This window comes from Drosophila tropicalis, unplaced genomic scaffold, assembly GCF_018151085.1.
Source record: "Drosophila tropicalis isolate 14030-0801.00 unplaced genomic scaffold, ASM1815108v1 contig_1, whole genome shotgun sequence".
Classification (NCBI taxonomy): domain Eukaryota; kingdom Metazoa; phylum Arthropoda; class Insecta; order Diptera; family Drosophilidae; genus Drosophila; species Drosophila tropicalis.
The window spans coordinates 408,832-697,189 of NW_027172355.1; the positions used below are offsets into that span (position 1 = coordinate 408,832).

General features: G+C 38.7%; 2 protein-coding genes and 1 long non-coding RNA gene across 3 annotated transcripts in view; all 3 read left to right on the plus strand.

Annotated features, from left to right (window-relative positions):
- Positions 1-19,593, plus strand: part of LOC137578355 (uncharacterized) — a 21,341-nt gene extending 1,748 nt beyond the window's left edge. The window contains exons 4-6 of the mRNA XM_068292262.1: positions 1-143; positions 14,312-18,497; positions 18,585-19,593. The exon at positions 1-143 is cut by the window's left edge and continues 550 nt beyond it. Coding sequence (XP_068148363.1) covers positions 1-143; positions 14,312-18,497; positions 18,585-19,593 — 5,338 coding nt within the window. The remainder of the gene's footprint in view (positions 144-14,311; positions 18,498-18,584) is intronic.
- Positions 19,594-24,526: 4,933 nt separating this feature from the next.
- On the plus strand, positions 24,527-26,199 carry LOC137587245 (uncharacterized). The gene is made up of 2 exons (XR_011033910.1): positions 24,527-24,998; positions 25,052-26,199. It is a non-coding gene; the product is annotated as an uncharacterized lncRNA (long non-coding RNA).
- Positions 26,200-27,530: 1,331 nt separating this feature from the next.
- Positions 27,531-233,869, plus strand: DIP-lambda (Dpr-interacting protein lambda). Its single transcript, XM_068293340.1, has 8 exons — positions 27,531-27,995; positions 30,451-30,636; positions 60,034-60,229; positions 95,586-95,717; positions 125,240-125,359; positions 125,416-125,589; positions 233,181-233,444; positions 233,581-233,869. The coding sequence occupies exons 1-8, from the start codon at positions 27,531-27,533 to the stop codon at positions 233,637-233,639; spliced, it is 1,596 nt and encodes a 531-aa protein (XP_068149441.1). The 3' UTR covers positions 233,640-233,869.
- Positions 233,870-288,358: the final 54,489 nt, after the last annotated feature.

Genomic DNA, 288,358 nt, shown 5'->3' on the forward strand with positions numbered 1-288,358 from the left:
ATCAAAGAAGCAAAATCTGGTTGCCCTCAGTAGCACGGAGGCCGAGTACGTAGCACTTTCTACAGCAGCCAAAGAAGCGATATACATCAGAAAGCTGATCAACGAGATGGGATTCGGGCCGATGGCGAAGCTGATAATTTATAGTGACAACCAGAGCGCACAATGTCTTGCTAAAGATGCTAAATTTCATTCACGTAGCAAGCATATTGAAATAAAATATCATTTTGTAAGGGAAATGTATAAAGAAAATGTAATAGATATCAAATACATTCCCACAGATAGTATGACCTCAGATATATTAACAAAGAACTTATGTAAGGTCAAACATGTAAAGTTTACAGAAATGTTGGGATTAAAATAATTTTTGTACAAGATAGACTTCGCGTTGAGAAGGAGTGTTAAAATATGTATATAACCACCGCAGTATGTCTATCTCTTTCATATTATTCTAGAATGATCCGATCTGTGAATTGTAACGGACATTCTTTCATTTCTGCTTTACGTTCTTTTTCTCACTGCCTGCGCTGCAGCGAATATTCTTATGCATAAGTTTAGTCTCTAATAAACCTCTACTCGAATAAATACAAAAACTAATTATCCTCATAAAACACAACAAAATAATAATGTCAGATTTACAAACGTAGAAGAAAATTCGGAAAACTCCGAAAGTCCTCTGATGTAAAAAATCGAACAAATAAAATATATAGTTTAAATTGCAACCTTAATAGCTACATAACTTTAAACTTTGACGATGTAGGGACAATAAAATTACTATTAGACACAGGAGCTGATGTATCACTAATAAAATAGAAAATAGTAAGAAAAGACAATACAGTTGACATACACAGACGGACAAATTAAGTGGAATAGGCAAAGACGTCCTATTTACAATAGGTGAAACCAAACTCAAGATCAGCAACCTCTCAACGGAACACACCTTCCAAGTAATAGAAAATGATTTTCCCATCCCATGCGATGGAATCCTGGGGCTTGACTTTATAAAAAAATTCAATTGCACACCCAATTATTCCACCAACAAATTGGTAATAGATCCATAGAAATCAAGATATAAAATTATAATCAGTCAGATCAGTCAAAACATGTATTCATATCCCACCTAGAACAGAAAAAAAAAGTACGCATTGCAATATCCTCAAACAATAATAACACCTTTATCCCTAATCAAGAATTACACCCGGGGGTATTCGTCGCAAACACAATTGCTTCTAAAACTAACCCGTATGTCAAACAGTCAAAACAGACGTGCAAATTACAAATATAAACATTTTAAATGAAAACTTGTCCGATTATGAAATCCTAAAAATAGACAAACAACATGATTCAAAACATAAAACCACAATAATGAACAAACTAGCACCCCATTTTCCCGACTTCGTGAAAGACCTTCTACATAAATTATGCTCAGAATTTGATGATGTATTCGCAATGGAATCTGAACAAATATCCTCCAACAATTTCTATAAACAAAAATTAAGACTCAAAGACACAACACCAGTCTACACCAAAAACTACAGGATAGCACACAGTCAAAAAAAAGAAATCAATAAACAAGTGGACAAATTGATCAATGATGATATTATTGAACCATCAATGTCTGAGTTCAATAGTCCAATCTTATTGGTTCCTAAAAAGTCGCTACCTGGCAGCAATGAAAAACGGTGGAGATTGGTAGTTGATTATAGAAAAATTAACAAACAACAAGTAGCGGATACATTCCCACTACCCAGAATGGACGATAGCCTCGACCAACTGTCAGGATTTCATCAAGTAGAATTAGAAGAAAACTCTCGGGACATAACATCATTTTCCACAGATAAGGGTTCATTCAGATTCAAGCAATTACCATATGGATTAAAAAATGCACCAAACTCGTTTCAAAAAATGATGTCCCTTGCATTCACGGGTCTAACACCATCCCAAACATTCCTTTATATGGATAATCTAATTGTAATTGGGTGCTCTGAAAGTCACATGATTAGAAACTTAAGGAATGTTTTTGAAACCTGTCGAAAGTATGACCATGACAAATGCTCTTTCTTCAGTACTTTTCTAGGACACAAATGCACAAATAAAGGAATTTTACCAGACGAAAGCAAGTTCAAAAAGATTCAAGATTACCCGACTCCCAAATATGGCGATGAAGCCAAATGATTTGTAGCTTTTTGTAATTACTATCGCAGATTTATTCCAAATTTTGCATATCAGGCACAATAAATTACACAGGCCGACAATTTTTAGGTCATGAAAAAGTGTTTGAAGTTCAATAGGTCTCCTATTGGGGGGTGCTGATCACGGCCCTGTACTCAGTTTTTCTCCATCACGTCAGGATTTCTAAAAAAATGCGTTTAAATTATTCAAAATTACCTCATTTGCAATATATTATTCCATGATATAAGCATAATATTGTATTAAAAACATTATTATTTTATCCTATTAATATATTAGGATGATTTAACAGAAATTTACAAAATATCAAAAAGTTATTTCTTTGTTATAATGGATAATATATAACACTCTGGATATGGTTCTATAACGAGTATTATGAGTTTGAACCAAAAAGTATGCTATAGGGATTCCAAGAATTGTTTGCTTTTTAATTTTAAAGAATTGTGTGAATTTGCTGCGCCTTACAAATTGTATATTATTTATATGTGCAAACAAGAACTAATTTTCTTACACAGAATATTCTAAAATCTGTTAAAAAATTTGCAAATTTTTTTAAACTTTCTATAGTATACTTTTGGGTGCCAATTTTCCAACCCCAGATCTCCAGATTTCACAAAATCTGGACGTAATGGACAAAAACCAAGTATGCAGTCAGAATCAGCGTGCCCGAATTAGTTAAGAACACCTCTCAAGTTAACGTCAGCAAAAAGCATGTCGGCCTGTGTTATCAAGGAAATATGTAGAATTCAACTGGGATACAAACTGTCAATCAGCTTTTGAATACTTAAAAAACAAATTATTAAGTCCACAAATATCTTAATATCCGGACTTCAATAAAAAAAATTCTGTATCACAACTGATGCAAGCAAGATCGCATGTGGAGCCGTCCTCAGCCAAGAATATGATGGACTCCAATTACCCATATCATACGCATCTAAGGCATTTACAAAAGGCGAAAGCAATAAGTCAACAATCGAGCAAGAATTAACAGCAATACATTGGGCAATTCAATTTTTCAAACCATACATATACGGAAAAAAATTCCTAATTAGAACTGACCATCAGCCATTAACATATCTATTTTCCCTAAAAAACCCCTCGTCAAAGCTTACTAGAATAAGGTTAGATTTATAAGAGTTCGATTAAACCATAGAATACATACATCAGAGGACAAGAAAATTTCGCAGCAGATGCTCTCTCCAGGATTGAATTCGAAAATATAAAAACATAGAAACTAATAAAATATTTAAAGTAGCAACAAGATCAGAAACAGAAAATTAACACATAAGGAAAACAAAATTAACAATAACAGAATAGAAATACCAAGAATATATGAAATAATAAATCCTAACGAAGCCAAAAAATATGCCCAACTTAGAGTACACATTTTTTTTACCAAAAATAAAAAAAAATTACTCTCATTCAACATAGGTGACTTGATCATTAATGGAGGTATAGATCTAGCTCTATTTCTTGCAAGGCTTGAAAAAGAATCCGGTGCTCAAAGAATCTATAATCTGAAGTTGGACATCTTAGAAAAACTATTTAGGTCACTTACACTCAATGAATTAAAACAAAAACAGAATATATGAATTCGATACTAATAGAACTTTGCAAAAATTTTAACATAACTAAAATTAACTCCACGGCTTACAATCATTAAACTTTTGGAACAGTAGAGAGGAGCCATAGAATATTCAATGAGTACATCAGGTCATATATATCCATTAAAAAGGACGATTGGGATGAATATCTAGAATACTTCACATATTGCTTTAACACCAATCTATCCACCGTACATGGTTATTGACCTTTTGAACTAGTCTTTGCGAAACATCCTCAAACTGTCCCTTTCTCATCTGAGACTGTAGAACCTATCTACAACATTGATGACTTCAATAAAGAAATAAAATTTAAACTACAAATAGCACAAATTTACAAAGCATTACAAAAAGAAACATATGATAAAAACACAAAAAAAGTATCACTAACTGAAGGACAAGAAATACTTTTAAAAAATGAGACAGGACATAAATTAGAAAACAAATACACAGGCAAATATAAAATACAGAGAACAGGTCCAAATAATAATATAGTAATAACTGATGATAAAAACAAAAAGCAAACAGTACATTTAGATAGAATAAAAATAATATAAATAGGATATAAGACAAATATATATATTTTTGTTTTTGAAAAAAAGGAGGTGTAGTATACTTTTAGGGATAGCATTAGGCCACATACTTTTTGGGATAGATTATAAGTAATTAGAACTTAAGCATAATGTCTAGCTTTAAGTACCGTTAAGGACACTAGCCATAAGACTAGCCATCTACATTTGTGCTCTAGGAAGCTCAGGCTTCATTTAAGTGACTGTCCTTCATCAAAGTAACCGATACTTTGGTCGTCTTAACCCGGAAACCAGGAAGAAAGAGACAATCGAATGTTTTGCTCTATTTAGCCTTAACGGTCTTAAAATTAATTTTGTGCAAAACCTAACCGTGTCCACGCATCATTCCATCTCATTAATGTTAGGATCGCGCTTCTTTTGAGAGAGAGGAAGTCTTTTTTTCTTCTTCCATATTAATTTATGGGTTCCGTGAAAGAAGCCGCCCATGTTGTAGTCAAATTGCCCACTCATACTTAGACATACACATCCCATATCGACGTTCCATCCCTAGAGAAAACACCTGGCACTTAGCGATTTTGTAGTTGTCAATAAACTTAACCTGCGCGGAAAAGGCATTTACTCTCAAAAGTTCGAGGATCTAATAAAACGTGTTTAACAATAGTTTTATTCCTCAATGCCTATACTTTCGGGACATTAAAAATTCCTATTTCTTTTTTAAGTTTCATGTTAATTAAGATGACATTTAATATTTTTTCTGATTTTAAATTATAAAGATTTAAACTAAAACAGAATAAAGTAATAATAAGGCAGAAGGAAGCTTCTCCGACCATATAAAGTATATATATTCTTGATCAGGATCAACATCCGAGTCGATCTAGCCATGTCCGTCTGTCCGCCCGTCCTTCCGTCCGTCTGTCTGTATGAACACGCAGATCTCGGAGGCTATAAGAGCTAGAGCCACCAAATTTGGTATGTATACTCGTGTAGTATGTAAATGTATAGAGTTAATTGGAATTTTAGCGAAGCCCTCTTACGCCTACAGAATTTACATAAAACTGTTTTTCTTAAAAAGCATGACAGCTAGAGACATCAAATTTGGTTTATATACTCGTTTAGTTAGCGCGCAGAAACTAATTGTTCAAACTTTTTGTCACGCCCCCTTCCCCTTTAATATTTTGCCACGCCCGTTTCCGCCTACATAATTTAGAAAAAATCGATTGCCAGCTGCTATTTTTTGACTATCGCAACCAAATTCTGCAGACCAATTAATCTTATATATTTCTACCAAACTACCAAATTTAAATTAACGCATATCCGATGCTTATGAACATATTTTACTACGCGATCCTTAAGAGCAGAATTGGTCGTTGGCTAGTGGCTGCGCAAGAGTGCTCGTGTGTTTGTAGAGTGAGCGAGATAGCACATAGTATGAAGCATGTAAAAACAATTTAATAGACATACATTTGGTTTTCGAAATTTGAAATATTTGTTTCACCTGGTGTATGCTATATCCAAGTGGGCGAGTCGACTTACTTACTTCATTGTAAAGAGAAGACAGGTGTTGTGGCCGCAGTAGAGAGGTACGCGTGTTCTTGTTGAGAGCTTATGCTAGACTGTAATCACAATGTTCCCATATATACTTTAGATAACAAGTAGGTATAACAATGTTGGGAAATGCTTATTTTAGATATTAAATGATACATATCACATCTCCCCCTTTAAATTATAAACGGTAATTAATTTTTAGATTTTCGGAAATCGTGTAGCTTGAACCGATTGACTTCCCGGCGAGCTCTTGTACTTTGTCGAACGGGTATACCAGAACGTCATCGCGAAGATTGGTTTCGATTCGGAGCTTCATTCGACGTTGCTGCATTTTCACCAGTACAGTTTCCTGAAGGGTATTCGGAAGATCGTGGTGCGTTTCTGGCTGGTCTTCTTGTAGTTCTGGTGCTGGTTGTGGTACAAGAAGCTGGTATGTGGGTTGTCCTCGGACGTGTTGTCTGACATTCGTGGTTTAATTTGGTTGAAATGGCGCTTGATAAAAAAAAAAAAAACTTTTGCTCTCTGACGTGACGGTCGTGTTTTTGCATAGCTCCTGAGTTTTTATTAATACATATTTTTTTTCTCTCAATTTTTAATTGTGCTTAGTTTGTTTACGCTTTCGCTGGTGTTGATCGCTTGACACCCTTGTGTTTTATTTGTTTGGTGCGTTTATTTTATTTTTTTTTCTCTCTGCTTTGTGCTTGTGCTCAGCTTCTCTCCCGCGTAATCACTTTTGTAAGGCCGCCTCTCAAAGTTCGGCTTTTAACTGTTCTTGCACTCTCTGTTGTGCTGTGCACTCTCGCTATCTCTTTGTTTTATTTGTAATTATTGATTTTTTATCAATAATTATCTTTGTGCTGTGTATTAAAATTTTTCTATATATTCTTATATTTTATATATATACACAAAGATAGACACAGACAAACCAGAAAATTTGTCGTATATATATATATATATATATATATATATATATTTTGCCTTATGTTTCTTTTGGCTTTTCAATGGCTTGTTGCGAGTACGACAAATTTTCTGGTTTGTCTGTGTCTAAGCCTGAGCTTGGCTTAATGCGCTGGATTTGCCCATCTTGTGCCAGCCAGCATCTTTATTTTAGCCATATGTATATGGATCTTCCTTTAAAGTTTCTTTTTTTAAACAAACTGGCCAAACAGCTGTCTAACTAGTGTGACTCTAGCGTACATTCATTGTCGCAATTCAAGTTTGTTCCGCCTTCTGAGAAATTGCCCAAGAAATGTACCCTTAAGTTGCCTCGTAAGCAGTCGCCAGCTCTTCCTATTACATCATCTCCCATTTTACTTTCGCCTACACCATCTTCTTAAAGATCAGATTGAAGTACCCATTACAAGCCTTGGTGTACCGCAATCTGTCCCTTCCGGGAATTTTGATCAATCACAGGATCATGCTGGCTCTCAATCACTTGCGGATCCCAATGCTCCTCCGCCTCCACTAACTTTAGTGCCTCATCGTAAACAATTATTTATCTCTAGGCTTGCTCCAGATACTTCTGAGTCGTCTGTGGCAGCTTACATTGGTAATATTTGCCCTGCTAAGGTTTTAATTCAAAAGTTTAAGTTTGCTAGGCCTCGCGAACTCTCCTCTTTTAAAATTACAGTACGAAATGAGTATTTCTCAGCTATGGTTGACACTAATTTTTGGCCATAAACGCTGCCCTCCGTTGACTGTCCACCTTCCTAATTTATCTTCTGCTTCAAAAAACTAATAACGTCTAGTCTTTGCATTCATTATCAAAATGTAAGAGGACTTCTTACCAAGCTCTCGAACCTGTTCTGCGATAGCCAAACCTTTTTCGGCTGACATATTAGCTTTCTCTGAAACTTGGCTTAACTCCTCTGATTGGATAATGAAATTCTTTCTAATAACTTTATTTCTTATAGGCTTCATCGTGTTGGTCGTCGTGGCGGTAGAGTTTTAATTGCTGTCAACTCGAATCTGTGTTCAAGTGTTGTGCCGATTGATCATCCCTTAGGTGTTGAGTTTATTTGCGTCGAAGTTACATGTTCTAACTTTAGCCTATATATCTCTTGTTCATATATTCCTCCAGCTTCTGATATCATGATCTACGTGCACCATGCTGATGCTTTACGAACTATTTTTAGTTTAAAGATCGTGATTTTCTTATAGTTTTAGGTGATTTTCTTGGCTTGTTGATGATAATCTATCTTTCTTAATTCCTTCATCTTAAAATGTTTTTCTTTATGGCCTACTTGAATGTCCGCTATATCAGTTGAATTCTTTTCTTAACTCTTCTAAAATAATCCTTGATCTTGTTTTTGACTCGGATCCCACTGTTAGTTCTGTATGTCAAACACAGCCCCTTGTAAAACCTGAAGATCCTTATCACCCTACCATTGAAGTTACTATTTCTTACAATTCCGTTACTAATTTATTTAATAACATTTTAAACAAAGTTCAATCTTCTTAACAACCTTATTTCCCCTTTTGATTTGTCGTTTCTATTTGAGTGCTGTGATATAGATTGTGCAGTGAATTTTGTTTACTCTGCTCTTAATTCTCTAATCGACAAATGCGTGCGAATATTAATGCCCCTATCGTCTCCAGTACACCGGTCTGGTTCACACGTAGGCTCTCTAATCTCCGTAACATTAAATCGAGATATTTTAAGAACTGGTTCGCGACTTAAAAATGCAAATTATTGTGTAGCCAAATCTCAATTTTGTCTTTGAAATAGTCAATGCTACAATAATTATATCGTTCGCTGTAAGCTGTTGAATTTTATGAGAACCCCAAAAGATTTTACAACTCTGTAAATTCTAAACGACGCTCTAATTTAATACCTTCCACCTTCAGACTTAATGACCAGTATGCTAATAATGATTCAAATATTGCAGATCCGTTTGCTAAATTCTTTCAGTCGACTCTATCTCTAGCTTGTCATCTATGACGTCTTCCTTCGTTCCCGGGCCTGATAATATACCTAGTTGCATCCTTAAAATGTGTTCGATTTCCCTATCTAAGCCTTGATCTCGGTTATTCTTTATATCGAGTGAGACTTGTAGCTTTCCTGATTTTTGGAAGGAGTCTTTTATTATTCCGCTTTTTAAAAGGGTAGCAAATCGGATGTTTCTAACTACCGTGGCATTGCCAAAATTTCGGCAATACCTAAACTGTTTGAGAAAATTATTTCGTCTTCCCTTCAACACCTATCCAGATCCACTATTTCTCCTTGTCAGCATGGCTTTATGAAAGGTCGTTCGTCGCTTACCAACCTTTTAGAATAACGAAACTTACCATCATGGGTTTTTCCCCAAAACTATTGGCTTGGTTAAAGTCGTATCTTATTGGCAGTACCCAAAAGGTGTCTTTTCATTCCTCGATATCTAAAACTGTTCGAGTTACGTCAAGTGTACCCCAAGGCAGTGATCTGGGCCCACTATTATTTACATTGTTTATAAATGATTTGCCTTTGGCCTTGGCTCATTCACGCGTACTCATGTTTGCGGATGACGTCAAGATTTGTTATTCCTATAATGATCCTTCTTTCCAACAGTACTTGCAATCAGATCTCGATGCGTTCTGTGATTAATGCCTCTAAGTGTTCTTTTATGACTTTCAGTCGTTTATCTCCGCTCCTAGCTCATTACTCTATTAAGTCTGTTCGTTATGTTTGACCCTAAACTTTCATTTAATGTTCATATTTCTTCAATTGTCAATAAAGCATGCAGCCTTCTTGGGTTCATTAAACGTTGGGACAAAGAATTTGATGGTCCCTATGTAACAAAGGTTTTATATACTTTGTTAGTTCGCCCTACTCTAGAATATTGCTCGCCAGTGTGGAACCCGCAATATTATGTTCACCAGCATAGTATTGAATCGAGTCTTCGCCTACCTTCTTATTCTGACAGACTTCTTCTTATTAATCTTCTTTCACTTTATATAACCGTAGGCTCGTTTTTGGCATTCTCTTTCTCCATAAATAGTCAACGGCGAAATCATTTCTACCAATTTACTAGATACGCTATATTTTTGTGTTCCCTCACGTCGGACCAGAAACTTTTTTCCTATTCACCTTAGTAGATGTCTGACTAACTACTGTCTTCACGAACCTTTTCGTGCTCTATGCCTATCTTTTAACAACCTTTCTCACCTAATTTCCCCTCATCTTTCTGTCACTTCTCTTCGCGCTATACTTTTTAATCAGCGAAACCAATGAAAATATTCTGGACTTGGATTGGCAACTCATCCCTGACCACATTGGCTGTGAATCGGGGCATAGCTGGCACCTTGTGCAAATAAAACACCTCCACCGGGTCGGGGATGTTTACTTTCTTCATTTAATTATTATCTGTCTTTAGCTTAAGCTTTTTCGTCGCCTGCTTTCTTAGTTGACGTAAATGAATAAATAAAATAAAATTAAAAACAGAGCCCTTTGATGTACGTACGACGTACAGCATTCGTCCAATTGGTCGATCGATAATGCCTTCGATCCACTTTTCTCCACTCAAGAAATTTCGGGTAAATACCTTTTGATTTGTGCTGTATTTTGTCAGCTCTTGCTTAGTTTCGACAGGCTTTTCGAAAAGTTGACTTAATACGGTGCGAACTGAACGACCGTGAAATAACTCAGCTGAAGATTTACCTTGTGCATTGGGGGTGAATCTGTAAGAAGCAAGATATTTTGTCACTGCTGTTCGTACAGCCAAACCTTCCTGAATATTTTTCCTGACAGAAATTTCAAAAGATTGTACAAATCGCTCAGCCAATCCATTAGAGGCTGGGTGAAATGGAGTATGCAAAACTGAATGCTTCAGACGTAAGCTGCGGTCCGTTATCGCTGACCATAGTCTTACGATATCCTTTGCAAAAATTGAAGACAAAGCTGAGATTGTGTTCGCGGTTGTTACCGATGTAATTTGAATAGTAAACGGGAACTGCGAGTATGCGTCTACACAAATTAACCACATGGCATCAAATATTTGAAGATTTTAAGATCAATCACGGGGGCTCCGTGGTACATACGGAACGACAACATTCAAAATGATCTAAATATACCTAGCGTAAAATCTGAAATAGGTAGTCAACAACTGAAGTATTCTGCGAAACTGGATGCACACCCTAATGTTCTTGCCAATTCCCTTACGCGAACTAATAATAGAACTCGTCTTAGAAGAAATGACAGAATAACACAATAATAAGTGATTAGGGCCGCCTGCAATATCCCCAAGATTTATCTTAAGTACTATATTAAAAAAATTTCTCAAACTTGTTAGGCTCTAATTTAAGAGTAGATTCAACAAATATATATTAAACGTAAAAAAAAAAAAGAAAAAAAAAAAAAATTCAAACCCAAGTTTGAACTTTGGAGTTGTGAACTATGCTTGTCAAACGACATTTCTAAGTGTAAAGAATGATAGAGAGCATACAGAGACAGAAAACATAAATAAAGAGCATACAGAGAGAGAGCATAGAGAGAAAACGTAAAGGGAGAGTACGAGAGTCTTGTTGGAGAAGCGGTGACGATCGGACGTCTTTGGAAGAACACAATATACATATACATAATTGGTATTATTTCGATTAAAATTTAAGCTGTAATAAATGTATCAAAATCGGTATCTTGATAAATCAGAAGTGGGATACGAAGACACACGGCTTTCGAAAAAGACGGAATAATCTATTTTTATAAGTGATGGAATAAATTCAAGAATCCAACGAGACAAGGGAAAAAGACAAAACGGCAAAAGTGCAAAACGGTCACGATTTCCCGAAAGAGTAAAAGATATATCTATAGGTCAACGAAACAGTGGAAAAAAAGACAAAACGGCAAAGAAGCAAAACGGTCACAATGTATCGATAGGATTCATCGATATACCGTGTAACATGCGCTTGTCGTTCGAAATTTGAAAACTCAACCGAAAATGGTTAATCGTGGAAACAAACCATTTAGCTTGTTTTTAGTACCCGGATCAGTACATAGTGTTATCGATAATTTATGACCTTACGTATTCACGTAAGTCGTCACGTATCGATCGGTGAGATATCGGCTTAAAGCTCAGCCCTAGATTAAAGAATATTGGCGAAAGGAAAATTAATAGATTAAAATACGCGTGGCCTCGTTCTTTCTTAACTCAACTCCCAAAGGAGACGGAGGTGCTACACTCCTCGCTGCCAACTTCACGGCGATCTTTGCTGCACCCACCGCGTGTATCGTGCAAGAAAAAAATTTAACCCCTTTCAAATATCACATCTCCCCATTGAAATTATAAACGGTAATTAATTTTTAGATTTTCGGAAATCGTGTGGCTTGAACCGATTGACTTCCCGGCGAGCTCTTGTACTTTGTCGAACGGGTATACCAGAACGTCATCGCGAAGATTGGTTTCGATTCGGAGCTTCATTCGACGTTGCTGCATTTTCACCAGTACAGTTTCCTGAAGGGTATTCGGAAGATCGTGGTGCGTTTCTGGCTGGTCTTCTTGTAATTCTGGTGCTGGTTGTGGTACAAGAAGCTGGTATGTGGGTTGTCCTCGGACGTGTTGTCTGACATTCGTGGTTTAATTTGGTTGAAATGGCGCTTGATAAAAAAAAAAAAAAAGCTTCTGCTCTCTGACGTGACGGTCGTGTTTTTGCATAGCTCCTGAGGTTTTATTAATATTTATTGTTTTCTCTCAATTTTTAATTGTGCTTAGTTTGTTTACGCTTTCGCTGGTGTTGTTCGCTTGACACCCTTGTGTTTTATTTGTTTGGTGCGTTTATTTTTTTTTTCTCTCTCTGCTTTGTGCTTGTGCTCAGCTTCTCTCCCGCGTAATCACTTTTGTAAGGCCGCCTCTCAAAGCTCGGCTTATAACTGTTCTTGCACTCTCTGTTGTGCTGTGCACTCTCGCTATCTCTTTGTTTTATTTGTAATTATTGATTTTTTATCAATAATTATCTTTGTGCTGTGTATTTAAATTTTTCTATATATTCTTATATTTTATATACATATATACACAAAGATAGACACAGACAAACCAGAAAATTTGTCGTATATATATATATATATATATATATATATATATATTTTGCCTTATGTTTCTTTTGGCTTTTCAATGGCTTGTTGCGAGTACGACAAATTTTCTGGTTTGTCTGTGTCTAAGCCTGAGCTTGGCTTAATGCGCTGGATTTGCCCATCTTGTGCCAGCCAGCATCTTTATTTTAGCCATATGTATATGGATCTTCCTTTAAAGTTTCTTTTTTTAAACAAACTGGCCAAACAGCTGTCTAACTAGTGTGACTCTAGCGTACATTCATTGTCGCAATTCAAGTTTGTTCCGCCTTCTGAGAAATTGCCCAAGAAATGTACCCTTAAGTTGCCTCGTAAGCAGTCGCCAGCTCTTCCTATTACATCATCTCCCATTTTACTTTCGCCTACACCATCTTCTTAAAGATCAGATTGAAGTACCCATTACAAGCCTTGGTGTACCGCAATCTATCCCTTCCGGGAATTTTGATCAATCACAGGATCATGCTGGCTCTCAATCACTTGCGGATCCCAATGCTCCTCCGCCTCCACTAACTTTAGTGCCTCATCGTAAACAATTATTTATCTCTAGGCTTGCTCCAGATACTTCTGAGTCGTCTGTGGCAGCTTACATTGGTAATATTTGCCCTGCTAAGGTTTTAATTCAAAAGTTTAAGATTGCTAGGCCTCGCGAAATCTCCTCTTTTAAAATTACAGTACGAAATGAGTATTTCTCAGTGTTGAGGAACCAATTGTCATTTGACTCGCATTGCTATACGCAGCAAGACAAAGACTCATGAATGATCTTGCACATCTCACAATGCTTTTGTTTTTGTATTTTCTCTTAAGTTTTCTAGAATATACTGGCGTCAGTCTGGTATGCTCTGTCTCTGTCGCTCTTTATAAACCTATATGACCTACGTAGTTGCGTAAGAATTGAAAATTTAGTAATAAGCAAGCAAACGAACGATCAAGACGTGTTCTGGCAGTGGCAGACACAGTTCAGTGAAGTTTAAGTAAAAATAAAGTTAAGTTCTTATGAGAAATTAAACACAGTGGTTTATTGTTCATCATAATTTGGTCCTTCGAGCCGGATCGTTGGGCATTGTTTGTTTGTTACTCATTGCTTAATAATTTGTTGCAACGTGGTTGCAATTAATTGTTAACCTCAAAGTTAGTAGTCGATAGTTCTGGCCTACTATCGAATAGACAATCGCGTGCTTATTGGAAAAAGCGCGGACAAACGGTGGCGCCACTCGCCTATCGGTATCTGTTATCGATATAATCGACGAGATCGTGAGGGAACACATCTCTGGAAAAAGACGCGTCTTGAAATTTTTGGTCCACACAAGCAGTGGAGATTTCTTGGTATTTCATCATGGAGGAAATGAAAGCATTCATAAAGGCCAGAGGAAGATTGAAGACAACCATTACCCGCATATATGGATATGCAGAGAATCCTGCACAGGATGCCGACGTCTTCGCAATTGATACCAAATTGGAAACTTTGTCCAATGCGTGGAACGAGTTCGTGAAGTCTGGCGACGAATTGGCCAAATACGACAAACTACAGGGTTATGTGGACCCTACCGAAGACTTCGGGATATACGAGGAGAAATATGAAATAGCAAATGCCCGCCTTAAGGCTTTACGAGCTGCCTTGGCTCCGTCCGGCAAGTTGGAAGAAATCGGCGCGGCTGGTAACGATGGTTCGCTCTTCCAAGGAATTCTGCAACAAATGCAGAATCAACAGCAACAACTACAACTCCAGATGCAGCGTCAAATGGAACTCCAGATGCAGTGTCAAATGGAACACCAGCGACGGCAAATGGAGCAGCAGCAACTATTGGTTGAGAAATTGCTCTCGCCACAGCAATCTTCGTCTTCGTCAGGCTCACAGTCGGTTGCAACAGCGGCACCAAGAGATTGTGAGTTACCGAAAATCAACATCAAGCCCTTCGGTGGTGATTACAAGGAATGGCATGCCTTTAAAGACCTGTTTGAGAGTACCATTCACGGAAAGACAACTTTAACGAATATCCAAAAGTTTCATCACCTTAAGTCATGCGTCATAGGAGAAGCAGCGATACTTATCCAGCATCTGCCCGTAGTGGATGCAAATTACGTCACTGCATGGAAATCATTGAGTGATCGATATGAAAAGCCCCGTTACTTGGTGAATTTACTGATGGACACATTCACCGCATTGCCAAAAGCTGTTGGGCAAAACTCATCATCGCTACGCGCTCTGACTTGCGGAGCCAGTGATGTTATTCGGGCTTTAGACGCTTCTGGACAAACGAGCCGTGACTGTTGGCTCATATACTTGCTCATCAACAAGGTTGATGAGGCTACCCGACGTGAATGGATCGACAAAAGCCAAGATATCGAAAATCCTACCATTGAAGAGTTGCTCAAGTTTTTGGACTCACGATGCGATCGCCTTGAGCTCAGTCAAGTTATCGATTATGTAGCGAGCAAACCGAGGGATGAAAAGGGAAAAAGGCAAGCACGCACCATGCTTGCCATTACAGGTAATTGTATGAAATGTCATAGTACTGAGCACATACTGTCGGCTTGTCCTCAATTCCAGAGCTTGACTGTCAAGCAACGTTACACCTTTGCGAAGGAGAAACATATGTGTTTTAATTGTTTGAGAACTGGACATGGAGTAAGCGCTTGTGGCTCGAAGTCTTCTTGCAAGTATTGCAAGCGCCGCCATCATTCTATGCTGCATTCTGAAGGCCATTCTACACAGCAAAATAGCTCAGAGCAGCACCAAGGCAACTCAGGCCAGGTTTCTGAGGAGTCACCAGCGGCATCAGCGATAGCAATGATGAATGTTACCAGACCCAGTAAGCCAAATGGCCAACGAAGAAGCACTCTACCTACTGCATTGGTACACGTCCGAAATTCTCAAGGTGCCTTGCTGACGTGCCGTATTTTGTTGGATAGCGCCTCAGACTTGTCATTCATTTCGGAATGGTGCGTACAGACGTTGGGGCTTGCACGTTCGCCATTTCGAGTTGCCACATCGGGCATCTCAGACGTCAAGGCGGGAATAACCAGAGGTTTCTGCTCTCTCCAGATGATGTCTCGTGTGTCGAGTCATTGCATCGATATTAAAGCTCACATTTTAGGAAAGATCACCTCACCATTGGCACGTGAAAACATTGATGCTTCATCACTGTCGGTATTTAAGGGATACCAAATGGCTGACCCTGACTTCAGAACTAACGCCTCAATCGACATTTTGCTGGGCAATGATTACATTTGGTTAGTTCTCACCGGGGAGAAGTTATGCGATGGTCAAGGGCACCCTATTGCAGTTAACACCATATTTGGATGGGTAATCACATCGGTATACACTTCAAGATTGCAAACATCATCTACGTCATTGCTGACTACGGTTAATATAGATGGACTACTGCAAAGATTTTGGGAACTAGAGGAAGTTCCATCACACACAACTGTAAACAAAGAGGATGAAAAGGTCGAAACGCACTTCCGCCGTACCCACAACTGCAACTCGAATGGAAGATACATAGTCGATTTGCCCTTCAAGGAACAAAACCCACAATTTGCGGATACATTTCAAGGAGCAAGATCGCGCTTTCTCGCAGTCGAGCGTCGTCTAATGAAGGACTCCAGCTTGAAGTTAAAATATACTCAGTTTATGAGAGAGTATATCCAGCTGGGTCACATGAAGGAAGTAGCTGCAGACGAAGACACAAACGTATGTAAGAAGTCATTCTATTTGCCACACCATCCAGTCATAGGCGCCAAGCTGCGGGTGGTGTTCGATGGATCATTTCAAGATCGGGATGGACGATCTCTTAACGACGCACTTTACATTGGCCCATGTATACAACGCAACCTCTTCAACGTTTGTCTGCGTTTTCGAATGCACAGATTGGTATTTTCTGCGGACATCGTCAAAATGTTCAGACAGATTTTAGTGGCCCCTGAACATCAGAATTTTCAACGAATCCTTTGGAGAGAAGACCCTGAGGAACCATTGAAGCATTACAAGTTGACCACAGTCACCTATGGCACGGCATGTGCACCGTTTCTGGCAGTTAGAGTGCTGGAACAACTGGCAACTGATCACGAATACGAGTTTCCAAGGGCGGCTAGGATACTTTTGGATGATTTCTACGTCGATGACGTACTGACAGGAGCCATGAACGAACAAGAACTGCTCGACATTAAGGAAGAGCTGATACTCCTTATGTCACGGGCACAATTGGAGCTAAGCAAATGGGTCTCGAATAGTAAACGAATTGCCAGCAACGAGGGAAATGAAATCGATTTCTCAAAGATGGCAGCAAAGGTGCTTGGGCTGCATTGGCGTCCTGGAGAAGACGTCCTAACATATAAGGTTTCATTATCGGAACATATGACTTGTACGAAGCGACAAGTGCTATCTGACACGGCACGCATCTTTGACCCACTCGGCATTTTGGCGCCAGTGGTGATCAAGTTTAAAATTCTGCTCCAAGAATTATGGCTGCTTAATCTGGATTGGGACTCGGAACTGCCAACGAAGCAAGCGCACTTATGGCAAACATTCAGAAAGGACATTTTCACGTTAAGGAACTTGAAGATACCACGATTTGTAGACAATCAACCCGATGACATCGAACTCCATGGATTTTCAGATGCTTCTTTAAAGGCTTACTCTGCTGTCATTTACAACCGTGTGACACACCTAGATGGAAGCATCGGAGTGGCACTCATTGCAGCTAAAACAAGAGTTTCACCATTAAAGCAGAAGTCGTTGCCACGGTTGGAACTTTGCGGAGCTCTACTATTAGCTCGTTTATTCCAAGCAGTAAGGTCTGGTCTGCGCCAGAAGGATGTTAAGATACACGCATGGACCGATTCTACAATCGTTTTGTCATGGCTTTCGCATCAACCCTGTAAACTTAAAACATTTGTTGCCAACCGAACGGCAGAAATACTAGAGACCATACCACGTAGCGCTTGGAGACATGTCAGCACTAAAGAGAATCCTGCGGATTGTGCATCACGAGGCATGCTAGCGAGTGACTTAATTAACTTTGATCTATGGTGGAAGGGACCATCTTGGCTGCACGACTGTACACTATACTCAGAGACAATGAACAGACCACCAACTTGCTGCTCAATTCTCAAGCCAGCAGCAGAACTTGAGTTCAAAACCAAAATCTTGACAACCATTTCCAAGGATATTGAGGATTCCCCATTTGAGGTACTACTCGGAAGGACATCATCTTGGATCAGACTGGTTCGAGTGGTCGCATATGTATTCCGCTTCGTTCATCGAATCAAATCAAGCAAGTCTAAATATTCAGGACCTCTAAAGTTCGATGAAGTTACCAGAGCAAGGAAGTTTTGCCTACGACAGGCACAAAATCAATTCAATGACGATAGACAGCTGCTTTTGAGGAAGCAATCGGTGGAGCGACGATCAATTTTAAGCAAACTATCTCCCTTCGTTGACGAAGATGGAATTGTACGTGTGGGTGGACGTTTGGAAAGGTCGCAATTGCCTGCAGATGCCAAGCATCCAGTAGTTTTGCCGAAACAACATCGCCTTGTGGAATTGCTGCTGAAACATGAGCATAAGGTCAATCTTCATCCAGGAGTTTCAGCAATGTTTGTAATAATTCGCCAGAAATATTGGATCATTGGCGCACGAAACCTTATTCGACGTATCACACATGAGTGTTTAAACTGTTTTAGACAGCGCCATCACACAGCAAATCAGTTTATGGCCAATTTACCGGCTGTTCGAGTGCGACAAGCCTTTCCATTTGAGCATACTGGATGCGATTATGCTGGACCTATCTTGTTGAAGGTTCACAAGGGACGAAACCCCAGGAAGGAAAAGGGCTACATTTGCCTGTTTGTATGTATGGTTACTTCAGCTCTTCATCTGGAGCTGGCCACTGATCTCAGCACCGACACATTCTTGGCGGCATTAAAACGTTTTATGGCTCGTCGTGGGAAGTGCTCCCAAATGTATAGCGATAACGGTCGCAACTTTGTTGGTGCAAAACGTGCACTAGACGAAATGGTACAGCTTCTCGCTTCACGCGAGCACAATGATGTCGTTTCAAAAGCCCTTGCGGATCAAGGCATCAAATGGAATTTTATTCCTCCATATTCACCACACTGGGGTGGTAAGTGGGAGTCGGCAGTACGCTCGGTTAAGCTGCATTTGCGACGTGTAATAGGAACCAACGTCCTCACCTTTGAGCAGATGCACACACTGCTCTCGCAAATAGAATCTGTCGTAAATTCGCGACCATTGTGCACAGCATCGGATACTGAAATTGCCTACCTGTCACCGGCACATTTCTTAATTGGCAGAACATATACAGCAGTTCCTGAAGACGGCTATTTGCAGATTCCGACCAATCGATTGAGCTACTGGCAGCATGTTCAAGCAATGCTTCAAGGATTTTGGAAGCGTTGGCATCAAGAATACTTGACATCGCTACAACAGCTCCCGAAATGGACCACCAAGTTACCAAACATTGCGATCGGTAAACTTGTACTCATCAAGGACTCTAACGCGCCTCCATCGGCATGGCTCTTAGGACGGGTAACTCAGGTGTTCACAGGAGATGATGGCCTCGTCAGAGCGGTTCAGGTTCTCACCAAATCAGGAGAAGTCACTCGCCCTATCACAAAGATTGCAGACCTACCGGGTTCAGAAACGGAGTTTCAGGGGGGGGCGGGATGTTGAGGAACCAATTGTCATTTGACTCGCATTGCTATACGCAGCAAGACAAAGACTCATGAATGATCTTGCACATCTCACAATGCTTTTGTTTTTGTATTTTCTCTTAAGTTTTCTAGAATATACTGGCGTCAGTCTGGTATGCTCTGTCTCTGTCACTCTTTATAAACCTATATGACCTACGTAGTTGCGTAAGAATTGAAAATTTAGTAATAAGCAAGCAAACGAACGATCAAGACGTGTTCTGGCAGTGGCAGACACAGTTCAGTGAAGTTTAAGTAAAAATAAAGTTAAGTTCTTATGAGAAATTAAACACAGTGGTTTATTGTTCATCACTCAGCTATGGTTGACACTAATTTTTGGCCATAAACGCTGCCGTCCGTTGACTGTCCACCTTCCTAATTTATTTTCTGCTTCAAAAAACTAATAACGTCTAGTCTTTGCATTCATTATCAAAATGTAAGAGGACTTCTTACCAAGCTCTCGAACCTGTTCTGCGATAGCCAAACCTTTTCGGCTGGCATATTAGCTTTCTCTGAAACTTGGCTTAACTCCTCTGATTGGATAATGAAATTCTTTCTAATAACTTTATTTCTTATAGGCTTCATCGTGTTGGTCGTCGTGGCGGTAGAGTTTTAATTGCTGTCAACTCGAATCTGTGTTCAAGTGTTGTGCCGATTGATCATCCCTTAGGTGTTGAGTTTATTTGCGTCGAAGTTACATGTTCTAACTTTAGCCTATATATCTCTTGTTCATATATTCCTCCAGCTTCTGATATCATGATCTACGTGCACCATGCTGATGCTTTACGAACTATTTTTAGTTTAAAGATCGTGATTTTCTTATAGTTTTAGGTGATTTTCTTGGCTTGTTGATGATAATCTATCTTTCTTAATTCCTTCATCTTAAAATGTTTTTCCTTATAGCCTACTTGAATGTCCGCTATATCAGTTGAATTCTTTTCTTAACTCTTCTAAAATAATCCTTGAACTTGTTTTTGACTCGGATCCCACTGTTAGTTCTGTATGTCAAACACAGCCCCTTGTAAAACCTGAAGATCCTTATCACACTACCATTGAAGTTACTATTTCTTACAATTCCGTTACTAATTCATTTAATAACATTTTAAACAAAGTTCAATCTTCTTAACAACCTTATTTCCCCTTTTGATTTGTCGTTTCTATTTGAGTGCTGTGATATAGATTGTGCAGTGAATTTTGTTTACTCTGCTCTTAATTCTCTAATCGACAAATGCGTGCGAATATTAATGCCCCTAGCGTCTCCAGTACACCGGTCTGGTTCACACGTAGGCTCTCTAATCTCCGTAACATTAAATCGAGATATTTTAAGAACTGGTTCGCGACTTAAAAATGCAAATTATTGTGTAGCCAAATCTCAATTTTGTCTTTGAAATAGTCAATGCTACAATAATTATATCGTTCGCTGTAAGGTTGAATTTTATGAGAACCCCAAAAGATTTTACAACTTTGTAAATTCTAAACGACGCTCTAATTTAATACCTTCCACCTTCAGACTTAATGACCAGTATGCTAATAATGATTCAGATATTGCAGATCTGTTTGCTAAATTCTTTCAGTCGACTCTATCTCTAGCTTGTCATCTATGACGTCTTCCTTCGTTCCCGGGCCTGATAATATACCTAGTTGCATCCTTAAAATGTGTTCGATTTCCCTATCTAAGCCTTGATCTCGGTTATTCTTTATATCGAGTGAGACTTGTAGCTTTCCTGATTTTTGGAAGGAGTCTTTTATTATTCCGCTTTTTAAAAGGGTAGCAAATCGGATGTTTCTAACTACCGTGGCATTGCCAAAATTTCGGCAATACCTAAGCTGTTTGAGAAAATTATTTCGTCTTCCCTTCAACACCTATCCAGATCCACTATTTCTCCTTGTCAGCATGGCTTTATGAAAGGTCGTTCGTCGCTTACCAACCTTTTAGAATAACGAAACTTACCATCATGGGTTTTTCCCCAAAACTATTGGCTTGGTTAAAGTCGTATCTTATTGGCAGTACCCAAAAGGTGTCTTTTCATTCCTCGATATCTAAAACTGTTCGAGTTACGTCAAGTGTACCCCAAGGCAGTGATCTGGGCCCACTATTATTTACATTGTTTATAAATGATTTGCCTTTGGCCTTGGCTCATTCACGCGTACTCATGTTTGCGGATGACGTCAAGATTTGTTATTCCTATAATGATCCTTCTTTCCAACAGTACTTGCAATCAGATCTCGATGCGTTCTGTGATTAATGCCTCTAAGTGTTCTTTTATGACTTTCAGTCGTTTGTCTCCGCTCCTAGCTCATTACTCTATTAAGTCTGTTCTGTTAGATTGTGTACCATCGTTCAAAGACTTAGGCGTTATGTTTGACCCTAAACTTTCATTTAATGTTCATATTTCTTCAATTGTCAATAAAGCATGCAGCCTTCTTGGGTTCATTAAACGTTGGGACAAAGAATTTGATGGTCCCTATGTAACAAAGGTTTTATATACTTCGTTAGTTCGCCCTACCCTAGAATATTGCTCGCCAGTGTGGAACCCGCAATATGATGTTCACCAGCATAGTATTGAATCGAGTCTTCGCCTACCTTCTTATTTTGACAGACTTCTTCTTATTAATCTTCTTTCACTTTATATAACCGTAGGCTCGTTTTTGGCATTCTCTTTCTCCATAAATAGTCAACGGCGAAGTCATTTCTACCAATTTACTAGATACGCTATATTTTTGTGTTCCCTCACGTCGGACCAGAAACTTTTTTCCTATTCACCTTAATAGATGTCTGACTAACTACTGTCTTCACGAACCTTTTCGTGCTCTATGCCTATCTTTTAACAACCTTTCTCACCTAATTTCCCCTCTTCTTTCTATATATACAATACTTTTTAATCAGCGAAACCAATGAAAATATTCTGGACTTGGGTTGGCTGCAACTCATCCCTGACCACATTGGCTGTGAATCGGGGCATAGCTGGCACCTTGTGCAAATAAAACACCTCCACCGGGTCGGGGATGTTTACTTTCTTCATTTAATTATTATCTGTCTTTAGCTTAAGCTTTTTCGTCGCCTGCTTTCTTAGTTGACGTAAATGAATAAATAAAATAAAATTAAAAACAGAGCCCTTTGATGTACGTACGACGTACAGCATTCGTCCAATTGGTCGATCGATAATGCCTTCGATCCACTTTTCTCCACTCAAGAAATTTCGGGTAAATACCTTTTGATTTGTGCTGTATTTTGTCAGCTCTTGCTTAGTTTCGACAGGCTTTTCGAAAAGTTGACTTAATACGGTGCGAACTGAACGACCGTGAAATAACTCAGCTGAAGATTTACCTTGTGCATTGGGGGGTGAATCTGTAAGAAGCAAGATATTTTGTCACTGCTGTTCGTACAGCCAAACCTTCCTGAATATTTTTCCTGACAGAAATTTCAAAAGATTGTACAAATCGCTCAGCCAATCCATTAGAGGCTGGGTGAAATGGAGTATGCAAAACTGAATGCTTCAGACGTAAGCTGCGGTCCGTTATCGCTGACCATAGTCTTACGATATCCTTTGCAAAAATTGAAGACAAAGCTGAGATTGTGTTCGCGGTTGTTACCGATGTCATTTGAATAGTAAACGGGAACTGCGAGTATGCGTCTACACAAATTAAACACATGGCATCAAATATTTGAAGATTTTAAGATCAATCACGGGGGCTCCGTGGTACATACGGAACGACAACATTCAAAATGATCTAAATATACCTAGCGTAAAATCTGAAATAGGTAGTCAACAACTGAAGTATTCTGCGAAACTGGATGCACACCCTAATGTTCTTGCCAATTCCCTTACGCGAACTAATAATAGAACTCGTCTTAGAAGAAATGACAGAATAACACAATAATAAGTGATTAGGGCCGCCTGCAATATCCCCAAGATTTATCTTAAGTACTATATTAAAAAAAATTTCTCAAACTTGTTAGGCTCTAATTTAAGAGTAGATTCAACAAATATATATTAAACGTAAAAAAAAAAGAAGAAAAAAAAATTCAAACCCAAGTTTGAACTTTGGAGTTGTGAACTATGCTTGTCAAACGACATTTCTAAGTGTAAAGAATGATAGAGAGCATACAGAGACAGAAAACATAAATAAAGAGCATACAGAGAGACAGCATAGAGAGAAAACGTAAAGGGAGAGTACGAGAGTCTTGTTGGAGAAGCGGTGACGATCGGACGTCTTTGGAAGAACACAATATACATATACATAATTGGTATTATTTCGATTAAAATTTAAGCTGTAATAAATGTATCAAAATCGGTATCTTGATAAATCAGAAGTGGGATACGAAGACACACGGCTTTCGAAAAAGACGGAATAATCTATTTTTATAAGTGATGGAATAAATTCAAGAATCCAACGAGACAAGGGAAAAAGACAAAACGGCAAAAGTGCAAAACGGTCACGATTTCCCGAAAGAGTAAAAGATATATCTATAGGTCAACGAAACAGTGGAAAAAAAGACAAAACGGCAAAGAAGCAAAACGGTCACAAACTTCCAAAGCTGTAAGAAAGCCAAGGATATATATATAAAAAAAACGCGGGAAAAGACGCAACGGCACGAATCGCAAAACGGTCACGAATTTCCAAATTAACGGAAAAAGTTTGCACGGATTTCACGGGGAGGCAAGACAACCACAAAGGCAAGTCATAGGGGACGAAGCAAACGTCGTCGAAGAAATCTCCACGAGAAAGGCAATCATAGAAGAGGCGGAAAAGTCCATACCTAAATATAGAATGTATCGATAGGATTCATCGATATACCGTGTAACATGCGCTTGTCGTTCGAAATTTGAAAACTCAACCGAAAATGGTTAATCGTGGAAACAAACCATTTAGCTTGTTTTTAGTACCCGGATCAGTACATAGTGTTATCGATAATTTATGACCTTACGTATTCACGTAAGTCGTCACGTATCGATCGGTGAGATATCGGCTTAAAGCTCAGCCCTAGATTAAAGAATATTGGCGAAAGGAAAATTAAAAGATTAAAATACGCGTGGCCTCGTTCTTTCTTAACTCAACTCCCAAAGGAGACGGAGGTGCTACACTCCTCGCTGCCAACTTCACGGCGATCTTTGCTGCACCCACCGCGTGTATCGTGCAAGAAAAAAATATAACCCTTTTAATTGCATCCTTGATAGGATTGCCCAACAAAACACCCAACTTGGTTCTGGTGTAGTTTCTGGTAGTGCATTGGAGAGAATATCCGCGGAGCTCCTGTGATTTGTCGCAGAAATTAATTCCGCGTTCAATAACATCGTTTTTTTTTATGGCGTTTTGGCTTATGCCGCTCCAATCGGAATAAATTTATTCCAAAATTTGTGTGGCTGTGGTGTCGCTCTCCATAGGGTAAATATATATATAATTGTTTGACGTGTAGCTTATTAACCTGTTCCTACTAGGGACTGGCACCACAAGTACGTAGCAGATTACCCCTGAGTGGTAGACCGCCAAGTCCGATATTTCAACTGAGGAAAGAGGACTCAGTCTCAATGACGAATTAACGACAATTAACGAAACGTTGAGCGAAGGAAGTTTTAACCTGCGCCTTTCTGTCCATTTTTGACCGGACTCATTCCGAAAAAGAACACGTGGTTTTGTGCAGTGCAGCCGTAAAATAATCAGGATGGGTGCAAGCTTTTAAAAGCCCCTTCAAATTTAATGGTGTCTATGCATTCGAGCCTCTCGGTCCTGCCAATGATTATCGCGAGTACTTAACCAAAAGAAAAAAAAAAACTTGAATCCGTGGAATTCAGGTCTTACTACACGGGTACCCAATGAAGCAGTTGCAACACATTGGCATGACCTAGGGACGTTCGAAGACAATGTTCTTGTAATACTTAGACATTCAATACTTATAAGAGTTATTTGTTCACAGAGAGAAAGAGAGGATACGAATAATGTTAATGTTAATGTGCTTAATCGAAAACGGGTGCTCCCAAACCAAATCAGAGGCTTCTGACTACCTTAAATCATATTATCTATTTTTGAACAGCCTCCGCTTCGAAAGATCTTTCGCCGCTGGACTAAAACTGTTAGTCAAACCATAAAAAAAAAAAAAAAATTATTAATTGATTCGGGTTATTCGTTTTTGGAGCCTTTGAATATGTTGGACGTTGGTGCCATTGCCAATACTTGAATTTATTAGGAAATTTAACCGTGTAGTTGTTATTTTTATCCTTTTCTCTCCCGGCATCAGTTTGATATGATTCGATTTTTTGTAAATTTGATTAAATTTGGTTTTTGTAACCTAACCTCAAGATAACGAGAATAATTATGTTTGATAACCGCATTGCTACATCGTATATAGTATGAAATTGAGGATAAGATCCAAACTTATTTTTCGACCAGTATTTAGTTTAAGATTTCAAAGTACGAAGATAAGCTTGAATAGCCCAAAAGAACAAATACATATTAACTTCATTAATTCTGAATAATATTAAGTTCGTTTGTTTCCGAAAGAGATATTAAGAATGAATTAAATTAGGAAATGAATCCTGCCTTGTTCATAAGTTTAGAAATTAATAAAACTATTGTTCTTTGAAATGAACTCCCTATAATCGTTAAATTTTGGGGAACCATGTAACCGACTGAGAGATAAAAAGAGGCCGTAAGACATGTTGGAGGGATCCTCAATTCAGACGTGGCCCGAGGATCATGGTAGGGTGGGCGTTCACATGATAGGCCTATAGGATACCATGACATAAACGAACATGTGTGCCTCCTGATACTACATAGTTTAACGTGTTCCTGTTTCTGTTCTCCTCAGGCCTTCTTTCTTTCGCATCTAAACCTGTACCGTTATCCCTTGGTGCCCCTAAGTACGCGAATTTAAAATTTTACGTCTGTATCGAATGTGAGCAACTATAGTTTTGGCTAATCTCTATCGTGTAACCCACTCCCAGCCGACCTGACCCTAGCCGAACCTATCGCGTACTCGGCCAGCACTATGAACGACCATCTGCTTAACACTCCTTGTGAGATTCAACGTTACATGCTACAACGGATCGAGGGAAAGGTCCAGATCTAAAAAGCACGACAGAAAAGGAAAAAAAAAGGTTTAAGAAAATGCTGGTTAAATTATCTACACTACGAGTGGCGGAGTTGGATATTATTTTACAGACAAATAATATTCATGTAAATAGTAACAAACAAGCCAAGATCGATGAAATTAGGACAATTCTAGGAACGGACCAAATAAACAAGGACGAATACGATTTCAACCAGCAAAATAGTACGATGCAGAGACAAATGGATGAACACAAAATCTGATGATGGAACGACAGGATCGTGTAAACGAACCCGCAAGGTCGGAAGAAAACCATCAGCACGACGAAGTTGAGCAACAAGCTGGGACAACGGATAAGTCCATAAGTAACAAAAGACTGGCTGGATTCACAAAGAGTATATCAGACATGGAGTCAATTTAAGGATGCTCTACTAAAGGATTTTCCAAGTGTAATTAATATATCAGATGTTCACAGGCAAATGATGCGACGCAAAAGAAAACATAATGAAACTTTAAATGAATACTTCTACTCAATGATGGCGATAGGTCGAAAAGCTAATATAGACGATAAATCCATCAACTCATATATTATCAACGGATTAAATCAGCAAGAGTCGACAAAAGCTTTACTAGCCATGAATTTATGTACATGTTCAGAATTATTTCGGTCACTGGAGAATATGAATTCTTCATCCGTATGGCAGTCATACCGTACGGCGAAATACGCATCGGCAGATACCGCAAAGAACATGGAAGTTAACAAGGAGAATAAGGCAAAAGGTCCAAAATGCTTTAATTGTAATAATATTGGACATATTGCAGCCAAGTGTCCGGTTGAATCGAAAAGGCCAAGATTTTCGATTTGCTCTAAGATGGGACATGAAGGAAAAGATTGCAGACTTAATCGTTCAACAGTGCCGAAAGTTGATAGTATAAAGGATAAGAAACGTCCACCAATCTTGAAGAAAATACTTATTGAAGGTCACGAGTATGAGGCATTTGTAGACACTGGCAGTGACAATACATTCATGCAAAAGACTCAGGTACCGAAGGACGCAGTTCTACAGGCTATGACCAATTCTTTCAGAGGTTTTGGAGGAGGAATTGTTGAGTCAAAGGAATGCCTGTTAACGGAGATCGTTTGGGATAACAAGCGAATAGATGTATGCATATACGTAGTTGAAGATAACGAACTTAATCATGCAGTCCTCTTAGGAAGGGATATTTTATGTGCAGAGGGGAAGACAACGGTCGAAACGAAGTCAACTAAAACTCCGATGGAGGTAAAATGCGAGTTTGACATCGGTGCTAAGGTTAACGATCCTCAACGCAAACAGGTGAGTGATCTATTGAGCGCTTATAAAGAATGCTTTGCCGAAGATTTTTTAAACATTGGCAGAAATCAACAAATCAACAAAGATGGAGATCAAAGTAACAACTACGAATCCAATTGTGGGACGGCGATATAAAGTACCGTTTGCAAAAAGAGAAGCGTTACGAACAGTAGTAGATGAACTCATGAAGTACAACATAATCCAACGAAGCACATCACCACATGCAGCATCCTCGATTTTGGTGCCCAAACCCAATGGAGAACATCGCTTATGTGTGGATTTCAGAGCCCTCAACGCAGTCACAGTAAAACAACACTACCCGATGCCAGTCGTAGAAGAGCAATTAGTAAAGTTAGCATATACATATATCAAATAGAAATGAGCAACGAAAGCAAGATATTTACAGCTTTTATGACAACAGACGGATTATTTGAGTTTAATGTCATGCCTTTTGGTTTGATAAATGCGCCAATGGTATTCCAAAAAGTCATCGCAGATATCATACGAAACCTCAAATATCAAAGAAATATAATAAGCTATGTTGATGAAGTTATTATTTCATAAAAAACAATTGACGAAGGAAAAGTGATTCTAAATGAATTTTTAGAAGCAGTTAAATCCGAGGGATTAACTCTACGTCCATCTAAGTGCAAGTTAGAGAAAAAAAAGTCAAATTTCTAGGTCATATTATAACTGGTAAAGGAATTCAACCAGAAAAAGAAAAGGAAGTCGAGGATACCAAGCCGGTTTTTTAATTGAGTAAACTTTGTACGGATTCTGAAAGTCGGTATTCAAGCCATGCACTGGAAGTTTTAGCTATAGCCGAATCATTGGAAAGATTTCGTGTATACCTTCTTGGATCTCAATTTTCAGTAATAACGGATTGCAACGCTGTAGCAACATTAAAGAAATCAACCGCTCTTCAGCCGCCTATTGCGCGATGGTGGCTCAGACTCCAAGAATTCGACTTCATATGTAAGCACCGACCGGGCTTAGATTTACCACATGTAGATGGTATGAGCAGACAACCAGTACTTAAAGAACAAAGCAGCATTATGGAAACATATGGCATTTTTAAAGTCATTCCAATAGATGATGATTGGGTGTATACCATGCAAAAGCAAGATCCAAAGCTAAAGCAAATATTTAAAATGAAAGATAAAAGTGCTGATTGGAAGCAAGTAAAAAACGATTATGTTATTTCAAAAAGCAAATTACTACGAAAGATAGATAAGGGAGATAAATTAGTAGTTCCTCAAGTAATTCGTTGGAGAATTACTAAAAGCAATCACGATGATGTAGGTCATTACAGTACGCAGAAGACAATTGAACGAATTGGTCGTTATTTTTGGTTCCCGAGGATGAGAAAATTTATTAAGTCATACATAGACTCATGTCCAGAGTGTTGTATCAATAAAGTAAAAGGAGGAAAACCAGATGGAAAAATGCATATGCAAGACGTAATACCGATACCATTCCGGACAATAAATATCGATCATATTGGACCATTTCCAAAAAGCAAGAGTGGAAATATTTATATTTTGGTAATATGTAGTATGCGCATTCACCAAGTCCACCATATTAGTCGCGACACGCAACACAAAGACCATCCCAGTTATTAAAGCGCTTTCGCAAATGTTTGGAATTTTTGGACAACCATTACCAATCATATCAGATAGAGGTACTTCATTTACATCAAAGGAATTCAAAGATTTTGTGCAAAACTATGGCATACAACATATTAATACAGTAGTGCGCACACCACGCGCCAACGGTCAAGCTGAAAGAATGAATAAAACACTACTAAACGCGCTGAAAACAAGTAGGGATAAAAGCAAAGATTGGGATCAACATTTGTTCAACATACAGTGGAGTATGAATACAAACATTAATTCAACGACAAAATTTTCTCCGAACGATTTGGTATTTAATTTTAATCCCAAAGATGCATCGTATAACCGAATTATACAAGCAATGGCTGAAGACCAGTTTGAAGAAACGGATGTACGACTAAATCGTCATCATGCGGCAGAAAATATAAAAGCTGAACAGGAAAAATGGGAAAAAAGATTCGACTTGAAGCATGCCAAACCTCAAAAATTTGAAGTAGATGATTTAGTTGGAAGAACACAATATACATATATATAATTGGTATTATTTCGATTAGAATTTAAGCTGTAATAAATGTATCCAACAAATCGGTATCTTGACATAAGACACTTGCTTTTCGGTTGGGTTCAAGCCGATATCGATTTCTGTGACACCTCTGAAATTTATTTATTTAAGACTCTTTTTAATTTTTTACTTTTCGCTACAGTGAGAGGCTTTAGTCTATAGCCTAATATCATTATATCGTTTTCCTTTTTTGCAGCAAGCAGTAATGTAAATTTTTTCTGGGGTAACTAACCCAATTGTTCTGTTAAAACCTGTTAAGCATTTTGTATTCTCTTAACTTCAGGTGGCCTGGATTAAGTCAGATTCAAAAGCAATACTTGGCATACACACACATATGGTCTCCCTTAATCCAAGATTATCAGTGACACATAACGGACACAATACCTGGAAACTTCACATATCGCATGTCCAGCTAAATGATTCGGGCAGTTATATGTGTCAAGTCAACACAGATCCAATGAAGAGCTTGGTAAATATTTCAATTAACAGTCCATTCCATCCATCATATTGTTAAACTCATCAAATTTTTAATACGGTTAAAATACGTTTTTTTTGTTTTCAAAAAATATCAAAGAAGCTAACATCGGCTATGCCGAAGTTGCAGTCCTTGGCCCTAATATTTTTACATGTTCCAAACTCTTCTTGTGTATCTCAATGCACAGGCAAAACCTTCCAAATATCATTTCCATTTATTTATTTATTTATCTTAGAGTTAGGACTAATTACAAATTAGTCGGAACTTAGTTACTAAGCGCTAGCTGCTTGGGCCTTCGGCTTGTGTATTTACATATTTAGTTTACCTATTTCATTTACCTATTTTATTTATTTATTTACATTTCCATTTTGTATGATTAATTATATTTCCTAAATTTAAACCTATAGGAGTAGTGGTAGTAATTTGTTTTTTTGAGGTAGTTTATAATCATTAAGAGGTTTGTTGGAGTAGGGTTTGCAAGGATTGATATGGGGCGAAATTGTTCAAAGATTTCTTCCCTAATGTGGGAGGTTGCAGGGCAGTTTTTTAGTACGTGTTCTATGTTTTGGTCGGATGTTGAGTTGCAGTTTGGACAGGGTGTTCTGTCGTTCGGGTTGATGTAGTGTTGTTGAGTGAATCTTGTGTGTCCTAATCTAAGTCTTAGAATTTTTATTTGGTCCATCCTTGTTATGTCTTTTTGTAAAGTATTTCTGAGATAGTCTCCTGTGTGTGTTCGATTGCTGTTTAACTGTTGGTACCATGTGTTGCAGCTGTCTATGTTGTTTTTAAGTTTTTGGGAAAAGTTATTTTTAAGGAATTTGTTTATATCAGTGCAATTCAAGTGGGGGGTGTAGTGGAGGGGCATATTTATGGTCGATTTGGCGGTTTGGTCGGCAAGTTCGTTACCTTTAATGCCACAGTGGCTGGGGATCCAGAGGAGTTTTATTTTGGTGTTGGTTTTTGTTAAGATTGATCTTATTAAAGTGGGGTACAAATTGTTGTTGTTGATGTTGCTTATGGATTTGATAGCTGACAGGGAGTCGGAGCATATTATGAATTTACCTTTCTTGGTTCTTGTCAGCTTTATTGCTTCAAGAATGGCTATTGTTTCTGCGGAGAGGATGGAGGAGTAGTGTGGTAGGATGCCTGTTTTTAGAACTGTTGTATCGGTGGTTATGGCGAATGTGGCAGTTTTATGTTGCAGGGAGGTGAATATATATTTGTGTTGTTTGTGTTTGTCTTATGTTCTAGGAAGATTTTTTGATATATTTCTGGTGATGTGTCAGGTTTATTAAACTTATGTAAGGAAGTGTGGATGTTGTTGTTGTGTGATTGTTTGGTGTGATTGTTTGTCTGTTGGGTGGTGGAAGGTAGGGAATGTTGTGGTCTTTGCAAAGCGTAATGATTTTTTCTAGTGTGGATTTTAGTTTCTTATTATTTTGATTTTTTATTTAAATGGTGAATTTATGGATTGGAGAGCTAGCACTGTGGAGGATTGTTTTGTATGTTTTGGCTGTCATGAGGTTTCTTTTTTGCTCTATTGTAGGTAGGTTGGCTTCGAAAAGTAGATTGGGGATGGGTGTTGAGGGGAGAGCGCCAAGGGCTGTGCGTATTCCAGCATTATATGTTGTTTTTAGTTTGTTTAGCGTAGATCTAGGCGCGTGGCCATAAATGCATATGGCGTAGTCTATTTTGGCTATGAGTGTTGCCTTTGTTATGTTAAGAAGTGTATGGGTGTTGCAGTTAAACTTGGGGCTTGCTAACCATTTTATTATATTCAGTTTGTTGTTAAGGGATGGTTGGATGTGTTTAATGTGTGAGTCCCATCTGTGTTTATTGTTTATTGTTAGTCCTAGTATTTTGAGTTGGGTTACTAGGGGGATTGCTATATTGTTGGAGGATAGGGTACAATTGTTGTTTTGCTTCCTGCAAATGTGTAGGTGTTGGCATTTGTTAAGGGATAATGAAGCTCCAGAGTACGAGCACCATTCTTGGATGTTTGCGAAAAGGTTTGTTTTTTTTCGCTGTTGAGTGGGACTATAAGGAAGTAATCATCTGCATAGGCACTAAAATGGATTTCTTTTTGTAAGCTGATTATATTGGCAAGTTTGTTGTAGGCGATTAGGAAGAAGATAACTGATATTGGTGAACCTTGGGGGGATGCCATTAAGGAGTGGGAAAGGAGAACTGAATGTGTTGTTGATTTTTATTTTAATTTTCCTGTTGGACATAAAGTTTTGAATGAAATTTATAATTTTGGGGCCCAGTTTCCAATCTATTAGTTGGTCAATTATGGAGTGCACTCCGACTCTGTCGAAAGCCTTTGAGAAGTCAAGGGCAATGACAGAACAGTGCTTTTTTTTTACGCAGCGATTTGGTTATTAGGTAGTCTGCTGTGAGCAGACCGTCTGAAACCGACTTGCCACCTTTGAATCCGGATTGATTGGGGTGGATTAGGTTATTTTTGGTGACAAACCACCAAAGACGTTTGGTTATGATTTTTCGAGGGTTTTTGATAGGCAGCAGTTTAAGGAGATTGGTCTATAGTTGGTAATAAATGTTTTGTTGGAGGTAGTTTTGAGAATGGGGATGAATAGACTGGTTTTAAATGATTGTGGGATGAAATTTTTAAATACATTGTTAAAGAGGTGGGTAATTCTTGTTTTGACTGTGTTAGAGGTGTTTTTTATCATAGGGTAGGATATTCTATTGAGGCCCGGTGTGGTACCTTTAAGTGAGTGAAGTGCGGATAGGAATTCAATTTGCGTTATGTCGGTTTCTATTATTTGTGCTGAGGGGTGGGGTATATAGTTCAATGGTTTATTAGAGTGTTTGTTTGTAATAAAGGTTGGATTGAAATTGATGTCTTTGGATTGGTCTGACCAGTGTTGGGAAAATAGTTGGGCTATGGAGGATGTATCTGGTGTGGGTAAGTAGTTGGTTGGGTTTTTTATGCAGTGGATTTGTTTGATTGGGTTGAGTCCGCAAAAGCGTCGGATATTGGCCCAGATTCTGTGGGAGGGGGTGTTCTGTCCTATTGTGGAGGTGAATTCAGTTGTAGCTCTGGTTTTGGATAGTCTAAGTTCCCTCCAAAAGGGAGCGTTGGCTTTTTTGTAATTAATTAAATAATCAGTGTTACTATTATGTTTGAAAGTTTTCCATGTGTTTTGTTTTTTGGTTCTGAGTTCGGTGAGAGTTTTATTCCACCATGGTGTATTTGTTTTGAAGCGGTTGGGAGAGGATTGTGGTATGTTGTGGTGTGCAGTTTGAATAATGATTTTGCAAATGTTTGCAGTTTCTTTGTTAATGTTTGGGCTTATTGGTATTTTCTCACTTAAAGCGTGTGTTGATTGGGTAAAGGTTGACCAGTTGGCTTCTTTAATTTTGAAAAAAGGACGAAAGAAGTTATTTGTTTTTGATTGAGAAAATAAGGAGATAAGGATTGGAAAGTGATCGCTTCCGTGAAGGTCGTCGATAATTTCCCAATTAGTGAATGGGGTAAGCTGTGGAGAACATAGTTTTTTTTTTTTTATTCCTTTATTGATAGGTATAGATAGTATAGATAGATATATACATAGGAAAAAGATGTCATAAAGGGAGCTTGATCCTAGGGGACGTCCTCGTGGGAATTGCTTCCTAGGGTCGGTGGCTCTCTCTACGACGCTCCAGCTCTCATGCGTTCGGATTGTCGCAGATCCCGCATTACATATGCTGCAAAGCTGTTGACCGCTTCCCATGTTTTTGGGCTGCCAACCATTGAATCCACGAGGTTGTTCACCGTTAATCCAGCCCCTGCAGTGAGTTCTAGGTGCCTTCTTTGGGACTCATAGCGCCGACACCTAAAAAGAATATGTTGTGCGTCTTCTACCCTGTTATCGCTGCAGACTGTGCACATAGGCGATTCTTCGTGTCCAAAGCGATGGAGATATTGCCTAAAGCATCCATGACCGCTAAGTATCTGGGTTAGGTAGAAATTTACTGACCCATGCTTTCTGCCTAACCACTTCTCTATATTTGGGATCAGCAGGTGGGTCCATCTGCCCTTCTGTGACGCGCCCCATCTTCTCTGCCATGTTAATAGGCTTCTGCCTCTAGCATGTGCGCGTGCCAGTTTCTTCGAGGGCTTATCACTAGGTGCTGCAGCTACGACTGTGTCTTCATCCGCCTGAATGTCAAGTGGCAGCATCCCAGCTAACACTAATACTGCGTCGTCAGATACCGTTCTAAACGCGCAGCAGACTCTGAGTGCACAAAGTCTGTGGGTTGACCGTATGCCCCTGCTGTAGCTTTCTACTAATAAAGCCGATTTCCAGATCCGAGCCGCTGTGTACTGTCGTCAGCAGCTTTCTCGTCTCTTGTTTTGGGCCCCTCGTGTTTAAGAGGATCCTTGACAACGAACGCACGCATACAGATGCCTTCTCCTGGATGTTTGCTAGGTGTTCTCGAAAGGTTAGCCGAGTGTCTATCCACACGCCAAGATAGCGGATAGCTCTTTTGGACTGGACCGTAGTCCCCTCAACAGTAATTTGTGCTGTCTCAACAAGTTTCCTGCTTGAAATTAGAACGGCCTCTGTTTTTTGCGCCGCTAATTTGAGTCCCACGGAGCCCAGCCATTCTACTATCTTTGCGATGGCCATGTTTGCTGCAGCCTCTGCTTGCTTAATCTCTTTTTTAACGACGACTAGTGCAACATCATTTGCATAGCCTACTAGTTGACAGCTATCACAGAGTGTCAACCTCAGGACGCCATCATACATTATGTTCCATAGCAAAGGGCCCAGAACGGATCCTTGGGGAACCCCGCCAGATATGGAATGCAGCACGCCCCTGCATCGGATGTGTACTCCAACTGCCTCCTTCCGAAGTAGCTCCAGGTGATGGCATGAATGTGGGCCGAGACTCCAAAGTTTTGCAGTGCGTCAAGAATAGATCCCCAATCGGCAGTGTTAAAAGCGTTCTTTATGTCGAGGGTGACCAGCAGGCAATATTTTTTTGCACCTCCTTTCCATCTCTCACCTTTACTAGCTTCTGAGGCAATATCGACCACTCTTGAAATGGCATCAGTTGTGGACTTACTTTTTCTAAAGCCATATTGATTGGGAGACAAACCGCCGCCTAGCCTGATGGCTGACTCTAGCCTCGCACATATAATAGATTCCAGGACCTTGCCTATGGTGTCTATTAGGCAAATTGGCCTGTATCCTGATGGCTCATCTAGGCTTTTGCCTGGTTTTGGCAGCAGGACCAACTTTTGCAGCTTCCATATGTCCGGAAAGCAGCATTTTTATGTGGAAATAGTCTGCGATTCTTTGTTTTTCTTTGCGTGAGGGTTTGGCTTATACATATGTATAGCAACCAGCAACTTTGTAATATACCTTACCGCTTTTTTTAGTTAACCTTATTTTTTTATGTGTACTCCTCTTTGTGGATGCATAAATGAGACATTAGAGTCGCACAAACGATTTTTGTGCTGTTATTGCTTGCATCTGCCATCTACAAAACTGAACTTAAAACATTAAAATATGTTTTGGTGCAATTAAAAAAAAAAAAAAAAAACACCTACTATTCAATTATAATTTCGCATCCACCAAACCTGGAGCTCTATACACTACATGCACCTGCTTCAAATCAAATCGTTTTTTCCTGTTTTATTAAAATCTTGCCCTATGCAGGAATATGAGGTTATGCGCTAAAAAGTTAAATTGCACAAAAGTGGTTATTTGTAAACATTGAGACTTTTATATTTTACAAAGAATTGATTATTCTATCCAAAAGGTATGTGCATTCCGATGCATCGGAAGCTGAATGGTGTGAGTGTGTGTTTACAAGTGTGAGATCTACCACTGCGAAGTGAACACCAAGTTGAATATTGCTTCTGGTGCCTGAAGTTATATGTAGATTGTTTGTACTGAGTAATACTACATTGATATGAAAACAAATACCATGCCATTTTGAAAATTACTTATAACCATCTTTCACTTGTTTTTTTATTTTCTTCGAAATAAAGGCTTGCCCAAATCCTACAGTGATCAAGCTCATTTAAACTTTATGCCGAACCAATTTTCACAAATACTATTTGAGCTAGAGACACCAAATTCTGTACATGTACTGGCACGTCACTTTAATATGTGACTTAACAAAATAATTACTAGCAATTTTAGTTGCAACAATTGCAAAGGTTTTATTAGAAACTTTTATTCTGAAGTACAGTCCAATAATGATGTTCATTAGGGACAATGAAACGGACTCATCACCAGAACTAAAGAACTATTAAAAGAAGTCATACGATATTCAATGAGTACATTCTTTCATATATATCAGTAAATTAAACTGATTGTGAAATATAGTTACAATATTTTGTTTCCTGTTTAGATTGGAAGTAGCACATAATCGAGCTAGAATAATGTTACAAGAAAATATGAAAAAACAGAAACGAAACTGGTTACAAGCTTGTTTAAGCCTATTTAGGATCATTCGAGGTTATAGAAATAGCTACAAATAATAACATAAAAATAAGGAACAGAAAAAATAAGATAAAAACAGTAAATAAGGATGTCTATCCTTATGGTAACGAAGGGTCTGACACTTGGAGTTCAAGGTTTTAAGTTTGTTAATTCAGAACACACTGTTTACTTCACGTTATAAAATTTACTTTATTCACTTAGTTACTGCTTAGTCTGTGTCTAGCTTAAGCCTACCCGTACTCTGGGAAGTGGTCCCTTAAATCTATCCAAGATGGTTGATGGCCGCTGTCAGCGTCGCCACGAGCAGTTTACTCTACCGAAAAATGTAGCATAGCGGCAAAATACAATAACATAATAAAAGTTTTTTTCACAAAAATTGTAGTCTTACATGACTAGGAATAATTAAAGGAAAAAAAAAATTTTTATGGATACAGCTAATATAACTAATTCAACTAATTAAAAACATCTACATACAATTGGAATTTATTTCGTTTCAAAATAAAAAAAAAAAAAAAAACGGGGAAAGAAAAGTTGTCTGGCCAAGCGCAAAAAAAAAAAAAAAATTGTTTTAACATTGTCTATCTTGCCATGGTAACGAAGGATCTGACACTTGGAGTTCAAGGTTTTAAGTTTGTTAATTCACAACACACTGTTTACTTCACGTTATAAAATTTACTTTATTCACTTAGTTACTGCTTAGTCTGTGTCTAGCTTAAGCCTACCAACGAATGGACACTGGCGTGTCCGTCTGGTTCATTCATTTCGATTCAAAGAAACCCGGTCTTTGCACTTGTCACATTTTCGTTTGATTGATTGGCTCTGACCTGACACAAGTCACCTCTTGTGATGTTGGTGAGTGGTTTCTCCACCTTGGCTTAATCGCGGATGAGTTTTCTGTAGTACGAAATCATCTCCAGAAAGCTCTTGAGATCTTTCAGGTTGGTTTCATTTCGGTGACTGCCACTACCTTTTTTCATCGGTACGTATGTCGTCGCTGGACACTGTATCCCAGGAAGTTACCTAGGTTTTCATGAAGCTCGTTTTATCCAGTTTAATCCGGAGATACACCTCAGATACTATTTCAAACACCCTTAGTATGTCGATCATGCGTTCCTCCTCATTTTTACTGAAGATTATGATATCGTCTGTATACACCTACCAGCATACTGCAATTAGGTCTCTGAGGACATAAACCGTCATCGTTTGGAATATAGCCGGGGCGTTCTTCAGTCCGAAAGGAAATATTAAAAATTCGTATTCGTCGTTTAATACGAAGAAGTAGGTAATATGGCGGTTTTGGGTATATCCTTTTCTCTCATTTAAACTTGGTGAAATGCTGATGTCAGATCGAGGGTGGTAAAGTTTTTTTGCCTTTCCCAGGCTAGCCAATGTAGGATTGATATCAGGGATAGGATATTTGCCAGCAACCGTTACAGTGTCTAGTTTTTGAAAATCGATCACCAGTCTATATAGTTTTTTCCCATTTAGTTTTGGTTTCTTTGGTACTACCCATACAGGTGAATTATAGGGACTTTTCGAGAGTCTGATGATCTTATTTTCCAGAAACTCAATAATCTGACTCTTAGTTTCTCTCATCATGGTGGCAGGGAATGGATATGCGTGTGAACGGGCTCTTCGTCAATTGTTCGTATTTCTGCCTCTGTAGCCACCGTGAGTCGTCAAAAGGGGGCCGAAGATATGATTGTAGGGGTTAATTATCTTTTCTAGTTCCGGTGTGGAGTTGCTGCCTTGGAGTTTAAAGCGGTAGAATCTCTGATTGTTAATGAAGTTTCACGGCCTGCTTTAATCTTAGGAGATTGGTGGCGCGGTCTAAGACAGCATCTTCGATGATTCCGTCGAATTCGATTAGGCTAGGTTTCGTTTGTGTTGATTCCGAAGTGTTTGAAAAATTTGCCCCTACTTTAAAAGTTATTATCGAGGATTCTTTTTAACTAAAACAGGGTAGTTTGTTTGAGGAGGCAAATAACTATTTGGGACCTGCCGTTCTTGGATGTAGTTAGCTGCTGTTCCTGACGCGATGAGTTGTGTTCACAAATTTTTGTTCTTAACGGGGCTCTGCCGGTTGGCTGGATGATCTGTCGTGAGCATCGGGATAGGCTTCTACAGTGTCGCGTCCCTGCTGCAAGACGATAAGACATCCTTAGCGCATCTTTTGACTGAGAGGCGCTGTCTGCCATTTATTGTCTCCCATGTCTAGTCGCTTCCTTCCTTCTCGAATATTGTCAAAGCGGCCTTACCCGTTATTTTCTAATAAATATAACTCATCATTATTTTGTAGGCTTCCATATTCTGCTCTGCTCTGCCTGACCTCAAGTTGACCATCCCTTTCAGACAATGCGTTAATAACCTCCTGGACGTTAGTGCTCAATATTTCTATTTCTCTCATCTCGATTTATTAGGCAGTAGAGATTGACTTTGAATATTATTATCCCTAGATTTTGTTACTGTTGGGAGTGTTTATTTTTAGGTTTTATTAGCAGGTAGCTGCTAACGTGTGCGTGTGTAGGTTTCTTATTGTTATTTCTCACCCGTTTCGTTTTTGTGTAAAAACGGAAGTCAATCGTTAGAACCTCAGATGTTCGAATTGTAGCTTGTAATTTTGTATCGTTATCGTGTCATAAAGTCTCGTCGGGTGGAAGGGGAAGTTTTGTTGAAATTGTTGCAGGTTTTTATGATGCGCGTGCATAAACAGAAAAGAGTGCATGTAGATCCTGTTTTAACCTTAACCCCTTTTCACAAATATTTTTGTCGTACCATGCCTAGAGCTGCTGACTAATCCAATTTTTTTTTTGCTTCTCATAAATTCGAGTCGGAAGGTGTGTTGGGTGGTACGTTTAGTATCAAATTGAAAGATGTGTCGATTGGACGAAAACCTTGTTTCAAACGCGACAATTAATCTCAGCGATAATTTCTCTGCTGTCGAGTACGTTGAGCAAGAGGGCAGAAATACCTCAGATGGGAATTTACTATCTCAGTGTAAAAAGGACTCCAGCTCTGACTCGGACTTGTATGAAATAGCTACAGGGCTTAACGGTTGAGCCATGTGTTCCACTAGATAGCCCTTAGCCTTTGGAGCAATTTTCATTAACCAGAGAGGGTCTTAGGAGGGGCTACTTTGACTCTTTTAGACGATAAGCATATATGTATGTTTGATTGAATAAAATTCACATCAAAGCTGCAATGAATGGAATAAGTTTCAAGTTAATTCAATCTAATTTATTTCAAACTAGAGACCCGGCGAACTTTGTTTCGCCTTAAAAATGACAATAAATAAGCAGATTGTGTTTTTTTTTTTTGGAAAAAAATACAAAAAAATTTAATTTAAACTTCATTAATCATTCATTATTATTTCTGTATTTAGTACATAGGTTGCTCTTCAGTATGTTGGTGATTGGATTATATAAAATACTAGAGACCCGGCGAACTCTGTTCCGGAAAAACACAAACACAAAACACAAAAAAAATTAAATAACTACATTAATCATTCATTATTATTTCTGTATTTAGTACATAGGTTGCTCTTCACTTAAGTACCTTGTGATACCCGAAGTTTTTTGTTTTATTATCAGGCGCAAAAACAAACAACGCAGATGGTCTTCCGACCCGTGAACATGCCACGTATAATTGACCATGGGAAAAACATGAATGTTCTAGATTTAAAACACAAACTTCTAAGAATTGGTCTTGTGATTTGTTGATGGTCATGACAAATGCAAGACGTATCGAAAATTGAAGTCTTTTAAATTCAAACGGCATATCGGTTGGGATCATCGGGATCCTCGGAATGAGAACTTCCTCACCTTTGAATTTTCCTATCATTATCGTAGCGTAAATTACATTGTTCATCAATTTACTAACCACCAAACGCGTACAGTTTCACAGTTTTGGTTGGTTTATGTTTCGAAGCATGATTACTACGGAGCCAACCTTTAGACGCAAATAGCCAACCTCACGTCCAAATAGTTGGTGGCTTCATCTTCATTTGTGGCGCAGTCAATAGATTTGAATGAATGCATTGTTCCAATGATCTTATTTTGAATTATGTAGTTCAGGTCATCTACATCTTTATTCTTAGCCGCTAAAATTGCTCGCTCACTCAACCATTCATTATTTTTGTAGTTAGAAATAATATTTGGAAATACATTGATGATAAGTTCGTCTTTTGATGAGACAAAATTGCAGAAATTATTTGATCGATTATCGATTCATCGACAGGTACTTGACCATTACCGATAGTCAGGAATTGTTCCGAGAAACCTTCAGCAGATGTATAATTAAGCAATGTAACTCTCATGTTTGTTGTCAGCTGCAGTTTCTTCACATAGCGCCATAGATTTGACGATTTGAGCCAAGCGTTTATTCTATCGGCAGCCGTAGATCTTGGAATTACTGGCAGTATTTGGCGGAAATCGCCAGACAGTAAAATCATTGCTCCTTCAAAACATCTCGAGTCATTGCGTAAATCTTTTAATATTCGGTTAAGTGCTTCTAATGCACGTTTATGCGCCATTGTGCATTCGTCCCAGATGATGAATTTCGATGCCGCTAAAACTTTGGCCATTGCTGAGTGTTTTGCAATATTTCAATAGTTTGAAGATTAAACGGTAATTTGAATGCTGAATGAGACGTAAGGCATCCTTCAAACAAAGTGTCTGCTATTTCAGAAGAAGCAACTGCAACCGCTATGTTGGATCTCGCCCGAACAGTTGCTTAAACTAATGACATAGGGAATGTCTTGCCAGATCCACCAGGGGCATCTAGGATATATAAACCACAATTTTCATCAGCGTTTGCCTTCATTAAAGTATCATAAACTTCCTTTTGTTAGTAATTCAACAGGGGTACATTCCTTTGAACTACTAAATCTAATTCCTCGTGATCATATTCACGTTCCCGTTCCAATTCTCGATTAAATGCGTCTGAATAATAGATTACCGCACATGAGGTAACACATATCTTCGATCAAGAGTGATTTCTGGAACTGACACGAATTTGACGTAAAATATCTTCTGACATACTATCCTTGTATTTGTGCCACAGGTTACATGGGTTTGATGGAAAACATGTCGGAATTATTATAGCGAATAATGTGCGTATCTGACTTGGAGATGCAGAGATAATGGCTTCAGCGGTTGTCGTATACTAATGGGTATCGTTTTTTAATAAGTTCAATTCTTATTATACCTTCTTATTAATATTACACCATTAACAGTTCGAAGTGTCTCAAATGAAGTTGGCCCACGCACATTTACCAGCAACAACCGCAAATAGAAACATGGATGAACTGTATACATACGACCAAGAGCATCAGTAGAACGCATCTGGATACCCAGAAACCGCATCACCTTGCTTCCGTCTTTGAAACGAATTAATGCTCTTCTTCGTTGAATACTAACGCGGCGCTCTTCTCGTGTAATTTCTCCTTGTTCGTCGGATAATTGACTCGCGTTGTTCTGTTGCCTAATTGCATTACGACTCCGCCGGGAATGATTAGATCTTCTAGGACGTGGCATAATGATTAGATTGCTAATGGGTTACGTTTGATAATATGGGTTACTAAACACTGCACAAAACACGATATTCGAATTTCTATTATGTTACTACACAATAATAAAAACACAATATTCGAATTTTTCCTTTAGTTTTCACATTGTATATTACAGAGCACTACAATGACATTAAAACAACAGTTGACTTTATTTTTAAATTGACTGTTAGAAAACGTCTGTATAGGGAATACGAACATCAGTTTATTTTTATATATATAGATTTTTGTCACGCCCCTTTCCGCCCCCGCAATTTAAAAGAAACGTTTATCTCAAAGACTATTCTAACTAAAGACACCATATTTATCTGTCGCAATTTTCTACCTTCTGCAATCAAATTTGGCACACTCAAATTTGATACTAATATCTAGCAAAATATCATATTTGATCAACATTTGCAAACAGCCAAGTTATGCATATACACGTCTTTCCCACGATAGCTGAACTAAAAGGCCGACACAGCAAGCTCTATAAAGACCGCCATGAAGCTAATCCGAATCCTTTAACCAATGATCTGGCCGTCAACACCTCCAGGCTTAGGCTAAAGCGCCTGCATCCTTTGGACAGATGACCAACACCGATTGCTCGATAACATTGACTCAATTTATAAAGCTCAAATTCGTTGTAAAAGCTGTCTGAAGCTGAGACATAATAAAATAAAACCAAAAGGCCGGGGCTAACTTCGACCGCCTCAAAGTTTGTATACCCTTGCAACTTTTTTGGTAACTCTTTCCTTACCTATTAGCACTAACCATAGAACACATAGATGGGACAAACTCATGTTTTTTTTGATTGCAAACGCTAGCCTAGTCATGGAACCCCAGAGAACTTCGGGAAAACCCGAACGATCGTACTCTCAATGAGAGCGTAAAGTGGGGAGAGGGCCAAGCAGCTACGAAAATAATTTAGTGTAGCACAGACTACAGAACGACGAGGGCAGGCCTATGTCGCTTGTGATTTCGTTCTGTCAATGTATGTGTACACTCGTCGGTACATGCTCAGGCTTCGTAGTGTGTGTGTGACGTGAAGTTGTACAACATCGCATTTCAATAGCTCGCTCGACCAAAATTTTTAATTTTCGACAAAACAGCGACAATGCGAATAGGATATGCCCCTGTCGAAAGAATATCAAGAAATATTGGCCTCAGCTTCGTATGTATCCCGGTGGCTGTGCCGATAAAGTGCTCGCTTGGCGATCGGAATGTCCCTGGTTCGAATCCCAACTCGTACTCGTTAAAAAGGTTTATCTTTGCCTATTTTTTTATTTATATAAAAATAAAAAAAATAAAAATAAACAAAAGGAAAAAAAACAAAATAGAAATAAACTCGATTATCGTTGACGAAGGTTTTTTTTGTCTTTTTTTTTCTATTTTGTTTCTTTTTGGTTTGTTTTTTTTTTAAATATTTTTATATAAATAAAAAAATAGGCAAAGAAAAACCTTTTTAACGAGTACGAGTTGGGATTCGAACCAGGGACATTCCGATCGTCAAGCGAGCACTTTATCGGCACAGCCACCGGGATACATACGAAGCTAGGGCCAATATTTCATGATATTCTTTCGACAGGGGCATATCCTATTCGCATTGTCGCTGTTTTGTCGAAAATTAAAAATTTTGGTCGAGCGAGCTATTGAAATGCGATGTTGTACAACTTCACGTCACACACACACTACGAAGCCTGAGCATTACCGACGAGTGTACACATACATAGACAGAACGAAATCACAAGCGACATAGGCCTGCCCTCGTCGTTCTGTAGTCTGTGCTACACTAAATTATTTTCGTAGCTGCTTGGCCCTCTCCCCACTTTACGCTCTCATTGAGAGTACGAACGTTCGGGTTTTCCCGAAGTTCTCTGGGGTTCCATGACTAGGCTAGCGTTTGCAATCAAAAAAACATGAGTTTGTCCCATCTATGTGTTCTATGGTTAGTGCTATTAGCCATCAATGTGGAAGAACGTTTTATCTAAAAAAGGCTTATGCTTGCGAAAGAAAGGCCTACAATCATAGGAAATAACGAAGATATTGATCAAAGTCACTGTTTTCCACCGATCGTTCCTATGGGAGCTATATGATATAGTCACCCGATCTTTATCAAATTCGGCACAGTCATTAACATATATATTAAATTAAGAAATGTTTAATTTAAAAGCAATCGCGTTAAAAGTAACGAAGTTATTAACAAAAGTCACTGTTTTCGACCAATCGTTCCTATGGGAGCTATATGATATAGCCACCCGATCTTGATCAAATTTAGCATAGTCGTTTATAAGCGTAATAAACTCTTTAATATTAAGTTTCACGATAATAACATAGAAAATAACGAAGTTATTGAGAAAAGTCACTGTTCGTGACTTTGCGGTTTGTATGGGAGCTATATGATATAGTGGTCCGATCCGGCTGAATCCGAGATATACAACGCCTGCAGTATATACAAGCCTACGTGCAAAATTTCAGCTCTGTAGCTCTTACGGTCTAGGAGGAGTTTGCGTTGATCCAGACGGACGGACGGACAGACGGACGGACGGTCGGACGGAAATGGCTAGTTGAACTCGTCTCGTCGTGCTGATCAAGAATATATATACTTTGTATGGTCGGAGATGCTTCGTTCTATGCGTTGCACACTTCTGACCAAAATTAATATACCCTTTTTGCAAGGGTATAACCAGAGGGCCGAAGCTAACTTCGACCGCGTTAAAGTTTGTATACCCTTGCAACTTTTTTAGTAACTCTTTCCTTACCTATTAGCCATCAATGTGGAAGAACTTTTTATCTAAAAAGGCTTATGTTTGCGAAAGAATGGCCTACAATCATAGGAAATAACGAAGATATTGCTCATAGTCACTGTTTTCCACTGATCGTTCCCATGGGAGCTATATGATGTAGTCACCCGATCTTTATCAAATTCGGCACAGTCATTAACAGATATATTAAATTAAGAAATGTTTAATTTGAAAGCAATCGCGGTAAAAGTAACGAAGTTATTTAAAAAAGTCACTGTTTTTGAGCGATCGCCCGATCTTGATTAAATTTGGCACAGTCATTAACAGATATATTAAACTAACAAATATTTAATTCGAAAGCAATCGCGTTAAAAGTAACGAAGCTATTTAAAAAAGTCACTGTTTTCCACCGATCGTTCCTATGGGAGCTATATGATATAGTCGCCCGATCTTGATCAAATTTGGCACAGTCATTAACAGATATATTAAACTAACAAATGTTTAATTTGAAAGCAATCGCGGTAAAAGTAACGAAGTTATTTACAAAAGTCACTGTTTTTGAGCGATCGTTTCTATGGGAGCTATATGATATAGTCGCCCGATCTTGATCAAATTTGGCACAGTCATTAACAGATATATTAAACTAACAAATGTTTAATTTGAAAGCAATCGCGTTAAAAGTAACGAAGTTATTTATAAAAGTCACTGTTTGCGACCGATCGTTCCTATGGCAGCTATATGATATAGTCATTCGATATTGATCAAATTTGGCACAGTAGTTTATAGGCTTAATAAAGCGAGATAGCACATAGCATGTAAAAATTTAATAAACATACATTTGGTTTTCGAAATTCGAAATATTTGTTTCACCTGGTGTATGGTATACCCAAGTCGGCGAGACAACTTACGTACTTCATTTTCAATGCCAATGAAATTGATTCTCCGTCCGTCCGCCCGTCTGGGTCAACGAAAACTCCTCCTAGACCGTTAGAGCTACAGAGCTGAAATTGTGCACGTCGGCTTGTATATACTGCAGGGGTTGTATACCTCGGATTCAGCCGGATCGGACCACTATATCATATAGCTCTCATAATGACGAGGTACTCTATAACATATCCAAAATTCATCCAAATCAGTGATTCTCATACCTGAAGTTCCCCTTGTTAGATATTGTGAAATCCAAGCAAGCAGAGCAAGGCATGGTTTACCGAATCGAATCAGTTTGCTTTTGTGTCTTAAAACCTTGGATAACAAGTGATGTAAATTGTAAAAGGTTAGTTGTGGTAGACCTATTCTTGACAAACCCATGCTGGTATGGCGAAAAAATAGATTTACATAAATGCTGTATTTGAGACGTCATAATTTTCTCAAACAGTTTAGGTATCGCTGACAATTTAGAAATTCCTCTGTAATTAGTGACGTCGGAGTTATTGCCACATTTGTGAAGAGGTAAAATAAACGAATCCTTCCATATAGTTGAACACTCGGACAGTGTAACGGACAACTCAAAAAGCTTAAGTAAAGGCGAGCACAATGACTCCGCACAAAACCTCAGGACACAAGCGGGAATACCGTCTGGGCCCGGTGAGTATACCGGCTTAATCAACATTAGTTCCTTAGCTACCGAACTTTGCGTTATAATAGGATAAAGAATACAGTTGGATTTCGTTATAGGATATGGATATATCTGACTAGAGTTGTACTTAGTTGATATGTACGTAGTCGAGAAGAAGTTAGCAAATAAATTAGAAATAGATTGATCAGAAGAGGCCGAAACATTATTAAAAACTGCAAACAATGGAAGGAATATAGAATTTCGCTCTTTAGGATTTTTGGAGAATTGCAACTTGCAACGTTGTAAGTAATTATTATACATAGCATTTACAATTAGAAAGAATAAAAGTCGATTTAGCAACTAAGTAACAAGAAATATCCGATGATAGACCCTAGACTTAAGATTCTTCAGTTTTGACAGCCCCCGCGTAAACCATGGTGATTTTTGCATCACCACAGGAGACACTACGGGTACACAGTCATTAAAGATTAATTCAACAGTGGTAAGAAATTAAGAAATTGCGGATATCATATCCGTACAAGTGTATAAATTAGTCCAATCGGTATTAAGAAAGGCATTGTTTAGTGCGACAAAGTCAGTCTTCCGAAAACATCGGGTGCGTACCGTAGGATCACACTCGGAGATGGGCTCGCGGCTGGGAAGCTCAATAGATAACTCTAAAGTTGGATGATAACTATCCTCTGTTAACACCATTGGACTAGTTCTAGATACTTCACAAAAACTACGATCAGAAGTAAAAATCAGATCCGGAAATCTGAAAGGCGTATTAGAAATCGAATTCAGCTGGGCCAACGAAAGCTCAAGCAGACCATCAATGAAAGCGTGACACCCAGAGGGCAAGAACGTTTTGCTACCATTAAGTGTTGACCAAGTTACAGTGGGCAGGTTAAAGTCCCCAAGGACAATTAATAAGTCTCTGTCAGAAAGTAGTTCAAGTATAAATTTAATAGATTCTAAGTGTAGTAAGTAGGTTGGCCATTCCGATTGGGGCGAAATGTAAGAACAGGTAACAAAAATGGAAAAACGAGTAAAAGATACCTTAACGCATATAAATTCGATACTACTTGAGACAGGTATTGTTATCAGACCCAATGATAGGGCGGAATCTACAGCAAAAGGTCTTCTCGACTACGTACATATCTACTAAGTACAACTCTAGTCAGATATATCCATATCCTATAACGAAATCCAACTGTATTCTCAATCCTATTATAACGCAAAGTTCGGTAGCTAAGGAACTAATAACGATTAAGCCGGTATACTCACCGGGCCCAGACGGTATTCGCGCTTGTGTCCTGAGGTTCTGTGCGGAGTCATTGTGCTCGCCTTTACTTAAGCTTTTTGAGTTGTCCGTTACACTGTCCGAGTTTCCAACTATATGGAAGGATTCGTTTATTTTACCTCTTCACAAATGTGGCAATAAATCCGACGTCACTAATTACAGAGGAATTTCCAAATTGTCAGCGATACCTAAACTGTTTAAGAAAATTATGACGTCTCAAATACAGCATTTATGTAAATCTATTTTTTCGCCATACCAGCATGGGTTTGTCAAGAATAGGTCTACCACAACTAACCTTTTACAGTTTACATCTTTTGTAATCCAATGTTTTAAGAAACAACAGCAAACTGATGTTATATATACGGATTTCAGTAAGGCTTTCGATTCGGTAAACCATGCCTTACTATTACATAAGCTGAATTTAGTTGGCTTTCCGGATGCTCTGCTTTCTTGGATTTCACAATATCTAAGCAATAGGAGGCAGAGGGTTCTTTTTAGGTCCTCTCTTTCTAAGATCATTTGTGTTGAATCAGGAGTCCCACAGGGCAGTCACCTTGGCCCATTGTTATTTACCATTTTTATTAATGATCTCCCCACCGTTCTTTTAAATTCCAGAGTTCTTATGTATGCCGATGATGTAAAAATCGCTAATCGCATCGTAGACTCTCTCTCATGTCATACCTTACAAGCTGACCTGAATGCTTTTCAGGGGTGGTGTAGGACTAACTTGTTATCTCTAAACTGTTCTAAGTGCAAAGTTATGTCTTTATATCGAGGTTCTCCCCAATTAACGAGTTACTTTTTAAATAATTTCCCTTTAGAAAAAATTAATAATACTTCCTTGGTTGTAAAAGATTTAGGGATCTTAATCGACCACAAACTTAGTTTTAATCAGCATATATGGACTACTGTTAGTAGGGCTAAAAGTATTCTTGGCTTTATAAAGCGCTGGTCGAAGGAGTTCAAGGATCCATATACTACCAAAATACTTTTTACTTCTTTAGTCCGTCCCATATTAGAATATGGATCTATTGTTTGGTCTCCTCAATATGAGTTTTATCAAAACAAATTAGAATCTGTACAAAAACAGTTTTTACTCTTTGCCTTTCGTGATTTGCGCTGGGATCCAACTGTACAACTTCCATCTTGTTCTAGTCGACTTCAGTTAATTAACCTTCCTTCTTTATCTAATCGTAGAACAATGCTTGGTGTAACTTTTCTTTACAAACTTTTGAATGGTGAGATTGACTCTTCTGAGCTGTTGAGCCAAATTAACATTTCTGTTCCATCTAGAAGGACCCGCAATTACACACCGCTTATACTTCCCACTTGTACAACTAACTTTTCTCTGCATGAACCTTTTCGTATACTATGTAGTGACTACAACAGACTTTGGCACGTTATCGGTTCCAAAACATCGCTTCCGGGTATAAAAACTGCGATCTTGTCCTTCCTCGCTCGAAATTAGTATAATCAACTTTATTTTGACCTATCCTGTTTGCTTTTTATATGTAACCTATTATCTCATTACATTTAATATTTTCTATTTCTTTAGTTTAATTTATGTTTATATATGTAATACGCCTATGCCCTTAGGTCGGAGTGGGTAGAGGTTGTAACATTAACTTTACTTAGGGTCATTCGTAACAGGCCCGGGCCTGGTGTCATGTGGGCCACTTGTTCGTACTGAGCGTTGTACGACTACGTCTATTAAAAACCAAAAAGTACTCCATCACCCCTACGATCAGTACGTCTATTAAAAACCAAAAAGAACTCCATCACCCCTACGATCAGTACGATCACGTCTAAAAATATTGAAATTAGAGGGTAAAACTGTGGCGTCAAAAACGTCAGGTTTTTTGCAGTATTTTTTGTTGCCGCCTTTCCAGCGTTGCCCTTCGATGGCTTTAGCGGCTATCTCTACCACCGAACTGATGGCGTTGATAGTGCTGCGTTTCCTCCTGAATCCGAACTGCCAGTCCGATAGTCCATGACGTTACTCCAATTCCTTCTCCAGTCTGTTGCAAATGATGCGCTCAAAAAGTTTCCCAGTCACAACAAGCATACACAGGGGTCTGTATGCTGATGGGTCATCTATTTTATCACCTTTGGGAAACAGTACCAACCTTTGTAGCTTCCACCTCGTAGGGAACTCCCGTTGCAGCATGCACGTGTTGAAAAGTTCCACAAACATCGACGCGTGTTTGCAAACTAGCAGTTTGATTACAAGAGCCAGGACCCCGTCCGGGCCCGGTGGTTAATGTACGTTTATCCTCTTCCCTGCTTTCACGACTTCACTAACATCTGTGAATATCGGTGCACATGGTGTTCCGCTCGCTGCTAAGTTCCTCGTCGGCCTTGAAGGGAATAGCGTTGCTACAATGTGACCCAACTTGGTTGGATCCGTTGGCATTATGCGTCTGGCGAGTTTGCCCATAACCAATTTATAGGCAGTCCCATGTGGCTGCGAATCTGCATCTGCGCACAGCTTCTTCCAGCAGTCCGCTTTACTTCTCTTGATCTCCATATTTAGGTTGGCTCTTTTCCGCTTGTAGCCTGCAAGCAGCTCCGGAAACGTGGGCATTCTGCGGGCACGTTGCTATCGTCGTCTGGCCTGATGACATTGCCTCCTGGCATCCGCAATCCTGGCATTCCACCAATGTACTGGCTTACATTTGTTGAGTCCATGCCGTTTGCGTATCATGGCTGCATCACATGCTCTGAGAAGAATGTCGCCCATGTGGTTGGCCTGGGTGTCCGCGTCCGTGCTGCTGCTCCTTGTCACTTGGGTCATCATAGTGAATAACGCTTCTTCGCTCAGCGTGCTTGGGGCCAGCTGTAGAACGTCGTTGGTGTGTGTGCAGGTGTACAACTCTTGATAGAAGAGTGCGTGTAGATATCCGAGGCTGTCCACTGCGGGCTGCGGGCTAGGCAAGGGCTAGCAAACGTGAGGTCGTTCACGGAGCCTCTGCTAGCCTTATTGTAGGAGTGGGTGTTGCCTACGTTGAGCAGACTGATGTTGAGTGTGGCAAAAGCGTCCAGCAGGGCCCTGCCCCTTCTAGTAGTCCTTTGGCTATCCCATTCCGGTGCCCATGCATTGAAGTCGCCGGCTATGACGGTTGGCGTGTGGGTTCTGGCGTCCTCCACTAATCCATCCAGTATGCTGAAGAATTCGTCGATGTGTTTGTTCGGTGCTATGTAGCAGCTGTAGACATATACTCCATTGTACCTCGCCCTTACAGATCCGTCCGCGCTGTGCTGATTCTCCAGATGTGTCCTGCTGTTGCTCCAAATTGCCGCGCCATAACGATGGTTTTGCGTCCAGCTGTGGTCCTGTATATGTAGAAACTTAATCCTTCCTGTTACTGCCAGCCTCTACAAATAACGGGCAAGCTCTGCTGAGCGTGTTGCGCGCCGTATTGATCCGCTTATGTCGTGTGCAAAGTATGCACGCTGCCTTCTGGTCACATTGCTTTGAAGCGTGATCCTTGCTACCGCAGTTGAAGCATAGCTTGGATGCGTCGTGCTTGCTTCTGCACCGAGCTGCTGTGTGCCCAAAGTCCAGACACTTGTAGCACCGTCTCGGCTCAGTCTTCAGGCGTACTCGGCATATGCACATGCCTACTAGTATTTTGCCTTGGATATGGTAGTATGTGAGAATGCATTTGTTTAATGAAATTAATTTATTTGCTTTACTGGTGATTGGTATACCGAAGGCAGCGAGTCGACTTACTTACTTCATTATTATTATTTTTCCTCAATTTTTCTTAATTTGTTCTAATTTTTACTATTTTTTTTTCCAAATTTTTCGTACTTTAAAAAATAGTTAAAATTACATTTGTTTATCATTATTCAATGCCAAACGAGAATTTTTCATTACTTTTCATTTTAAATGCCAATAAAAAAAACGCTCCCGGCTCGCACCCAACTCCAACATCAAACATTAAGCGCCGACACGAACAATACTCTAGCGTTCATCTGCGCTAACACCCGACCATTGGAGGGCTTTCAAAAAAATCGCTAACGGTGCCAATTTGTGTAGGTAGACCCTTTCGACGTTATAACGATGACGATCCTGATTGCGGCGTCCGACGCACCCCCTTCTGCGGTGTCCTGGTGTTATGGCCTCGCAGTCGTTTGGGTCCTGGCTTATTGCCCCGAGTTGCCTGGAGTTTAATGTGGGCTCGACTTTCACTAGCACTGTCTCCATCTCCTCTGCTGTTAAGTTGGAGTTGGCTACCTTCCGTAGGAGTAGGTGCTTTGCAGATTTGACACCTGCCTCCCATAAACCCCGAAGTGAGGTGTACAAAGGAGGTCAAACCTTGAAGTTTCTATCAATATCTTCTGGAAATTCTTTATTTTGCAATATATCAATTATTCTATGATATGCCTCTTTTTGCTCTGATGGTGATGGAATCACATCATCAAACGTGGTCGATTTGTTTTCACATCGGAAACGGAACACATAACAAAACATCCTTATTAATTTGGCATGTGACGAGTAGAACTTGATGATTAATTCATCAACATCACAACCTCGTGATACTATGTCAGCTGGGTTTTGTTTTGTTGGCACATGAAACCGAACTATGTTCTCTGGCCACTCTTGAACTTCAGCCACCCTGTTCAAAACGAACGTAGCCGTTGTCGATGGATGTGACTGTATCCAATGTAGGGTTATATTCAAATCCGACCAAAGGAATGCCCGCTTAATTGGTGTTTTTATGATATTACTGATTCGGTGACAGAGATCTGCGAGAAGGTGAGCGGCACACAGCTTAAGTCTAGGCAATGTTTTTGTCTTGAGGGGCGCTACTTTAGATTTCGACATTAGCAATAAAGTGCTGACACCTTCCGCAGTTTTGACTCGAACGTAGATACAACATCCATATCTCATTGAGGCATCAGTAAATTCATGAATCTCTATCGGCGAATGAATTTCTGTATGGACGAATCGTGGAATTTTTTTATTTTCCTTATGTTTACCATAGATGCTTTTAATTCCTGTCTCCAAATTCATTGCAATTGATTCGAATGTGCTCGCTTTCAAAGGTAATTTTAAACTATTTATTCTTTAAATTTCTTTTGACTAATGAGGTGGAGTGGGCGAATCCGCTCCATGCGACTTCCACGCTCTCGGCTCGCACCCAACTCCAAATTCAAATATCGACTACACGAACAATACTCTAGCGATTATTTGCGCTAACAAGATCCTTTATACTAATGTATTCTGTTATTTTTGTTCGGGACACAATCACAACCGCCAATATTCTAGACAGCTTGAATGTATTCACGAAAACCAGATCCTATAATCTTGACAAATTTAGTAGTGATGAATATAACGAAATTAAATAAGCTAAAGCTCAGTTACACTTTATGGCAAGAAGTCTTGGGCTACAAATGCATCTGCTTTTTGGCAACATCCTTAAGAACATTCTTTGGAAATGTTTATGATGCAAAATTTACCTTTCGCTGATTGGATGAAATAACAAAAACGCATTTGTGGCGGGCAAGCGTTGTGGTAACATATTTTGTATTAAAAGCAAAAACATGTTTGCATTTGAAAAGCATACGTAGTCCAGTCTTCGGGAAGATGTTCTCTACGGCATCAGGCGTTTCAAATCGCGGACCGGTTCCCGACCCGGGACATCGTTCAACGACGCTTATTGCCCATTGCTGTGATTGGGCCAATGGCTCGAAATGCTTCGGAGCCAAGGGCAGTGAGGAGCGAAGAGACGATTTTTATTATCACCGAATAAGGGGTTTTTTTTTAATTCAAATTATAATGTATATGTTTATGTCCGCTTAGGATTTAGATCAAGTAAAGGTTCCGTCTTGTTAAGTAAGATGCGCTGCAGGTCTCCAGCCGATGCAGATGCCTTCTCGTTTGCGCTGGCTAATTGCTTCTTGATACTTGATATCCGAATCGTCAACTCTTATTTTTGCACGCTCCACCATTTTGCGGCTACTGACAAGCTGCATCTCAGCCTTGTGTGCTGCTTGCACAAGGCATACTGGCGGCAGCCATTTGCTAACCTTAGCGATAGCTCTGTAGGCCCCTACCACACGTTTTACGAGATCTGTGAACCCGATTGTGTGCGAACTGGCGTCGAACTCTAGCTCTAAAGCGCCGCCTTACATTACATTTTATAACAGGTGACCAGGAAGGATCCCGCTGGTACTCCACATTTCGTTTTCTTTTCTATAACACTGTTAGTTCGGTATTGTGGGATTTCAAACCTCAGCAAGCCGTCTATTATGCGGCCCCACCTAGCAGAAATACACTCGTTTTGTATGTCAACGCGTGTTCTGATGTAAATGGCTATTTTGTAAATTATGCAGGATTTCTCTTATTGTGTTATTTGTTGAAAACATAAATAACGGAAATAGTGATTAAAACTCTCAACTCAAACCACATTAAAAATGAAGCAAGTAAGTCGACTCGTCGACTCGGGTATACCATACACCAGGTGAAACAAATTTTTTTAAATTTCGAAAACCAAATGTACATATGTCTATTAAATTGTTTTTACATGCTTCATACTATGTGCTATCTCGCTGACTCTACAAACACACGAGCACTCTAGCGCCGCCACTGGCCAACGGCCAATTCTGGCCTTGTGGACCGCTTAGTAAAATACGTTCATACGCATATTTTGCATGTTTCTAGTCTGATTTCAATAAAATTTGGTGGTTTTGTAGAAATAGATAAGATTAATAAGTCTGCCAAATTTGAATGCGATGGTCAAAAAACTACAGGAGGAAATCGGTTTTTTCTTAATTATGGAGGCGGAAGTGGGCGTGGCAAAATATGAAAATATATATACTCTGCGCGCATACTAAGCCAGTATACATACTAAATTTGGTGACTTTAGCTTTGTTTGTTTTTGATAAAATCAGTTTTGTTTAATTTGCGGGGGCGGAAGTGGGCGTGGCAAAAATTTTAAATAGCCAGTTTCTGCGCGTTTATTAAACTAGTCTGCATACCAAATTTGATGTCGGTAGCTGTCATAGTTTTTAAGAAAATCAGTTTTATTTAAATTCCGGGGGCGGAAGGGGGCGTGACAAAAAGTTTAAACAATTAGTTTCGGCGCGCCAACTTAACGAGTATATAAACCAAATTTGATGTCTCTAGCTGTTATACTTTTTAAGAAAAATAGTTTTATGTGATTCCTGGGGGCGTATGGGGGCGTGGCCGAAATTCCAATTAACTCCTATATATGTATGTACATAATACACGAGTATACATACCAAATTTGGTGGCTCTAGCTCTTATAGTCTCCGAGATCTGCGTGTTCATACGGACGGACGGACGGACAGACGGACATGGCTAGATCGACTCGGCTATTCATCCTGATCAAGAATATATATACTTTATAGGGTCGGAGAAGCTTCCTTCTGCCTGTTACATACATTTTGGCGACTTTAATATACCATTTCACCCTATGGGTGTATGGTATAAAAAGGCATTGCCAACTGCCATTTAGAATTTGTCAGAAGCTCGTTTTCTTACGAACAGTCGAAGAAGCAGTAAAATCAAAAGACTATAAGAATACTTTCAAAATGTGCTTACATAAAGCATTTGCACAGAATTGTATTGTTAAATAAATAGTAAAATATCCAAATATAGTTAATAAGCGTTTCAGAATATAAATAACATATTGGTCCTTCGAGCCGAATCGCTTCCAAAGTAATCAACGAAACCAAAATTATCTAATCAAAAATGTGGCACTGGAGCAAACAACAGATTGGCCTCATTGATTTGTGGAAATGGCAAACACTACGAGATGTACATTTTACAATGTACATAAAATATGCTACGGAAACATTGATCAAACGTCGTACGTTCATAAGTTTAAATTATAACAATGCTGAAAAGGCAGAATATGAGCAGGTAATCTTAAAGAAACTTGATGAAATTGCTTTATTGCGCGTCTGTGAGTTTCTTGATATTGGCGTCGGTGAGAAATAGGCAAAAATTGTTGACGCCAAATCATTTGTCAGCACCGAAGACTGCGAGTCGTCAAATGCAACAGTGGACTGCAACAAATTGAAAATGTGGATACAGCATACGTTGACGACAAGCATAAAGTATGAGAAAAGGAGACAAAGCGTATACACAAGTATCAAAGAAGCTAACATCGACTACGCCGAAGTTTATATACCCTTGCAGTCCTTGGCAATAATAATTTTACATGTTCAAAGTTTGATTTCTGCAACTCAATTCATCTATATACAAACAAAATAATTTTACTCTTTTAACTACAATTTGTTCTTCTTCTTCCCTCATTCCCTAAGCGAAGCATCGCACGCATACACATACAGTTCATGTAGCGTTGCGTCTGTGTGTGTATGCAAGTGCTCTGTTGATGACGTATGACGTAGTATACAGCAAGCAGCGCTGCCGGCAGAGCTGGGAGCAGGACAGAGATTATTATATTGACTGTAACTTGTGTTATACATACATATTTATCCGATGAAATTCAAATTTTGGGATCTGGGGTTTTATATCCAATATTATCACATATGTAAATTTCATGGCGATACTCCAATTTTTATGAAAATGTTTCATCTAGAGCTATATGATCCGATCCTGATAATTTTCATACTTGATCTGCTCCAGATAATAAAAAGCACAGAAAAAACATTTCAGCCCGATAGCTCTTAAGATGGCTGAGGAAAACGCATACGCACGGACGGACAGACGGACATGGCTATATCAGCTTCTCATGTTGATCAAGAATATATATACTTTATGGGGTCAGAGACGTCTCCTTCTGTGCGTTACAAACATCTAACCAATTTTATAACACCCTCTGCAAGGGTATAAAAAACGGAGATAGAACTGGTATGCACAATGAAATACTTGAACGCAATGTTGTTTGAACCTACTTGCTCACCATTTCTGCCTCAATTTGTGAAAAATTACAATGTTAGCAAATTTAAAAATGAACAACCCGGCGCAGTAAAAAAATCATTACGTAATCATTTTATCGATTCAAAACCTAGTGCGTATGAAGTCATGAACATTATTAAAGCAACCACGAAAATACAATCAAAGGCTGGACTTTAACGTCAATTTATATCAAGCAAAGACGAAGTGATGCACTCCATTCTCTTTCAGACTCTCAGAGCGAACGAGTCAACAGCAATTAAACGGGATAGTTAATTCACCATACGATCAAGGGAGATTAAATTAACAAATGACGAGATTGGATAAAGAGATTAATATCAGTCGAAGGCACCAAAATTCCAAGGTGTTATAGATTGAGTCTAGTCATGGATGTTTTTGTCGCAAATCGAATAAGTGAAATTGGTAAAAATAGGTAAGATTAGAGAGGCGCAATAAATGAAAACATCGCTGACATCATCAAGCGTGACAATATATCAGAACATAAACTTCATTGGTGGTTGACTGGTACCGATTTGCTTCAAAGACCCGAATTCTTTTGGGACCTACAAGAGCCCATTATAGAAGAATGCGACCAGACAAGGGTCATAATGGTACTTCAAACGATGGAACAGCCAATGCAGATACTACTACAAAGAATTTCCGCATACAAAATTAAGGTTGTCCAAAAATTAAATGTACTTGGATGACAAAAGCATAATGCGAGTGGATAGCAGAATAGAACGAGCAAAAGTCGTATCGATATATGTTCAGTTATTCTCTATCGCAAGCATACCTTTACTCGGATGCTGATCAATAATATTCAGGACGATGCACAATATTATCAGATTATGCTCTGTATACAGTCGCTCGTTCAAAATTCATGATGCTTAATACACAATGCCATAAGAATTATCTTCAGTTTTCTTCCGACCCTAAACAATTTCATAGTTTTGTAAATTCTAAACGTAAGACCTCTGTGCACCCATCTTTTTTGTCTTTTCAAAACAAAAAACGAGCACTGATCAGGCAATTGCAGATATGTTTAAAACAACTTATTCCTCAACGGAATATCGAGCAAGTCCGTATCCTTATCATTTAAAAAAGGCTAATTGCATTTTCAATCCAGTGATTGATGAAAGTTCTATTCTTAGCGAGCTTAGACTAGTTGAAGCTAATTATTCTCCGGGGCCAGATGGTCTTCCTGGATGCGTACTCAGGTTCTGTGCAAACGCATTATGTAAACCCATTTTAAATTGTTTCTTTTGTCTGTCGAATCTTCCTCTTTTCCATCTATTTGGAAGGAGTCGTATATCATTCCTCTGCATAAAAATGGCAAAAAGTCCGAAGCCACTAACTATAGGGGTATCTCAAAATTGTCCGCTATTCCGAAAGCTTTTGAGAAAATTATAACTTCTCAATTGCAACATTTTTGCAGCTCTATTATTTCGCCATGCCAACATGGGTTTGTGAAACGTAGATCTACAACCACTAACCTTTTAGAATTTACATCAGTAATTATCAAGGACTTCAAAAATGGTAAACAAACTGATGTCGTATACACTGACTTCAGCAAAGCCTTTGATTCCGTTAATCATACCCTATTACTTTCTAAGCTGAGCGACATTGGGTTTCCACCCCTTTTCCTTTCTTGGGTTCGTGAATATTAAACAAAAAGAAAACAGAAGGTACTTTTTAAGTCTTCTTTTTCCGCTTCCATTCCTGTGACTTCTGGTGTACCTCAAGGTAGTCATCTAACTCTAACTCTCCTCAACTGGTCACTTATTTTCTAAACAATAGCCCTTTAGAACGTTTAAATGATATAAATGATTTGGGCGTACTTATGGACCATAAGTTAAATTTTAGCACCCACATTTCTACCACCATGGCCATGAGTGTCCTGGGTTTCATTAAAAGATGGTCAAAAGAATTTGATGACCCCTATACAACTAAAGTTCTTTTCTTTCTTAGTGGCTTAAGCTGGGATCGCAATGTCAATTTGCCTTCGTATTCTAGTAGACTCCTCTTGATAAACCTTCCGTCCCTAACTAACCGTAGAATTATGCTTGGTGTCATTTTTACGCACAAGCTCCTAATTGGTGATATCGACTCGCCTGAGTTATTAGCTCAGGTGAATCTGAAAAAAAAAAAAATAAATAAAAAAAAAACATTTCGGAACACAGGTAGTACATGAATTTAGGAAGGCATAATGGATGCCAAAATTAAATAGGATCATCAGAACGACGATAACCTCTACTGTTTGGTGTTAACGCAAAAACCTGGTTAGGTGTGCCGTGAAAGTGTATTAAAATAATTTGGAATTTCATTACAGCAAGTGCACCTAATTTCGAAGGTTGCTGGGAGGGACTAGTAGGCTGTTTAAACGGGCGATTGAAGCAGTTTAACCAGTAATCGCAAATCCCAGCGATGACACATTGCAAACAGTTTTTATGGGGGCTGAATATATATGTCCCAACGATATTTGTATCCCGCAAAGCTGCACACTTCATGGCCCAAGATATCTTTACTTCCAATACGATGGAAAAACGAGCTTGGAGAATCTCGGAGTATCATATCGACCAATTTTAGGCAGGACTCTTACTACTAGCTGCTGAAAGTCCACTCGGCGTTTTACCTATAAGTCACCGAATCTTTAGCTTTAAACTCGATTTATTAGGAAAATATAAAATAGTGTGCCGAAATATTTCACATATGTAGCTTTAAATGAGGGGTATCCTACAACTTATCCAAAATTCATCCAAATCGCATACCTAAAGTTCCCCTTTTATGATTTACTACGCCTTCAAAATTCCTTAGGTCAAACTAAATTTATATAATTTTATGAATTTTGTCACCCTGTGTAACATAAGATTTTTTTTTACCTTAACAGTCTGGTTACTTGGATGTTGTTGTGCCACCGGATATCCTTAATCATCCTGAACATAATCTCGAGGAGGGTTTTAGCCCTGAAGGAGGCAGTATATCTCTGGAATGCAGTGCAACAGGAGTGCCAGCTCCAAAAGTGCAATGGCGACGTGAAGGCGGTAAAGAAATTATGATGCGTTCCGAAACAAGGGACAAACAAGGTATAAAACTAGTTCAGTAATAGACCTTAAAAATAAAAATCAGTTTTAATGTACTATTTATTAATATAAATACGATTGCTATCCGTGTTCTACAAAAATCACTTCAGCGTCAAATTCAGTAAAAGCTGAACTTTAAACTTCGCGTTGAGTATAGCGTTAATTAATTAAACATTTTTTGAATTGTTTTAATTTAATATGAATATTAAAAAATGAAGCAAGTAAGTCGACTCGTCGACTTGGGTATACCATACACCAGGCGAAACAAATATTTCAAATTTCGAAAACCAAATGTACATATGTCTATTAAATTGTTTTTACATGCTTCATACTATGTGCTATCTCGCTGACTCTACAAACACACGAGCACTCTAGCGCCGCCACTAGCCAACGGCCAATTCTGGCCTTGTGGACCGCTTAGTAAAATACGTTCATTTGTATATTTTGCATGTTTCTAGTCCGATTTCAATAAAATTTAGTAGTTTGATAGAAATAGATAGAAATAATTAGACTGCCGAATTTTATTGCGATACTCAAAAAATACAGGAGGAAACTTCTAAATTATGGAGTCGGAAGTGTTCGTGGCAAAATATGAAAATATATATACTCTGCGTGCATACTAAGCCAGTATACATACTTAATTTGATGACTTTAGCTTTGTTAGTTTTTGATAAAATCAGTTTTGTTTAATTTGCGGGGGGCAAAATTTTTAAATAGCCAATATCTGCGCGTCTATTAAGCTAGTCTGCATACCAAATTTGATGTCGGTCGCTGTCATAGTTTTTAAGGAAATCAGTTTTATGTAAATTCTGGGGGCAGAAGGGGGCGTGGCAAAAAGTTTAAACAATTAGTTTCTGCGCGCCAACTAAACGGGTATACAAACTTGTTGAATAACATGACATAGCTAAAGTTGCGACGTTGTGTAGACCTGCAAAAATAACATTATAAAAGGCCTAAAAATTAATGTACGGGCATACTGTCTTCTTTACTTCCTCTTACCTATTCGAAACGTGTAATTGGCTGGTCGTGTGAAAATCGAGAATTAAAATCTAATAAAATAAAATCAATCATAAAACAATTAAAAAGATTATTGTGCTTTTATTAAAAATTAAACTAATACTAAGCCAACCAAACCAATATTACAACAAAACTAAATTTGATGTCTCTAGCTGTTATACTTTTTAAGAAAAATAGTTTTATGTGGTTCCTGGGGGCGTAGGGGGGCGTGGCCAAAATTCCAATTAAATCTATACATTTACATACTTTACGAGTATACAGTAGTGGTCAGCGGGTAAGCCCCTTTTTTGACAATAGTTTAGCCCGGCCATTCCAAAATCTTTAATATTATAGTTAGTGTTGAGATTTATTCAACTTCATGGGTTTACAGAGTTATTGATGGATATATATATATATTAGTAGTGAATATATTATTTGTGGTAGAACTATGAGAAACACGACCGGCACAGACGGTGCCATATACGAGAGTGCTTCTTATGCGTATATGGTTGCCAGATGGGCGGGTGACCAAGTAGGCTGCCAGATGTATTCGCCATACTTCCCCTCAGATGGCGCCATATTTCTCTATTTTTTGTACTCCCAACAGTAGTTCTTTGGTTAAAACGTCTGCGGGCATTTCACTTGTTGAGATGTAATCAATGCAAAGGTCTCCTTTGTCTACCAGTTCCCTTATAAAATCATGACGGATGTCGACATGCTTTGTCCTCTTGTGGAATAGAGGATTTCGTGTGAGTTGGCCAGCTCCTTGATTGTCGTTGTAGATTATGGTGGAACGGAGCGAGCCAAAAATCTCTTGAAAGAAAGGTCTTAGATATACAGCCTCTTTAGACGTCTCAGATAGGGCCATGTACTCCGCCTCTGTACTAGAAAGAGCGACAGTTCGCTGCTTACGGGATTCCCAACTTATTGGTGCGTTTGCCATCTTAAATGCGAAACCTGTAAAAGATCTACGATCATCAATATTAGCAGCCCAGTCGGCATCAGCATAGCCAACCAAATCTTTTCCTGTTTTTCTATATATTAGTCCATGGTCTTGAATACCCTTCAAATAACGAAGTACCCTTTTGGCTGCAACCCAGTGTTGTTTCCCGTAACAATTCTTATACTGGCTAAGAAGACTTACGGTATGTGCAATGTCAGGGCGCGCCGATACTGCAAGCCACATTAGAGCACCTATCAAGCTTTGATATGGGACGCCTGATACTTCATCCAGGTGCGGTTTTGTCTTTGGGCACATTTGATTTGAAATTTTCTCGCTGGCGTTCATAGGTGTGCTCACTGGTTTACAGTCCTCCATGTTGAATTTCTTTAGTATATCCTTTACATACCTTGATTGACCCAAAGAACATTCACCTTTGTTCTTATTTTGAAGAAATTCGATACCCAGGCAATAAGACAGTTTTCCTAAATCCTTCATTTCAAAATTGCGTGTTAATTCGGCTTTCAGTAGTGTGTTAGTAGCTTGTTATTATTCGTTGCGACTATGAGATCATCGACATACAGTGAAACGATAATAATCCCATTACCTTGTATTTTTATATACACACAAGGATCAGCTGCAAGTGGCTTCAAGTTCATTTCCTTCAATTTGTAATCCAGTTTCTTATACCACTGGCGTCCACTCTGCTTTAAACCATACAAAGCTTTCTTTAATTTATATACTTTATCGTCGGTGTATCTCTGCTTTTCTTTTTCCGTAAGTATTTCGGTGAATTCTGGTGGAAACTTTATATACAGTTCTTCCTCTATGTCTCCATTAAGATATGCGCTGTTAAAATCAAATTGATGGAGGTCGAGGTCGAGTTCTACGGCGATTGCCTTCAGTGTTCGTATTGATCCTATACGAGCTACAGGGGAATAAGTTTCATTATAATCAATTCCCTCTCTTTGAGTGAAACCTTTTGCTACTAGCCGAGCCTTGCGGCTATCCACTTCGCCGTTTGGTTTATACTTTGTGCGGAGAACCCACTTGGTTTCTTTGACTAACATGTTTGCATTTCTGCTCGTTGACCCGGATACGCCAGGTTGCTAGCCATTCCTCTACCACCTTGAGGTGTTCCTCTAATTTTGCAGAAGCTTGTTTTGGGCATTCGCATATGCTGAGGATTGCCGTGTCATCGGAAAAAGTGGACGTTGTAAGTCCTAAACTCGTTGGTAAGTCTCCAGTTTACAGCAGTTAGAGCAATGGGCCGAGCACACTGCCTTGCGGTACACCAGCTTTGATATCAAAGTTTGAACATCAGACCCTCCAGCCAAACTCTATCGAAAGCCTGGGCAACGCCGAGAAAACAGCCGCACAGTATTCTTTTAGTTCGAATGCTGTTCATATTTCGGATGTTATGCGATTGACTTGTTCAATTGTCCCAAGTTTTTTCGCGGAAGCCGAACTGGTGTGAAGGGATTGTGTTCTCCGATGCCAGAAATGAGTTAAGTCGGATCTGCAGGGCCTTTTCAAAAAGCTTTAAAAGACATGGCAGCAAACTAATTGGCCTACAGGATGATGGCTCGGTTTTGTCCTTTCCCACTTTAGGAATCATGATGCTAGTGGACCTTTTCCATGCTCTTGGGAAGTAGCCAATTCTTATTATAGCGTTGAATAGCTTGCAGATGAATTGTATGGCGATGGATCTAGGATCATTCTTGGTGGGTGAGTTTGATATTGGATTTGGCGGGAAAACCATTTTAAGATGTGTGGCAAATACGGATGCCCTTTCTTCGTCACTGCGGCCCCATCCACCGGTTGGATCCTTTATCGCTGAAATTGTCTCTGGAGGAGCGCTTAAAATTGGGTGGGCTTTCCACAGAGGATGTTGAGTGCTGATTGGACTGAGCTTTTCTATGTATTTCCCAAAGGAAAAAAAAAGCCCACCTTTCCTCTTGTCTTAACGCCTTGGAGGCTTTGCGATTGGCATGCCTTAGGCAAAGTTCGACTGCTGGTGAGCGAGTAATCTGCCATTCATAGACGTCATTTTTCTGTTACTAGTTCTATCCGCTTGTTCGTAGGCCTGTCAACAGGTTTAGTGTAAGTAGAGGCATGTGGAGTAGATACGCTTGGTGCAGCTTGTAACGAACACGCGGGTGTCGGAGTGCACTCTCTGTCTTTCTAACAAGTGGCTCGGCTGAGCTCAGGGAAAATGGGGTGGTTCTTGTGCTCTCCCAAAACATGCGCTACATAAGTAAAACGAAGACAGAGATAAGGAATAAAGGACTACCCCTAAATGGGGATTTTATGCAGAGGTGATGGAAGTTGTTTGAAGGACCTAGATGTTATTGCCTTCTCTTTACCCACCCAACCTTGTAATACCTAATAAAACCCGGTATTACCCATCTTGCGGCTTTTAAATCTCTTACGTCAGGTGCCCAAATAAACTAACTCAGCAATTCATCATTTCATACATATATTCAATTCAAGGAAAGAAAAGGCATATGCCATTAAGATAAGAAGATAACATCGCATTTCGTATACCACTTATAAAATAGAAGCATTAACAATAATTTCAAATATATATATAATTCCTAATTAATTCGGTGTGAGGAATCGTACAAAAATGTGGGTTGATTTATAAGTATAAATTTGATCTAACTAAATTTTACGTTAAGCATTCATTTCAATTTAAAAGGAAGGAAAAAAAAAACAACTAACTCTGTGGTCACGGCAAGCGGTTATATTTCGCCAATAGATTTTATGCGGCTATGCCGTACTTACAGTTTGTAGAGTCCAATCCAGTCAGCAGGCCTGATGATGGGTGGAGCACTAGAGGCTGTTAAAATTATTAAGAAGGGTACCAAAATATAACATGCTTCTCGTTACCAATGTTATGACTTTTAGAACCTACTATATAGAAATTTCATTATAAATTTTATGCTTATAAATTTGAACACATGTTTGTACGATACTTAAAGAAAAAGAAAAACGGCTTTTTGAGGGCCCACTACGGCTGGGGGGTGAGGTTGGGGTCATCAATGCGGGTTTTTTTGACTCTGCAACAACGTCTTCCCAGCAGTAATCTCCAGTCTTGGTTGCGAGGGCTATCCCGTGTCCTCAGGTGCAACATTCACTCCAACGAGGGTTCACCTAGGAATTAGGTTGGCTGGCTACGCCCCACACAGCAATAGGTGTGCGCACTTATGGCCAAATCGCTCTCCAACAATTTTCCGATGGTCAGTTCATGGACCGGGTCGACATTTATTTGGTCGTAGTCCCCAGAAGTCCGACATGAAACCATGGATGGGGTCGTCTTCAGGCCTTATGGTGGCTAACACAATAAGTACGCGCTTGCATTTAACTGAGGCAAGACAGCGCTGGCAGTGGCGTTTTATTTTCGTTCCTTAATTAAAATTGGAACTCGAAGAAAAGAGGCGTGGAGTTAGGTAATGAATGATAAAAATTCCGATATTTCCCTGTTTTGAGCGAGGGAAGGGACCGATAAAATCCACATATAGTCTTTGGAATGGTCGTTCGCTTATGGTTTGGTTTCCCATAGGCAGTTTTAGTTTACATGTTGGGTATTTGCAGGTTTGACATATCTCACACTGTTGAATGTACTTCCTAACGTCTACCACTAGTCTTGGCCAGAAAAAGTTACGTCGAATACGCTCTAAACATTTTGCTATGCCGCAATGGGCTGAGTTGGGAGGATCGTGGGCTGCTCTAATAACACTGTTACGGAGTTCTTGGGGCACCATCAATTTCCACATCTTATCGTTATCCACTGAATTACCAGTCATAAAGTCAGTGCGATGATATATATATTGATTAATAACTTGAAAATCCGGAAGATTTGCTTTTACATATTTGTCTCTCAGAGATCTATATTCTTCGGATTCAAATGCCGACGAGGACAAGTCGATTTCAGGAGATAATTCCATTTCCAGGGAAGCTATTTTATTTTCAAATGATCGCGACAAAGCGTCAGCAACAACATTTTCACTACCTTTCCGGTGTTCTATCTGGAAGTTATACCCCTGCAGCTTCATTGACCAGCGGGCTAATCGACCGCTTAGTTCTTGTTGGTTCATAAGCCACCGCAAACTAGCGTGATCAGTCACGACTTTAAACTATATTTAAACTATACTTGCATCACATTGCACTATAAAAGGTTTCTTACAATTTGGGTGTGCTAAAAACGGAGCAGTGCTAAGTTTAGACTTGATGTTCTCAAAAGCACATTGCGCTTCTTCGTTCCACGAAAAAGAATTGCCACGCAATAATTCTGTTAACGCAAAGGTGATAGTTGCATATTGTGAGATAAGTCGCTGGTACCATCCAGTCATTCCTAAAAATCTCTTAAGCTGTCGCTTGGTTTTCGGCACTGGGAACTCGGATATGGCTTTAACCTTGTCTGGGTTAACTCTTAACGTGCCCTCTCCGACTATATATCCTAGATACTCTACTTTTCGCAGACAAAATTGACTCTTCTGTATGTTAATTGTTAGCCCTGCCTGCTTCAGACGGGCAGATACCTCACTAAGATGAGCAAGATGTTCATCGAAATGATTAGATAATATCAATAGGTCGTCAAGATAAACTGATACTTGAGTTTTGAGCTGATACGGAATAACTTGGTCCATTAAACGACACATCGTTTGGGGGGCATTACACAGTCCGAAAGGCATTCTCCTAAATTGATACAGTGGGCGATTGGGAACTGTAAATGCTGTTTTCCCTTTTGATGATTCTTCCAGACGGATTTGCCAAAAGGCATCTTTAAGGTCAATCTTGGAAATACAATGTACAGGGGGAATTCTACTTAATAGGCCTTCTAGATTAGGTATTGGATATGCGTCTTTTACCGTAAGCGCATTTAATTTTCGAGAGTCAAGGCAAAATCTTACCTTACCTGGTTTGACTAACAAAACGCAAGGGGAAGACCAAGAGGACGCGGGCGCTTCTTCTATCACTCCTAGCTTTAACATTTTGTCTATCTCCAGACATAATAAGTTTTCCTTCGCTGGTGATATTGGGTAAAATTTTTGTTTAATCGGCTTGGCGTTTTCGGTGTCAATAATATGTTCTATGAGGCTCGTAAAACCTAAGCCATCTCTTTCAAAAGTTGGAAATCCAGTTATTACAGTTTGTAATTGACTATGCTGGCTAGCTGTTAATGGAAATTTATCCTCCTCAAAAGAAACTTCAGAAATTTTAGGGTCTGAGTGGATGTGAGAAATTGAAAGACCAAATGTTCTCCAGAAGTCCATGCCACAAATTACCTTTTGAGTAATAGTCGGTACTATGAGAAATTCTAAGTTGGCGCTTTTCGAGTTATAAGTGAGATTGCTTGTAATCGTACCAACTACCTGTTGCGATTGCCCATCGGCTGTCCTAACGTTACCGCGCGTTTTGCGGCAATATTGCTTGGTGGTCATAAGTTTTGTTGCTAATTCTCCACCTACTACACTTTTGTTGGCTCCGCTGTCTAGTAAAGCAGTGTAAATTTGTCCATCTATTGATAAATCAATAAAGGGTCGTATGTCGTTATCCAGGTTGATTATGGTTGATATAGTAAGTTTCTTTAGCTTGTGTCTATTAGTCCAGAACGTTCGCAATCGTCGCTTAGATCGCGAGTGCGGCATCGCGTTGTCAAATAATTCAGATCTTCGCTTGGTATACTCTTGCAACTGCACATGATATGGTTTGAACTGTTTAGTATTAGGTAAGTCAGAGTTATTAAGTAAGGTCACGTCTGAGTTGATTATTAAATTCTTTGGTTTATCCAAGACTACGGGCGGACATCCCCCTTCACTAATCGGCGGATATCCTGCGACTGGTTTCCCGTACGCGGATTACATTTTAAACAATTTGGTTTATACACATCTACTAGCCCACACCCATAACAAAATATGCGACGTTGTTGCAAACAGTTCTGATAACCATGTCCTAATTCGTCACAATTCCAGCATTTTATTTTCTCTGATGCACGCAATGCGCATACCTCAATAGGGTCATCTGTTTCGTCATCTAGCTGTTCAACTACTGGTTCATCATGCATCAACGCATTCACCATACGTTTACTGCCTATTTGACGCGTCAGCTGTCATGACCTAAAGCTGCGGAAAAATTCATCATGCTTATGACATTCCCTACGCAAGGCGGCTAGGTTTGGGGTCTCTACATGCAAAATTTCATGAAATAAGTCGGGTCTTAAATTGTTTCGCACTTCAGCTATGAATTCTGAATCGTTTAAAGGTTCTCGCAAAGCATCTGTAATAGCCAGCTTAGAATCGAGAAATTCATCAAAATTTTCGTTGGAGGCCTGCTTGCGTCTGCGAAGGGCATCCAAAATGTCTCTGTCTGATCTTTGGTCTTTATACCTATCTCTTAAACGAATGCATAGATCGAACCAGTTCATTTCGTTCGAGGTTCGATGACATCGCCAGAAAAATGTTAGGGCTGGTCCCGAGAAGAGCAGATTAGCGAATTTATAAAGCAAGTTAAAGTCTCAATTCAAACTTTGGGTTGTTAAACAATTTACTCGATAAATGAAATCTTCTACCGTTATATCTTTGGAGGACCCTGTGAATCGTATATGCCAGTTAAAAATTATACTAGATACTCGATCGGGTCGTTCTGGTACTATCTCTTGGTCAATTGCATTTGGATTACTCCGAATATTGAAGGGTCGAGTTCTAACACTATTTTCGAGACTTCTTCGCGGAGCAACTGAGGGTGGTGGAAAGTCCCACTCTAATTGAGGTTCATCAGTGGATTCCGCACGAACTCCCGTGATGCTTAAATTTCTCATGGCGTTACGAATTTCTTCCGTAATTACTGATGCCATATTAACTCGATAAGTTTCTAATGAATTGGAAATAAGTTGTTGAATGCGTTCTTCTGACACTACTGGTGGCTGGTTTGCAACTGAATTTCGGGGTTGATCACGTCGAGGTAGTCCCACAGTTCTGGGATTCTGATTTGGATTGGCACGAATATTTGCTCTTGTGTTTGGTCTTTTTATACCATACACCCATAGGGTGAAATGGTATATTAAAGTCGCCAAAATGTATGTAACAGGCAGAAGGAAGCTTCTCCGACCCTATAAAGTATATATATTCTTGATCAGGATGAATAGCCGAGTCGATCTAGCCATGTCCATCTGTCCGTCCGTCCGTCCGTCCGTATGAACACGCAGATCTCGGAGACTATAAGAGCTAGAGCCACCAAATTTGGTATGTATACTCGTGTAGTATGCACATGTTCAGAGTTAATTGGAATTTCGGCCACGCCCCCTTACGCCCCCAGGAATCACATAAAACTGTTTTTCTTAAAAAGTATAATAGATAGAGACATCAAATTTGGTTTATATACTCGTTTAGTTGGCGCGCAGAAACTAATTGTTTAAACTTTTTGCCACGCCCCCTTCCGCCCCCGGAATTTACATAAAACTGATTTTCTTAAAAACTATGACAGCTACCGACATCAAATTTGGTATGCAGACTAGTTTAATAGACGCGCAGAAACTGGCTATTTAAAAATTTTGCCACGCCCACTTCCGCCCCCGCAAATTAAACAAAACTGATTTTAATTAAAAACAAACAAAGCTAAAGTCACCAAATTTAGTATGTATACTGGCTTAGTATGCGCGCAGAGAATATATATTTTCATATTTTGCCACGCCCACCTTCGCCTCCATAATTAAGAAAAAACCGATTTTCTCCTGTAGTTTTTTGACTATCGCATTCAAATGCGGCAGACTAGAAACATGCAAAATATGCGTATGAACGTATTTTACTACGCGGTCCACAAGGCCAGAATTGGCCGTTGGCTAGTAGCGGCGCTAGAGTGCTCGTGTGTTCGTAGAGTGAGCGAGATAGCACATACTATGAAACATGTAAAAACAATTTAATAGACATACATATGTACATTTGGTTTTCGAAATTTAAAAAAATTTGTTTCACCTGGTGTATGGTATACCCGAGTCGACGAGTCGACTTACTTGCTTCATTGGTATTGCTCCTTAGGCTGCAGAGTTGTCTGCTCCAAGAGAAGCTCGTGGAGGTTGACCATGAGTAGTCAATCTATCCTCGCTACCTAGTAGACTTTTTGAACAAGGTTGCCTACAATTTGGACATGATTCATTGGTCTCGAGCCAAATCTTGAGACAATGTTTATGACGCGTGTGCCGACATGGGGTCTCTACAATCTCTGTCTACCCACTGGTATCATTGCAAATTACGCACACGAGTGCGAAAACAACTAAAGATAATTTGACGATTCTATTTCGTAAACACGAATTATGGATTCAAATTTTTAAATATCAAAATAATTTCCTTACAAATTTGGGACTTCTCCTTCAATAAGAGTTCAACAGCATTAATACCCCCCACCACTCTGCACTTTATTTGCATAAGCTGTATTTGAATGTGTAATTCGTTGAAAGAGGGACTTGCCAGTAACGATTCCAGCAAGAACAGTTCTCAATTTCACCTCACTACAACAACTTTATTTAAGATCTAGGAAATGGTATGGCCTGGTAGGTATCCGAACTATATCCAGACACATATTCCTAAGCTACATAATTTCCCATACTTTGTCTGTTCTATTTATTGGATTTGTTCAAAATTAAGAAAACATTATTGAAAGGGTATACAATTTCACTTGGTCCAGCTATAATCTGATACTCATACGCTGGCCTCTCCAAAGTGATATATTTTACCATCATATTGCACGGTAGAAGGTGTTGTGGGAAGTAAAGGAGTGGATTAAGGACACGTAGGGCAAAAAAAATATCCTTGCTTCTTCGTGCCCCACGTTGGGCGCCATTTATTATGTAACGAACACGCGGGTGTCGGAGTGCACTCTCTGTCTTTCTAACAAGTGGCTCGGCTGAGCTCAGGGAAAATGGGGTGGTTCTTGTGCTCTCCCAAAACATGCGCTACATAAGTAAAACGAAGACAGAGATAAGGAATAAAGGACTACCCCTAAATGGGGATTTTATGCAGAGGTGATGGAAGTTGGTTGAAGGACCTAGATGTTATTGCCTTCTCTTTACCCACCCAACCTTGTAATACCTAATAAAACCCGGTATTACCCATCTTGCGGCTTTTAAATCTCTTACGTCAGGTGCCCAAATAAACTAACTCAGCAATTCATCATTTCATACATATATTCAATTCAAGGAAAGAAAAGGCATTAAGATAAGAAGATAACATCGCATTTCGTATACCACTTATAAAATAGAAGCATTAACAATAATTTCAAATATATATATAATTCCTAATTAATTCGGTGTGAGGAATCGTACAAAAATGTGGGTTGATTTATAAGTATAAATTTGATCTAACTAAATTTTACGTTAAGCATTCATTTCAATTTAAAAAGGAAAAAAAACCAACTAACTCTGTGGTCACGGCAAGCGGTTATATTTCGCCAATAGATTTTATGCGGCTATGCCGTACTTACAGTTTGTAGAGTCCAATCCAGTCAGCAGGCCTGATGATGGGTGGAGCACTAGAGGCTGTTAAAATTATTAAGAAGGGTACCAAAATATAACATGCTTCTCGTTACCAATGTTATGACTTTTAGAACCTACTATATAGAAATTTTATTATAAATTTTATGCTTATAAATTTGAACACATGTTTGTACGATACTTAAAGAAAAAGAAAAACGGCTGTTTGAGGGCCCACTACGGCTGGGGGTGAGGTTGGGGTCATCAATGCTGGGTTTTTGAATCTGCTGCAACGTCTTCCCAGCAGTAATCTACAATCTTGGATGCGAGGGCTATCCCGTGTCCTCAGGTGCAACATTCACTCCAACGAGGGTTCACCTAGGAATTAGGCTGGCTGGCTACGCCCCACACAGCAATAGGTGTGCGCACTTATGGCCAAATCGCTCTCCAACAACTTTCCGATGGTCAGTTCATGGACCGGGTCGACATTTATTTGGTCGTAGTCCCCAGAAGTCCTACATGAAACCATGGATGGGGTCGTCTTCTCGCCTGGTGGCTAACCCAATAAGTACGCGCTTGCATTTAACGGAGGCAAGACAGCGCTGGCAGTGGCGTTTTATTTTCGTTCCTTAATTAAAATTGGAACTCGAAAAAAAGAGGCGTGGACTTATGTAACGTCCACGAGGGTACCGGTGTGTTACGTCACACCACGTGCATTGCTTGCACTTGCTGATTTTTCGCGTTCTCCCTCCTCTTATTCGCACAACTGCACTCTAGCTTAGACCATTCTAGACTCTCCGCACACTATTCAAGCTCAATTTTTTGGGCACTTGTCTTGCATGAGCTTTTCTATGGAAGTGGATCGTGTAAGCTCGGTTCCAAAAAAAAGCTCAAGGTCAATTCGCGCCCCTTACAAGCTCCCAGCATTGACTCAAGTGTAGAGACGCACATGTCAACGTCCTCTGCAGCATCCAGTTTCGGCGAACAGTCAATGTGGGCACTCATGTACATTTTAAATTTAAGCCAATTTGTTTTGTTTATTATTATCTTATTGAGTGGGTTTACTATTGTGTTGTACAACTGCTTGCCTTTAGGATTTACCAGGCGAGATCCCCAGTGCGTTTGTTTGGCGTTATAGTCCCCTGCTGCAATGAAGCGATCTCCGAGTGTGTTAAAGACATCGGTAAATTCCTTTTCAGAAATTGAGAAGAATGGTGGGCAGTACAGGGCAGCCAATGTAGTGTTGCCGCAGCTGGTTTGGACGGTTATAGCAGTTGCTTGTAGGTGCTGTGTTTCAAATCTGTTGAGGAACGAGTGTTCTATACAGTTTTTGATTAGGATACCAGTCCCGTCATGAGCTTTTCCGTCTGGATGGTTTGTTGCGTAGAAGGTATATTTTGGTATTTGAAAATTATTTTTTAATGTTTAATGTGTTTCCGATATCAGCAAAACGTCGATTTCACTTGAGTCTAGGAATAGTTGCAGTTAATTTTTGTGCTTGGAGATGCCGTAAGAATTCCAAGCAAGGGTGTTAAGGGGTGTTGTGTATGCATCCCTGTCATGTGCAAGCCATCTGGCAACGCAATCTTGGCGTCTCCAACAAGTCAGTCCAGCCATAACTCTTGCGACATATATATCTGCAACTTATTATGTCAATAAATCATTCAAGTACATATTTTAAACTCTTCTTTTGATTTATAAAATAGTTTTTGATAAATCACTGATATTAATAATGTCTGTCTGTTGCACTGTTGACTATTTTTACTGATGGCTGTGTGACAATGTAATGCACTTTAAAGCTTGGAGCTGGAGATGCGGGGTTTTATAAAAAGGGCTGGGAGTGCATTGAAAGCCTTGGCAGCTGGCGTTCGTAAGCTCCAAGAGGAGCTTGGGCTTTGGAGGTTTAATTCAGAAAATCTAAGCGTTTGATTGAATCTCCGACGCGTAAGAATGCCAGGTTTCGGGCGCGTCCCTCAGTTTGTCGGCACATCGATCTCCACCAGTTCCGGCTTCCGACAATGACCCTTTGTCACCAACTGTACAGCAGCTGATATCGCTTAGGAGTCCGGCTTTGGCTCTTCACATTTCCACTGGAGACTTATCCCACCTACTAACACGATATCGGTTGTAGTTTCCGAACCACCCGGGCAAACATCAGTTCCCGGAAATATTGCTAATAAAGTTACAAGAGGAGCTAGAAAAGAGTTGGCTGCTTCAGCTTCTGCTGCATCTGCTGTTGCTGCCACTGCTGTGCCTGGCAGTTCTAGGATTTTTGTTGTAGTTCCACCCAAAAATCAAATTTTTATTTCGAGGCTTGATCCCAGTACTACTTCTGAAGAAGTCAAATCCAACTTCCAGGGCAAAGTTCAAGCCCCTAACATTGTGGTGGAAAAGTTCCGTATTTCATATACCCGGGACATTTCGTCCTTCAAAATAAGTATCTCCCCATAACTTTTTAGCCAAATATACCTTAAAGATTTTTGGCCGGAACACTTTATTGTAAAAGGGTAAACAATAAAAATGAATCGGACGCCGATAAGCCTGTTATCTGCTGTAATGTACACAACCGGAAACGATTCCAGATGATGTACATCTCTTCTAAGTCAAAGAATCTTATTAATTCTAAGATGGGGTCGAGTTCGGCCTATATAGATGGCGTCTCTCTCGCAGTCCCTATACATACGATGTCACGATGGGCACTAAGGATGTTCTTATTTTCAAAAATTCGAAATTCACCAAGTGCCGGGCATTTTTTATTTTCCTTTCAGTCTAAAAATAATCTCAAAAAATCAAAGAAGCTAACATCGGCTATGCCGAAGTTTGTATACCCTTGCAGTCCTTGGTAATAATAATTTTCCACCACATAGTCTGTATATTTCTGTGGCTGTTGCTTAATTTTTCTCATCATATCCTGAATCCATTCACACTCCTTATAGGCTTGTCGAAGTCTAGCACCGTTGTCTGTTATGCGGTTGCATCTTTCCATTAGTTGCCTCGACAGGGCGTCTGCTACTATGTTCAGCTTGCCTTTCCGATATGATGTTTCAAAGTCGGACTGCTGTAGTTCCAATGCCCATCTTGCTATTCGACCTGTGGGACTGTGTATGCTGTTCAGCCATTTTAGTGCCATGTGATCGGTCACTACTTTGAAACGGTATCCTTTCAGGTATGGCGTCAGTTTTCGTACGGCCCATACTATCGCCAGACACTCTTTTTCAGTTGCAGAACGCAACTTTTTCTCTAAGAAAAGTTGCTGATGCTGAATGAAGACCAAATGGCATTACCTTCCATTGGAATAGTTCTTTCCCTGGGACGGTAAACGCTGTCATAGGCCTGCTTCTGTCCTCAAATGGTATCTGCCAATATCCGTCTTTTAGGTCCAAACTGCGTATGAACCTTGCCTCACGCAATTGATTTAATATGTAGTCGATACGCGGCATCGGGTATGCATCCTTTATAGACTTCGCATTGATTTGTCTGAAGTCCACGCATAATCTCCATTTATCCGCTTGTTTTTCTTCATCACTACTATGGGTGAACTGTATAGGCTTTGTGATGGTTCTATGCATCGTAGCTTCAGCAACTCATCGACTTTCGCGTTGATCTCCGCTTGCATTTTCGGATAATATCGTTGTTTTATCGGGATGTCGTCCTTCATCGTGATCCGGTGTATCCCCAATTTGACGGTCCCTTGATTTTTCCCAATTCCATCAGTTCGTGTTCTAGAAATGTGTGTGTCTCCGTTTGCTCTTCCTTCTGGGTCACCGTGATTGATATACGTTCGGTTATTCTGCCCTGTATCCTCTTCACCATTGGAATTTTTATCCTGTGGCCTCCACATGTTATTTTGGTGTTCATCAGCCTTAAGAAATCCCATCCTAAGATTAAGGCATCTATTACGCCTAACATGATGAGAAATGTTATGTTCATTTCCTTGTTTCCGAATCGAATGTATCCCGTCCACTGTTCGTTGATATCTCTGACCTTCCCGTCCGCAATGTATACTTGCTTGTTAGTGGTCTCTCGGTCTCCTTTGTTTTTTAGAGTTTCTACCATCTGTCTGCTCATAAAGTTGCTCGTGGCTCCAGAGTCTATTGTCGCCTTTATTTTTCTTCCTGCTACTTCTATCATTGCTGACAGTTGGTCCTCCTCCTCTATTAGCTGTCCTATCAATTTTGATTCGCTTGTTGACTTGGTTCCTGCTCTGACCTCGTATGCTGGAACCGTCGCCGGTTTCCCGATCTCCAACAGCATTCTGTCGTTCTTGTTCCGACTTTTCCGCATTGCCAGCAGAAAATTAGCTGGTTATTGTTGCATTCGCCGGCTCAGTGTCCTGCTTCACCGCACCTCCAGCATGCCTGGTTCGGATTCATGACTCTCCCTTCTCGTATGTTGTTATGTGCTCGATTCTGGTTATGCGTACTGGTATCCTGCCATCTTTTGCATTGTGTTTCTTGGGGTTTGTAGTTGCTTATCCCCCTGTGATTTACTTGGCTGTTGTGTTCTCTTCGTGAGTTATTTCTGTGGTGAAATTCGGCTCTTTCCTGCTCCAGCATTTCATGTTTTTCCGCTAGTTGCATCAGCGCCTCCAGATTTGTGATGTTGTGTGGCCGAACAAATATGCTCAAGTCTGGTGTGCAATTTTCCAGAATAACTTCAAGTTGCTCAAATTGTGGGATTTTTAGAGGCCTCATCATTGTCTGCATTTCTACCATGTAGTCCTTAAAGCATTCATTGTTGCCCTGTTTGCGTGCCTTGACCTGATCGGCTAGTTTGGTAAAAAATCCCTTTGGCAAAAAGTATCTCTTGAAGCGTTCTGCGAATTCTTTCCATGACGGCCATTGTTTATTGTTCGCAACATACCATTTTAGAGCTCTGTCTTTTAGCAATTCTGGCATCGCCCTTGGTATCATATCCAGTTCTATGCCGTACATGTCCGCTGACCACACTATTTGTTCCAGAAATTCTAGTGGTTTCGAATTTCCATCGAACTTAAACGTCCACTCTCTTACTTGTTTAGCCACCTTGGCATACTCGGTAGTCCTTTTTGATGTGTTTTGCGCCATTTTTGTGGGTTCAGTTGTTTGTCTTCTTTGGTTATTTTTCTCTCCAGTTTTGTCCAGCGCTCCTTCACTTCCCCATCTTGGTGGTACGAATGGGGGAATCGTCAGAGTAGCCATGTTCTCACCATTCTCGCCTGTCTGTGCTGCGCTTGTTGCTGGTTTTTGCTTGGACATTTTTGTGAACTTGTCTTCTAATCTGCTTATCTCGTCCTTCCATTCTGGATCAGACTCGTTGTTGTTTTACCCATTCGCCTAGCTGTTTTCTCATCTCCTCTACCCTGCCGATCAAGCTGACTCCGATTCTTTGGTCTGTCTGTAGGAGATCCTCCTTCTTCATATGATAGATCCAATTTTTACCCATTTTGATTTTAGTATACACTTTTTTTTTCGTTTTAATTTTCACCAGTATAGCAGTTGTAACGTTGGGCGCCAGTTGTAACGATCCTTTTTCGTTCTTCAGGATAATTTCAATCTTTAGGGCGAGGTTCGGCACAACAAATTTTATTTTGTGCCCCATTGAAATCACGACACAATAAGTTATATATGTATAAATGTATTCGTTAAATGTATTCGACGGAACTACCTTTCAGTATTGCTTCATCGGGGGGAAACTCCACCTATGTCGGGGTTCGAGCTCGAGCACAACAGAATTGTAGTTTTAGTAGGTCTCCATTGAGCCACCGACTAGGTGCCACAATAAGTTATATATGTACAAATGTATGTTGGAGTTTATTTGTATGTTTTGGGTTTTGGTTAAATGTTTATATAAATCACGACACAATAATTCATATATTTAACTGTATGTTGGAGTTTATTTGTATGCTTCGTATTTTTGGTTAAATGTTCATATATTATTTTACATTGATTTGGGTTGATGTTTATATTGGCCACGTAATTGTTGTATTTATATTCAGATACTTATATACTTGTAGATTGCTAGGCGCCAAATATTCTTAAGGTTACTCGTAAGGCCAAAAGAGATTTGTTGCTTCGCTTGTTGTTGATCAGGACTCGATGACTTGATAGCTTGATCTTAACTCGACGACTTGATAATGTCCTGACTCGCTGCTCGCTTTATAAAGGCATCCTGGGCCTCCAGAATCACTTGGTGTGATACCGCTATACAGCCGGTGAATTTCCATCGGGCGGTCGCTTTCATACACGCTGTTGTTATGCGTGGTCAAAGTCCCGTACAAGTCCTTGGCGCAGCCGCATCCACTTTCTGGCCTGCTGTGCGCCCATTGAATTCCTGTCCTTGTTTCTCTGCTCTACCCGTATAGCGCCTCTGTTGCTATGCGGGCTCCCATCCTTTTCTCTCCACTAGTTGTTTCTCTGCTCTGGTCCTCTCTCGTTGCTAGGCGACGCTGCTCTCTCCAATGTCCTTGTCCTGTTTGCTCCTTCTCTCAGTTCTTAGGACTTATTGCTTTTCTTCCAATGCATGGACATTTTGCTTCATATGAATAAAATATTAATTTTAGTTTATTTAGTTTTAGTTAATTTAATACGTTATTCGCCTTGTGGACAGGGCTTCCCCAATACCCAATTCCCCCTTTCTTCGGCTTGCACATACCCCCCTTTGCCCATCGAATTTGATCGACGATATTGGCTTGACTTGGTATGCACACAGCCCCCACTACCCCCCGTTAGACATGCATCGCTCTCACTTTAGCTTTTTCGTCTCTCTGCTTGTCGTCGGCCTCTCCCGACATACGCTCCGCCGCTCCATCCACCGGTACCCGCGCTCAATCTGCACACGCATAGTGTAGGTGTGCTGCCCCCCGTCAGACATGCATCGCCCTCACTTTGGCTTTTTCGTCTCTTTGCTTGTCGTCGGCCTCTCCCGACATACGCTTCGCTGCACACGCATAGTGTAGGTGTGCTGCGCCTGTATTGCTGGATTCCCAAATATTCATGCATACTTTCTCTTAATCGGTCCATGCCCTCTTGTAATTGAAGCCCTCTCTCTTGTGCGTATGCTCTCCAGCCGTTGATTCTTTCGTTCTCTGCCTCCCACGCATCTTCCCGCTGTGACGAAATTCGCTGTTGGTCGTATGTGGTTCGATCGAACATGTTGCGTCGTTTTAATTGTAGCAACATGTTGCTAAGAGTGATCTTTAGCATTTGACAGCTTGCAATCTACACTTATTAACTTAAGCGAGAACAAAAGAGCTAATTGCCTAACAAAAAGCCAGACTGACGAGTATTTTATTACAAGCAATAATCTAATTGCAATATTCGTTAACTTAAAACCAAACATAATTCTGAAACATACGCCGAAAGACCTCCTTCTTGAATATTGTTCAATATTTAAAAACATGTTAAATAACGCATATTACCCCCCATTTTGGAAAACTGCTAAGCTAGTGGTTATACCAAAGAAAAAAGTAGATAACAACGAAATAAATAACCTACGACATATTAGCATACTCCCTAATATAAGCAAAGTATTTGAGATACTAGTTAATTTAAACATACATAAAAAAATTTGTTGAATATATAGCCCACGCTGATGATATTGTTATCTACAATGCGGACAAAACAATAGCCAATATTAACAAAAACCTACAAAAAATCTCCAATACTCTAGAAGAATTTACACTAAACTGGCGTCTTAAAATAAATATTAGGAAATGCGAAAGTATTCTCTTCCTCCTCCTGCAGTTAACAAATTCAATCATAATGTCAGCAATTTCAAAAGATTCCAAGTTGTCCCTAACATGTCCATCGAACCTATTTCTCTCGCTAAAAGGCATTCAGCTCCAAGATACTTAATAAAAAAGTAATAGTCTTGCTATATAAAGTTGTCATCAGGCCAATAATTACGTACGGTTGTCCAATAAGGTATTAAATTTCACCATCATACATAGAAAGAATTAGAATGTTAAAAAGAAAGAATCTCAGAGCTTGCACCTTATTATATAGAACTCCAGCCAGCAACTGGATAAAGTTCTATTCAAACAATAAACTTTATAACGCTGCAAGTATAATAAGGATTGATAATCAAATTATAAATCTAATTAGGAGGGACATTTGCCGCTGCACTATGGTCAGAAAGTCGGATTTTTTGGCATAAAGTCCAATTTTAATGTTAGAGCCTTGAAATTTGGTACATATGTATGTTTGCAAAATTTTTATAGAATTTATAGCCTTGCAGAGGGTATTATAAAATTGATCAGATGGTTGTAACGCACAGAAGGAAACGTTTCCGACCCCATAAAGTATATATATTCTTGATCAGCGTGAGAAGCTGAGTTGATATAGCCATGTCCGTCTGTCCGTCCGTCTGTGCGTACGCGTTTTACTCAGCCGTCTTAAGAGCTATCGGGCTGAAATTTGTAAACTGAAACATGTAAAATTATTATTACCAAGGACTGCAAGGGTATACAAACTTCGACATAGTCGATGTTAGCTTCTTTGATTTTTTTATTCTTCTTCGTCGTCTAAAATAATGTTATATTGCTCTTCACAGTCAGATTCGTGATCTAAATCAGAATCAGATTCTGAATTTTCCGGATCGGAATTAATAGTTTTCTGGGTCGGCGGAGATACTGCCTTTAGAAGATATATGACATCTTGTGGAAGATTTTTCTTTTTGATTTGATTTTGTCTTTTATTCAGACATATGCTTGATATAAGCGGATCTGATGAATCCATTGCTCTATAAAACACATCAGCCATGGTGTTTAGTCGGCTATTTTTTCTTGCATGTGATTTTCTGTCACTTTTGTAATATTTGTTCCGAGCTTCTGAAGCATTTTCGGCTAAACATCCAACCGGAACTAAGGATGAGTTCATAATTTGCCAGCCGTGAACTAATATTTTTTGGACAGTCGGAGACATTGGGTACTAAGGATATATACTTAAGTACATTGAAAATGTATTCTTACAAAATTCCTTAAATTTGTCATTATCTACAGAATAGTGAGACGAAATGGTAATCAAAATCACGAAGAAATTGTGTAGAAGGGCTTGATCAAAGTTTGTTACTGATGAAAACAAACGGGTATTAGCGAAGACTCTTCTGGCTGTGTTTCCGTCATTACTATTGCTACTACCGTTTTGCTTGGGCATGTTTATATGGAGACCCATTTGTTTCCACATCATGTCTTGAATATTTTTTTTTTCGAGACAGTACTTCCATTTTGTCAGCCTGCTTAATATGCCACTTTCGAATTTCGAGCCTATATGACACATTTAGGACGAATTCAAAAAAACGAATCCAGGCACGCAATAGACTCGCGCCGTATTGAAGACTTTCAGGTCTTGGTGCAAAGTTTCCTGAATAAAAATCTGTGGTTTCCAGAAGCTCTGTTGGGTTTACACCACATATTGGGCAGCACTGAGTGGATGTCGTTCCAGTTAAGGTGTTAAGCACCTTGCCATCAATAAGTGTCATTTCCGTAGCATATTTAATGACAACTTCTTTGTCCCCCTTTTTATATAAATAATCCTTTAAGGTGGCGATTTGAACATAATGTACTGCTGTTTTGTCAATCCATTTTCCAATAAAAAAGCCAGTGCTTCTTCCGAAGTAAGAGGTGTGACTTCATTTGGAAACAAGGTTTTTTTTAGTTCAGAGCAGTCTTCATGCCTGACGACTTTTAAAACTCTCGCTAATTCATCCTGTTTGGCTTTCTTTTTTGAAAAATCCTGATATTTTCAGTAAATTATCCACCTGAGCAGCACTGAGATCAAATTTGTTTACTTTTTCCAATACCCATATGATAAGTGCACCATCATCGCGCTTGTTGTGGTCCCAAACTTCCAGCAACGTTAAGCGCCGAAACTCATATTTGTCTGCAACATGTCAATTTATTCAAAAGAAACAAAAAGGGGCAGAGGAAACTTATTAATTCCGAATATATAAACATTAATCTTGAACATGTCGTTTTTAGTTGCGCGCTCAAGCGCGCTCAGAACAAGTAATACACCACGAAACACGGCTCTCTGTTAAATTTCACCTGTAAAAAGACACCAACAACAATTGCACATACACAGCTAAGCATTCACAATCTTGACAAACTAACACTGAACATTAATTTTAAACACCTGTGTTTTTACTTTCCATGATTACAATATTCTTTTTCTTTAAACAATCACGCTCAAAACAATGACAAAGATTAATAAATTTTAAGGTTGCATACCGATAATTTAAGCTTGCATTGAAACAGCTGACTTTAGTTGCGCGCCAAATTTAAATGACTAATTTGAAGAATTTTTAAAAAACGTTTTTTTCTTATCTAATGTGTCTATAATTAAAAAAATAAGTTAAATTTTCGGTTATGAACACATAAAAAAAAGACATTATGCCAAAATATCAGACTTTTTGACCATAGTGCGCTGTTTGGAGATCTCTAACGATCTCATAGAATGGAGATGATCTCTACTTAGAGCAAGCAATGTGTAAAAGAGTATTTTTTTAAGACATTAACGGCATGGCTATTCTTTACCACATACTGAGAAGAGCAAATAACAAGTCAAAAAGCTTAACTGTTGAAAATAAAAGATTTGATACATCCCTACCGATTCCAGTAAGCATTCTTTTTTTACGATTTGTTGCGATCGATTTTTTTCTTATACTAAATTAGCTTTTAAGTAAATATACATAAATTTTTTTTTTTTTGAAATGAAAGCCTTAATTACAAACATTTATTTCTTTTTTTTTTTTTTTGAAAAGAAAGCCTTAATTACAAACATCTATTTCTACTGAGATCTCGACTAGCATAAGTAAAAAAAAAAAAAAAAAAAAAACGGAGGGCCGGGGCTAACTTCGATAGCGTCAAAGTTTGTATACCCGTGCAACTTTTTTGATAACTCTTTCCTTACCTATTAGCCATCAATGTCGAAGAACGTTTTATCTAAAAAGACCACCTACCGCTCACATTTTCTGTGTCACAAACGAACACAAATGCGTAAATTAAAAAGTGGATGGCATTTATTGAAGAACGTAACGTAACAAATTCATGTTACGTTGTACTACCCTTATTATCCCGAACAATAACGGATATTACTATCCCCGTATTACAGTTAGTCAATTTTTTTCAAAAATAAAGACAATTTATAAGAATTTTTTTATGACAACGAAGCATCGTGTAATTCAGAGACGATTACTTCAATGTTCAAAATCAATTCGAAATAGACATAGTAAACGCACCTCCAATGCATAGCTGCTCGAATGAACAAGTGGAACGATTCAACAGTATATTGCTAGAGATAGCCAGATGCATGAAAATTGATGGACAACTCAATGATACGGCCCAAATCATAGTAAGAGCAGCAATAGAATACAATAAAACAATTCATTCGGTTAAAGAAGAAAAGCCAATTAACGTTATTCGTGCACAACACGCTGATTTGCGGTAAAATATTAAATACAGAATAAACAAAGCCCAGTAAGATCAACTCAACATATGCAACACAGTCAAAATAGGGTATTCGGGGAAAGTGACAAGGTATTCATTAAGAATAATAAAAGATTGGGAAACTAACTATCCCCATTGTGTTCTGAGGGACGCGTAAAGGAAGCGTGGACCACAAAGACTACATTTTTTGGGCTCAGCCCTAAAGGTTGTGGCAGGAACGCGTGATGCGGCACATTTGTAAAGAATCAAAATAACAGAAGCACATCTAATACGTTAATGAACTAAATAATAATAAATAAAAAGAAGTGGTGAAATTACTAATATCCCACATTTAAACGAATCGTTACTAGCAAGAAAAAGAATGCTATTTTCGATAAAGAAAATTTAAAATCTATTTTGACTGAAGCATCATCCACATTCTTATAGATTACCCTAGAATTAAACTTTTACGTAAGAAGGTCATTATTTTCCACGTGGCACATTGGGACACCATACTACAGATACACGATAACCTAGTGGCAGTATGCGACGACGGAGTGAAGGCCGTCACCCAATGCGTTACAAACAATAACGTAACATTTTGCAATTGACTAAGCATGTCACATGCGCTCGCGGACTACATTCGGGGCAATCAGCTATGTGGTCATTGCCAGTACCAGAGGAAGTCAGCTGCTAAATTGCAGAGATTAGTCCAAGAGTCACGCATAACCGAGGATGGCTTAGGAGGGGAGTTGTTAACAAACAATCCTGTTTATTGAAAGACGTTAATACAATTTGTATCTGATCTTACTAAGAATAATGCATTTCTTTTATAGTAAAAATAGAAAGCTTACCAGTGCATAGTTCGACATAGTGTTAGGTCAGCAAATACGTCTTTATTGATAATCGCTAACCATAGCAGCTTAATTAACTAGGTCTTTATTTTTACTGCTGACCATATCAGATCTACTTATGACTGATGAGCCATCAGATATCTATAATCGGGTTACATACAATCTTGACATACATTTCCCATTGTTCTATATTGTGATTGTTTTATTATTATCATCTATATATATAAAAGAAAGTCATGTAAGTTACTACACTTATAACTCGAGATCTGCTGAACGAATTTTCATGGTTTTTGATTTGTTGTATTTGTCTCCACCCCGAATAGGAGAATACATCTTAAAAACAATAAATAATTGCCGGAAAACCCCTTAAAACAGCCAATTTCTTTTCCCTATAAAAACGTTTTCTAACAGTCAATTTAAAAATAAAGTCAACTGTTGTTTTAATGTCATTGTAGTGCTCTGTAATATACAATGTGAAAACTAAAGGAAAAATTCGAATATTGTGTTTTGTGTAGCTACATAATAAAAATTCGAATATCGTGTTTTGTGCAGTGTTTAGTAACCCATATTATCAAACGAAACCCATTAGCAATCTAATCATTATGCCACGCCCTAGAAGATCTAATCTTTCCCGGCGGAGCCGTATTGTAATTAGGCAACAGAAAACCCCTTAAAACAGCCAATTTCTTTTCCCTATAAAAACGTTTTCTAACAGTCAATTTAAAAATAAAGTCAACTGTTGTTTTAATGTCATTGTAGTGCTCTGTAATATACAATGTGAAAACTAAAGGAAAAATTCGAATATTGTGTTTTGTGTAGCTACATAATAAAAATTCGAATATCGTGTTTTGTGCAGTGTTTAGTAACCCATATTATCAAACGAAACCCATTAGCAATCTAATCATTATGCCACGCCCTAGAAGATCTAATCTTTCCCGGCGGAGCCGTATTGTAATTAGGCAACAGAACAACGCGAGTCAAGTATCCGATGAACAAGGAGAAATTACACGTGAAGAGCGCCGCGTTAGTATTCAACGAAGAAGAGCATTAATTCGTGCTTCTCAACCACGGCTCATTCAGCATTCAAATTACCGTTAAATCTTCAAACTATTGAAGAACCAACGTGTAATATTGCAAAACACTCAGCAATGGCCAAAGTTTTAGCGGCATCGAAATTCATCATCTGGGACGAATGCACAATGGCGCATAAACGTGCATTAGAAGCACTTAACCGAATATTAAAAGATTTACGCAATGACTCGAGATGTTTTGAAGGAGCAATGATTTTACTGTCTGGCGATTTCCGCCAAATACTGCCAGTAATTCCAAGATCTATGGCTGCCGATAGAATAAACGCTTGGCTCAAATCGTCAAATCTATGGCGCTATGTGAAGAAACTGCAGCTGACAACAAACATGAGAGTTACATTGCTTAATTATACATCTGCTGAAGGTTTCTCGGAACAATTCCTGACTATCGGTAATGGTCAAGTACCTGTCGATGAATCGATAATCGATCAAATAATTTCTGCAATTTTGTCTCATCAAAAGACGAACTTATCAACAATGTATTTCCAAATATTATTTCAGGCTACAAAAATAATGAATGGTTGTGTGAGCGAGCAATTTTAGCGGCTAAGAATAAAGATGTAGATGACCTGAACTACATAATTCAAAATAAGATCATTGGAACAATGCATTCATTCAAATCTATTGACTGCGTCACCACCAACTATCCAATTGAGTTTTTAAACTCTTTGGACGTGCCTGTCTTACCACCGCACAATTTGCGCCTAAATGTTGGCTCCGTAGTAATCATACTTCGGAACATAAACCAACCAAAACTGTGCAACGTTACGCGTTTGGTGGTTAGTAAATTGATGATCAATGTAATTTACGCTACGATAATGATAGGAATGTTCAAAGGCGAGGAAGTTCTCATTCCGAGGATCCCGATGATCCCAACCAATATGCCGTTTGAATTTAAAAGACTTCAATTTCCGATACGTCTTGCATTTGCCATGACTATCAACAAATCACAAGACCAATCCCTAAAAGTTTGTGTTTTAAATCTAGAACATTCATGTTTTTCCCATGGTCAATTATACGTGGCATGTTTACGTGTCTGAAGACCATCTACGTTGTTTGTTTTTGCGCCTGAAAATAAAACAAAAAATGTCGTGTATCACAAGGTACTTAAGTGAAGAGCAACCTATGTACTAAATACAGAAATAATAATGAATGATTAATGTAGTTATTTAATTTTTTTTGTGTTTTGTGTTTGTGTTTTTCCGGAACAGAGTTCGCCGGGTCTCTAGTATTTTATATAATCCAATCACCAACATACTCCCGGCCGTTGAACACCTTGTCAACGTTATCTCCGTATTCCATACACCATCACAAGAACCAATGGTATAGTTAGCGCTACGTAGGAGACGATCACTTGGTGTGCCGGCTGTTTGTGTGTTGTATCTGACAAGTTGATGATTTTGAGTCTTTAAATAGTTGGAACTCACAGTTGCTATTACCCGTGAACGTTTGGTTATCAAAATAAATATATTGCTCGTCGTTGAGCTGATGGCATTGTTCCGAATCTGCCCTTGAAAGCCCAATATATTGATTCTGTTCTTTGTTGACAGCAATAATGGGAATTTTAATGTTCATGATTACAACCCCATGACTTCCAATTGCTGGAATGGGTACCAGGTTATACAGTTGCACTGCCTGCTTTGCCACCAATGGAAACGTGACTTTAAATATCACATGACTGTTTGCGATTGTGCCTTGTGCCTTCATTAAGCCATATAATTGCAAGACGTTGTTATCTGGAGCTGGCAAATCCAAGCCAAACGGAAGATGTCTCTTAAGTTGGTTCAGATGTTCCCGAAACTGCCCTGGTGAAAGTAGTAATGGGGTTGTTTTGCTTTGATGGGCATCTGTGAATACTCGGGAAATTTCGGTTTGAATTCGTTGCAAATTCCCTGAAGTCACTGTCATCTGATTAGGTAGCGTGATATACCATTGCAATGCTTTTACCGCATTGTCCTGGACCTTGGTTATGTCGTTCATTTGTTGTTTCATTAGTTTCATCTGATTTTCAATTGTGGCTTCGTCTCGCTTAATGATATTTATCGTTGAGTCAATGAAAATTGCTTGTTTTTGCAGCAAATTCAATAAGTAGTCTTCATTTGATTTAACCTTTCGTATCGTGCCTGACATCTCTGTTGCGTATTTGGAGTCCAGCACACCAAATAAACCGTTCGCAATGTTCGTTCATTAACATTTTTTCTAACCTTTACTACTCTGTCTGAAAATGTCTTCAGGTCGACGTTGCCATTCTTTCTGGGCCAATACCATATAATACTTTCGTAGTATATGCCTGGTTTGGGGTTGAATCGAGTAATGTTGGTCCTTTGAGCAAATGGTTTAGGAAGTAACAACAGCATTAAGCAGATCGTCATTGCCAACGTTGGCAGACCGACCGACACACGTCTTTTTGTCTTTGGATCTGCAGTGTCCCCGATACCTTCATGGGAATTGGATTCTGTGTCATCTGCCTCGATTTTACGGTTTATCTCTGTCTCTCTAAGCAAGGAAGCTAGTTTATGGATAGCCCGTTTGTAGGCGCCTCTAGATGTTTTAACGTCCACCACACGGACGTATCCATCCAAGCCTAAATAAATTTTTACAATTCGTCCAATCGGCCACTGCAAGATTGGCACATTATCTTTCTTTAGAATTACCATCATGCCTACTTTGACATTGTTATATGGTTTCTTCCATTTGGATGTACCCTGCAATTCCTGTTGTAAGTACTCCTGAAAACATTGTGTCCAGAATGTATGCTTAAGCCGTTGCACTAATTCCCATTGCTCTAGAATGGATCGCTGTGTTACTGGGTCCGCATCTGGTTGGGCTACCAATGATTCTCCCATTATGTTATTTGGCATCATGGTGCAGATGACAGAGTACAGGTGAAAGAGAACATAAGAAGTTGACTGACAAATCAGCAAAATTTGAAACACCTAGAAGAAAGACAGACATCGATAGTAGACTCGAAGATAAACATTCTCAAGACAACTATAGACGAAAAAAATTATAACTTTACTAGAGAATCCATCCAGTTCTTCATGATTGTAAGGCAACTGAGTTCCGCGATTGATGAAAAAATTCAGACAGGAATTATAAATCTTTTAATAAACATTAACTATGGTAGGTGGAAACCTGACATTTTAAAACCAAGCCAGATAAAATTGGAAATAACAAAAATAAAGGACAAGTTGTCCGAAACATTAGTATTACCAGGTAAAAGGACAGGTAATGAGTTAAAAGATATATACACTTTGTTGACGGCCAAGGGTATTTTTATGGACGGAAAACTAATCTTTTCTTTACAAAGTTATTCCAGTGCCGGCACGATTAAGCACTAATCAAATGGTAATGATCCATATAGATAGTCAGTACTTAATATATAATTTTGAGATAGACTCGTATCACTTAATATCTGAATCGGCTATGCAAAAATGTCGGGACTGGCAGTCGAACAGGAGAACATGTGAAGGAAGTTGGCCATGGAGTAGTGCCAATGATGATACCTGTGAGATAACACCTTTTGAACAGAAAACCAAATCCAACTGTTGTGGAGACAAGATCTTATTGGGTAGAATTAGATTGCAGTAGTAGTTGGTTATTCAAAATCCCACCTAAGACTAAAGACAGAGTCCAATGCGGTAACGAACACCAGGAGGTGCTGGAGATACCAGAACAAGGAATTTTGAGCCTCAGATCATGTTGCACAGCTAGGGCAGAAGATAAAATTTTAGTAGCCTATTATTAGATAGCTATTAAAACTTCGCACGTAGGCGATATTAGTAACATAACAAATAAAGTATGGAATTCAGTAAAAGCAAACATAATTATAATTTGTTTAAGATTTGTTAATAATTATAATTTGTTTATAATTAAGCGGCTTCACCAAATCAAATGCACTAAAGAAAATATAATACAACTGTACTTACTAAATTACAATCAGCCACATATGTTGTGGAAAAAACACTTGTAATTCTTAAATGACCGAAAAGATCACAACGGCAGGATGTCAAGTGGCCGACGCCGTGCCGATATAATTTGTTTAAGATTTGTTAATAATTATAATTTGTTTATAATTAAGCGGCTTCACCAAATCAAATGCACTAAAGAAAATATAATACAACTGTACTTACTAAATTACAATCAGCCACATATGTTGTGGAAAAAACACTTGTAATTCTTAACTGACCCAAAAGATCACAACGGCAGGATGTCAAGTGGCCGACGCCGTGCCGAAAATAATAATAATTTTCAACCCGCGAAAACGTGGGTTTGATTCTCATTAGAATAAGATATTTTAAGAACAATTGTTAACTCCTAGAGCCTAAGATTTCCTATATTAACTCCATACCATTGTTAATAAAATGAGTTTACATTTTAAATTCAATGAATGAAGATTGGGTTATTTTCCTTCTCTCTGGAATCCCTATACACACATTATATCTTCTTTCTCGGAAATATGATGCAGAAAGACATAAAACAGTGGTGGTAAAACTTCTCGTATTTCTTGAAGTAGTCCAGAGTGCCATATCCGGTCAAAGGCTTGTTCAGACGCACCAGGCTGACTCCTGAAACCAAATTGGTGATTCGGCATTCATGGCTATCCAGGTGTGCCAGGTGTCAGCCTTAAGCACTTTTCCATCGATGAGATGTGACACGTCCCTTTCTTAAGTTTCACACGTCTAATTTGTACAGGAAGTGATGGTGTCATATTCAAGTACATGAGCGAGTAAACTTGATTCCGTCTCTTCTATGTCTGCTTGGTTTGCAATAAGGGCTGGGAAAAACTGCTGCTTGAGATGCCCTGCAAGAGCCTCAGCCTGATCCGTGTCATCCAGGAGCCAACCATCAGCAGCATTTCGAATTGGATGGTGACGATGAGGTTGCCTACGTAGTTTACGGGGAAACTGCCAAATGGTACTCTGATCTGATATTCGCTGTTGGAGCATCTCTGCCAATTATTTCTTTAAGCGTCTGCCTACAGCATTAAGCATTTTTGTGTAGACGGGAATCCTTAGTCTTATCCAGCGTTTTCGAAGCTAGCGATTATATGCTTGGAGGGTTTTGATGTGGTCAGGAAGATTGCCTTGGTTATTTAACGGAGAGTTGAGTATGGTATGGGTAGCGGGTGAAGCAGCAGCAGTTACATTCTCAACACTTTTTTTAAGCAGTTGAGCGCCATGGTATTAATTGTACCACGCGCGTTATTTTTCAATCACCTCCAATTAAGGTGATGGGAAATATTTGTGTTTGGGGGAAGATAGATATTCGAATTAAGAATGGAAGCGTCACTATGGTGATTAGCTTCCTCTCGGTGAACGAATATTCTTGCTTTACTTGATTTGCTGAAGCGGGGTTTGGTTTAATTATTTCCTTGAACAGCGGTAGGGTTGGAAATAGGGGATCTTTTGTTTTTCCTGTTGCCATTAAGAAACTTTCGATAAATAAAGCTTCCTTTGTAGTGAGCCGAGTGGTTCTCATTGCAAAGAGCACAGGTTTTGAGTGAATCGGGTCCTTTATGGCAGCCAGTTGTCATGTTACCAAAATTTCCACAACTAGCACAACGAGCTATTTTATGGCACCCGTATTTGGTGTGGCCGAAATTTAGACATTTACGACATTGAGTAAGGTCATAAAATTTCCTTGGAGCTTCAATAGTGCAACGTTGGTTGCATAAGACGCGAATGTCGTATATCTGATTATTGCAACAATTGTTGGCCTGTTGAGCCAAGTCCACAAAAAATATATGTAGAGGCGTTTTCGAAATCCTGCCGATTAGGTTATGAATATTGAGTACTTTGTGGTTCCTGTTTGTAAGTTCATTTTTCAATTGGTCTGTATCAGTATCAAAGTGCAGGTTTTTATGCAGACCCCTTAGATTGTAACAGTAAAATTTGATGTAAAATTTTTTAGTTTTCAAAAGTAAGCAACTAATTTTCTAAATTCATTACTTGTAACAGTAAAATTTTCTAGTTTTCTAAAGTAAGCAACTCATTTTCTAAATTCATAACTGTTGTTAGTGTATACGCAAACAGTGCCCCTATTGTTTTTCACAGTGAAAGAATTTTCTGGTAGGTCTTGTAATACTTCTTGTTCAAGATTTTTGATTGAGGAGATTCCAGTGCACACAATCAGTGGTGGTTTATTGTTCTTTTCAGGTGTAGATAGATTCTTGATTTTGGATATGCGAATTCGCCACTCCAGTGGAGCAGTCCAGTTTTCTTTAACGTACCGTTGATTGGTGTCAGTGTCAACGCTGTCTACTCGGAATCAGCAATGTTATTGTCATCTTGTAGTTCCGCAAACTTATTTCTTTTATTAGCTGCTGCTGCTTACTTGGCACCTACTTTAGACATTTTGTCCCATATAGCAAATTGCGAAAAAAATGTAAAAGAGTGTAAGAGAGCGTGGGTATCCCTACAACTACAAGGTTAGCGGAACGAAAATAAAAATGAAGCAAGTAAGTCGTCTCGTCGACTTGGGTATACCATACACCAGGTGAAACAAATATTTCAAATTTCGAAAACCAAATGTATGTCTATTGTTTTTCCATGTTTCTTATCTCGCTCACTCTACGAACACACGAGCACTCTAGCGCCGCTACTAGCCAACGGCCAATTCTGGCCTTGTGGACCGCGTAGTAAAATACGTTCATACGCATATTTTGCATGTTTCTAGTCCGATTTCAATAAAATTTTGTAGTTTTGTAGAAATAAATAAGATTAATTAGTCTGCCGAATTTGAATGCGATAGTCAAAAAACTACAGGAGGAAATCGGTTTTTTCTTAATTATGGCCGCGGAAGTGTCTTTTATTATTCCGCTTTTTAAAAAGGGTAGCAAATCGGATGTTTCCAACTACCGTGGCATTGCCAAACTTTCGGCAATACCTAAACTGTTTGAGAAAATTATTACGTCTTCCCTTCAACATCTATCCAGATCCACTATTTCTCCTTGTCAGCATGGTTTCATGAAAGGTCGTTCGTCGCTCACCAACCTTTTAGAATTGACTACCCTTGTACACCATGGCTTCCGTAAAAAGTGTCAAACTGATGTTATTTATACTGACTTCAGTAAGGCTTTTGATACGGTTGATCATTCTTTGCTTCTCGCGAAACTTAACATCATGGGTTTTTCACCAAAATTATTGGGTTGGTTAAAGTCGTATCTTATTGGCAGAACCCAAAAGGTGTCTTTTCGTTCCTCGATATCTAAAACTGTTCGAGTTACGTCAGGTGTACCCCAAGGCAGTCATCTGGGCCCACTATTATTTACATTGTTTATAAATGATTTGTCTTTGGCCCATTCACGCGTGCTCATGTTTGCGGATGACGTCAAGATTTGTTATTCCTATAATGATCCGTCTTTCCAACAGTACTTGCAATCAGATCTCGATGCGTTCTGTGATTGGTGCCACGTTAATAAATTACACCTTAATGCCTCTAAGTGTTCTTTTTATGACTTTCAGTCGTTTGTCTCCGCTCCTAGCTCATTACTCTATTAAGTCTGTTCTGTTAGATTGTGTTCCATCATTCAAAGACTTAGGCGTTATGTTTGACCCTAAACTTTCATTTAATGTTCATATTTCTTCAATTGTCAACAGAGCAAGCAGCCTTCTCGGCTTCATTAAACGTTGGGCCAAAGAATTTGATGATCCCTATGTAACAAAGGTTTTATACACTTCGTTAGTTCGCCGTACTCTAGAATATTGCTCGCCAGTGTGGAACCCTCAATATGATGTTCACCAGCGTAGTATTGAATCGGTACAGAATCAATTCCTTATGTTTGCGCTACGCGGTCTAAATTGGGACCCGGGTCTTTGCCTACCTTCTTATTCTGACAGACTTCTTCTTATTAATCTTCCTTCACTTTATAACCGTAGGCTTGTTTTTGGCATTCTCTTTCTCCATAAACTAGTCAACGGCGAAGTCATTTCTACCAATTTACTAGATACGCTGTATTTTTGTGTTCCCTCACGTCGGACCAGAAACTTTTTTCCTATTCACCTTAGTAGATGTCTGACTAACTACTCTCTTCACGAACCTCTTCGTGTTCTTTGCCAATCTTTTAACAACCTTTCTCACCTTATCTCTCCTCATCTTTCTGTCACTTCTCTTCGCGCTATACTTTTTAATCATCTACAGCGAAACCAATGAAAATATTCTGGACTTGGATTGGCTGCAACTCATCCCTGGTCACATTGGCTGTGAATCGGGGCATAGCTGGCACCTTGTGCAAATAAAACACCTCCACCGGGTCGGGGATGTTTAGTTGTGTATAAAGCTAAGCTACCTTCTTCATTTAATTACTATCTGTCTTTAGCTTAAGCTTTTTCGTCGACTGCTGTGTTAGTTGACGTAAATAAATAAAATAAAATAAAAAAAAATGAAATAAGTGGGCGTGGCAAAATATGAAAATATATATACTCTGCGCGCATACTAAGCCAGTATACATACTAAATTTGGTGACTTTAGCTTTGTTTGTTTTTGATAAAATCAGTTTTGTTTAATTTTCGGGGGCGGAAGTGGGCGTGGCAAAATTTTTAAATAGCCAGTTTCTGCGCGTCTATTGAACTAGTCTACATGTCAAATTTGATGTCTCTAGCTATTATACTTTTTAAGAAAAACAGTTTTATGTGATTCCTGGGGGCGTAAGGTGGCGTGGCAAAAAGTTTGAACAATTAATTTCTGCGCGCTAACTAAACGGGTAAACAAACTAAATTTGATGTCTCTAGCTGTTATACTTTTTAAGAAAAATAGTTTTATGTAATTCCTGGGGGCGTGGCCGAAATTCCAATTAAATTGATATATGTACAAAATACACGAGTATACATACCAAATTTGGTGGCTCTAGCTCTTATAGTCTCCGAGATCTGCGTGTTCATACGGACGGACGGACGGACGCACAGACGGACATGGCTAGATCGACTCGGCTGTTCATCCTGATCAAGAATGTATATACTTTATAGGGTCGGAGAAGCTTCCTTCTGCCTGTTACATACATTTTGGCGACTTTAATATACCATTTCACCCTATGGGTGTATGGTATAATCATCTAGTTGAATATTGTATAAACATAATTTCTTTTTTGTAAACAAATAGTATTGGATGAACTATCCTTTCAATTTATGACTTTTAATGGTATACTCATTATACCATACACCCATAGGGTGAAATGGTATATTAAAGTCGCCAAAATGTATGTAACAGGCAGAAGGAAGGACATGCAAAATATGCGTATGAACGTATTTTACTAAGCGGTCCACAAGGCCAGAATTGGCCGTTGGCTAGTAGCGGCGCTAGAGTGCTCGTGTGTACGTAGAGTGAGCGAGATAGCACATACTATGAAACATGTAAAAACAATTTAATAGACATATGTAAATTTGGTTTTCGAAATTTGAAATATTTGTTTCACCTGGTGTACCCAAGTCGACGAGTCGACTTACTTGCTTCATTTAAATATTTAAGTCTGAGGAAACTTAAGTGTACTAAGGAAATAGTGATGCATCTTACGTTTACTGAGGAAATAGAAGTGCAGCATAAAAGTTAAATGTATAGCAGTTACAAGGCCAAATTAATATTTAAACGTTAGAAATAAATTACTTTTGTAAACAACAAGTATGTATTATGTGAGCTTAAAGCAAGGATGGAGAAAACTAAATTTCGACTCAAGCCTGGTCTAGTATAAGCTATTTGAGTAATCATTCGAGACTGGCCGGATATTGTGTGTTGTGTGGCTCGTATCGACTATAACTAACAATCGAATCCAAAAAAATCTCAATCGAATTTTGTTCGATTATTCTGACCGAAGTGGCCATAACATTCTTGTTTATACCCTTGCAAAGGTTATTAAAAAATTTGTCAGATGTTTGTAACGCACAGAAGGAGATGTTTACGACCCCATAAAGTATATATATACATATAACTGCAGAACAACAGCATCCAGACTAGACGTCTGAAAGGACTTGACCTGCCTTTTAACCAAGGTCGAATTGGTGATTCCAGAGCTTGTTGTTCATTTAGGACAGGTTCTAAAAAAAAAATCAAACGTACGGGGTTGACTTCGACGGCGTCAATGCTTGTAAGTAACAAAGTTACTGTTTTCCACCAATCTTTCCTATGGAAGCTATAAGATATAGTCCCTTGATCTTGATCAAATTGAGCACAGTTGTTAATGGCTATAACATAAGAAGTAACGTAGTTTTTAGTTCAGTGTGCAACTCTGTAGCTCTTCCGGGGTAGAAGGAGTTCGCTTTGATGCAGACGGATGGACTGACGGACATTTGAACTCGTCTCCTCGTGCTGATTAATGACCTAGAAAATAACGAAGTAATTAAGAAACGTCACTGATACCGTACACGGCCTCTATAGCATCCGGTTGAACATGAGATATATATACATATATATTAATTTTCTATTATTCTATTTCTCAATTAAATTAAACTAAATGTCATTTAAATAAACCCGCTCTCAAATTTTAGATAAGTTTCAATTCAAATTTACTTGCATTTTTTATACTCCTATGTATATTAAATTATAATTAAAAATTTTATTAATATATTAAGGAAACAAGGAAGCAAAAAAAATAAAATCAACTATTTTTCTTTGTAGCCATAAAGAACGTTGAAGGAGAACGCCTAACGCTGACAAATGTTCATCGTAGCGATATGGGTGGATATCTTTGCATAGCATCTAACGGTGTACCACCTTCAGTAAGCAAGCGTTTTGATGTACATGTAAACTGTAAGTTTATTTGTTTGATTTATCATTACTACTATTTGAACTCTGTACTCCTTCGATGTTTTATTCCAATATTAATATATTGGCAGTCTTCGACTAACACTCAACGCGATCGGTTGTCTTCCCAATTGACTCGCTTCTGTTAGTTTCCCGGCACCTTATCTACTTTTCATTTTCTTTTTTATATCCTCTTGTTCATTTGCACGCGATCACTTATTAGTGACAGCCCAAAAGCTAAAACGAAAAGACAACATCTAAAAATCCTTCTCGATTTCCCAGGACTCCCTGAAGTTACGCCATCAGGGCAAAACCCCCAAAATACATGACCCTGTCTGCTAAGAATGAGGCCTATATCGGAATATTCTTGCTCTGCAATAAAAAGCTTATTAGCCCCGATGTGCTCTCCATCTCACTACTACGCGTCGTCAACCTTCTCCTGTTGGTAAAAAGCAAAGAAGTCGCTGATAAATTCATCAAAACAAACAACTTGCCGGGTATTTGAGAGGTTACAAACAAATAGCACGATTCTCTTATTAACATAAAGGGCGCAATCTACGCATCCTTCCTTAATAACATACCTGAAGAAGAAATTGTTGGGGAACTAAAACTGCAGAACGTTGTGTCGATATATAAATTCACTAGAAAATTTGCGGGAAAGGCAAAACCAGGTTGTTGTTTTTACTCTTCAAAATAATTTATCTATTGCCTGGAACACAGTCAACTTGAGGGAGTACATTCCCAATCCCATGAGGTGTAAAACTTGCCAACTTCTTGTACACACCTTTAAGCATTGCTCTAATGACGCCGTTTGTGCTAACTGCAACCTCCCATCCCACCCCGATGACGAATGCACCCGTACGCAATGCGCAAACTGTGGCGCCGACGCAAACACGCCACCTCTTCACCTATCTGCAATAAATATATTGAACAAAAAGAAGAACTCAAAATAAAAACGGGTAACAAATGTACGTTAGGCGAAGCTAGAATTTTTCTTAAGCAGCACAGTCCCCCCGTCGTCCCACCTTATTTGCCAAGGTAGCCGCCTCTGCAATCACCACGCAAGACAAACACAACACACCAACAGAAACTATCAAAAACCAAGAAATCATCAAAAGTTCCCTAACAAGAAAAAACTGTAATTCGACAAACACAAACACCCACCCTATCCACCTTCATACCCTTCCACCGTACTTCACCCTCTCACCACAAAGCATCCTCCTACTTCCTAAACACTAGTCATAGTATACAGCAAGCCAACGATCTAGTGAATTCTAGTTCTTTAAACAGGCAAAACAAAACAAAAAATAAAAACTCGGCAATTCGCTTGCCTACAAATGTAGAAACTACCTTCACACTAACAGACGAGTCAATGGATGACTCCTCCTTTTAATCTGACTTCTTCCACCCTTTATTCTAAACTTAAGGTATAACATGTCATTTTTATTAATATCCCAATGTCCATTAAAATCTTAAATTGGAATATGAACGGATATACAAATAATTACCATGAACTCATTATATTATGTTATATGCATCCAAGAAACCCACCTGGCTAACACCTCTAAAAACACAATTTTCCCCCAGCCATATATTGGTTACTTTAAAAACTTTAATTCAACACAGAAAGAAGGAATTGGCTTCCTAAATAAGCGCCACATCCTCCATAAAAATATTGTTATTAGCAGCAACATTCACCGCGATGCACTCTTTTAATGGATTTCAACAATAAAATAACTGTAATTACTTTGTATATACCACCAACGCAATACTTTCATGAAAATTATCTTCGGCGTCGTATCAATCCAATATCGCAGTTCTAAATAATAGATCACGCACCCACTTCTCAAACCATTTCAAATTTACTTGTGTTGACATCATGCTGGTTACAGCAGATATTTTACAGAGGTGCTCTTGGTCATGGCAGCGATCATTTTCCCAGCATAACCAATATTGTCACACAATTCCGGCCTGCCAGAATAACTCTCACCCCTAAATACAAAACTGATGCAGCAAATTGGGATAGATTTATGTTAAATCTCTCTCTAAACTTAACCGATTGCTCATACAGCAACATCCATCAGGGTGTAGCCAAACTGACCAAAGCCATTCGCAAGGCCGCAAATGTGTCAATCCCAGAAACCAAAGGATATATCCCAAAAAATCAACCCAGCCTGGTGGAATAAAAACACAATGAAATTACGCGATTAAAAACAAAAACTATGGCCGATCTTCAAGCGCAACATGAATACACATAACTTAATTGCTTATAAAAAAGCAAATGCAATATTCAAAAGAGAAACAAAGATCGCAAAAAAAGCAGCTCTCCTAAGCTTCACTTCACGGGTAACTCGCAAATCCTAATGTAAAGCGATTAAGAGGCTCCCCCAGTACCCAAAAAAAAGGCTTAAGTTGACCAACGTGTGTTAACATCAGCACAGCGTTATGTGGTCAGATTTTTCTAATGATAATAACTTTTCGACTCAATACATTCTCAAAAAAGATATTGCACTTCATAGAACCAATACCCCAAATAGTATTCGCCCCAACGCCAAGGGAAATCTCCCGGCTTTGACCGAATTTCATACCCCATTATTTAATCAAAATCTACAACGATATGTTTCGGTACAGCTCATACCCCCACACATGGAAAATGGCAATTGTTTTGCCTATTCCGAAACCAAACAAGCCTGCGCACTCGATCAGCAGCTTTTGGCCAATCTCTCTTCTCTCCTGCCTCAGCAAGCTTTTCGAAAAAAATTCTTTCCCCTCGTCTAATGTTGCTTGTCAAAAAATCAGGTTATTTCTCACAACCAATCAGCCTTTAAACCAGAGCCAGGCACTCATATCCCCCGGGGGACGAACACGTTCGGCTCGTCGTATGCGTGTAACCGAACGGCTGCCGAAGTCCTCACACTAAAAATCAAGAGCATGAGGGTGGATTTAGTTTTCCTCGGCATTTCGACGCAAGCAGATCTATGTCGCTTTCTTGAGAGATGCACATAAAAAAATTGATCGCTACTTTGTTTTTCTATCTTTCTCTTGCATCAGTTTAGCTGCTGTACTCGTTTTCTTGATTTGAGGCAAAATTTTGTCAACTTTCATTTTGCGCAGTGTAAAGCAACACACGCAGACAAGCAAGTGCACACATACAACTACACTTTTCTAGCGCTCTCTTTGTGCCGGGCCCTGCTTTAAACGCAAACACGGAACGATTGACTCTCTTCTTCAGATCCATCATTTCGTGTCGGATGTAGGGATGGCAAAAAAAATAAATTAATCGATTATTGTATCATATGATTATTTTTTTCCTTGCGATTACACTGTGATAGTTTTTTTCAAAAAAAAAAAAAAAGACATGGCAAAATTCGATGCTTTCACCCTATTTCGGGTCCTGCGAATCGAACTGCGTCATTAGTTTTTTAAGTTATCACGATGGTTTCATACAAAATTTTTTGCGGAAGTTTTTCATCAAAGTTGCCAATTTTTTCGAAAAGGATGTTTTTTTCATTTGCTTCTAACTTCTAAAATATTCATTTTTTTTAAAACTTTCTTTAGCAAAGTTTCTTAGAATTGAAAGAGCTACAAATGTTGGGAAGTTATCTAGCCTCTAAATCCGTCCGTTCCCGAGCATTGGGACAAAATGTAAAAATAATCGAATCTTGACCAAATTTTTTTTATGTTTTCTTTCTCGCATTTTGCTAAAATTGATATTATTCCATTTGAAGCTTGATCATTATATGAGAATTTATTTTGCTCAATGGCAGCAGAAGAGACACCAGACCTATCTAATTTACGATTTATAATATAACCACATAATCAAATTGAATTTTTTTTTAGATATGTTAACAAAATTAAACTAACTGTAGTTCTTTAGTTTTTGAAAAATATTTATACAGTCGGTATAATCTGGTATCCCAATGACAAATGAAGTATATACATGTTTTTCGTATAACCCGCTTGCAAGCCAGTGAGTAGAGCAACAACTTTTAGGTCAGTACATATTTTCCATTGATGTTTTCTATACTGAACACAATCCAAAATTAGTTTCATTGAATCGATAAACAATCGCCACTCCTTTAGTTTGTACGTGCAATTCATATGTTCCATTAACCCAACGATATTTTTGCGAAAAAGTCCAAAAGTCTCTTCTTGTCTCTTCCGATATCCGTACACTTTTACATCCTTAGACAAAACGTTAACAGATCGTAAATGATGTGCTAAAGAGTTCGCTTGCCTTTGTGACAATTTTAGTTGTCTTACCATCGTATATAATCGAGCTTGGGATATCTAGAGATGTTGACAAGTTTTATCGATTTGGGATGGATCATACGTTGAAAGTAACTTTTCAGGTTCGGTGACAAATGTTGGCGAAGTATACCTTTCTGTTGGGCTTTGACATCTTTGTAATTGTAATATACTCCGAATGAGGTACTGTGCAGATTGAACACTTTTATAGACCATGAAACTCTTCTTTAGTTTTGCGAGTTTATTCTGGCATGCGTAGCAGTTATCCGTATGATGCCATTGTGAATCTATCTAAATCATTGGAATGCCGAAAACCATTTTTGGGCGCAACCTTTTCGACCAATTTTGCAAATTGTTATTGCATAGTGGGCTCGTAAATTTTCCACACACGTAGCAAAATCCGGCAAAACTTGTGGGACACTTGTTCGCAAGTCAAAATTACGATTAACATCTATGCTTACAGAGGTATTTTTGCTCTTATAAGTACCCACCGATATCAGTAGAATAGCGGTAAAAGGCTTACGTAGTTAAAGCTCATGGGAAATATTTCTAATATGTATCAAGGGCGTATTTAAGTTTGTAAGGGGTAACATTTTTTTTCTCTTAACATAACTTTTATAATGCATTATCAAGTAAAGTAAGCACTTGAGTACTTTAAGTAAATTGATTTAAATGCACCCCTCCCCCTCCCCCGTGCTCAATCCAGGCTCAATCCAGGCTACGCCCTTGACAACTACTATTGTTGTCAAACAATTTATATGCAGTTATTATTCCGATGGTATAAATATTTTTCAAAAACTAAAGAACTACACTTAGTTTAATTTTGTTAACATATCTAAAAAAATTCAATTTGATTATGTGGTTATATTATAAATCATAAATTAGATAGGTCTGGTGTCTCTTCTGCTGCCATTGAGCAAAATAAATTCTCATATAATGATCAAGCTTCAAATGGAATAATATCAATTTTAGCAAAATGCGAGAAAGAAAACATAAAAAAAATTTGGTCAAGATTCGATTATTTTTACATTTTGTCCCAATGCTCGGGAACGGACGGATTTAGAGGCTAGATAACTTCCCAACATTTGTAGCTCTTTCAATTCTTCAATTCTCTAAGAAACTTTGCTAAAGAAAGTTTTTAAAAAAAATGAATATTTTAGAAGTTAGAAGCAAATGAAAAAAACATCCTTTACGAAAAAATGGCAACTTTGATGAAAAACTTCCGCAAAAAATTTTGTATGAAACCATCGTGATAACTTAAAAAACTAATGACGCAGTTCGATTCGCTGGACCCGAAATAGGGTGAAACCATCGAATTTTGCCATGTCTTTTTTTTCGACTATCACAGTGTTATTAATCGCAATTAATCGCAAAATAAAAAAAAAAAATCGATTATTTTAACGATTATTTTCATAGTTTTACTTTTTTATGATTTTTACATTTTCTTATATATTTTATGGCTAAAATAGTAAAGAAAACAGAAAATGCTATTCATATATACTCAAAACTGTTTTGTAAGTAGTAAAACATTATAATTTTTATTTATTTAAAACAAAATTTAGGAACAGAAGTTTATTTAGATGTTCCGTAGTTAATCTGTTCCGTTTTTCTGTTGCCGTATTTCCCGCTTTTGAAAACAGGCGCGCAGCTGGTACAGATGTGCCAAGCAGAAAACAGTAGCGCTGTGCAACTGTATGGAATTTTGGGTATACCTATCTCATTTCCTCCCAGGCGTCAATGACGTTGCGCTTCAGCTCCAAAACAGGAGAGTTGAGGAAAAAGCTCAGCTCGTCTTGGACATCGGAATACTCCGCTTCTTATTTGCGGCGTTTATGTGCCAACGATTTATGGTGGGCCCATAAGTCGAACTCCACTTCACTACTTACTGAGCCATCACTAACACTGTCTTGGCTTTCATTTGCATGGGCTACAGTCGTCATTTTCATAATTTTTAAAATCCAAAAATCTTTTTCATCATTTTTAAAAATCCTGATCCTAAAATTAAATTTAGTATTACTGAATTTACAATATTAGTTATGATATTCAATTCATTATTACCTTCAACCATAGAAAATGGATAATTATCCGTGACAATAAATTCCATTATAATCTTAGTTATTTCGTCGTGCTTAGAGCCCCCTAATGCAAAGCTACATATTTACATTTGCAAATGTTGTTTGGATTTTTGGTTGCGTTTGCACAAGCTTTGGATCTTGCGCTGTTGACGTAGACGCAACCACCTCCTCTTCATCTTCGGTATCTTCAATACGTGTGATCGGTGTCTAGAAATAATCAAATTAAAATATTTATGTTTATTATAAATAAAAGCTGAAATACTAACCTTGAGGTGCGCAAACTCTTTGGCGTGTTTCAGTTTTAAATGCTGCAACATATTTGTTGTATTTTGGCAGTATTTTAATTGCTTCCCACACAAATTGCATTTCACTTCTTTGTTATTGACTTTGTTGTAGTACTTCCACACTTTACTTTGCGTCGGCGCCATTTCTTTCGCTTTTAATTCGTAATGAAATAGTTTGCTGTATGAGCTTGGCTTGTAAAATTCGCGCTGAAATTCACCCACCTAAGCGATTATTTGATCGAATAATCGATTATTGAATAGATTTATTAAATGTCGTTAATCGATTATATTTAATCGCAAATTGAAACAAAATAATCGATTATTGTGTATCATATGATTAATTTTGCCTTCACTAGTCGGATGCCCTTTCAGCTAAAAATCATGTCTCCATTTTAGGAACTGATTTTGAAAAAGCATTTGAACGCGTTGACCTGCCCAATGGAGAATTGATCCAAGGGTCGTTAACGCTTCGTTCGAGTTCGGGTTAATAATACACTTTCCAAGTCTCCTCACTCTCTGTAACTTTATTTTTCTTCCCTTTTGAAATATTCAACTCAACCGTTCTTAAACACACAAACATACAACTCGCAGTGTATGCAGACGATGCTATCATTTACACAAAGATAAAAGATACTATTGTCGCTAACAATACCCTTACACGAGTCTTAAATGATATAAAAAGGTTGGGAGACCTATCGGGGGCCGCCTTGCAAAGTTCTTCATATTTGTAGAGCCCCACTGCTCCTTTACTCATTTATCTTTCAATAATAAAACCATAGAGCTAGTTGATAACTTAAAAATACTTGAAATTGTATTCGATAAGAAATTTAACTTTGTACAACATTGTCTAGAGTTAAGATCCAAATTAGAATCCAGAGTAAATGTTATTAAATTCTTAAGCTCAAAATTTTTAAATATCCACATTAACACTTTAGCATGTGTTACCAAGGCACTTATCCTCTCTAAGTTGGATTATGGGCTGCCAATCTACGGTTGGTGCTCCAACTGCACACTCAAAAAAGTTATGCCCCATATCACACAGCCGCAATGCATAGCATCAATGCGTTTCCTACACATATGTACCTAGTCATTCTAAGAGACTTCCCTGTCAACCTCCCGGGCTACTGCAAAACTCAAATATTAATCTCGGCATTCATGTTGGTAGAAAGAGTGACACTAGCATTGACCAATTGAAGCAACTGCTTAGATCAGAAAGAGATAAATACCCAAAACGGATAGGGCTTTTCACAGACGCATCGAAATCCAGTGACTTCACAGTCTTCGCAGTAGTCTGTAACAGGAATGTTGTTATAGCCAACGGCCTCCCCAATGACTACTCTATTTTTACGGCAGAGGCTTTTGCTGTTCTACAAGCCTGTCAGTTCGCACAGAAGAACAGAGCAAAATTCATAATTTGCTTTGACAGCATGTCGACATTATCATCAGTACAAAACATCAACTACAGCCTCAATATTATCAGCCGTATCCGCAGTATATGCATATCTAACGATGTTGTGCTTCTTTGGGTACCCAGTCATCAAGGAATCCCTGGCACAGGTTCAGCTCCCACCCTCTGCAGCTGTGACAATAACAACACACACAAAAGAGTTGACCAGATTCTGGTTCAATGCACAAGCTTCCAACGGGTGAGGATATGGCTCTTCGGTATCTCACCCCCTTCTACACTGTTTAACGAACTATTTAATATATTACGTATCGATGGCCCTAGCAGCTAGTACGTTTTTTCTTGCAATTAGATTTATATTTTATATAAAATGTCACGATCTGCATAGCTCATAATTTAAATACCATGTCACCGTGTGAATGGTATATAAAATTCGCCAAAATGTATGTAACAGGCATAATGAAGCTTTTCCGACCTCATAAAGTACATATACATGTATATTCTTAATCAGCATCAACAACGTCCGTCTGTCTGTATGAACACCTAGATCTCGGAGACTAAAAGCTAAAGCCACCAAATTTAGTATGCAGACTCGTGCAGTATGTAAAGTGATCGAGTTTATTTCCAATTTTCGCCACGACCCTTTCCGCACCCGCAATTTAAAATGAAGTAAGTAAGTCGTCTCCCCGACTTAAGTGTCCCATGCACCAGTAAAACAAATATATTTTAAGTTTATAATAACAAATGCATATATGTATTTATAAAAAAATGTATAAAGAAAATTGTGTTTAAATGCTTTTTACAAGCATAACTCAGTATCTCGCTTGCTCAAGCATATGCGCACCCTAGCGCCCCCACCAGATAACGGCCAACTCTGGCCTTATGAAAAAAAATGTTTATGTGCATAACTTGGCTATTTTTTCTCCGATTTGAGTTAAATGTTGGATATTAATAGCAAATTCAATTTAAGTGTGCCAGATTTGATGGATGACGGTAGAAAATTACGGGAGATAATCGAGTTTTTTTTAATTACGGGGGCGGAAGGAGGCGTGGCAAAAATTTGAAATAAACTCGATCACTTTACATACAATACCAAATTTTGTGGCTCTATCTTTATTAGTCTCCTTTCACACCGATGGAAAGAAGTACAGACGGACTGACGGACAGAAGGACAGATAGACAGACATGGCTTGATCGACTCGGCTGTTGATGCTGATCAGGAATATATACGTACCAAATCAAGCCGAAGATGGCCCTTGGCAGGTTGCGGCTCTAGGGTGCGAGATTTAGCGTGATACTGAGATACAGCAACCAAAAGCATGTGAACAGAATTTTTTATAAATACATAAAAGTATTTGGTATTATAAATTTAAAATATATTTGTTTTACTGGTGCATACGAGTAGTATACCCAAGGTTGCAAGACGAGTTACTTCCTTTGCGTTTTTTGTGTGGGCTGTAAGAGTGGAGTGTGTGGTTTTATTTTTTGCATAAATTACTATACGAACAATTTTTTCCGCTTCATTTCGTCGCAACTCCCAACTAGCTTTAGCGCTGATAACCTGATGTGACTATGGCAGTTTTTAAAATACTTAGCAAAGTCTGCTGATGATAGAACTTAGTGGCTATACAGACGATCTGCTTTTTGTATTGGCTTTAAGATAATCTTCTTTTTTAAAAGTTAAATATTAGATTGAAATTTGGTAGATTTCGTTTTAACGGTTTTGGTAAATACCAATCTTCTCTTGATACGGACCGATATATCTTACATTCACCATATAAACTATTTAAAAAAAATAGGGCCGGGTTAACTTTCGCGGAATATTGTTAAATAAATTCATTTTGTGAATGTTATAACCCCCTCAGTTTAAAGCTCCAAGTTGTAAGCAAAGTGCGCAAGTGGCCAGAAAAAAATAATAATTTCCGCTAAAACGTCCACGTTTTACCCCGGCGAGTGATAAGCACAGAAAATTTTGTTGCGACATCCCGACATTACTTTAATTGTGATATGATATTTAATGAATCGTGAGCGCCAAATACTGTTTCCAGAGCTTGTTATGTCGGGTTAGTGCAAAAAACAAAAATAGTGCCAATTTGAAACGACGCACAGAGGGGCCTTTTGGCATTTTACATTGCAAAAATCATAGCTTCTAAACAGATAAAGCGAATTTAAAAATTTCAAAAGCTCATAATAAAGAAGCTTAAGCTTCAAAATGAATGTTTGTCAAAGTCAGAAAACATTTCCAAGCATGTTTATACCCTTGCAAAAAGGGTATATTAATTTTGGTCAGAAGTGTGCAACGCATAGAACGAAGCATCTCCGACCATACAAAGTATATATATTCTTGATCAGCACGACGAGACGATTTCAAATAGCCATGTCCGTCCGTCCGTCCGTCCGTCCGTCTGGATCAACGCAAACTTCTCCTAGACCGTAAGAGCTGCAGAGCTGGCACGTGACTATGATCAATATCTTCCTTATTTCCTACGGTCCTTTTTAGATAAAACGTTCTTCCTCAGTGATGGCTAATAGGTAAGGAAAGAGTTACAAAAAAAGTTGCAAGGGTATACAAACTTTGACGGGGCCAAAGTTAGCCCCGGCCCTCTGGTTTTTTTTTATATATGATGTACTTAATAACGATAAAGAAAATGAAATGATCAAAAATATTCATATATAAAAAAAAATGTATATATATGCTATTACCTATGTATGTTATTATGAAATAAAAAGTTGTAATCTATCTTATGACCTGTTTCATTTCTTAGTACTTCTTAATACTTAATCTCCTACTGATATATCTATATTGTTTACTTTCTGATCATACTACTGTATGACCTTATTTTTATTCTTATGCTCTTCTAGCATTACCCTAGCTCTTTTATAAGCTACTTCTAATCTATATTTGCTTTCTTTAGCATAATCATCTATATTATATATTGCTTCTACGCTATCTATGCTATTAGATTGTTTTGGTAAATTACTGGTTTTACCAAATACTAGCTCGTATGGACAATAAGTATGTGCCATAGAGGGGGTCGTGTTGTAACAGAAGACAAAATATTGAAGCCATACGTCCCAATCTGTTTTATCAACCGATATGTAGGAGCGTATGTATTCATTAAAAGTTCTATGACTTCTTTCTATTGTTCCAACTGTCTGGTGGTGGTGTGCTGTAGATGTAATATTTTTAATATCTAAATATTTGCACAAATTGCAAATGAATGAATGTCTTCATTGGACCGTACTTCAGGATAAAAGATTCAAATATTGCTTTAGCGACAGTATTAGCATTCTTATTCGGAACAGGTATGGCAACTAAATATTTAGTTAAATCACATATTAAAGTGACTGCGTACTCGTTTCCATTTTCTGATTTTGGTAGTGGACCAATCGTGGGATCGTCATGGAAGTTAGACAAAATAGCTTCTTTATCTTTTTGTTTATCTATTAGGGTCACCGGGTTGAGTAGCGCTACTCTTAATGTTTTTAATATTTATACCCTTGCAAAAAGGGTATATTAATTTTGGTCAGAAGTGTGCAACGCATAGAACGAAGCATCTCCGACCATACAAAGTATATATATTCTTGATCAGCACGACGAGACGAGTTCAACTAGCCATGTCCGTCCGTCCGTCTGGATCAACGCAAACTCCTCCTAGACCGTAAGAGCTACAGAGCTGAAATTTTGCACCTAGGCTTGTATATACTGCAGGCGTTGTATATCTCGGATTCAGCCGGATCGGACCACTATATCATATAGCTCCCATACAAACCCCAAAGTCACGAACAGTGACTTTTTTCAATAACTTCGTTATTTTCTATGTTATTATCGTGAAACGTAATATTAGAGAGTTTATTACGCTTATAAACGACTGTGCCAAATTTGATCAAGATCGGATGACTATATCATATAGCTCCCATAGGAACGATCGGTCGAAAACAGTGACTTTTGTAAATAACTTCGTTACTTTTACCGCGATTGCTTTCAAATTAAACATTTGTTAGTTTAGTATATCTGTTAATGACTGTGCCGAATTCGATAAAGATCGGGTGACTATATCATATAGCTCCCATAGGAACGATCGGGCGAAAACAGTGACTTTTGTAAATAACTTCGTTACTTTTAACGTGATTGTTTTCAAATTGAACATTTGGTAATTTAATATATCTGTTAATGACTGTGTCAAATTTGATAAAGATCGGGTGACTATATCATATAGCTCCCATAGGAACGATCGGTGGAAAACTGTGACTTTGGTCAATATCTTCGTTATTTCCTATGATTGTAGGCCATTCTTTCGCAAACATAAGCCTTTTTAGATAAAACGTTCTTCCACATTGATGGCTAATAGGTAAGGAAAGAGTTACCAAAAAAGTTGCAAGGGTATACAAACTTTGACGCGGTCAAAGTTAGCCCCGGCCCTCTGGTTTTTTGCCCATTAATTTGAAATTATCTATTGAAGTATTTTCAAAGATATTTTCCCACGGTGCCACTTTGAGTTGTTTGATTTTATTTATACGGGCTTGCAGTTCAAGCCTTTGGAAAAATGGACCTAAGTCTAGGATTCCATTGGTATATAAATCGCTAACATCATATCTTGCAGTAATTTTTCTGCAATGTTTAAATAAACATAACATATCTTTTACATGCAATGTCACTACTTTGCGTACTTCGTCATTGTTTATGACTTCATATACGCTGGGCTTAGAAGCTGTTTTTAAAGATTGCGTATGCAATTCTTGTTCTTTATTTTCCGCGCGGATTTTCTGTCTATTATGATATCTTGTAGTGACTTTATTGATATTGCCAGTTATATTTTGTAGGTCTTTGATGGTTATTCTTGATAACGCATCAGCTACATAGTTGTCTTTTCCCTTTAAGTATTCAACTGTGAAATCATATTCTTCTAATTCGATCCTCATACGTGTCAGCTTAGAACTGGGATTGATCATTTAGAAGAAATATATTATAGGTCTATGGTCTGTTTTTATTATAAAATGTTTTCCGTATATTTATGGTCTAAAGTGTAATATTGCCCAGTGTATTGCAGCTAATTCCTGCTCAGTAGTACACTTATTACTTTCTCCTTTAGTGAAAGATCTAGATTCATAAGCAATGGGAAGTTGGAGTCCATCATGGTTTTGAGTTAAAACCGCTCCACATGCATGTTTGCTTGCATCCGTAATTATACAGAATTCTTTATTAAAGTCGGGGTATTGTAACAATGTTGGTTCCATTAGTTTACTTTTTAAATATTGGAATGCGTCTTGGCATTCGACTGTCCATTCAAAGGGAACATTCTTTTTACATAATCTTGTTATGTGTCGGGAATATTCGGCGAAGTTTTTAATGAATCGTCTATAATAATTGCAAAAGGCTATAAAACGTCTAGCGCTATCCGCATTGTGCGGGACTGGGTAATTCATGTTGGCGTCATATTTCTTGTCATCTGGAAGTATTCCTTTATCTGTACATCTATGACCAAGAAAAGTCACCTCATGCATAAAAAAAAGAACATTTTTCGGGATGTAGCTTTAGGTTGTATTCCCTGCATTTGTCAAAAACATCTGTTAAGTTTTTAAGCATGTGTTTTTCGGAACAACCTATAACTATTAAGTCATCCATGTAAAGGAATGCTTGTGAAGGTTCTAATCCAGAGAATGCAATGGTCATCATCCTCTGAAATGAGTTAGGCGCTATTTTCAAACCGAAAGGTAATCGCTTGAAACGAAACGAGCCGTTGCTCGTTGAAAATGACGTTATATCTCTTGAACTTTTTTCGAGTTTAATTTGGTGGAATCCTGACATAAGGGCAAGACTTGAAAAATATTTTGCTTGCCCTAGTTGATCTAAAATGTCATCAATTCTAGGGAGTGGAAATTTATCGGACAATAATTTTTTGTTTATTTGACGATAGTCAATCACTAATCGCCATTTCTTTGAATCTGAAGTCGGAGATGATTTTTTGGGGACAAGTAATAATGGGCATTTATATTCAGATACAGAAGGTTCGACTATTCCATCGGTTATCAATTTTTCGACTTGCTTCTATATCTCGTTCACCTGACTGTGTGGGCTTCGATAATTTTTGACATATACTGGTTCATCATCCTTTAATCTCAGTTTCTGTTTGTAGAAATTATTTGTAGTGATTGGTTCTGTTTCCAATCCGAATATATCGCTGTATTTGGTGCATAAGCTTGAGACCTGTGACTTAAATTGTGAAGGAAAGTTCTTTGATAGTTGAGATAATACACACTTTTCTCTAGTTTCATTATTAGTTTTGACTACTTCGTAGTTCAAAAGTGATTCATATGCCAAGTTTTTTGTATTGACTACTTGATCTCTATTTGTAGTATTAAGTAGTCTTATGAATGCATTTTTTGATGTTGCTATTGTACTAGCTATGTAAATACCATCTTTAATTTCCTGGTTTGGAATCAATACACTGTCTTTTTGGGAATTTAATTGAATTTTTCTAATAACTTGGGATCTTGCTGGCAACAGTATTGAGTTGTTGCCAGAACTGTATGTTATTGGTACATAAATTGGATATTTAAGGTTATCGGGTCTGATTATAAACCAATCTTCAGACGGCTTAAAGTCTAATTGGAAGTTGTATTTCTTTATGAAGTCGATTCCTAATAGGCCATCGCATGGAATAGCGAATGAAAGTCGTGTTGGATTATATATATTAGTTGTCTGTATTTCAATAGAGGTTAAACCTTTTGATTTTGTTACCTCCTGACTTATTCCTTTTATGTCTATTATATAGTTAACGTTTATGTCATAATAGACATCAGAATTTTCTTTGACTATTGAAATGTCTGCAAATGTCTGTCCTGTGGATACGTTAGCAAAAGTGAAAAATATATTCTGTCTGAGATGAATTGCATGAACCATTACATTTTCTACTGTTGGGCGCTTAAAGGGGCTTGGGAGTTTCCCGATGCATTTTGGGCTATTCTCACGTTGTTATTGTTATGGTGGCCTCGATTTGAGTTACCACGTCCTCGATTATTTCCTCTGTATTGACCTCTTCCATTATTATTATAGTTGGTACCATTGTAGTTGTTGTGATTATTATTACGACCACGATAGTTACCTCTGGAATTTCCACGTCCGCGGTTTCCACCACGCTGAGGATAATTTCCATAGTAAAGGACAGTATTTGGTTGTCCAGTTGCTTCCGTGCAACTGTTTACGAATTTGGATATGGCATCATTCATGGTGTTGAAGGTGCCAGCCTGCATGACAAGTCTTACAAGTCTCGTCATTGCCTTAACTGCAAACTGTGAAGAATAACTTCTGGCTAACGCAAGGGGTAGTCCGTCCGTTATGTACGCACTTTCTAGAGCTTTTGTCATCTGCTCAACCTCTGAAGTATATTGGTTAGCTGTTTTGTTGCGTTGCTGTAGATTCATCAGCTTAGCTGATAATACTTCTACAGTTTCGCCTTTGACATTGCTTCTTAGTCCGGAAATGACTTCTGATATAGTTGTCTCATTTCCGACTAGGTTCCTGGCGACACCTTTTAGCTTTGTTTTTATACGCTTGCAAAAAGGGTATATTAATTTTGGTCAGAAGTGTGCAACGCATAGAACGAAGCATCTCCGACCATACAAAGTATATATATTCTTGATCAGCACGACGAGACGAGTTCAAATAGCCATGTCCGTTAGTCCGTCCGTCCGTCCGTCTGAATCAACGCAAACTCCTCCTAGACCGTAAGAGCTACAGAGCTGAAATGCACGTAGGCTTGTATATACTGCAGGGGTTGTATATCTCGGATTCAGCCGGATCGGACGACTATATCATATAGCTCCCATACAAACCCCAAAGTCATTAACAGTGACTTTTCTCAATAACTTCGTTATTTTCTGCGCTATTATCGTAAAACTGAGAGAGAGGGATTATTACGCCTATAAACTACTGTGCCAAATTTGATCAAGATCGGATGACTATATCTTATAGCTCCCATAGGAACGATCGGTCGAAAACAGCGACTTTTGTAAATAACTTCGTTACTTTTAAAGCGATTGCTTTCGAATTAAACATTTGTTAGTTTAATTTATCTGTTAATGACTGTGCCAAATTTGATCAAAATCGGGTGACTATATCATATAGCTCCCATAGGAATGATCGGTCGAAAACAGTGACTTTTTTAAAAACTTCGTTACTTTTAACGCGATTGCTTTCAAATTAAACATTTTTTAATTTAATATATCTGTTAATGACTGTGCCGAATTTGATAAAGATCGGGTGACTATATCAAAGTTAGCCCCGGCCCTCTGGTTATTATTGAAATAGCTAATTGTTCGTGTTCGCCTTTTATTGATTCTATAATTTCCAATGCATCGAGAAAACTTGTTAAGTTTTCTGCTTTACCATCAAATACTGGTATAAGCTTTGATGCAGTGTTGATAAAATCAGTATTTGACTGTGCCATTGTAATCAATTTCTTTTCAACTATACTCGGAGATAGTGAGATTATCTATTTCTTCTTCTTCCAAATCCTTTTGGTCGATATTAATAACTTCTTTTGATTCTGGTTCTTCACCAGTTTCAATTGTTACTGAGGTATTGAGAATATTAGGTATTGATATATCGAGGTCGAATTTTTCTCTAATAGTTGTCAAATTGGATCTTAGTCTGATCAAAAACTTTGATACGTGAGACCAATGATCTTGAGTAAGTTTATCTTTGTGTACATATATTAGTATCCGGGCATCATTGAAGCATTTAACTAATATTTCCACGTGTTTTCTAACTGTGGTTTTCTGTATCTGTCTATTTTGTGTTAGTGACTTATGCGATTTGTCGAATTCTGCTTTAATGTTTAATAATTCTTTTGATAATATTTGTGAATATTTCTTGGATACCATCATGACAATTACTCTACCTAAAATTTGATGTTCATCTATTCTGCTTTAATGTTTAATAATTCCTTTGATAATATTTGTGAATATTTCTTGGATACCATCATAACAATTACTCTACCTAAAATTGGATGTTCATCTATTCTTGATCTAACCTGCACACCCGGAATTGTTGTTAATACTATTGCTTTTTGGGTTCCAGTGCAGTGAAACAGTGGTGAGTGATAACAGTTAAATGTCTCTATATAAAGTATTTCTAACTCGAATACACTAACAGGGGTTGTGGATACTAACTGCTGAACTCTTCTACTGAAATATGGGTCCCTTTCATTTGTTTTTCTTATTGCTCTTTGGGTATCCATAGTTGATATTCATATATATATATATATATATATATATATATTGTTTTAATTTTTTTTCTTTATTTATTTCATTTTCTTGTCGTTACTTCTTTAATAACATTTAATTATGTTTTGTATCGTTTGTTGTTTGTGCGTTTTTATACCATACACCCATAGGGTGAAATGGTATATTAAAGTCGCCAAAATGTATGTAACAGGCAGAAGGAAGCTTCTCCGACCTTATAAAGTATATATATGTGGGACTGGGGTATTGTATTACGAATAAACACAGTCCCGGTTATAGTTTTATATTAATTTTATTTAATGTTAAGATAAGTACTGATTTTTAGTTAATAGTAGATATAATTATAATTAATTGTTTAATTTCTTTCGCGTTTTCGTCGTGTGTACGTCTTACACTTTCGGCTTTTCGTCTTAAAACTCGTCTTATCGTCTTTAACTTCGTCTTCTTAATGCGTCTCTGTCTGACCGGCTTGCCAGATTGTCTCCCGCTTTTTCGAGTCAGCTGACTCAACTAGGGTTGGCTGAATAGGATTGCCAGACCATTCCCACAAATCGGCCATCCTACACTTCATTCGCCCCGAATGCATCGTCGTCGTCGTCGTATGGTACCCATGGTTTCATATACTCAGCGCAAGTGCTCGTCTGCCTTGGGCCTTCGCTGAATACTGAGTCTTTTGCCACGTCGTAGGATTCGTTGAATTTTACCCGTATGATCCGGTATGGACCAAGATATTTCGGCTTTAGCTTTAACCCAGGACCAAGTTGGGTTCTCTTAATGGCAACTAAATCGCCTATCTTATACTTCGATGCTGGTCTTCGTCTTAAGTTGTACCTGTTTTTGTTTTCATCTTGAATTTGTAGAATATGTTGTTTTGCTTCATTACGTTGTTTATCTCGTTCATCATTAAAGTGTTGAATCATTTCGTCTTCTATCATTTCCTTGATTTTGATATCAGACTTTAATCGCATCTTTGTTCCCGTAAGCAGCTCGAAAGGAGTTGTTTTTATACTTCTACTAAATGTTGAATTGATGACTTGCTGGACATTATTTACAAATTTGTACCATTTTCCTGGATCTTCGCTTGAGAGTTTAGAAAGAAGTGCGATGATTGTTGTATTTAGCCTCTCTACTTGGCCGTTCGCTCGAGGAAGTCCCGTCGTGATGAGATGATGTTTTATGCCTTCGCTTTTGCAATACAAGTCAAATTCCTCCGAGGACAAAGCTGATCCTTTGTCCGATATTATTTGGGATGGATTGCCAAAAACCTTGCTCTGCTCCTGTAGTCGTAAAACTGCATCTTTTGTAGAAGTCGACTTTGTTGGTTACAGCCAACAAAACTTGGTGAAACTATCGATGACTGCCAGGATATGTTTATACTGTTTATGCATTGATTCCAGAGGTCCTAAAAAATCGATATGGTAGGTCATTAGCGGTTGTTCATCTTTGTATAATGGATGAAGCTCTCCTTCTTGTTTTCCTTGCTTGCGGTTAGTCACGATACATCTTATGCAACAATTTATACATCTCTTTATTTTCTCTTCCAAAATCGGTGTGAAATATTCTTTTCCAATGTTCTCTCGTGTCTTCTTGATGGAAAAATGACCATGATCGTGGGCCTCTTTTATTAGTTCTCGTTGCATACTAGTTGGTACGACAATAAGTTCGTTGTCCGAGATAAGTTTGTGCAGAACTCCAGCCTTTAAAAATAGTTATTGTGATTCGTCTTATCTACCAATACGTCTATAATAGCCTTCATCTGGTCGTCCTGAGCTTGCAGATGCTTTATTCTGCTATGCATACTGGTTTCGCTGATCATCATCATTGGTACACGACTGAGTGCATCAGCATGGCGTATTCGAGTGCCCGCTCTGTGTTCGACGTCATATTGAAATTCTTGCATTTGGAGAATCCAACGAGCTACTCGTGTGCACAGATCCTTTTTCTGAATAGTTTTAGCTAGAATTGCAATCTGTAACAAGTTTGAAGCGTAGTCCTAGTAAATAGACTCGAAATTTCTTTAATGCTTCTACAACAGCTAAGATTTCTAACTCGTAACTGGTGAACTTTTTTTCGGCATCTGTCGTTTTCTTGCTCATGTAATACACTGGATGAAACTGCATGTCTTCTGGCGACTTCTGGAGAAGGACTGCGCCAAATCCGTCGATCGAGGCGTCTGTATGAAGCTCCGTTTCGTGTAGCTGATGAAAAATTTTCAAAACTGGCTTCTCTGTAATAAGCTTCTTTAATTTGTTAAACGTAGCTAGCTCTTTCTCACCAAAAATAATCAATGCATCATGTTTTGTCATATCCGTTAGAGGCTTTGCAATCAGAGAAAAATTTATTATAAACTTTCGAAAATATCCAACTAACCCCAAGAAACTCTGTAATTGTTTTAGATTAGACGGGATAGGAAACGATGACACGGCTTGCGTTTTCGATGTGGATGGACTTATACTTTGGTTTTCAATTACGTGTCCTAAATACTCAATTTTCGTTTTAAGGAAATGACATTTTTTTAAATTAATCACAAGCCCATATTCTTCGCAGTGTTTGAGTACTTCTTTTAAATTGGCTACAGCTTCGTCTTCAGTTTTTGCTGGTATTATTATATCGTCCACATATGGTATGGCTACTCCTTTCCTGGTTAGATCTCTGAATATAGCATTGACATGCCGTTGAAAGACGCTGGGAGAGTTCGAAAGACCAAATGGAACTCGAAGAAACTGGAATTGTCCATTATGTGTTACGAAATCCTTCTTCAATGCCAACATGAAAAAAACCATTTTTTAAATCAATGGAACTGAAAATACGTGCATTTTGAAGCCTGTCTAACTGATCTTCTATTAAGGGAAGTGGAAAATGATCTCTAATGATTACTTTATTAATACGTCTGTAATCGATGTATAACCGATTTGATCCGTCCCCTTTTTTCAGAAGCACGACTGGGCTTGTATACTCAGACTCTGATATTTCAATTATGCCATCCTTCAGCCATTGATCGGTTTGATTGTCAATGATGCATCTCTCTGCATATGAGAATCGTCGAGGTCGTGAGTATATCGGTTTATCATCATTTAGAACTAATCGCATTTGAATATTTGTTGACTTTTCGCTTACCGGATGCTAATTCTGTACCAAATTTTGAACTGCTTCTTTAGCCCTTTTACTTGCTGCTGGATCTATGTCGGCCTGCTGTTCACTGGAGTCATCCACATTGATTTTCAAAAAGAAACTTACTTCGGATTCTAAACATTGAGTTTTTGTCACCTTTAGACCTTTGTAGCTGATTGTAACCTCCGCTTGCTTACAGAAATCCTCGCCAAGAACAATTTCCACATCCATAAATTGTTGCTCCACTGAGAGAAATGTCAAACAGTATTTCTCACCGTTAATATCGACTGTATATTTAAATGAACCCGATGCTTTGATCTTGTCTGTGTCTTTTTTCTTTCCGAAACCGATTAAATAAATGTTAGAATCACTCAACATTGGATTATTCATGTTTTTCAGCATTGCTTCAGATATTAAATTGTACTTGCTACCGGTGTCTAAGAACGCGTTATAATTAATATTATCGATTTGAACTGGAATAGACATAAGATAGATCTTCGATAGATAGATTATCTTCGCCACTAAACAAACGGATAGAGTCTTCTATATCGCGAAAGTTTAAAGCGGACCTCGGAACTTCGGAAAAACGGCTTGGATTTTGCACACTGCTTGTATTCTCGCTTCGCACGGTTACATTTTCACACACTTCGTCGTTTTGTGACTCTTCGTCTTCACTTTCGTCGTTATTTTCCGTTTGAAAATCGGCATCTTTGAGCAAAGAATTCTTTTTTAAATTGCAAAATATGTGTTTCGTTAAATCGTTTTTATTGTGAGGCAATCGAAGCAAATTACAAATTACAGCCAAGTCCATATCTGACAGATTTTCAGCAATATAATTGACTTTGTCATTATACAAATTGTCCGACTCAGCAAAATCATAGCCCTCGAACTCGCGCACCCGTTTTCTATTATTTCTATCTCCTTCTTTTTCAAAAATAAACTTGTACAACAGAACGATATGCCATTTTTCGTTTCGTTTTTGTCCGTTGCTGTGTGTGTATGGGTAACCGACGCGGTAAAAACGCGGTAAAATGTGGCGTCTCTTTTTGGCTGATGCAATTTCCAAGAAATTGTGAAATAAAATTGTTTTCTTTTATACCGATTCGACTTTTATTGAACTTTTAGCATTATTCACCATTGTCATTAAACTTTTAGAGAGACTCGTATTATTTAATTTTTTACCTTTTTACACTTTATTTTAATTTTCCGTTATACTTTGTTTTAGGTTGAGTTCACTTATAGTTTTTTCACGTAAAGCCTCAATATGTCTGGGCTACTTCTTTACACTTTAAAATCTTTTTCACTTTTTCTTCTTTGTGTGTGTCACCTCTCTTTAACTTTTTATCCTTTTTAAATTGAGCCCAAATGTGTGGGTCACTTTTCTGTCACTTTTCTTTCTTTTTAGTTTAGTTTAGTTGAGCCCCCAAAATGTGTGGGACTGGGGTATTGTATTACGAATAAACACAGTCCCGGTTATAGTTTTATATTAATTTTATTTAATGTTAAGATAAGTACTGATTTTTAGTTAATAGTAGATATAATTATAATTAATTGTTTAATTTCTTTCGCGTTTTCACACTTTCGGCTTTTCATCTTAAAACTCGTCTTATCGTCTTTAACTTCGTCTTCTTAATGCGTCTCTGTCTGACCGGCTTGCCAGATTGTCTCCCGCTTTTTCGAGTCAGCTGACTCAACTAGGGCTGGCTGAATAGGATTGCCAGACCATTCCCACATATATTCTTGATCAGGATCAACAGCCGAGTCGATCTAGCCATGTCCGTCTGTCCGTCCGTCCGTCCGTCTGTCCGTCCGTCCGTCCGTCCGTCCGTCTGTATGAACACGCAGATCTCGGAGACTATAAGAGCTAGAGCCACCAAATTTGGTATGTATACTGGCTTAGTATGCGCGCAGAGTATATATATTTTCACATTTTGCCACGCCCACTTCCGCCTCCATAATTTAGAAAAAAAAAAAACGATTTCCTCCTGTAGTTTTTTGACTATCGCATTTAAATTCGGCAGACTTATTAATCTTATCTATTTCTACCAAACTACCAAAGTTTATTGAAATCAGACTAGAAACATGCAAAATATGCGTATGAACGTATATTACTACTTGGTCCACAAGGCCAGAATTGGACGTTGGCTAGTGGCAGCGCTAGAGTGCTCGTGTGTTTGTAGAGTGAGCGAGATAGCATATAGTATAAGACATGTAAAAACAATTTAATAGACATACATTTGGTTTTCAAAATTTGAAATATTTGTTTCACCTGGTGTATGGTATACCCAAGTCCACGAGTCGACTTACTTGCTTCATTTTTGTTAATCTTGTCCAAGTCGTTTGCTCGGCTCATATATTTTTTTTTTCAAACACTTATTGTGCAGTTTGTACAGTTTATAAAAGCAATTGGCACACATTATAATAACGATTATTAGAAGCATTATGTTTACATATTCCAATTCAATGTTATTTGGTTCAACTTTATTTATCACGTTAGCAGTGGAATCCACTTATTTAACGTCTACTAGACCCATTATGGTTTTGTTAAAATTATAATTAAAATTATGATTATTATCTATTTCCTCACTGAATTTACTTATCGAGTTACTTCTCATCTATTTTATGCCTTTTACTCTCTTTTTTCTTTACATATGTCCCACACTTCTAAACGAGCGGAAAAGGTTCCGCAGGCTTTTAGAAAATTATTGTTTTATATTTAATTAAAATATGTGTGGATTATCATCTGCATCCTCTGCGTCAGCTGGTCGTCGCCGGTTGGCTGCACTGACGCTCCTTCGCAGGCGAAAGTGGCGGTTTGCCCCTCTCGCTGTTGATCTGCTGCTGTTGTCCTGGGCCTATGGGCTCAGGCGGGGCCGGTGCCGGTCTTCGCATAGGTCTTCGGCTTCATGCATGCGGAATTGCATGCCGCAGAGTTGAGAGGTCCGGGGCAGTCGATCGGGCAGACTTCTGGTTGTTTCGGCAGTGGCTTGGGAATATTCGGTTTTGTTAAGGTTTTGTGTTTTATAACTTTTATCTGATGTGCTGAGTGAGTTGTGACTTGTGGTACTCTATTTTGGAGTGTCTCTTTTAAAAATTCAAGCTCATTATAAAGTTTTTGCGCCGTCGTCCATGCGGGCGGTGTTGATTGAGCAAATAGCAGTCACTTTATGTGTGCTATTCTTTTGTTAATTTTGTTTTTCTGACCTCCACGTACCATCACGCACACTCTACTCACTCAGACGTTTTTTGTATATCCTCCTGGTATAGTTGCCACAATCTTCCCGATACGCTGCTCCTTGTGAGTCTAGTCACGGTCGCCATGTATTATCCGTAGGTGTTGATTGATTGAATGTATTTTATTGTATGAATTTGGTTCTCTTAGCTAAAGGCTTGCTAGCTGTCGGCGTAGCGGCAGAGCTGCCGTTTTATATAAACATTATATATAAATAAAGTAACAAAATGTAAGACGGACAGAGAGTGTGAGTTATGCATGCAAATATGTATATTAGCGGTCAGTATGGGATACATGCTGACCCGGCTCTAAGCGATGAATGCAATGAGGGCATATCATATTACGTTTGCACTTGAAATGTGTGCAATAACTTGGCACGCTGTCGCTGAGTGACAAAGACAATACCCTATGCATATTTGGCTAACAAAGTGTTGCCGCTCAATATTTATGCTGAGTAATAAGAACTCGTTTGTGCATACACTATACTACAGCGGATTCATTGTTGATCATCGGTAAATCAAGGATCCGACTTAATTGTTCGGAAAATACCCTTCGATTATTTTCATACCATCTCGTTTACAGTTCACAAGCGCCATTATCAGCTGAACCTGAGAATAGATGAGCTTATCCTCTCTGTTTCCAAATAATTCCGCAAATAATTCCACAAACAGGTCCCATTCTCTAGGTTCTCTAGAGAATGTGAGTAGCTATATTTTCGGCAACACTGGTAGTTCGCCTCTCACTGTAACATTCTTAATCTTACATTCATTGTTCATTTTTATACCCTTGCAGAGGGTATTATAAAATTGGTCAGATGTTTGTAACGCACAGAAGGAGACATTTCTGACCCCATAAAGTATAAATATATTCTTGATCAGCATGAGAAGCTGAGTCGATATAGCCATGTCCGTCCGCCCGACCGTCTGTGCAAATCAACATCACGCCGCCATCTTAAGAGCTATCGAAATGAAACTTGGTATTTGAGCTACTTATATCCCGGAGCAGATAAAGTATGGAAATTGTCAGGATCGAACCACTATATCATATAGCTCCAGAACAAACATTTTCATAAAAATTGGAGTATCCCCATGATGATACTCGATGATACTACTACTACGATGATAGTATTGGATATAAAAACTCAGATTCCAAAATTTGAATCTGATCGGATAAATAGAACACAAGTTACAGTCAATATAAATCGGTTCAACCGCTGCCGGCAGCGCTGCTTGCTGCCTACTACGTCATCATCAAAACGAAAGAGTACATGCATACACACACAGACGCAACGCTACATGAACTGTATGTGTATGCGTGCCGTGCGTTGCTTAGGGAAAGATGGAAAGTTTCTTCCCTTTCCATCAATTTTAGTAAAAAGAGTAATACTGTTTTGTTAGTGTATTGATGAATTGAGTTGCAGGGAAAGATATTTAAAAAAGTAAAAATATTATTGCCAAGGACTGCAAGGGTATAAAAACTTCGGCCTAGCCGAGGTTAGCTTCTTTGATATTTATTTCTAAAACTGATAGTGAACTCTGGAGACCGAATTCTAAATCATCCATAGCAATGGTAATACACGCCTGTACTTTCTCCCATAAATAATTGATCTTATTAACATATATTATACAATTGCCTGTTTTCTATAGTGGCTAAATCTTTGGTTACCCTGGTTAATACTAGCGCTTTCATTACTGGAGGTCGCATTTTCCCTCGACTTTCCGTTGCTGTCCTCAAAATTTTGTAACATCGTTGCATCTGCTTCACTGTTTTCCGAATCAACAGTGCCCTGCCTGCTTGACTCTTCTTTGGCTATTAATCTGGCTGCCATATCTAAACCTTCCTCATATTTTCCATCTGTGAAATAGAGTTGTTCGGTTACTCCATTCTGTAGCATTTGAGTATGGTAACTAATCCATTGCTTCTGTATGTCCCTCACTTCGTTAAGAATTTTGCTAGTTAGCTTCCTAGCATCTAACTCTTCTATCTTCTTCAACCTTTTATGCAACTCGTGCTGCTTCGCTATCAATTTTTCAGTTTTGGTAAGGATATTAGAATATTTCTTCTGTATGTCCCTCACTTCGTTAAGAATTTTGCTAGTTAACTTCCTAGCATCTTACTCTTCTATCTTCTTCAACCTTTTATGCAACTCGTACTGCTTCGCTAACAATTCCTCAGTTTTGGTAAGGAATATTTTTGTCTTATGCGTATATTAGAATATTGATATAAGTATATAATAATAAAATTAAAATAAATTGATGTACTTATTACTTTTCTAAATTATATCTTATCTGTTGATCCTGTTGTTGACACCGTTCGTCACTGTTGTCCGCCAAGTAGAATTTTCCAAGTAGAATTAGCCAAGTAGGGTTTGCTGATAGTCCCCTGCAGCTTGTCGTTTCTTTTCATTCGTCTCGCCTCCAGTCGCCTCTTCTTTGCAACTATCTTGTTGCTCTGCTGCTGTTTCTAGTTGCTAACTTGCAACTATATCCACTAGTTAACTTTTTTTTACATTTTTTTTTTTGATATTACGGATGCGAATACGCAACTACAGAGTTCTTTTTTTCTCGAAGGACCAAAAATGAAGAGGATTTCAGCACCGCAACTAAAAACACGATCTTCATTTCTTTAATTAAAAATATGAACTGATTTTATTAATAAAAGAACGGAGTTTTTATAGGATATCTTAGGCTCCAGGCGTGACAATTGATCTTAAAATATCTTATTTTAATGAGACTCAAACCCACGTTTTCGGGGGTTGAAAATTTTTATTATTTTGGGCACGGCGTCGGCCACTTGACATCCTTCCGTTCTGATCTTTTCGGTTAGTTTAGAACTACAAGTGTTTTTTCCCAACGTGTGTGGCTGATTGGAATTTTAGTCATATGCTAGGTTAGTTGTTCTTTAATGCATCTGATTTGATGAAGCCATTTCAGATGAACACGATTTTTAATCTTAAACAGACCCAATTCACTCAAAACCTGTGCTTTTTGCAATGTGAACTACTCGGCTCACTATAAAGGCTGCTCTATTTATCAAAAGTTTCTTAATCGCAACAGGAATAACAAAAGATCCCCGATCCAACCCTATCGCTCTTCAAGGAAACAATCAAACCAAAACTCTCATCAGCAGACCAAGTATAACATATGCCCAGGTAACGAAAGGCATATAGCAATAACTGATCGAAACCCAGCAAATTTAGGTGAAGTGTTTTGTAGCAGAGATGCACTAACAGCGAATAGATGCTTTACTGAAACAAGCGGACTCGGCTATTGTGCTAAGTGCTATTGAAGAAAAGAATTATTGCGCTGCTGTATTTTTAGAAGTAAAACAACAAGCCTTTGACTGAGTACGGCACTCTGGACTGGACTAAACGTCCATGATCTTTTTGTATCATATCTCAGAGAAACAAGATTTAATGTGCTTGTTAGAGACGCATTCTCATCCTTAAAACCGATCTGCGCAGGAGTTCCATAAGATAGCCTACTCGGCCCTGTTTTATACACACTGTTCATAGGCGATATGCCAACTCCTACCGAGTCCACAAACAGCGGCATTATGATTGCTACGTATGCTGATGACACGGCTATTCTCTCCAGTACATACGACATTCAAAATGCGATGGCAAGCCCTTCAAACATATCTACACGACTTCCATGCAGGAACCAAACGATGGTGCATCTCTATAAATACCACCAAGTCAATTCAAACCACATTGGCCCCAGAAGATTAACCTGCCCTAACATTTAACAATTAAACAATTCCGACTGCTCGCAGTGCTACATATTTGGGCTTCACGATAGACAGAAGATTAAATTGGAAAAAACATGTTCAAGAAACAATAAGCAAAAGCACCAGAAAACTAAAATGTTGGACCTTCAGAGGATTCAGTCCACATATTTGGACGTCACGATAAACAGAAGATTAAATTGGAAAAAAATATGTTCACAATAAGCAAATGTACCAGAAAACTCAAAATGATTGACTGGATGCTCAGAAAGCTCAGCACGTTGTTCCTTGCAAATAAAGTAAATATTTACACGGCGATAGCGGTACCCACATTCACATATGCCCTTCCTATTTGGGGCTATGCAGCCACATCTACTGTAAAAAAAATCTCCAAAAAGCTTACAGGATGGTACCTGCGAAACTCAATTCACCACGACCTGGGCCTACCTACGATAGCTAAACTAATAGGCCGACACAGCATACGATATAGAGACCGCCTTAAAGCTCTTCCGAATTCCTTAGCCAAGAACCGTCAACACCTCCAGGCGTAGGCTAAAGCGTTTTTTGCATTTTTTGGACAGACGACAACACCGATTGTTCGATAACATTGACTTAATTTATAGTGCTCAAATTTGTTGTAAAAGCTGTCTGAAGCTGAGACAACACACATATATTAACATCAAACCAAAAATAAAACAAATATATAGAAAAAGTGAAAGAAAAGTTCACATTTACAAAATATTTGTAAGAGAAGTTGAGTTTGTGTGTAGAGTGAACTTGCTACGTATATAATAGATTACTCTTTCAAATAAAGTAAAGGTTCTGTTCTTAAATTAAATTTAGATATGTGAACTAACGTTATAAAATATAAGGAGAGCCATAAGATTACGAGTTAACCGTAATTTTGCTATTCTGTTAAGTCATTTTCTTGTCGTGTGAGTGACCGAAACACAGTAAAATTTGTCTTGTCATGTACATTTTTTGAGAAAAAGAGATGAAAATGTATTATATACGTCAGATGGGATCAATAATCATAAAAATAAAATAACTATTTTTTCGTAGATCTCAGAGACTATAAAAAATAGAGTCACCAAATTTGGAAGTATTATCTACGGCGGTAAAATTTATTTCAAATTTTTCCAGCGCCGCACTCGGCCCCTAAATTTAAACATGCCCCTTTCCGCCAACGCAATTAAAAAAAACGTTTTTCTCAAAGACTTTTCTAGCTAAAGACTCCATATTTTGTATGAATAATTTTGTACCTCGTGCAATCAAATTTGGAAGGCAGATGGAAGCTTCTCCGACCCTATAAAGTAGGTATATATATTCTTAATCAGAATCAACAGCCGAGTCTATCTAGCCATGTCCGTCTGTCCGTCCGTCTGTATTAAGACGCAGATCTCGAAGGCTATAAGTGCTAGAGTTACCAAATTTGGGATGTATCCTCGTGTAGTATGGAATTTCGGCCATGCCCACTTACGCCCCCAGGAATCACATAAAATTATTTTTCTTAAAAAGTATAATAGCTAGAGACATATTGGTTCATATTTTCGTTTAGCTAGCGCGCAGAAACTAATTGTTTAAACTTTTTGCCACGCCCCCTTCCGCCCCCGGAATTTACATAAAACTGATTTTCTTAAAAACTATGACAGCTACCGACATCAAATTTGGTATGCAGACTAGTTTAATAGACGCGCAGAAACTGGCTATTTAAAAATTTTGACACGCCCACTTCCGCCCCCGCAAATTAAACAAAACTGATTTTATCAAAAACTAACAAAGCTAAAGTCACCAAATTTAGTATGTATACTGGCATAGTATGCGCGCAAATATTGGCCGCGAATTAAACAAAACTGATTTTATCAAAACTAGTCTGTACGTTGGCACGTTATCGGTTCCGAAACTGCGCTCTTATCCTTCCTTATCTATTACATTTAATATTTTCTATTTCTTTAGTTTAATTTATGTTTATAACTGTAATACTCCTTTGCCTCTAGGTCGCAGTGTGTAGAGGCTTTAAGATTAACTTCACTGGTGGTCTGGCGTTGAAAATTATTAGCAGGTTGAAAATTATTAGCAGACAACTGCTGGGTTAGTTTAAAATTACAAGTGTTCTTCTACAATGTGTGTGGCTGATTGTAATTCTCTTAGGAAGGTAATGTGAACAAATTACATAATGTGTATGATTTTTTCATCCACAGTTTCGCCGACATTAAAAGCTGTAAACCAGTTAGTTGGAGCCCCAATTGAACGTGAAGTAACATTAGAATGCGTTGTAGAAGTATATCCAAAACCACTTAATGGCTGGTACCGCAACGAAGGTAATTAATGCTTTGAATATCAGACACGCAAATCTAGTGTTATTTAAATTATTTAGGCAACCTTAAGCTGCACACTGGCAACAAGTATAACATTTCTGAAACAATGACAAACCTATACACATGGCACCTCAACCTAACAATAAGGAACCTGTCGAAGTCCGACTTTGGTGCTTATAGCTGTTCTAGTGTGAATGCTCTTGGAAAAAGCGAAACGCGAATTCGATTACAAGGTACGCTATGAAACTTTCAAATAGATGTGTACAAAAACTTTCCACACATGTATTCTATCGACGTATGTATATTGACACATAAATTTATATTTCTCATTGGCGTCTTTTGTATTGAAATTCTGCGCTTGTCCAACTGATTAGTGGCGGGCGCATTATATTTTGTTATTTATTTTTTTCTTAACAACTTGGTGATTTTCATAAAAGTTTAATACACCTATAAACGACATTGATCCATATCAGGTAACTATATTTTATAGCTCCCATAAGAGCGATCGGTCGAAAACAGTGACTTTTGTCAAAAACTTCGTTACTTTTTACGCAAATGTAATCAAAATGTACCATTGATTTTATAAATAAAAAAAAATTGTTGTATTTGTTTCATGGTGTACCGAGAGGCGACCTTCATTTTAAATAATTTTTTAATTTTTCCGCAGTTTTTATAACCCTGCAAAACACTATATTAATTTAGGTCAGAATTGCACACTTCTAGAATACAGCATTTCCGACCAATTAATCCAATATTCAATGTTTTTGGAGTTTTCAGTTTTTCGTCTTTTAATTTTGATTTTATCTGAACGGGACACGTTTTGTAAAATTTAAAATATGGATAATACAGAAAACTAACATTAATTGTTTTCCAACAATTTAAAATTTATTCCCAAATCCACTTTGGGATAATTAAAAAATTGGAATGTCGTTTTCTGTTCCAGTTCTCTGGACAATGGCGCTATATTAAAATATTTTCAGTACTGTCTATGGGTAGCCCGACACCTTTTTTAGCCAGGCGGCCCTCACTTTCATTTCCCTCAATGACTTTGAATAGGGATTCCAGGGAGAAGAAAAATAACCCAATCATCATTCGTTAAATTCAAAATATGAACTGATTTTATTCACAAAAATACGCAGTTTATATAGGGAATCTTAGGCTCTAGTAGGTGACAATTGTTTAAGAAGATCTTATTCTAGTAAGACTCAAATCCGCGTTTTCGGGGATTGTTAATTATTATTATTTTAGATACTTCATCCTACCGTCCTAACGATAATTTGGGTCAATTTAAAATTACCAGTGTTCTTCCACAACGTGTGTGGCTGATTGTAGTTCTAGTTACATACTAGGTTAGTTGTTGCCAGAACTGTCTTGGAACAGAGGTTCACGCACGACTTGTTCAATGAGATTGTTAGTGCCACTTCTGCCACCATCTTTATTGCAAATGTTTCTGCCTGAAATATGCTGCAGTGGTGTGGAAGCTTAAACGAGAGTCGGATAGGTGGAATTGAAGAGTATACCTCTGCTTCCACCCCGCTGACAATTGAGTGGCTCAAGTTTTGGTCTGCTTCTCAGTCTTTGGGACCCATAAACACAGGTGCTTTGAATTTGGAAGACGTTGTGCCGTCTTGCTATTAGCTTGGGATGAATGTCTGTATAAATTATTCCAATTAGCACTTCCAGTGCATTGGTGGTCTCTTTGTGCTTTCCTTACATTAGTCTTCTAAGACAGTTTTCTATCTATCTATAGGTCGAGGTAAGTGATCTGCTGTTTTTTCCTTTGGGTAGGTCTCTTGATAAAGAAAATTATTTCTGTGTCTCAGCGGGTATTCTTGGTAGTGCAACGCTTTCTAGGCAGTCGAAACAACCGTGTGTATGACTGTCTCTAACGCCGCACCCTTTGTGTACGTATAGCCGTTTTTCCTGCGTCTTAAGGACAAATGAGGTAAGGGGTATGGGTCTGTAGTATTTAGTGCGCATGTAGACGATTTGTACTTGGATTTGATTGCCCACTCTATTTTTCCTCATTTCCTTGGCAGATCACAGCGGATTTGCTGGACATTAGCTTTCAAAGTCGGGCTGTTTCCATAGTTTTGTCCAGTTGTTGACAGAATATCCCCCAGGAGTTCCTTTTTGATATGTTAAACAAGTTTTAGTATGTGCAATTATAGGTTCGATTTGTTTGATTCATAGTATATTTAGTTGTATCAGGTTCTTAAGAGGCAAAATTTTTTGCAAGGACTTTTTAGACAAGAAAGTCTTCAAATGTATGAGGAAAACTGTAATGGAATAAGAAGAGTGGAACCTTTTATACCTCTATCTAATATTGCAAAAATTATATAACCCACGGTCTTATAGGAAACAGTAGAAACATTTACATAAAGATCAAATGTATCGATCACGGTATGAGGAACAAGGTAGAAAAAATCCACTGCACAATCAGTATTACAATAATTACATAAGAATAACCAATTAAAAAAAGTAACGTTGTTTGGAGAGATTGTAGTTTGTATTCTGCAAAAACATCTACGACGTGTAACTTTGACGATATTCATTCAGTTAATAAAGAAATTGTAAAAAAAATATCGATTTTGTATGGATGGATGGATAATATGCTGAGGAACACCATATTAAGGGTTCCACACTGCCGGACAATATTCTAGGGTAGGAAAAACCAACATGAAAGGGCTAGTCACATGGGTACCCATGCCAGAGTGCTGAAATGGGTACACAATCCAGGGGTAGTAAAAAGAAATAAAAAAATTTAAAAAAATTTTTTTTTTTTTTTATTTACAATCTGTCCTTGGACAATCAGTAAATTTGGAGATACATAAAACATAACAGGAATAGTCGGCTCCACTGAGTCAACTATTATATATAAACTCTAAGTTGTACATAATGAGTAATTATTTATATCTACTTAAGTATTTATACAAGTCTCTGTGCAAGGGTTTCATTTTATTTGGTTTATATATTTAAATTTATGTATGTATAATAGATGTAATTTTTTTAGTCTTCTTGTTGGTATATTATCAAGTAAACTTACATCTAATGAGTTGGGGTGATTGTGAAAAAATGTTAAAATAGTTTTAATGAAATTTTGTTATTTATTTAAAAATAAATTTTTTTAATTTGAATCTGTTTCATTTTCATTTTTCTTTTTGTTCACGCTACTGTTTTTAAAGAAACGCTTCTTCTGCAGCTACATGGCCTTTCGCAGTTGTTCTTCGGGTGATCCACTGCCATCAACCAAATTTATTGCATCTAGGGAAAAAATGTGAAGATTAAATTTTGTAATTAAATCGGCAATGAATTAAATAATACCTTCCAAGTAATACTTCATAAAAAGTGCTCTCGTTTTTCAAGGCTGCTTTGCCTTGAACGCCATATTTATCTTCGATTTTATTATTTATGCCACTGTCAATGTTTATCACATTTAATACTTCCTCAACTTCTTCCATTTCATCATCACTTTCATTTTTTTTTTTTTTTCTCCCTTTTCTAATATCGCGACACAATATAATTTGTTTATATATTTGGCTTTCTGCTCCTGTTTGAGCCTTCTTAAATGCCTTTCACTATACATGTAAGAGATAGAGATACCAGATAGCTGGCAATGCACCACACTACACTGTTTGCTGGGTAGTCTGGCTCGGGAGCAAGTGTTCGTTGGGTAATCGGCTCACAGTTGGCAGTCTCTCTCGTTGGTCGTTAGCCGAAGTACGAAGTTGTCTCAAAGTTGTGTAAAAAGTCGATTTAAAACTATTAAATGCATCGTATATATTGACTCTGTATTTACATGAACCTATTAAATAACCATTATAATAAACATTAAATTAATCCAAACCTTACATTTGGGGGCTCGCCCGTGTCGAATACAGAGACTTAACCATATGTGATCGTGAAAAGTCGAGTGTCGTTTTGTTAAAAGTTGCTAAGTTGTTATATGCTGCTGAAAAGTTGTTAAAGTTGTTACAAGTAGCTAAAAACATTAAGTTGTACTATTCCAAACAGAACATTCTTTGCATCCACGTGGTCTTAAAATCAGTTGCATAAAGTTGTGAAATTCGAAGCCGCCCTAGCGTCGCCAGAAAATTCTCGAAGTTAGGCAAACAAAAAAAAAAAGAGAGGAAAAGAGACAGAACAAAAAAAAAAAGGCGCGAAATATCATGTCGACGCCTCAGGCGAGGAAAAAGTTGCGAAGCCGGTGGTAAAACGTGGGAGTCAAAAAGAGATAGCAGATACTAAATCTAAAACAACAAGTAAGAGCGAGAAAGCTGAACCCGCAACGCCGATTCCAATTCAAAACAAGATGACAGATGAACTTGAAGTGTGCCCAAGTGAATTTCATATAGAGGAAGCTGGACAGTCTGGAGAGGCGAAAATGGAACAAATAATACAGCTGCTGAGCCTAAAAATTCTGTCCGATGAGAAACGTGATGGTCAAATGAAAATTTCTGCGGAAAACTTTGGAAAAGTTGTGGGCGAATATGATGGAAAATCTATACAAGTGGAAAAATGGTTGGAAGTATTTGAAAGAAATGCCGAAGTTTATGATCTTAGTGAGAAGCAGAAATATTGCAATGCCAGAGCTAAAGTGAGTGGTACAGCCCAACTGTTTCTAGAATCCGAGAATATTTGCAATTATGAAGAACTTAAAAGCGCCCTAGTGGAGGAATTTGCATGTAACTACAATAGTGCTGACATTCATCAGCTGTTGCAAGAAAGAAAGAGAAAGAACAGTGAGACACTGAATGAGTACTTACTTCAAATGAAAAAGATAGCTTCACTTGGTTATATTGAAGATGCCGCTGTTATAAGCCACGTTGTCAATGGTCTGGATATAAAAAATGAGTATAAATTTGCAATGTATCGTTGTAAGTCTTTTAAGGCTTTAAAAGAAGAGTTTGATATCTATGATCGTTTAAATATATCGGAAAGAAAAGGCAATAAAGAACAACAAAAACCATTTTTCAAGCAAAACAACGGGCAAATAGCTAAAAAAGAGTATTGTTTCAACTGCGGATCGGGAAATCATAAGCGCAATCAATGTGACGCCGGAACAAAATGCTTTAAGTGCAACCAAAACCAACATATATCCCGTGACTGTCCTCAGAATGCTGATAAAGTTCGTGTTATTTCCAATCGCAGTCGTTTAAAGAAAATCCGTATAGATGGTGTAAAAGTCGAATGTCTGGTAGATACAGGATCAGACGTCTCAGTGATCAAAGAGAGTATTTTCAAGAAGTTAAAAAACGTGGCACTAATTGAAATGTACGTATGTTGCACGGTCTAGGCAATGGCACAGCAAAGCCTATTGAACACTTCACTGCAGATGTGGTCGTGGATAAGTTGAACACAAACCAAAAGTTCATAGTACTTCCGAATAGCCAGATTGATTACGATGGACTGCTGGGGGATGATTTGATCAAAAAATTCCGTTTGGTGGGCAGTAAACAAGGATATACATTCCTGGAGGAGAATTCAGATGAAATGCCAATTAACGAGTTTGCACTTATATATAATGTCACAGAAGAATCTTCTTTTATGGCTCCGCCAGAATATATCAAAGAGGTTGAACAGATGATTGAAAGCAGTTATCATGGGTCATCAGAGGTTGTAAAGCAGTGCCCGATTCAATTGAAGATTATCCCTGATGGAGTGATCAAGCCGTTTCATCACTCACCGAGTCGCCTAGCAGCAGATGAAGCCAACGAGGTAAGGAAGCAAGTCCAGCAATGGATCGAACAAGGGATCGTTCGAAAGTCATCTTAAAACGTCGCCAGCAAAGTAGTCGTCGTGAAAAAAAAGATGGAACACTTCGTGTTTGCGTGGATTACAGAAAGCTGAATAATATGGTATTGGTTGATTGTTTTCCTGTGCCGATTATAGAGGAGGTGTTGGAAAAGCTACAACCGGCGAAATGGTTTACCATAATGGATCTGGAAAATGGATTTTTTCATGTCCCTATTGAGGAGCAAAGCAAGCCGTATACAGCATTTGTCACAAAAGAGGGGTTGTTCGAGTTCAATCAAGCGCCTTTTGGTTTTAAAAACTCTCCAGCGGCGTTTATAAGGTTCGTGAATCATATTTTTCAAGAACTGATTAACTCTGGTGTAATGCAGCTCTACATGGACGACATAATTGTGTATGCCGAGACGCCCGACGTTTGTATGCAAAGGACAAAGATGGTACTCGAAACGGCAGCTCAATTTGGCTTAAAGATGAAATGGAAGAAGTGCAGTTTCATGCAGCCACGCATAAGTTTTCTTGGCCATATTATTGAAAACGGACGTATTTGGCCTGGCAAGGAGAAAACAGCAGCCGTCAGTCGATTTGCTACGCCGAAGGACATAAAATCAGTTCAAGCTTTTCTGGGACTTACGGGCTTTTTTTCGAAAATTTATCCCTGGGTACGCACAAGTCGCACGTCCACTGACGAACTTACTCAAGAAGGAAGCTGTTTTTAATATTGGAGAAGCAGAGCAGCAATCGCTGCAAACACTAAAGAATTTACTGGTAATGGAGCCGGTGTTGCACATCTACTGCATCCAAAGACGGATTTGGAGCAGTTTTGCTGCAGCATTTTGATGGCCATCTTCATCCAGTTTATTATTGGAGCAGGAAAAGCACAGAAGCAGAGTCCAAACGTCATAGCTATTACCTGGAAGTCAAAGCAGCCTATCTCGCTCTCAAGAAGTTTCGACACTATCTCTTAGGTTTGAAATTTGATCTTGTCACTGACTGTGCAGCGTTTAAGCAGACAACTACTAAGAGCGATGTACCAAGAGAAGTCTCGCAATGGATTTTGTATATGGAAGACTTCACTTTTAAAGCAGTTCACCGGCCGGGTGATAAGATGAGACACGTGGACTTTCTCAGCCGTTTTCCGCTCAGAAGCATGGTCGTAACAACGGAATTGACTACTCGCATAAGAAAGGCCCAGCTAGAAGACAACTTCATCAAGGCAGTATTGGAAATTATAAAACAACATCCATATCAAGATTTCAAGCTGAAAGGAGGTCTCCTTTATAAAGTCGTAAAGGGCAATGATTTGTTGGCTATTCCAAAACTGATGGAACGAGACGTCATCCAAGGGTCGCATGAGGTGGGGAATTTCTCGACAGCAAAGACGATGCACTCGATCCAACAGCAATATTGGATCCCACATCTTGAAAGGAAAGTAGCTAGAGTGATTGCTAATTGTATAAGCTGCATTATTTTCAGTAAAAAGTTGGGCAAACAAGAGGGCTATCTTCACTGCATAGAGAAAGGGGATACGCCACTGCATACGCTTTACATAGATCATTTGGGTCCGATGGACGCGACGGCGAAGCAATACAAATATGTTCTGACGGCTGTGGATGCTTTTTCTAAATTTGTATGGCTTTTCCCTACTAAGTCAACCGGCTATGAAGAAGTTATTAAAAAGATCACAGACTGGTCTGCTGTGTTCGGTTTCCCAAGGCGTATAATCAGCGACAGAGGAGTGGCGTTTACATCCAATGCCTTTGCTGAGTTTCTTAATGAAAACAAGGTGGAACACGTGTGGACAACAACAGGCGTAGCCAGAGGAAACGGCCAAGTCGAAAGAGTAAACCGTTCTATCTCGAGTATCATAACAAAGCTGTCGGCTGATGATTCCGCAAAATGGTACAAGTTTGTGCACCAGGTCCAGAAAGCTATTAATTCCCATGTGCATGCATCGTTGAAGTCATCACCGTTTGAAGTAATGTTTGGGGCCAAAATGCACAACAACGCGGATGGAAGATTATTAGAGGTCCTAAATGAAGAGCTCATTTCGCAGTTTAACATCGAGCGCGAAGAGTTGCGTCGTCGAACAAAAGAAAACATTGAAAACGCTCAACAAGCTTATAAAAAGAATTTTGATAAAAGACTTCGGCCTGAGCACGGCTATAGAGTGGGAGATATGGTAGCGGTCAAGAGGACACAGTTCGTCGCAGGACGTAAGCTGGCGAGCGAGTATCTAGGCTCCTATGAAGTCACCGAGGTAAAACGAAATGGCCGATATGACGTGAGAAAAGCGGCAAGCGTCGAAGGACCAAATATCACATCAACAAGTTGTGATAATATGAAGTTATGGCGTTTTGTTTCCGAAATTCCGATATTATCATCTGGGACGGATGAGGATGAACAGGAGGGCCGAATGTAAGAGATAGAGATACCAGATAGCTGGCAATGCACCATACTACACTGTTTGCTGGGTAGTCTGGCTCGGGAGCAAGTGTTCGTTGGGTAATCGGCTCACAGTTGGCAGTCTCTCTCGTTGGTCGTTAGCCGAAGTACGAAGTTGTCTCAAAGTTGTGTAAAAAGTCGATTTAAAACTATTAAATGCATCATATAAGTTAACTTTCGCATTGCTATGCGAAAGCTACCTTACGGTTTCGTAAGGATTTATTACGAATGTTATTTACCCAAATAAGAATCCTGGACAATTAGAAAACATTACAATTCCTTTTATTTAGTACTTAGTATAAAGGGTGAGTTGTTGGTATTTTATGTTAGAGCAAGTTGATTAAATGTTCTTGTTTCTTTGCTGGTTGCAACCAGAATAATTCTTAACGCTACCGCCCAGTAGTGCCAAAGCTCCCTAGCTGGCCCTAAGTTGCTGACGCAGCGCGAATGACCGTCCAACGGTCGCACGCGCATCCGGTGTCACCGCTTTGGCTCTTGCGCAACCGGTTGGTATTTCTGCTTTTCCATCCTTTTTGCTGAGCCAGCAATCCACGCTGAGCCAGCAGTTTGTGTGAGGGGCAGGTTGTGTGAGGGGCAGAGCGGCCTGATGTTTGTGGGCAGAGTTCATGGTGTTAACTCCTCCCCCTCCAGAGATCTGCGTCCCGCAGATTAGGGTGAAGGCGACGGACTGGCCTTTTCTGGTATCGCCAGGCCTCTTGTGGACGTCATTTTTCTCCAGGCAATGTGTAACATGATACCGACACACGCAGTTCCAACGGCTTCTGTTAATAGAGATATTTTGAGCTTTCTTGATACATCGTATAGTTTTCTTAGATTTTGTATAGAAAATTCGTGAACATATTGTAGCGTCGGGGTGTAACTTAAGGCTGTTATGTTGGAGAGAACCGCAGGCATTGCGGTAAGGGCAGAAGCAGATCGGCTCGAATAAGTCTTCCTTCCGATGGTTATTGTTTCGTTTTGGAGTTTGATAATGAAGGAGCCCTGGAGTCTTCGTTGTCCCGAGGAGGTGGTCACTGTTCCATTAAAGCCAGTGAGGAACACCGTGCTCTCGTCCATCAGTGTCACTGATTCCTGTGCGTCCCTTAGGTAATGGCATTGTGCGTTGCCGCCTTTGATGAGCCGTGGGATGCAGCCTTCCTCGTTTAGCCTGCGCAGGTTTTCTTCTTGACAAACCGTTGTATTGCCAATGGAGAGGCAATTTCCAAGGACCTCATAGGTTTCGGTTGGGTCCACTGCTATCAGTCACCTTTCGAATGGCTAGGACGTAGAGCAGGAAGGTCCCATTGGACATGACCGTTGGGCGGGAGAATTCAATGGCCTCGACCGCGTTCTGGTACGGGAGTCCCATTACTTCGTTTAGGATATCGTCTACTTCCTTTCCGTTTAGTAGGTCCGTGTTCACCGCTCCCGTTTTGGCTAATTGGCATGCTCTGGTCACTTCATGGATTTGCCTTGCCAAAATCATGGCCCTATGTAACGTCGCAGTGGCAGCGTGTATGTCTCCATCTATCGAGTTGACTTTTCCGATGATCCCATTTAGTTCTTCCAGAGTCCGATATGTAGCCTCGAAAAGCTTTTCGTTGATGCGGACTTGCTGGTTATTGCCCGCAACAAGACCATCCTGGGTCTTCAGAGCCGCGTTCCAGTCGGCCGCATCTGGGGAGCCAGCAATCCATTTCCATGCTGAACCGAGCCATTCCACGGCCCTAGGTCTCCGGGCCGGTGTGGAAAGTAATCTTCCAGTATCCTCTTCAGCCTGATCCAAGTAGTGGTCCGCTATCATCCTTGTACGCTGGTCGGATAGCAGTGTGGATTTCTCCCGCGTGGTTTGGATTGCCTGTTGGAATTCCAGCAGATTTATGACGTGAATCAGCCGAAACACGCCGCTAACCCGCCAGACGTATCCCTGCTGAAGGGGAATTACCGGAGAGTCGTAATTGAAGAAATGGGCAGCACTTGCCTGCTGCAACATCACCATTGCCATCCTTGAAGACGAAGAGAGTTAGTAATGCTTATAATATGAATTTTCTTAAGGCTAAGTATTGGTATTGGTTTCCACCTGGTTCGTGAAGAGTGCTTTCTTAATTCTTAAATATTCCTCAATTTTTGTTGGCTTTCTATATATTTTTGCCTGCTTCTTTTCTTACTTGTATTTTTTTGTTTTTTATTATTTTTTTTAATTTTTTTTTATATTATTGTCTTTATGGAAATGGGTTGATGAGGTGGGGCGATTTCCTATCTACTCATTCTTTTGCTTTAGATTTCAGATGGGCCTTGTGAAATACCTTGCCCGTCTTTGTTTTTACCGTGGCCCTTCTATCCTCCTGTACTTCCTCAATGTTGAATAGGTTTTTCTCTTTTCCCTTAATCTGTTTGTTTCTGACAAAGATTTCCTCCCCTTGTTTGTATTCAACTTGTTTCTTTTTCCCTTTATTCCGCCTGCGGATAACCGCCTCCTGTTTCGCTTGTAAAAGGCCGCTTATATCCTCTAAAGCGTTACGCCTAAAATCCGTCAAACCTTGATAATTTATCCTAGCCGTTCTGTCTAGGAAAATATCAACTGGCTTTTTCCCGATGACGGAGTGGATTGAATTATTGTACCTATCGACAGCCATGGGTACGAGTTCGGATACTTTGAGAGTTGAGAACTCGGACTTGAGGCATCTATAGATTTCGAGGAATGTCGAGTGGAATCGTTCCACTTGCCCATTGACCTCGCTCCGTTGGGTGGGAGTATGATATACGACTATGTCCAGCAGTTTAAGGTAATTGAGGACTGTGGGGCAAAGGAGCCCTCATTCATTGTCCGTTACCAAGATTTTGGGTGCCGTGAAATAGTGCAGCACCTCCGCCAATCTTTCACGCAGGTGGAGGACTGACTTTGACTCTATGGGAAATAGTTTGGCAAATTTTGAAAATTTGTCAATGCAGCTGAGAAATTTTTGTTTTTCCAACGCGAAGATGTCTATATGGAGGATTTCGCACGGGTATGTTGGAATTGGGGTAGGTTCCAATAATGGTTGATTGGGGTGGCGGTCGTATTTATGCAACTTGCATGTTTTGCAGGCTGCCACAATATTTCTGATTCTACTCGCCATTTTTGGGAAATAGACCCGCTCTAGTAGCTGAAGTCTTATTTCATTGGAATTTCTGTGAGCCCTCTGGTGTTCCTCAGTGATGATTCCGCAAATCGCATCGTCATCAGTCAAATCGGTCACCATCCTTTGCGTGATGCGAAGTTTGTAGCCCGTGAATGATTGGAGGTAGCACGTTTGCAGAAGTTGCAGATGGGTATCCGGGATTTTAATTCCGTTTATTAGGGACGGGCTAAGGTAAGCCTTCAGTATGGTGTCAAATTCTGCAGTAGTAAATGTTCTGATGGGCAGTAGGTGCCGAGTGAAGCCGGCATGCGGTGAGACGCATTCATAGTCTGAACGAGCGGGATCAAAGACAATCTGATTCCTGAATGCATTGATTAGGACCTCGACATGTGGAACAAGATCAGAGGCGTCTTGTTGTTAGTATGGTTTTTATTGAAATGATGGTGTGGTTTGTGTGGTAGTCCCTCCTTACAGGGTCAGCGTATTTCTGTTAACGAAATTTTAAAATAATTAGAACAATGTAGGGGTTTTATTGTGTTTTTGTTTTTTTCTTTTTTTTTTTTTTTCATAAGTCTAATATACTCGGGTCAGCATTAAAAAAAAATTCTTGAATTTGCTTTAGTTTGCATTTTTTCATTACTGCATTGCTAGTTTTTTTGTTTGTTATTTATTGGTATTTAATTTTCGAGTTCATTTTTTCTTCTGTTTCTTTTCGCTGTCATTCTCTTTTCTTTATTGCTGAGCGAGTATTATTTCATTTTATTTTTTTGTTGTGCGCGTGAGCTGCCTGTTGCTGTGTCCCCCTTTGTCAGTAAGGGGAGGCTGCATTTTTCCCTTTTAGCCCATTTACGAGCCTACTTAGGTAGGAGTGGCTCCACGTCTCCCTTTGAAGGGGACACTTTCGGTGGAAGACACAGCCAGCGGCCAATTCTCACTTATCGCGACAAAGCATTTTCTTAAAACTATTTTATTCACATATTTTTATTTGTTTGTTTGCTTAAATTCTTAACATTCTGCCACTCGCAACCAATAGTTGCCGCAGTGGTTTGAGTGTGTGGATAACAGCTTCTCCTTTCACTCTTATTTGGTTTTTTTTTTAGCTTTTTTTTTATTATCTTGTTTGTATCTCTTTTGTTTTTCTCTTAAGGAGAGAGACCGCCTCATACACCAATCACTCGCACAAACCGGGTGCCCCTCGGGCAAGCCGCACTGACAACCACTGGTAACTGAGTTGAGTTACTTAATGAATAGTTATCCCTCAACGGGGTTTTGAACCCCGGGCCCCCGCTGATCAGGCGGTAGCCATCCACTTCATATTTTTTGAGGCCATTCAGTTTTCACTCACTTTAACTTAAAAAAATTACACTACAGCTCCGTCTTGTCAGGCGGCTGCCAGAGGCTTTGTTTTATTCTTTCATAATCTTTTTTCACTTTTGTTTTATATTATTCTTTTAATGTTTCCACCGGCACTCGCGATTGGTTTTTTTGAGGCGGTCCCTGCTCGGGCGCCAGTTAACTTTCGCATTGCTATGCGAAAGCACCTTACGGTTTCGTAAGGATTTATTACGAATGTTATTTACCCAAATAAGAATCCTGGACAATAAGAAAACATTACAATTCCTTTTATTTAGTACTTAGTATAAAGGGTGAGTTGTTGGTATTTTATGTTAGAGCAAGTTGATTAAATGTTCTTGTTTCTTTTCTGGTTGCAACCAGAATAATTCTTAACGCTACCGCCCAGAAGTGCCAAAGCTCCCTAGCTGGCCCTAAGACCGTCCAACGGTCGCACGCGCATCCGGTGTCACCGCTTTGGCTCTTGCGCAACCGGTTGGTATTTCTGCTTTTCCATCCTTTCTGCTGAGCCAGCAATCCACGCTGAGCCAGCAGTTTGTGTGAGGGGCAGGTTGTGTGAGGGGCAGAGTGGCCTGATGTTTGTGGGCAGAGTTCATGGTGTTAACTTATATATTGACTCTGTATTTACATGAACCTATTAAATAACCATTATAATAAACATTAAATTAATCCAAACCTTACATACATATTGTTTTAATTATAATTTGTTTAAATTTTCTTGGAATATTGTTGCTGCTTCAGAACTTCACTTACAATGCTTGATTGTAGCAAGAGTAGAAAGCATAAACATAAAGAAAGAAACGGTACTTCCATAACAATTGTTTTTGTAAATTAGGAAATAAACAGCGATAGAAAGCAGATTGTTTTTTTCCCAAAAATATATGTATGTGATGATACTACCGTTTTTTTTCGTTTATGTTTTCTGTCGTTTCGTGCTCGGTGGTTCGGCGTTCGCTTCCCATAGGGTCAGTCAAGTAAGTACCCATGTAAGGACTAGTGGGGAAGGTAGTTCAACTATGGTCAATCGCTACCTCCAGTACTACAGGGTAATTTTAAGTGCCTGGTAGGTTTCCAGGTCTTTGAAAATAAATTTTCGTTATGTTTTCTAGATGCCCCAGACAAAAATCTATTAGAAACAATTATTGCTTTTAGCGAACTCTTCAAAAAAAAAAAAAAAAAAAAGACTTCTTCTAAATTTTCGGGGAGCTTAATGATACAGTCTGTAGTTTACTTTTAGGGATAGAGTTAGGCCACAAACTTTTATGGATAGATAATAAGTAATTAGAACTTACACATATCGTTTAGTTTTAATAGCCCTAGCCATAAGACACAATGTATTCTTCTATAAATACCGGGCTTGCGGCCCAAATAATTTAGGTAAAACCTTGCCTTTTGCCTATGATAAGTAACACGATCTTGATAAAATTTGTTTAATTTATAAGCAATCACCTCAAAAGTAACGAAGTTATAGTATATAACTGTTTTTGACTGATCGTTTCTATGGGAGGTATCCCTATAAACAAGTGTACCAAATTAAATCAAGATCAGGTGACTCTATCAAATACCACTACAAACGATCAGTCGAAAACAGTTATTTTTTACACTGAAAAAAAACAAAGTTTTAAGAAAAGTCATATCAGACCCACTATATGTGGGACTGTGGGTATTGCCTTACGAATAAACACAGTCCCGGTTATAGTTTTATAATAGTTTTATTTAATGTTGAGATAAGTATTGGATTTAGATAATAGTAGATATAATTAATTATTGTTTAATGTCTTGCGTCTTACTCTTCCGGCTTTTTTTCGTCTTAAAAACTTCGTCTTCTTCATACTTCTCTGTCGGCCGGCTTGCCAGATTGTTAGCTGACTCATCTGGGGCTGTCAGAATAGGCTTGCCAGACCATTCCCACAAATCGGCCATCCTACACTTCATCCGCCCCGAATGTCTGTCTGTCTTGGGCCTTCGCTGAATACAGAGTCTTTTGGCACGTTGTAGGTGTCGCTTATCTTATCTACTTCGATGCTGGTCTTCGTCTTAAGTTGGACCTGTTTTTGTTTTTATCTTGAATTTGTAGAATATGTTGCTTTGCATCTTTATGTTGTTTATCTCGTTCATCATTAAAGTGTTGAATCATTTCGCCTTCTATCGTTTCCTTGATTTTGATATCAGACTCTAAACGCATCTTTGTTCCCGTAAGCAGCTCGAAAGGAGTTGTTTTTATACTTCTACTAAAAGTTGAATTGATGACTTGCTGGACATTATTTACAAATTTGTATAATTTTCTTGGATCGTCGCTTGAGAATTTAGAAAGGACTGCGATGATTGTAGTATTTAGCCTCTCTACTTGGCCGTTCGCTCGAGGAAGTCCCGTCGAGATGATGTTTTATGCCTTCGCTTTTACAGTACAAGTCAAATTCCTCCAAAGAAAAAGCTGATCCTTTCTCCGATATTATTTGGGATGGATTTCCAAAAACCTTGCTCTGCTCCTGTAGTCGTAAAACTGATTTTTTTGTAGAAGTCGACTTTGTTGGATACAGACAACAAAACTTTGTAAAACTATCGATGACTGCCAGGATATCTTTATATTCTTTTCCAATGATCTCTCGTGTCTTCTTGATGGAAAAATGACCATGATCGTGGGCCTCTTTTATTAGTTCTCGTTGCATACTAGTTGGTACGATAATAAGTTCGTTGTCCGAGATAAGTTTGTGCAGAGCTCCAGCCCTGAAAAAATAGTTATTGTTATTCGTTTTATTTGCCAATACGTCTATAATAGCCTTTAGCTGGTCGTCCTGAGCTTGCAGATACTTTATTCTGCTATGCATACTGGTTTCGCTGATCATCATCATTGGTACGCGACTGAGTGCATCAGCATGGCGTAACGAGCTACCCCTGTGCATAGATCCTTTTTCTGAATAGTTTTAGCTAGAGCATTGCAATTTGTAACAAGTTTGAAGCGTAGTCCTAGTAAATAAACTCGAAATTTCTCTAATAGTATACTCGTGTACCATTATACTCAGACTCTGATATTTCAATTACGCCATCCTTCAGCCATTGATCGAATTGATAGTCAATGATGCATCTCTCTGCATATGAGAGGTCGTGAGTATATCGGTTTATCATCATTTAGAACTAGTCGCATTTAAATATTTGTTGACTTTTCGCTTACCGGATGATAATTCGGTATTAAATTTTGAACTGCTTCTTTAGCCCTTTTACTTGCTGCTGGATCTATGTCGGCCTGCTGTTCACTAGAGTCATCCACATTGATTTTCAGAAAGGAACTTACTTCGGATTCTAGACATTCGATTTTTGTCACCTTTAGTATTTCTCACCGTTTATATCAACTGTATATTTAAATAAATGTCAAACATTATCTCTCACCGTTAATATCAACTGTATATTTAAATGAACCCGATGCTATGGTCTTGTCTGTGCATTCAGCATTGCTTTATAATCAATATTATCGATTTTAACTGGAATAGACATAAAATTTTAAGACGACGCAATTTTGCATGTAATGGCTTTATCATATTTGGCACTGCTTGTTGGGCAATCTTTGGCAATAAGTCCGAAATTATTACACTGAAAACATTTTCTGCCCTTATTCTTATTATCGCAATTAACTGACGTATGGCCCTTGGCGCCTCAATTAAAACATTTAAGTTCTTTGTTTTCACTTTTCTTTCGCACTGTCTAACGATCCTTTCTCGTCCTTCGGGATATTTATAATATCTCTTGGGCTAGGTTCGGCACAACAAAATTTATTTTGTGCCCTGGTGAAATCAGAACAGCTTTGTTTATTGATTTGTTTTTTTATAATACGTTTATTTGCGATCGTTATGGGCTTGATTGGCTATGACAAGTTTCTCTGCGGTAGGTCTGGACTTGGACAGCATTGTCGAATCACTTCGAATCCCTCGTCGTCCCTTCTTGCCTTCCTTTTGCTCCTGCAACCGTTGCGGGTCGTTGTCTCGGCCTGTATCGTGTGCTTGGTTGGTGCTCCACACCTCTGCACCCCTTTCGGTATGCTTGTTGAGATGGCTTTCGCTTTTTGGTTCTGGGATAAATCCCGTAGCTACTATCACGAAGCAGGATGTTCCTCAGCAATTGGTAATCGTCAGGATATATAGATCCCGGAATTTCCGGCAGTAGGATATATCCTCGTGCCTACCGCTGACATTGGATACTCCTGGAAATGCTTGGCTTCTCTCCAACTCACTCTAGCTTGGGTACGGTGTCTACTATCCTTATTTAAGGATTTGTTGCTTTCGAAATGAACTGTACAGGTTACTCGTAAGGCCTGTATAGTTCCTTGTTTTTCCTTTGCTCCTTCTGTTTCCTTGATAAGTTCTTAAGGTTACTCGTAAGGCCTTAATTACTTGTTACTTGATCACGACTTGATGACTTGATTGACAGACGTTGCCTTTATATATGCAGTTCCCATGGCCTCAGGAACACATTGGTGTGGTACCGCTATACAGCTGGTACATTTCCATCGGCCCTCTGCTTTCACCCACGCATTCACTTGTTGCCATGCGTGGTGAAAGTCCCGTAAATCCTTGGCGCATATAACCACTTTCTTTGTGGCTGAGCGCCCATTCATTCCCTTGTCCCTGTCTTTCTCGTTTGTACATATCGACTTGCATCACTTTCTTATGCTGGCGTCGCCTTTCTATTGGCCGCCCATCGTATCCCGTTGACTTTCTCTGCTTTCATCGCTGCCTTTGCCCGTCGCTCCCTTTGATCCACTTGTCATACCCAATTTCGCACATATTCTCTCCTTATTATATTTACATACATATATATGACAATTATATTAACTTAAGCTATTGTTTAACGATAATCATATTGATTAAATTAACATACGAAATCGTTTAATTTCCCATACAATGCCCCTTCATACGCATATCGTATCTGTTAGATAGCGGGCTTCCCCATTGTTCATCCCCCCCCTTCGGTTCGCATATTCCCCTCTCCAATCCACAAACCATCATTGCTTCATACAAAGCATGCATGCCCCGCACCCGTCTCATGGGCTTGCTTGGCCCTCACTTTTATTTTCTCTCGCTCACCAGATTTTTGGCTGCTCGCAATCTAACTGCTTTCATTCTCATGAGCGTGACGTAGGCAGAGAGTGTGCTATTGGTCACCGATACTCTCCCTCACGCATAGTGTACGTGTGTCATGAGTGTACACTTATTCAGCGTATTCTAATGCATGCACTCATATTTGCCTCTCTGTGCTCTTCATTTGCATAAGTAGGCCAATGCCCCCGTTTGTGTGCAATTATGCAGTCAAGCCGGGTTCCATTTACTCTTATACAGCCGAACTTATCGTATTATGTTTCCCACGCATCTTCCCGCTTGTACGAAAATCGCCAGCGGTTGCGTGGGGTTCGATCGGCATTGTTCGGCTGGCCTTGTTTATTTGATCATTTACATCCGATTTCACTCTTATACTTTAGTTTGTGTCTTGGCTGCGTTTGTATCTTATGTTTTGTGGCTTTGTATCTTGTTTGTTGTAGCTTGTTTGTTGTGTGGGACATTATTCTTGTGTATATAATGTTCCTCACACTCCCCCTTCTTCGGGAGGGATTTGCCCTCCCCTGTCCCTTGTACCTTGTGTTTGTTTTCTGTATGTGTATTTTCTATTCTCGTATTTGTGCATTTAATATGTTTGCATTTGTAGCTTTGGCCTGTGTTTTGTGTTTTTTTTTTTTTGTTTTCTTTGGTTTTGGCTTGTCTTTTGCTTGTTTTGTGTGTTTTGCTTATTTTTTGTTTTCTTTGGTTTTGGCTTGTCTTGTGCTTGTTTTGTGCCTTTTTTTTTTTTGGGACTCAGCTCGCATCTTTTATTGGCCAATTGGCATCTTCTAATGTTGGCGATTACTGAGTATCTTTTCTTAAATGTTGTCGGATTAGGGCATCTTTTCATTGTTTGTTCCTTTTTTTTTCTTGGCCCGTTCCGCATCTTTTTTTTACTTACTAACTTATTTCAAATTTTTTTTATTTTTTTTTTTTTTTTTTATTGTTTTTCCCTAAATACCCTAACTACCCCCTGTGCAATTCTAATTCTATACCTAATTCTACCCGCCCACACTAATCTTACTGATCTTGGCCCCTCCTGTTGGGCCATTTGCCCCACCATTTCTGAGACCGTCTCCGGCCATTCGCTCTCTTCCACTGCCTCGTACCTCTCATGCCCGTCTGGCGCTGGGCAAGACAACTGCCTGGCCAATATTGGCCGAACACTTTCATTTTGCACCGTGGGTGCAGACATTTGTCTCTTTAATGCCGGTCTTGGCCACACCCACGGGCACTCTTGGGAGTCGAGTTGCTGTTGTTGAAGTTGCTGCTGCTGATGTTGCTGTGGCTCCTGCTGTTGTTGCTCTGGCTTTTCTTGCTGTTGTTGTTGTTGCTGTGGCTGCAATTGTTGTTGCATCAATTGTAGCTGCAGTTGTTGCAGTTGTTGTTGCTGCTGCACTTGTTGCTGGCATTGTTGCAGTTGTTGTTGCTGTTGCTGCACTTGCTGCTGGCATTGTTGCAGTTGTTGTTGCTGTTGCTGCACTTGCTGCTGCCATTGTTGCAGTTGTTGTTGTTGCTGCAACTGTTGCTGCCATTGTTGCAGTTGTTGTTGCTGCTGCATTATCAGCGCCAGCCGTTCCCTCGCCCGCTTCAACTGCTCCTCCTCCTCCTCTCGGCTTTTCTCCCACGCCAGCAGATCCCTCTCAGCTTCCTGCTGCTGCAGGATCTGCTGACGCCACCAACTCATCCATTGCGTGCACTCGGCCGCGGCCCGTTCTGCCTCCGGATCTATGCCCTCCGGCTCGAATGGAGGTGGGCTGGCTACTCCATCAGCCGCACCTTCATCAGCCACGGCCATCCCCGCCGTTTCGCTGGCCTCTGACCCTGCGTCCACCATACGGAACGGCGTTGATGGCCGCGCTGGCTCCCACAATCTTGCCGGCGGCTCATATATTCTGTTTTGGTCCCATGGCGCATATTCATCTGGGCTATTTCGATCGCTGCTCGCCTCTTCCGCCCCTTCGTTTTCCATCATCTGCATAGCCTCATCCAGCTCCCTCCATACTGCTTCATCGTCGCTCTCCTCTTCCTGTATGTTTACCGCTGACTCGGCCTCGCTCTCCTCCGTCATGTACCCGCTTTCCTCTCCGTCCTCATCTAACTCCTCGTCCGAAGAGGCGGCGATGTCCGGATTTGCCATGTCCGGCACATCGTCGTCGGACTCCTCATCGGACCGATGCCAGTCACCGCGTTCCATATTGGCCCGCGGTGCCGCACCTCGTCGAGCTACGCCTTCATCCTGGCCAAAATTTGCATTAAATGCGTTCATGGTTTTTCTTTTTTTTTTTTTTTTTTTGTCTTTACTCGCCGAGTGATAAACTTTGAGTGTTTCCTGATCATGACACTTGCACGCATGAAACCTCGCCTTTCGGTCCTTTCTTTGATATTTACCGATATTTAGGATTTCTCCTTCTTGCCCTTGTTCTCTTGGCATATTTTAAAACGCCGAGATGCTCCACCATTATATGCATAGTAGCATGCGCATGTGTATGTGCATTGCGGTGACTCACCATTACATACGTCATATCGTGCGTATGTGTGGGTGCGTAACATCATGCGCCTGTGTGGGTGCGTTTCCCCTCTCTTTTCGCGGTGTATGCGCATATGTGTTGGTGCTGTCCCCAATCGTTCTATCTCTGGTTTTTTTTTCTATTATGCCTGCATATTGTTTGCATCGTTACGATATTCGGGTATCCGTTGCCAGTTTCTAAATTCGTTTTCGCATGCTTGTATACGTGTCATTACGATATTCGCACATCTTCATTGTGCTCTGCGATGCGGTTTGCAACTTTGCTATAATTTGTTTCTGATGCGATGCGTTTTTAGATTTTCAGCTCTAAGTCATGTTTTGAGTTCTCTGTCCAGCCGGCCGGTCTGTGCAGATTTTCTCGCCGCCATGTCATTCGAGTCGTCCATCCTCATTGCTCATCACTTTTCGTGCCATCCGCTTCTTCGCATATTTGTTGCTTCAGTTGGCTGATGTGTGCTTGTCTGGTTTTTTTCGTTTCTTTGTGCCGTATTTTGCATATGACCGGAGATGCAAAGCCTATCACTTCATAAGGGCCTCCAAACTTCGGTGCCAGCTTTGCTGCGAATCCTTCTGCAGCATTTGAAAGGTGGTGTTCTTTTGCCCATACCGTTGCTCCAATCACTGGTCTCCATTCTCTTCGTCTCAGATTGTAATGGCGGGCCTGATCCTGTGCAGCCGTTTCCAGATTTCGCCGTATTAGTTCGAACAGCTCTTGCATTTGTTTTACCTTCGCGTCTGGTGGTATCGTTTGCTTCCCTGTGCCTATCGTGACATTATCGTATAGTGCACCCGGCATTCTTGGTTCACGCCCCTGTATTACATACGCTGGCGTGAATCCTGTTGCCTCTGATTGGCTTGTATTCACTGCTAGAGTTATTTCTGGCCAGCTTTCATCCCAGTTGCGTTGATTTTCCCCCGTAAACTGAGCAATCATTGTTTTTACTGTTCTATTTGCTCTTTCGGTTGGATTTTCTTGTGGCGTGTACGGTGCTGTCAGTTGGTGTTGGCATCCCCATTCTTCTAACATTTTTTTGAATATCCTGCTAGTGAATTGAACTCCATTGTCCGTTATCACCATTTTTGGAGCTCCGAATCGAGATAGTATCCTCTCTCGAAAGGCCTTAACTAGACTTTCTGCAGTTGCCTTCCGCATCGGTATCAGTTCTGTCCATTTCGAAAACCTGTCAATGATTACTAGTAGCATCGAATTTCCGTGTTTCGATCTTGGCAACGGTCCTACAAAGTCAGCGCATACTGTAGCCCATGGTTCTTCCGGTATTTGTGTTAGCATCTTTCCCGCTGCCTGCTGTTGGCTGGGTTTATATTGTTGGCATATCGTACACTTTCCTACAAACGTCCTGATATCTCGTTGCATTCCTGGCCAGTAATATCTTGCTGCGGTCCTGGCAGTAGTTCGCCTGCTCCCTGTATGCCCTGCTGTTGTTGCCGTGTGGTTTCGGCCATTACTTGATTACGTAGTGTTTTTGGCACACATAGTTTCCAAGCTACCACTTCTTCTTGGCCTGCTCTGTGCGGAATGTTCCTGTATACCTGACTATTTTCTATAATGTAATCCGGATATTTCTGTGGTTGTTGTTCTATTTTTTCCATTATGTCTTGAATCCACCCACACTCGTTGTTTGCTTGTCTTAATCTGGCGCCATTATCTATTATTCTTTTGCACCCTTCCATTGGTTGCCTTGACAAAGCGTCTGCGACAATGTTTAATTTGCCCTTTCTGTATGCTATTTCGAAATCGTATTGTTGCAGTTCCAGTGCCCATCGGGCTATACGGCCCGTAGGGCTTTCTATGCTATTCAACCACTTCAACGCCATGTGATCTGTTACCACTTTAAATCGGTATCCTTCAAGGTATGGTTTTAGTTTGCGTATTGCCCATACTATCGCTAGGCATTCCTTTTCTGTTGCCGAATAGTTCTTTTCCGCTGGGTTTAATTCTCTTGACAGGTATGATAGCACTCTCTCTCCATCCTCAGTGTTTTGTACCAATATGGCTCCTAATCCCATGTTACTTGCATCCGTCTGGAGCACAAACGTTTTTGTGAAGTCTGGACATGCCAATACTGGGCCACTCGTCAGCCTTTCCTTTACAGCATCGAATGCTGCCTGATGCTCCTCGCTCCAGTGCCACTTTGTTCTCTTCTTTAGTAGTTCGTTCAATGGGTGTGTTAGTGCTGCAAAACCTGGTACGAACCGTCTGTACCAGGATGCCACTCCTAAGTACTGGCGTAATTCCTTTGTGCAAGTTGGTGGTTCTAATTGGGCTATTGCGGCCACCTTTTCTGGGTCCGTTGCAATACCGTTTTCTGTCACCAAGTGGCCTAGAAATTTTAGCTCTTTTCTAAAGAATTGGCACTTCTCGGCATTAATTCTCAAGTTTGCTTCCTTCAATCTCCTGAACACTTCTTGTAGATGATTCATGTGTTCTTCGATTGTTTTGCTCACTATCACAATGTCATCTTGGTATGCGAATGCGTTTGGTATCATTTCTGGGCCAATGACTTGGTCCAGTGCGCGTTGGAAAGTTGCTGATGCTGAGTGTAAACCGAATGGCATTACTTTCCATTGGAATAACCCCTTCCCTGGGACTGTGAATGCCGTCATTGGTCTACTTTTCTCTTCTAACGGAATCTGCCAGTATCCATCCTTCAGCTCTAAGCTGCTTATGAATTTTGCTTCGCGTAGTTGATTCAAGATGTAATCGATGCGTGGCATTGGGTATGCATCCTTTATAGATTTTGCGTTAATCTGTCTAAAATCTACGCATAATCTCCATTTGCCTGTCTGTTTCTTTCTCACCATCACTATGGGTGAGCTATATGGGCTTTGCGATGGTTCTATGCATCCCATTGTAAACAGTTCGTCGACCTTTGCTTTGATTTCTCCTTGTATTTTCGGGTTTTTCGGGTAATACCTTTGTTTTATTGGGATATCGTCCTTCATCGTTATGCGATGTATCCCCACCTTTGACAGTCCCTTAACTTTCCCTAATTCCTTCAATTCCTGACTCAGAAAGCTTTGTATTTCTTGCTGGTCACTCTTCTGAGTGACCATGATGGATATTCTTTCTACGCGCCTGCCCTGTATTCGCCTTACTGTCGGTATTCGCACTTTGTGGCCACCACACGATATTTCTGTGTTCATAATCCGGAGGAAATTCCACCCCAATATTAGCGCATCCATTCCTTCTGGCATGACCAGATATGGCATGTGGATTTCCTTGTGTCCGAATCTCACGCATCCTGTCCATTGCTCTTCAATGTCTCGCACATTTCCGTCTGCCATGTATACCTGTTTGTGTGTGTTCTCCCATTTTCCCTTATTCCTCACTGTTTCCAATATCTGCTTGCTGATGAAGCTACTCGTGGCTCCGGAGTCAATTGTCGCTTTCATCTGTATTCCTGCTACTTCGATAATCGCTGACAATTGATCCTCTTCTTCTACTAGTTGGCCTATTAGTGGTGCGGAGCTTGTTGGCTGGGTCCCTGCTCGCCCCTGATAGACTGGAACCGCCTTTCGTTTCCCGGACTCTAACAACATTCTTTCGTCCTTTTGCCCACTTTTCCACACTGCCAGCACAAATTGAGTCTCTGATTGTTGCATTCCCTGGCCCAGTGTCCGGCTCGCCCGCATCTGCGGCACGCCTGATTCGGGTTCAGGACTTTTCCGTCTCGGACGTTCTTGTTTTCTTGGTTTGGTCTCGAATGATTCTCCATGCTGTTGTCCTGGCATCTTCGGCACTGTGTGACTGGTGGCCCGTTATTATTTCCTCCTCTGTGGTTTGATTGGTTGTTATGTGTTCTTTGAGCATTGTTTTCGCGAAGGAACTCGAATCGCTCTTGTTCGAGCATCTCGTGTTCTTCTGCCAACTGCATCAGCTCATCTAGATCTCTGACCCTGTGCGGCCGAACGAATATTTTTAGATCTGGAGTGCAATTTTCCAATATGACCTCCAATTGTTCGTACTCTGGTATTTTTAGGGGTCTCATCAATGTTTGCATATCCACCATATAGTCCTTGAAGTACTCGTTTCTGTTTTGCTTGCGATTTTTCACTTGATCAGCCAATTTGTTGAAGAATCCTTTCGGCAAGAAGTATTTCTTGAAGCCCTCAACAAATTCCTTCCATGTTCGCCACTGCTTATTGTTTGCGACGTACCATTTGAGTGCCCTATCTTTCAGTAGCTCTGGCATCGCTCTCGGGATCATGTCCAGTTCGATGCCATACATGTCTGCTGACCACTCGATCTGTTCTATGAACTCTAGTGGTCTGGAATTGCCGTCGAACCTGAATGTCCACTCCCTCACTTGTTTTGCCACCTTGGCGTATTCGGTGGTCTTGTTTGTTGTATGTGGTGCCGTTTTCTTGGGGTCTATTGTTTGTCTCCTTATGTCCCTCTTTGTCTCTGCGCTATCTAGGGCTCCTTCGCTTCCCCATCTTGGTGGTAAATATGGTGGGATTGCTACTGTGGCGATGTTTATTTTCTGGAATTCCTCAGCCTCACTTTCGCATGTTTTTGATGTGCTTGCTATTGTTTTCATTTTTATATTTTTCGAGTACTTTGTTTCCAATCTATTTATTTCCTCCTTCCAGTCTGGGTCCGTTTCATTCCTTTCTACCCACTCGCCTAGCTGTTTCCTCATTTCCTCCACTGTGCCGGTTATGTCGATCCCGATCCTTTGGCCTGTCTGTACCAAATCCTCCTTCTTCATGTGGTAAATCCATCCTTTTCCCATTTTTGATCTTTTTATGATTTATAAACTGTATTTTTATTTCTAAATTTCACCAGTATAGCACGTTGGGCGCCAGTTGTAACGATTCTTTCTCGTCCTTCGGGATATTTATAATATCTCTTGGGCTAGGTTCGGCACAACAAAATTTATTTTGTGCCCTGGTGAAATCAGAACAGCTTTGTTTATTGATTTGTTTTTTTATAATACGTTTATTTGCGATCGTTATGGGCTTGATTGGCTATGACAAGTTTCTCTGCGGTAGGTCTGGACTTGGACAGCGTTGTCGAATCACTTCGAATCCCTCGTCGTCCCTTCTTGCCTTCCTTTTGCTCCTGCAACCGTTGCGGGTCGTTGTCTCGGCCTGTATCGTGTGCTTGGTTGGTGCTCCACACCTCTGCACCCCCTTTCGCTATGCTTGTTGAGATGGCTTTCGCTTTTTGGTTCTGGGATAAATCCCGTAGCTACTATCACGAAGCAGGATGTTCCTCAGCAATTGGTAATCGTCAGGATATATAGATCCCGGAATTTCCGGCAGTAGAATATATCCTCGTGCCTACCACTGACTTTGGATACTCCTGGAAATGCTTGGCTTCTCTCCAACTCACTCTAGCTTGGGTACGGTGTCTACTATCCTTATTTAAGGATTTGTTGCTGTCGAAATGAACTGTACAGGTTACTCGTAAGGCCTGTATAGTTCCTTGTTTTTCCTTTGCTCCTTCTGTTTCCTTGATAAGTTCTTAAGGTTACTCGTAAGGCCTTAATTACTTGTTACTTGATCACGACTTGATGACTTGATTGACAGACGTTGCCTTTATATATGCAGTTCCCATAGCCTCAGGAACACATTGGTGTGGTACCGCTATACAGCTGGTACATTTCCATCGGCCCTCTGCTTTCACCCACGCATTCACTTGTTGCCATGCGTGGTGAAAGTCCCGTAAATCCTTGGCGCATATAACCACTTTCTTTGTGGCTGAGCGCCCATTCATTCCTTGTCCCTGTCTTTCTCGTTTGTACATATCGACTTGCATCACTTTCTTATGCTGGCGTCGCCTTTCTATTGGCCGCCCATCGTATCCCGTTGACTTTCTCTGCTTTCATCGCTGCCTTTGCCCGTCGCTCCCTTTGATCCACTTGTCATACCCAATTTCGCACATATTCTCTCCTTATTATATTTACATACATATATATGACAATTATATTAACTTAAGCTATTGTTTAACGATAATCATATTGATTAAATTAACATACGAAATCGTTTAATTTCCCATACAATGCCCCTTCACATGCATATCGTATCTGTTAGATACCGGGCTTCCCCATTGTTCATCCCCCCCCTTCGGTTCGCATATTCCCCTCTCCAATCCACAAACCATCATTGCTTCATACAAAGCATGCATGCCCCGCACCCGTCTCATGGGCTTGCTTGGCCCTCACTTTTATTTTCTCTCGCTCACCAGATTTTTGGCTGCTCGCAATCTAACTGCTTTCATTCTCATGAGCGTGACGTAGGCAGAGAGTGTGCTATTGGTCACCGATACTCTCCCTCACGCATAGTGTACGTGTGTCATGAGTGTACACTTATTCAGCGTATTCTAATGCATGCACTCATATTTGCCTCTCTGTGCTCTTCATTTGCATAAGTAGGCCAATGCCCCCGTTTGTGTGCAATTATGCAGTCAAGCCGGGTTCCATTTACTCTTATACAGCCGAACTTATCGTATTATGTTTCCCACGCATCTTCCCGCTTGTACGAAAATCGCCAGCGGTTGCGTGGGGTTCGATCGGCATTGTTCGGCTGGCCTTGTTTATTTGATCATTTACATCCGATTTCACTCTTATACTTTAGTTTGTGTCTTGGCTGCGTTTGTATCTTATGTTTTGTGGCTTTGTATCTTGTTTGTTGTAGCTTGTTTGTTGTGTGGGACATTATTCTTGTGTATATAATATTCCTCACAACTGCTTAAAACTTATCGTCGTTTTTCGGATACTGCTTGCCAACACCATTGTTATATTTGTTTTCATTTTTCAATTTCTCGCGCACAACTTCAAAAATTTTTAGCTTCTGCTTGAATTCTTTTATATTGTTAGACCCGTATAAAATTGATTTGTTATTCACTGTATCGTCTTTGCCATCGATCACGTATTGTATCAGCGAACATGACATTTCTTTCAAGCACAAAAAATACTTCTGCAGACTTTCGTTTTTCTTTATTTTTATTTCAGACATAGACATATGTAACTGTGCGCTATTTGTTGTTGCTTTAAATTCAGCAAGAAGTGCGACATTTAGCTTAAACCAGCTCGTTACATTACGCTCACTATTAGCAAACATATTTGCTAGGTCTTTTAACGATCGTTTGGCAAAAATAAGTTTTTGTAACTCGTTCCAACACAAAACAGTTGCCATATCTTCAAAATCTTGGATCCATACTTCGATAGATAGATTATCTTCGCCACTAAACAAACGGATAGAGTCTTCTATATCGCGAAAGTTTAAAGCGAACCTCGGAACTTCGGAAAAACGGCTTGGATTTTGCACACTGCTTGTATTCTCGCTTCGCACCCTTACATTTTCACACACTTCGTCGTTTTGTGACTCTTCGTCTTCACTTTCGTCGTTATTTTCCGTTTGAAAATCGGCATCTTTGAGCAAAGAATTCTTTTTTTAATTGCAAAATATGTGTTTCGTGTAATCGTTTTTATTGTGAGGCAATCGAAGCAAATTACAAATTACAGCCAGATTCATATCTGACAGATTTGTCAGCAATATAATTAACTTAATCATTATACAAATTGTCCGACTCAGCAAACTCATAGCCCTCGAACTCGCGCACCCGTTTTCTATTATTTCTATCTCCTTCTTATTCAAAAATAAACTTGTGCAACAAAACGATATTCTCTCTCTTTTACAGACGAAGCATCTCACTAATACACTGAAAGTCATTTAACTGTGCCATTTTTCGTTTCGTTTTTCTTCGTTTATGCTGTGTCTGTATGGGTAACAGACGCGGTAAAAAGTGGCGTCTTTTTTTAGCTGATGCAATTTCTAAAAAATTGTGAAATACTGTAACGATCCTTTTTCGTCACTTGGGATATTTCTAATATCTCTTGGGCTAGGTTCGGCACAACAAAATTTACTTTGCGCCCTGGTGAAAGCAGTTTTTTATGTAGAATTGGAATTATTCTGGTTATTTATTTCAATATTATTTAAAGATGTGATTTCATATATTTTCATTATCATTAACTTAAAAAAATTTTAAACATCATATCTTATGCTCTACACGCCATGATCAAAACAACTGTTTTGCATTTGTGCTTGCATTTCATTTCTATTAACTTTTAATATTTTGACTACTGTCTGTTTCAACAGTTTCACTTTCAACATTTTGACTACTGTCTGTTGCAACAGTTTCACTTTCAACATTTTGACTACTGTCTGTTTCAACAGTTTCACTTTTAACATTTTGACTACTGTCTGTTTCAACAGTTTCATTTCCAACATTTTGACTACTGTCTGTTTCAACAGTTTCATTTTCAACATTTTCATATTCAACTGGTACATAACCATCTGGCATTTTCCGCACATCGTCATGAGCATATTTATATTTCCTATTATTTGTCAATGACCTCAGCACATACCTATTCCCGTCTAATAATTCGGTTATTTAAAAAGGGCCTCTAAACTTTGGGTCAAGCTTTGTTTGATGCCTCTCCTCATTTTTTAATAATACGAAATCGCCAACTTTGCATTCCACAACTCTAGCTTTGTTTTTATCAAATTGTGTCTTGCTATATGTTGCTGAAGCCGAAATGTTTTGAGTTGCTTGAGCTCGTACTGCTGGCAAATCAATCTCATCAACCGTGTCGCAGAGTGGAAGTAACCCCAATGGTCGAGGAACTTTACCAATAAATAATTCTAAAGGACTTGCCTTTGTCACTCGACTCACCGTACAGTTTAAGGCCAACTGGATTTCTCCCAATGCATCTTGCCAAGACCTGCTGCTAGTTTCAACTGCGGTTAATAGATTTTTCAAAGTACCCATAGTGCGTTCAACCTGCCCATTTGCTCTGCTTACACCGGTTGCAATCAAATGCAAATTTATCTTTTGTTGTGCACAAAACTCACTGAATCTTGTGCTGGCAAAACACCTACCCTGATCTGCTATTATACGATTTGGTACTCCAAATAAGGATATTGCCGCCGTCACAGCATTTATGCAACTTTCAGCATCTATTTTAAGGGTGTGAGTTAACAAGACGAATTTAGTAAAGGCATCTACTTGAACGATGATATACTCTTTTTGATCAGACATCCCACTCAACTTCCCACTTATATCTATGTGAATAGTACGCCAAGGTGTGCTTACTTTTGGTATTGGATGAAGACTAGCTTGAATTATACCAGAAGAGGACTTTGACATTTTGCAGGTGATACAATTTTCAACAAATTTTCGAATATATTTGGACATATTATCGAACTAATAATACTCATAGGCCTTGTCTAGCGTCTTTTCCCATCCTAAATGCATAATTGATTCATGAATTTGGTTTATCACGGAACATCTAAACACTCGAGGAACAATTAATAAGGATCGAGTTCTACCATTACGCTGAATTTTTCTATAAAGTATTCCTGCTCTCAACTCACAAGTTTTTGCAACGTCTATGGAAAGAGAATTGTCTTTTAATTTCTTTACGATGCTAACTATTTCGGAATCTTGACGTTGTTCAGCCAAAAGCCAATTGCTGGAAATTTCTGCCAAGCAAACTCGTTTTTCAGAAGCTTTACAATTTGTGGCCAGCAACTTAGTTGAAGGTAAATTTCTTGAAAAGAAATCAGCGTGAGCCATTCGTTTACCTTCTCTATACTGTAATTCAAACGTAAACGATTGTAAGTAAGCCCACCATCTTTGCGCCCTAGGAGACAGATTATGTTTAGTCCTTGATGCCTTAAGGGAATTACAGTCAGTGAAAACAACAAAATTTCTACCCAGTAAATATGGCGAAAATGTTTTATGGACAAAACAACAGCAAGAGTCTCCAATTCGTAAGAATGGTTCCGAGACTCTGCAGGTGAAGCAGCTTTACTGAAATATTCAATGACATGCGACTTGTTGTTGATTTTATGTAACAAGATGGCACCGTATCCACGAGAACTTGCATCAGTATGCAACTCGATTGGATACTGCGGGTCGAAAATTACCAAGACTGGCTTCTGTGTAAGTATAGAGACAACCTTCTTTCTTATTTGCTCATGTTCTGGTTCCCAAACAAACTCGTTCTTCCCTGAGGTCAACATGTATAAAGGCTTCATAAAACAAGAAAATCCTTGCATAAATTGCCTAAAATAAGACGCCAGCCCTATAAATTGTCTTAAAGCTGGGACCGACTGAGGAGGTGGTAATGCAGTTAACGCAGCAATTTTAAGCGTATTTGGACGAATTTCACCTGCACTCACTTCGTATCCCAAATATTGTACTGTTGACTTAAGAAAAGAACATTTTTTTATATTAAAGGAAAATCCGGCACACGTAAGACAGTCAAGAGTAATCTTTAATCTTTCTAAAGCCTCAGTTTTCGTTGAAGCAGCCACCATTACGTCGTCCATATAAACGACCACAAATGTATTAGCAAGATCTCCCAGGGCTTGTATAACGGTAAGCTGAAAAACTGAAGGCGCATTTTTAAGCCCAAACGGCATTGCTAACGCTGTACACTTTACTGAGTCTTCATGCATGGGTATTTGATAATATCCACTTGCCATATCTAGGCATGTGAAATATTTTGCTCCATGAAGCCTGGCTATCTGGTCTGATATAAGGGGCAAAGGGTATCTATCTGCAACGGTATTACCATTTAATTCCCGGTAATCTACACACAAGCGATTTTTTTGTTTACCAGCGTTATGGGACTTGCGAAGGGTGAGCAACTCGGCTTTTTTACTTTGCATTCCAATAGCTCCCTAATCTTATTTCGAACCAATTCCCTTTCACTTGGACTGAGCCTGTATGGTCTCCTTTGGACAATTTTTCTTGGGTCATTTAGTTTAATTTTCATTTTACCCGAACTAGCTCTAGACAAAGGAATCCCATTGATAAAATATTTTGAATAATTTCCCAACAAACTTTTTAATTCATCACAGTTGTCACCAACAAGACCTGTGTCTAAGTCATAAAATTTATCTTCGTTAACACAATTATTAACAGTTTTTGTTTTAACAATTTCAAATGAAATTATGACATTAAATCCAGGCGACAATATTTCTCGACCAATAATTATGTCACTTTTCATATAATTATTGTCTAAAACATGAAACAAAATCTCAATTTGATAATTATTAATATTTACGTTGGTACGTATTTGCAATGTGCTGCAAACGCTGCCATTGCCAATGCCTTCTAACCTCACAACATTATTTAATCTTTTACCAGCTAGCTTAGTACTTATCTGTTCTTTGATTAATGAACACTCCGCGCCAGAGTCAAACGTTGTAGCAAATGTCATTCCTTGATGATCCATCTCTCCCTTAGGCTCAACAACTTCGCACAGTTGCACTCTCTTTACAGAATGTGTATCCGTGCTGTTGTCCGTTTTGGGTTTACTGCATTGTGAGAAATATGGCCACGCTCTCCACACTTGAAGCAGGTTAAATCAGATTTTTGACGGTGACCACATGCGCTGCTGCCATTACGGTCCATAGCACGAGACGAAAGATTTTGCTGCTGTCTATCTCTGCATTCGTTGATCTTGTGGCCTAACTTTCCACAGAAGTGGCACTTAACTGCTGAAAGTTTTTGCCTCTTGATGTCAAGCAAAAACATTTCTTCCCGCGACGTCATCTTCCTTTTGTTGAATGTGAATGCTTTTAACTCGGTTTGCAAATCACATCTGGTGCGCACATTTGAGGTGAAGGTCGTGCGCTGCAATCTGCTATCAACTTGAGCCAGCCTAGCAAGCGTTATGGAAGCTGCAATCTCCTCTACATCCATTTCACGCCATTTCACAATAAGCGACGTCATCATACGACCAGCATAATTCGAAAGGCATTCACCGTCGCTCGGACTGTTAGTTAGCATTGTCAGAAACATAGCCGCTGGTGTTTCAACATTAGTGAACTGTTGAATGAATAGTTGCTTAAACTCGGGCCAATTCATTTCTGGATAACAAGTCCTTCCATCGCTGCACTTAACACCGTCACAAGGGCACTACCTTTTATATCATTTTCTGTTAAAATAATGTTTGCAGTAGAGCACCATGCCGACGCATCGGCGCCAATAAGGTCTGCATTGAATTTTGGCAGCACAACCGCGATTTTATTTGTTTTTTTTTGGTAATCGTTGCTTGAAATGTTTTAACGAGTTCTGTTAAGTTTTTATTTTGCAACTCTATTAGAGCTTTCCACGGCTCAGCTTCGTAGTTAGGTGCCGATCCCGATCCCACTTCTGATATAAACGCGTCATTAAACTGTTCCATTTTCTAGTCGCGCAGCGAGTTTCGGTGGCCGAAGTCCAGCATAGAACTGACTTGCGTCGCACACTTATTCTTTTGTGCCTACCATCGAACCACGCTTGGCGACAGCGTCGTGGCGCTGTTGCCGCGCTAAAACGGTACTTTCCAAAACTACAAAATGCCATCAGCCAATCGCAACTCAATTAAAGGCTGATGAAATCTTCACATTATGAAGAAATAACTGATATAACATTCCTGCGAAATGCCTCACACTCACACAGAGCACGAACTGCCGGCGCCACATATATTTATTTATTATTATAATGGCCTTAGCGACAAATTTAGGTGTGCGATGTGATCGAGGCGAGAGTACGATTGCGAGTACTTTCCGATCGACTGCTTTATTTTTCAATGAGTGAGTCGACCAGATAGGTATGTCCGCTGCGTGTCGTTTTGTCTCGCTACCAAACGATTGCAATGATTATGCCCGCCAGACACTTCATTTCCTCCAATCGGCTGTCCTGACAAGTCATTCGACCCGAATGATCCTAGCCAAGGCTTCATGAACTCAGCCACTGTTGAGGTCTTACAAGGTCCTTCGCCATTGCCAACCTTCTTAACGTCGTATCGACCGTGCCTATTCACCTTCGTGACTTTATATGGTCCTTAGTATTTACCTCTCAACTTTAGACCTGTCCCATTCTGTGTACGTTTGATCGCTACTAACTCGTTTAAATTTTATTTTCTTTCCCATTTCCTGTTTTTGTCAAACGTCCTTTTCATTTCCTGCTGTATTTCATCAATATTCTTTCGAGCCTCCGCTCTAATCTCATCACGACCACAGTCTAATTCTTCTATTAATGAATAGGTTATCAGCTTTTTTATTTTGGGATCATCAGGACTACGCATCTCTATTCCTGTCAAAATCTTAAAAGGTGTAACTCTTGTACTTCTTGGAGCAGTATTATTAACAAGTTGTTGCACACGACCTACATACTTGTACCAGTTTCCCTCATTCTCTTGGCTTAACTTTGAAATCATTGGAACTATTATCTTATGCATGCTTTCTACTTGGCCGTTGCCACGGGGTACACCTGTTGCTATAAGTAAATGCTGTATATCCTGTCTGTTATAATATTCCTTAAACGCATTGGATGTGAATGCTGCTCCCCTGTCAGAAATTATTCTCATCGGGTTACCAAAAATTATGGCCTTTCAAGAGAACTAAGTACTTCCTCGACTCCTGTTCCACGAGTCGGATGCAACCATACAAACTTAGAGAACCCATCAACAATACCAAGTATATGATTTGTAACGCTTTGTTGTGATCTGCATCGGGCCAACGTGATCAATGTGATATGTCATCAATGGCTGATCTCCTTTACTTATTGCCATCAAATATCCTTCCTTTTCTTTTAATTTTGGAATATAATACGATTTTTCTACGATATCCTAAGTCTTTCTAGCTCCAAAATGACCTTGTTTGTGTGCAATCTGTATTATTTCCCTTTCCATCTGCGAGGGAACGACAATAAGTTCTCGATTGGGGTCCTTTAACAATATTTCATTTTCGATGTAAAATTCTTCATATCCTTTCTCGTGAACTAAGCTACTAATCAATTTAGTCCAATCATCTGACAACTGTTGTTCCCTTAATTTACGGGTTATAGTGCCAGTTAGCAGAAAACAAGATAAACGGCTCAAGGCATCCACATGCCGCATCTTTGAACCTGAACGATGTTCGATCTGATAATCGAAATCTTGTAGGTACATTGCCCAACGTGCTACACGCAACGGAACCTCTTTCTTTTTAATTGTCATCGTGAACGCATTACAATCTGTGACAATCTTAAATTTCAATCCTAACACATATATACGCCACTTTATTAATGCTCCAATAACTGCTAAAACCTCAAGTTCATATGAATCTAACTTCTCTTCGCAGGGTTTATTTTTTCGACTCATATATTGTACCGGATGAAATAAACCATCTTCTGAATCTTTCTCTAACAGCGCAGCTCCGAAACCATGTTTCGAGGCATCAGTGTGAATCTCAGTCTCTAGCTTAGGATTGTATAACTTTAAAACAGGACCTTTGATCAATGCTAACTTCAATTGCTCAAACGCTACCATTTGCTATTCTTTAAACTCAAACTTGTTGTCCTTTCGCAAAATGTCAGTCAAGGGCTTAGCTGTTACTGCGTATCCTTCGATAAATTTACGGAAATACGATGTTAACCCTAAAAATCGTTGAACTGACTTCTTATCTTAATCTTATCATATCTTGCTTGGCTTAATACTTCCAATTTCAACTATATAGCCCAAAAAATTTACTTTACTGTGTAGTATCTGACATTTCTCGCAGTTTATTCTCAGCCCATTTTCCGCAGCTATCTTCAACACCCTTTTAAGTTTAATTAGACCATCATTCACGCTAACACTTGGTATAATTATATCGTCCATATACACCACTGCATCTCCCTTCTTTACTGATTCTCTCATTACTGTCATTATAAATCTTGTAAAAACTGCTGGAGAGTTGGAAATTCCGAATGGTGCATATAGGAATTCTTACTGACCATTCTGAGTTACAAATGCTGTGTACTTCTGAGATTTTTCCTCAACAGGAACATGGAAAAACCCGTTTGTTAGATCTAAAGTTGTGTAAACCAACGCACTTTGAAGTTTTCCTAATACGGTGTCCATCTGTGGCATAGGAAAATTATCTCGGACCACTTTCTCATTTAGCTTTATGTAATCGCAGCACAGAAGCTTTTTCCCATTCTTCTTTGTTACAAGTACAACAGGCGAAGGATATTCGGAAAAACTTGACCTTATTATCTTCTCTTCCAACCATTCTTGTACTGTACTATCAACGATTTTCTGATCAGACTCTGCTAGACGCCTTGGATGCTGATAAACTGGCAACTCATCCGTTAGTACAATCTTCATTTCTAAAGAAGTGTTTGTATTTCTAATAGGTTTGTAACTTTTAATCAACTTCTTGACTTCACTACCGATTTCTGCATTAATATGTGACAAGTCACTCTTGATTTCCACTTTATTCTGTTCTGCACTGTGCATACACATACTTTCGAATTCCTTAAACAACTCAGCACAAGATTTATTCGCGTTACACAGTAATTCTTTTCTGTTGATGCTCACAAACTTTGTACCTTTCCTGGTAACAACCAAATCGACGTGATCTTATATGGTTCTACCTAAAATTGCCTCATATGCCATGTCTTCATCAGGAACGATTTGAAACTCGACTTCCATCTCAATGCCGTCTATCTTGACAGTTATGCTAAAACTACCGAAGGTCATCACATGACTTCCACCAATGCCTGTAAGGGTCTTCGAATATCCAGTTAATGACTTAATTCCGAGTTTAATAAACACGCTTTTACGTATGAGACTCAAATTTGCTACTGTATCAATTAGACCGTTGAACTTAATCGATTTATAAGTTACTTCTTTCAACTCCAAACCCGAATCAGTAAATTTACCTGATGCTTTTATTAATTTATCATCTACAACATTGGTGCTTTCAACTTTGGTGGTATCTTTATCTTTACATTCCAACGAACGATGACCTGTTTTGCTACATTTAAAACAAGTAAACGTTTTCTTGTTACAGTCTCTCATCATGTTTTAAGGATCACTACACTTAAAACATTTGCGATCACCTTTTGTTATCGAATTTTTCTCTCTATTATCTCTACCTTGCTTGTGAAAAGATGACTCTAATGTTGTTTTCTTTGACGACTTTCTAGGATCATAGGATTTTAAGTAGGTCTCTATTTGAACTTTCAACGCATCCACTGTTCTGGCCTGATAGAATAATGCCTTATTTGCTCTCATGTCTGGTATACCTTCTACGAAATACTCGATTAAACTTTCGTCATCCAAATCGATCAGCTTTGCGATTTCCATTAACAAATACAAAAACTCTTACAAGTTCTCACCTCTCTTTAACTGTTGATTGCCCAGTCTTCTATGAACTTCTGCTGATGAAACCTTTGCTCTAAATTCGTTTTTCAAATGTTTCTTTGTGTTAAGAACACATATATTTATTTATTATTATAATGGCCTTAGCGATAAATTTGGGTGTGCGATGTGATCGAGGCGAGAGTACGATTGCGAGTGCTTTCCTATCGACGCTTCTGCTTTATAAATAAGGGTAGGAAATGATTCAATGAGTGAGTCGACCAGATAGGTATGGCCGCTGCGTGTCGTTCTGTCTCGCTTACTCGGTACCAAACGATTGCAATGATTATGCCTGCCTGACACTTCATTTCCTACCCTTATTTATAATATCTTTGGGCTCTGCTGGGTATGTCTAATTTCTCTGAAGTCTCGAACTTGAGCAGCGTTGATTATGGTGTGGGTCCCTTGCTGCTTGCTCCAGTCCTTCTCTTGTTCCTTGTGTCTCCGCTGGTTACTATTTCAGATTCGCAACGTAGATACTCGACTTGTATCTCCCTCTTCATAATATCTCCTTAACGTTGATTGGCCTTAGGATAGAACCTATGGCCTTTCTTTCACGTTTCTTGGAGTCCTGATCCTGATCCTCTAGGGATGTTATTTCCAGCTCAGCACCTTCAGCTGTTTGTGAGATGGTCTTTGCGTGCTCGTTGCCACTAGGACAAATCCCGTGTCCGTTTGTTATGCAGCAGGATTTTTCCTCAGCGATTGGTATTCGTCAGGATATATAGATCCTGGAATTTCGGCAGTAGGATATATTCTTGTGCCTTCTAATGTGCTACGGATTGTCCTGGAGCTGCTTGACGTCTTTCTCTTTGTTGCTTGGGCGCGGTGTTATGGTCCTATTCTAAGCACTTATTGTTGTCTGATAACTTGAGAGGTTACTAAAAAGGGCTTCTCTGTTATTATACCTTTCCTCGATCCTTTTCTCAGGAGTTGCTTTTCACTTACTGCGCTTTCAAGGTTACTCGTAAGGCCTTGAAACTCCTTGGTTGATCACGACTTGTTGACTTGTTGATTTCCTTGATGGGTGTTACCTTTAAATAGGCAGCTCATACGGCCTCAGGAATTGATTGGTGTAGTACCGCTATACAGCTGTTTTATATATATGTTCATTTTTTTACTAGCTCCATGTATGTGTTTTTTTTTTTTTTCTTTTAATCTGCTTTTCTTCTATTATGCAGCGACATTGCTTTTTTTATGTATGTGTTTGAATGTGGTTCATTTCTTTTTTGACTCAGCTCGCATCTTTTATTCGCCGTTTGGCATTTTCTCTTGTTGGCGATTACTGAGTATCTTTTCGTTTATGTTGGCGGATTAGGGCATCTTTTCATTATTTTTAACTCCAATTTCTTTTTTTTTTTTTGTGCCCGTTCCGCATTTGTTATCTACAGACTACTTTTAAATCTATATTTACATACATTATTTTTTCTACCTTATTATACCCTTTTTTCCCAAAATACCCTAGCTATCCCCTGTGCTATCCTAATCCTATACATTATTTGACTCGCCCATACTATTCTAACTCTCCTCGGCCCTTCCTGTTGTAACATTTCTTTCACTATTTCCGCCACAACCACTGGCCACTCCCTTTGATTGTACCGGCTCGTACCTTTCGAGCCCATTTGGCGCCGGACACGATAATTGGCGTGACCATGGCGGCCTTACTTCTTCCATATGTTCCGTAGGTGCCGACATTTGTCTGTTCATTGTCGGCCTTGGCCACACCCACGGACATTCTAGTTGTTAACGCTGTTGTTGTTGTTTTCGCTCTGTTTCCAACGTCAGCCTCTGTCTAGCCTGCGGCAGCCGTTCTTCTGCCTGCTGGCCCCTCTCCCACATCAGCAGCTCTCGTTCCGCCTCCTCCTGTTGCTGAATTTGTTGCTGGCACCAACTCATCCCCTGCTGGTTCTCCATTTGTGCCCTCGACCCCTTGTTGTTCTCCACCTGGCCCTGGCTCTTCGTCTCGCTTGGAGGTGGGCTGGCTACTCCCTCAGCCTTACTTTTATCAGCCACGGCCACCTCCTCCGTTTCGCTGGCATCAGACACGATGTCAACCATACGAAATGTAGTTGGTGGCCGCACTGGCTCCCAAACTTGAGCCGGTGGTTCGTGGATTTCGTTTTGCTCCCATGGTGCATACTCCGCCGGGCTATTTGGGCCGCTGTTTGCCTCCTCCAGCTCTTCTTCCTCCATCATCCGGAACGCCTCGTCCAGCTCCCTCCACATTTCAGCTTCATCATTCTCGTCCTCCTGGCGTTATTGGTTCACCGCTGACTCCGCGTCGCTCTCCTCCGTCAGAAAACCGCTGTCCTTTCCGTCCTCATCGTAGGGCGTATGCCAGGTTAATGGCCGCATCCCTCGAACTACGCCTTCATACTGGCCAAATTGAATATTGTATGCATTCAGGGTTTTTTTTTTTTATACCCTTGCAGAGGGTATTATAAAATTGATCAGATGTTTGTAACGCACAGAAGGAGACGTTTCAGACCCCATAAAGTATATATATTCTTGATCAGCGTGAGAAGCTGAGTCGATATAGCCATGTGCGTCTGTCCGTCCGTCTGTGCGTACGCGTTTTACTCAGCCGTCTTAAGAGCTATCGGCCTGAAATTTTTTTTGTGGGTTTTTATTACCCGGCAAAAATAAAGTATGAAAACCATAAGGATCGGACCACTATATAATATAGCTCTAGAAGAAACATTTTCATAAAAAATCGAGTATGCTATGAAATTTACATATTTGATAATATGAGAGTAAAATTGTTTTGTTTGTATATTGATGAATTGAGTTGCACAAAACAAATTTTGAACATGTAAAATTATTGTTGCCAAGGACTGCAAGGGTATACAAACTTCGGCATAGCCGATGTTAGCTTCTTTGATTTTTGTTGATTGATTTCGAGTTTACTCTATGAGCGTTCGACTTTGAGTGCTTCATGATTATGACTTTTGCATGCAGGAAACCTCGTATCTTTGACAATTATTAAATTTTACCGCTATTCAGTCTTCGGACTTTTTTTGAATTTGTTACAACTATCGTAGCCGAATATTCTAATGCCCCGCAATGCATTTTACGTTTAAGAGAGCGGGGCTCTTGTAAGTGTTGGTAGTGCCACTGCTTAGTTTACTTTTACTCCTTGTGTCATTTTTTTCTTTGACTCTTTCTCCATGTTCGGATTCGCCGCCTCTTGAAAGTTTCATTTATTGTATCTGCATTTGGTTTTATTTACAATATTCAATTGGTTGGTTTTATTTACGAATTTGCAATGTCAAAGTCAAACGGCTGACTTTATTTTATTTTTTTTTTTTTTATTATGAGCCATGATTCTAATGAAGTTTTTGAGATTTTTAATTTTCTGATATGTTTTTGAGTTATCTATCTAGCCGGTCGGTCTGTACAGATTGCTCGCCTACATGTCAGAAGAGTCGTCTGTACTTAATTTTCATTTTGTTCCTTGCCTTCATTTACGTCACATATCTGTTGTTTAATTTGGCTGATATGTGCCTGGCGGTTCTTTCCGGTTTCCTTGTGACGTAATTTGCATATAACTGACACGAATCCGATCCTTGTATGATCCACCAAATCTTGGTGCAAGTTTCGCTGCAAATCCTTTTGCAGCATTTGAAAGATGGTGTTCTTTTGCCTATACTGTTGCTCCGATTACTGGTCTTCATTCTTTTCGTCTTTTTACCTTCGCCTCTGGTGTATAGTTTGTTTTCCTGTGCCTGTTGTGACACTATCGTATATCGCACCTGTTATTCTTGGTTCACGCCCCTGTATCACATATGCTGGCGTAAATCGAGTTGACTCTGATTGGCTTGTATTTACTGCCAGTGTTATTTTCGACCAACTCTTATCCCAGTTACGTTTTCCCCCGTAAACTGATCATCGTTTTCATTGTTCTGTTTGCCCGTTCGGTTGGATTTTCTTGTGGTGTGTATGGTGCTGTTAGTTGGTGTTGGCATCCCCATTCATCTAGCATTTTCTTGAATGTTCTGCTGGTGAATTGGACTCCATTGTCCGTTATCAACACTTTAGGAGCTCCAAATCTAGCTAGAATCCTTTCCCGAAAAGACTTAACCAAACTCTCGGCAGTTGCCTGCTCATAGGTATCAGTTCTGTCCATTTTGAAAATCTGTCAACGATTGGTTTGAACTGTTGGCATTTTGTACACTTCCCCACAATCCTTCTGATGTCACGTTGCATTCCCGGCCAGTAATATCTCGCTGCAGTTCTGGCAATAGTTCTCCTGTTTGCCCGTATGCCCTGCCGTTGTGGAAGTACGGTTTTCGTCCATTACTTGGTTACGAAGTGCTTTTGGCACACATAATTTCAATGATATCACCTCTTCTTGGGCCGCTCTGTGAGGAATGTTCCTGTAGACTTGACTATTTTCCATTTGATTTTTCCCATTATGCCTGGATCCAAGCACACTCCTTGTTTGCTTGTCGTAACCTGTTACCATTGTCTATAATTCTCTTGCACCCTTCCATCGGTTGTCTTGACAAAGCATCGGCAACGATGTTTAGTTTGCCCTTTCGATATGCTATTTCGAAATCATATTGCTGTAATTCCAGTGCCCATTGGGCTATACGGCCCGTGGGGCTCTCTATACTATTCAACCACTTCAACGCCATGTGATCTGTCACCACTTTAAATCGGTTTCCTTCGAGATATGGTCTTAATTTGCTTATTGCCCATACTATCGTTAGGCATTCCTTTTCTGTTGCTGAATAGTTTTTTTCTGCTGGATTTAATTCCCTTGACAGATATGATAGCACTATCTCCCCATCATCTCTGTTTTGTACCAGTATGGCGCCTATTCCCATGTTACTTGCATCCGTCTGGAGCACAAACGTTTTTGTGAAGTCTGGACATGCCAATACTGGGCCACTCGTCAGCCTTTCCTTTACAGCATCGAATGCTGCCTGATGCTCCTCGCTCCAGTGCCACTTTGTTCTCTTCTTTAGTAGTTCGTTCAATGGGTGTGTTAGTGCTGCAAAACCTGGTACGAACCGTCTGTACCAGGATGCCACTCCTAAGTACTGGCGTAATTCCTTTGTGCAAGTTGGTGGTTCTAATTGGGCTATTGCGGCCACCTTGTCTGGGTCCGTTGCAATACCGTTTTCTGTCACTAAGTGGCCTAGAAATTTTAGCTCTTTTCTAAAGAATTCGCCCTTCTCAGCATTAATTCTTAAATTTGCTTCTTTCAATCTCCTGAACACTTCTTGTAGATGTTTCATGTGTTCTTCAATTGTTTTGCTCACTATCACAATGTCATCTTGGTATGCGAATGCGTTTGGTATCATTTCTGGGCCAATGACTTGGTCCTGTGCACGCTGGAAAGTTGCTGATGCAGAATGTAAACCGAATGGCATCACTTTCCATTGGAATAACCCTTTCCCTGGAACCGTGAATGCTGTCATTGGTCTGCTTTTTTCTTCCAATGGAATCTGCCAGTATCCATCCTTCAGATCTAAGCTGCTTATGAATTTTGCTTCGCGTAGCTGATTTAAGATAAAGTCGAAGAATTGGGTATGCATTCTTTATAGATTTTGTGTTAATCTGTCTGAAATCTACGCATAATCTCCATTTGCCTATCTGTTTCTTTCTCACCATCACTATGGTGAGCTATATGGGCTTTGTGATGGTTCTATGCATCCCAACAGTTTACCGACCTTTGAGTTGATTTCTCCTTGTCGTTATGCGATGTATTCCCACCTTTGATAGTCCCTTTATTTTTCCCAATTCCTTCAACTCATGACTCAGAAAACTTTGTATGTCTCGTTGTTCACCATTCATGTCACCATGATGGGTATTCTTTCCACCAGCATTCCCTGTATTCGCCTTACTGTCGGTATTTGCACTTTGTGGCCTCCACACGATATTTCTGTGTTCATGATCCTGAGGAAATTCCACCCTAAAATCAGTGCATCTATTCCCTCTGGTATGACGAGGAACGGCATGGGAATCTCACGTACATGCCATGTACACCTGCTTGTGGGTGTTCTCCCATTTCCCTTTATTCCGCACTGTTTCCAACATATGCTTGCTTATGAAGCTACTCGTGGCTCCCGAATCAATGGCCGCCTTCATTTAAATTCCTGCTACCCCTATAATCGCTGACAATTGACCCTCTTCCTCTACTAGTTGACCTATTAGTCTAGCTCTATTACTAGTGGTAAGGAGCTTGTTGGCTTGATCCCTGCTCGCCCCGGATAGGCTGAAACCGCCTTTCGTTTCCCGAAAACCAGCAACATATTTTTGACCTTTTTCCAATCTTTCCACACTGCCAGCAGATTTTGAGTCTCTGATTGTTGCATTCCTGGCCCAGTGTCCGGCCCTTCCGCACCTGCGACATGCCTGGTTTAGGTTCAAGTCTCTTCCATCTTTGATGTTTTTATTTTCTTGGTTTAGTCTTGAATGATTCTCCACGCTATTGTCCTGGCATCTTCGGCACTGTGTGACTGGTGGCCCGTAATTATTTCCTCCTGTGTGGTTTGATGGGTTGTTGTGTGTTCTTTGAGCATTGTTTTTGCCATGGAAATCGGATCGTTCCTGTTCGAGCATCTCGAACGAATATTTTCAAATCTGGAGTGCAATTTTCAAATATGACCTCGAATTGTTCGTACTCTGGTATTTTAGGGGTTATCATCATTGTTTGCATGTCCACCATATAGTCCTTGAAGTACTCGTTTTTGCTTTGTATGTGAGCTTTCACTTGATCAGCCAATTTGTTGAAGAATCCTCTCGGCAGAAAGTATTTCTTGAAACCCTCAACAAACTCCTTCAATGATCGCCACTGCTTATTACCACTCGATCTGTTCTATGAATTCTAGAGGTCTAGAATCGCCATCGAATCTGTTAGTCCACTCCCTCCCTTGTTTTGCCTTCTTAGCATATTCGGTGGTCCTGTTTGTTGTATTTAGTACCGTTTTCTTGGGGTTTAATGTTTGTCTTCTTATGTCCATTTCTGTCTTGGTGCTATCTAGGGCTCCTTTGCTTTCCCATCTTGGTGGTAAAAATGGAGGAATTGCTAGTGTGGCGATATTTATTTTCTGGAAAGCCTCAGCCTCCTTGTCTACACCTTTTTCGCATGTTTTTGATATGCTTGCTACTGTTTTCATTTTAAATTTTTCGTGTATTTTGTCTCCAATCTATTTATTTCATCCTTCCAGTCTTGGTCCGCTTCATTTCTGTTCATAGCTTCATAGCTGTTTCCACATTTCATCCACCGTGCCGTGCCGATCATTTGGCCTGTCTGTACCAGATCCTCCTTCTTCAAGTGGTACTCGAACTTGGGCTGAGTTGATTATGATGTGGGTCTCTTGCTGCTTGCTCCGCTGGTTACTATTTCAGGTTCGCAACGTAGATACTCGACTTGTATCTCCCTCTTCATAATATCTCCTTAACGTTGATTGGCTTTAGGATAGAACCTATGGCCTTTCTTTCACATTTCTTGGAGTCCTGATCCTCTAGGGATGTTATTTCCACCTCAGCACCTTCAACTGTGTTTGTGAGATGGTCTTTGCGTGCTCGTTGCCACTAGGACAAATCCCGTGTCCGTTTGTTATGCAGCAGGATTTTTCCTCAGCGATTGGTATTCGTCAGGATATATAGATCCTGGAATTTCGGCAGTAGGATATATTCTTGTGCCTTCTAATGTGCTATGGATTGTCCTGGAGCTGCTTGACGTCTTTCTCTTTGTTGCTTGGGCGCGGTGTTCCGGTCCTATTCTAAGCACTTATTGTTGTCTGATAACTTGAGAGGTTACTAAAAAGGGCTTCTCTGTTATTATACCTTTCCTCGATCCTTTTCTCAGGAGTTGCTTTTCACTTACTGCGCTTTCAAGGTTACTCGTAAGGCCTTGAAACTCCTTGGTTGATCACGACTTGTTGACTTGATGATTTCCTTGATGGGTGTTGCCTTTATATAGACAGCTCCCACGGCCTCAGGAATTGATTAGTGTAGTACCGCTATACAGCTGGTACTTTTCCATCGGCCTTCTGATTCCACCCACGCATTTACTTGTTCCCCTCACATACCCACAAGCAACACCCTCCCTTGCGTTTGTCTCGGGCGCGATGCACTCCGCACCCGTCTTCTGGGCTTGCTTGGCCGCCACTTTTGCTCTCTTTAAGCTTCGGTTTCGCACGATCTCAGCACGCTCGGCGCTGATGCGCAGCGCAGTCAGAGAGCACCTCCAATAGCCACCGGTACTCTGCACGCATAGTGTACGTGTGTCTGCATTTCCACATCTCGCTCCATGGGCCCAAAGCATGCAAGACAAGTGCATGCATTTTTCTTATTATCTTTCCCACTCTGCGCTTTTGGGTCTCGTAATGAGGCCAATGCGCTCAAGCTTCGTCTCACTTGCGCTTTTGTTTTTTGGGTGTAACCGATTTTCTGGGTTACGCCTGCTTCTTTGTTGTGTGGGACATTATTATTATATATAATGTTCCTCACAATACATTTATTTCTTTTAAACCGATTCGACTTTTATTCAACTTTTAGCATTATTCACCATTATTATTAAACTTTCAGAGAGACTCGTATTATTTAATTTTGCACCTTTTTACACTTTATTTTACTTTATTTATTTGAGCTCACATATGTGTGCTATCTCTTTTTCACTTATAGTTTTTTCATGTCGAGCCTCAAAATGTGTGGGCTACTTATTTTATACTTTTAACTCTTTTTCACTTTTTATTCATTTTAGGTTGAGCCCCCAAAATGTGTCTTTTTTTCCGCGCATAATTCTTTTTAGATTAAGCCCAAATATATGGGTCACCTCTCTTTTACGTTTTATTCTTTTTAGGTTGAGCCCCCCAAAATGTGTGGTACTGTGGTATTGCCTTACGAATAAACACAGTCCCGGTTATAGTTTTATTTAATGTTAAGATAAGTATTGGTTTTTAGATAATAGTAGATATAATTAATTATTGTTTAATGTCTTTCGTCTTTTCGTCGTCTTTACGTCATACTATATACTTTATATGGTCGCAGATGCGTCCTTTTATGCGCCAACCAAAATTAATATACTATTTTTCAAAAGTATAAAAAAGACTGTTTAGAAATGTGTGGACTGTATTAATCTTTATTCGGTTATAGTGTAATTAAAGAGAGTTAACAATGAACGCGACTGGTCTGTACCAATGTCAAAATGTAAGTGTTTTTCGTACGCATGCATTTGATGCTTAGCAGCGTGGTTTGTGCAAATTGAGAATAACGGATGTACCAACGTTGCGTTCACAAACAAATGCAAACGTAAAGAACAATAGAAAATATACAGTGGTTCGTGTACATGAATATTGACTTAAACTATTTAATGTCGTTTAATTTCCAAACATACCGCCCGCCCTGAACGATCGTTCAGAATAACGGTAGAACGGCCACCTTTACAATCGGGCGCTTGATTATTCCTCGAGCTGTCTGAACGCTAACGACTCTAACTTTCTCATCTTGTCTAGGATGAACATCGGTTATGCGGCCCAGCAACCATTTGGAGGGTGGCAAATGCGGCTCTTTAATGACTACTAGCGTCCCGGGTTGCAGATTTAGGTTTTCGCGTTGTCATTTATTCCTAGGTTGCAGGGTAGATAAATATTCGTTGTGCCATCTTTTCCAAAATCCTTGGACCATAGCTTGCAACTGTTTATATCGTTGCAACCGATTGAGGTTAACATCTAGCAGATTAGGTTGTGGTATAGATGTATACGATTCACCCGTCAGAAAATGTGAAGGCGTGAGGGGATCCAAACTTGTGTCACCAGCTGAACACAATGGTCTAGAATTGAGTATGCCCTCTATTTGGGCTAGAACTGTGGAATATTCTTCAAATGTTAGTACATGAGCACCAACGACTCGTCGAAGGTGTAACTTGATTGATCTTACGCAAGACTCCCAAAGTCCACCGAAATGCGGTGAAAATGGAGGTATGAAATGCCAGTTTATGCCGTGTTGTGCGACAAAATTCGCTAACTCCTGTGGTTGGTTTTGTAATAGTAGTAACTCTCGTATCTCTTTGAGTTCATTTTGTGCACCTTGAAACGTGGTGCCGTTGTCAGAATACATATCTGTGATTGGTCCTCTACGTGCCCAGAAACGCTCCAAAGCGGCGATAAATGCAGACGACGTAAGATCACTCACCAGCTCAAGATGAATTGCCTTTGTAGATAGGCAAACAAATACCGCAAACCATGCCTTTCCAAATTTTGGTGTGCGGCCTGTAGAAATCTTGATAGCGATAGGCCCAGCATAATCTACTTCTGTATGAAGAAAACATCTTAGTGGTTGGACCCTAGGTACCGGTGGATTAGCCATAATCTGCGAACTGGTAGCTCGTCTTTGCATGAAACAAATCTTGCACCGAAAAACCACTTTACGAACTATGTTTCGTGCTCCAATAATCCAATACTGGTGTTGAACATTGTTGAAGGTACCATCTATTCCAGCATGAAGACGTTTCTTGTGATGATGTCGAACAACTAAAACAGCTATAGGCGTAGATTTTGGTATTAAGATGGGATGTTTAGCGTTGTAGCTCAATGATAAATGATCGATGCGTCCTCCAACTCGCATAACTCCATCTTCATCCAAGAATGGGGTTAATCGAATAAGCTTTGATTTAAGCGAAAGTTGACATCCTTTGCTAAGAGCTTCATATTCCTTATCAAAGAATGTACGTTGAACATATTGAACTAGTTGATTATGGGCATGTTGAATTTCTATTGATGTGATGTGTCTAGAGTTTGAATAGTCTTGAAGTATGGCATCTGGAGTACGACGTAAATGATTAACAAATCGATAGCAATAGCAGATAATTCTTAAAATTCGACTCCAATCCGAAATTTTGCTAGCAAGCTTTTGAAACCAATCGTCCTCCTCCACCGAATGTAGAGTGACTTGTGGGATTACCCGTTTCTTCAGTGTAACGTTGTTGTCCGTATATTGCCAACATTGTGTGTTGACTGCTGACCATGTTGATTTGGGATTGGACAGCCAACTCGGTCCTGTCCACCACAACTGATGTGCCACAAGTTTTGATGGTAGCATTCCTCTAGAGATGCAATCAGCAGGATTTTGTTCTGACCGTACATGTTGCCAACAGCTGCGTGGATACTCTTCTAAAATTTCAGCTGTTCTATTGCAAACAAATGTGTTCCAGGTGCGCGGTGAGGCAGATAGCCAATGCAGAACTATCTCCGAATCTGTCCAACAAGAACTGCTAGAAATAGAAATTGTTAGCGATTGTTTTATGATTGTCATCAATTTACTCAGCAAATGCGCAGCGTTTAGTTCTAGTCGTGGGATCGATATTGGTTTCAGTGGTGCTACTCGTGTTCTGGAGGCAATGAGCGTAACCTGGTAACTGTCTCCGAACTTTTCTCGACTGTACACTACCGCTCCATAAGCTTGTGCCGAAGCATCTGCAAACCCATGCAATTCGATGTCCGTATTTGGCATTGCAATATAACTAGAAATCCGACAGGTCTGAAGTAGGCAAAGCTCCTCTCGTATTACGTGCCAGCGCGCACATAGTTTCTCTGGTAAAGGTTCATCCCACGGCAACGAAGTTATCCAACTTTCTTGAAATAGGATTTTGAGCATAACTGTAATGGGTCCATAAATGCCAAGTGGGTCATAAAGCTTCGCAATGTCAGATAACAAAGTCCGTTTGCTTGGAACTTGCGCCTCCCTTTGGTTACTGAAATTGGCTGATAAATCATCTTTGCAGGGTTTCCAGTGTAGACCTAGAATTTTTACAATTGTTAATGTTTCGTTCGAAGGGTGATGTTCACAGATTTCTTTTGGGATTGTTTGTAGAAGTGCGTCACAATTTGAACTCCATTTGTGAAGTTTGAAATTCGCCTCATTCAGTAACGAAATAAGGTCATCTTTAAGTGCGATCAACTCGTTCACTGAATCGCATCCGGTGGGAATATCATCAACATATGCGTCTCTTGCCAACGCGATTGATGTTAAAGGGTGCTTCTCTTGATAATCATCGACGAGTTGCTTTAAAACTCGTACAGCTAGAAATGGCGATGGGCCTAATCCATAAGTAACTGTTAACAAACGATAATGCTGAAATGGTTCGTCTTCTTCCTTGCGCCATAAAATTCTTTCATAATTAGTGTGCTTGGATGACACTAAAATCATGCGAAACATCTTCTCTATATCAGCGCAAAATACATAACGATGCTGTCGAAAACGTAGACATACTCCCAATAAATCTCTTTGTATAGATGGTCCTATGTGAAGCCGGTCATTTAGCGAGAAACCCTTCTCATCCTTTCCAGATCCGTCAAATACAACGCGAGCTGCCTGGTTTAAGTACAGCGTGATGAGCTAAATATACACAAGTATCAGGGTTTTCGTCTATTTGCATCTGTGATAGAAGTTCCATGTGTCCTTGTTTTTCGTAGTCGTTTATAAACTTCACATATTGCTGCTTAAGTTGAGAATCCTTACGAAATTGTCGTTCCAATGAACTAAATCGTTGCTTAGCCTGAGACAATGTTGGGTAGATGGGTGGGGCTTCATCTTTAAATGGGTAGTTGACGATGTACGTTCCATCTTGTGTGCGGGTATGTGTACTTCGAAAGTGTTGCTCTACTGGATCGGTGGCTTCAATTGTGGCTTGTGGTGCTTGAACGTTGTCTATCTCCAAAAAAGTCCGAACCAGTGTGTCGAGGTCTTCATGAGCATGATAGGAAAATACTGGCATTACGGTGTCACTTGCAGCGCTATATGAACCTGCAATGACCCAACCGAATTTTGTATTAAAATAAAATGGGATTGTTTTTACCAAATGTTTTAATCTCTCCTAAGTAGAGATTCCATAGTTCATCCGAACCCAGGATCACGTCGATAGCATTAGGTATGTGGAATGAGGGATCAGCCAGCTTCAACTGGCGAATGTGTCTCCAGTGGGATGAGCTCGTATTGATCGCTTGCGCTGGTATCGATGACGTTAGTACACTCATGATTAGCGTAGTGACTTCAATAGAGTTTGAATTGGTCCGCGAATATAGTTGAATTGTTGAGCGCCCTCTAGTGACCCCAGCACTATTGGCGGCGAGACTTGAAACTGATATCCGGGCGTGTGTTCGTGTAACACCAATACGTTGAACAAATGCTTCAGTCGCCAACGTGATTGACGACCCTGTATCGAGTAGGATCCTACAAATAGTTTTGTTACCCCATGTGTCGATTACAGTAGCCAAAAGAGTAGGTAGAATTGCTTGCTTAGCTTCCGCAGGAATAGTTTCCAAAGTGTGATGAGCAACAGCCGGACCGGAATGCGCCAATCCAGAGTTATGTGACTCTGCGTTACGATTTGCCCGCTGTGTTGACTCCGCTTGTACATTAGAGGCGTCTGATTGCTCTACATGTATCAGTGTGTGGTGCCTTAATTTACATAGGCGACAATTAAAGGTTGACTTACATTTCTTGACTTGATGATCTTTACTAAGGCAGTTGTAACATAATCTGGTTTTATATGCAAACATGCGACGGGAATTCAAATCAAGTTCTTTAAATTTCATGCAATTTGAAATAAAATGAGACTCATTGCAGTATGAACAATATGGAGTTACTGTTCTTTGCACAGTGGTATGATGCACGATGGTTTGCCGTCGATTTTGAACACTGGGTGAAATGGTAGGCTGACACGTCTCCAACGCGTCACAGCGACTTGTAAGAAATTCCAAAAAATCATCAATGGTCACCTTGTCACGATTTGAGTTGCTATGTTCCGCCCAGACTTGACGTGTGTCGACATCTAACTTTATCAGCAAAATATGTATAAGCCATGGGTCACGAGAATCACAACCAAGAGCGCTTAGCCCCCGTACAACTTCATCAGCACCATCCACAAGGTTTCGCAAATTGTTTACAGCAAGTTCAGTAGTAGCCGGCAAATTTAAGAATTTCGTTATAAAGGAACGAACGATTAGCGGTTTCTGGTTGTACCTTTGCTCTAACTTCTCCCATGCTTTGTCATAGTTATCATTGATAACCGTTATGTGTTTCACAAGTTTCAATGCATCACCTTTCAAATATGATTTTAGGTAATGGAAATTTTGGCACTTATTGAGATTTTGTTTTCGATTTATTGAGCCTTTAAATAAATCACTGAACTGCGGCCAATCCTCATAGTTTCCCGAAAACGTTGGAATCTTGATTCTTTCACACTGTAATTCCGATTTGATGCCACTTTCGTTAAGTGTATGAAGTAATTGAGAAGTAAGCTCAGCAGTTGAGTTGTCTGGTTTCCGTAGCACGCTGGTAGCTTCTGAGAGTACATCATATGCCTTGTAGTAGTTCTCTTCGCACTCTATAAGCTCCTGACTAGGATCGACGTAGTTTTCTACCCCTTGAAATTGGCAATAATCCTCGCTAAGATCCATCAAATGATCGAACGTGTTTTTGAGTCTTAGTAAGCGATGGTACAATGCGTCGACTGATTCCCCTAAATCAACTGCCTGACATGCGTTGTTGCATGCACGTGTGAGTTGCGTAATAGTAAACGCACGTTGATTAGAAATGCGATTCATCGTTTGACAGTGATGGTTTCACAACTATTTAATTACACTCTAATTAGGCTGATCGAAATATTGAATTCAGAAATCCGTTATCTCTAATCCCGATCTGATCCCTATCCGATCCCGATCCGGCTCGAAGGACCAAAAAATTTGTATGTTTAGAAATGTGTGGACTGTATTAATCTTTATTCGGTACCAATGTCAAAATGTAAGTGTTTTTCGTACGCATGCATTTGATGCTAAGCAGCGTGGTTTGTGCAAATTGAGAATAACGGATGTACGAACGTTGCGTTCACAAACAAATGCAAACGTAAAGAACAATAGAAAATATACAGTGGTTCGTGTACATGAATATTGACTTAAACTATTTAATGTCGTTTAATTCCCAAACAAAGACTTAATTATAATTTTTCGGAAATTGTAGCTGAAAATGGCGTTTTGAGTTATGTAACATTTATGAAATAAATTTATTTAAGCAATAATAATATTTCTACATCAAAAGAAAACATTATCTAAGTCATATTTAGCTTATATAACACGTTTGTCAATTTTGAGTTAAAAAATAACCTCAAAAAGAAAAATTTAAACTCGCTAAAAAAAAAAAACATAACGTTGAAAAACTCAAATAGGCTTTTGCTTTTCAATAAAAATACTTTCAGAAAAGAAAGGTCCGATGCGATTCGATTTTTGTTGTTGCACATCAGATATTCAAGCGTCACAAAAAAGTTACAAAAAAAAAAAAAAAAACAAAGGGGCGAGACTAAATTCGACCACGTCAAAGTTTGTATACCCTTGCAACTTTTTTTGTAACTCTTTCCTTACCTATAGCCATCAAAGTGGAAGAACGTTTTATCTAAAAATGCTTTTGTTTGCGAAAGAACTGCCTACAATCTTAGCATAGGAAATAACTAAGATATTGATCAATGTCACTGTTTTCGACCGAACGTTCCTATGGGAACTATTTGATATAGTCACCCGATCTTGATCAAATTTGGCACTGTCGTTTTTAGGCGTTATAAATTCTCTAATGTTAAGTTTCAATGGCTCAGGAAATAACGAAGTTACGGACGGACAGACGGACGGACATGGCTATTTGAATTCATCTCGTCGTCTGATCAGGAATATATATACTTTATATGGTCGGAGATGCGTTGCTCTCTTCTGACCAAAATTAATATACGCTTTTTGCAACGGTATAAAAAAAGACGAAAAACAAAAAAGGGAAATCAATTTAAAACTGCAGAAAACTTCTGTGTGCCAGCTCGTATGAAATAAATGGTGACAATCATCTCAGGGTCAGTGATGTGGGTAGCGTATCGTAAACCATACTAAAGAGAAAAGCATCCACTTCACCGAAAATAGAACGCAAGAGGTATGCGAAAAATCTCTATTAATAAGTCAAAGGGTGAAAGGATTGACACGACGCCATAGATTATTTTCATGGATGAATTTTGTTGGTGGTTAGATAAATTGAAAAAGGTGATTTTATTATTAAGATCCATTTTAGTGCATAATGTAGTTTAAATGTTTTTATGGGGGGTGTGGCGCCTAATTAGGAAACAAATTCCTTCATTATTGAATTGAGATTTTTAAACTAACCAACATATGGTTGGGGGGTGTATTAGGGGTTTTGAAATGTTACTCAAATAAATTTCTAGAATATCTGGGTTTTCTTTCTTTAATTAGTAAAATAAGTTCTTTATACTTATTTGTAAATACATTAATATTCCAATTTCAGATTTGGGATATAAAAAAAAAATACAAAATCTGATTTAATTGTTAAGTGTAGAATGAAAATAAAATAACACACACAGTAGGAGATGTCACACTAAGTAGAAAGAGTCAAATTCGTCAATATCGTCTATAAGTCGGAAGGTACTTTTTGCATTTGTAGACAAGAGAATTGTCAAGTTTTTATTTATATCCTCTACCTAGTGTGAAATGGTAAAATAAAGTCGTCAAAAGGTATTTGTGTATATCGAGTTACCGTTTTCGGTTGTTTCAGTTTTTTTGGTGGTAGTAGTTCCAGAGACGGCAAACTTAGCAATGATGCGGTGACACTTTTATGCATTTGTAATATTGTTCGGTATGCATTTAAATTTAAGTATCCTCCATTAATAATTTAAAACACAGGATTTGAGACAATTATGGTAATTATTAAACAGAATGTTTTAACCAATCTTTTGAAACTTTTGTTTCCTATTCTTCTTATTCTTTATAATTATATTATTATTGTTTTCTATACTAAAGACCTCAAATGGCCTTCGCCTACTGCGGTCGATACACGGAAAGCCGTTATAAAAACCCATTTTATTCGCGCTCGCGAAGATTTTCTTAATATTTTTTTTCCGTAAAAACCTTCTCCTAATAATAACAAATACAACAAAAAAAAAATTAGTGAAATGAGTCCAGACATTCAGGCGTGATGCCGTAACCAAGGAAAACGGGTTTCATTTTTAAACATTAAATTTTACATTTATCCGATCAGATTCAAATTTTGGAAACTGAGTTCTTATATACAATACTATCATAGTAGTAAGTTTCATGGGGATACTCCAATTTTTACGAATATGTTTCTTCTAGAACTATATGATATAGTAGTCCGATCTTGATGATTTTCATAATTTATCTTACCCGTGTAATAAAAACACACAAAAAAAATTTCATGCCGATAGCTCTTAAGATGGCTGAGTAATACGCATACGCACCGATGGAAGGACGGACAGATGGACATGGCTATATCGACTCAGCTTTTCATGCTGATCAAGAATATATGTATATACTTTATGGGATCGGAAACATCTCCTTCTGTGCGTTACAAACATCTGACCAATTTTATAATACCCTCTGCAAGGGTATTTCACAAAGGGAATTCCTTCTTCTACAGTCACTACAGGTGAAATGAAAATTAAATTAGCAGACCCTAGTAAAATTGTTCAAAGAAGACCATACAGACTTGGACCAAATGAAAGAGCGTTAGTACGCGACAAGATTAAGGAGCTGTTAGAATGCAAGGTCATAAGGCCAATTTATTTACCCTATATAACCCCAATGATGTTAGTGAATAAAAAGGATAGTTCTCAGCGTTTGTGCGTTGATTACCTTGAATTAAATGCGAATACAGTCTCAGACAGATATCCCCTACCCCTTATAGCAGATCAGATAGGTAGACTTCATGGAACTAAATATTTCACATGTTTAGATATGTCAAGTGGATATTATCAAATTCCCATGCATGAAGAATCAATAGAGTGTACGGCTTTTGTTACCCCAGATGGCCAGTACGAGTTCGTTTCAATGGGGTTTGGACTCAAAAAAGGCACCTTCAGTTTTTCAACGTACAGTGATGCATGCACTTGGAGAACTTGCAAATACATTCGTGGTTGTCTATATGGATGAAATATTGGTGGTGGCTGCTACAAAGAGTGAGGTATTGGATAGACTACAGGTTACTCTTGATACTTTAACAAAAGCTGCATTTTTGTTCAATATTAAAGTGTTCGTTTCTAAAGTCAACAGTACAATATTTGGGATATGAGGTGAGCGCATGTCAAATTCTTCCAAATTCATTTGAAATTTCAGGTTTTACTGCTCTTCCGCCCCCTCATTCGGTCTCTGCTTTAAGACAATTTATTGGATTGGCATCATATTTTAGGCAAGGATTTTCTTGTCTCATGAAGCCTTTGTATTTGTTAACACCGGAAAAGAATACTTTTATTTGGAAGTCAGAACATGAACAAATAAGACAAAGAGATATTCCTATCCTTACACAGAAGCCAGTTTTAGTTATTTTTGACAAACAATATCCAATCGAATTGCATACTGAAGGAAGTTCTCTGGGATACGGTGCCATGTTATACATAATATAAATAATAAGCCTCATTGTCGTTGAGTTTTTCAGTAAGGCTGCTTCACCTGCTGAGTCACGATACCATTCTTATGAATTGGAGAGGTAAACAAATGGCTCATGCTGACTTCTTTTTTAGAAATCTCCCATCCGCGGATGCGATTGATACTTGTAAAATTTCGGAGACACGAGTCAATCTGGCAGAGATATCTACTGAATGGCTTATGGCTGAACAGCCCAAAGATTCCGAAATTACTAATATTGTGAATAAATTAAAAAATAATTCTCTTGCCGAGGATATTGCGAAAACTTATGAGCTAAGAGCAGGAATGATTTATCGGAAAATTCAGAGAAATGGTAGAACTCGATCTTTGCCCATTGTTTCAAGAGAATTTATTTTTGGTATGTAATAAATCAGATTCTTGAGTCAATTATGCACTTGGGTTGGGAGAAAACCTTAGATAAGGCCTATGATTATTACTGGTCCGATCACATGTCTAAGTACATACGAAAGTTCTGTGAAAACAGTATTACTTGTAAGATGTCAAATTCATCATCAGGTAAAATTCAACCCATACCTTGGCACACGATCCACATTGACATAACGGGGAAATTGAGTGGCAAGTCTGACAAAAAGGAGTATTTTATTGTTTAAGTGGATGCTTTTACTAAATTTGTTTATTTAACGCACACACTCAAGATTGATACTGACAATTGTATAGATGCTGTGAAATCGGCTGTATCTTTGATTGCACTACTGCATAATAGCAGACCAATGTTTTGCCAGCTCCAAATTTAGTGAGTTTTGTTGTCAATAAAAAATAAATTTGCATTTAATTGCGACAGATGCAAGTAGGGCCAATGGACATGTAGAACGCATAATGAGCACTTTGAATAATTTACTAACGGCAGTTGAGACTAGCAACATGTCTTTCTCAGGATGCATTGGGTGAGGTACAGTTGGCCGTAAATTGTACAGTAAGTCGAGTGACAAAGGCAAGTCTTTTGGAACTGTTTATTGGAAAAGTTGCTCGTCCGGTGGGGTTGTTACAACCATGTGACCTGGCACAAGAGGTTGATTTGGCAAAATCAAGAGCTCGAGCGATACAAAATATATCAGCAGCTGCAGCATAAAGCAAAGCACACTTTGATAGAACCAAGGAAAGGTTGTTACAAATAGCTGAAGTGTTAGACGGGGATAGATATATCCTTTAATCATCGACAAAAGTACAAGTATGCTTACGAAGATATAAGAAAATTGCCAGAGGAGTATGTTCCAGTTGAATTAGAAAGTAGTGAAGAGAATTTAAATGTAATGACTGAAGAAGAGAGAGAGACAGTAATGATATAATTGAGAATGAAAACTGTTGAAAGAGACAGTAATGGTAGTTGAGAATGAAAACTGTTGAAAGAGAAAGTATGGATGCCTGAGAGGTTGAAAGTATTTGTCATAATGCAAGCACAAGTGCAAAACAAATGTTTTGATCATGGCGTTTGATGCATAAGATTAAGGAAACAAAGAGGTTAATTTAAATGTTCTGTAAGAAAGTAAAATTTGAAGCTAACATTTTGTAGTTGTAAATGATAAAGTTGTATGAAAAATGAAAATGTTAATTCAATAAGTAATGAATAAGCAAAAGATTGAGTAAACTAGGTGGAAATATGATTGAAGAGGATTTCAGCACCGCAAACTAAAACACCATCTTCATTATTGAATCTAAAATATGAACTGATTTTATTAACAAACGTCTTGTGTATATAACTGAATTCTCAGACTCTAAGAGGCGACAATTGTTCTTAAAAATGCTTATTGATATTGCGCCGTTGTTATAATCCTAAGTGCTTTTCCACATAGTGTGGACGCATGTTTTGTTTGGGTTTTTGAGCCATACTTGATATATAAATCTGTATTAGCTATTTTTGTTTTATGTTTTGTATATTTCTTTCTTCAATCTGATTTGGTGAAGCCATTTCAGATGAACACGATGTTTATTCTTAAACAATGATTGTGATAAAGCTAAGAATTGATGTTAACTTTAAGTCTGAATAAGATGTAATAAATGGTATTTTGAATAATATCAGTCCATTGACTGTCTGGGTTACTCGAGGACGTGTAAAGGTCAGGATCGTTGACGGATAGTGTTGGTTAAGTGACTAAAAAGTCAAAATCTACTAGTTAGTTCCAATGGATTGACAGGTGTGTCATTTGTAGCCCTGGTTGAACATCTAAGCAACCTTTGAAACAAATGTTGAGAGCTGTCTTCAGATCAGGTCCTATATAAAGGGGGGCCTCGGGATAGAGAGCTCAGGTAACAAACCCACTGGGAACTAGCCGCACAGTGAAATAGTGAAAGTGCAAAGTAAAAACAGTAAAAGAACATGAGTGAGTTAAATAATGCTGTCGACACTCTGACATCAGAAGTGGGATCCGGCTCGCTACCTCATACATCAGATAATTCATGGCGAGTGTTAATGCAAAGCAAAAATTTAATTGAATTTGTAGAGGCATTGAAATCAGCGCCACTTGAAATAACAAGTAATAAGACGGTGGTGCTGTCGAAATTTAACGCATGGCGTGCCACAGTGAATATAATTTTGGCTGAAAATAACATACGAGGCAGTGCATTGGTGATGGCTTTAAGTGCAGCGCTGGAGGGCAGTGGCTCTCGCAAATATGTTATCCCGAAATAAATTGGGCTGATTTCAAGAAACTTTTCGTTCAACGCTTTACCAGTGTAGAAACAACAGCGGCTATGTTTTTGACAATGTTGTCAACTGGCCCGTCTGACGGAGATTGTCTCTCCAATTATGCTAATCGCATGGTGACGTCACTCACCACTAAATGGTGAACTTGGATGTGGAGGATATTTCTGTGTCTGCGACGCTTGCTCAGTTGGCTCATATTGATACTAGGTTGCAACGTTTAACCTTTACTTCAACCGTGCGGACCAGGAGTGTTACAGACTGAACTTAAAGCCTTCACATTCAACAAACGGAAGAAGTCATTGCAAGAAGAAACAGGTCCGCTTGACATAAAACGGCAGAAATTGGCAACAACAAAATGACATTTTTGTGGAAAACTGGGTCACAAGATGGCCGAAAGTAGAGTTAGACAACAACAAAGTCTTTTTTCTCGCGTTGCAAAGCATAATAGCAAGAGAGTGTTTGGTCGTCAACAGCAATCAAATGTAATCTGTTTCAAGTGTGGCGAAGTTGGACACATTTCAACCCATTGCAGTAATCCCAAAATGGATAAGGACAAGGACACATGTCAGGTGAAGAGAGTGCAGATTTGCAAAGTTGTTGAGCCTAAGGGAGAGATGATTCATCATAGCGTTGTTTACCCGACAACATTTGACTCTGGAGCGGAATGTTCTTTAATTAAACCACAGATAAGAGCTAGATTAGTTGTTAAAAGAAATAACAATGTGGTTCTATTGAAAGGTATTAGCAATGACACCATTACTAGTACATTGCAAATACTAAGCAATGTAGAAATTAACAATCATTGTATCGAAATGAGTTCCTTGTTTTGGGCGATGAATATTTGAAGAACGAAATTGTAATTGGTCGATAAATATTATCGCAGGGTTTTCATGTCATTATGTCTCCTGGAACATTCGAAATTGTCAGATCAAAAACCGTAAACCATTGCTTAAATAAGGATACATTTTTTAAAGTAAATTCTGACCTTAAAGAACAATTAATGAATTTATTGGAAAATGAAGTAAGTAAGTCGACTCGCCGACTTGGGTATACCATACACCAAGTTAAACAAACATTTCAAATTTCGAAAACCAAATGTATGTCTATTAAATTGTTTTTACTTGTTTCATACCATGTGTTATCTCGCTCACTCTATAAACACAATAGTACTCTAGCGCCGTCACTAGCCAACGGCCACTTCTGGCCTTGTGGATCGCGTAGTAAAAAACGTTCATACGCATATTTTGCATGTTTCTAGTCCGATTTCAATCAAATTTTGTAGTTTGGTAAAAACAGTTAAGATCAATAAGTCTGCCGAATTCATTAGAATTATGGAGGCAGAAGTGGGCGTGGCAAAGTATGAAAATATATATACTCTGCGCGCATACTCATACTAAATTTGGTGACTTAAGCTTTGTTAGTTTTTGAGAAAATCTGTTTTATTTCATTTTCCGGGGTGGAAGTGGGCGTGTCAAAATTTTTGTACGTTTTACCCCGGCGAGTGATAAGCACGGATCAGTTAGTGAAAATTTTGTTACGGCTTTTCGACATAGCTTTAATTGTGATATTATATTTAATGAATCGTGGGCGATCTTGATAAAGGAAATGAAGCACAACCAAAAAGAACTTGTTTCTAATTTGACATATTTCTAAATATATTTGTTGTTTAAATTAATTTTGATAATCTTGGATAATTTTGATAATCTTGGTGGAAATATATAAGATTAATTAATTGCCGAATTTGGTTGCGAAAGTAAAATTGCAGCAGGCAATCGTTTTTTTTCTCTAAATTTTGGACGCGAAAATGGGCGTGGCAAAATAGTAAAGGGAACAAATGCTGCGCGCATACTACATTTTAAATTTGGTGACTTTAGCTTTGTTAGTTTTCGTGAAATTCAGTTTTAGTTCATTTTCGGGGGAGGAAGTGGGCGTGTAAAAATTTTTAAATAGTCAATATTTGGGCGTCTATTAAGCTTGTTTACATACCAAATTTAATGTCGGTAGCTGTCATAGTTTTTAAGAACATCAGTTTTATGTAAATTCCGCGGGCGTGGCAAAAAGTTTGAACAATTAGTTTCTGCTAACTAAACGAGTATCCAACCAAATTTGATGTCTCTAGCTGTTATACTTTTTAAGAAAAACAGTTTTATGGAAATTCTAAAGGCGTAAGAGGGGTTGGACAAAATTCCAATGAACTCTATAAATTTACATACTACACGAGTATACTTAGCAAATTTGGTGGCTCTAGCTTTTATAGCCTCCGAGATCTGCTGGTTCATACAGACGGACGGACGGACATGGCTAGATCGACTCGGCTGTTGATCCTGATCAAGAATATATGTACTTTAAAAGGGTAAGGTAAGGAAAGAGTTACAAAAAAATACACCTACATTTAGTTAAGGTTTCGTGTATTCGAACTTGTTCCGCCCATACCTTTGTTAACCGAGAAAATTCTCCCTTAATCATACAGTAAACTTATCATCTTTAAAAAAAAAGGTTTCGTGATATCGAACTTATTCGTTGGAGTCGTCAGCTGAGTATGCCGCTACGCCTTGACCATGTTCGTGGCTGGTGAGAGTGAAGCTCTGACATCCGAAATGAAATGCACTTGGAGCAGCGCAAATCCCTTTAGGCAACCATCGAAACGGAATATTTTTTTTTTCAAACAGCTATCGGCACAGACTGCGAGTCTTATGCATCAACCAACCGCTCCGTTGGGGCCTCCGAGCCATAGAATTCCTCCATGGGAGGTCGAAACGTTTGATGGCGACAGCCTAGCATGGCCTACCTTCCACGACTTGTCCGTCCACGAGCGGCCTGCTTACAAATGCACAGAGTTATTTTGCATCCACCCCGCAGCTCTTAGACACCGGAATTGTTACCCCTTGATCGACTGCTGATGCTGTCCGCTACGTGTAACAGGCTGAACAGGATTGAGGTCCCATCTCTGGTCGTGTCCAAACCAAACTTCATTTCTTAACACGGTTCCGGCGCAGTATCTCGATCGCCCTCTGGCTGACAACAAGCCCGCGCCTATTGATATGATTATCGGTGTAGACCTTTTTCCCCACATCCTCGGAGAGCGGATCAAAAACGACATTGGTAATTTCGTCGGGTTAGAAACTATTTTTGGATGGGATCTGTGTGGAGCTATTATGCCTGATCATCCAGTGTCTCGATTAGGTTTTGCTGCGCAGACGCGAGTGGTCCCGAAAGCAAAACTTGATATACTCCTCATCAAGTTTTAGGAGGTGGAGGACCCTCCCGGAAAGCCGTAAAAGGTGGATGACGTGTTCTGGGAGCGGAATTTCCAGGAGACTATCCGAAGAAAGAAGGACAGTTGATATGTTGTGTCCTTACCGTTTAGAAGTCAGAGTACGGTCAGAGTAGGGTCGACTTGGGTCATTCAAGACCGATTGCGCTGGTCCAATTCCTGCGGAATGAAGCACGCCTTCGCAAGGACCCCGTCCTAAAATCGCAGTACGATGCCATAATTCAAGAGTACGAGGAATTGGGCCATATGATTCGGGTGATGCCGCCTCAGGATGGAAAAAACTTCTATCTCCCCCATCACGCAGTATTCAAGCCCAACAAAAGAGAGCACCTACTGCGAGAGGACTTTCTCGAGTTGAAAGACGTGAGCACTGCGAAAACCTTAGAAATTCGGTGGCAAACCGCCGAGGACGTCTTCTTCACCGTAGCGGACACACCATTAAAGGAGTCGATCTCCAAGGGGAAAGTTTTGTCTAACAGCTAACAGCTTAATCCCTCCGTTAAGACGAGCGTCACCCTGTTCTCCTCCCCTATAGTACCCAGTTTACTTGCCTGCTCGTGAAATTCGCCTATTGGATTACGCTGCAGTCCCACGTCCAGGGGTGTAAAGTACATCGTCGGCGACAGCAGTCTCAAATAATTTGACACTTATTGCAGACCCTTTACCCACATAGGCATTGACTTCACAGGTCCCTTCGAGATCGAAATTTATATGGGGCGTGCATGTCTCTTTACCAAGGGCTATGTCTGCGTCTTCGTGTGTTTCAGAGCGAAAGAAACTCATCTCGAGGCGACCTTCGTGTTATAACTTCCTTCCGTTTCAGTTCTTCACACCGTCTATCCACAACGACATGGCCACCACCTGTTTGCAGCACCGTCTTATCGGGATAAATCTCTACCGGTGTTCGTTGTGCCAAAGAGTCTATGCCCTCCGGCAGTGCCATCGTTTCCTGAACCTCCTACCTTTTCCACGACCACAAGTACTTTTTGCATAAAATCCAGTTTCCTTTTGACCAAGCCGTTTCCGAGTGTGAAAAAATGTTCAAGAATAAACATCGTGTTCATCTCAAATGGCTTCACCAAATCAGATTAAACAAAGAAACAAATACATAAAACGAAAATAAGTCATAAACATTCATATGACAATTATTGCTTAATTCCAAAGTAAACATGCATCCACACTCTGGGGAAAGCACTTAAGATTGTAACAGCGGCGCGGTATCAAGTAGCCGACGCTCAGTATGAAATGTAAACATTAAAATAAGCATTTTTAAGAACAATGGTTACCTCCTAGAGTCTAAGAGTTCATTTATATACACAAGACTTTTGTTAATAAAATCAGTTCACATTTTGAATTCAAAGAAGAAGATCGTGTGTTTTAGTTGTGCTGCTAATTTCCCCTTCAATATAGTTTTATAAAAAAAATACTTATGTGATAACAGAGTATATATATCTTTTAACTCAGTACCTGACCTTTTACCTGGTAATACTAATGTTTCGGATAACTTGTCCTTTATTTTTGTTATTTTTAACTTCATCTGGCCTGGTTTTAATATGTTAGGGTTTAACCTACCATGGTTAATGTCTATAACTCCTGTCCGGATGTTTTTCACATTCATCAATCATGGAAATCAGTTGTTTACTGAGTACTCTATATACATTACTTTCTTTTAGTACTTCTGTCATATTTTCAATCCGGTTGCTCATGTTGCGAAAATTAACATTTATTTCATCTATAGTAGTCGAGTCTACCATTGATGTCTGCCTTTCTTCTAGGTATTTCAAATTTTGCTGATTTGTCAGCAAACTTTTCATGTTCTTTTCCATAATATATGGTACAGTCAACCCATGAATTCAAACAGTACTCGCTTGCCTCTTGGCTTATTTTGACGCATAAACAATCTATTATTTTCTTCTATTTCCGTAATTCCGTAACACTGGTCTTCAAAATTATATAACTTTTGATATAAGTCCCTCATTTTAGAAATCATCCTGTCGCCTTTATTAAGCACTACACTATTAGATCCCATGAGGGATCTACTTCAACTTCACCCATCGGATCTAAGTACAATGCGGCTTTTGCGTTTAGTTCTTTTACTGTAATTTTTGGACGATTGCTGCATTCGAAAAGGAGCATCAACATTGCTAACATTATTACGGTTCCTTCTTTGGACAGATGACCGAATCTGGTACTTCTCCGTTATCGGTTCTCCTCAACTTCATCGGATGAATTTATCCCAACAAGTGGGATAATTTATTTATAGATCTTGTAATTGACCCTTCTTGCAATTTGACTTTGACCACTCTTACTTTATCGTCCCTAGCTTTGTGAATTTCCTCAATCTTGCCCAGAGGACACCTGGCTGGGTGACAATTTTCATCTTTGATCAGTGCAACCTGTCTATTCTTTAAGTTTTCTGTGGCAAGTCGCCACTTATTTCTTTGCTGGAGAGTATATAGATATTCGTCTTTCCATTTCACCCAGAAATATTTCTTAATTTTTTGAGTTAATTTCCATCTGTCTAAATTTTCAATTTTTTTTTTCTGACATGGACTCGGCTGCTTCTAATGTTGGTCTTCCAATTAAGAAATTACTAGGAGTTAACACCTCGTTTTTGTCCATATCTTTACTCGTCGTATACAACGGGCGTGAATTTAGCCCGGCTTCTATTTGGCACAACAATATTGCAAGTTCCTCATATGTGAGGTTACTGTCTCCTATGACTCTTTTCAGATGATACTTAACCGAATTGACCCCAGCTTCCCATATACCTCCGAACTGAGGTCTTGCCGGGGGGCTAAAATGCCGGACAATCTGTTCTCGCTCTAGAATAGGGGCAACCTGAACTTTGTCTTCAACTGCTTTTTTGAATTCTTCATTAAGTTTCCTAGCCTCCCTCACAAAATTTGTATCATTATCAGAATATATGTTAGCGCATTTACCCCTTCTTGCAACAAATCTTCGAAATGCTGTTAGGAAGGCATCAGTTGTCAAGCGACTAACAACTTCTAAATGAATTGCCTTAGTTGACAAACACACTAATACTTTTATGTACCCTTTGAATGTTTTTTGTCTCCTGTTTTTTTAACCATCTTATATGATATGGACAGGCAAAATCAATCCCAGTGTTATGAAATGGTGATGACACCGTTACCCTATACTTGGCGGTATCTGGCACACGTGACGCATTCTCTTACGTATTTTTTAAAATCCAAAATTTCTTTTGAATTTGGCTTCTCATTCCTTACGAGAATCTTAAATCAACAACATTGTTAAATAAAATCATAGGATGTTAAGTATCAAAACATGTGTTGGCATTCCATCGTTACCCAAAAATTGATTTAAGCTCAAATTTGCTTTTTATGTCAATTTTCTTCTTTTGCGTAAGACATGATATCTCTCTGCTCAATTGATATGCCTGTTGGTGCTTAATTATATAATTTTTAGCTCATTGACGGTTAAACTGTAGTTTGTAGTGCCAATAAATCTTAATATATATGCCGTGATTCTGACCAGATTATTCATACAATACTTTTCAATTAGCTCCTGCATAATACTACACTCTGTTTTTAATAGTACGGAATTTACCATAACTTTGTCATCATCTGTTTTTTGTTTTGTTTTGTCTTCTGCCTCACTGAGCCACTTTGTCCCATTCCACCACAATTCACAATCTTTTAACTTATTTCGATTGATACCCCTTGAAGCTACATCTGCAGGGTGATCTTCAGATTTAACATGGTCCCATGTTAAATCTTTGATTTTTAGGATATCCTCTATGCGACGCCTTACGAATTTTTCCTTACTAGCACCGTTTCTTATCCAGCACAGTGTGATAGTAGAGTTGCGCCAAAAATACATTTCAGCAGAAACAGAAATAGATTGCTGGACTCTTTGTAGCAATTGCGATAGCAAGTGTGCTGCACATAATTCCAATTAAGGAAAAGTTTTCCTATTTTTGATAGGATTTGTTCACGCCACCGGGTGACCAGCAGAGAGTGAGGGGTAGGGTTTTTTCCCAAAACCGAATTCGGTCATACTGAGGAGGGTGACGAAGGGTTCTCCTGTAAATCGCCATATTCAATCCAGTACGAGCATCCAACCCGAACACCCGTTCTTTCTTTGCGTTTCTTTTTCACGATTGTACTTTTTTCCAACCCGAATCATTTCTCGTGTGTGTCGGGACATCTTGTAATTTAAAGCAAATAAACCATCATTAATTTAAACGAAGTTGTCGCGCGTTTTAATTGCATTACTCACGCACTAGACCCCTGAAGAAATTGGCACCCGCCAACCACTTGTGGCTTATTCGGATCCTTCCGCCCCTCCACGAACATTGGTCCTTCGAGCCTTTCGCTATTCCAGCTTGTATCGGCGGAATTCCTGATAAGTACAACATTTCTTTTTAAAAATCTCATTCACATTATATTTCATTACAATTTTATAAAAGTGTGAGGTTTCCCGCTCTTCTATAGCGACCTACACACTTTTTTATACTTGTATGTACATACCTGACCTGTTCCAAGGGTTACATGGTATTTCCCGATCATTTTTGTGTTTATGAAGTGTTTTTTTTTCATTCTTCGAAATTCTGATTGTGCAAAAGTCCAATTGCATAGCAATACATACATTTGTATGTGTGTATATACACACATATACATACAAGTAGAGGTGTTTAATAATCGAGAATTTATAAAGTACCACTTACCTTTACTTAAACTGTAGGGCACACTGCACGGGCTGATCATTAGTCCATCGGCGTAAATTATTTATGTCAAATAATTTGTACATCCATACACACATATGTACCTTATTGTACCGATTGGCTTTCCGCAATTTAATAATTCGAAACCTACATAATTAAAGTAGGAAATCGTGATCCTAGTTAAACAATTTACAATTAATTAAATTCACAAAACATAAACAACGGCAGAACAGCTGACTCCCTAACAGTGCTGACACTCAAATCTCATCAGTGCTGACACTTGAGCCAAGGCGTGACTCGGTCACGACATCCATATTTTCCTTCGTGATTTTCGTATTGTGCAAAAATATTTCAATCGACTGATTGAATTTAATTCGCAAAATATTTTCTAAAGAAAAATAAGTACAATTTTATTTATGTGGAATTAATATTTTGGCTTGTCTTGGTGCATTTTGATCTTTTCCTCACAGACCCATGAAATTGATCTTGTCCGTTTAATGAAAACTAATTCCGAGTTTTTTTTCTTCATTGAAAAGTTATCGGCACTCCCAATCCTACTGATCTCAATTTTTCCATATTTTGAAATACTCTTATAAATTTCAACATTTTTCCACATTGTATAAATTTTAATATCCAAGTGATTATATATCCTTATAATTATTCACACAACTGCGAGGAAAATTATAAATCCTTCTAATTTCATTTATCCTATCTATGCTTATTCATTGTGTTCATTAAAAAGAGGAGACATTTCTTCTTCTCACTCCTCCTCTATACAAAAAATTTACAGTCCACTTACAGCTTCGTTTCGATCTCCTCGCTAGAGAGCTCTAATTCCACGAAGTTATTTGTTTCCATTCGATTCGTAATAGCTCAGAGAACACTCTACGATGTCTCTTTCCGACTTTATTGCCGTGTGCGAGGCATTAACGGCGTTCGAGACTCGCGAGGCCCAGGCTTTAGCTATCGATGTGCCACTCGTCTCTATTAAAATACACTTAGACCAGCTTAAGTCACTTTGGACAAAAGTCGAGGCAGAGTTTTCACGATGCTATAAAGCCTTGACGGCTCAAAAGAACGAAGATAGTCCGAAGCACCTAGCTACAATTAAAGCTAAACATGAATATTGATATATGATATATGTGCGAGGCGGGACTTTGTTTGGAAAGCGAATCGAGCAGTTGTCCGCGAAAATGGCTCCCCCTCCAGTCAGGCTCTCCGTCGATTCCACCCATCAAAGCCACACAGTTCCCCCGTGCGAAGTCGAAATCTTCAACGGAGACAGCCTGGCTTGGCCTACATTCCGTGATTTGTTTACCGCGATTTTTATCCATAATCCAAGCCTAACACAAGTGGAGGAACTTTACCACTTAAGTTGCAAAACTCGCGGTGAAGCCAGAGCCATTGTTTCTAGGTCACCCTTGACCAATGAAGGGTTCCAGTCCGCGTGGGATAACCTCACTGCGCGATACGAAAATAATCGATTATTGATTATGAGCCAAGCCAAGCAGTTTCTACAGATCCCGCTGTAACACAAGAGTCTGGCAAAGCGTTGAGAGAACTGCAGACGTCAATTCAAGGTTGCTTAACCGGTCTTGAGCTTTCCGGGGCTCGTACAGACAATTGGGATATCCTTCTCATAGCAATCTGTACGAGCAAAATGCCCAAATCCACCCTTCTGTTGTGGGAACAGTCCGTTCCAAATAAGACCGCCGTCTCATCCTGGGACGACCTGAATCGATTCCTAACTGATCGCCACCGAGTACTAGAGGCCACAGATGTCCTTCAACCAAGCTCTAGCGGTCAGACCTTTCCATCCGTAAGCCGAAAACCTACGGCACGAGCTCAGGCCTTTTCCGCTCAAGTGCAAGAGAGCTCAGCACCTGATGCTTGTATAATTCCGAATCCTGCGTCCTCCGATTCTTCCAGCAGCCCTCATGTAAACGTGCGAAGTTACTTCGCCTCTACTCGCAATACTGGCCTCCTGGGTACTGCGAGGGTAACTATTCATCATCGTGGCAAGCAGTTTCAAATCCGCACTTTGATTGATATGGAATCCGAAGCGTCCTTTATTTCCCAAAGAATGTTTGAATTGATTAATCCTCCAAGCTGCAGAGTATCAACTAGCATTCGCGGCATTGGGCAATGCGATGCTGGTGGCGGCGACAAAGTGTGCCGCTTACAGATTTCTCCTCCTGACGAACCGCTGCGACAGTTCCAAGCAGTCGCCGTGGTGCTGCCTAGTGTAGCTGAAGCACTTCCGTCCCGCGTCGACCCGAATAAGGTGAAGCAGGATTCGCTTGACCTTCCGCTCGCTGATCCTCAATTTCACCAAAGAGCTCCTGTGGATTTGTTGCTTGGAGCCGAGCTCCTTCCCACTATCCTTGGGGAACGAATCATCAAGAATGTTGGTGATTCTTTCGTGGGGATCGAGACGATGTTCGGATGGGTTCTCTGTGAATCCGTTACTGGAAAATCCAGAAGGTCTCGGTCCACCTCTTCCAGCAGTCCGAAGATGTCTCTAAGGGCAGCAGCACCATCCGATTTAGAACGCAGTTCCAATTGCTTCAGGTGCCGCGTTTGTCAAGGGGCACACGCGCTCCGTCAGTGCCGACAGTTTCGAGGACTACGAGCTGACGACAGGATACGGGTAGTCTTGAGCAACGGATACTGCACAAACTGTTTGGCTCATGAGCATTCCAATGGTCCCTGCAGGAGCACAGCAGGATGCCATCGATGTGGCAAGCAACACCACACGCTCTTGCACATCGACAGCTCTGTCGCGTACATCCAACCCAAAGAGCAAAGACCCGAAAGGCACCCGCCTTTCATTCGGGCTTCTATCCATCAGCCATCGTGCCGCCTACTCCATCTGCATCCAAAGTTCCCCCTCCATCTCCACCCGTGTCTTGGCGATCCAGAACGCTGCCATCCCCCATCCTTAAACATGTCCAGCGAGGCAATTGCAACTTGCTACAAGGGGTGCGGTATGTTCACGCCACCTGGTGAACAGCAGAGAGTGAGGCGTAAATCGCCATATTCAATCTAGTTTGAGCATCCAACCCGAACACCCGTTCTTTCTTTGCGTTTCTTTTTCTCGATTGTACTTTTTTCCAACCCGAATCATTTCTCGTGTGTGTCGGGACATCTTGTGATTTAAAGCAAATAAACCATCATTAATTTAAACGAAGCTCTCGCGCGTTTTAATTGCATTACTTACGCACTAGAACCCTGAAGAAATTGGCACCTGCCAACCACTTGTGGCTTATTCGGATCCTTCCGCCCCTCCACAAACAGGATTAACTTTGTTCTTACTGGCTATTAAGGTAATTACCACCACTGCATACGCCTTTTCTGAAGTGTCAGCAAAATCATCAATCTGTAACCACATATTAGGCTGTGTCTTGATCCATCGGGGTAATCTGACTTCTTCCAGATACACCAAATTGTCCCTGAAGGATTTTCATTCTGTTGGGTTGTTATCGGACAACTCTTAATCCAAATTTTGCTCGGCTAGCTACAACTTTTGCATGAATAACATTCCTATTACCGTTACTGGTGCTAGCCAACCTAGTGGATCATAAATTCTCAAATTCATTCCTGCCCTTTCCAGCTCTCTGGGAACCTGCTGAACTTAGTGTTTTGATTCTTGTTACCTTCTGTCATTAAATCATCCATGTAGAATTCATCTCGGATAATTTTTACTAATCACTTTATCCTGACATCTGTTTGCTATCTCTGCAAGTAGCCTTGTAGCAAAAAAAAGGAAGGTGCTGATGCGGAACCGAACGTAACTATGTGCTTTTGGATTCGTGGTCCGATCCACATCACGTCGTTGAGACTTTTGTTATTCGTAGTTTTCGCGGAAGCGTCAAATACAACTCTCAGTTTAGTTGTCAGACTCGCTTCTTTTACTACTGATTGATATTGCAGGTAGTAAGTATCTTCATCCTTAGTTTCGACCATATGGCCCAACTCCAAATATTCTTAAAAACATTTTTTGTTCTCCTTCTTAAGTTTGGATTTTACTGACATTTTTTCTCCGAATTAAGAAATTGCACAGTTGCTTGCGCCTTTGTGTCACCTAATATCTTTTCTTGCTTAAACGGAATCGTTACCACATACCTTCCAGAATCATCAATTTGTGTTGTCTTGTTAAAATTTTCTTCACATTCATTAGCTTCTATATCATATTTTTCGTCTGGCCTAGCAAGCCATCAATCTTGGCAACTCCAATTTTTAAGATATGTCTACCCCCATTATCATATCAACCCTACCCGGTTTATTAAAGGTGGGATCATATCGACATTTACTACTTTAAGAAACTCCTTTTCCGGATCACGCATCTTCATGTCAACGTTTACTTTATACTTGGACGTTTAAGTTTTGTCGAAAACACGCCATTTATTTCCGTTTGTTGCTTGATCTTGGGTGATTTTAATATTTGAGCGGCTTCTTCAAGATGGTGGCCTGTGAGCCACTATCGATCAAGGCTCTTAAAGTTTCATACTCTCCATTTTTATACACTTGCAAAAAGGGTATATTAATTTTGGTCAGAAGTGTGCAACGCATAGAACAAAGCATCTCCGACCATACAAAGTATATATATTCCGACCTTTGCAGATCGGACAACTATCTTTAAACACCGCAGCCGACGTTTTTTGTAACGTTTTTTTCTCTTCCTTTCTCATGGCACTTAGCGAACAAAATCTTTGCTCCTAGTATTCCATGATATCAGCTGAACCTGACAATAAATGAGTTACCATGCTCCTTGCTTGCTTCCTTTAAACGCGGATTTTAAATAATTGAACTTAAGAGAGCAAGCTTAAATCTTATCTTTTTTCAATTAATTCCCTAAATGACTCCACAAACAGGTCCCATTCTCTAGCCTCTCCAGAAATTATTAACATATATATACTATGCATGTCTCATTGCCTGTTGAATTGTCTATAGTGCGTAAATTTTTGACTACTCTATCCAAATATTCCTGGAGCTGTTGGGCTCTATCCAAAAATATCTCCTGGTTAACATTAGCGATCTCATTACTATAGGCCTGACTCTCCTTTGCTATCTTTAAACATCTCTGTAATGTTCTCTTCTGTTTCAACGCGCCTGGTTATTCTGCCTCTTCTATGGCAATAATTTTGTCAATTATCTTTATCCTTTCGTGTATTTTATCTCGGAAATAGTGATGATCGAAACCTGCAGCATACTGGAGCAATTGTATCCATTGATTCCTTATCTCTGTTTCTGTGCTCTGTTATCTATGCTTCTAACTGCATTACCCTGGTATGTAACCTTACCTGCTTCTGTAACACTTTTGCAGCCTTATTAGTGATAGTTTTGTCCTATGCCTTTATGCTATTAGGTTATCGATATGAGATTATAATTATAATATTTATGCCCTTTTTTTAGAGAAACGTTATCTCAACTGTGCCTTGCACAATTAGCCAGAGACGTGGAAAAAAATTTTGTTAGAGTGGTTGGCTTACAATTCAGATATACATTTTCAATAAAAGAAGTTTTTTTTTTTTTCAACCACATTGTTAGTAAAAACCTATCAAAGAGCTGGTAATTCGCAATTTGGACTTTAGTGCATCAACAACTATCTACATGTTGATATGCCTATATCAACATGTATATATGCTTATATTTATAATTATTATCCAATTTAAAAAATTTGAAGACTCGATATTATAAGAAGTTTCAAAAAACACGTCGTTCATCATATTACGCTCTGTATACAGTCGCTCGTTCAAAATTAATGGTGCTTAATACACAATGCTATAAAAATTATCTTCAGCGGTGTAAACCTCAGTTTTCTTCTGACCCTAAACAATTTTATAATTTTTTAATTCTAAACGTAAGACCTCTGTGCACCCATCTTTTTTGTTTTTTCAAAATAAAAAAGGGAGCACTGATCAGGCAATTGCCGATATGTTTGCGAGTTTTTTCAAAACAACTTACTGCTCAACGGAATATCGGCAAGTCCGTATCCTAATCATTTAAAAAAGGCTAATTGCATATTCAATCTAATCCAATTGATGAAAGTTCTCTTCTTGGCGAACTTAGACTAATTAATCCTATTTATTCTCCGGGGCCAGATGGTCTACCTGGATGTGCAAACGCATTATGTAAACCCATTTTAAAATTGTTTTTATTGTCTGTCGAATCTTCCTTTTTTCCATCCATTTGGAAGGAGTCGGATCTCATATTTCTGCATAAATATGGCAAAACTTCGCTGCAGATGGCAAAAAAAAAATTTCGCTATTCCGAAAGCATTTGAAAAAATTATAACTTCTGAATTGCAACATTTTTGCAGCTCTATTATTTCGCCATCCCAACATGGGTTTGTGAAACGTAGGTCTACAACCACTAACCTTTTAGAAATTACCTCTATAATTATCAAAGCGTCCAAAAATGCTAAACAAACTGATGTCGTATACACTGACTTCAGCAAAGCCTTTGATTCTGTTAATCATACCCTATTACTTTATACACTGAACGACATTGCGTTTCCACCCCTTTTCCTTTCTTGGGTTCGAGAATGTTTAACAAATAGAAAACAGAAGGTACTTTTTAAGTCTTTTTTTGCCAACTCCAAGGTAGTCATCTTGGCACTCTGAATTCACATTATTCATGAACGATCTTCCATCAGTCATTATTCATTCGCGTGTGCTTATATATGCTGACGATGTCAAGCTTTGTCATACTTATAAAGAAACAAATTCATTTAGTCGGCTACAAGCTGATCTTAAAAACTTTCAATCCTGGTGCCAGTTTAATTTATTAAATCTTAACACTACCAAATGTAAGGTAATGACTTTTTTTTGTAACTCTCCTCAAACTATAGTCCTTTAGAACGTCTAAATAATATGTATGATATGGGCGTACTTATGAACCATAAGTTAAATTTTAACACCCATGTTTCCACTACGGTCGCCACAGCCATGGGTGTTCTGGGTTTCTTAGCTTTTCGGCGAAGTTCAGCTTTCAGTTAATCAATACGCTCGTTACGTTGTCGGTCCTTTTATTACAGGTGTATTCCCAATATGGTGAGTCCAATGGTCCAGGGCAGTCCGTCGGGCACTTTTTCTCCGGTGTGGCTTGGATTTTCTTCTTTACCTTGATCCTCGGTAGTGCAGTATTATTATTTTTTTTTTTTTGATGCGTAGTTGCTTAGCTGCTGTTGTCCAGGGCCGATGGGCTCATGCGCTACCGGTGCCGGTCATCAAACCACATTTCCTTGTACACGTGTATTCGCTCCAGGGCAGCCCTTGGGGCACTATATTAATCTTCTTAGTCTTGTTGGCACCTGCCACCGTCCTTATCTCGTCTCTGCACTATCTTGTTGCCGACTTGCAACTGCCTACATATACATATGTAGGATTGCGTGAGAACCCCTAATGGTATCAGAACGCCGATAACGATATTGGATTGATAGTCATCGATAAATTGACAATCGAGAGGACATATTTCCGAAATTTGGAATTATATCGATTCGGGTTTCTTAAGATCGATATATCGAAAAACGACGTTGCTCTCCAAACTCTGGCAAAGAAATATTTATCCGTTCCTGCAACATCTGCCGAAAGTGAGCGAATGTTTAGCAAAGCTGAATTAATCGCCAATTCCAGACGTGCTTCCTTAAAGCCAGAACAGTCAACATGTTGACATTTCTAAAGAAAAACCAATGGGTTTTGTCTTAATTTTCTTTGTGATCATTATTTTTAATCAAACTGCCATTAAGGCAATAATATTTGATATTATTTTTGTTTTATATCTTAACTGTTTTGGTTTATTTAAGTTTGTAAAAAATGATCTCAGTCAATCTGCCATGAAGGCAATTATATTTGATATTTTTGTTATACATTTTTACCGTTAAGGTTAGAATAAGTTGTTTATAATGAATTATCTCAATTCTTTTGAATTTGAATGAATTTAATATATACGGTTTTGTTTGATATCTGACGAGCTTGCATCAGAATTCAGACTTTAAGGAGCTGATTTACTCTCTGAGTCTCTTACCACTGGTGGGGAAAACTGCAGAACTCTTAGACTCTAGGAGCTAACAATTGTTCTTAAAATATCTTATTCTAATATTTATATTTCATGCTGAGCGTTGGCGACTTGATATTGCGCCGTTGCTACAATCATAAGTGCATTTCCACAGAGTGTGGATGCATGTTCTGTTTGGGTTTTAAGCAATACTTGATATATAAATCTTTATGACTTATGTTTGTTTTATGTTTTTGTTTCGTTTTGAATATTTCATTGGTGCATCTGATTTGGTGAAGCCATTTCTGATGAACACGATTTTTATTCTTAAACAGCAAATTGGCAACGTCGACAGTGGAAAAAAAAACCGTCGCATAGCAACAGTAGAGGCTATGAAGGCATTGCAGATACACATGGAAGGGGAAAAAAGTGGATGCGTTTGCGTCAACGATGGAAAAGTACCAGCTGTATAGCGGTATTTTGATATGACCTCAATGACCCCAAACGCAGAGGAGGATTCGTGAGCGTCTACCAAAGGTTAAAGGATGTATCCTTGTGCCCTATTGGAGCGACCAACAGCCTTGAAGTGTGAGGCGAAGATACCGAAGGTGGTGAGGACCGCTAAATAAATCAGAATTTATCTTTGGACGCAAACGAAGGCCACTTGAGGCGTCTTAGTCCCAATAGAGGTTTAGAAGTTATCCTTGAGGCAGTTGAAAGGAGTTACCGATGTATTCCTAGCAATCAAGAAGGACATCAGATAAGACATTTGAGTCAATCCCAGAAACAAATATATGTTTCATTGGTGGTATGCCAATAATAAGCCTCGTCCTCAAAGCGGACACTACAAGTGACACCGAGAAAACCTAGCGGACCGGATTCACTACCAGACTCCTAAACGAAATCAAATGCTGGAAGATGGGTGTGGATGGCGCATGAGACTGGTCGAAGGAGAGAAGGGATGCCGAGGAGAGAAGGGATGCCGAGGATGCGTTTTTGAGACTCGTTCAATTTGAAGTTGTAAACCAGCCCTTAAAGTGTACAAGCTATCTCTAGTCTAAATGTGCGCAAATTATTCCAATATCTTTAATAATCTACCGCTTGACTCTTCCTGTGTAACCAGCACACTTCACGTGAACTGCATTGTCACACAACCAACAAAGAAAATAATCATGGGAGTCAAATCTCTTAATGGAGACTATTAAGAACATTTATACGTATTTGTAAGCTATAATGTTTTTTGTTACAATGATCATGATAATTGCATACAGTAGTTTATAAAGCTTGCCTTACATGCAAATCGACTTCGAAAATAAAATTCGACGGTGTCTTGATTTGACATATTTATTACCAGAAATATGAAACTGACAAAGATCGTATATGCTATAAAGCATGTAAAACGAATTTAAAAGACATACATTTGAAATAATTTTTAACCTGCTGAATGGTATACCGAAGTCGTCGAGACGACTAACTTACTTCATTTTTGATATACAGGTGCGTCACAGCAACTTCTAGAGATTTTAAGGCAGATTGTTTTTGAAATCTACCAAATGAAATGTGGGTGTCATTTTTGGTTTCATTTTTGGTTTTTGATTCACAGTTACTGCTAGAAATATCTGCTGTCTCGATAAACATTAGTTGCTCTTTCGATTGCTGATGAGGTTTTTAGATGGTAAGAAAAAATAAACTTGGTTCTAAGAGCGCTAATAGATATAATTAAAACCAAAATATTTACCGCGCGCAATATTATTTCTGTGTTGACAACCCTATTTTTTAATGCCAAAAACTGTGATTGTTTTCTATTTCTAGCAGGTTGGCAAGTTCAGTTGTGCTTGTTTTGGGCAAACGCGCCTTGTGTTTAATTTTTTCAATGGGGTTTACGTAAAATAATAAACTAAATATGAAAACAATCATTTTTAGCTATCTCTTAAATGCAGATCTATGCAAAAATGATCAAAGTTTATTTCAGCAATGTTTTCTTTTATATCAGTGTCGCAACAACTGCCATATTATTGTTATCGATTTCTGTGAAACACATGATAAACTGATGCTGTGTCTTTAAGTATTAATTTTTGTTAAAAGAAGATATTTGAGGAAATTTCTATAGATTCTATTTCGAAAACATCATCAAAATCTGAGCATATTTTATTTAGAGGTTGCTTGACGAAGTCGGAAAAGTACGGCGCAAGTTTGTTAATTAGTTATTTTTAGAGTCATATGTTTTTTTAAGGTTTTCGTAATCGGAATCGGAAATTTTCATTTAAGAGGCTTATGTTAGTAATTTAAATGTCTCCAATTCTTTAGTAGCGATAAAGGTGCTATTATTTATTGACGTCTATTATTAATTTGTTGGTGGAGTAATTAAGTGAATATTAAATTTTTTTATAAAATCAAGCCCCAGCATTCCGTCACATGGGATGGAAAAATCATTTTCTATTACTTGGAAGGTGTGTTTGATTGAGAGACGCTGACTTTGAGTCTGGTTTCGTCTATTGTGAATAGAACGTCTTCCACTAAGTTTTGTCCGTTTGTGTACATATGTCAACTGTATTATATTCCGTAAATATCATTTGTTTTATTGGTGATACATCAGCTCCTGTGTCTAATAGAAATTTTATGATCCCTACATCATCAAAGTTCAGAGTTATGTAGCTATTAAGTGTGCGATTTAAACTATATATTTTATTTGTTCGATTTTTTACATCATTCTTCTACGTTTTTAAGTCTAACGTTATTATTTTTTGTGTTCTTGTAAAGTAATTAGTTCTTATATTGTTATTTCTATAATTTCTTTGAATATAATTACACTGTGCAAAACCAAAAATCCAACCGCACCGGACCTTTTTTTTCTGGAAGTACATGTATTGAATCGCAAAACTCTATTTGGGTTTTTCAAAGTCAGCTCGTTTTTTTATACCATACACCCATAGGGTAAAATGGTATATTAAAGTCTCCAAAATGTATGTAAAAGGCAGAAGAAAGCATCTCCGACCCTATAAAGAAAATATATATTCTTGATCAGGATCAACAGCCGAGTCGATCTAGCCATGTCCGCGCAGATATTGGCTATTGAAAAATTTTGTCGCGCCCACTTCCACCCCCGAAAATTAAACAAAAATGATTTTATCAAAAACTAACAAAGCTAAAGTCACCAAATTTAGTATGTACACTGGCTTAGTATGTTCGATATTAGCGCCAGCTGCTTATATCAAAGTGGCAATCTGGCATCCCTAGTATTATTAAGGAGATCTGGCACCGCTTAACAGAGAAAAAGAGTTGGCTTCGGTTCTTGGCATTGTATAGACGTGTAGTTAAGTTCTAATAAAGTTACATATGTATATTCGCAAATAAGTATATTGACCTTTTCACTTATACATAGCTGCGCGATCGATATCGCGGGGTCTCTCGGAAACATATTTTCCAACAGGTTATGGGCCCAGACCCATATGTGTAATTGAAAAGACAATAAGTGAATGCAAAAGCTGTGCAAAAATGGCAAGTGCACTCATAAAGATAGAACCGCTCAACGCGGAAAACTATGACAAGTGGAAATTGCGAATGCTTGCCATTCTCGTGAAAAACGATTTATGGCAATATGTGAACGGCTCCAAAGTATGCCCAGAATCGGCAGCGGACACAAGATGAAAAAGCTCCAGCAGACATTTTGCTATCCATCAGTACATCAGAATTGGGACTAATTGAAAGCTGTGCATCAGCAAGAAATTATTTGTTGAAATTAGAGGAAACATTTCAATCCAAGGGGCCGGTGCGAAAGGCCAGTTTACTCAAACGAGTGGCGCTATCCCGTATGTGTGAGGGTAGTGATGCGCGTCATCATATAAATGACGTCTTTGACGCGGTTAAGAAATTAAAAGAAATAGGGGTAACTATAGGCGACGACTTACTCGCCATTCTCCTATTGTATAGTTTACCGGATACCTATGAGACTTTCCGATGCGCAATAGAAACACGTGACGAATTGCCCAGCCCTGATATTTTGCGTGTGAAGATATTGAAGGAGTCAGAAGCGTGACAAGCCAAAAAAGCGCGCGAAGAGCAGAGTGCGTTATACGTCGACCGCTGTAAAGGCAACGACAGAGAGGGAAGCACGAAAATGTTTTGCGTGTGACAAGATCAGACATATCGCTTGTAACTGTCCAACTGAAGCGAGACTGCATGCAAAGAAAGAGAGAGAAAAGCCAAAAGAGAACAAAAGGCAAATGAAGAACGAAGCAATCAACGTTGAGGAATGTGCGTACAATGCGGAGAGAAAAAGTAACTTGTGGTGTCTAGACAGTGGCTGTACCGCACACATGAGTTCCAACAAAAATGCATTTTATCAAGTACAAGGTAGTGATAAGACATTGCATTTGGCCAACAACGACACCGCAGAGGTGAAAGAGGTCGGCGAGATCAACATTGAAGTGAAAGAGAAGCAGCATACAAATGGAATCACCTTAAAAGAAGTTTTGTATGTATGTGTCTGACCTACGACAAAATCTGCTTTCGGTATCTCGAATTACCAACAAGGGATACGAAGTTATATTTTGTAAGGATGAAGCAGTTATTATGAAAAATAATAAGCAAGTTTGGTTTTAGAGATACGGAAATCTGTATCAGAGATACGGAAATCTGTATTATGTCAATGCCGAGGAACACGAATCAAATAATGTGTGTGACGAAGGAAATGAAATAGACCTATGGCATTACCGTATGGGTCATCTGAATGAGGTTGACCTGAAGTGTTTAGCTAAAGCCGGAAAGGTACATGGTATGAACATAAAGGAGAATGCAAAACAATCGCAGAGATTTGCATAAGCGGAAAGCAGGCAGCAAATGCCTACAAGAGCTCGACGGTGAAAAGGTCAAAGCAGACACTGGAGATTGTGCACAGCGACCTGTGTGGACCGATGCGTACCCAGTCTATGAGTGGATATAAGTATTTTATCACATTCACAGATGATTTTTCCAGATATTGTTCAGTTTATTTTCTTAAGCAAAAATCTGAAGTTTTCGTAGTATTTAAATCATATAAATCTTTCGATGAGAATGTTACAAGTCACAATATAAAAATGTTACGGATGACAATGGGACGGAATATCGAAACAAGAAATTCGATGAGTACTTGAGCGAGCATGGAATTGGCCGACGACTCACTGTGTCCCACACACCCCAGCAGAATAGTATAGCTGAAAGACAAAATCGTACACTGGTACAGATGGCCAGGTGTATGATGAAACAAGCGGGCGGTCCACCATCATTTTAGGCAGAGGCAATTAACACGGCGTGCTATTTCAGGAATAGATGTCCCACAAAATGATTATCTGGGGAGTTGCCATACACGTATTATACTGCAAAAGTTCCGAGTGTGAGAGACAAGCGTACTTTTGGCACAAAAGCGTATGCACTAATGAAGGGCAAAATCAAGGGCAAGTTAGAGTCACGATTGGAGGAATGTATATTATTGGGATATTCATCAGAGTCGAAAGCCTATCGACTGTATCAACTAAAACGGCGCGATATTTTAGTAAGCAATGATATTAAATTTATGAATATTTCAGGAAGCGAATTTCAAGAATTCTATGAAGAGCCAGAAAATGGCGTAGATATTCTATTAGGTGACCAAGTGGATGAGACTCAGAGAAATTCATCAAGCGACGAGGATGATACCGAAGAGGTAAATCAACCTGAGAGACATTGTAGAGGACGACCAAAGTTGCTACGAACTGGTCAGCGTGGTAGGCCACGGAAAATCTATCAACAAGGACGAAATGTTTTGGCAGACGAACACATTGGTCAACAAGATGAACTAGACTCAGCTGAGGATATATTCGAGGAGTGCGAAATGGCATTTGCAGTAGCTACAGATGATCCAGTAACCATCAAGGAAGCGCAAGGCAGTGGCGATGCTGAGAACTGGACAAGAGCTATGGAAGATGAGTTTCTGGCTCAGATTCTCAACAAGACCTGGGAAATTGTTGAGCGGCCGAAAGACCGCAAGGTGATTGGAAACAAAATGGTGTTCAAAGCAAAGAACAACGGCACTCCAACAGGACGAAAGAAGGCGCGTTTAGTTGCAAAGGGTTATGTACAAAAACCAGGAGAAGACGTTCACGAAACGTATTCGCCTGTGGCGAGATTTACATCGGTTAGACTGCTAGCGGCCTTATCAGCTGAATATGACATGGAGATCCATCAAATGGATGTGGTCACAGCGTACCTCAACGGTGAACTGGAAGAGAATACATGGAGTATACATGGATATTCCAAAAAAGTTCAACGAGTTTATGCAAAAGGTGAACTCTGGAGCTCCTATGGGATCGAATCAACAACGCCCCGAAGCGTGTGTCTAATAAGAAGAGCTCTATATTTCCGTGGAGTATATGCCTACGGAACTAATGGCGGCGGACGTCCTAACGAAGGGTTTAAGCGGCAAGAAACATAATGAATGTATCATTATAATTAATCTTATCTATTTCTACCAAACTACCAAACTAATTTGATTGAAATCGGACTAGAAACATGAAAAATATGCGTATGAACGTATTTTACTACGCGCCAGAGTGCTCGTGTGTGTTTTTAGAGTGAGCGAGATAACACATAGTATGAAGCATGTAAAAACAATTAAATTGACATACATTTGGTTTTCGAAATTTGAAATATTTGTTTCATCTGGTGTATGGTATACCTAAGTCGGCGAGTCGACTTACTTACTTCATTTTAAATTAATCTTGATATTATTCTTTCAAAAAATAGTTATAAATTAAAAATATTTCCAAAACTACTCTAAAAAAGGGCCTAATTATACATTTTTCTAAAACTGTAGCTGAAAATCTCATTGTATTTTACATAGCATTCATAAAATGAATTTATTTAACCATTAACAATATATTTAGCAGACGTTGACGTAAGTTCAAGTAGTTCAAGTGGCAAATCCTGTTACGCGCGAGCCCAAGCAGATAACTACCAAGCATAATTCTACGGTTAGTTAGGGAAGGAAGGTTAATCAAAAGAAGTCTACTAGAATAAGGCAAATGGATATTGCGATTGGATTATTGAGCAAAAACAGTTTTGAATGGATTCAAGTCTAATCTGGTGCGACTCATATTGAGGTGAGCAAATGCAAGATCCATACTCTAAGATAGGACGGCCAAGCAAAGTAAAAAGAACTTTAGTTGTATAGAGGTCGTCAAATTCTTTTGACCATCTTTTAATGAAACCAAGAACACCCATGGCTGTGGCGACCGTAGTGGAAATATTGGTGTTGAAATTTAACTTATGGTCCATGATTACGGTCAAATCATTCACACTATTTAGACGTTCTAAAAGACCGGAATTGAAAATTTTTTTGATCAGCTTGTAGCCGACTAAGTAAATTTATTTCTTTATAAGTGGGACAAAGCTTGACATTGTCAAAGACGCACGCGAATAAATAATGAATGATGGAATGAAAAGTGGGAAAAGCAGGGGAACAAGATGAATACCTTTTGTTAAACCCGATATCGCAAGAATGAAATTGGAATAGGAAGACTAAAAAAAAACCTTTTGTTTTCTATTTCTTAAATATTCTCAAACCCCAGAAAGAAAAAGACGTAGACAACCAATGTCGGTCAGCTTGGAACGTAATAGGATGTGTTCAACAGAACAAATACTTTGCTGAAGTCAGTGTATATGACATCAGTTTGTTTGGCATTTTTGAACCCCTTGATAATTACTGATGTAAATTCTAAAAGTTTAGTGGTTGTAGATCTAGACGGCGAAATAATAGAGCTGCAAATGTGTGGCAAGTGCGAAGTTATAATTTTCTCAAAAGCTTTCGGAATAGCAGACAATTTTGAAATACCCCTGCAGTTAAAGGCTTCGGACTTTTTGCCATTTTTATGAAGAGGAATAAAACTCCTTTTTTCAAATAGATGGAAACGATGAAGATTCTACAGACAATAAAAATAATTTTAAAATGGGTTGAAGAATAAGTTGTATGGAAAAAACTCGCAAACATATCGGCAATGGACTGATCAGTGCTAGCTTTTTATACCCTTGCAGAGGGTATTATAAAATGTGTCAGATGTTTATAACGCACAGAAGCAGACGTTTGCGACCCCATAAAGTTTATATATTCTTGTTCATCATGAGAAGCAGAGACGATATAGCCATATACGTCTGTCGGTGCGTCCGTCTGTCGGTGTGTATGCGTGTTACTTAACCATCTTAAGAGCTATTGGCAGCCCTGCCAGCAGCCTATTACGTCTTTTGTCAACAGAGCACATGCATACACACAAAAACGCAACACTACATTAACTGTATGTGTATGCGTACCGTACTTTTCTTAGGAAATGATGATAGAAGAAGAAAATATTGTACTAAAAAAAATAATACTAAACAACAGTTTGTGTATTGATGAATTGAGTTTTAGAAAAAAAATTTTCAGCATGTAAAATTATTATTGCCAAGGACTGAAATGCAGAAGTAAGCTTCTTTGATATTTTTAAGATAAATTTTGAATTTTTATTGCTGCTGCTTTTGGTTTTCTAGGTGAATGTCAGGTTAAGAGCTGGACAGTTTCTTCTGTTAAGTCATTCCTCTACCACCTTGAGGTGTACCTCTAATTTTGCAGAGGCTTGTATTGGGCATTTGGATCTGCTGAGGATTGCCGTATCATCGGCAAAAGTGGACGTTGTAAGTCCTAAACTCGTTGGTAAGACGGCAGTGTACAGAAGTTAAAGCATATGGGAAGAGTACAATGCCTTGCGTTATATCAGCTTTGATTTTGGGAATTCAGCGAATTTCCTATTGTAAAAGCAGTTGGAGTATCAATATGAAATTTACTTATGTGATAATATTGGATATAAAACCTCAGATATGTATTGATGAATTGAGTTTCAGAAAACACTTTTGAACCTGCAGTCCTCGGTAGATGAGTAGTCTAAATGGCCCAGTCATTTAGGCAACTGAACAACGAGGATCCAAGTTTGAGTTCCAGGCAGTGTATGGATGTAGCTTTCGTCTAATTGTAAGCCGAAGGCCTTAGTTCCAGAGGTTGTATATCCTATACCTATAAAAATAATAATCATTAAAAATTTTTAACATCTAAAAATGTTTTTGCCAAGGACTGAATGGATAAAAAAATTTCTTTTATATTTTTAGTTCGAATGCTGTTCGTATTTCGGATGTTTTTTGATTGACTTGTTCAATTGTGCCATGTTTTTCGCGGAAGCCGAAGTGGTGTGATGGGATTGTGTTTGGAGATGCCAGAAATTAGTTTAGTCGGATCAGCAAGACCTTTTCAGAAAGCTTTGAAAGACATGGCAGCAAATTCAAGTGGCAAGAAGGATGATGACGGTTTTTCTTTTCCCACTTTAAGTATTATCATTATAGATGTTTTTCACGCTATGGGGAAGTAGCCAGTTCTTATTATAGCGTTGAACAGTTTGCAAATGTAATGTATGGCGATGACAGGGAGTTCGAGGATCATTTTCAGTGTAATTTTTTGGCCTTAAATTGTGTTTAATAACTGCAGTCATCTCATTCGATTGAAGTTCCGAGTACTCACTATCCGTGCTCTCAGTGGGAAATACAAACGAGTTTGATATTGGATGTGGCTGGAAAACCATTTTAGGATGTGTAGCAAACACGGATGCCCTCTCTTCGTCACTGCGGGCCCATCCACCGGTTGGACTCCTTATCGGTGAAATTGTCTCTGTAGGAGCGCTTAAAGTTGGGTGGGCTTTCCACAGAGGATGTTTAGTGCTGGTTGGGCTGAGCTTTTCTATGTATTTCCTTTGAGCCCAGCTTTCCTCTTGTCTTAACTCCTTGGAAAGGTTGTGATTGGCATGCCTTAGGCGAAGTTTTGCTGCTGGTGATCGAGTAATCTGCCATTTTCTTCTTAGACGTCGTTTTTCCGTTACTAATTGTTCTATCCACCGTGGAGTAGATACTCTTGCTGCAGACTCAAGTGCAGAGACGCACATGTCAATGTCCTCTGCAGCATCCAGTTTCGGCAAACAGTCAATGTGGGCACTCATGTACATTTTAATATTAAGCCAATTTGTTTTGTTGTTTGTAAGCCTATATGGACGATCAAGTACTTGAGGACTTGTTAATAGTGTGAATAGCACTCGAGAGTGTTCGGAAGTTGTGTCTCCGCAGTGATCACATTACGCGGAATCCTCTTGTTTACTTTTTCTACAGCGCCAGCTTGGACGTCTTGCTGATCGGCAAGAATTTATTTATTTATTAATATTTAATATCTATTCATTCCAGTTTGGACAGAAGGCATTGAGGTTATTGTGGTGGTTGGCTCTGAGTAACTTGGCGTTGTCGGCTTGAGACAGTTAAATACTTCTACAGACGTTGCAGTAGTTGCTGTTCACGTAGTAATTTTTGTTTCTGTCGTCCTTGTTGTAGTTGTCAACGAGCTGTTTGTTATTTCATCTTACTTTTTAGCTTTCGCACAATTTCACTACTTTTGTAATCGCAAGGATATGCCCAATAGCTCTAGTAGGCAGGGCGTAGCATTGACCCTACGATTTAGAAGAATGGTGATTTCAGTGGGCAAGCAAGCAAGCTTATCAGAACGGTGGTTAGGTTAGGCAGTCCAGCTTAACGGCAGATGGAAATTTATTTTTACTTTCACCGATTTTTTAGCACCCCAGGTGCTTCAGCTGATACTGCTTCCCCCTATCGTTTTGAAACTGAGAAAAATCGTTCAATTTTTTCTTTATTTACATCCATCTCTTCATCTTTTGAAGCAGCAATTCAGGTGCTGAGCTGAGATCTTCTGTCGAGTAATTACTGCATATTGGAGAAGTTTAAGTTTCGCTGGGTTGTCTTGACCTTGATGTAAGCTTTACAAGTTAAACGACAAGTCAAGGGTAAGGCCTAGGTACTTTACCTTACCCACACTCACAAAAGTCATTCGCAGCGGCTTATCGGTGTTGACTAAGACATTCTACCTATGCAGCCATGGTTTTAAGCAGTTGAGTTGAAACTGGATTATGCCACCGAAGGGTCTGCAGGCGAAGCATTAGAGCAGCTTAACGTATAAAGAATGGGGACCAAAACGATAAATTGAGGAACGCCTGCTTTTCATACCCTTGCAAAAAGGGTATATTAATTTTGGTCAGAAATGTGCAACGCATAGAACGAAGCATCTCCGACCATACAAAGTATATATATTCTTGATCATCACGACGAGACGAGTTCAACTAGCCATGTACGTCCGTCCGTCCGTCCGTCCGTCTGGATCAACGCAAACTCCTCCTAGACCGTAAGAGCTACAGAGCTGAAAGTAGGCTTGTATATACTGCAGGGGTTGTATATCTCGGATTCAGCCGGATCGGACCACTATATCATATAGCTCCCATACAAACCCCAAAGTCACGAACAGTGAGTTTTCTCAATAACTTCGTTATTTTCTATGCTATTATCGTGATCGGGTGACTATATCATATAGCTCCCATAGGAACGATCGGTCGAAAACAGTGACTTTTATGAATAACTTCGTTACTTTTAACGTGATTGTTTTCAAATTAAACATTTGTTAGTTTAATATATCTGTTAATGACTGTGCCAAATTTTATCAAGATCGGATGACTATATCATATAGCTCCCATAGGAACGATCGGTGGAAAACAGTGACTTTGATCAATATCTTCAATATCTTCGTTATTTCCTATGATTTTAGGCCATTCTTTGGCAAACATAAGCCTTTTTAGATAAAACGTTCTTCCACATTGATGGCTAATAGGTAAGGAAAGAGTTACCAAAAAAGTTGCAAGGGTATACAAACTTTGACGCGGTCGAAGTTAGCCCTGGCCATCTGGTTTTAATTCAGTCCTGACGATGTAATGCATGGCAGGTAGCAGTAACTTCAATTTGTCTAGATGTTCATCGTTTCAATCTCGGACGTCAAACGTCCAGAAAGACTGTGGAGGTGTATAGCTTATCGCCAAAAGAGCAGAGCACCTTGTACAAATTGATGTTCTGGAATTTGTTCGCCCTCGTCTAGTAGGGATAATATTCTAGCTTAAAGTATTTTTCTGATAACTTCAAAGGGAATTGCTAAAATTTTACCAAATCGCATACTTTAAAGCTTTTTTATACCCTTGCAAATAGGGTATATCAATTTTGGACAGATATGTGCAACGAATAGAAGGAAGCAACCCAACCATATATTCTTGATCAACACGACGAGACGAGTTCAAATAGCCATGTCCGTCAGTCCGTCTGTTTGGGTCAACGCAAACTCTTTCTGGACCGTTAGAGCCGTATAGCTGTAATTTGCATGTAGGCTATTCCGCACAGTTTGTATATTTCCGAACTCAGCCGGACCGGACCACTATATAATCTAGCTCCAATACAAACGGCAAAGTCACGAACAGCGGCTTTTCTCAATAACTTCGTTATTTTCTAAGCTTTTGGCCTAAAAGTTTTTATTGGTGAGTTTAATCTTTTTTTTAAAAAACGACTGTGCCAAGATCAAGATCGGGTGATAAACCTTATAGCTCCCAAAGGAACGATCGGTGGAAAACATTGACTTATGTCAATAACTTCGTAACTTTTTAAGCAAATATCTCTTTAAGGAGGGGGCTGTGGAAAACAGTGACTTTGATGCGTAGCTTAGTTATTTGGTGTGCCATGATTGTAGGCCTTTCATTCGCAAACATCAGACTTTTTAGATAAAACTTTTGCCCACTTTGAGGGCTACATGTAAGGATAGCATAAAAACAAATTTTGACGCGGTAAAAGTTAGTCTTGGCCCTCTGGTTGTAGTTTAGTTTGCTAATGCATTAAACTGTATTGTTGTGGTTATCTTTTACTTTTGCGTCTTTTGTATTTTTATTTTGTGCTCGTCATTTTATAGCATTAACAGTGAATTTCGTTGATTCCGTTCGATTTTTTATATGAAACCTGTTTTCTCGTATAGGAGAAGGGAAAATTAACAAAGAAAACTCACAAACTTTGACGCGGTCGAAGTAAGCCCCGGCCTGGTTTTAAATCTTCCATAAAACATTTTAATTTTTCATTATTATTGATGTAATAATGCGTCGGCATTATATGGGTAATAGACTATCTTAAATTATTTATTTATTTATTTACGTCAACTAACATAGCAGTCGACGAAAAAGCTTAAGCTAAAGACAGATAGTAATTAAATGAAGAAGGTAGCTTAGCTTTATACACAACTAAACATCCCCGACCCGGTGGAGGTGTTTTATTTGCACAAGGTGCCAGCTATGCCCCGATTCACAGCCAATGTGACCAGGGATGAGTTGCAGCCAATCCAAGTCCAGAATATTTTCATTGGTTTCGCTGACAGAAAGATGAGGAGAGATAAGGTGAGAAAGGTTGTTAAAAGATTGGTAAAGAACACGAAAAGGTTCGTAAAGAGAGTAGTTAGTCAGACATCTACTAAGGTGAATAGGAAAAAAATTTCTGGTCCGACGTGAGGGAACACAAAAATATAGCGTATCTAGTAAATTGATAGAAATGACTTCGCCGTTGACTAGTTTATGGAGAAAGAGAATGCCATAAACAAGCCTACGGTTATAAAGTGAAGGAAGATTAATAAGAAGAAGTCTGTCAGAATAAGAAGGTAGGCGAAGACCCGGATCCCAATTTAGACCGCGTAGCGCAAACTTAAGGAATTGCTTCTGTACCGATTCAATACTACGCTGGTGAACATCATATTGCGGGTTCCACACTGGCGAGCAATATTCTAGAGTAGGGCGAACTAACGAAGTGTATAAAACCTTTGTTACATAGGGATCATCAAATTCTTTGGTCCAACGTTTAATGAAGCCGAGAAGGCTGCTTGCTCTGTTGACAATTGAAGAAATATGAACATTAAATGAAAGTTTAGGGTCAAACATAACGCCTAAGTCTTTGAATGATGGTACACAATCTAACAGAACAGACTTAATAGAGTAATGAGCTAGGAGCGGAGACAAACGACTGAAAGTCATAAAAGAACACTTAGAGCATTAATCACAGAACGCATCGAGATCTGATTGCAAGTACTGTTGGGAAAAAGGATCATTATAGGAATAACAAATCTTGACGTCATCCGCAAACATGAGCACGCGTGAATGAGCCAAGGCAAAGGGCAAATCATTAATTAGGGTAAATAACAGTGGGCTCAGATGACCGCCTTGGGGGACACCTGAGGTAACTCGAACAGTTTTAGATATCGAGGAACGAAAAGACACCTTTTGGGTTCTGCCAATTAGATACGACTTTGACCAAGCCAATAGTTTTGGGGAAAAACCCAACATCCGATTTGCTACCCTTTTTAAAAAGCGGAATAATAAAAGACTCCTTCCAAATATCAGGAAAGCTACAAGTCTCACTCGATATAAAGAATAACCGAGCTAAAGGCTTAGATAGGGAAATCGAACACATTTTAAGGATGCAACTAGGTATATTTTCAGGCCCGGGAACGAAGGAAGACTTCATAGATGACAAGCTAGAGACAATACAGTCTTCAGAAATACTGGGAAAAAAAATACAATTTAAATGTGGGAATGAAAAGGGATAAGGTGTGGGATCCGAAACAGTAGTAGAATAAGTCGACTGAAAGAATTTAGCAAACAGATCTGCAATATCTGAATCATTATTAATAGTCTGGTCGTTAAGTTTGAAGGTGGAAGGTAGTACATTAGAGCGTCTTTTGGAATTGACAAAGTTGTAAAATCTTTTGGGGTTCTTATAAAATTCAACCTTAAAGCGAATGAGATAATTGTTGTAGCATTCACTATTTAAAAGACAAAATTGAGATTTGGCTACACAATAATTTGCATGGTTAAGTCGCGAACCAGTTCTTAAAATATCTCGTTAAAATATCGAGATTAGAGAGCCTACGTGTGAACCAGACCGGTGTACTGGAGAGTTAAGGAAAGAATTCAACTGATATAGCGGACATTCAAGTAGGCTATCAAGAAAAACATGTTGAGATAAAGGAATTAAGAAAGATAGATTATCATAAACAAGCCAAGAAATATTAGGCAAGTTAAAATCACCTAAAACTATAAGAAAATCACGATCTTTAAGACGACCAAAAATAGTTCGTACAGATCATGATATCAGAAGCTGGAGAAATATATGAACAAGAGATATATAGGCTAAAGTAACATGTAACTTCGACGCAAGTAAACCTAAGGGGAGATCAATCGGCACCACATTTGAAGACAGATCCGAGTTGACAGCAATGAGTACTCCACCGCCACGACGACCAACACGATCAAGCCTATAAGAAATGAAGCCTATAAGAATGAATTTCATTATCCAAAACAGAGGAGTTAAGCCAAGTTTCAGAGAAAGCTTATATATCAGTCGAAAAGGTTTGGCTATCACAGAACAGGTTCGAGAGCTTGGTAAGAAGTTTTCTTACATTTTGATAATGAATGCAAAGACTAGACGTTATTAGTTTTTTGAAGCAGAAGATAAATTAGAAAGGTGGACAGGCAACGGACGAGAGCGCTTATTGGGAGGAGATTTCGCGAGGCCTAGAAAACTTAAACTTTTGAATTAAAACCTTAGCAGGGCAAATACTACCAATGTAAGCTGCCACAGACGACTCAGAAGTATCTGGAGCAAGCCTAGAGATAAATAATTGTTTGCGATAAGGCACTACAGTACACCAGGGCTTGTAATGGGTACTTATTCATAAAACTTTCACTCGTTGTAGAGGAATGAAAGTTTTTTTTGCGCTTATCAATTTTTATTTTTTTCTCGCGATAAAATACTTTTACATAATTCTTAAATTCATTATCGGTTTAATTTCAACATCCGAATTTTATTTTCATTTCGCGAATTCTTACTGTCGCTTTTGTTTAAATTTAAATAAAATCAAAACTTACAACAATACTTGCATTAGCGGTGTTGTTGTTTTGCTTATCTCTTTTGCTTTTGTGTCTTTACCGTTTTAACTAAATCTCGCGCTCTTGCGTACAAATTGTTGTTGCATGAGTTCAATTTGACGCGCTCTCCCGCTCTTTCCTATTCTTGATTGATTTGTGCTCTCGTCTTTTGCCTACCCGCGACTCTGTGATACGTGTTTTTGTTTGTTTTTGTGCTTTCATCTCTTTAAATTCTTTAGTTGTGAAGGCTTCCTCTGCACATTAACCCTTGTGTCAAAACTGGTCAGTATATTCTTATACACAGAATTTTTACCCTTAAAATTTTTATTTTTTATTTTTTGTATTTCCTTTTTTAATTAAATTAAACTTTTTGATATAATGGTTGTCTGCTCAAAAAATAATTGCATAGTTGCCACTAATGCGGTTGACTCCCATGATTATATTCTTTGTTGGTTGTGTGACAATGCGGTTCACGTTAAGTGTGCAGGTTACACAGGCAGAATCAAGGAGTCTATTGCTAAAGGTGGTGGCTTAAAATATGGATGTGATGCTTGCCGAGAGGTCGAGAATGAGATGCGCTCTAGGCGGACTAGAGATAGTTTTGACACTTTAAGAGCAGGTTTTAATAAACTCCAAGCGGAGTTTACTGCGGTGGAGACTCAGTTCAGAAGTTTATCTCTTATGAATGAGTCTCCGAAACGTAAAAGGACCAGTCCTGGGGTGTTTCTGTATCTGTAGATCCGCCAGCGTCTCTTATCGTCCCCGACCGGTCTCATGCACCGTCCACTCCTAATGTACAGCAATTGATTTCGTTTAAGAGCCCGGTTGTGAATGCTATAAGTAAGGAATTACCGGTATCACCTGGGAATGATCTCTTAAAAACGATGCCTATTGTAGTGTCCGATGTGTCCGGGCAATTACCCATTCCAATGGAAATTGCCGATAGTTCTAAAAGTATCGAGGGCCCCGTAAAGAAGTTGACTGCTGCAGTGGGTGACTTTTCCAACGTTACTGCTGCGGCTGACGCTTCGGGACCGCAGCCTCTCGTTGGCATACCACCAAAGAAACATATATTTGTTTCTTGGCTAGAACCTGTTGTCACATCTGATAATGTGATAGCCTATATTCGGAAGTTTAAATTTTCTTATTCTCGGGACATTTCGTCCTTTAAAATTAGTGTTTCTGCCAATATCTTCGACACTATATGTCGAGAAGATTTTGGCCAAAACATATACTAGTTAAGGAATATACTGTGAAAAAGAAAAATCGGCAACCGATTCGCTTGCCAACAACAACAACTAATACTATTCCTGCCACATCAGCATCTGCTGGTGTGTCAAAAAACTAACCCTTAACCTGGGTTATTAGAACGTTAGAGGACTGAAATCTAAACTTTCTAATCTCTATGTAGATAGTCTTTCTTTTGAACATAACATTCTAGCTTTTACAGAGACGTGGCTAAAACCTGATATTGCTGATGCATCGGTTTTTTCCACAAACTTTTCTATATTCAGACGTGACCGGATTTCTCGTATAGGTGGTGGCGTTCTGATAGCTGTTGATGCTGCTTTATCATCTGAAATGATTCAATTTTCTAGTACCCAGGAGATTGAGTTTGTCGGTGTTAAAGTAAATTTTAAATCTTTTAATGCTTTCATTACTTGTTCCTATATTCCACCATTGTCAGACATGGTGGTATATTTAAATCATTTAGATTCAGTTTGTTTCCTCTTTAGTTTCCAGTCAGGACTTGCTCATAGTTGTAGATGATTTTAATTTACCCGCTTTAGCATGGTCACTAACAGATGAATCTACCACGTTGCTGCCCTCTTTGTCACATGACTTTATTGATGGCCTTCTAGGCTTATCTTTATCCCAAGTCAATCCTGTCTTAAATTCTAATAGAAAATCGTTAGATCTTATTTTTGTATTGGATTCTTCTTATTGTGAGGTTTCTAGGATCGAACCATTTGTTCTTCCAGAAGACAAATTTCATCCTACATTAAATTTAAAAATTGATTTGCCCTTGCTTTCACCATTACTTGGTTCAAATGAGTTACCTCTAACTAGGTGCTTTCGTAAGACTGACTTTGCCAGCCTTAATAAAAACATTGCTACTACCGATTGGTCTTATCTGTACAATTGTAGAGATATGAACTCAGCTGTTCGTTTTTTCTATGATACTCTGAATTCACTCTATGATATTTGTGTGCCTCTTGGTAGGCTGGAGCGGCTTAACAAACCTCCCTGGTTCTCTCGTGAGTTATCCAATTTGAAAAATGTGAAGACACGATATTATAAGAAGTTTTAAAAAACACGTCGTTCATCAGATTATGCTCTGCATACAGTCGCTCGTTCCAAATTTATGATGCTTAATACACAACGCTATAAGAATTATCTTCAGCGGTGTAAGCTTCAGTTTTCTTCCGACCCTAAACAATTTTATAACTTTTTTAATTCTAAACGTAAGACCTCTGTGCACCCATCTTGTTTGTCTTTTCAAAATAAAAAAGCAAGCACTGCTCAGGCGATTGCCGATATGTTTGCGAGTTTTTCCAAAACAACTTATTCCATAACGGAATATCGAGCAAGTCCGTATCCTTATCATTTAAAAAAGGCTAATTGCATTTTCAATCCAGTGATTGATGAAAGTTCTATTCTTAGCGAGCTTAGACTAGTTGAAGCTAATTATTCTCCGGGGCCAGATGGTCTTCCTGGATGCGTACTCAGGTTCTGTGCAAACGCATTATGTAAACCCATTTTAAATTGTTTCTTTTGTCTGTCGAATCTTCCTCTTTTCCATCTATTTGGAAGGAGTCGTATATCATTCCTCTGCATAAAAATGGCAAAAAGTCCGAAGCCACTAACTATAGGGGTATCTCAAAATTGTCCGCTATTCCGAAAGCTTTTGAGAAAATTATAACTTCTCAATTGCAACATTTTTGCAGCTCTATTATTTCGCCATCCCAACATGGGTTTGTGAAACGTAGATCTACAACCACTAACCTTTTAGAATTTACATCAGTAATTATCAAGGGGTTTAAAAATGGTAAACAAACTGATGTAATATATACTGACTTTAGCAAAGCCTTTGATTTCGTTAATCATACCCTATTACTTTCTAAGCTGAGCGACATTGGGTTTCCACCCCTTTTCCTTTCTTGGGTTCGTGAATATTTAACAAATAGAAAACAGAAGGTACTTTTTAAGTCTTCTTTTTCCGCTTCCATTCCTGTGACTTCTGGTGTACCTCAAGGTAGTCATCTTGGCCCTCTGCTCTTCACACTATTCATTAACGATCTTCCATCAGTCATTGTTAATTCGCGTGTGCTTATGTATGCTGACGATGTCAATCTTTGTCTTACTCATAAAGATACAGATTCATTTAGTCGGCTACAAGCTGATCTTAAAAACTTTCAATCCTGGTGCCAGTTTAATGTACTAAATCTTAACACTACCAAATGTAAGGTAATGACTTTTTTCCGTAACTCTCCTCAACTGGTCACTTATTTTCTAAACAATAGCACTTTAGAACGTTTAAATAATATGAATGATTTGGGCGTACTTATGGACCATAAGTTAAATTTTAACGGCCATATTTCCACCACGGTCGCAAAGGCCATGAGTGTCCTGGGTTTCATTGAAAGATGTTCAAAAGAATTAGATGACCCCTATACAACTAAAGTTCTTTTTACTTCGCTTGTCCGTCCTATTTTAGAGTATGGATCTTGCATTTGGTCACCTCAATATGAGTCGCACCAGATTAGACTTGAATCCGTTCAAAAGCAGTTCTTGCTATTTGCTCTTAGTGGCTTAAGCTGGGATCGCAATGTCAATTTGCCTTCGTATTCTAGTAGACTTCTCCTGATTAACCTTCCGTCCCTAACTAACCGTAGAATTATGCTTGGTGTCATTTTTATGCACAAGCTCCTAATTGGTGATATCGACTCGCCTGAGTTATTAGCTCATTTAAATCTGTCGGTACCATGTAGACGGATTAGACATCCCTTGATACCATTATCCCTTAGTCATTGTTCTTCTAACTATGCTATGCATGAACCTTTTAGGGTCCTCTGCTATGATTACAACCTTCTATTCCCTGTAATCAGCTCAGAGTTTTCTATTAATATGCTTAAAACATCTATCCTATCCCGTTTAGTTAATAGATAGCTATAGTATTATTTGTTTGTCTGTTTTTTCTATTGTGTATTTGTCCACGCGATTCGTGCCGTGCGTTATACAGCTGCACCCCTCGGTCGGTCGGGTGGGAGGTGGGCAGTTATCTGCTTTGGCTCGCGCGTAACAGGCGCGAGGTGTCGTAGGGTGTCGTAGGGGCCACTTGAACGTACTGCGCATAGTATCGTCAACGTCCGCTACTTCAATCTGAAAAGAAGAGCATAAAGAGGGACAAGAAGATGGTGTAGGCGAAAGTAAAATGGGAGACGAAGTAATAGAGAGAGCTGGCGACTGCTTACGAGGCAACTCAACAAACTTGAATTGCGACAATAATTGAACGCTAGAGTCACACTCGTTAGACAGCTGTTTGGCCAGTTTGTTTAAAGAAAGAAACCTTAAACGAAGATCCCTATACATACGGCTAAAATCAAGCTGCTGGCTGGCACAAGATGGGCAAGTCCAACGCATTAAGCCAAGCTCAGGCTTACACACACACAAACCAGAAAATTTGTCGCAGTCGCGGACATTTAGGCCAGCACATTTTAAGTGAATCAGATTATCGCAGAGCCAACAAGATATTGCTCTATACTGATCATCAAAACGATCAGAATGCTTGCAATTAGGTAGACAACAAGCCATTGAAAAGCCGAAAGAAACACAAGGCAAAAAAAATATATTATATAAGAATATATAGAAAAATTTAAATACACAGCACAAAGATAATTATTGATAAAAAAAACCATAATTACAAATAAAACAAAGAGACAGCTAGAGTGCACAGCACAACAGAGAGTGCAAGAACAGTTATAAGGCGAGCTTTGAGAGGCGGCCTTACAAAAGTGATTACGCGGGAGAGAAGCTAAGCACAAGCACAAAGCAGAGAGAACAACAAAGCCACTAGCACTGATGGTATGATGGGGGCGATGAGGGGAGCAACTGCAGAAGCAATGACGAAAGAAAAAAATAAAAAAATATGTAAATGCACCAAACACTAATCACGAAAAAGAAAAAAATGTTTAAACTGATTAGTTTGGCGAATTATGGAAATAAAACACAAGGGAGTCAAGCGAACAACACCAGGGAAAGCGTAAACAAACTAAGCACAATTAAAAATTGAGAAAAAACAATAAATATTAATAAAATTTCAGGAGCTATGCAAAAACACGACCGTCACATCAGAGAGCAGAAAGCTTTTTTTAAATTAATTTTAACTTAAACTTCTTAGAATTTTCTAAAAAGTCTAAAGTTTCAGCAAAAATTTTGAAATATACAATCCAAAACTCTAGCATTTTAGCATGATTTTAATCTATGTTTCCTGAATAAAGTGGATTTTCACAAAATTGTGCAAAAAATATTAATAATATTTATATATTGACGGTCGGCAGGTATGTTGGTTGGCCAGAAGAGTGAATAGTCAGCTTAAATGAGTTGTCTCAAAGTAGAAGAACAAAACCCTTATGTTTGACGAAGCTTTATTATCTACGTTGATATAATTTTTGTACACTTAGGAGAATGCAGTTGTCGGTATTAAAATAAATTTTAAATCTTATAATGCTTTCATTACTTGTTATCTGAATTAAATTTCGATTGTTTTTAAGATCATTTTCCATTTTAATTCACTTAAAAGTTCAAAGAAAGACCCAAGATCTAGCAGTTTGACTTCTCTTTTTGCACAGAGAACAGAGTGAAAGTTCACGTGAACTAACAGCTGACTTTAAGAGCCTGGTAATCTTCCAGGGTTACGAAATAAATTTATATGTTAAATTTTAAGGTCATAAATTACCGTTATGATTTCTAAATGCCCCTGACAAGCATCCATTAAAACAAAACGTTGTTGTTGTGTCCTATTTAAATCATTTAGATCATATGAAAAATCTTTAGATCTTATATTTGTTTTGGATTCCTTGTGATATTTCTTCCTGAAGACATGCGGGAGATCTAATAAAAAAATAAGAATGCCCATAACAATATCAATGAAAATGTATCAATAGCTTGGCCATCAATCGAAAGAGAAACTTGAGCTGCTGGATTGTTTAATAAGTCAGTACTTTTCTTTTGTTGAAAAATAAGCATGATTTATAATAGAAAATTAAATATTCTTTAAACAATATTATTTGACCGGTGGACTCAGCTTTACACAAATATCACCCTACATTAAATATAAAAATATCAAAGAAGTTAAATTCGGCTATGCCGAAGTTTATATACCCTTGCAGTCCTTGACAATAATAATTTCACATTTTCAAAATTTGTTTTCTGCAACTCAATTCATTAATATACAAACAAAACAATTTTACTCTTCATACTATGTACAATTTGTTCTTCTTCTTCCCTCATTCCCTAAGCAAAGCAACGCACGCATACACATACAGTTTATGTAGCGTTGCGTCTGTGTGTGTATGCATGTGCTCTGTTGATTTGATGATGACGTAGTAGGCAGCAAGCAGAGCTGCCGGCAGCGATTGAACCGATTTATATAGACTGTAACTTGTGTTCTATTTATCCGATCAGGGTCAAATTTTGGGATCTGAGATTTTATATCAAATTCTATTATATTGGTAAATTTCATGGGGATACTCCAATTTTTGCAAAAATTTTTGTTCCAGAGCTATATGATATAGTAGTCCGATCCCAAAGATTTTCATACTTTATCTCACCCGGGTAAAAAAAGCTCCCAAAAAAAATTTCATCCCGATAGCTCTTAAGATGGCTGAGTAAAACGCGTACGCACCGACGGACAGACGGACAGACGGACATGGCTATATCGACTTAGCTTCTCATGCTGATCAAGAATATATATACTTTATGGGGTCGGAAACGTCTCCTTCTGTGCGTTACAAACATCTGACCAATTTTATAATACCCTCTGCAAGGGTATAAAAATCAATCTACCTCTTTCTTCTCACCTTGACAACTTAGGCTGATGCCAGAGTGGCCGCGATAAGCGATGCGATGCTACAAGCGATAATTATCGCAGCGATCTGCAAAGCGATGGCATGACAGAGTGAAAGCTTTCCGCAAAGCGAGAGTTCTAATTTTAGTCTCAGTTGCAATCATCGTCGTCATGGATTCAGACGAAGAATTTTTTGCGTCAGCAGCAGTTATAAATGTTGTAATGAAAAAAACCACCGGGATCCATCCACTGAATAGAAACCGTTTAAAAGGAGAGTTTAATAGTTTGTATAAAAATTTAAGGCAGTATCCTGACAAATTTTTCAATTATACTCGAATGTCGATCAATACATTCGATTATATTTTGGTACTTGGAGACTTTTCTCAATCTCTTTCCAATTCTTTTCAACCACCAGCCGATTGTGGTAATTTTTACATTTTTGGTCCCACAAAACAGAACGACAAAAAATTTCCGTTATTAAGTCCTCAACATTTATGCGCGCACTCGAACTCATTTTAGCATTTGCTTCGTTGGACTGTTTAATTGCATTTGAAAGCAAATACACAAAAATATAAAGTGTTTGCATCAAACTGTTATTGAAGCTTGAGTTGCGCAAAAACATTTTTCAACCAAAAACCAACTATTTTTTAAGCTCAGAACGCAACGAAAACACACGTATAACAACAGTTGGATAAAGCGATAAAGCGAGAAGCAACTCGCTTCAACTTGTCGCTTTGGCTCTCTTCTCGCTTCGCTTGCACTCTGACATGCATTCAACGATTACATATAAATTTGAATGCAGAGCTTTCTCGCTCAATATTATCGCATCGCTTATCGCGTCCACTCTGACATCAGCCTTAGTATTTAACGGAATACCGAGCACAGTCCTATTTAAATCACTTAAAAATGTCTAATTATATTTTAAGTCCAGTGGTTAATGAAAGTTCACTTCTCAATCGAACTTAAACTAGTAAACCTACTTTTTGTCCAGAGCCAGATGGTCTACCTGGATGTGAACTTCAAAAACAAACTCTTCGTCAACCACAATCGTCTACCTGGATGTGAACTTCAAAAACAAACTCTTCGTCAACCACAATCGTTTCCATTATTCCCAACGAAACGACCTTTGAGTATTGCTTTATCCTCCTTTACCGTAGGGAAGCCATCTACGACAGGATTCGAACTAGAGAACAACAGAATTGTAGATTTAGTAGGTCTGGATGTGTACTTAGATTTTGTGCAAATACTTAATGTAAATCCATTTGAAAATTGTTTTTACTGCCTGCCGAATCTTCCTCTTTTTCATTTATTTTGGAAGGAGTCCTATGTTATTTCCAAATTGTCCGCTATTCCAAAAGCTCTTTAAAAGATTGTTACTTCGTTATTGCAACATTTTTGCAGCTTCATCATTTCAAACATGGATTTGTGAAAGCAATAATTCCCTAAATTTCGCCTCTGACAATCAATGGATTGAAAAATGTTTAATATACTGACGTCATTCAAATATACTGACCACAGCAAGTCTTATGATTCTGTTAATCCCAACCCCTTACATTTTAAACTGAACAACATCGGGATGTCACCTTACTTCATCTAAGTCATCTAGGCCCCCTGCTTTTCATACTCATCATTAATCATCGTCCAGCAGTCATTTTTTTAACGTGTGTGCTTACATGTATGTATATGCCGACGCCGTCAAACTTTCTCTAAGCTATGAAAAATGAGATTAATCTAGTTGGATACAAGCTGGTCTCAAAAATGTTTATTCCTGGTGCCACTTTAATTCGTTTAATCTTTACTCTATCAAATGAAAGGCTATGACGTTTCATGAAAACTCTCCTCAACTGTCAAAATACTTCTCCGTTCTATCTTAGACTATGGATCTTGCATTTGGACCCACCAGACTAGACTAAAATCCGTTCAAAAGCAGTTCTCGCTAGTTGCTCTTCGTATCTCAAAAACGGCGCTGCACAGTGTTTTTTTTTAACGTTTTTTTTGCATAAACTCTAAATTTAAAGCTATTACATTGAAATTTGGATTGTATGAATATTTTACGCTCCTTAGATGACCTACCAAGTTTTATATGATTTGGGGCATTATTTCATATAGCTGCCATATAACCGATCTAGCCGATATTGGTGAATGTTGCATAAAATATTTTTTTATTTATTTTTTTTTTTTAAAAAAGAAAAAAGTTATAATTACAAAGAAATGAAATTTAAGTAAATATATTTAAAAGAATAGATCAATTTAACAAATTTTTAATTAAGTTTACTTTATTCTGGCTCAAAATATTCATCTTCTGAAGCAATGACCTCAAGTTCACCCTCATCTTCCTCGTCGGACGAATCCACTTTATTATTTTCCGAAGGTATTGCTATAAGTGGTTCTTGTGTGCTTTATTTTCCAAATATTCAATTCCTTGTGGCCTAAGTTTTAATTTAGAATTAAGAACGGCCGGATATGCCGAGTATATATCACAACCGTAAATCTTTGAATTTCTTTGGATATTTATGTACTGGCTTTTTGTGAATCCGTTTTCCAATATAAAAGCAAGAGCACTGTCGGGTGACATTTGTTTTGGTTCATCCGTAAAAAGTTTTTTTTTATATGATCAATACTCCCACAATTCCCAGCTGCTTTTAAAACAATAGCCAAATTCTTTTCATTTGATTTTTTAGCTGAAACTGTGGCTGCATGTATGAGTAAGGGAGATGAATTGTTATTCTCTTCAGAAATTTCGGCGGCTAATTTTTTTTTTAGACGTGGACCAGCGCTTTCGTAATCACATTTTGGGCGACCCATTTTATTTGTTAAGGCATATTGACCAGTGATGTCAATGAATAAGCTTTTGGCAAGCCATTCCGAGTGTTTTATCTTAAACCTTTCAAGAGTTGAATTACACTTCGGCAGGTGCTCACGAATGTAATTTACAAAGCCTTTAACTTTCTCATTTATTAAGCTTATGTTCTCCTCATCTAAGTGTTTTTGTGCAATATTTGCCAATATATGTTGTTGAACTGCGTCGACTGAGCGATTGTTGTTGCTCCAAATGTCCACCAGATTAGCACGACTAAACTCATATTGTTCTAGAAAAATTAAATTTGATCGAAAACGTGTGGATTCGGACAAAAAAGATTAGTTTCATATTAATCTGTACAAATTTGTTAATAACTCTGCATATAAAACCTTTTGCAACGCTTTGACATACAAAAGTACTGATCCACGAAACACAACTACGCTTGTTAAGTTCATTCTGAAAATACACATTTACAAAACACGGTACAACTAAACAGAAACACATAAAAACGATACAATTATAAATAAACTATAGTTTTCAATACCTGGACAACCGTTTTCCATATTAAATCTTTTCACTTTTGTGTAAACTTTCGCCAAAACAAACAATTAAAGTTGCCAAACTTTTGCCGCCAATTTCCTACGAAACATATGGTATATAAACAGCTGACTTTAACAGCGCCCTAACAGAAAACTATTGCGTCAAATGTTAAAGTTAAATATTTTTTTGTCTAACTAGAATGTTTAAAAAATAAAAAATAACAAAATTTTGAAATACCTAAAAAAAAAAAAAATTGACTTTATAAAATTTAAAAAAAAACCACAGCGCGCTGGAGAAAAATAAACAAAAATTGAGTTCCTCGGCTTTAGCTTATTGTGGACACGTCTTTAAATCGGAGGTGCATTCAATGTGACTTATTTTTAAGTTTTTAAATGTTGTGGAATTTTTTGCGACCTTTGTGTTGTTATATAAAAATTTAATCAGGCTTTAGGTCATTTTATTTTTCCAAATAAAAAAGAAACATTGTTTTTATGTTTATTTTTATTTATTTTCCGATATATTTCGGTTGCGCAGCGGCAACCGTCTTCAGGGCAACTACAATAAAATACAAGAACATTTAACAATTATGTGACATTTAACAAAATTTTTTTTTGTTACATACATTATTTAATACGTCAGCACCGTTTGACGTGGAGTTACGAACTAATTCTTGTCAAGTAAATGTCTGTATATGTGAGCGCAGTTGTCAGTATCAGTCTTAAAGTTAAGTCGTGTGGCGCTCGGTGTATTGATGATATGTAACATCTCCATGGTCAACCTTTTGTTGTAGTGTCGCTCTTCATCTAATATTGTCGTCTCTTCGAAATTCGGTGCATGGCCACTAGTTGCACAGTGTGTCATTAGTGCTGTTTTTGGTGTGTCTGTGTAATGCCTCATTTTATAGTCCGATTTGTGTTGGGAAATCCTAGTTTTTAATTTTTGTTTTGTCGACCCTATGTATATCTTATTGCACGGTATGTTTCCTTGTCAATTGCATGGGATTTTGTATATCACATTGCTTCTATTAGTCATCTCTATCTTGGATTTTGTTTTGTTGAATACATTTTTGAGGGTATTGTCCGGTTTATGTGCTATTTTTATTCCATCTTTGTCATAACAATCCGAATGTGATAGTCTTTCCGATAATTTGGGTACATAAGTGCCCGATATATATGTTTTTTCATTCTTAGTTTTGTCAATGGTGGATTTATGTTTTTTAAATAATGTCCTGATTACGTTATCCGGAAAATCGTTGTCCTTTAAAATATTTATTATTTTCATCTTCGTTTCTTTATGGTTTATTTTATCCAAAATGTTCAGCATCCGTTGGATACAGCTGTGTCTAATGCTAAATCCGTTGGTATGCTTGGAAATAATGATACCACGTCAAACGAAATTAATTGTTCATCGTCACAAATGTATGTGTTATTTATGCATTGTTTGAATTCAGTTGTGTTTTTTATGTTATATTTCGAGTCCAATGTTAAATTCCTTAAAATTTGTATAATGTATTTACAAACTCCATAGGATGGTGAGCCAATTGATGAACAAATTGGTCTCAATGGTGTCCCTTCTTTGTGTATTTTTGGTGGTCCATATATTCTTGGAGAGATCGCCGTAGTTGTCGTCATTCTGTTCTTTTCAATCTTTGAGATAACCCCCATCTTATGTAACCCCCATCTTAAAAATATCACATCGTGTGGTATTTTTGATAAAATTGGGAATTAATTTAGATTTTCTACATTTTAACAGAAATTTTAAACTACTTTTCAGTCTTACTAATTTCTTGGAGGTTTCTGTTAAAATGTAGAAAATCTAAATTAATTCCCAATTTTATCAAAAATACCACACGATGTGATAATATTTTTAAGTTTGACAATAACACATTTCCAGACATTGACAAAACATTGGACAGATATACATATTTCTTTCACACAAAAATATTTAACCTTCTTATAAAACATAAACATAACACTGTCATAAGAATCAACAAAAAATTAGCTGAGACAAAAAAAACTCTTGGAAAACAGCTGGACGAACAGAGCATGAGCGCATTTTTGGAGAGAGAACAAAACGCAGTAAAAAGACTAACAAAAACATTGCGGGAAAATCATGAAATGAAACATGAGAAACTAAACAACAAACGGAACTTTGCTCTCTTGAACAACAACAGAACTGACGATTGGTTTGTAAATGAGACAGAATTGGAATTCCCGCCGGATATAAAATCATTACTCTCAAAGGGTCCAAAGTTTGCTCTTCCCATAGAACACGAGAAGCTCCCTCTCATTAAATACATTGCCGATGGAGAAGAAATAGTTCAGACAATTAAGGAAAAAGAGAAACAAGAGGCAGCGCGTACTGCATTCTCTTTAATGGTTAAAGAGCATAGAGCGATGAAATATATAAATGCAACAGATCGTGCAATATTAAATATAACTCAACGGACATACAAATTTCTTAAACAACATGACGATATTTTGATACTAACATCTGACAAAGGAAATAAAACGGTAGCAATGAAAAAGATAGATTATGACCATAGAATGATGGACATTTTGTCGGATCCAAACACCTATAGAATCCTCAGGAAAGACCCAACAACACGATTAAAGACAAAGAACAACAATCTGGTGGACAAACTACATAATATGGGGGTTATCTCAAAGATTGAAAAGAACAGAATGACGACAACTACGGCGATCTCTCCAAGAATATATGGACCACCAAAAATACACAAAGAAGGGACACCATTGAGACCAATTTGTTCATCAATTGGCTCACCATCCTATGGAGTTTGTAAATACATTATACAAATTTTAAGGAATTTAACATTGGACTCGAAATATAACATAAAAAACACAACTGAATTCAAACAATGCATAAATAACACATACATTTGTGACGATGAACAATTAATTTCGTTTGACGTGGTATCATTATTTCCAAGCATACCAACGGATTTAGCATTAGACACAGCTGTATCCAACAGATGCTGAACATTTCGGATAAAATAAACCATAAAGGAACGAAGATGGAAATAATAAATATTTTAAAGGACAACGATTTTCCGGATAACGTAATCAGGACATTATTTAAAAAACATAAATCCACCATTGACAAAACTAAGAATGAAAAAACATATATATCGGGCACTTATGTACCCAAATTATCGGAAAGACTATCACATTCGGATTGTTATGACAAAGATGGAATAAAAATAGCACATAAACCGGACAATACCCTCAAAAATGTATTCAACAAAACAAAATCCAAGATAGAGATGACTAATAGAAGCAATGTGATATACAAAATCCCATGCAATGGACAAGGAAACATACCGTGCATTAAGATATACACAGGGACGATAAAATCAAAATTAAAAACTAGGATTTCCCAACACAAATCGGACTATAAAATGAGGCATTACACAGACACACCAAAAACAGCACTAATGACACACTGTGCAACTAGTGGCCATGCACCGAATTTCGAAGAGACGACAATATTAGATGAAGAGCGACACTACAACAAAAGGTTGACCATGGAGATGTTACATATCATCAATACACCGAGCACCACACGACTTAACTTTAAGACTGATACTGACAACTGCGCTCACATATACAGACATTTACTTGACAAGAATTAGTTCGTAACTCCACGTAAAACGGTGCTGACGTATTAAATAATGTATGTTACAAAAAAAAATTTTTGTTAAATGTCACATAATTGTTAAATGTTCTTGTATTTTATTGTAGTTGCCCTGAAGACGGTTGCCGGAAAATAAATAAAAATAAACATAAAAACAATGTTTCATTTTTATTTGGAAAAATAAAATGACCTAAAGCCTGATCAAATTTTTATATAAGTTTTTAAATTTTAAATTTTAAATTAAATTAAATTTTAAATTGTCATATACATTAAGACATGATCTTTTAAATTTCATCCTTAACGTTGCACTCGTTTGATTTTCCTACCGTGGACTCAAGTTATTGTAGATTTATTCAATTATTTATTTTATCGCAGACTCTTTCTATGAATAATGAATGTGTTCAATTTGTATAACAATTGAAAAATTACTTGTACTCTTTGTGTTCGTTACAGTTTCATGGTTTTTGAATGATTGCTGACAGATCTAAAGCCTCCTTGATGCTTTGAGTACGCGATTTTATAATAACTAAGTAGTAACACACAAACAGAAATGTATCAACAACTTTATTTTCCATACGGTTTTAAAAAACTTTAAAAGTTTACAATTTACTTTTCATTTTTAACTATCATGAAATAAAGGTCCAAGATTTGCTCTTCCCATAGAACACGAGAAACTATCTCTCATTAAATACATTGCCGATGGAAAAAATTATTCGTTATCCACTAACGTTTCCATTATCCCCGACGCAACTACCTTTCAACATTGCTTCATCGGAGGAAACTTCACCTACGTTAGGGTTCGAACACGAGCACAACAGAATTGTAGTTTAAGTAGGTCTCCATTGAGCCACCGATGGAGAAGAAATGGTTCAGACGATTAGGGAAAAAGAGAAATAAGAGGCAGCGCGTACTGCGTTCTCTCTAATGGTTAAAGAGCATAGAGCGACGAAAAACATAAATGCAATATAAAATATAAATCAACGGACATACAAATTTTTTAAACAACATGACGATATTTTGATATTAATATCTGACAAAGGGAATAAGATGGTAACAATAAAAAAGATTGATTATGACCATAGAATGATGGACATTCTGTCGGATCTAAACACCTATAGAATCCTCAGGAAAAACCCAACAACACGATTACAGACAAAGAACAACAATCTGGTGGACAAACTAAATAAGATGGTTGTTATTTCAAAGATTGAAAAGAACAGAATGATGACAACTCCGGCGATCTCTCCACGAATATATGGACTACCAAAAATACCCATGAAGGGACACCATTGAGATCAATTTGTTCGTCAATTGACTCACCATCTTATGGACTTTGTAAATACATTATACAAATTTTAAAGAATATAACAATGGACTCGAAATATAACATAAAAAACGCAACTGAATTCAAACGACGCACAATACAGGAATACACAAGGATACCAAAAGCTTTATTTATGGAAATAGTAAAATTCTGCATCCAAGAGAACAGATATTTTACCAACAAGGACCAAACCTTCATACAATTAAAAGGAATGCCGATGGGATTTTTGGCCTCACCTGTCTTTGCGGACATCGTTATGGAAAATCTTCTGGTCAATACCATGGATAAACTAACCATACCGACAAGATTATTGACGAAATATGCAGATGATATTTTTTTAATAACACACCAAGATGACATCGACAACACACTGGACACCCTAAATTCTTTTGACAGGAATATTAAATTCACTATGGAGCTGAAAGACAATGGAAAACTCTCGTAAATCCCCCCATTGACAAAACCAAAAATAAAATGAAGCAAGTAAGTCGACTCGTCGACTTGGGTATACCATACACCTGGTGAAACAAATATTTCAAATTTCGAAGACCAAATGTATGTCTATTAAATTGTTTTTACATGTCTTATACTATGTGCTATCTCGCTCACTCTACAAACACACGAGCACTCTAGCGCCGCTACTAGCCAACGTCCAATTCTGGCCTTGTGGACCGCGTAGTAAAATACGTTCATACGCATATTTTACATGTTAGTTTGGTAGAAATAGATAATATAAATTAGTCTGCCAAATTTAAATGCGATAGTCAAAAAACTAAAGGAGGAAATCGTTTTTTTCTAAATTATGGAGGCGGAAGTGGGCGTGGCAAAATGTGAAAATATCTAAATTCTCCGCGCATACTATGCCAGTATACATACTAAACTTGGTGACTTTAGCTTTGTTAGTTTTTGATAAAATCAGTTTTGTTTAATTTGCGGGGGCGGAAGTGGGCGTGGCAAAATGTTTAAATAGCCAATATCTGCGCGTCTATTAAGCTAGTCTACATACTAAATTTGATGTCGGTAGCTATCATAGTTTTTAAGGAAATCACTTTTATGTAAATTCCGGGGGCGGAAGGGGGCGTGGCAAAAAGTTTAAACAATTAGTTTATGCGCAGGGGGGCGTAAGGGGGCGTGGCAAAAAGTTTGAACAGTTAATTTCTGCGCACTAACTAATCGGGTATACAAACTAAATTTGATGTCTCTAGCTGTCATACTTTTTAATAAAAACAGTTTTATGTGATTCCTGGGGGCGTAAGGGGGCGTGGCCGAAATTCCAATTAACTCTGAACATGTGCATACTACACGAGTATACATACCAAATTTGGTGGCTCTAGCTCTTATAGTCTCCGAGATCTGCGTGTTCATACAGACGGACAGACAGACGGACAGACAGACGGACGGACGGACGGACGGACAGACGGACATGGCTAGATCGACTCGGCTGTTGATCCTGATCAAGAATATATATACTTTATAGGGTCGGAGAAGCTTCCTTCTGCCTGTTACATACATTTTGGCGACTTTAATATACCATTTCACCCTATGGGTGTATGGTATAAAAACCTACTTATCTGTCAGCTATGTACCTAAACTATCAGAAAGACTAGCATTGTTATGATTGTATTGTTATGACAAAAATCAAAAAAAAAAAAAAAAAAAATAGCACACAAACCTGACAATACCCTCAAACATATATTCAACAAAACAAAATCCAAGATAGAGATGACAAATACAAGTAATGTAATACACAAAATTCCATGCAATGGACAAGGAAACATACCGTGCAATAAGATATACATAGGGACAACCAAGTCGAAATTAAAAACTAGGATCACACAACACAAATCTGACTGTAAAACCAGAAGGCCGGGGCTAACTTCGACCGCGTCGAAGTTTGTATACCCTTGCAACTTTTTTGGTAACTATTTCCTTACCTATTAGCCATCAATGTGGAAGAACATTTTATCTAAAAATGCGTTTGTTTGCGAAAGAATGGCCTACAATCATAGGAAATAACGAAGATATCGTTCCTATGGGAGCTATATGATATAGTCACCCGATGTTTATCAAATTCGGCACAGTCATTAACAGATATATTAAATAAAGAAATGTTTAATTTGAAAGCAATCGCGTTAAAAGTAACGAAGTTATTTACAAAAGTCACAGTTTTCGAACGATCGTTTTTATGGGAGCTATATGATATAGTCGCCCGATCTTGATCAAATTTCGCACAGTCATTAACAGATTAATTAAACCAACAAATGTTTAATTTGAAAGCAATCGCGTCAATAGTAACGAAGTTATTTACAAAAGTCACAGTCTTCGACCGATCGTTCCAATGGGAGCTATATGATATAGTCATCCGATCTTGATCAAGTTTGGCACAGTCGTTTATAGGCGTAATAAACTGTATAATATTAAGCTTCACGATAATAGCACAGAAAAATAACGAATTTATTGAGAAAAGTCACTGTTCGTGACTTTGGGGTTTGTATGGGAGCTATATGAATTAGTGGTCCGATCCGGCTGAATACGAGATGTACAACCCCTGCGAAATTTCTGCTCTGTAGCTCTTACGGTCTAGGAGGAGTTTGCGTTGATCCAGACGGACATATATATACAGATATTTACTTGAGAAGAATTACTTCTTAACTCCACGTCGAACGATGCTGACATGTCTAATAATGTATGTCACAAGTTTCTTAAGTGTCACATAATTGTTAAATGTTCTTGTATTCTATTGTAGTTGCCCTGAAGACAGTTGCCGCTGTGCAACCGAAATATATCGGTAAAAAAATTTAATTAAAAACTGCGGTTTTTTATTTTTATATGAATCAAATGACCTGAAGCCTGATGACAAGAAAAAAAATGTCATGAAATATATATTACTTTAACATCTGTAGCGCAACACTAAAATATTATTTAGCAACTATTAGTTATTTACAGGTTTTGAGTCTCTGTTTTCTCACTCATGTTTATAATTAACGTCTTATTACCAATGTGATTTATTGCAGAATTACGACTACCACCCAAATCGACAACAATTCCAACGCCCCACGTGCACACAACAATTAAGCCGCGTCGGAAACAGCAATCCGGCTACAATAAGGGACTGAATGAAGTGGTGCGTGCCAAAGAAACCCATTTCTTAAATCAAATGCGGCAAGAGACCGGCATATTTGGCGCTGGAGTTGGTGTATCCCAAAGCACCAGTGGCGGCAATGCTGGGGATAGCGCGCGGAGTGGAAACATCAACAGCATGATTAACGGTGCAGAAGGTAATTTGCGATTTAAAAAATTCCACAAGTGCAGGGAAGGAAGACGAACATGTTGTTACAAACATTTACGCCATCCCCTTAACGTAATATCTGTATACGTCTGGCCGAAGTATAAACAAGTAAGGGTTGTTTTCAGACTCCGTTTGTTTGAGCTCTGGATTGAGTCGTACATTGGTCTCAGACTTTGGATTCTAATGTACTTCCCATTCTGTTTATAGTAGTGTTATTGGTTCTTCTACTTTACAGAGGTGTGTTGTACAGATACTGTCTATTGTGAAACTAGCTCAATGGGTTGGCTTAAAAAATATTACATTTAAGGTCGGGGTTCTTTCTCCTCTCTTTACCTTCCCATTCAAACATTATACAATAAAAGGAAAGTGCGCTGTAACAGAAGCTAAATAATAAACACAATTAATTGACACACACATCAATTGACTTTCACAATGAATCCTTCAGGATCCCTGATACCGCAATGTTGGCTGTAATGATGCGGTATTTTGTTATTTCCAGTTTCTTCTAGAACCGTCTGATATTGTAGTCCGATCCTGATGATTTTCATACTTTATCTTACCCGGGTAATAAAAAGACCCAAAAATTTCATTCCGATAGCTCTTAAGATGGCTGAGTAAAACGCATACGCACCGACGGACAGATAGACGGACATGGCTATATCGACTCAGCTTCTCATGCTGATCAAGAATATATATACTTTATGGGATCGGAAACGTCTCCTTCTGTGCGTTACAAACAAGGGTATAAACCAGGAATCAACTCTAAATTTTAATGTTTATTTCCACTGAAAATCTTCATCTCGCCCTCACTGTACGCCTCATGCATAAGTGCGCCTGAAGCGTAAGCGAGCGACAGACTAAGAAAATTACATAGATGTCTCTTTACCAATAATAACAGGGAATCAAATAAAAGAATGTTTATAGTCTACGCTAATATAAAACTTGGCATATCTTTTATTTCTTTTATTGTATCCATTGGGTTTTGTATCGATCGCTACCGCATCTCATATTGCGTATACCACAGAGTGCAGTACGGTCGAAAATCCACTCATCTGTATAATATGCACAATAGGAATATGCTGTTCTCCTTGGCTGCAGATTAATTCTTGGCGGCCCCTTGTAATGTACACAACCGGAAATGATTCCAGATCATGTACATCCCCTCTTAGTCAAAGAATCTTCCTTGATCAAAGAGGAGGTCGGGTTTGGCCTCAATAATTGGCCTCTCTCTTGCGGTCCCTGTGCATCCGATGTCACGATGGGCAAGAGCACCACGAATCAGGCCGAAGCCAACACATACGGGCTTAATGTATTGAGAAGATTGGATCCAAGTGGGACTTCTGGCTGTCGGCTAGCAAACAGTCTTTGGGGGGTTCTTTGGACCAACAAACTCTCAACACACCCGTACTACATAAAATAAAGCAAAGTCCCGGTTGCACAAATATTACACAATTACCTAATTGAAAGAAATGAACCAAAAAGATAGAGAAAAAGGGATATTAGTATCGCACGAATAGGGAAGCTACTTAGATGTTATTTTAGCTTCGCGTCTTAACACACCCAACCAATGATTTCCCTATCGCAAGATCCGGGAAAATCCCAGTATAATTAGCTCACCGCTCACATTTCGCCACAAGAATGATCACACACTCTTTACTCAAACATTATAAACGATATTTATTCACGAGGGTTATGGAATACTAAAATACTTCAATAAGTCGGAAACATAATCCGATTTGACTAAACTCAAATGATGCTTATTATATTAAACGATACTCAAATTAAATAATTGGATCATTTCGGGCATCTAAAAGCCAAATTAGGGATAATATGTTTTCTTTTGATGAATCTTAATTGTAAGGTGGATATATATAAAATTATATATATTCAAAGATAAAAATGTCAATTGGAATTTGGAAGTCTCCAACATAAATTACGATATTAATTATAAATAGTCTGTGGTCTCGCTCACACAGTCAAAGGCGATTCTTAATATCGTTTTAATTTTTCGACAATGTTTGTCAAATTTCTTCTTCTTCGATATTTTCATTTAGCTTACTGTACTTGAGAGAGTTTTTTGTAATTTGCTGATAATTTAACCTGAACTCGCTTTCTTTTTGCATACAAACACGGCCAAAACGACCATTATTTATGGTTAAGAACTTAGGACTTACCCGTCCGTCCGGTCCGTCGAAGGCTTTCGTCGCCCGCTGGATGATGGTTAGGAATAAAATGTTAGGGTAAATCAAGCGACTGGCATTCAATAATTGTTGTCGCCTTGATAGCCAAAAAAATGTCAGATTTAATTTTTTTTTTTTTTTTTTTGAGGAGCGGCGTTGTTAAGGCGTCTAGCCAGGGCGGAAGTTCGTCAGAAAAGACTCTGACCAAACCATGCGATCGTCCATGATACCACTTCGCTAGGGTTGCACTTGTAAATTTATCGAACGTCTAAGTTCGCGTGATCATTTTTATCGACGCAATACCCACCACTTATTTAAATTCCAACTAACGCCTTAATTTTGAAAAATAAAATTAACGGGTTCTCTTGAATATAAACTTAAACATAAACTGGGATAAACTTAAACTGGTTATATAATCACAATATGACCTTTAAAAACATATTTCTCTTTTACCTAGTTTGACAGTTTGATAGGTATTCGACAAGACTATCTGAAAATACGCGACGCATCGAACTAACATGGCTTTATGTCCTTAAGATGATAAACTCCCATCACTTTTTTTTTTGGCTACATACATACATGCTTTATTCCAAACTGTGTTAGACATTGCTGTAATATAAGTTTGGTTACCTTAGTATTCCTTTAGTTTAAAATAAAAGCACAATTATTGTACTGTTTTTAAACCATAGGGTGAGGTGTTATATTAAAGTCGCCAAAATGTATGTAACAGGCAGAAGGAAGCTTCTCCGATCCTATAAAGTATATATATTCTTGATCAGGATCAACAGCCGAGTCGATCTAGCCATGTCCGTCCGTCTGCATGAACACGCAGATCCATTTTTAAAGTAAATATCAAAGAAGCTAACTTCAGCAGTCCTTGGCAGTAACATTTTTACTTTTTATCCCATACACGCATAGGGTGAAATGTCGATCTAGCCATGTCCGTCTGTCCGTCCGTCCGTCTGTATGAGCCAGCAGATCTCGGAGGCTATAAGAACTAAAGTCACCAAATTTGGTATGTATACTCGTGTTGTATGTAAATGTATAGAGTTAATTGGAATTTTGAGTTAATTGGAATTACGCCCCCAGGAATCACATAAAACTATTCTTTTTTAAAAGTATAACAGCTAGAGACATCAAATTTGGTTTATGCACTCGTTTATGTTCAACAGATGCTTAAAAAAAACTGACCGAAACTGTGACCCATTATCTGTCAGAACGTAAATCTCTTAAGCGAGCATAGGAAATGAAACTTCGTATAGTCAACTACGATTAAAAGTCCTATATTTCCAGTTTTTTGATCTTGAGTACGGCCCTATAAGATCTATGTACAGCATTCGAAACCGACGTTCAAATCGTATAGGTTTTCCCATTGGTGGTCCTAAAATTACGTAAGGACTTTTCATTTGCTTACAAACTTTAATCTGATGTTTAATCCTTTATCTGTTCAACCATTGGCGCCCAAAATAAATATCGTTTCATTTTCGTGATAGTCTTTTCCATTTCCATTTCTTCAGGGCGCTGCTGTAGAAGAATCAAGAGCAATAGGTAAAACATCACGTTCCAGAGCAATTGAGACCAAATGTTTTCAGGTTTGGTTCACGTGAAATGAGTTTTCAGAAGCTGCCTCATTCGAAGAACCTTAAACGTGTTCGATTGCTTAAAAAAGTCACGTGCTTTTCAAATAGGTGCGAATGTTAATATACGAATAAGGTATTCGTCAAAGGAAACTGTTTTGAAGATTAGCCATAAAAATTCCTAAGTTCTTCGAGATGTTTCTCGAATGCAGAACTTTGATTTGGCTTTTTTTTAAAAAGTGACATGTGCGATTTGAAATCGAAATTCGTCTTAATAAAAGAAGACTTTAGTACGTAGATGTGGGGTATTACTTCATTTATCAAACGGCAAAGTGTTTAAGCAGCATTGCACAATCCAAACGGCATGACTTTGTACTGATACAAAAGTCTGTTTCCAGTGGGATTTGCCAAAACGAACGTATAAGGTCTAGCCCCGTTATAAGCCGTGGGAGACAGAGGACTGGGTATTGCATCTCATTGTGGTAGTGGATACGCATCTTTTCAAATAATCTTTGGTGGATACGCATCTTTCCACCAAACTTTGTCAGTCTTAATACCACAATCGCTACTCTAGGGGCTACTGGAAAGCTCAATAACATCCACTTCAAACATTTGGGGGACCTCGGTGAACATAATCTTTTCAATAGCTGGCGATACCGGCCAATGCCTTCGTTTAAAAGGTTTTGCCTCTTTTAATTCAATTAAATGTGTTATGAGACTAGTTCTGCCTAAACCTGAACGTTCATATGAAGCAAACAGTTTAATTATTTCGAGAAGACGCGGCTGATCTTCTCTTGAGAGTGAACGAAGTTTGGGTGAATCATGGTACACGTATTACGTCTAACTCCGAAATAAAAGGCTCTAACGCAAACTTGCCCATACCTAAATACACTAAAAACAATACGATATAATCCGTGATGTTGTTATACGTCGGCAAAGTCTTGAAGTTTATTGATTCTTAAGCTTTTAAGAAACTCCTCCGTTTTCTTGTTTCCTTCATTATCCTTCTGCTGCTTCTGAATCAAGTAAAGCGACATGGAGATTACCTACAATGTTATTTCTAAGATAAAGTCTATTGTCTAAACCAAGGGTGGCCACGGAAATTTAACTTGGAGCCACAGCATCAGCGGCAGAGGCTGAGCATAGAAAAAGGTCACTTTTGCGAGTCGACGCACAAAAAAATTTGTGTGTCTCGAGTTTTATGGTGGGGCATAAACGACCTTTTTGGGTCGAGCGAGCGATCATCGTCGAACTTTTAGATGGAGGGACGATCAAATCCCGAATTTTGCAGGGAGGGAGTAAAAGGAAGGCGATCTCGAGCTCGCAACTTTTAGATAGGGGGGACGGCCAAATCCCGAATTTTGCGGGAAGGGAGAAAAAGCGACGCGATCTCGAGCTTGCAACTTTTAGAGAGAGGGACGGCGAAATCGCGAAATTTGCGGGGAGGGAGAAAACGGGAAATTCAATTGACTTTCTTTCGTAGTTCAAGGAAAAAAGTACATTAGTATGAATTAGGGTCGTAAAATGGACTCGCCCAAAGGACCAAAAATTTTCATACAACATGCAGATTTTAAATTGGCTCCAAATCGAAAGTAGGGACTAAATTCAAAAATTGTCGTATGCAGTTTATCTTAGTTTTGCTAGATCTACAACTTCTTCAAAGAATTTAAACGTCTATCTTTAATTTTGGAAAAAGCGTCTTAAATATATGCCCCCAAAAAACGGACTTTTCTTTGTTCAAATGCACCTGTGAAAAAAACGTCTTAAATTCGTGTCCGCCACTGTATATGTAGACATAAGTTTGCACATACACAAAAGAAATAAATTTTAATCTATGCTTTCAGACGAACTTAGGATGATAAAATAACAACGTGGATAAAATTTTTGTAAAAACATTCTCTGTAATGTAAAGAGTAAAATTTTATTGCAGATTATTTTTAGGTATTAAATTAATTTTTCTTTCATTTCCAAGGTCTTGGCTCCACTTTTGTTTTGTCGTGTTTTTATTTATTTCTTTCCCCGTGTGTTTTCTCAAAGACAGTTTGATCTGTTATAAGCTTACGATTCTTCCTCTTTCTGTTGTAAAACTTTAATAATTTAGTCCGTTGCTTTTAGTTGTTCGTCTTCTTTGCCTAATTGAAATAGGTCTCATTCGTTGTTGAATGTTTGGTTTTATTATATTTTACTGATGCTTTTAAAATTATTATTATTATTATTAGAAATTTATTAGAACTGCAAGAAAAACAAACTAGCTGCTGGGGGACATCGACGTGTACGTATATATTAAATAGGATAAGATATTTTACAATGGTTTAGGAATTTTATAATTTAGGTAATATTTGCAGTAGTTGGTTCGTTTAAGCAGTGTAGAAGGGGGTGAGATAACGAAGAGCCTTATCCTCTCCCGTTGGAAGCTTGGGCATTGACCCAGAATGTGGTCAACTGTTTTGCGTGGGTTGTTATTGTCACAGCTGCAGAGGGTGTGAGCTGAACCTGTGAGTAGGTGGTCGTGTGAGAACTGGGTATGTCCAATTCGCAAACGAACAAAAGTACACCACTTCTGTTTACTTACATTAGGGGGATAAATGCAGCCCAATCCAGTAGAGTTGTGTGTTTTGTAGCGATGTTGAAAATTATTCCAGTTGTGTGCTAAGGTGTTGTTGGAGTGCTGAGTAAGTTGGTGACGGAATATTTATATTGGAATGTATGTATATAGTGTTTATTAATGTTATAATGGTACAGTACAATTATAGAAGAATATGTAGTGTGGGTCGATGTTGTCTCGTATTAATTAGTAGAACGACTGGCTAGTACAATTGTTACCAACCCTTTTAACAGTGCAACGATAACAGTTCCTTAGAGAGGAGTCACATACATTACAGTTTCGTTGGAATTTTAAAATTTGTTCGATACCATCACACTACAAGATTAAAACATTCTTAATCCGAGAGTTTTAACCGTCAATGATAATTTAGAAAAATCCTGTAGGAAGGTGTCCACTTGAGTTTGTTGTATTTATTAGATGTTTATCTTATAAAATGTAAATTTTAGTATATCCTCCGTCTGTGCGTATGCGTTTTACTTGGCCATCTTAAAAGCTATCGGGTTGAAAAGTTTTTTCTGTGCTTTTTATTACCGGGAGCAGATCAAGGATGAAAATCTTTAGGATCGGACTACTATATCATATAGTTTTATACGAAAAGTAGGTGAAGCAGGAGTTTTGGAGTACCGCTATGAAATTTACAAATAATACATCTGATAGTATTGGATTTAAAACCTCAGAACCCAGCTCTGCCGGCAGCGCTGCTTACTGCCTACTACGTCATAAGAATATCAGCACCTTGCAAATTATATACAGCAAGACCACTTACAAAAATCAACGAAAGGTTGATTATCGATAGTAATTTCATGCAATACAATAATTCCTTCTTCAGAGTTAAAAATTTTAGAAAACCAGAGGGCCGGGGCTGACTTTGACGACGTAAAAGTTTGTTTACCCTTGAATTTTTCTTTTTTTTTTTTGGTAACTCTTTCCTTTAGGCTAATGTTTGCGAAAGAATGGCCTCCAATCTTAGCATAGGAAATAACGAAGATATTGACCAAAGTCACTGTTTTCCACCGATTTCTTATGGGAGCTATATGATATAGTCACCCGAGCTTTATCAAATTCGGAATAGTCATTAACAGATAAATTAGACTGACAAATGTTTAATTTGAAAGCATTCGTGTCAAAAGTAACAAAGTTATTGATAAAAGTCACTGTTTTCCACCAATCGTTCATATAGGAGCCATATGATATGTTAATAAGTTTAAAAATCTCAAAAATATTCGTCGTGTAATCATTATTTATACTCTCATACACTCATTATAATTAATGAGTGATTATGATTATCATGATTATCATGATCATGATTAATTGAGATAGCAAAGAAGCTATCCGATAATAAAACCCCAATCATCCGCTCATACGACATAGAAATCGCTCATTTGGGACAAAGGATAGTTCCAAAATAAATAAATAAAAGAGTAAGCCAAAGTTACTCTTCCCTAACACAACTAGCACAAGCAGCCGCCCGTTAACGAGGAAGTTAACTGTTGTCGAGGATCAAGTGGATTGCGTTAAATTATAAGTTTATCTTTATTAAGTGTCCATACACTTTCAAGGGCGGAAAAAGAAAAAGAAGCATATACAGAGTTAAAAAGCATCTTATATAATACAGGGCTGCAAAAAGGTATTTTCAACACCCTTTCTCAATATGATTCTGTGTGCCAATTACAATTTCTTTCTTAGTTTAAATTCAATAACTTGACACAATGATTATGCTTTCGCTTAGACAAATTTTTCGTTAATATATCAGCTACCATATCCTTAGTTGATATAAAGCCCAGATCAACCTCGCCGCTTGTAACAACTTCTCGAACGAAATGATGTCTGATGTCAATGTGTTTCAATCGAGCATGAAACACAGGATTCTTTGCCAGAGATTGAGCACTCAAATTGTCTTCAAACAATTTCGTAGATGTCCCAGCGTCTCCACATCCGATCTCGATCAACAATCGCCTCAAATGCAAAGCCTCTTTCGCCGCTGAAGACATAGCCATGTACTCGGCACTGTGCTGCTCAACGCCACACTGCATTGTTTTTCTGACTTCCAGGAAATAGGGCCACCTGCCAAGAAAAACACGTACCGTATGTACGATTTGCGGTTGCTCACATCACCGGTTCCTTATTCCTTTGCGCTAATTTGATACCTGAATGGTAGATATCAGGTCTTGATGTTAATGCAAGCCACATCAACTCTCCGATTGCTGACTGATACATTGTCACATTCTGTATGACGCATTTCTCGTCACTGCACGAAACCAGCATCCAATGGAGTTGCAACAGCTCGACACACTTCCATAATATGTCTTTGAAGCATGCCCTTATGTACTGAGCTTGATTCATCACGATACTGCCTGTATCATCATTTCGGTCTACTTTTATGCCCAAAAACTCTCGTAACGGACCCTTATCGACGCATTCGAATTTTATCGCAATCTTTGCCTTAATTGCGATCATGTCATCCATCTAGCAAGCTATAAGAAAATCATCCACATATATTAGTACCAAACAAAGTCTACCTTTTATATCCTGCTAATAAAAGCACGGTTCGTTCTTGCAAGAAGTGAATCCAAGATCACATAGCGCTGCATTCAACATGGCATTCCACTCCCTTCCTGTTAGTTTCAATCCATATATAGCTTTATTCAGCCTCAACACCTGTTGTGAATTTGCCTTGTCCACATATCCCTGAGGCTGCCTTATATAGACGACTTCGTTTAAGTCACTGTTAAGATAGGCTGTGCACACTTCCATTCCTTTTCCATAGCAGTCTTCCAGAATGAAGATTGCTTACCTTGCATCGCATCATCAAATGTCTGTGGCAAATCCAGTTCCTTTACAAGTAACTTGTTTACACGATTGTATATTTTCTTGGGAAGTCCTGGCTTGCCGGTGCGAATCAAACGTGGCCTTCTAGGACCGATCTGTCCTTCCTGCCGTATCGCTTGTTCCGTTTCTTGCTCTTCCGCTTGGCCAGCTTTATCATCGCTCTGCCCTAAACTCTCATTATCGAAATCGTCAGCGCTGTGACTGTTTGTGATGGACCTGGGGATTCAAAAACCACATCATTCGGATCCTTGAACATTACATCCCGTTTCTCAACGGTATGCTTTTGCCTTCAATTTTTGGCCAGTCTGTCTTTCAGCCATCTCTTTAAATTCCACGAATTTCTCGAATACTTCATCCTTCGATTTTAGACAATAAGCAAATATTCGTCTCGACATGTCGTCTATGAATGACAAGAAATATGAAGACCCGCCTAGAGAACGTTGCTTAATAGGCCCACATACATCGGTATGTACCAATTCCAAAAGATGCTGAGCTCTATGTTCAGACGCTGACGGGAAAGGTTTAGTGTGAATCTTGCTTCTCATACAAGTCACACATGGCATCTTCTCGGAAAAATCCACATTTTCCATGCCAGTCACCATCCTGCGTTTAACAACATTCATTAGATTTAAATAATTCAAATGACCATACCTATAGTGCCAATCTTCTGCACTTATCTGTTTCGCTCCAAAGCATCGATTGCCTGTCTCCTTAAGTACAAAGAGCTTTCCTTGCCTTTCTACTATTAGTACCACCTCGTCGTCTTGGCGAACCGTCGCTGAATTTTTGTCGAAAGTCACAGTGCATCGCCCATCGACTCCTCGATCAACCGACATAAAATTCGTCTCCAATCCTGGTAAGTGCAAAACATTTTCCAGTTTCAGCTCACAAAATCCTGTTGGTACAAGCACGTCACCTCTGCCAACTGTTTTTATGACGTTGGCCAATACAACATCTTCCTCATGCGCAACATAATTCGCAAACATACTGCGGCTGCCACATAAATGTGCCGTTACTCCCGAGTCCACACATCAGCTTGAAGCATCTTGATTTCCTGCCTGTGCCGCAGCTAAAATAGTGTACGATCGATGTTTTGATTGCCGATTTTCCATTGGCTTTTCTTGAAACTTTGGGCAGTCCCTTCTATAGTGACCTCGCTGCCCACAACTGTAGCACTCTATATCCACCAGAAACCTTTTCTTACGAGTTGGATTTTTTCGCACATTTGCTTGATATGCCCATTGCTCTTCTGGGGTTGACACTCTATCGTTACTCCTGCGATCTCCTTCTTCCAGCAACTTAATCCTAGACTGTCCAAAGAAGGAAGACTATCACGAGTCTCCATCGCAATAACGAAGTTTTCGTATTTCTTTGGCAAACTTGAAAGTAATTTGATCACCGCAAGTTCGTCTTCTAGCTTAATATTCACTTCAGCAAGTTTGTCCTTTGTAGAGAAGAACATATTGAGATAGTCGCTCATCTTGTCCTCTCTCAGCTGCAACCGAAGCAACTATTTATATAGCAACACCCTCCGGATGGGTCCGCTTGGCTCATACGTTTCCTTGAGCTTATCCCATGCTTCCTTTGCTCTAGCACAATTCTTGAGGTAAACCAAATAAGACGGTCTTACACTCAGCGTTATCGTGTCCAACGCTTTCTAATTCAGTGCATCCCACGCAGCAATCGCATTCGCTTCCGTGGCCTCGTCATGCCTATGGAGTTCCATAATTCCGCATGGATTAACACGCTGCGCATTTGAACGGACCAGGCATCATAATTCCCCTCTTCCAACTTTTCTATTTGGTAAAAAGAACTCATATTTTACCACGCGCCTTATGGCGTGTGTCTTTCCGCACAATTACTTTTCGCCAGCCGGGAAATATTTACTTAAACTTTTAACACAAATCCTCCTGCCCACGTGCGTGTATCTGGGCCCATAACCTAATGAGGATCGAGTGGATTGCCTTAAATTATAAGTTTATCTTTATTAAGTGACCATACACTTTCAAGGGCGGAAAAAGAAGAAGAAGCATATACAGAGTTACAAAGCATCTTATATCGATAACCTACAAGCTTAGTACAATCGATATAACCAGGGATAAATACAGGGCTGCAAACAGAAACATATGGTGTTTTCAACAACTGTTGATATTTAAGAGGAGTATACCGTTAATTTACTTAGAGCAAGCAGAAAATATTGGTTGACGGTAAACTCAAAACTGAATTCTCTGTTATGTTCAAGTGATCGTTCTGTTCTTTGCAACATGTTAAATAACATTGTAGCTTACACAAACAGTTTACATGTTCTTAGACTTTAATGCTTACATCAACATTCTTTGAAAAGGGATTCGAGGAAGAAGGAAAATAACCCAATTTTCATTCGTTAAATTCAAAGTATGAATTGATTTTACTTACAAAAGAACGGAGTTTATATAGGATATCTTAGGCTCCAGGTGTGACAATTGTTCTTAAAATGTCTTATTCTAATGAGACTGAAACCGACGTTTTCGGGGGTTGAAAATTATTATTATTTTGGGATCCAACCCTATCGCTCTTCAAGGAAACAATCAAACCAAAACCCCATTCAGCAGACCAAGTATAACATATGCCCAGGTAACCTAGGTAATCGACCAGCATTCTGAGAAACTGGTGAGAAATTATGCTACATAATCAGCGAAAAGTGATCAAAAACCAGCAAATTTAGCTGAATGCCTTAAGTGCTATATTAGCGGACGTTGACGATACTATGCGCAGTATGTTCAAGTGGCCCCTACGACACCAGGACATAGCCTGTTACGCGCGAGCCCAAGCAGATAACTGCCCACCTCCCACCCGACCGACCGAGGGGTGCAGCTGTATAACGCACGGCACGAATCGCGTGGACAAATACACAATAGAAAAAACAGACAAACAAATAATACTATAGCTATCTATTAACTAAACGGGATAGGATAGATGTTTTAAGCATATTAATAGAAAACTCTGAGCTGATTACAGGGAATAGAAGGTTGTAATCAGAGCAGAGGACCCTAAAAGGTTAATGCATAGCATAGTTAGAAGAACAATGACTAAGGGATAATGGTATCAAAGGATGTCTACTCCGTCTACATGGTACCGACAGATTTAAATGAGCTAACAACTCAGGCGAGTCGATATCACCAATTAGGAGCTTGTGCATAAAAATGACACCAAGCATAATTCTACGGTTAGTTAGGGACGGAAGGTTAATCAGGAGAAGTCTACTAGAATACGAAGGCAAATTGACATTGCGATCCCAGCTTAAGCCACTAAGAGCAAATAGCAAGAACTGCTTTTGAACGGATTCAAGTCTAATCTGGTGCGACTCATATTGAGGTGACCAAATGCAAGATCCATACTCTAAAATAGGACGGACAAGCGAAGTAAAAAGAACTTTAGTTGTATAGGGGTCATCTAATTCTTTTGAACATCTTTCAATGAAACCCAGGACACTCATGGCCTTTGCGACCGTGGTGGAAATATGGCCGTTAAAATTTAACTTATGGTCCATAAGTACGCCCAAATCATTCATATTATTTAGACGTTCTAAAGGGCTATTGTTTAGAAAATAAGTGATTAGTTGAGGAGAGTTACGGAAAAAAGACATTACCTTACATTTGGTAGTGTTAAGATTTAGTAGATTAAACTGGCACCAGGATTGAAAGTTTTTAAGATCAGCTTGTAGCCTTTAGCAATAGACTCCTTGATTCTGCTGTGTAACCTGCACACTTAACGTGAACCGCATTGTCACAAAACCAACAAAGAATATAATCATGGGAGTCAACCGCATTAGTGGCAACTATGCAATTATTTTTTGAGCAGACAACCATTTTATCAAAAAGTTAATTTATTTTAAAAAGGAAATACAAAAAATAAAAATTCTAAAGGTAAAAAATCTGTGTATAAGAATATACTGACCAGTTCTGACACAAGGGTTAATGTGCAGAGTAAGCCTTCACAACTAAAGAATATAAAGAGATGAAAGCACAAAAACAAAAACTCGTATCACAGAGTCGCGGGTAGGCAAAAGACGAGAGCGCAAATCAATCAAGAATAGGAAAGAGCGGGAGAGCGCGTCAAATTGAACACATGCAACAACAATTTGTACGCAAGAGCGCGAGAGTTACTTAAAACGATAAAGACACAAAAGCAAAAGAGATAAGCAAAACAACAACACCGCTAATGCAAGTATTGTTGTAAGTTTTGATTTTATTAAAATTTAAACAATAGCGACAACAAGAATTCGCGAAATGAAAATAAAATTCGGATGTTGAAACTATTATTAATTAAACTGATAATGAATTTTAAAGTTATGGAAAAGTATTTAATCGCGAGAAAAAAATAAAAGTTGATAAGCGCATAAAAAAAACACGTCCGTCCTCTGCAACCAGTGAAAGTTTTTAATAGAGCAATCCTACAAGATTACAGTCCTGGGAAATGCCTCTTGCAAATTTTATAAAATATAATGTCTTGTAGAATATGTATTTGGGACGCAAATCGCCTTCGTAACCAGGCCCCAGAATTCACTGCTTTCCTTAAACTACGAGATGTACATATAATGCTAATATCAGAGACTTTTGAATGACCTCAGTTAAAAATATTTGGCTACGAGCATTACAATGCTCAGGGATGAAGAGCTAATCACCTTAGTGGCGGTTCCATTCTGGTTAGATCAGACAACCGACATACACCCTTGCCGCCGTCTTCTTGTCGTGAACTGCAGCTTGCAAGCGTTGCTGTAAACTCTAACATAGACTCGATTCGAATTGGTACCATCTATCTTCCCCCAAACACAAAAATTTCCCAGGATTTTTGGCCAATTTCTCGGACATATAATAAACTGCTAATCGTTTGGATTCGATGCTTCAAAACTGCCCTTGCCACAATCTTCCCGAATCAGATTAGACGACGTTATGTAGTTTTACATTTATTTGCGTCCGTCGCATTCGAGTTATCTTATTACAGTAAATTCTTAAATTCTTAGAGTGTAATTCAAAGTCAAAAGTAAAGGGAAACGCAAGAAGAGAGCCAACAGTGATGCTAGATTGAACTCTCTTTGAGCTTGCGATATATCGATAGTTTAGCTATTAAACCCGATGGTAAATATTTCAGAACAATTAAATTAATGAGTTTAAATTCAGGAGTTCTCCTCCAACAAGGATCTTGAAGGCATACTTGTTAACGTCAAGAATGTCTCGCGTTACTTTAACGCCGGAAAGTTTTACCGATACAAAAATAGAACATTTAGCACGAATTGATTCTAAATTTATTTATTAGAAACTGAGTACAGATTATGATGGTAGTTCTTAAGTACAACAAATTGTAAAGTTGTGCTAATTATTGGATGTGTATTTTAACGTATCGTTCTTGTGCCATTTTCTTCAGCCGAGTCGATCTAGCCATGTCCGTCTGTCCGTCCGTCCGTCTGTATGAACACGCAGATCTCGGAGGCTATAAGAGCTAGAGCCATTAAATTCGGTATGTATACTTGTGTAGTATGTAAATGTATAGAGATAATTGGAAGTTTGGCCACGCCCCCTTGTGCCCCCAGGAATCATATTTTTCTTAAAAAGTACAACAGCTAGAGACATCTAATTTGGTTTATATACTCGTTTAGTCAGCGCGCAGAAATAATTGTTTAAACTTTTTGCCACGCCCCCTTCCGCCCTCGAAATTCACATAGAACTGATTTTCTCAAAAACTATGACAGCTACCGCAGATATTGGCCAATGAAAAATTTTGCCACGCCCACTTCCGCCCCCGCAAATTAAACAAAGCTGATTTTATCAGAAACTAACAAAGCTAAAGTCACCAAATTTAGTATGTACACTGGCTTAGTATGCGCGCAGAGTATATATATTTATTTATATATATATTTTGCCACGCCCTTTTCCTCCTCCATAATTTAGAAAAAACCGATTTCCTCTTGTAGTTTTTTGACTATCGCAATCAAATTCGGCAGACTAATTAATCTTAACTATTTCTACCAAACTACCTATTTTATTCAAATCGGACTAGAAACATGCAAAATATTTCGAAATTAGAAATGTTTGTTTAACTTGGTGTATGGTATACCCATGTCGGCGAGTCGACTTACTTCATTTTTTTTTTTGGTTTTGGGCACGGCGTCGGCCACTTGACATCCTGCCCTTGTGATCTTTTTTTTCACGACGTGTGTGGCTGATTGTAATTTTAGTCATATGCTAGATTAATTGTTTGTGACAAAAGTACAGTTGTATTATATTTTCTTTAGTGCATCTGATTTGATAAAGCTGCTATAGATGAACACGATTTTTATTCTTAAACACTCCTTCTTAAACTAGATAATATGTTTCATTTAATTTTTGTTATTCTAAGTAGGTTTACAAATTCATTGTACTTAATCTCAGACAAAAAACAGAATTTTCGTTAGTTAAAACATATTTTAAGTCAATTTAATTATTTTCACTTTTTTTACAAAATGAAATTTGATGTCGATGATGAATGCTTTTGATGAATTAGATTTCAGGCATTTTGTTGTGTACTGATATTATATTCAGCCTTTGTGCTACTCAAAACAACAATGCTTTGTTGTGTTGAAGTCTAATACGCTTTCGTCCAGATAGAAATCATAGCCAGAGTAAGACTGCCTATTTGCTTTGTCATTTGCCAATCAGCGTAGACAAAGCCAGTTACTGACGTATCCGTTTTTTGGTATGTGACTCCAAGAAAATATTTACTGAAAACTCCTTAATTGTTGACATGTTTCTTTCGTTAGGACGTATAATTAGAAGGTCATCGACGTAGACGGCTATGTAGCTTTTCTTGTCTTCTTTTAGTAGCTTGAGAACCTTTTTTGAGCATGAATCGTTGACAAAACCTTCCGGTTGCTTCCTGTAAACATCCTCCCCTAAATTACTGTTCAGGTAAGCATTTGATATATCAACTTGGTGAATATGATTTTTTTTTTCCGTAGCTTTAGAAAATATCTTTCTAATTGTTTCGTAGCGAATGACTGGAGGAAATGGTTCTTAATAGTTGATATCTAGCTCCTGTCCACAGCTCTTAGCCACCAAGTTTGATTTGAATCTTTCTATGTATATCACCATACTTAGTTCTTTCGATGCGTGTACAGTAGTAGGGTAGTGTTCTCTCTCTGGATTTTTGTATAACATTGTTGTCCTCTGTAGGTCTCCTTATAATTTTTAATACGTATAGGCCAATGAACTAACACCTTGATGCTTCGATCTTACAGCAGATCGGGACCCTAATATGTAACTGTAGCTCTTCCGGGTGGGATGGGTTGTTGCTGCAGTTTCCGCGGCATCTCACTACATAAAATTTATTATAGAGTCCCTTATGAAACAAAAAGAGAGAACTATATTCTGCGAATAAACAAACTTATTGATCTTGAATGTCTCATTCTTTTTCATTATTTTATATAATCGTGTTGTGGGAATTTAAACTTCTATTCAAAATAAATGTTTCTTTTTTACTAATATTACTAATATTACAACGAAAATTAATATTTTTTCCAATAACTTTTCTTATGATTAACTAAAAAAACTTTTTGTACACTTTATAATTTGCTCTCTTTTACACCCGAATTTTTCCCTTGTGGCAGATAGCATTTAAGCTGTTTAACACCAGTGATTAAATTATTTCCTTCGTAGAGTTTGATTGAATGATGGTCTTAGCCGTATAGTGATGGGGATAGGACTATGATAGGTATTGCCAAATTTTACGTAAATTTTTCCTACATAGATTAATGTGATTTTAGTCGATTGTCAAAAAAAAATTTTTTTCTTAGCCAACATACCTTGTGAAATGAATATGATATGGAGGCTGTATAACTAATGGTTAACCACAATGCCTTCATGTTAGGCTGACGCCTCGAATGGCTCTAGGTCGAGACTGGTGTCCAAAATAAAATTATTGCAACTGCCCTTTCCTTTTTTGTTTGTTTCTGGGATTACGAGTAATTGCAGTATTGACAGCTTCAGCCCATCAAAATTCTCGTAAACTTGCATGGGTCAAAGGATATTTAGCCACCTCTACTTTTGTAACTTTATTTTGTTGCGGTGTATAGAGCACGGTTAATTCAGGGTTGATACCATTTTCTTCAATGTATGCTGAAAAACTCAGATTTTTATACTCAGCTCCGTTGTCCCTCCTTAATGCTTTGCTTTTTCTTACCAGTCTGACATTCGACGTAACTTTTGAATTTTTTAAATTTGTCAAAAACTTCGCTCTTGAGCCTTGATAAAATAAATGCGCATTTTTTTTTTTAAATAGTCATCTATAGATGTTATAAACTAGCAATTACCAGCTAATGAAGTGACGGGGTAACGACTTATCTCCGCCGACATATCTCCGCCGTTAGAAAAACGACATATCTCCGCGCGGAATAATGTCGTTCTGAAACGACATAATTTCGCGCGGAGATATGTCGTTTCAAAACGACATTATTCCGCGCGGAGATATGTCGTTTTCTAACGGCGGAGATATGACGTTTTGAAACGACATATCATCGCCGGTGATCTGCGCGGAGATATGTCGTTTCAAAACGTCATATCTTCGCCGTTTAAAAGCGACATATCTCCGCCAGAAAAATGTACTGGGCGGAGATATGTCGTCGGAGATATGTCGCTATGCCGAAGTGACATTCATGGGTCCAAATCCGTATGCATTAGTTTCAAAACATTTTTTGTGGATCGCTCGGTTTTCAACGGAAAAGGGAGTGCACATATTTTTCACAGATTACATGTTTTACAATTTTCTATTTCCTTGTCACTTAATTCCTGCACATTTTTGAAGTTAAGATGTCTATATTGTATGCGTCGCATTATCCAGGAGGAAAAATTAATTTGTACAGAAGGGGCATACAGAATATTGTTCATTTCTAATATATCTTTGTTTGTGTGCAATACAACAATTCCTATACCGGGAGCCTCAATATATGAGTCACTGACTAATTTGATTGTCGCCTTTTTTCTTGGTACGACACAAACATTTGCTTGTCGCAACATACATGAGACGTGGCTCCACTATATATGCACCATGTATTTTTTCTGAGTGGACATGTAGTTCAAGAGTAAACAAGCCGTTGTATCTTGTGTCTCGTTCCTCTGATTTTGTTTCTTCTCTCTGTGTTTTTTTGTCAGTCTGATGAACGATGCCCCAGAAATTTTGCTGTCTCTTAGCTTCTTTCTTATCCACGGCATTGTCTTAGTTCCTCATTTCTTGCTTACGCGTCTCTTCTTCCATTAGTTTTAATTTTACCGTTTCAAACACCCGAAACTCATCTCTAGTCCCGATTGCAACAACAAAATTTTTGCAAGAATTTGGGAAGCTTGTCAGAATCATTATTACCTTTAAATCGTTAATTTCAATAAAGTCATTTGATCTTAATCGAATTTGGCGCATTCGTTAATAGGTGCAATAAAAAATTTTGGTGAGTATTGGTGAGTACCAATATTAAATTTCTATGAATAGCTATGATATAGTGATCCGATCCGGCTGAATCCGAGATATACGAACTGTGATGTGTATGCAAACCTACAGCTGTGTATCTCTCTTTGCGGTGATCCAGACGGGCGGACGGACAGACGTTCATGGCTATTTGAACTCATCTCGTCGTCGCGATCAATAATATAATATATACTTATTTTATAAGCTTACTTAAATGAGTTGCACACTTCTGAACAAAATTCATAATTGGCAAGGGTATACAAATTATAAGCCTTTAACAACGACAATAAAAACAAAAACGAACAAGTTGCTACAGTTAGTAATCAAACCGAATAATATACTGTACAGGAAAGGAGCTTTCCCAAAAAAGTAATTCATAGTTTCGAAACACCTCAGGGTAATAACAATTACAAAAGGTCAGGGTACCAAAACAAAATTATAATTTAGCTAACAACTCTACCCATAAATTACTTACAATTAGACTCATACTAAGACGGTTACTAAGACCTCATTATACCATAAAATGCATAAATGCATGGTCCAAATACAAAAACTACAATTGAATTGAACTACATTAACCCAACTCCACCTATGCAGTTACTCAACAATCTCAGAACAAAAAGTACTCCATTGCGCGACTTTCAATCATCAGAATTACAGAAATAAATTAGATGAAGAGTGTTGGAAAATAAGACCCTGCGATACTATTTTGAGCAGCGTCGCGTAAAAGAAAGGGCAATACACGTGTTGCGGTGCAGACTTAATTGCCGCCCCGCGCCAGTAGAAAGGTTTACCCAACGCGCCCCTGGTTTTTATTCTCTCTCATTCGAAGAAGTACAGTTAAAATTTACTTTGTCTTTGCTTGCACTGGTGACAGAGCGGCAACCCGTGAACGTGGAATCTTCCAGAAGCTTCCTTCGTGAGAGCGACCGCGGCGGACGATTACATGCCGGCTCGCTGAGAGAGGAAAAGAGAGGAAGATAGTGAACCACGTGCAACAGGCAAACATAACCTCATTGTTACGCAACATACGCAATGAGCAATAGTGATAGAGTACCAGTTCAACCTAGTGCTGAGAGTCAAGAAGACGGCGCTGAGGGGACTGAGAATGGAGCGGACTCAAGTGACAGAGAATCTGATACACCAACGATGTCAACGCCATCAAGAGGCGACGGTTGGTCAGTGCAACAAACGATTCTTAATGGAATGTTCGAGAGTCACGCAGGAAACGGTACAGCAATTAAACGGCCCAATAAAACTGATCCAGCTCCGTGGTCCGTACCTGCGTTGGCGCAATCGACTATTCAAGGAGTGAGTCTACCGTTTCTGGCCAATACAGCTAATCTTCATGACAGGTTGTGGACCCAAGGACAAATGAATAGATAGAACAGTGTTTTCCGGTAAGCCAGAAGAGTGGTTGTTGTTTATAAGCCACTACGAACAATCTACTGAAAGATGTGGAATTAGTAACGAAGAGAATCTTATTCGGCTCCAAAAGTGCTTAAAAGGAGCGGCTTGGGATGCCGTCCGAGGGAAGCTAATGTGTCCAGAGACGGTGCCGTATGCAATCGTAACGGATGCTTTACGGAAGACCGGAGATTATTCACTCGAGCCTACAAAGGAAACTAAGAGAAGAACCAGCGGCACGCTCAAATAAATTGGATTCGGTTATTCAGCTAGCCTTGGCAGTGCAGAACTATTGCGCGACACTGGTCGCAATTGGGCTTAAAGAGTATCTGCACGATCCAGCTTTACTAGGCGAGCTTGTCGAGAAGTTGCCGGGAGACTTGAAACTCGATTGGGAAAGACACCGAATGACACTAATTGGATGTGTCGCTAACTTGTCTATCTTTGACAATTGGTTGTTTGGCATAGCAATGTGTGCCTCAATGGTTACGCCGTATACAGTTCCAGCTAAGGATGGAGCAAAAAGAACCAAAGAGCGAATTTTTCTGCACAACGAATTGCAAAAGTAAAAGAAGTTGTGGTGTCGATGGGTGCAGGCAGATACACCACTCGTTGATCCACGAGACAGCGGACTACAAGGAAAGCAAATCGCAGTGGCAGACGAATGAGGATAATAAACTAGTTCAACCACCAATTTTATTCCATGGAGATATAACAAGCAAGGCTTTATTCAGATATATGCCAATCATGTTATACGGAAGGAAGCGAAATTTAACGACATATGCCTTACTGGACGAGGGAGCCGCTTGCTCTTTGATTGAAGAAACTCTGGCAGACGAGTTAGGACTAGATGGCCCGGCCGAAGAACTGTGCTTAAAGTGGACCAGTCAAGTCACTCAAACGGAAAGCGCGTCGAAGTTTGTGAGTGTCGGAGTGTCGTCGATGTGTGAAGATGCGACCCGGTTTGAACTCAACAGTTTGCATACGGTACGTAAGCTAGACTTGCCTACGCAAACAGTAACCGACGAACTGGTAACCTCGAGAAACCATATACAGTATTTACCAAATTTAAGTTACTGTAACGTAAAAGCAAGCTTAATTATTAGTCTGGATAATTGGAAAGTTTGCGTGCCTTTGGAGATACGGCGCGCTGTAGATTGGGCTGGTCTGTGTATGGCCGGCACAGCGACGCCGCTCCAGCGTCCTCACACATATTACACATATGTGAGTGCAATGAAGCGAGCAGCATGCGCGCTTTGGATGTGTCAATGAAAGAATACTTCGCTATGGAGTCATCGGCAACACGTGTGCCAAGCAAGCCATTAAGATCGAAAGACGACGAGCGCGCGTTGCAGATTATGGAGGCGAACACAAGTTATTGCCCGATCGACAAACGTTGGCAAACTGGACTGTTATGGAGGTTCGATGAATGAGACGTGCCTAGGGAGGTGAGATTCCTTGACAAAACGCAAGATAAGGTTTTAGGCATGTGGTGGCTGCCCGTGACAGATCAACTTACGTATGTAGTCAAGCCGGATTTGCTTGAAAGAGCATCGAAAGACTATCCGACCAAAAGAACTGTGTTAAGTGTGGTTATGTCAATTTTTGACCCACTTGGATTGCTTGGCTTTTTCACTGTTCGTGCTAAAATTATTTTGCAGAATATCTGGCGAGCAGGAACGGATTGGGATGAGTCTCTTCAGGAAGAGGACCAAGCAGACTGGAAAATTTGGGTGAAGCTGTTACCCAAAATCAACGAAGTGAGGAGTTCAAGGTGCATGCCGAAGGTTTGTTGTGCAAGACGAGTACAACTTCACACGTTTGTGGACGCCTTCATCAACGCTTATGCAGCGCTTGTGTACCTGCGAGCAGAAGTGGATGGAATAGTCCACTGTTCCCTGGTAGCGTCTAAGACACGAGTGGCCCCCTTGAAGCCAGTCTCAATACCACGGATGGAACTGATGGCTGCTGTTTTAGGTTTACGGCTGACGAAATTCATCGAACCTGAACTCTCAGTAACAGTATGTCAGCGTATTTTCTGGACGGATTCTAAGGACGTTTTATGCTGGATTAGATCAGATGCCCGCAAATACAATCAATTTGTGGCTTTGCGAGTTGGAGACATTCTGGAAGACTCTGACGTGCTATCTTGGCGATGGGTGCCCACCCAGCATAACGTTGCAGACGATGGCACGAAATGGACAAAGATGCCAGACATGACCGGGAATTCAAGGTGGTTTGTTGGCCCGAGATTCTTGTATGAACAAGAGACACAATGGCCTAGCATGGAGCAGAGCCCGAGCAAGACGAGTGAAAGTATCTTGCACCACGAGGAGAAAGTCAAAAGGAACTCTAGTTTGGCTTGCATCACACCTGATCCGGAACGATTCCGAACGTTGGAAAAGCTACGAGCGCTACAAAAGCGAATTCTAAACTTTTTGAAAGTCATATGTAAGAGGCCTTGCGGAGAACAACTGAGGAACATTTTGGCTATAAACAGCGATGTGGAAACCGTTGCAGTTTTTATTCGCGCATGCCAAGAAGAGGAGTTTCCAGAAGAGATCAGATGCTTAAACCAAGGACTTGGCATAACAAATAGGAGAAGTAAGCTATTCAAGTGCACTCCTTACCTGGACGAGTTAGGAGTGCTACGTATCAAAGGACGAATCGACAAAATTGAAGGGGTAGATATAGACACGAAACGACCCATTACACTGTGCAACACCAAAAATCAAACCGCACCGGACCTTTTTTTTCTGAAAGTTCATGTATTGAATAGGAAAACCCTATTTGGGTTTTTCAAAGTTAGCTCGTTTTTTTTTTTTTATAGCGAGTTGAAGTTTTTCATTTTAAGGGTAATTTTTTGTATGTCATATGAGCTAAATATGACTTATATATCGATTTTTTCTTCATGCATACGACCTAAATCACCCTCATTTATTGTAGAAATATTGTTCATGGTTAAATACATTTATTTTAAGAATGTTATATAATCCAAAATGACTTTTTCAGCTACAGTTCTAGAAAAACTTACAATTAAGCCCTTTTTTAGAGTAGTTTTGGAAGTATTTTTAATTTATAACTATTTTTCGATAGAACAATATCAAGATTAATTTAAAACAACCAATATATTTTGAAATATGGAAAATTAGAAACGAGTTCTTTTTGGTTGTGGTTTATTTCCTTTGTCAAGATCAAAGTAATCCGATTCGTTAGTGGAGAACTCCATTCGGTTCATCTTTCTGCACTTCTTCATTTGATTTTCATCTTCTTCGAATTGAAATATTTGCTTAGTCTACCAACATATTTCGGCCAGTATAGCATCTAGAGCTTTTTCAAGTGTTCCTGGCGATTTCGATACGCTGTGACCCTTGTATCTGTTGCTAACAAGTTATGGGATTTAAAAAAAGATGCTAACATTTCAGATTTTCTCCGCGTTAGCTCTAATTTTGAAAACATTTGATCCAACTTTCTTTGTGTTATAAGAACTGGGTGATTTGATACTGAAGGTTTGGGGATATAAACGGAGTAATCATCTAATACAGTCGCATCGGGCTAAAGACTAACATTGTTTGCGTCTGGATATATTGGTACTGGAATATTTTCGGAATGGTCCAGGGGCAGTTGCACACTCGGAGACGTAGACTTTGTTTTTCGCCTTTTTTGTTTGTTAAGTCCAGTCACATTGTTGTCATAAGCATAAAAATTTTTTGGGTCATGTTCTCCTGGATTGTACCACATCATTGGTACACCAAATGGCATTTTTTTTTTTTGTTTTTTATACATCCTGTTTACTAACCCGACATAATAAGCTCTGCAAACTGTATTTGGCGCCCACGAAATAACAACACAATTAAAGTTATGTCGAAATGCCGTAACAAAATTTTCACAAACTGATCCGTGTTTATCACTCGCAGGGGTAAAACGTCCACAAATTCTGACACGCCCACTTCCACCCCCGAAAATGAAATAAAACAGATTTTCTCGAAAACTAACAAAGCTAAAGTCACCAAATTTAAAATGTAGATTTTTTTAGTATGCGCGCAGAATTTGTATACTTTAATATTTTGCCACCCCCATTTCCATCTCCATAATTTAGAAATTTTATTGAAATCGGACTAGAAACATGCAAAATATGCGTATGAACGTATTGTATTATGCGATCCATAAGGGCAGAATTGGCCGTTGGCTAGTGGCGAATCGGATTACTTTGATCTTGATAAAGGAAATGAACCACAACCAAAAAGAACTCGTTTCTAATTTTGCATATTTAAAAATATATTTGTTGTTTTAAATTAATCTTGATATAATTCTATCAAAAAATATTTATAAATTAAAAATACTTCCAAAACTACTCGAAAAAAATCTAAGAAGCTAACATCGGCTATGCCGAAGTTTATATACCCTTGCAGTCCTTGGTAACAATAATTTTACATGTTCAAAATTCGTTTTCTGCAACTCAATTCATCAATATAGAAACAAAACAATTTTACTCTCTATTTTACAATTTGTTCTTCTTCCCTCATTCCCAAAGCAAAGCAAACGCACGCATACACATACACTTTATGTACCGTTGCGTCTGTGTGTGCAGTCATCTGCATGTACTCTGTTGATGACGAAAGACGTAGTAGACAGCAAGCAGCGCTGCCGGCAGAGCTGGGAGCAGAGCCGATTATTATATTGACTGTAACTTGTGTTATATTTATCCGATCACATTCAAATTTTGGGATATGGGGTTTTATATCCAATATTATCACATATGTAAATTTCCAGCGGTTCACTGGAACAGTCTGGTCCGCAACTCGCAAAAGGGTATCGTGTTGCCAGCCAAATTGCCGACCGTTTCTGGAAGAGGTGGCTAAAAAGAATATCTACCTACAATCACAAGGCGCACGAAATGGTTCCAACCGCAGCTCAAGCCGATAGCAGTAGGTGACGTGGTGATAATTGTAGACGATGCCGCTAAACGTAATACTTGGCCAAAGGGAAGAGTGATCGACGTTCATCGTGGGAAAGACGGACAGGTGCGAAGCGCAGTCGTTCGCACAGTAGATGGACTTGTGACGGGACCAACAGTGAAGCTGGCCGTACTGAAGTAGAAAGGTTTACCCAACGCGCCCCTAGTTTTTATTCTCTCTCATTCGAAGAAGAACAGTTAGAATTTACTTTGCAGGAATGACGTGAAAAGGAGAGAAAAACACAAATGTAAGATAATATAAAACATGTGAGAAATTTGAATTAACATTGAAATAAAGATTTCAGCCAACCGATCTAGCCGATCGATTTGCCCCACAAATTGTGCAACTGAATATAGCGCAATACAACACAAAACCGGCGTTTAATTGTTTGGTTAGAGGGCTCGGGATATATGTTCGACTCGCGAACCTTTTTGGAGCTGATCCACGTCTCAACCTGAACATTTTCTACAACACGTATTTGCGAATATTACTTTATTGAAACTTAACTATCCAACCGTAAATTGGCTGTGTTACCTCTCGCTTATCATCTATTAAGTCTTCTTTCATACCCGGGCCTGATAATATTCCTAATTGCATCCCTAAAATGTATTCGATTTCCCTATCTTTGGCTTGGTTAAAATCGTATCTTGTTGGTAGAACCTAAAATTTGTCTTTTCGTTCCATAATATGTAAGACTATTCGAGTTACCGCAGTTGTTCCCCAAGGCAGTCATCTGGGCCCACTGTTATTTACAATGTTTATAAATGATTTGCCTTTGGCCTTGGCTTTTTCACGCGTGCTTATATTTGCGGATGATATCAAGATTTGTTTTTCCTATAATGATCGTTCTTTCCAACAGTACTTGAAATCAGATCTCGATTCATTCTGTGATTGGTGCCACGTTTATAAATTTCAACTTAATGCCTCTAGGTGCTCCGCTATGACATTCAGTCGTTTGTCTCCGTTACTAGCTCATCACTTTATTAAGTCTGTTCTGTTAGATTGTGTACCATCATTCAAAAGACTTAGGCGTTATTTTTGACAAAAAACTTTCGTTTAATTTTTATATTGTAGTAGGTCCAATGTCCAAAGCATAAGAAACAATGGTATTGCAACCACTGTTTAAGTACCGTTATATATATATAGATATAGATTCCTCACTCTCTGATTTCATAAAGCGTCTCTCGCTCTGCCTTGCAAGCGAAGATGCTCTCCTTATTGTTGAATATCTAACACTCTAACTACTCTGTCAGCGAGCAGAGAGTCAGTTCGTAAGCAATATCCAAAGTAATCAGATCAAATAAATAAAGCAACGAGCAATTAATAAGCGACAAAGTGGTTCAAAAATCCATAAAATGTAGGAAAATTTAAGCAAAATTTCTACGGTTAGCCTAAACCAAGGGTTCCCAGACGGAGCTAATAAGCAGACTACTGGAAATTCCGGATGATGTACATGGAGGTCTTCCAGTAGATGCAATACCAGATGCCGATGCCATTCCATGTACAAGCGGCGTTGGTACAAAGTCACAACAACAACAACAAATATGGCAATCGGAGTCTCAAACCCTACAGCAACAATTTAATGAAATAACCGAAAGTACAGTTATGTTAGAGGGACTACGCAACGAAATAAAAGAAGCCAACAGACTTCTAGAAAGTTTGCATATCGCAGTCGCAAGCGGCGACGCCATGCAAGAGCGAGACAGCAACAGACGCATTGACGCCATGCAAAAGCGAGACTGCAATAGACGCGACGAAAATGAGAGTGGCGACGAATATACTTCAAAAGCACACGAAGAAAACGACGAAGAGAGTTCGGAGCGCGAGCGTGTATCAGAGATGGCAGCAGCAATGAACCAGCAAAACAATGTGAAAAGAGTAGCTAAGCAGTAAATAAATAATTGTACTTATTCTGGCTACCAGATGGCTAAGGAAATGCTGCTGGAATATAATGGCGGACCAGACGTACAAAATTGGATTGTACAATTAAATAATGTGTCTGCGTCATTTGCTTGTGTCTGGAGAGATACCGAGCGATTTTTAGATTACTTTGAGAATAAGGTGAAGCTAGCCCAACACGTCAATATTGAGGACGACGAGCTTCTAGATTTCATCATAGAGGGAACTCCATTGGAGAGCACAGATTCGGGCAGCGCCATTTCGCTTTTTAATAGACGTAGTCGTAGTCGCTCAGTACGAACAAGTGGTCCATATGACACCAGGCCCGGGCCTGTTACGAATGACCCCAAGTAAAGTTAATGTTACAACCTCTACCCACTCAGACCTAAGGACATAGGCGTATTACATATATAAACATAAATTAAACTAAAGAAATAGAAAATATTAAATGTAATAACATAATAGGGTACATATAAAATAAAAACAGAATAGGTTAAAATAAAGATGATTACAACTAATTTTGAGCGAGGATGGACAAGATCGCAGTTTTTATACCCGGAAGCGAAGTTCCGGAACCGATAATGTGCCAAAGTCTGCTGTAGTCACTACATAGTGTACAAAAAGGTTCATGCAGAGCAAAGTTAGTTGTGCAAGTGGGAAGTATAAGCGGTGTGAAATTGCGGGTCCTTCTAAATGGAACAGAAATGTTAATTTGGCTCAACAACTCGGAAGAGTTAATCTCACCATTCAAAAGTTTATATAGAAAAGTTATACCAAGCATAGTTCTACGATTAGTTAAAGAAGGAAGGTTAATTAACTGAAGTCGACTAGAATAAGATGGAAGTTGTACAGTTGATCCCAAATCACGAAAGGCAAAGAGTAGAAACTGTTTTTGTACAGATTCTAATTTGTTTTGATAAAACTCATTAAGGAGACCAAACACAAGATCCATACTCCAATATGGGGCGGACTAAAGAAGTACATATAAAGTATTTTGGTAGTATATGGATCCTTGAACTCCTTCGACCAGCGCTTCATAAAACCAAGAACAATCTTAGCCCTACTTACAGTAGTCGATATATGCTGATTTAAACTAAGTTTGTGGTCTATTAAGATCCCAAAATCTTTTACAACCAAGGAAGTATTTTTAATTATTTCTAAAGGGAAATTAATTAGGAGAACCTCTATAAAAAGACATAACTTTGCACTTAGAACAGTTTAGAGATAACAAGTTATTTATTTATTTATTTATTTACGTCAACTAACACAGCAGTCGACGAAAAAGCTTAAGCTAAAGACAGATAGTAATTAAATGAAGAAGGTAGCTTAGCTTTATACACAACTAAACATCCCCGGCCCGGTGGAGGTGTTTTATTTGCACAAGGTGCCAGCTATGCCCCGATTCACAGCCAATGTGGTCAGGGATGAGTTGCAGCCAATCCAAGTCCAGAATATTTTCATTGGTTTCGCTGTAGATGATTAAAAAGTATAGCGCGAAGAGAAGTGACAGAAAGATGAGGAGAGATAAGGTGAGAAAGGTTGTTAAAAGATTGGCAAAGAACACGAAGAGGTTCGTGAAGAGAGTAGTTAGTCAGACATCTACTAAGGTGAATAGGAAAAAAGTTTCTGGTCCGACGTGAGGGAACACAAAAATACAGCGTATCTAGTAAATTGGTAGAAATGACTTCGCCGTTGACTAGTTTATGGAGAAAGAGAATGCCAAAAACAAGCCTACGGTTATAAAGTGAAGGAAGATTAATAAGAAGAAGTCTGTCAGAGTAAGAAGGTAGGCGAAGACCCTGGTCCCAATTTAGACCGCGTAGCGCAAACTTAAGGAATTGCTTCTGTACCGATTCAATACTACGCTGGTGAACATCATATTGCGGGTTCCACACTGGCGAGCAATATTCTAGAGTAGGGCGAACTAACGAAGTGTATAAAACCTTTGTTACATAGGGATCATCAAATTCTTTGGTCCAACGTTTAATGAAGCCGAGAAGGCTGCTTGCTCTGTTGACAATTGAAGAAATATGAACATTAAATGAAAGTTTAGGGTCAAACATAACGCCTAAGTCTTTGAATGATGGAACACAATCTAACAGAACAGACTTAATAGAGTAATGAGCTAGGAGCGGAGACAAACGACTGAAAGTCATAAAAGAACACTTAGAGGCATTAAGGTGTAATTTATTAACGTGGCACCAATCACAGAACGCATCGAGATCTGATTGCAAGTACTGTTGGAAAGAAGGATCATTATAGGAATAACAAATCTTGACGTCATCCGCAAACATGAACACGCGTGAATGAGCCAAGGCGAAAGGCAAATCATTTATAAACAATGTAAATAATAGTGGGCCCAGATGACTGCCTTGGGGTACACCTGACGTAACTCGAACAGTTTTAGATATCGAGGAACGAAAAGACACCTTTTGGGTTCTGCCAATAAGATACGACTTTAACCAACCCAATAATTTTGGTGAAAAACCCATGATGTTAAGTTTCGCGAGAAGCAAAGAATGATCAACCGTATCAAAAGCCTTACTGAAGTCAGTATAAATAACATCAGTTTGACACTTTTTACGGAAGCCATGGTGTACAAGCGTAGTCAATTCTAAAAGGTTGGTGAGCGACGAACGACCTTTCATGAAACCATGCTGACAAGGAGAAATAGTGGATCTGGATAGATGTTGAAGAGAAGACGTAATAATTTTCTCAAACAGTTTAGGTATTGCCGAAAGTTTGGCAATGCCACGGTAGTTGGAAACATCCGATTTGCTACCCTTTTTAAAAAGCGGAATAATAAATGACTCCTTCCAAATATCAGGAAATCTACAAGTCTCACTCGATATAAAGAATAACCGAGCTAAAGGCTTAGATAGGGAAATCGAACACATTTTAAGGATGCAACTAGGTATATTTTCAGGCCCGGGAACGAAGGAAGACTTCATAGATGACAAGCTAGAGACAATACAGTCTTCAGTAATACTGGGAAAAAAACATACAATTTAAATGTGGGATTGAAAAGGGATAGGGCGTGGGATCCGAAACAGTAGTAGAATATGTCGACTGAAAAAATTTAGCAAACAGATCTGCAATATCTAAATCATTATTAGCAGACTGGTCGTTAAGTCTGAAGGTGGAAGGTAGTACATTAGAGCGTCTTTTGGAATTGACAAAGTTGTAAAATCTTTTGGAGTTCTTATAAAATTCAGCCTTACAGCGAATTGTTGTAGCATTGAGTATTTAAAAGACAAAATTGAGATTTGGCTATACAATAATTTGCATAGTCAAGTCGCGAACCAGTTTTTTTAAATCTTTTAAAATATCTCGATTTAATGTTACGAAGATTAGAGAGCCTACGTGTGAACCAGACTGGCGAGCTGGAGACGGTAGAGACATTCACATAAGGAACGCATTTATAAATTAGAGAATTAAGAGCAGAATAGAAAAACTTCACTGCACAATCTATATCGCAGCACTCAAATAGAAACGACCAATCAAAAGAGAAAATAAGGCTGTTAAGAAGATAGAAATTTGTTTTACGAAAACATCTACGACGAGAATTTGAGATGTTTTTAAATAAATTAGTAACGGAATTGTAAGAAATAGTAACTTCAATGGTAGGATGATAAGGATCTTCAGGTTTCACTAGTCGCTGTGTTTGCGATACAGCACTAACAGTGGGATCAGGGACAAAAACAAGATCAAGGATTCTTTTAGAACAGTTAAGGAAAGAATTCAACTGATATAGTGGACATTCAAGTAGGCTATCAAGAAAAACATGTTCAGATGAAGGAATTAAGAAAGATAGATTATCATCAACAAGCCAAGAAATATTAGGCAAGTTAAAATCACCTAAAACTATAAGAAAATCACGATCTTTAAACTAAAAATAGTTCGTAAAGCATCAGCAAGGTGCACGTAGATCATGATACCAGAAGCTGGAAGAATATATGAACAAGAGATATATAGGCTAAAGTTAGAACATGTAACTTCGACGCAAATAAACTCATTCGAGTTGACAGCAATGAGTACTCCACCGCCACGACGACCAACACGATCAAGCCTATAAGAAATAAAATTATTAGAAAGAATTTCATTATCTAAAACAGAGGAGTTAAGCCAAGTTTCAGAGAAAGCTAATATGTCAGCCGAAAAGGTTTGGCTATCACAGAAAAGGTTCGACAGCTTGGTAAGAAGTCCTCTTACATTTTGATAATGAATGCAAAGACTAGACGTTATTAGTTTTTTGAAGCAGAATGTTTGCGATGAGGCACTACAATTAGTGGAGGCGGAGGAGCATTGGGATCCGCAAGTGATTAAGAGCCGGCATGAACCTGTGATTGATCAGAGTTCCCGTGAGGGATAGATTGAGGTACACCAGGGCTTGTAATGGGTACTTCAATCTGAAAAGAAGAGCATAAAGAGGGACAAGAAGATGGTGTAGGCGAAAGTAAAATCGGAGAGGAAGTAATAGAGAGAGCTGGCGACTGCTTACGAGGCAACTCAAGGGTACATTTCTTGTGCAATTTCTCAGAAGGTGGAACAAATTTGAATTGCGACAATAATTGAACGCTAGAGTCACACTCGTTTGACAGCTGTTTGGCCAGTTTTTTTAAAGAAAGAAACCTTAAACGAAGATCCTATACATACGGCTAAAATCAAGCTGCTGGCTGGCACAAGATGGGCAAGTCCAGCGCATTAAGCCAAGCTCAGGCTTAGACACAGACAAACCAGAATATTTGTCGTAGTCGCACATTTTAAGTGAATAAGATTATCGCAGAGCCAACAAGATATTGCTCTATACTGATCATCAAAACGATCAGAATGTTTGCAATTGGGTAGACAACAAGCCATTGAAAAGCCGAAAGAAAGGCAAAAAAAATTATATATATAAGAATATACAGAAAAATTAAATTCACAGCACAAAGATAATTATTGATAAATAATCAATAATTACAAATAAAACAAAGAGACAGCTAGAGTGCACAGCACAACAGAGACGGCGGGAGAGAAGCTAAGCACAAGCACAAAGCAGAGAGAACCACAAAGCCACTAGCACTGATGGTATGATGGGGGCGATGAGGGGAGCAACTGCAGAAGCAATGACGAAAGAAAAAAAAATTTAAAAAAAAAATATGTAAATGCACCAAACACTAATCACGAAAAAGAAAAAACTGTTTAAACTGATTAATTTGCCGAATTATGGAAATAAAACACAAGGGAGTCAAGCGAACAACACCAGCGGAAGTGTAAACAAACTAAGCACAATTAAAAATTGAGAAAAAACAATAAATATTTATAAAAACTCAGGAGCTATGCAAAAACACGACCGTCACGTCAGAGAGCAGAAAGCTTTTTTAGCCCTACACCACCCCTGAAAAGCATTCACGTCAGCTTGCAAGGTATGACATGAGGGACTCCCGATTCAACACAAATGATCTTAGAAAGGACCTAAAAGAACCCTCTGCCTCCTATTGCTTAGATATTGTGAAATCCAAGCAAGCAGAGCATCCGGAAAGCCAACTAAATTCAGCCTATGTAATAGTAAGGCATGGTTTGAAGATGTAAAATAAACGAATCCTTCCATATAGTTGGAAACTCGGACAGTATAACGGACATCTCAAAAAGCTTAAGTAAGGGCGAGCACAATGACTCCGCACAGAACCTCAGGACACAAGCAGGAATACCGTCTGGGCCCGGTGAGTATACCGGCTTAATCGTCATTAATTCCTAAGCTACCGAACTTTCCGTTATAATAGGATTAACAATGCGGTTGGATTTCGTTATAGGATATAGTTGTACTTAGTGGATATGTACGTAGTCGAGAAGAAGTTAGCAAATAAATTAGAAATAGATTGATCAGAAGAGGCCAAAACATTATTAAAAACTGCAAACGATGGAAGGGAGATAGAATTTCGATTTGAGTTAACGAAACTATAGAACTATGGAGAATTGCAACGATGTAAGTAATTCTTATACCATTTAGAACTAGAAACAATAAATTTCGATTTAGCAACCAAGTAACGAGAAAGATCCGATGATAGACCCGTGACTTTATACTTTTTATAATACCTAGACTTCTTCAGTTTTGACAGCCCCCGCGTAAACCATGGTAATTTTTGCGTCACCACAGGAGACACTAGGGGTACACAGTCATTAAAGATTGAGTCAACAGCGGTGTAAAATAAAGAAATTGCGGAATTCATATCCGTACAAGTGTATAAATTAGTCCAATCGGTATTAAGAAAGGCATTGTTTAGTGCGAGAAAGTCAGTCTTCCGAAAACATCGGATGCGTACTGTAGGATCACACTCGGAGATGTGCTCGCGGCTGGGAAACTCAATAGATAACTCAAAAGTTGGATGATAACTATCCTCTGGTAACACCATTGGAGCTAGAACTGCAGATACAGTCAAAGAACTTAATTGGAACACTGATTTTAAAAGGTGAAATTTCTCTAGAATATGAAAATTTAAACTTTTCTATGGATATATTGGAGACATTCAGTTTAGCCCGAATGTGGGCCATGACATCATCCGATGTAGCATCAGGGAGAAGTCTCGAAACAAAAATGTGTTTTTTAGGTAGCACTCCCACCAATGGTTTCGGCATTGCAGGCACTACTATCACCAGAATCCTATCGGCAAAATCTATGGGTGTAGATTCTTGCTCAGACAAAACGGACACTACAGACATCGTCTGCGGAATTGAAGTTTGCATTGGTTGAGAAGGGGTCTGAACGGATATAGATGTGGAGACCGGCAAACTCAAGGACAAATCAGAAGTCTGTTCTCCCGCCTTCTTACGCTTTCGAGACTCAGTAAGTAGCGTTAAACTACTAAACTGAGACTCGACAGCTTTAAACTCTGGCGGACAGACTCAACAGGTTATTCTTTGTTTACCGCATGAAAAGTTCCATTTCATCTTCCACGATCCGGCATGACTCACATCCCCATTTGAGACCCCTTTTTTTGATCTAAATGATCATTTACCCTGCATGTAAAGCCAGCCAACAGTAAATAAAACTATTCAGGGGTGGGGCGGGCTGCAAACAATTTTTATTTATTTATTTAGTTATTTATTTATTTATTTATTTATTTACGTCAACTAACACAGCAGTCGACGAAAAGCTTAAGCTAAAGACAGATAGTAATTAAATGAAGAAGGTAGCTTAGCTTTATACACAACTAAACATCCCCGGCCCGGTGGTGGTGTTTTATTTGCACAAGGTGCCAGCTATGCCCCGATTCACAGCCAATGTGGCCAGGGATGAGTTGCAGCCAATCCAAGTCCAGAATATTTTCATTGGTTTCGCTGTAGATGATTAAAAAGTATAGCGCGAAGAGAAGTGACAGAAAGATGAGGAGAGATAAGGTGAGAAAGGTTGTTAAAAGATTGGCAAAGAACACGAAGAGGTTCGTGAAGAGAGTAGTTAGTCAGACATCTACTAAGGTGAATAGGAAAAAAGTTTCTGGTCCGACGTGAGGGAACACAAAAATACAGCGTATCTAGTAAATTGGTAGAAATGACTTCGCCGTTGACTAGTTTATGGAGAAAGAGAATGCCAAAAACAAGCCTACGGTTATAAAGTGAAGGAAGATTAATAAGAAGAAGTCTGTCAGAGTAAGAAGGTAGGCGAAGACCCTGGTCCCAATTTAGACCGCGTAGCGCAAACTTAAGGAATTGCTTCTGTACCGATTCAATACTACGCTGGTGAACATCATATTGCGGGTTCCACACTGGCGAGCAATATTCTAGAGTAGGGCGAACTAACGAAGTGTATAAATCTTTGTTACATAGGGATCATCAAATTCTTTGGTCAAACGTTTAATGAAGCCGAGAAGGCTGCTTGCTCTGTTGACAATTGAAGAAATATGAACATTAAATGAAAGTTTAGGGTCAAACATAACGCCTAAATCTTTGAATGATGGAACACAATCTAACAGAACAGACTTAATAGAGTAATGAGCTAGGAGCGGAGACAAACGACTGAAAGTCATAAAAGAACACTTAGAGGCATTAAGGTGTAATTTATTAACGTGGCACCAATCACAGAACGCATCGAGATCTGATTGCAAGTACTGTTGGAAAGAAGGATCATTATAGGAATAACAAATCTTGACGTCATCCGCAAACATGAGAACGCGTGAATGAGCCAAGGCCAAAGGCAAATCATTTATAAACAATGTAAATAATAGTGGGCCCAGATGACTGCCTTGGGGTACACCTGACGTAACTCGAACAGTTTTAGATATCGAGGAACGAAAAGACACCTTTTGGGTTCTGCCAATAAGATACGACTTTAACCAACCCAATAATTTTGGTGAAAAACCCATGATGTTAAGTTTCGCGAGAAGCAAAGAATGATCAACCGTATCAAAAGCCTTACTGAAGTCAGTATAAATAAGATCAGTTTGACACTTTTTACGGAAGCCATGGTGTACAAGGGTAGTCAATTCTAAAAGGTTGGTAAGCGACGAACGACCTTTCATGAAACCATGCTGACAAGGCGAAATAGTGGATCTGGATAGATGTTGAAGAGAAGACGTAATAATTTTCTCAAACAGTTTAGGTATTGCCGAAAGTTTGGCAATGCCACGGTAGTTGGAAACATCCGATTTGCTACCCTTTTTAAAAAGCGGAATAATAAATGACTCCTTCCAAATATCAGGAAATCTACAAGTCTCACTCGATATAAAGAATAACCGAGCTAAAGGCTTAGATTGGGAAATAGAACACATTTTAAGGATGCAACTAGGTATATCATCAGGCCCGGGAACGAAGGAAGACTTCATAGATGACAAGCTAGAGACAATACAGTCTTCAGTAATACTGGGAAAAAACATACAATTTAAATGTGGGATTGAAAAGGGATAGGGCGTGGGATCCGAAACAGTAGTAGAATATGTCGACTGAAAAAATTTAGTAAACATATCTGCAATATCTAAATCATTATTAGCAGACTGGTCGTTAAGTCTGGAGGTGGAAGGGCGTCTTTTGGAATTGACAAAGTTGTAAAATCTTCTGGGGTTATTATAAAATTCAACCTTACAGCGAACGAGATAATTGTTGTAGCATTGAGTATTTAAAAGACAAAATTGAGATTTGGCTTTACAATAATTTGCATAGTCAAGTCGCGAACCAGTTTTTTTAAATCTTTTAAAATATCTCGATTTAATGTTACGAAGATTAGAGAGCCTACGTGTGAACCAGACTGGCGAGCTGGAGACGGTAGAGACATTCACATAAGGAACGCATTTATCAATTAGAGAATTAAGAGCAGAATAGAAAAACTTCACTGCACAATCTATATCGCGGCACTCAAATAGAAACGACCAATCAAAAGAGAAAATAAGGCTGTTAAGAAGATTGAAATTTGTTTTACGAAAACATCTACGACGAGAATTTGAGATGTTTTTAAATAAATTAGTAACGGAATTGTAAGAAATAGTAACTTCAATGGTAGGATGATAAGGATCTTCAGGTTTCACTAGTGGCTGTTTTTGCGATACAGCACTAACAGTGGGATCAGAGACAAAAACAAGATCAAGGATTCTTTTAGAACAGTTAAGGAAAGAATTCAACTGATATAGTGGACATTCAAGTAGGCTATCAAGAAAAACATGTTGAGATGAAGGAATTAAGAAAGATAGATTATCATCAACAAGCCAAATATTTCTTGGCAAGTTAAAATCACCTAAAACTATAAGAACATCACGATCTTTAAGACGACCAAAAATAGTTCGTAAAGCATCAGCATGGTGCACGTAGATCATGATATCAGAACCTGGAGGAATATATGAACAAGAGATATATAGGCTAAAGTTAGAACATGTAACTTCGACGCAAATAAACTCAACACCTAAGGGGAGATCAATCGGCACCACACTTGAAGACAGATTCGAGTTTACAGCAATGAGTACTCCACCGCCACGACGACCAACACGATCAAGCCTATAAGAAATAAAATTATTAGAAAGAATTTCATTATCTAAAACAGAGGAGTTAAGCCAAGTTTCAGAGAAAGCTAATATGTCAGCTGAAAAGGTTTGGCTATCACAGAAAAGGTTCGACAGCTTGGTAAGAAGTCCTCTTACATTTTGATAATGAATGCAAAGACTAGACGTTATTAGTTTTTTGAAGCAGAAGATAAAGTAGGAAGGTGGACAGGCAACGGACGAGAGCGCTTATTGGGCGCAAACTCGTGTACAACTAGGCCCTCTGGCCAAAAATTAGGGTCAACCATAGGTGAGAAGTACTCATTTGGTACTGTAATTTTAAAAGAGGAGATTTCGCGAGGCCTAGAAAACTTAAACTTTTGAATTAAAACCTTAGCAGGGCAAATATTACCAATGTAAGCTGCCACAGACGACTCAGAAGTATCTGGAGCAAGCCTAGAAATAAATAATTGTTTGCGATGAGGTACTACAGTTAATGGAGGCGGAGGAGCATTGGGATCCGCAAGTGATTGAGAGCCGGCATGATCCTGTGATTGATCAGAGTTCCCGTGAGGGATAGATTGAGGTACACCAGGGCTTGTAATGGGTACTTCAATCTGAAAAGAAGAGCATAAAGAGGGACAAGAAGATGGTGTAGGCGAAAGTAAAATCGGAGAGGAAGTAATAGAGAGAGCTGGCGACTGCTTACGAGGCAACTCAAGGGTACATTTCTTGTGCAATTTCTCAGAAGGTGGAACAAATTTGAATTGCGACAATAATTGAACGCTAGAGTCACACTCGTTTGACAGCTGTTTGGCCAGTTTGTTTAAAGAAAGAAACCTTAAACGAAGATCCCTATACATACGGCTAAAATCAAGCTGCTGGCTGGCACAAGATGGGCAAGTCCAGCGCATTAAGCCAAGCTCAGGCTTAGACACAGACAAACCAGAAAATTTGTCGTAGTCGCGGCCATTGAGGCCAGCACATTTTAAGTGAATAAGATTATCGCAGAGCCAACAAGATATTGCTCTATACTGATCATCAAAACGATCAGAATGTTTGCAATTAGGTAGACAACAAGCCATTGAAAAGCCGAAAGAAAGGCAAAAAAAATTATATATATATAAGAATATATAGAAAAATTAAATTCACAGCACAAAGATAATTATTGATAAATAATCAAAAATTACAAATAAAACAAAGAGACAGCTAGAGTGCACAGCACAACAGAGAGTGCAAGAACAGTTATAAGCCGAGCTTTGAGAGGCGGCCTTACAAAAGTGATTACGGGGGAGAGAAGCTAAGCACAAGCAACTGCAGAAGCAATGACGAAAGAGAAAAAAAAAAAAAAAAAAAATATGTAAATGCACCAAACACTAATCACGAAAAAGAATAAACTGTTTTAACTGATTAATTTGGCGAATTAGGGAAATAAAACACAAGGGAGTCAAGCGAACAACACCAGCGGAAGTGTAAACAAACTAAGCACTATTAATAAAAAAAAAAGCAATATTAATAAAAACTCAGGAGCTATGCAAAAACACGACCGTCACGTCAGAGAGCAGAAAGCTTTTTTTTTTTTTTTTTTTTTTTTTTAACCGAACAGACAGGCATTATGAGGTTATAAAATGAATTTGTAACCAAACAAATAAAAATGAGAAATGTTTTGATATTTAAATATATAACTCACTCTGAAGTCCAGAAATAATAGGAAAGAGAGATATTGAGGGTGCACAAGGGTTAAAAGAGAAAAAGAGCACTGACTAAGTGATATAGAGTCTAAATTACAGACACACAACAGACTGCAGTATGAGCGCAAATAACGGCGACGAGTAAAACGAAAACGAGAGAAAAAAAAGTTAAAGAGTGCGAGCGCGGGAGCTAAAAATCACAATAACAAAAACACTGCAACAAGAACTCAAAGAAATAGCAAGACAACAACAAATGAGCATTGCTTGTGATTTGCAAGAAAAAAAAATGAGATTAAGGTGGGAGAGGGAGGAAGAAAAGAAAAAAAAAAAAAAAAAACCAACAAAGGTTAAAAACAGAATTAAAGTTGTTAAAAATTATTAACACAAACACACAAAAACGCTAACGAATGATACGGTGCAAGTTAGATTTGCGTCTATGTATAGTCTTTAGAAAATTTAACAAAAGTATGACTAAAGATAACTATACATTACCATCAATAGACGATCTCCTGGATCGTGTTTCAACGGTTATTATAAACAGCATTTTTGATGAAATGATTAGGGAAACCAAAATTTTTTATATATGGATGATATAATGATTGCTAGCAAAAATATTGAGGAACATTTAGAAACGCTATAAGAAGTATTCAAGAGATTTGTGCGGAACAAATTAGATCTTAGAATGGACAAATGCGAGTTTATGCAATCTAGTGTAAAATTAAGTAGTTCACAGCTTTTTAGGCTTGTTTTCCTATTTTAGGAGATTCATTAAAAATTTTTCAATAGAAGCCAAACCGTTAAATGATTTATTAAAAAGGGAAAACATTTTAAATTTGGGGAAAATGAGTTGAATTGTTTTTTAAAATAAATGAAGTAAGTTAGTCGACTCGTCGACTTGGGTATACCATACACCAAGTGAAACAAATTTTTTTAAATTTCGAAAACCATATGTATGTCTATTGTTTTTACATGCTTCATACTATGTGTTATCTCGCTCACTCTACAAACACACGAGCACTCTAGCGCCGCTACTAGCCAACGACCAATTTTACCCTTATGGACCGCGTAGTAAAATACGTTCATACGCATATTTTGCATATTTTGCATATTTCTAGTAATTAGTAGTTTGGTATAAATACATAAGTTTAATTAGACTGCCGAACTTGATTGCGATATTCGAAAAACTACAGGAGGAAATCGGTTTTTTTTAAATTATGGGAGCGGAAGTGGGCGTGGCAAAATATGAAAATATATATACTCTGCGCGCATACTAAGCCAGTGTACATACTAAATTTGGTGACTTTAGCTTTGTTAGTTTCTGATAAAATCAGTTTTGTTTAATTTGCGGGGGTGGAAGTGGGCGTGGCAAAATTTTTCAATAGCCAATATCTGCGCGTCTATTAAGCTAGTCTACATACCAAATTTGATGTCGGTCGATGTCATAGTTTTAAGAAAATCAGTTTTATGTAGATTCCGGGGGCGGAAGGGGGCGTGGCAAAAAGTTTGAACAATCAGTTTCTGCGCGCTAACTAAAGGAGTATATAAGCCAAATTTTATGTCTCTAGCTTCTATACTTTTTAAGAAAAAGTAGTTTTATGTGATTCCTGGGGGCGTAATGTGGCGTGGCCAAAACTGCAATTAACTCTATACATTTACATACTACACAAATATACATACCAAATTTGGTGGCTCCAGCTCTTATAGCCTCCGAGATCTGCGTGTTAATACAGACGGACGGACGGACAGACGGACGGACATGGCTTGATCGACTCGGCTGTTGATCCTGATCAAGAATATATATAATTTATAGGGTCGGAGAAGCTTCCTTCTGCCTGTTACATACATTTTTTATTATCCCCCCATATATTTTCGATTGGGCTTAGGTCCGGACTATTTGATGGCCAATCTAAAACGCTCGCTGGGAACTTAACTGTCCATTTAAGGCAGTCTTTATGGTATGCTTCACTTTTGTTGCCAATGACTCTCCTTCGCGCAACACCGACACTCACATAAAATTTAGCTTCATCGCTAAATATGATGGAATTCCATTGCCTTTGAGTCCAACTCATCCGTTCCCGACACTATTGTAAACGCTTCTTCTTTTGGCGAAGCGTAAGCAATGGTTTTTGCTTGGCATAAGAGTAATTTAAGATATTAAGTTTGTAGCATAGATAATCCCTATACACACTTTATAGAACTTGTATCCAATATTACGCAACTGCAAGCGAGTCCACTCACGCTTAACGCTTTTCCCGATTTTCTCAGATCATTCTGATGCCAAATTTCTTAAATTCTGGCGACGATCAGCTTTTACAATTGTGGATAGGGCTCTTTTATCACGATCTGATATTGCTGATTTTCGGCCTCTATTTGCGACTTTATTGTCAATATTGCCATTTTTCTTTAAAATTTTTGTTATTCCTTGAACGGACGATTTAGCCAGATTTAATTGTTTGGCTAGTTCACCAAATGACTTCCCAGATTTATAAAAATCTACAGCCAAACTGCGAATTTCTTTGGAAATCGGCTTACCACGTGCCATTATTGCTAAACTTTGAATAATTTGAAGCGGTAAAACATTTCACACATTCCACATGGTATAACTGTTTCCAGATTATGACTAGGTAGTGATTATGTTACACTGTTTGTTTTTATTTTGACCTTTTTTCAATTCTAAGCTAAGCTAATGCACAGTACGAATTAACACTGGTCAATATTTTTTTATCAGTTTAGCAAAGCATTTAATGAAATTATTGTTGTCGTTGTTGTTTTCGAAGTACAACAAATATTTTATGTTATATAACAGAGAATAAAATGATCTTTCAGAAAAAAATGGTTTGCATGTGCTATCTTCTATAGTATTGAAAATATCGTCAGTTAAACCTTGCATTTCAGTAAAAAAGCTTGCCGTACGAATTAATAGTGGTCGGGGCTCGTAATATCGGATCGAGGCAGTTGTTTTACATCGGGAGAATTTGAAAATTTTATTAAAGAAGCGAATATAAAACATATAAAAATAGCTACGGGATCGCCACAAGCAAATGGACAAGTGGAAAGGATTAATAGAAGTTTAGGACCTATGATTGCAAAACTCACCGAACCTGAGAATGGATTGTATTGGGATGTAGTCATTGAAAAAGTCGAATTTTCGGTAAACAATACACAAGATCATAGCATTAAAAAATTACCTGCAGAGATGCTATTTGGTTTAGCACAACAAAGGGAGGTTAGTGATGATTTGAAAAAAAGTTAGACGAAGTGACAAAATTAGATGAAGTCAGTGACAGAAATGTAGAAAATATTAGAAAACAGGCAAAATTAAATCAACGGTTAGCCCAGGCCGATAATGAAAAATACTATAACAATAAAAAGAAAATTACACCGGAATATAAAGAGGGCGATTATATAATGGTTAAAAATTTTGATAGTACAGCAGGAGTAACAAGGAAGTTAATACCGAAAAATAAAGGACCGTATATGAAAGCAAAAATTTTGAAAAATTTAATAAAATGTGGATGGATTTCAGTTATCGCGCAATCCTTATCAAGGCGTCTGGCGTGCTCAGCATATAAGACATTGGATAAATAAGTAAATGTTTAGTTTTAGTCTGTTTAGAAGCAAATGAAAGAAGAAAGGAAAAAGATAACGGTACATATGACAAAACTAAAGCAAACCAAAGATTACCGCTCTCTTTTTAAAATTATTTGAGCATATTTTATGTGTGTCATAATTATTTGTGCAAAAATTAATTTGATTTTTTTTTTATTTTATTAAAAATTTTCAAACACATTTATTTTATAACTATTTAATAAAGTTTATAACTATTGTTGGCCAATTTCTCGGCCATATAATAAACTGCTACTCGTTTGGATTCGTTGCTTCCAAACTTCCCTTGCCACAGATTAGACGACTTTAGTAGTTTTACATTTATTTTGCGTCCGTCGCATTCGAGTTCTCTTGGTACAGTAAATTCTTAAATTCTTATATGCTACCAGAGAAAGTAATACAAAGTAAAATGTAAAGGGAAACGCAAGAAGAGATCCAACAGTGATGCTAGATTGAACTCTCTTTGAGCTAGCGATATATCGATAGTTAAGCTATTTAACCCAATGGTTAATATTTCAGAATAATTAATTTAATGAGCTTGAATTCAGGAGTTCTCCTCCAACATGCTCCCCCTGTTGAAAGAACCAACTTTAAAATAAATGTTTTTGGAAGCGGAGCGATCTTGTGAATTGGCCTTTTGAAAATTCCTTTTGCAGTCCTAAGTTCGACTACTCGAATTTTGTCATCAGGTCCGGCATTTACAGACACTACTCTTGCTAAAGGCCAATGTTGAGCCGGCACGTTGTCTTCATGTACTATAACTAGTTGTGCCAAGGCCACATTTGCTTTTCCGTAAATCCATTTGGTGCGTTGTTGTAAGTTATGAACATAATCCCGTGCCCACAGTGTCCAGAATTGTTGTTACAAATAGGTCACTCGCTGCCATCTATCCAGATACCGAAGAGCTATGACGTCTGAGTTAAACAATTTTGACTTTAACTCAGCTAGCCTTGTAGCAGCGCCAACAAAGTTTGTGGCGTTGTCGCACACCATGCGCAATGGTACACCACGGCGCGCTACAAATCTACGTATACAAAGCAGAAATGCATTTGTTGACAATTCGGAGACTAATTCAATATGAATCGCCTTTGAAGCAAAACATAAAAAAATTGCCGCATATGTTTTGTACGGCGGCTTTCCAAGAATCCTGTAAGACGTGAAAAATAGGCCGCAAAAATCTACTCCTGTTACTCGGAATGGTCTTTCAGCTCGTAGTCGATCAGCAGGTAGATTGCCCATCAGATGAGTCATGAGGCGATTGATACATTTCTGTCTCAGTAATGCGAATATCGGCTATTGATGATGAACTTAAAGTGCGATCAGGCTTCACTTTGTTCACGCTGCGATAGAGGTATGAAACAATTCGAACGATTCGAATATACGATGAAGAATTATTTATGATCATATTTAGAATAGATTGTGAATTAGCGTTGTCTGCTCTGCTACAAAGAAGTGCTGACTTGGTTCTTACTTCGATAGGCGACGGAAGTGGTTCCCTAAGAATTGGCCATTCTGCCTTAGACAATTTTAAGAATGTTGGCCCTGTTATCCACATGCTTGTTTGCAGCTCTGATGTCCGACAACCACGAGAAACAATGTTTGCTGGATTCTTGTTAGAAGGGACGTGCTTTCATATTATGTCTTCCTTGTGTTGTTGTAACGCTGATACTCTATTTGCGACAAAACAATGTTGATGCATCAAGTTTCAGCCGGTCCAAAAGTATACCTTGTTGATGTATAATTTTAATGTCCTTTTGAATTTGCTCCAAGTCCAACTGAGCAACAATGCTCCGCACAGTTCTAACTTAGGCCATGACTGTGTCTTGGTAGGTGCTATCTTTGATTTCGCAACGAGTAAAATGACTTTGACTCCACTCGGGAGTTCTGATCGAACATAAAGACAGCATCCGTACGCTCTTTCGGATGCGTCAGCGAATCCGTGTATTTCGCATCGATACGTTTTTGATGTGTTCACATATCGTGGTATTTGTAGATTTGATAAGTCTTTAAGATCCTGTAAAAGTTCTTTCCATCTTTCCTTAATTCGACCATCGACAGGCTCATCCCAATCTAGGCCTTTGAGTGTCAAGTCTTGCATAAGAATTTTGCACCGAACGATGACCGGACTTATGAATCCCAGCAAGTCAAACATTCTTGCTACTACTGAACGAATTGATCGTTTGGTAAATGGTTCTTGGTGGTCACATATGTATCGAAATGTAAAGATGTCACTGCTGGGCATCCACGTCATTCCCAGAGTTTTGGTAGTGTCTTGATCTTCCATGGCGACAAATACTTCGTCCTCTGAAGTTTTCGTAATTTCCTTGCAGTTGCCACTAAATTTTGTAAGATGCAATCCAGCCTGTGCTAAGATGTCTACTGTATCATTTTTAATGTGTTAAAGCTCGGTTACGCTATCAGCTCCGGTTAGCACGTCATCCACATATAAGTCGTTGTGTAATGTTTTAGCTCCTATAGGATGATCATGTGAGTACAAATCGGTAATATGGTAAAGGCCTCTGATAGCTAAGAAGGGTGCAGCTGACATGCCATATGTCACGGTGTTGAGCTAATAAGTTTTTAGTTCTTCTGTTTTTGTTGGTCGCCATACAATGCGCTTAGCGATACATCTTGGCTGTGTCGCCTGTAAGTGCATACCTGTTCAGACGAAATGATAGAAATGTTATAAATAGGTCTTGTTGAATTGTGGGGCCAATCATTAACAGCTCATTTAATGATTTTCCCGATGATGTTTTAGCCGAAGCATCAAACACAACTCTAAGTTTCGTAGTAACGCTTTGCGGACGCAACACACAGTGATGAGGTATGTAATAATGCGGTTCGTTCTGGCTTGCAACAGTTTTGGTAGAAATGTGGCCAAGTTTTACATACTCGTTGATGAAATCTACATATGCTATTTTTAGTTGATCATCGCGGTCGAGACGATTTTCTAAAGATTTCAAACGCCGTACTGCGTTGTCGTAGGAGAATCCTAATTTCTCTGGGGGGTTCCTTAAATGGAAGTCGAATTTGGAGTCTTTCATCCGAATTTACAATTGCATTTTTACAAAAATGGCTTTCGTATTCCTGTTCTTCTTTGGTTGCCGGTTACCAACAAACTCACAGTCTTCAATTTCCCCAAATCTTTTAACTAGAAGATCAAGTGATGGGTTGACGTGTACCAATAAACATTGTTGTCGAGGCCTTTCGTGTGTGGTTTCCAAATTTCCACCAACTATCCATCCATATTCCTTGTTGATTAAATATGGCATGTTTTCGCCCAAGCCTTGCTCACCATCGAGGATTGCTGCAAACAGCCCATTCGTGTTTATTAAAATGTGTATCTTGTCGGGCTCGTTGAAATACGGATCGGCTAGATTGATATCCGTAGGTATGGTCCAATTTGATGTATCGATGTGCTCGTGTGGTTGCTGAGCACAAATTTTCTTAATGACGGCAAAGTTGGCAGACCACGTAAATGATGAATGCCTAGAACGTATTGTGGCAAACGCATTGTGTTTAATGCCTTGACTGCTTCCGGTAATGCAGCTAAATTCTTGAGATACGCGAGTCCTATCCAGATTGAGCCGCTTGGCAGTCTCTTCTGTAATAAAATTAAGTTCAGAACATGAATCTAAAAGTGCCCGTACAGTATGTAATTGGCCAAACTTATCCATTATGTGAACCAATGCTGTAGGAAGGATCCCCTTTTTATCAGTGTTCGTTAATAACGAAGTGCTTTGTGAATTAGTTATTGGATTAACAGATTCAATCGATGATGATAGTTATTTTATTGGGGTTGGATGCGAATTGTTGCAATAACGTATAATGAGCCGATGGGCACACCTTGCACCGGGAGAGTGAGGGACAATCCTTGACGCGATGTTCACTGCGCAGACATTTAAGACATGCATTAGTCCGTTTGACTGTTTCGAAACTTTGTTGTAGCGATAACTCTCCAAATGATTTACAATTACTAACATAGTGCGCATTCGAATGGCAGTGTAAGCATTGAGAGTTAATATTGAGGAATGCCTTTGACGTTGATGGTCGTTTTCCTCCTAGTGAACTATTGCGCTGACCGAGTTGACCTGTCTGATGACATTATAGGAACTGGCAGCGGCGATGAAGAATTGTGCAGAATTCCTCCCACGTTGAAAGCTTGTCGAAGCTTTGCTTTTCGTCGTAGACGCCTTTGGTCTCAGCATCAACCTTCGTAAGAAGTATGTGAATCATGATGTTATTCATTATTTTTTCAGTTGATCGTAGTGTAAGAAGTGATCCGCGTATAGCGGACTCATTATCGATAAGCTTCTGCAAAAGTCTTGCTTCTGGTTGCTTGACTAATGGTAATTTGAACAGACTCGATATACAATCATGGAAGATTAGATCTTGACCAAGCTTGACTGTAGTTTTGTTCCCTGACTTGGAACGACCTCAAGTGCAGGTCCCGATAAACATTCGAGAAGATAATTGAGCTTATCAATTGTTGGCATGTGGTGATCGTTGTGAATTAGATTCAGGAAAGACGATTTGAATCTCTTAAACGCTGAATATTTACCATCGAAACTGGGTAATTTCAGTTTAGGCAATCGTTGACTGTGAACCACTGTAGGAGACATTGAAGAACTCATAAAACTCATATCCGATGTGTTTACTGGTCCCGTTGAACGTTTCCTTTGTAAAAGAGTCAATAAATGTACCTTGACCTTTATGTACATTTCATCTAAATTACTGCGCTCTTTATCAGTTACGTGCAAATTTTCAATTTGTTTTTGAATGTGAGTAATTTGCCTATAATGAGATTCAGGTATTTGAAGTCTGCAGTCTAGTGTATCGGCATCTTCTTGGTCGCTAGTAGCAATGATCTTTTCATGTAAATTTCGAATATGATTTTCAAACTGAGTCCGCTGGGATCTAAGATTTGTTAGTTTGTCTGTTCCCTTTGAGCTTACGGGAGCATTTGAACTGTCTTTGCCCATAATGCTTCAATAAACGCCAGCAACACCTCCAAGAAGAAGAACCAACGCGAATGTTGATTAGTTATACATACATATGTACATATATGTTCGCAAACTTAACTGTTTTTTGATGTACAGTTGGCGCAGGCACTCACGCTTGTTTGTGTTCGATATGTAAAGAGTGGAATGACAAACGACGAAAATATAATTGCGGTTTTATTCCAATGACTTTACTGCAGTATGTGGAGAGTTTAACGTGGTATCATATGCATTAAATATGTCGACTTTTCTTCCTAGATGTCTCAACGGGTGTTTGATGATTGATTGCCTCTTGCAATCCCTTTTGGGAAACTTCTGGTGGCTCAAGAAATTATGAAACGACGAGTCCAACTTAGTTGCAATTGAACCAAAACTTATTTAACAGCAAGTTTCTAGTCCTGTCACGGTCTCCAAAATGTTGGCTAATTTATCGGCCATATAATAAACTGCTACTCGTTTGGATTTGTTGCTTCAAAACATCCCTTGCCACAATCTTCCCGAAACAGATTAGACGACGTTAGTAGTCGCATTCGAGTTCTCTTGGTACAGTAAATTCTTATATGCTACGATAGAGAGTAATACAAAGTAAAATGTAAAGGGAAACGCAAGAAGAGAGCCAACAGTGATGCTAGATTGAACTCTCTTTGAGCTTGCGATATATCGATAGTTAAGCTATTTAACCCAATGGTTAATATTTCAGAATAAATAAATTAATGAGTTTGAATTCAGGAGTTCTCCTCCAACAACTTTTAAACAAAATATTTAAGAAAAAACTAGAAACGTGTAACATCGCCTTTAACATCGATAACTTCCTGCAGTTAAGCAGGAATAGAGTTTACGAGATTCCGCGCAAATTCCAGGGTCAATGTTGACCAAATGTTTTGGGACCCGAGTCTTTGCCTACCTTCTAATTCTGACAGACTTTTTCTTATTAATCTTCCTTCACTTTAGAACCGCAGGCTCGTATTTGGCATTCTCTTTCTCCATAAACTAGTCAACGGCGAAGTCATTGCTATAATTTACTAGATACTCTATATTTTTGTGTTCCCTCACGTCGGACCAGAAACTTTTATCCTATTCACCTTAGTAGATGTCTGACTAACCACTCTCTTCACGAACCTTTTCGTGTTCTTTGCCAATCTTTTAACAACCTTTCTCACCTTATTTCTCCTCATCTTTCTGTCACTTGTCTTCGCGCTTTACTTTTCAATCATCTGCAACCAACCCCCTGAACATGTTTTGGAATTGGATTGCTTGCAACTCATCCCTGACCACATTGGCTGCGAATCGGGAAATAGCTGGCACCTTGTGCAAATAAAACACCTCCACCGGGTCGGGGGTGTTTAGTTGTGTATAAGCTTGTTTTTTCAATTAATTGTTATCTGTTTTTTTAGCTTAAGCTTTTTAGTTGACGTAAAATAAATAAATAAATAAATGTACTTAAAAAACGCTCTGCTGCTCTTTGTTCTGGTTAATATCATATTCTGCTGATAAGAAGGCTAGCAGTGTAACCGATGTAAATCGCGCCACCGTCGAATACGTTTTGTGAAAGTCCTCTCCTGGTTTTAAACGCGCCCTCTTCCGTACTGTTGGAATGCCGTCATCCTTTATTTGAAACACTTTTTAGTTTTAAATCACATTGGACTTATGAAGTCCAATACGTGTACGGCAACTTTCCAGATAATTTTTTTGTGTAACATTAATTTCTGATATAGCACGCCGTGTTGATTGCCTCTGCACAGAATGTTGATGCAATGCCCACCTGCTTCATCATACGCCTGGTCATCTCTACCATTTTACGATTTTGTCTTTCATCCATATCATTCTGTTGAGGTGTGTTTGGCACAGTGAATCGTTGGCCACTTCCATGCTTGTTAATGTACTCATCAAATCCCTGGTTTCGATATTCTGTCCCGTCATAAATCTGTAACATCTTTATCTTGTGACCTGTAACAAGCTCAACGAAAGATTTATAAGATTTGAATATTTTAAAAACTTCCGATTTTTGCTTGAGAAAAAAATCTGAACAATATCGCACAATGAATGTGATAAAATACTTATATCCACTCATAGAGTGAGTGCGAATCGGTCCACACAGGTCGCTGTGCACAATCTCCAAAGTCTGCTTTAATTTTTTCTCCGTCGAGTACTTGTAGGCGATAGTTTTGTGTTCTTCTTTTGTTCATACCATGTACTTTTCTTGCTTTGGCTAAGAAGGTCAGGTCAGGCTCGTTTAGATGACCCAAACGGTAATGCCATAAATATTTTTTATTTCCTTCGTCACATTATTCGTTTCGTGTTCTTCTTCATTAACGTAATACAGATTTTCGTATCTCTGAGCTCGAAACCAAAACTTCATGTAAAACAATTTTAATTGTATGCTGCTTTTAGTTCTCATCAATGTTAACTTTGACGACTCCTTTCACCTTTGCGGTGTTGTTGTTGGCCAAATGCAATGTTTTATCAGTACTTTGTACTTGATCAAATGCGTTTTTGTTTGAAATCTTATGTATGTGCCGTAAAGCCACTGTCTAGATACCACAAGTTACTTTTTCTCTCCGCATTACACGCATATTCTGCAGTGTTGATTGCTCCGTTCTTCATTTGCCTTTAGTTCTCTTTTGGCTCTTCTCTCTCTTTCTTAGCATGCAGTCTCACTTTACTTGGATAGTTACAAAACATTTTCGTGTATCTCTTTTTGTGCTTCCCTCTTTGTCGTTGCCTTTGCCGCAGCTGAAGTATAACTGCACTCTGGAATGGCGCGCTTCTGACTCTTCCAATATCTTCACACGTAAAATATCAGAGCGGTGCAATTCGTCACGTGTCTCTATTGAGCATCGGAAAGTCGCATATGTAGGTATCCGGTAAACTATACGAGTAAGTTATCGTTATTATAAGTTATTATTATTTTCAAGGACTGCAAAGGTATATAAACTTCGGGATAGCCAAAGTTAGCTTCTTTAATATTTTTTTTTATTTCTTTGTATTTTATTTCTGTATTTCTTTTAGTGCTTTTTACAAAAAAAAATTACTCTTAAATGCTTGAAGAGGATTTCAGCACCGCAAACTAAAACACCATCTTCATTCGTTGAATTCAAAATATGAACTCATTTTATTAACAAAAGTATGGAGTTTATATAGGGAATCTTAGGCTCTAGGAGGTAACAATTGTTCTTAAAATATCTTATTCTAATGAGACTCAAACCCAAGATTTCGGGGGTTGAAAATTATTATTATTTTGGGCACGGCTTCGGCCACTTGACATCCTGCCGTTGTGATATTTTGGGTTAGTTTAGAATTACAAGTGTTTTTCTACAATGTGTGTGGCTGATTGTAATTCTAGTCATATGCTCGATTACTTGTTTGTGACAAAAGTACAGTTGTATTATGTTTTCTTTAGTGCATCTGATTTGGTGAAGCCGCTTCAGATGAACACGATGTTTATTCTTAAACATTCTGCGGAAGGCCGCCAAATGCGGCGTTTTGAGATTTCCGTTTAATCTTAAGTTGTTTTATACAAATTATTATTAATATTAAAATTAGTAAGATAACTAATATTAAGGAAACATGACCGGTTACATGATGGAAGTTTAAACCTAGTAATTCAATATGATGTTCCTTTAATGCTTGTAACTGGTTTCCTACTTTCTCCAATTCCGCTGAATGGTTTACTATATTTGCTTCTACTGGGTTCCAAACTATATTTGCCATGTTAGTAATATCGCCTACGTGCGACGTTTTAATAGCTATATACGACTCTGACTGTATGCTATGATGAGCCACTATAACTTTATCTTCTGTCCTAACTGTGCAGCCTGAGCTTAGGCTTAAAATTCCTTGCTCTGGTATAGCCATTATCTCTTGCTGTTCGTTACCGCATTGGACTCTAGCGTTAGTTTTAGGTGGAACCTTAAATAGCCAACTACTGCTACTATCTAATTCTACCCAGTAAGACCTTGTTTCAACAATCGTTGTGTATATGCAGTTAGATTTGGTATTTTGCTTAATGGCTGTCAGCTCACAGACATTATCATTGGCACTACTCCATGGCCAATTTCCTTCACATGTTCTCCTATGCGACTGCCAATTCTGACATTTTTGCAAGGCTGATTCAGGCATTAAGTGATACGAGTCTATTTCAAAATTATAAATTAAGTACTGGTTGTCTATACGGACCATTACCATTTGATTATTGTTTAATCGTACAGGCAGTGGAATAACTTTGTAAAGAAATGACGGATGTCTACCAAAAAGTGGTATTTTTGCATTTATAATTAGTTTTCTATCAAATATAAAAATACCTTTTGCCGTCAACAGGGTATATACATCTTTTAACTCAGTACCTGTTCTTTTACCTGGTAATACTAATGTCTCGGACAACTTGTCCTTAATTTTTGTTATTTCCAACTTCATCTGACTTGGTTTTAAAATGTTAGGGTTCAACCTACCATGGTTAATGTCTATTAAAAGATTTATAACTCCTGTCTGAATTTTTTCACATTCATCAATCACAGAACTCAGTTGCCTTACAATCATGAAGAATTGGATAGATTCTCTATATACGTAATAGCTTTCTTTTAGTACTTCTGTCATATTCTCAATCCTGTTGTTCATGTTGTGAAAGTTAAGATTTATTTCGTCTATAGTTGTCTTAAGAATGTTTGCCGTGGAGTCCACTATCGATGTCTGCCTTTCTTCTAGGTGTTTCAAATTTTGCTGATTTGTCAGTAAATTTCTCATGTTTTCTTCCATCTGTACTCTGTCATCTGCATCCATGATGCCGAATAATATATGGTACAGTGAACCCATGAATTCAAACGGTGCTCGCTTGCTTCTTCGACTATTTTGACTCATAAACAATCTATTATTTTCTTCGATTTCCGTAATTCGTTTTATCGTGTTGTCTAATACGAAATGACACTTGTCTTCAAAATTATATAACTTTTGACATAAATCCCTCATTTTAGGAATCAACCTGTCGCCTTTATTAAGCATTTCAAAATATGCCGACATGTCATAGTACACTACCAGATCCCATGAGGACGCTACTACTTCCACCTCACCCATTGGATCTAAGTACAACGCGGCTGTTGCGTTTAGTTCTTTTACCGTAATTTTTGGCCGATTATCTTTAATGCTTGCTGCATTCGACATTGCTAACATCATTACGGTTCCTGCTTTGGACAGATGACCGAATCTGTTACTTTTCCGATATCGATTCTCCTCAACTTCTTCGGACGATTTTACCCCAACCAGTGGACAGATTTTATTTATAGGCCTTGTAATTGACCCTTCTTGTAATTTGATTTTGACCACTCTTACTTTATCGTCGGTGCCTTTATGAATTTCCTCAATCTTGCCCAGAGGCCACCTGGCTGGGTGACAATTTTCATCTTTGATCAGTACGACCTGTCCATTCTCTAAGTTTTCTGTGGCAAGTCGCCACTTATTTCTTTGCTGGAGAGTATATAGATATTCGTCTTTCCACTTCGCCCAGAAATCTTTTTTCATTTTTTGAATTAATCTCCATCTATCTAAATTTCCAATTTTTTCTTCTGACATGGACTCGGCTGCTTCTAATGTTGGTCTTCCAATTAAGAAATGACCGGGAGTTAACACCTCGTTATTGTCCATATCTTCACCCGTCGTATATAGCGGACGTGAATTTAGCACGGCTTCTATTTGGCACAACAATGTTGCCAGTTCCTCATATGTCAGGTTACTGTCTCCTATGACTCTTTTCAGATGATACTTAACCGACTTGACTCCAGCTTCCCGTATACCTCCGAAGTGAGGTCCTGCCGGGGGGCTAAAATGCCAGCTAATCTGTTCTCGCTCTAGAACAGGGGCAACCTGGACGTTATCTTGAACTGCTTTTTTGAACTCTTTATCCAGCTTCCTAGCCGCTCCTACAAAATTTGTACCGTTATCAGAATATATGTTAGCGCATTTACCCCGTCTTGCCACAAATCTTCGAAATGCTGCTAGGAAGGCATCAGTTGTCAAGTCACTAACAACTTCTAAATGAATTGCCTTAGTTGACAAACACACGAATATTGCTATGTACCCTTTGAATGTTTTTTGTCCCCGATTTTTTGAGCATCTTATATGATATGGACCGGCAAAATCAATGCCAGTGTTATGAAATGGGGATGACACCGTTACCCTACTTTTGGGTAGGTTACCCATAATCTGCTCCGCCGTTACTTGGCGGTATCTGGCACAAGTGACGCATTCCCTTAGGTATTTTTTAAGAGCGTTTCTTAAACCGACAATCCAAAATTTTCTTTGAATTTGGCTTCTCATAAGGTTAATTCCTCCGTGTAAGGTTTCCTTATGTGCATCTTTAATCAACAACATCGTTAAATTTGACTTATCTAAAATCATAGGATGTTTAGTATCAAAACATATGTTGGCATTTTGCAATCTTCCCCCCACGCGCAATATTCCATCGTTATCCAAAAATGGATTTAAGCTCAAGATTTTGCTTTTCATATCAATTTGCTTGTTCTGCGTAAGACATGAAATCTCTCTGCTAAATTGACATGCTTGTTGGTGTTTAATTATAAAATTTTTAGCATTCTTAAGCTCACTGACGGTTAGATATGATGGGTACGCCTTATCTCTTATTTTAGCGCCAATAAATCTAAATACATATGCCGTAATTCTGACCAGCTTATTCATACAGGAATACTTTTCGATTAGCTCCTGCATAATACTACTTTCTGAATTTATTAGTACGGAATTTACCATAACCTTGTCATCATCTGTTTTTTGTTTAGGCCATTTGTCTTTTGCTGAGCCACTTCGGCCCATTCCACCACAATTCACAATCTTTTAATTTATTCGGATAAATACCCCTTGAAGCTATGTCTGCAGGGTTATCTTCAGATTTAACATGGTTCCATGTTATCTCTTTGATTCTTAGGATATCCTCTGTGCGACGCCTTACGAATTTTTCCTTACTAGCACCGTTTCTTATCCAGCACAGTGTGATAGTGGAGTCACTTCAAGCATACATTTTAGCTGGCACAGTAATAGATTGTTGGACTCTTTGTAGCAATTGTGATAGCAAGTGCGCTGCACATAATTCCAATTTTGGAATAGTTTTCCTATTTTTGATAGGATTAACTTTGTTTTTACTGGCTATTAAGGTAATTGCTTCACCAATTTTAGCATATACCACCGCTGCATACGCCTTTTCCGAAGCGTCAGCAAAACCATGAATCTGTAACACCATATTAGGCTGTGTCTTGATCCATCCATAATCTGACTTCTTCCAGATACACCAAATTGTCTTTGAATGATTTCCATTCTGTTGTGTCGTTATCGCACAATTCTTGATCCCAATTTTGCTCAGCTAGCCACAACTTTTGCATGAATAACTTTCCTATTACCGTTACTGGTGCCAGCCACCCTAGTGGATCATAAATTTTGGCTAGTGTGGATAGCACCACTCTTTTATTAACTTTTCTGTTCTCGTCGCAGTGTACCTTAAACTTAAATTCGTCTTTAAACGGCTCCCACTGCAACCCCAAGGTTTTAAATGATTCGTTTTCATCAATTTTTAATACTTTGTTATCACCTGTATCAATAACCTCTTCAACAATTTCAGATCTATTCGAGATCCATTTTCTTAAATTCATTCCTGCCTTTTCCAGCTCTCTGGAAACCTGCTGAACTTTGTATTTTGATTCTTGTACAGAATTACCTCCTGTCATTAAATCATCCATGTAGAA

What these genes read in the sequence shown, in the direction of transcription:
- DIP-lambda (XM_068293340.1), top strand. Translation starts at nt 27,531, where the DNA reads ATGGGACATGAAGGAAAAGATTGCAGACTTAATCGTTCAACAGTGCCG. An exon ending in CAGATCCAATGAAGAGCTTG is followed by an intron (nt 30,637 to 60,033) that starts GTAAATATTTCA and finishes TTACCTTAACAG; the next exon opens with TCTGGTTACTTGGATGTTGT. An exon ending in TGGCTGGTACCGCAACGAAG is followed by an intron (nt 125,360 to 125,415) that starts GTAATTAATGCT and finishes TAAATTATTTAG; the next exon opens with GCAACCTTAAGCTGCACACT.